The 283,477-nt window shown below is 48.0% G+C and overlaps 8 protein-coding genes across 19 annotated transcripts; 5 read left to right on the forward strand and 3 right to left on the reverse strand.

Annotated features, from left to right (window-relative positions):
* Positions 1-2,102: 2,102 nt before the first annotated feature.
* On the reverse strand, positions 2,103-62,438 carry lrrc75a (leucine rich repeat containing 75A). The gene is made up of 4 exons (XM_088907187.1): positions 60,915-62,438; positions 47,551-47,679; positions 29,761-29,873; positions 2,103-5,639 (listed from the first exon to the last, which is right to left on the reverse strand). Exons 1-4 carry the CDS (start codon positions 61,173-61,175, stop codon positions 5,021-5,023), a joined length of 1,122 nt encoding a protein of 373 aa, XP_088763313.1. The 5' UTR covers positions 61,176-62,438; the 3' UTR covers positions 2,103-5,020.
* Positions 62,439-74,156: 11,718 nt separating this feature from the next.
* crk (CRK proto-oncogene, adaptor protein) lies at positions 74,157-91,392 on the forward strand. The gene is made up of 3 exons (XM_088907082.1): positions 74,157-74,687; positions 79,056-79,612; positions 86,647-91,392. Exons 1-3 carry the CDS (start codon positions 74,465-74,467, stop codon positions 86,782-86,784), a joined length of 918 nt encoding a protein of 305 aa, XP_088763208.1. The 5' UTR covers positions 74,157-74,464; the 3' UTR covers positions 86,785-91,392.
* Positions 91,393-99,955: 8,563 nt separating this feature from the next.
* ywhae1 (tyrosine 3-monooxygenase/tryptophan 5-monooxygenase activation protein, epsilon polypeptide 1) lies at positions 99,956-118,916 on the forward strand. 2 transcript variants are annotated; one of them, XM_088906704.1, is made up of 7 exons: positions 99,956-100,247; positions 112,533-112,732; positions 113,596-113,702; positions 114,050-114,256; positions 115,352-115,488; positions 116,177-116,227; positions 117,870-118,916. In XM_088906704.1, the coding sequence occupies exons 1-6, from the start codon at positions 100,184-100,186 to the stop codon at positions 116,182-116,184; spliced, it is 723 nt and encodes a 240-aa protein (XP_088762830.1). In that variant the 5' UTR covers positions 99,956-100,183; the 3' UTR covers positions 116,185-116,227; positions 117,870-118,916. The 2 variants fall into 2 exon arrangements, with proteins under 2 accessions (XP_088762830.1, XP_088762829.1); XM_088906703.1 differs by lacking the exon at positions 116,177-116,227.
* A 3,001-nt stretch (positions 118,917-121,917) lies between these two features.
* Positions 121,918-129,023, reverse strand: LOC148814437 (uncharacterized). Of its 6 annotated transcripts, none has more exons than XM_088907299.1 (8): positions 128,814-129,023; positions 127,947-128,018; positions 127,569-127,707; positions 127,399-127,494; positions 126,488-126,578; positions 123,730-123,848; positions 122,892-123,055; positions 121,918-122,257 (listed from the first exon to the last, which is right to left on the reverse strand). In XM_088907299.1, the coding sequence occupies exons 2-8, from the start codon at positions 127,982-127,984 to the stop codon at positions 122,125-122,127; spliced, it is 780 nt and encodes a 259-aa protein (XP_088763425.1). In that variant the 5' UTR covers positions 127,985-128,018; positions 128,814-129,023; the 3' UTR covers positions 121,918-122,124. The 6 variants fall into 6 exon arrangements, with proteins under 6 accessions (XP_088763425.1, XP_088763426.1, XP_088763421.1 ...); XM_088907295.1 differs by lacking the exon at positions 121,918-122,257 and adding an exon at positions 125,681-126,143 and having other exon boundaries at positions 122,931-123,055; XM_088907296.1 differs by lacking the exon at positions 121,918-122,257 and adding an exon at positions 125,681-126,143 and having other exon boundaries at positions 122,931-123,055; positions 128,760-129,023.
* Positions 129,024-133,938: 4,915 nt separating this feature from the next.
* Positions 133,939-202,666, forward strand: LOC148814438 (unconventional myosin-Ic-like). Of its 5 annotated transcripts, XM_088906707.1 has the most exons (33): positions 137,702-137,842; positions 147,241-147,270; positions 176,986-177,141; positions 177,351-177,466; positions 178,708-178,906; positions 179,426-179,506; positions 179,595-179,774; positions 181,566-181,664; positions 182,408-182,521; positions 182,862-182,933; positions 183,244-183,363; positions 184,080-184,162; positions 184,699-184,804; positions 185,192-185,272; positions 185,714-185,805; positions 186,219-186,313; positions 186,467-186,513; positions 187,775-187,855; positions 189,227-189,332; positions 189,831-189,948; positions 192,643-192,756; positions 193,212-193,288; positions 193,519-193,587; positions 194,195-194,279; positions 194,725-194,884; positions 195,098-195,181; positions 195,514-195,607; positions 195,885-195,940; positions 196,643-196,778; positions 197,755-197,825; positions 197,930-198,027; positions 198,856-198,955; positions 199,795-202,666. In XM_088906707.1, exons 2-33 carry the CDS (start codon positions 147,262-147,264, stop codon positions 199,819-199,821), a joined length of 3,126 nt encoding a protein of 1,041 aa, XP_088762833.1. In that variant the 5' UTR covers positions 137,702-137,842; positions 147,241-147,261; the 3' UTR covers positions 199,822-202,666. The 5 variants fall into 5 exon arrangements, with proteins under 5 accessions (XP_088762831.1, XP_088762836.1, XP_088762833.1 ...); XM_088906705.1 differs by lacking the exons at positions 137,702-137,842; positions 147,241-147,270 and adding an exon at positions 133,939-134,110; XM_088906710.1 differs by lacking the exon at positions 147,241-147,270 and having other exon boundaries at positions 137,441-137,842.
* A 3,438-nt stretch (positions 202,667-206,104) lies between these two features.
* LOC148814439 (protein NLRC3) lies at positions 206,105-214,755 on the forward strand. 2 transcript variants are annotated; one of them, XM_088906711.1, is made up of 8 exons: positions 206,105-206,386; positions 207,742-209,624; positions 210,375-210,758; positions 211,032-211,118; positions 211,382-211,465; positions 211,869-211,952; positions 212,408-212,491; positions 212,872-214,755. In XM_088906711.1, the coding sequence occupies exons 2-8, from the start codon at positions 207,880-207,882 to the stop codon at positions 212,963-212,965; spliced, it is 2,562 nt and encodes an 853-aa protein (XP_088762837.1). In that variant the 5' UTR covers positions 206,105-206,386; positions 207,742-207,879; the 3' UTR covers positions 212,966-214,755. The 2 variants fall into 2 exon arrangements, with proteins under 2 accessions (XP_088762837.1, XP_088762838.1); XM_088906712.1 differs by lacking the exon at positions 206,105-206,386 and having other exon boundaries at positions 207,804-208,403; positions 208,569-209,624.
* A 1,311-nt stretch (positions 214,756-216,066) lies between these two features.
* Positions 216,067-219,542, reverse strand: LOC148814440 (cardiotrophin-2). The gene is made up of 5 exons (XM_088907238.1): positions 219,364-219,542; positions 217,770-217,884; positions 217,468-217,566; positions 216,605-216,778; positions 216,067-216,249 (listed from the first exon to the last, which is right to left on the reverse strand). Exons 1-5 carry the CDS (start codon positions 219,540-219,542, stop codon positions 216,067-216,069), a joined length of 750 nt encoding a protein of 249 aa, XP_088763364.1.
* A 29,564-nt stretch (positions 219,543-249,106) lies between these two features.
* slc43a2b (solute carrier family 43 member 2b) lies at positions 249,107-280,959 on the forward strand. The gene is made up of 14 exons (XM_088906913.1): positions 249,107-249,213; positions 252,200-252,380; positions 259,534-259,735; positions 260,052-260,107; positions 260,470-260,546; positions 266,561-266,653; positions 267,294-267,427; positions 268,173-268,375; positions 271,114-271,260; positions 274,545-274,683; positions 275,432-275,564; positions 276,119-276,192; positions 277,333-277,456; positions 278,192-280,959. The coding sequence occupies exons 2-14, from the start codon at positions 252,221-252,223 to the stop codon at positions 278,351-278,353; spliced, it is 1,704 nt and encodes a 567-aa protein (XP_088763039.1). The 5' UTR covers positions 249,107-249,213; positions 252,200-252,220; the 3' UTR covers positions 278,354-280,959.
* Positions 280,960-283,477: the final 2,518 nt, after the last annotated feature.

Raw genomic sequence — 283,477 nt, forward strand, 5'->3', positions numbered from 1 at the left:
TAAAAAGCTGTTTTTGGTGTCAACCCACTCCTACCAGGAACAAGACTGTTTTTGATAAAGTATTCGCTTTTCTTCTGTTAAATGAAGTTTTTTTTTTAAGCAAGTAGTTTTTTTAACACTCCCTGGTTAAATGTCAGTGTCCACAACAGTTTCATTTATGTGCATCAGTCTCACAATGGTTATATTTAGTATTTTATTATTGGCCTAAAACAAATGATTTTTTAATATGTTTTTGCTATTTCATGCCCCTTGATAGAAACGTGCTGGTTTCCCTGGGTGTGTTTGCGAAGCCCTGCCAGACGTTCCTGGGTTTCTGCAACCTCCCTCCAGCTGGTATCAGCTCCTCTGAAGTGACAGCCTTCTTCTCCAAGAGACCAAACTACATCTGTCCATTGTTGGATGCTGCATTTGCGAGATATACATTTCGATTTGTTTTTTTGATTGTGATTAATGTTGCGGGGGTTTCTAGGGCAAACCTTTCCTCCTAGATCATAAAGTGTCTCTCATTAAACAAGCCCCTGGACCACACAAACTGCCTCTCAGTGCCAGAGAGACACCTAAACCAGTCTCTCTGCACCTGCGACTGATGGAGCCCATCTGTCTGATTTAAACCTGTTGGCTCTTCAAGTATGCGTCAAGCACTGAAACCAAGGTACTCAGGACAACTATAAAGCCAGCCTTGAACTGCACTGAGGCGCAGCTGTGCTCCTCGCCAGGAAATGTACCTTAATATTGTTTCTTCACGTCCGATCCTCCACACGGAGCTGTTCCAGCAGGTCTGAAAGATTTCTAAAGCTTTGCAACAACAGCAGATCAGCCTTCAGTCATGCCTCAGTGGTGCCTTAAAAAACGCAGAATGACTAACAAACCACCCAACAATGATCACATTGACCAGGAATTGAACCCAGGGCTCTTGCATGGCAGGCGAGAACTCTGTTACTGAACCGCCAGTGCTCATAAACTGTCTGTAAGTGCCTATTGCCCTAAACCTTTAAATGCATTAGGACTCAGGTCCTGACAGCCTGCCCAATTGCACATTCATTGTGCTGACCAATTCCCTGCCCAGTTAAGAGTTCATCCTCTCACCCCTCCCACCCCCCTGCTCTCCTCTCTGCACTGTTTCGGCCCACTTACTTGCACGTCTCCAGTCTTTAGAAATCAATTTGCTCTTCAATATTCCTCCTCCCTCAGCGTTCACAGGCCATTGAGCAGAGTCTGTCAGACCAGCTAACAGCCTCTTTGATTTTATTCAGCGTCGTTTCTCTTATTTACAGTTTTCTATTTCGACTCAAAAGGCCTGGAACTGACTGCTGAATAGCAACCTAGCGTCCGCCCTGAATTACCTCAATCCAGTGACGAAGTCCAGTTCTGAATTACTTCTGTCAAACACTCAGCTTTCTACTGAGACAGCTGGTGGGAAGGCAGAAGGCCGGGACCGGCTAGACAGGAACTGGCACCTCCAGGTCCTCAGGGCTTTTAAAGTCCCTGTTTTGTGGATTCAAATTAAACAAGTCTAACATGAAGGTGATATGCATTCAGAATCCCCACCAGCTGGAAAACAGAAGAGGTACAAGTGTATATGCGCAGGATGGGTCTCTACATCCTTTGCAGGGCCTGAGACAGACGCTCGCACAAATGGCTGATTGACCGCAGGTGTGGAAGTGAGAATGAACTGGACGACTGGGGCTGGACTCCAATTGCGGCTCATTGTGGACGGTTTTCTTGTTCCTCACATCAAGCTGTAGATGTAGAAGCACACAGATACATGCTTCCCCCCACCTGCACAGCCCAGGTCACTGTGTTGCCCAGTCAAGACACCTTGGGCTGTAGCCCTGCACAATGTTCGGCATTGTAAACATCCTGGCACTGTTCTGAAGTGGGAGAAAGACACTAGAAATGCAGCTTAAACCCACAAAATGTAAGGACTACCTGTAGTAAAGATGAGAGAAAGATATGCTGTCATTGTGCTGTTTTCTGATGAGGAGTAAGAAACACATAGAAGTCTAGAGGAATTCTGTGCTATCTCTTTGTCCTTACGATGCTCTGCCAAGAAGAATGAGATTAAAAAACGGGAAAAAAAAACTTTTCAGTCTAATGAGGTCTTTTGCATTTCATTTGTTTATTTATACCTCATGACAGCAAGTCAAGATTATCATTCCTTTTGTACATGATAACACTAATAGCTTTCCTTGTTAATTAATTTCCTAACTGCAGTGAATTACACAGGATGTACAGAGGCGCATCAAGCTTTACCTACGGGCTCTGGCAGCCTAGTTGCGGGCCGGCGAGGCTCAGCACCAGAATCATCCTCTTCTGGGCCCAGCCGGATGACGCCCCTGACCGCGACACGCCTTTCAATATGTCGGCAACAGCACCGCCACACAAAGAAAATCACAGCGGCTGTTTCTAGCGCTGTGATAACTCGAGCATGTTGTTGTCCACGTGCTGCCCTGGGTGTCACTGTTACGCCACGTCCCCAGAGGACTCGTCATTCCACCTCGCATTCCAGCACGGTTCCCCATGAGCCCATTTCCCCCAGCCTATTTAAAGCTGCTTCACACTCTCCACTGGGCTCAGAATCAGGGTTTTTTCCTGGCTAGAGCTTCTTCGATTTTCGCTATAACTTACTACTTGGTTTTTGGCTTCCTGACCCCGGTTTGTTCTCCGACTACGTCTCCTGGTTTTGTTTTGGTACTTTAGTTATCGTTTTGGTTTAGACTCTCGGCTTCCGGCTCCGCTTCTGGTTTTCATACTTTTCCACCGGCTTGCCTCCCTTCGGCATTTGGACCTCGGATTGTGATATCGACTACGCCTCTGGAGATCGCCCTAGTTTTCTGCATAGGGTCCTCACCACTATTTCTCAACGGTCATTGACTGTGCTCTCTGTGTTGGGGTTCTGTACTGCGAGCAGCGCAGCACCCACAGAGTGGGTTTCTGAACCCCGCTCTCTGGTAGGAGCCCCAACTGTCTCCCCTTTTGTTTTTTTAAGGCTCAAGAGGGCTGCGGGTTGCTTCCGATCTGCCTTAAAATCCACGTCTTAGCATGACTGTAGTGAGCAGGTACATTTCCCACAGATCAGTCACGAGTGCGGATTTCAGCCGGCCTCCTCTGCCGCCCTCACCTCTTCACGAGCTCAACACTGTGAAGGGGACTGGTGCGAAGAAGAGTGGGGAGAGAGGGGAGCCACAACCAGAACTCGGAGAGCTAGTTTGGGCAGGGTGACGTCATCGCCCTCCCCGCGCGTAGCGGGGACCTCAGCCGCCTGGGCTGGGGGAGGTCTCCTTTGGCTCACTCGGCTGGTTCCCTGTTGTGTTGCGCTGGAGACCCGGGTTCGCGCCCCAGGTGTCGCGGGACGAACACCTGGGGCGTTCAGCGGCGAAGGGCATGAGCCCGCACGGAACTGCGACGCTCACACTTGGACATTTTCTTCCTGGAAATTACTGTTCTGGACTTAGGAACAATGTCAGAGGAGATGGACCATCAGGTTGCCTGAACATGTTGATGAGAATTAAGCTGTGGGGCATCATCAGAGCCCTTTGTTTGCAGGTCTTGAGCTCATTTACTCAGCTTGGTGTAATATTGGGACAGAGGTCAGAGATGGCAGTGCAAGCCGTGTGACAGCTGCTCCCAGTGGGAACCTTGAAGGAGAATAAAAACTGAACTTTGCCCTGGTTATTGAGAAGAAACTCAGGAGACTGTGCTTTGTCACTGCTCCTCTCTGTAGCTTGATAATCAGTGAATCGGTTTATATGCCTCTGAAACAACACCGCTCCAACGCATCTCATTTCAAGCTGCAGCCATTTTGCACTAAACTGTCTGGCATTTTTCACTGGGCCTCCCGCTCTCTTGAAGGTACTGACCCACAAATTCACGGGATTGCAGGAAGACTGGACATGCCCTGCATTGTCCATACACCTTAGCAATGTTCTCTGTTTAAAACTAAAAAACAAAAACGATTAAGTTCATTCAACTGGCAGTGCAGGACAAAATAGGACACATAGGGTATGGATTTCAAAATGTTTAAGATAATTTGCACATTATTTAGGGTATTTCACTTAAAATATTGTAATTGTGCCTTTTTATCCCAGAGTCACCAGACTGTAACAGTCTCCCTCAAGTGGGTGAAATATCCCCAGTGGACTCACTCGCCCTCCTTCACAGGCCTGGTGTTCGCTGAGCTACTGCCCAGAGTAGAGCCGCAATCCACACCCAGGCGATGCGAAGCCTATTCAGACCTGGAGCACCCTTACTGTGACCCTGCAGTGTTATTGTTGCCGTTGGGCTGACCTGACCTGGCCAGTTTGTGGGAGTCAGAGGCCCAGAGAGACTGGACCGTCCCGCCTCCTGACAAGGACAGGCGCGTGGTCCGAGGTCAGCCGCTGCACTGCTCTCCCAGTAGCACTCACTCGTCCGCTCCCCGCCCCCCACAGAGACAGGCATCCTGCCCCTTCACCCCGGGGAGAGGCAGGCCCAGACTCCTGTCAGATTCCGCCCACGGAGCCATGCGAAGAAGCCCACATGGCTCACCGAGGTGGAAGGAGGACCCCTGCTACTGTAGCGGCTGTCTTGGACTGGCCACACAGTGACACAGCTCTTCACGTCCTCGGTCATGTTACAGTCCATCCCTTCACAGGGCACTGGGAACCAGAGCTTCTCTGCTCCAAAGCAAGAAGAAAAGTCACAGCAGGATAAAATACTGTCAGAGCAGCACAGCTCTGGAAAAATGTCATAAAGTTTTATAGAAAAAACTTCTATCTTTTAAACATTCAATATCGATCATAAATTCATATCTTAATGCTTAATCTGATTGTCCTTTTGCTTTGAAGCATCCCTCTTCGTGTCACTGGGGCAGGCATGTTGCGTGCTGACATAACAAGACAGAGTCAAGGAACAACAACGACATCTAGAGGTCACTCTCGCTCCGGGGGCTCTCCTCATGGCGCCGCAGGGGGAGGAGCCACTCGCAGAGGCGGGGCACAGCCACCACGTCATGGGAACCGGGGGCAGGTGGCGGCCATTCTCAGGTCTGATTGGCTGCGAGCGTCACCACCTGATCCCCTGTCTCACCCCCCATTGGCTTCTCGGATTTGGACACGAGCTGGGATTGGCTGGGGGTGGAGGTGGGTGAAGGCGAGTGCCTTGAATCCTCTGCCTCAGATCCCAGGTCGTCCAGGCACTCGGAAAGGTTGCCATCGTGGCTCTCCATGTCGCTCATCTGGCTCTCCCCAAACTCCAGGATGGTAGGGAGGTTCCCTTGCTTGGGGCAGCGCTTGCGCAGGCTGACGAGGAAGGGCTGGGGCAGGGAGAATATGTCCACATTGTTGCCCAGGTCGATCCAGGTGACGCTGGGGAACTTCTCCAGGTCTTTGAGTGTGTCCGTGAGGTCGCGCAGCACGGCCTTGGTCAGTCGGTTGCCATTGAGGGACAGCGTGTTGAGCAGTGGCAGCATGCCTAAAGTGGGCAGCAGCTGGAGGAAGGCCTCATCTGTCAGCTCGGTGAAGCACAGCTCCACGCTGGTGACCCGGTCCGAGTTCTGCTGTAGGAATGACGCCAGGCGCTCCATGTCCTTCACGGTCAGAGGGATGCCGGACAGGTCCACTGTGTTGTTGATGGGGCTGCTGGACAATATGGCCTTCAGGCTGTACAGAGAGAAAAGCACAGACAAGCTGGTGAGCTCTGTGTGTCCACCTACAGACACACTCCTGCCCTGCGCACTGCTGTTGGCTCTGCTCTGCGTGCCAGAGACTCTGACACCACAACAGCAGCAGCTCAGGTCAGCATTCCTCCACTGGTGAACCTCATTCCCTATGTAAGGGGCTCCATACAATTACTGATGCAAGATTTAAAATCCAGAAAGATTTTGTAAAACTTTGGGTGTAAACCCTACTGGATATTAAGATTGTGCACTCAGAACAGGGAATACTTCTTTTCACAGGAAGTAAAGGGAATGTGTGAGTGTAGAACTAGCTAACCTGCTACAGTACCCTACATTTTCCTGGTATTCTCTGAGAAATGGCTGGAAAATATTCTTGGATCAATGAGCATTTCTAACCTACTGTATGTTTACCTAATTCGGTAATGTCAAGCACGGAGAATGTCCAGCAATCGTTTGAGGTTCCTGTTTCAGTTACTCATTCATAGTAATTAAAGAGCTCTGAACTAGGTGTACAAAGGTGAGGCTTTGCTCACATTATACTGTCACATCCGCTGCTAATAGGAATCCTCCGCACAAACAGTCTCGCCCCAATCAAGCACCAGCTGGAGGCAAGCCCCTCAAACATCACTGATCTAACCCTTCTTCCAATCAGAGCGCCTCACTTGCTAACACAGCCTCCACTTCCAAACCTCCTGAAGCCCTCTCCAGTTCACTGAACATCGCTCGGGATTGTTAGCTTCTTCGGAACCTCTTCCCTCGCTTGGATAAACCTTTGGATCTTGCTTTTGGATATTCGAACCTGGAACTCACCTTCGACCTTGACCTCGTCTAGCGCTTTGGATTTGTCTGCCTTTCTCCTTTGGGATAACCCTTGGTATCAAACCCGGAATTCACCCTCAACTACGTCTCTGCCTAACGTTTTGGAATCATCAGAAATCTCTCCTGACTCGGCTCCCTAACTCCACACAGGGTTCTTCATTCAGACAGCATCGCAGTTTGTTACATACTGTATACGTGTCGGCCCCTCTGCCTCAGGTTATATTAAAAAGCTGTGGAACTGAGGGGCCCTTAAGGAGGCTCAGTGGCAGAGAATGGACTCTTAATGATGTGCTTGTCTGACCGGTCAGCAGTCCCTCTCCCTCTACAGCTCCCTTCACTCCTCTTACAGTGTAAAATGAACTGCTTGATTACTTAGTGACATCCCTTTGCCTCACAGCTGAAATTAACTTGGCTCAGGGTAATTTACACATAAAAATAGTCACAAATCTCAGGCAGTGTCAGTCCACATAAGGGAAAATGGAAAAAGATGGCATGTTCTGACCAGGACCCTACTCCTGGGATCAACAAACCAGATGGACCAATGGACCTTCTCTCGTTTGTAACTGTTCGGATGTTTGCGCAGCAGTGAAGAGTTATTTCAGATGTCATGCTCAAATGACAATTCCAGGGCAGGCATCTTCTGGGCCTTGTATGTGTATGTGTGAATTTAAAATTCATGAGAGCAATGTGCAAAGGCCTCTAGATAATAAAACCTGAAACAGAAGAAACTGTCTTGCAATGGGAGCCTTGTGTTTGTCCCTATCAAGTGCAACGCCCTTACCCCCAGCACGCTGTTAGTAGTGTCCTGTTGGGAGAGCTGTCTCCCTCAGAGGACTGTCCCGCTCAGAGAGCTGTCCTGTTGGGAGAGCTGTCCTGCTCAGAGGACTATCCCACTCAGAGGACTATCCTGTTGGGAGAGCTGTCCCCCTCAGAGGACTGTCCCCATCAGAGGACTATCCTGTTGGGAGAGCTGTCCCGCTCAGAGGACTGTCCTGTTGGGAGAGCTGTCCCGCTCAGAGGACTGTCCTGTTGGGAGAGCTGTCCCACTCAAAGGACTGTCCCGCTCAGAGGACTATCCTGTTGGGAGAGCTGTCTCCCTCAGAGGACTGTCCCGCTCAGAGCCCTGTGGAGAGCCCTGTGTGTGGAGCATGCAGGCTCATTCACAGTCACACCTGGAGTGCTGTAGCTGTCACAGGCAGATGTGGAGATGTTGTCCCTTTTTAAGAATGCACGCACACAGACAACAGGGGACATCTTGGCTTATATTTCCCCATAAACTGTCACTAACAATGCTTGATAAGAACCTTCATTTCCATTTGATTACTATGCACAATTCACAAGACCTGCTATGCCATGCTGTCGCTCATTGCTGTGCCCCTGTGAGACAGAGTCCAGGACGAGCTCCACCAGCGCAGGAGACACACAGCTCCCAACTCTGACTGCGAACGCACTGGGTTGTGACATTATTTGATGGAACAAATTCTCCAGGCGTGAGGCAGCACAAAGAATCTGCATCCATAGAAACACTGGTTTGTCATCCGCATGAGCTGGAGGACCAGAACGATAAGTATCAGTGTCTGTTCCCCCTTCGGACAGGAGAGAAACAGTGATGTTGCGGGAGCTCCTGATCATCGCAAGGTTTAGGGGCTCAATCTACAGCTTTTATTCTATTACACAAAAAGAATCATGACGAGGACAATAGCTCACTCCAGCCAGGGCAGAAAGGGTAATCAAAATGTTTTTCTCTCATGGCCAATCTCCTGATTAGCGCTGAGGGATGTCAAAACTGGTACTGACCTATTGACTTTCTTCAGCTCACTGACTTCAATTGCATGGGGAGGAAGGAAGGAGAGAGCTAAGCAGATTAGTTTTCAGATGACTAATTGCCAGCAGCTCACAAGCGCAGTGCCCAGGTTCCAGATACTGTAAGTCTGTCCTCCTGGAGGTGACAGATGCTGCCATTAGCACCTGTTACTCTGCAGTGCCTAACAAGGCACACCTGTGGCAGTTGTTATCATTCTGGCTCGGACAGATGAGTATTTCTAAGAGTTCACCTCACCCTTCCCATAACACCCCCCACCAGTATACAGGAGCTTTATTTCTAGGGCTCTGAGAGCAGATCACCAGCATGGACCCCTGTTATTTGCTCCAGACTCCAGCACCGAGGGGCAGCAGGTATTCTCAGCAGTCATTCAATCTGAACCCTTAGTTACTTCATTTCAGGAGAAGGAGTTAAGAGCCAATTGTGTTTACACAGTTACAGCAGTTTAATCCATGTCCGTTTATTTCGAATACAGCAACAAGTACCAAACAGCCAGTACCTGGTGCTCCCTTATGTAGTAGAGACTGCAGGCAGCAGGTGAGAGATGCGATACATACACAGATCTGACAAATGAAAGCCTGTATCATTCAATACACTGGATTGTCCTTTTAAGAAGGTCTCATTAATAGTATCCATACACAGAACAGACCATAACTCAGCCCAATTACCCTTCTTTAGGTACATTTCTAAGAGTAATGGAAGGAATACTCAATATCCATCTTAGAAATAAATGACTTACAAGATGTCAAACTGCCACAGAGTAAAGCACATTGATCTTTATCAAGTCTTGGAAAAAGCCCAGTTTAGCTCTGGACATTGATGAAGGTCTGATATGAAGGAGGGGTTTGAGACGGAACTGCACCGTTTCAGAACGTGGGTGAGTCCTGCCTCCGATGCTCATATTTCTGAGCCTTCTCTTTGGATTTTGGCCTTGCACAACTACAGAGTGATGGGCACTCCTGTAATGGGATAACATGCAGACACAGGATCAAAGAGCTCTGGAGGATACAGAGTCTCATCCGGAACAGGAACAGCAATCGCAGAGGAAATGCGGGAAGCCCACAAGCTGCCGATGCCGATGCTATCAATAGCATGTCCACCCATTTTCTAAGTGCTTCATCCAGTTCAGGGTCGCGGGGAGAAACTGAGCCCATCCCAGCAATAGCAGTACAATAGCAAATAGCAAGTTTCAATGATGAATCACAACAACAGCACAAAATTAAGAATGGAGTGTAGAGAAAATGCCTGACAATGAGAAACTAGTGTCCTTTTCCTTCTTGCCAACCGATCCTGGGGAAGCCTGTGCTAAGAGCCGATCTGCTGCTCTGACTGGGACTCGCAAAAAACAGCTCTCCCCTGTGGGACCTCGAGAATAAACCCCGGGTCTCCCTGACAGAGCTCCTCCCCCTGAACGCCGAGGCCCTGCTGTCCGCTTCTCACCAGAACGTGCTGGGAAAGCAGCCCAGCTGCCTCACTGCCCCCTGGGATTCAGAGCTGCCAAAATATTTTCCTCCGTGTTTCCTCCTGCCTCATTCCAGCTTTCTTTCCCAACTTTGGCCGGAATCGAGATCCCACGGGAGACGCTCCCCCTGACCCATGGCTCTTCCTCTGAGCCAATCGCAGCCAGGCTGCCTGCACCATCAACACCCCCTTTGGCTACAGAAGCCAAATTTGCAAGCAGTTAACTTGACGGCCTTAATCACTGCCAGCAACAAAACAGCGCCTGTGCACATCACGTGGTCTTCTGCTTTGGCGATTCCCAGCCGACTTGTGCAGCTTTCAACAGGCTCTCTCTCCCTTTTCACAAACACACCGCTGCCAGTCTGGTTCCTAAGTTCCTAACCTTGGACATTCCTCTGTGAGACTCGACACAGCCCACTGCTTCATCTACGGCCTATTTTGGGCTCTGTTCTCCCCTGCTTTGTTTTCCAGAATCTCACCTCTGTTCTCTTCCCTTTTCTTTCCTTTTTGCTCTCTTTCTCTGGAGACCAATTACAGTGCAGGCAGCAGGTGCCCATCTGAATGAAAAACACAAACTGTTTGGTACAAGTGAGACGGAGCTTCGAGAAACAAGAAGGCCACTATCACACAGCTTAAGAAAAGAAAAAAAAAAGAAAGAAAAAAACTTTGCTAATGCGACCTTCTTCCATTTCTGCAATAACCCTGCTGTACAATTGCTAAACCAAGGCATAGAGTCACTGCAGATTTGCTGGCTGTGTGAGTTGCACTGCTGTCAGTGGGAGCCTGGACTGAGCCCCAATCAATGCTAACTCTCCGCCAGGAGACTCACAGAGGGGAAAGCAGATGGCTCTAACAGTGCATTTTGCACAGAAGGCAATGTCCTGCCTGTAGTGATGAAGGGAGAAGCATCAGGCTGAGCTGATTGGCAATTTGCAGTTCCATACCTGAGGGGGTGGATATTAAAACAGGTTGAGCAAATCCAGATTTGAAAAAAGAGCAAGTAATAAATGATTCATGACTTAACAAACTTTTCCAAATATTTTTTGTTAAGGTTCCCACCTAATCTGAATTGCCAGTTGTGTGTTTTCATGCCTCAGCTCACAGCTATGAACCCTGCAACTGCACATGGGGAGAATAAGGAAGACCCCACCCACCCCTGAGCCAATCATCTTTCAACACATCACGGGCAGCGTCACTCATCAAAAGGGAGGTTCCTTGCTGATTGGAGCAGAGGCGTGAACAGCACCACGAGCCTCCAGTGCCAGGGAAGCTGACAATTAATCCCACCCTCATCAAGGCTCAAACCCGCGATGCCTGAGTCATAGATGCTGGTGGAGTTTCTGGCGGAAGCTCCAGGCCAAGGCCAACTAAGAATTACAGCGGTCAGACAGAGGCGTGACGCAATCCTGGAGCTGCTTTCTCCTCAACCAATTCTGCTGCAGGCCGAGCAGGACAACAGGACTGACAGGCTGGTGAGGGCGGATTCAAAGTTGGTGGGAAGACACAGCTGAACCCCTGTCTTGACAGAGACGGAAGAAAAAGAAGAGCTAATAAGAAGTAAGAGCTGAGCTTCTTTTAATCCTGGAGTGGGAGAGAGGGCTAGAAGGGATTAGAGTGAGGGATCAGAAGCTAAGCCACAGCAGAGAGAGTGGTGAGAGGCACCTTCCGCTCATTATGGCATGCAAAACAAACGAGCTTCCTGGATACTAACGAGGCTGGGCTAAGAAAGCCAATAAAGCTCTTGGCTTTTTTTGTGTAGAGCATGTATTTTAATGGTCTCTGGCCATCATCCCTGGGTCCCTATTAAGGCTCTGCAAAATCCGAGCTCTGTCAGCAGGTAGTGGCAGCGGAGATCCCAGTCAGGCTCTGCTTTATAATGGGCTTATATAATACAAACAGGTATCAGGTCATTAACCAAGGAGCAAAGGGCCCAGGAGACGTGAGCATTATCCTTTCGTTATCAAAGCCACACAATGATTCAATTTATACAGAACAGTTTGCAACACGCCGTGAGCACAAAGTCCAGGCAGGGTGTCCACCTTTATCTCCACTTTCAGCACCATGATGCACCTGCCCATTCCCTTGCACTGCCCGGCCTCCCCCTTCGCCTGTGACCGTCGCAGCGCGCTCCAACCTGCCGGTTCGTCCCGCGACACCTGGGGCGCGAACCCGGGTCTCCGGCGTAACACAACAGGGAACCAGCCGAGTGAGCTAAAGGAGACCTCCCCCAGCCCAGGCGGCTGAGGTCCCTGCTACACGCAGGGAGGGCGATGACATCACCGTGCCCAAACTAGCTCCGCTACACCTACATCATGGAGACATGGTAACACTTCAGCCCACAAAGTTGGGGGGCCTGAACAGACGCGAGAGATTGCTTCCTGCTCCCCACAAGGGCCCGTTATTATTGCCCACCGAGCAGTGCCCAGGCCAGCGCCCTCCCAGCGCAGTTGTGACAGGAACGCCATTACATCACAGCCACTCCTCGCTCTGGCGCCTGAATTGTGCTGCACTTCACTGCAGCCACTCCAGCAGGAAAGACACCGGGAGCCCCGAGATTCCCCAACACATTCGATTCCCCTCCGCTCTGTCTGCGATACAACAGATTGTAAGAAGCAGAAATGTAATTACAGAGCCAGCAAGACTATTTGCAATTAAGAAAGAGAGAAAGGGAGAGGGGGAGAGAGAGCACAAAATAAGCCAGCGACCGAGTCCACACTATTAACAAACCATGCTGCTATCAGGCTTCCGCCTGCGGATGCACAGAGGTAATGGGGGTTTCTATAGAAACTTGCAGGCTCAGTTAATCCAAGGTTCACTGCATGCTGGTGATCTAATTGCTGTGTGCACATGGAGCCTCCTCACTGCTCTGTGCTCCAAATGGTGGGCAGCGGGCTGTGTCACTCTTGCACAGTTCTTGCTCTGTCCGCCCTGCTTTTGAGGAGCCCAGATGAAAGAAAATAAAAATATCAGATGGTTTCTGGGCCAGGGCTGCCTGCTCTTTGCCCAGACTGCTGCAGGGATGGAAAAGGGGGCTTGCAGAAGGCAGCATTTTGTGGTGGCATGAGTCTGACCCCCCCCCCCCCAACTCTCCCACTGTGCCACCTGTGTGTTTAATAATAATATTATCCTTACACTTACATAGCACTTTTCTGGACACTCCACTCAAAGCGCTTTACAGGTAATGGGGATCCCCTCCACCACCAGTGTGCAGCCCCACCTGGATGATGCATCAGTACTCACCCCACAGTCCAGCTCTCAATGGGGAGGAGAACAAAGCGATGAAGATAGTTCAGAGAGGGGGATTATTATGAGGCCATGACTGGTAAAGGCCAGGGGGAAATTGGGCCGGGACACCTGGGTAACAACCCTGCAACTGTGTTTCTGTGTGTGCGGCATATCCAAGCTTGCCTCCTGCTGGGAACTGAATCCTCCCTTAATGCAGAAACAAAGTCACTCAGGAGTCAACATACCTGTAAAATTCAGGTGATAATACCTGTGCAGATCTGACTGGATGCATGTCTTGCCTCCACTACAGTGACAGTCTAGGATGCGCTGAAGGGACGAACATGGACAATCAGTTGGCCTGCTGTTACAAGTGAGGCACGTGTGTGGAGGTATGCAAAGGACATTGTGACAACAGTGCTGCAGAGATGTCACGTTGAATTAGACCCCAGCTTCCAAGACGGGGCGGAAAGTGTCAAACCAACTGTGCCCTGGGGTTGCCATAATCTACTGAAAGATACGCATCTCTGCGGCACAAGGCTGCTGAAACCACTCACATTTTCAGACTGCTGGCCTGCATCCAATTTATCAAGTAGAGAGGTAAGGGAAATTCAGATTAACTCCAGTCAGAAATAATTTGAGAATTCCAGCTTGGTCCTAAAGCTGAATCTCGTCATGTAAATCCCACAAGGCACTCTGATTTACATGATTTATTCTGAGGGATAAGCAACTCCCTTTGGCGTTATCCAAAGACCCAGTCAACTATATGCTGACCCTACAAAAGCTTCTGCAAAAAGATTTTGACATTTTCTCAATTATTTCCTTGTTCTCTATGCATTTCAGACTAAACACAAGTAGGTCTTGGCTAACAGATCTAATTATTGTCCCATGCCTCTTACAAGCTGTACATGCACAATTGACATCTAGTAAATAAATGTTGACATGCTTGTCTAGGCCACTTAAGGGCAGGGTGTGTGACATTCTGCACTGAGTGTTACTGCTGTCATGAGAATGCCTGATCTTCATAGCCCAAGGACTGCAAGGTCCTTTACACTAAAAGACTACTTGCCATAGAGAGATGACTGGGACTGCTATCCACAGACCTGTCTCACCTGCAGTGAATGAATGACCTCCTCTCATTTATAGTACTTTGAAACTGTTTGCCATGAGAGTTATAAGATAAGATAAGATCACTTTATTGGCCATATACAATTTCTTGCATTAGGAATTTGTCTTTTTACATACCCCAGCTTTCTCTCACATGGACAGGGAGAGAGAAGCTTGGGGTCAGAGTGCAGGGTCAGCCATTTATACAGTGCCCCTGGAGGAGCTGGGGTTAAGGGCCTTGCTCAGGGGCCCAATGGAGTAGGATTCCTCTGCTGGCCGTGGGATATGAACCGGCAACCTTCCAGCCACAGGCGCAGATCCTTAGCCACAGTGCCACCACTCCGCCCATTATACTATATCTCCAGTACAGAGTGCTAGCCTTATTAAACAAAGATTGGCCCTGCAGTGTCTTAGAATAAAGAGATACCCATAAAGAATTAGATGGTTTGTTAGAGATATTTACATGTAATTAGTGGTAAAACTGTCTGATTATATTTATTATTGCCCTAAAATGACTCTCAAAACTCTCTGAAAGTGGAGAATCAACACACTGTAGAAAATATAGCTCATTTTTCATGGAGTGTGAAAATCTCTGCTTTCCTCCAGAAAGAAATCTGCTGTTTACCGCTGAGAAATGACACCTTCAGATGACTGGAAGTAAAATATTACAGCTACGACGCTCCTTCGCCTTGTGTCTGAGACAGTCTTACATCATCTGAGCGACCTGTTGAGAGCCTGTCTACAGGAGGTTTACAACATGCCAGCGCTCAGCTGTGACTCATGGCTGGAGCAGACTCTGCTGCTCCTAGACTGCAGCAGAAAACACCAGCTTCCTGCTCTCAGGGCTTACAGAAAGCTACTATTATGATGACATCCTGAGAGGCACCAAAGGCTGTACTGAAAACGCATGAAAGAAACACAGATCTATGCTACTGATCTACAGATACAGAGGACGTTTATGGTGTAAAACAGAGACAGTATACATATAGAGTACAGAGCAGGGGAAGGATACACATACAGAAGAGAAGCTGTTTGTAGAGAGATGCAGATAAGAATGCAATATATCAGAAAGGTTTTAGCTGTTTTAATGTGTTGTATTGATTAAAACAAGAGGCAGTTAACCACGGTCACTGTTTACATAACCAGCCACTTCAAGAGAAACACCCATAGTTCACTTTCCACATCAAAACCACTGAGAGAGCCTGAAGAGCTCTTATAGGTCCATTAATTATTCACTTCTCCAGCTCAGGGTAGCAGAGAAGAGGCACCAGCGATGCTGAAAAGAAGTTAAAAGAGCTCTGATCTATTGTCAATCTCACTTCTTTATTCTTTATACTTTCACTCTGTGAAGGTCTTCTGCCTCTTGCCTTGTATGCTGTAGATGTACACAGTGTTTCATCGCTGTGACAATCCAAAACATTACACTTATTATTATATTACTTGCTCCGGGCTATCTCGCTCAAGAAAGAGATACACTGATAACTACAAACTAATGGATAAACTAACAAAAAAACTTGCAGAATTATAAATTGTAAGCAGACCTGTCAACAGCCCAGCCCGGCCAGTATTTCTTTTTTTGTTAAATCCCTTATTTATTCCCAAATGCACCTCTCTGAGCGAGACACACTGTAATGCTGTTGTGCTGGTACAGCCTCCCGGGCTTATGCTGGAGCCCAGGGCAGTGCTACAGGGCTGACAGTGGCGGCCTGACTAGCTGACTTTAACAGACGAGAAACATTCGGTATCCTGAAGATTAACACGCTCCTGGGGAAAGCCAAAAAAATCTGCTTTCTCTGTGATAAGGCCGGCTGCTGCTGAAGGCAGGGAGAAATGTACCATGAAAAGCAACACAGCCGCCACGCTCTGCATCCTGCCTGTCTCTCGTGCCCTGCTGTGTTCTGGTGACGCATGCTAAGTTTAAGCAAAGGTGCACGAAGGCTGGATTGCCTGAGCAGCGCACAGCAGGCCCAGGGTCCAGGAACACACTGTTTCAACACCCAGGTGACTGGGCACGGCGTCTATCCCCGGGCTGACCTTTGACCTCTTGGGACCTGTAATCGCCTGGCTCTGTTATGTTTTTAAGTTTCTGTTCCTGTTCCCGTTCTCCCCACTGGTTCCGACCTGGTTCCTGTTTTTAACCTGTCTGTTCTCGGAAGGATCGCCCAGCTTTGGACTTTGCCCGTTTTTGGATTCCCCGTTTGGATTTTCTCCTGGATTGTTTGCCTCGGCCACACCTCCCCCGAACACCAGTGCACCAAGGACACGCCCCCTGTTTTCATCCCCGTATCCTGCATGACTTTTTTCCCTTTGTTTTCTCAACTTTTCCCCGGATTGTGTCGTCTCCATAGGGTCCGGATAGAACTGTTCCGTTACACCCACAGCTCATATAATGCTTAACCACAGCTCTCCAAGGTCTGGCTCTGTGACTCTGCACTGCCATCCTTAAAATAAGGTAGACGCCAACAATTCTTCCATGTGGCTTCACCACGCTCTGCTGTTTCCATGCTGTAGCACAGCAAAGCTTTGACAAGTGGCCACTCGGAGCTACTACTGCATCGAAAGAGAGGGATTATTCCCTCTACGCCGAAGACATAGATCTACTTAGAAGACACGCTTATCCGTACAATTTATTCCAATTCCTTACAATCTAGAAAGGTTTATCTTAAGCGGAAATGCAGGGAACAACTGAGCGAGCAGATAAAATGAATAAAATGAGGGATGAGGTGCAAACTGGAAAAGCAATGCTGGTGCCACACAAACACAGCGAAACCACAGGAATGAAATCCAAGCACAGACAGCGTGAACACAGAGCAGTGGAGTAAACACCCTGTTAGAATGCATGTCATGTTTACAATGACTAAGTGCACTGTGCAATTACACAGCATGTATGTAGTGCAGAACTGAGAAATCTGAGCAGGTGAGTTCTGAAGGTTGATCAGGCATGCAAGTGTGGAGATTTAATGGGCTGTGGAAGTGGGAGACTGGAGAGGAGACATAGGAAGTCTGCAGGAAAAGGAGGAGCAGAAATGAGGTGAGTGACTGAAGACAAACAGGAGCAGAGCGGTTGACACAACACTAGGTGAGAACTAGGCTTTCAATGTTGGCAGTTGTTAGGGACCGAACCAGGAGGATGTGCTGTACAGGCGTTCAGGCTCTGTCAGCGGAGTGACAAACATGCTGTTAGCTATTACTGAGCTGTCAGTGAGCTCATTCCACTGTGCATTTCCCTGAGGCAAGAAATAAGAGCTGAAAGGACACCGTCACAGGTAGAATAACGGAGTATTAATGTGCTTAAATAAAGAATCCGAGACAGAGCAGTTCATTAGATATGGTTCTCCTTCCCTAAGATTGAATAAACTGCTACAGTTTACAGGACAGCTATCCTCTGCCTAGCACAACTGGTGGCACAGAAGATACGGAGTGCAGTATTATTATAATTAATTTGCCAAATGCCATGATGTAAAGCAACTCATAATGGTGCCTATTTATACAGTAAGGCACTATATTGAAGGGCTTTGCTCAATCGTACAACAACAGTGTCACACCTCGGTATAAGCTCATAACATTCCTGTACTGAGTCCCGCTGCTGATTTCCCCAAGGCTCTTCTGTGCTCATGGCATGAATACCAGCCTGCTGCCCTAGCATCTGCGTCAGGCCATGCTCAAGGTCAAGCCACAGCACTGGGGTCAATGAGGTCGTCGGATCAATCCTCTGCTAACAACCATGAGCAGTTAAATGGTTTGAATGGCCTCCTCTCTACTGTAACCTGTGTGATGGGACAGCAGATTCACACAAGACAGCAGCTCCTGTCCGAACTAAATTCCCCAGATAGCTGTGGGGAATGACCTGTAGCCCTTAGTCGCTTGACCATCTGGTGTAAAGCTATGGGTCAGTGATATTCTGATATTCTATAGTGCTATAGTGCCATAGCTAGACCCATAGCATAGCTGAAACCAGGACACTGAAGCTTGGAGCAGCCAGTTATTATTTCTATCACATTTGGGTCCATTTTACAGAGACCTGTCTATGGACTAAGACCTTGTTATGGCCCTCTCTTGATAATGTAATGGTTTTTGTTATAGATTGAGCTCAAGAGGCCAGAGCAACTGGTAGCCAATGCCTGTCCATAAAGCAGATTATAAAACTGTTCCTCCGGCCTCTGGCTATCACTGCCTGAGGCTCGGTTCAGCACCTGCACACAGGACACCACCTGCCATCACCCCTGAGGAGCTCCAGACACACCTGCCAACACTGTAGCACACCTGCGTACATCCAGACACATCTGCCATCACTCCAGCACACCTGAGGAGCTCCAGACACGCCTGCCATAACAACAGCACACCTGAGTACCTCCAGACACACCTGCCATAACTACAGCACACCTGAGGACCTTGACACACCTGTCATCACTCCAGCACACCTGTCATCACTGTTGCACACCTGAGGAGCTCCAGACACACCTGCCATCACTCCAGCACACCTGAGGACCTCGACACATCTGCCATCACTCCAGCACACCTGTCATCACTGTAGCACACCTGAGGAGCTCCAGACACACCTGCCTCACTCCAGCACACCTGTCATCACTGTAGCACACCTGAGGATCTCGACACACCTGCCATCACTCCAGCACACCCGAGGACCTCGACACACCTGTCATCACTCCAGCACACCCGAGTACCTCCAGACACACCTGCCATAACTACAGCACACCTGAGGAGCTCCAGACACACCTGCCATAACTACAGCACACATGAGGAGCTCCAGACACACCTGCCATAACTACAGAACACCTGAGGACCTTGACACACCTGCCATCACTCCAGCACACCTGAGGAGCTCCAGACACACCTGCTATCACTCCAGCACACCTGAGGAGCTCCAGACACACCTGCTATCACTCCAGCACACCTGAGGAGCTCCAGACACACCTGCCATTACTACAGCACACCTGAGGAACTCCAGACACACCTGCCATAACTACAGCACACCTGAGGAGCTCCAGACACACCTACCTCACTCCAGCGCATATGTAGAAGGACTGACCGACTTTCTCACCCTCTCAAATCTGTACCTACTCAGCTCATTTCAACCCAGCGTTCCATTCACAGCTTCACACCAGATATGAGAAACACATGAGAAACACTCATTTCAGGGGAGGAGAAGGAGAAGACTTGGCAGATGGACAAGACATTGGTTTTATCCACAAAGACAAATAAAAGAGGTGCTTTCTCATGTACCAGGTGGATGACTGAAGCTGGTGTTTCTTTTGTCTTTCTCAGAGATACAGAAAACATCAGCACTGGGAAGCAAACTTCCAGCTGGTAGCTAATTAGCATGAATCAGCCAATCCCTTTTAATCTTTTAATTAAAACCATTTGCATCCAAGAGGACTGCTGTTTGGTTCACGCCAAGTAAATTACAGTTGTGGATGCAACTTGTCAATCTGGTGCGCTACTGCATCTCTCAGCTGGAAACAAGCCAGAGGGGGAATACAGGTCTGGGTGTTATTGCCAAGGATATCAGTTATCAGCAGGATCAAACTTTATAACATGGCAGTTCAGTTGTGTTCTCTTAAGCTCTCTGATAACATCAAAGTAAATGTTAATTGACTGTGCGGCAACTGTCTCATTGCCCTTTGAATCACCTCGAATTAAATCACAGTTTTAAGGCTGCAAGAGCCTGCAGGCCCACAGAGTCCAGCACTTCCAGCTGTCAGCGATCGGCAGTGTATCGCAGCCCTGTCTGCTGGAGATCTCAGCTAACCGCTTGAGAACTGGAGATTGCAAAAAGGATTGGGGATTCTTTAACGACTCATTAACTCCAAACACTGGGGTTACAGGTTGTACAGCAGACTGCTTCTTATGTGCAGTTTATTGTTGTTGAGAAATTTTCCCACGTGGTGGGGGTGTCCTCTCTGGTCTGCCTGACACATAGGATGGGAAAGGAGGTTGCAGTGAAGGGTGAAGGAGGTCTGAGCCCTCTCCACAGTGTAACTGGCTGTGCATGGTGGTCCCTGAGAGCTGCCTGTGCACACTATACAGCTAACAAAGAGCACTGGATCCATTCTGTTTGAAAGCTTGTTGCTAAAACCTTTTTCACACACAAGGACACTACTTTGACAAGGATAAGAGACCAAACTGACGCTGCTGTGTGACTGATTGATATATTGGCTTGAAAAGCATGATCAGATTTATCAGAGTTTCTCACTCTGGTCCAGAACATGGGCACAGCACATGGTACGCAGGGTTGGGACTCAACATCTCTCCTGTCTGCTCTGCTTTGAGGTGCAGAAGCTGCTGGTACTGTAGAACAGTTTATCAGGGAGAGAGAACTGCCTCCAGCCTGAAGCATGATTAGTCAACAGGACTCCAGCCTAGCACTTCATCAATAGTAATCAGATCACCAGTGATTTACTACTGAGCTGGCAGGGTGAAAACCAAGCATATAAGGCAGAGAGGAACTGTTAAATTATCTGAAAGTGGAAGACAAATCACAAGAAGGGTTATAACAGAGAGCAGTGCGGCGAGTAGGTAATAGTACTGACATTTAAGCAGATTTATTTTCACAGTCAGGACATGAGACCAACAATAACTCTTCTAACATAACACAGCACAGCCCAGGGGTACCAGAGGAAGTCGCAGGGAAGTATTTACAGGCACAAGAAATGAGCCACAGTGTCTGGAACAAAACAAGGCAGGAAGCCCTGCTGTTGAAACCAGATCCCTGGGTTCCTTCAAGAATTGAAAGGATGGGATTCTTGGATCAATAAGCTACTGGAAAATAAACAAGTGAGATAAATGTAACAGGTGCTTCTTGTTTTTAGCTTTATACCCTCAAAACAGGAAACGCTTGAAGTGTTGAGAGATTAACCAAAAGAATATTAAAGACAGTGACCCATAAAGGAAGGAGTGTGAATTTATCATTCTTCCAACTAATTTCTGAAAACCCCTGCTTCTGCTGGGAACCGCTCTGTCCATAGCTGCAGACTGGGATTTATGCTGAACACATTCACTGGGCAAGAGGAAACCAAGGCATTCTTCTCAATAACTCAAAAGAATCAAAGACGCTGTACCTTTTACTGCCTGAATGGTAGATTAATAATTAACAATTACTTCCACTTATATAGTGCTTTACTGGACACTCCACTCAAAGCGCTTTACAGGTAATGGGGATCCCCTCCACCACCACCAGTGTGCAGCCCCACCTGGATGATGCGCCAGTGCTCCTCAGTGGGGAGGAGAGCAGAGTGATGAAGCCAGTTCAAAGATGGAGATTATAAGGAGACCATGACTGGTAAAGGCCAGGGGGAAATTTGGCTAGGACTCTGGGGTTACATCCCTACTCTTTTTGAGAAACACCCTGGGATTTTTAATGACCCCAGAGAGTCAGGACCTCGGTTTTACATCTCAACTGAAGGATGGCGCCTTTTTTAGGTGATTAATAAAATAGATTAATAAGGAAAGAGTGAAAATCAGGCTTAAATCACAACCTACTGGGTCTCCCTGGCAGAATCCTGAAGAAAATAGATAGACCCCCACAGTCCTGGCTGGCTCTGGAGCAGGTCTCATTCACCTCTTCTACGGAACTGAGAAGCCCTCTGCCTCAGCAGTTTCCAAGAACACAAGAAACACCAATTAGATTAACGCATCGTCTTTAATTAAAAATGCAGATTAGGGTTTCTCCAAGCAGTCATGACGGGTGAGGGGAGGGGGTGTGACATGTGCTTGTCTCACAACGTCTTACAGCAGATGCCTCAACCCCAAGGCATTAAAACAAAGGAAAAAATACATGTTCCCCTAATAACCGAGTCTGATTATTAGGGCAGGACGGGTTCCTGACAGGAGCACCAGCCGAGTGACGGTTGAAATGAGCCAGAGAGACTCCCGCGGGCTCATCCCAGGGACACTGCGCTGGAACGCCCGCAGAGCGAGAGACACCCACGGGCCCATCCCAAGGGCACTGCACTGGAATGCCTGCAGAGCAGACAAGACACCCTTCTTGGTGATCTTGTGATCTTGACACCTTCTAGAGATCCTCTTGCGCATGTGCTGCGTATCGAAAACCTGCAAACACCCCCATTCACAGCTCTGCTGCCCGAGGAGAGGCAACACTCACAGCTCTGCTGCCCGAGGAGAGGCGACACTCACAGCTGCACTGCAGGGACAGGCACCACAGCGCCAGCGCAGACGCAGACTCGGACCCGGGAAACCCAGTCTCCCAGTCAGTGCTGCCAACTCAGTTCAATAAAGAAAATGTTTTTGCAGACTTTGTTTTCTAGTGGTGTGTCTGTAGACGTGCCCCATGTCTTGATCTGAATGAAAAGATAGATATAAATCTTCCACATGCTCAACAATGGAGAAAATTAATCCCACGATGCATCGTTCATCGTTACATTGTTCTTTAGCACATTCTAATTGACTGATTGATTTATCAAGATTTACCCTCGACACTGTGTGAGTTGGCAGCAGCCGCTGCAGAGATCTGTCTTTTTGGAACAAAATCAAGGGCGAGCACAGCCATTCTGCATTAAGACAGTAATTGTTAAGACAGCTGAATGGGCTGCTCATTAAGGCCACGATGGGCTGTTGAGGTGCCAGACTATTGGCAGTCTCGTGGGGGGCATCCACAGCAGTGCCGTTCTCATCAGTTCAGGCATTACAGTTAACAAGTGTGAAGCCCCTGACATCACCTGCTTTGTTTCAGGTTAAGGGCTGAGGTGCTCAGGAAGCAATCCTGAACTTTACTAGAGCCAGAGAGTGGCGCAGCACGGTCCTGCGGTGAACCTGGTGCTGCTCGTGCTCGGTACCAGAGTGGAAGATCTGAAGTGAAAACAAAGAAACGGTCCTCGGCACGGCCAGTCGATTTTGGCACGAGCTGTGATTGGATGGGCTTCGTTCCAAAACCCTCCTGTAAAGATTCATGTCAATCTCGGATGTGGTGCGTCTCTGTGTGGGGAAACGGTCTACAGCACAGGCAAAGCCTGGGTAAGGTCACCGCACAGTTTCCCACACTCCCCTGTCGTCACAGAGCCAGTGACCAGTGACCAGTGACCGTTTTCTGTCATGCCGATGTCCTCCCACTTTTCCACGGGAAAGCAGTCTCCAGGCTGTGAAATGTGCTCCTCTTCATCACTCATGCCAGCGACATTCCTGGCAGGAATTCAAACTTTTACTATCCTCCTCTGCTGCCCTTGTTATCATTAATTCTTCCTGTTGCTGTCACTTCTAGTTCACGGCTGATTGTGAAGATGCCTGCTGAGATTTGTTTATGCGATTCGACATACAGCCACAGGCAGGGTTGCAGAGTGACTGTGGAGGCCTGGTCCCGGGAGGTCAGCTTGAGATCGAACGGCTAGACTCTCTCCCAGGGTCCCCCAGCCTGTGACGTTCTGTTATTTTTATTTGTTTCCCCAGGCAATAAAGAGACAGGAAATGTGCCCATTAAATCTGCCGAAGAGCCCTGCTCACTTGCTGGCAATCATCACTGAATTGCATTTCTGGTTTTATTGTGGTCATTATTTTTAATATCTTGCTTCTGTCCTCCTGGAAGCACCGAGCTGATGATATCAGTGGCTCGTTACAGACGGCAAGGCCTCGTGTCCTTGCTCACGTCCTGCGGTGCCGTTCACCCGCTCGGCCTGACCTGACAGGGAGCAGAGGAAGCCTGGGCAGACACAGTGTCCTCCCAACCCAAAGTGTTTATTCTGTCCAGTTCTGGGTTCTGCATGTTTTTGTCACCATGTAGAGCAGAGAGAAACACGCTCAGGGATGCCTGGAGTTGCACAACTGACCAGAATCTCCTCGTGCTGAGGTCATTGTGGCTGGAGAAATGCTTCCAGTCCAGACCAGCTCAGCAGTTCCTGTGTGTATTCTGTAGGCTGGTCTTACAGAATACATGTGCAATTCCACACCTGGGAACTCCTGAAGGGGAAGCAGACTTAAAAAACCAACGTCGAATGTCTCCCTAGGGTGACTTCAATCACCGCACCAGGTTGCCTGGCAGGTCGTCTGCGGGTCTGGAGATCTGGAGTCGCCCAGACGGGGGCCGACAGTCTGACGCTGGCGTGAAGACCCAGCTGTGGATGTGCCCAGGGGAACAGCCTGGACTGTCTATTTTTAACTCAACACCGCCGCTCCCCGCCACCAGGGGGCTCCTGCCTCCTCCACAGCCCCCCGCTGGGCCGAGCAGAGAGTGAACTCCTCTCCTCTCCTTTTGGAAAAGGTGCGCGTTCATGAGCACGGCGCCCACAGGCGCAAAGGCAAACGTGCTGCCCAGGGCTCTCTGCTGCCTGCCCTGCTGATATCTCCCGCGGTGCTACCGCCTCTGAGGCTCGAGAGCGGTTTTCTGGAGGGAGGAAGAATCAGGGCATTTTCTTGATCAAGAGATGAGCTACACAAACATTTTTCACACTGCCATTTCAGCGCTATTTTCCCCTGAGAAAAGTCCATTCTCATTCCGATTGGCTTTGAAGGTTGAGTGACAAATGGAGTTTATAACGCAAGTTCGGGAGGGATGACAACAACCACGCTCATCGTACTCAGCTGTCAGCAATTAGCAATCACTCCCATCATCCTTCCTCCACCAAACGCTATAAATACCAACCTGATTTCCTACTCTCCCTCGTGTGCAACTTTCACATCCCACCTCCACCCCTACTCCACCTCTGCAGCTGCCCCTTGGTCACCCTGCGTGGGGGTTCTGGCCTCCTTGTCCTCTGGCCAGGAGGTCGGCCCTCAGCCAAGCGGGTTAAGCCAATATCCGCTCCATAATCGTTCATCACGCTTTCATCTTGGGCGTTGTCATTCCTAGTGAAACAGTTTCTGAGTGAGAAGGCTGGACTGTGAAGCTTGCAAGTGAGAGGGAGGCCTAATAACAATACTCATCTCACCCTGTACTGCATCTCGAAATCAGCCCACCACGCTCCCAGAGAAGCCAGTGTCTCTTGCAACACACATCTGAACCAATGAACTTGGAGGTGTCATTCACTCAACTCACTCTCCACTCCTGTTCACTCCTCACCTCACTCTCCACCCTGTTCACTCCTCAACTCACTCTCCACCCCTGTTCACTCCTCACCTCACTCTCCACCCTGTTCACTCCTCACCTCACTCTCCACCCCTGTTCACTCCTCACCTCACTCTCCACCCCTGTTCACTCCTCACCTCACTCTCCACCCTGTTCACTCCTCACCTCACTCTCATCCTCTCTGGCTACACCGCCTCAGGATTCCCTTCCATTCAGTTTCCCTGCTGAATCAATGGTCCCTTAATTTTCAGTTCACTTTAGCAAACATTTTTCAGATAATGATTTCAATGTTTTCACTTTTCAGAAGAAATTAAGGACTAGACTGTGAGGAAAACTGAGTGTTTTTAAAATCACTTATTTCTGATTTGGACCTCGGGATTAAACAATCCAGGCTGGGACCTCTCCAGCCGCTAGAGCAGAAAAGCTCTTCCAGCATAATCTCCAGTTTGTGATTATCCTGCTGGCAAATCTGCAAACTCAAAAGATTCTGGTTTCTTTTTAAGGTCTGAGTTCTGCCTTGCTGCTTGAATAACCCTGCTGGAAGACGCTGGGGTGAACAGAGGCTACTCCTGCCTGAATGCCGAGTCTCTCTACAGGACGGCTATAGCTGTGCTGCTCCGTGAACCAGAGCAAATAACCGCAAGACAATAATTATAGGAGACTGCCCTCACCATCAGTGGATCTGCCTTAGTCGTTTGATCAAGAACATCTAGACAGCACTCAGCCCTTACTGTAACTAAACTGACACTTCTCCTTTTAGAAAATCAGAACTAAATTTAAATGTAAACGGAAAATTGAGCCTGCTGTCTGAACACTTTGTTAAGCCAAGAGAGCAATCCCATCCAAGACGCAGCTGTAAATATAAATCCAGTGTCTTATGTTCGCAGCTCAGGCTGAGCCCTCTCTTTGGAGCTCTCTTTTTTGGAGCTTAAATGGAGCTCACAACTGGCACATAAGAAATTTTCAAACGGTATTTCCCTCTTTCTGCTGGAAAACGTAGGTTACCTATAAATTCTTGAAAGTGGAAAATTTCTGGGTTGCCTGTTCAAAGCCGATCGATTCCCTGGCTCCCTTGAAGAAGAGGCGGGATCAGATCCTTGGATGAATTGGCTGGCTGGGCTGAAAGGCCTCCTCTTGTTAATAGCTGCTGCTGATGAGACCAGGCTGCTACAAGGCGGCAGTGCTGCTGTTGAATTTGCCATTCTCTTCACTGGGCTGCCTCCTGCCTCTCTGGGCGCTGCTGACAGTTGAGGGCAGGAAATGTGTCTCAGGGCCACAGTAATTGACTCCGGACAGGCAAAGAGACATGACCTGCAGGAACCAGACAGGAGGTTCCTGTTCTTTTCTATTCTGAATTCCCAGCTTTTCATCCTCCTGAAGTTGCAGGCAGGAGCTTCAGTGCCCTCAACGACGTGGTGCCTCCTGTGCAGGGAATGTGTTACGCATATTTCAACTAGATGTTGCTGCTCTATAGTAGGCCACACTTACTGATGCCGAAATGGAAGAAAAAATCTCACAGCAAAAAGAGTGAAAGGGCATTCACACCTTTACACGCATTGAGTGTCCTGCTGCTCAGTGCCTAAGGACAGCTCAGATGGGGAGAGGGGAACGCACTGTGTTGTGGTCAGACTGCAATTATATCATTAGGGAGGAACGTTAAAACTTAATGACATTGTGTGCAGATCGCTGCCAGTCCCAGAGGGTCCTGGTTTCTATCAGGCTGACTCAACACTAACCTCTGCCTCTCCCATGACAGTAAACACAGCTGAAGAGCAGACAGCGCTGGTGAGAGCTGGATTTCAGCAGGGACAGCCTGGGCAGGCGTCTCTAACGCTCCGCCAAGCAGGGAAACGGACCCCCCCCAGGCCACTCTGCACTCAAGGCCAGAGAGGAGGACATCAGTCTGGGACGGCGAGAAGCACAGCAGTGAGCAGTGATGCCTGCCGGCTGCCCCATATGCACAGTGTGCACAGCAGCGTTGTGAGAGGCTGAGACATCAGTGCACATTGTAGAGAGGTTGTTCACTGCCACCTTAAAACAAACAGCCCTGTGTTCCTTTACTATTGCTATTATTTATGGCTAAAAAATCGTGAAAGTGTTGTATCAATGTTCAATGGGATTCGTTTCAGACAGACGGTACAGATCCCACAATGTCCACAGATGAAAGCTGCCAAGGGAAAGCAACCCTCTTGTGCTTCTGGTCAGCTAGACCACCCATGTGGCCCAGATTCAACTTCAACATCAATGGACACGTCACTCCTGCAACACACTGAGAGCAGACCTTCTCCACAGAACAACCAAGGGCCAGGTAACAATTAAACTAAAACACATAAATCTGAGACTCCGAAGCACTGTGACCTTCCTGCAATGTTAAGATGTGAGATAACCGCAGGCAGTGTGAACAATTAAATGAGCGCATTCTAGATAGAAGAAAGGTGGGCAGGTTAATTCCACAGTAGAGCTCAAGACACATTAAACGACCAGCATCTGCTTGTTCGCCAAGGTCTCCCAAGAGAGAAGAGGAAATTCCAAGAAAACGGAGAACTGGAAGAGGAGCCTCTAAGACCTCCCCTCCTCTGCCCTCCAGTGCCTTGTGCATCCCCACCCTGGTGAGGCCCTGTGAGGCCCTGGGAGACTGTGTGGCCCTGGGAGACTGTGTGGCCCTTTGAGGCTCTGTAAGGCCCTGTGATACTATGAGGCTCTGTGAGGCACTGTGAGGCCCCGTGAGCCCCTGTGAAGCTCTGTGAGACTGTGAGGCTCTGTGAGGCTCTGACTCTCTTGATGCCAGAGATGGAAGTGTGGGCAGCCCAATTCATTTATTAACTGAGTCTTGAAGAAGAGAGCGTAGTCAGCTGCTCCCACAATTAAGTTTGTTTTGCATTCTGCCCAAAGAACAAACACCTGCCCTGCAGCAGTGATAATTCTACAATTGGAGTGGCTCCTGATAGCTGTCTGGACTAGCTCTGACAGACATTGATTCTCCTATTTTAGCACTTAAGAAATTAGAGTAAAATGAGTTAACATCCTGCTGGCACAAACACTGGCTGTGTTTTCCTCAGACATGGCTAAAAAGGTCTCAGGTGGGTATTTATCTGTCTTTGGAACAAAACCAGTGCTGCAACCAGTCCCTTGCTACATTCACTCCCGCGTACAGCAGTCCACACAGCTCTAGACACAAAGTACTGAGGATGGAGGAAAAAAATGCTCTAAATAAGAATTGCCATCTTCAAAAAGCAAATGTTTTCAAAGCAATTTAGAAAACACTCTCCTGGGCAAAATGGAACAGTAAAGTGCTGTAGATTGCTCTGTTCAAACCAGAAACAAATTGAGTAGGTTTATGCACATTCAGAATAGAGAACAATATCTGCTCAAGCAGATCACGTATTGCAACTGAAATAACAGAGAGATCTGAACATTTCAAAGCTTCCTGCAGCATTAATGTCGGGCATTTTTATTTTTTTATTTGCTCAAGAAAGTATAAGCTGATGTGTCCCTTTATTACTGGGTAGTCTGAGTCCTTGCCAAGCAACAGGAGCCATTCCTCTTCAGGCTGTGGACAGAAGTGACCCTAAGCTGCCAGAAGGCCGAAGCAGTAGGGTTTCATCTCCTTATCTGCATTTTCCTAGAGCAGTTAAGAAGGACTGATGAGAGACAGCTAATCACTCCAATTAAAAAAGTGGAGATTTAATTAGTTTGCATTGTCCTATGCATCGGATGCCAGGCTTGTCTGATGCTACGAGTCTAACAATAAAAACAAATAGAAATACTGTATGTATCGTGTTTTTATCGGGACCAACAAATGATTTCTGAAAACAAGGTATGTGTGTGTGCAGGCTATTACTATATCTGTGAGGACCCAGTCTAAGAGAATATGACATTATTTTAGAAACGAAGAGGCTTTTTTAAATTCCAAATGCCACGATTCTCCCCTGGGTTGCACCCCTTGTGGAATCAGACTATAAGAGCAGAAAAAGTGTTGATGCGATGCGCTCCAGTCCAGGAATGTGAGGGTTCTGACCGTCTCCCTGTCGAAGAGAGTATTTCACTTTCCAGTATCGTTCATCTCATCCCTTCAGCCACCTCACTGGGCTGCCCAGCCCTGTTCATCACGTCCCACTGCATCCCAGTCCATCTTATCCATCTGCTCATCCACCCACTCACTGACCGCTTCTTCCAGGTCAGGGCTGAGGGGAAACCAGCACACCAGTCCACTGCAGGCAGACACACAGACGCGCACACACTCGCACCAGGGTCAGCTTCCCCCGAAGCCAACTGACTTTCCAGTATGTTTTTTGACTGTGGGAGGAAACGGAAGCAGCCGCATGCAAATGCAACCATACAAAAATTGGAGAACATACAAACTCCACACAGACAGCACCCCTGGTCCAAAATTGAACCCAGGGCCCCAGCACTATGAGGCAGCAATGCTGACCACTGCGCCGCCCTGCCATCTTACTGTCAGTGTTCCTGGCTAAAGGAGAATCAGACATTTACAATTTTCCTACTCTAACTTCCAACCAGGTCACCCAGAAAATCCTGAAAGTGGCAAATTGTTGAGATCTGAAAACAGTCAGACACGACGGTGACAATTTCAGCAGCTGTGAGCTCAAGGAAGAGGAGCAAAAGACTCTGAGTGCGACTCACCACGCCTGGGGCTTCCTCTTCATCAGGCCCTGCCGTCTCCACTGCGAGTGAGGGCTCAGGTGATAGGTCAGCTGCCGGCACACCTTCTCCATGGCTCCCAGAGCATCCCCCTCCTGAGACACGGGAGGAGAGCGACAGTGAAGCAGCTGCAGTACTGCTGGCCAGAACAACAACCTTCCCTCCAAACAGGAATGTTAATTACTCAAAGTGCTTGTTTGTGGCTTTTTTAAAAATGTGGAACAACCAAGTTTTCCCTCCTCTTAAGGGGGCTCCGGCTCTCTCACATTTTAGTTGATTATGTCCACCTGCCTCCTATCCTGCCCCTCCTTATTTAAACCAGACACTCACTCTATTCCGGGCTCTACACTGGAAGACGAACGCCCGGAGGCCCGCCTACCATCAAGTCGCCCTACGCCCGTGGCTTGAGGGCACAGGCCTCCTATCGGCGTCCTGACCCTGCTGAGTCCGGGGCTCGGAGCGCCTGGTCTCATCATCCTGTTTTTATTTCCTCGTCCCTGTACTGGATCCCGTTCCGGTTTTTAACTTTTGTCTTGTTTTCATCGGATGGATCACTCAAATTAGGACCTTGGACTTCGCCCCGGATTTCCCCCCTGGACTCCTTGGACTTGTTTGCCCTGGCCACGCCCCCCGAGCACCAGTTCACCGTCGTCACGCCCCCCTGTCTGTCAACCCCTCCTGATCCTCGTCGTCTCCCCCGTCATCTTTTTCCTCCTACTTCCAGATTATACCGTCTGCACAGGGTCCAGTACTACGCTTCGCGGGAGCCTGGACCGGCTCCCGTTACACCAACCAGGCCAATTGGAAAGATCTAATTGGACATCAGCATCAAATCTTGCCAGTGTCAGAACTGTTTACCTATAGGAGAAATTGTAGGGACGGGGCTGATGCTCTCTCACTAGAGACCCTGCAAATGCACAGACCACTGACCAGCTGAGGAACAAGGCCTCCCAGCCCTGACCTGACTGGTCATCGTCCAGACAGATTCACGTCCCGCACATTGAACAGAGGCACTCACTAATTTTGATTTGTTTTAAATGGAGATTTCACTTTTTCTCTTATAATACGCTATAACAGCAGCTTCTAAATGATTGAATCAGTGCATTGACATTCCACTCACAAAAGGGAACAACACCAGAAATAGGTGCAGTTGATATTCCTTAAGATTGCAACGTCTGCAATATCCACAGATAAGCACATACATTACACCTACCCACATTGCATGGCGCTTAGTTTCAACTGCATTTGTTGGTGTACAGCACCCCTGGATATTAGTATTCCATCGCTGTAGCCTAGACTCTCCTGTGTACATAACACAGCCATGGAGAACAGCTGGGAAATGATTACAGGGACAGAATGGCTGCAATCATTGAGCATGAGATACAAAGTATTGCTTGGCTTTTCGGCACACCCACAAAAAGTGCTCTCAATTACTGCACCACTTAATTACCCCTTGGGAGCACTGCAGAGAGCTCCCACCTCTCTGACAGAGAAGCGCAGTATGCACAGGGCCACAGCTCGGGCACTTTAATCTCACAGAGGCAGGACAGCACAGATCACACAAATATCCAATCACTTCAGGGCACGTGTTTGACTATAACCTTTGTCTGATCTCCCTGTTTTGTGGGCACTAGGCATGGCCGCGATCTGAGATAAGCACTATGATTTTATGTTTCACTGTTTGTTTCTACACTCAGTTGGGAAGCAACAGTCACCACTTTGGCTCATTGCAGTAACACTAACACCTACACAGAAGAAATGCAGACACTACACTACTCCGTCCTGCGGCCTGGAATGAAGTATCGTAGGTCACATATCAGAGGCAAGCCTGAAAATGGCCAGCAGCAACGACTTGCCAAAACACCAGGGACTCACTGTTAAACTCAGGGACTGTCCCAGGCCGGATTAAATGACCAATTCCCGAGACTCCATATAAATCCAGACCGTGACACTTACATCACTGACAAGTCAGAAATATAACCCCAACTCTGCTTTAAAGCTGGAACCTAACAGAATGAGTTCTTTATCACACGAACACGTGATCAACAGCAGACTATGCCAGCAGCTTTGCAGACTAACGAGGAATACCGGAGATAAAGCTCGGCACAGAAGCTTTTATGGGAGCCACTCCAGAGCCCAAGAGTGAAATCCTTTATTTAAAGGCACGTCAGAGTACTGAATCCAGCTGAATAATTGAGGAATTTTCCCAGATTTCAAGTGAGTAGCATGTCAGAATACAAAACCGCTCGGTAATATTTAATAGCTCTCTCTGTTTGCCACTCTGACAGGCTCTGGAGCTGCTCTCCCTCTCCTGTCATGTGAAGGCTGGCCGTGGTTCATTATTAACAAGGGGCTATTCGCTCACTGGCTTGACACTTTATCATTTCTGCATTGACGACCCTGTGGATAGACAGAGGCTGCTGCAGACTCCACAGCGAGAGAGACCACCCCCACCCTCCCAGCTCCAGAACAGAGAGCAAACACTCAGCAGGCACCTCTCGCCAGACCCCGCCTCTCTGGGAGAAGTGTCAATTTAACTTTGATCAGGGCTTTAGAAAAGCAGCCCTTCTTTCTCGGCTTCAAACAGATCGAGGGAGCAGAACTCTCGCACGCGGAACGAGAGCCCCCACGTCCACCAATCACAGGGCTGCCTCAGAGGTCGCTGTGGCTGACCTTGGAATTCTGCGCTCCACCTGGCACAACGGATTCTCCTCCTTCTGTATCAACAGCACTAGTGGGAGGAAATAAAACAACAGAAAAAGAAAAGGCATGCAGATTCTGCAGTTAGCAGTTCTTACCTTAGTCTATTACAAAGCCTGTAACCTATTTGTATTTATATTCATTCTTATAACTCCAGTAGTTTAAGAACTAGATGGCCCTTTTTTAACAGCTCACCTGATTATTGTTCTAAAATACATAGCACAGTGGAGCAGGGTTATACAGGACTGTATGCATTTAGTTCTCTTTAACTGCCAGACCCTTGAATAAGTATATTCTATCACCTGAGGGGAGAGAGCGAACTGTTTCAGGGCACTGATGTGCTGACTGCACCATCACACCGGTGTGCAGCTGGCATTGCAGGCTGCCTGTCCTGAGCTACAGTGTTTTCTCCAGTGCAGATGAGCAGGAGAGAGGAGATGTGAGAGCCAGTCACATGACCCAGCCCCCAGCCCCCAGCATGCTGCTTTGATTCTCTCCCGACGACACAGGACTGTGCAGCTAACCGGAGCCGACAGGAGGCTTTTCTTATCCCACTACCGGCCGGGGACAAGAAGCGCCTGAAACTGCAACACACCTGCTCATTTTCTAGTCCTCAAAGAACACAAACGAGCAGATATAGACAGCATATTTAAGGACAACATGGTTTAATTTTCGTTAATCACTTGTTTTCATTATTGGGGTCAAGCAAATTCCTAAAATGCACCAGTAAAACTATTTGGTCAAGCTTGGAGGCAATTACTGAACTGAACTGATTGCGATTTCAGAGAACCTTCTGTGCCACACACATACAGTATATACACATAAACACACACACAGTACACAAACGCATTCACACACCTAAACACACACACTACCATACACAGAATAGGACTGCCATCTTTTTCAACAGATCAAGCACAAAAACAGCTCCCAGGCCATCTGGGGGCACCAGTACTTCCAGGTATCTACAAGAAAAACTAACTGCCATGCCCTTGATATTTCCAGCAGAATAACAGACATTAGAGCTTATTAGCTGTTCCCACCTGCACTACCAGACTGTTCGAGCAAAACCCAGACAGGTGGCACCAGGAGGAGCAGAAATAATATTGTCAGCAGCATGAAGCCTTTAATAACCCTCAGCCCAGTGGAGACAAATAAGTTCTGGAACCCGAGATGACGTTTATGTAACTGAGTTTATTGCATGCAAGGAACAATAAGACCAAAGTCTTGATCAAAATACAGGTACAAAACTTCCAGTTTATATAGCAAATTTCAGCTGCTTCTGACACAAATTGTTACCATGGTAATGGGGGGGGGGCACCTGTGTTTGGACATTCCCAAGACCTTGAACACTTGTAATGGTCGGTTTTATTTTTCCTTAGTTAGGGGGTCTTTATCTTGCACTTGGAATTTCATATCCCATCCCTGCCATAACTTAAAGGTGCCTAAGCATGGAATGTCTTGTGTTACAAGAAGTCTTTGTGCAGAAAGAAATCAGTTCACCCCTTTTTCACATCTTATATCTTTCTTCACTGGAGACCCCCTCCTCATCGCTCGTTTCCGATTCCCAGCATCCTCGTTTACGTGATCCTTGTTTGCAGCAACACAAACGGGAGGTCAGTCTGGAAAATTACACTTGGGCACAACCAGTGTAATGATCTCAGACGCCTTGCTAACCCCTCTGAACCCCAGGGTAGCTGTTCTCTTAAAAGCCAACCCCTGGAAAATGCTCAGCATCAGAAGATGCCTTCTTGTGCAGGGAGTGACGGATGCATATTCCGGAATACCGTGAAGAAAAGGCACAGCAGGTTCCTGGACCACTAGCCTCCGAGCAGCCAGGCCTCATGGTTCTCTGCTCACTCCTCCATGTTCACACGTAGAAAAGGACGTTGGATCCAATTTGCTTGGTTGCAGCAGCTTTCTGATCCAAGAAACCCATCGCACCTGTTTTTGAGGAGTCCTGAGGAATCAGCATCAACGGGAAGCTCAAGAACATGGCAGGATGGGAATCAGGAACTGTACTTTTCTGAGTTAATCTATACTAATGATTCTCACACTGCAGAATAGAGATACATATGCAGACAGTGCTCAGAAAGTATCCCCACTGTTTTGGATTTTATCATATCATTTGGTATACGGGGGGGGGCAACTGCTTTTCCTAAAACTGGGACTGTTGCTAATCTAAAGCATTAGAATTTCTAAATTAAGAAGTTGCAAGACATCCCAGGTCAACAGTGGAAATGCAGCCTTCAAAACAAAAGGTGGCACTGTAGGGCAACTAAAGGGCAAATACCTCATCTCTTCTGCCATCATTAAGGAAGCCAATTCTAATATTGGATGTAATCAAATTATGGAAGCATTAGTCACAGTTTGATTAAAACACTTGTGCATTGTTCCCTTACCAAGCACTTCAACCGATACTGTGATTTCATAAATAAAACTGAGCAGACTGGGCAGTCGGCTTGTTTGCCTTGTTTTATTTATCGATTTGTAACATGGCAGTGTGCACAGCACCACATTTGTAAAGCAGCTAACCCAGTAGTCCTCATTCTCCTGAGGAATTTAGCTCCTCGAGATTGACTGTCACAACAGCTGGACACTGAGCGACAGCGGTCCAGAACTCCAGCGGCTTCACAGACAGCAGAGTGTTCACAGCCTGGACTGGCTTCCCAAACTCTTTGTCACATGACAACGACACAGAGCCGGCGAGGTGTGACGTAGGCCAGTCTGACGTTTGGGAGCTGGCCATGCTATACTTGGCACAGCCCCACAGGAAGTATTGATCGATGCCCTAACGACTGCCAACAGCAGCTGTCAGACAAGCGAGCCACAGCGCTGAGACAGACCGGCTCTGCACACGTACAAAACACCGTATGGATTTCCTCGTTGATTAGTTCTGTTTGTCACACTGATTACTGTGGAACAGGAGTCGAATGTCGACTATCACCCGCACACTAGAGCTGTCTCCACCAAGGCTGTAATTGAAAAGTATGAGGTTCCATTAAAGGGCTGCTGTAATATTTTTATCATGATTCAGTTTCTCCAATGAGGCTGCGGGTTCTGAAGAAACGACGGGGAAGTTACTGACTGCCGCACGCAGCCGTTGCAGAGCTGCATTATGGGTACACGAGGACGCAATATCTCATTTTGCTGTTTTGTTCTTTGCTCCATTTCATTTAATATAAATTTAAAATACACAATGGCCCTGCTCCAGACTTTAAGAGGATTTGAAGAGCATTTTATTATTGCTGATTTAGAGGCAGCTCTCTGGCTGTGGGCCACACTGTCCTGAGGGTGGACACAAAGCTGTATCACAGTCTGCTCACCATTGACCTGGGGCACACAGTGACTACAGAACATTAGGAAGGTTACAAACAGGAAGAGACCATTCTGTCCATCGAGCTCGTTTTGTCATTAGTAGTTAACTGATCTTATCCAGCTGTCTCTTGAAAGAAGCCAGGGTGTCAGCTTCAACCGCACTGCAGGGTTACCTGTCCCAGACTCCCATAACCCTTTGTTCACAGAAGGGTGTCCTGTCCTGTTCTCGGTTTAAAAAGTACTTCCATGCAGTTTTCACCTAAGGCAAGTAAGAGCACCTTTCATGCAGACAAAATACAACTCTTCAACAGCTGTCTTCATCAGCTTGTATTTTTCTTACATAATAATCAGTCAAAACGCCAACCCACCAGCTAAGCGCATTCAGGCACAAAATGAAGCTGACAGCACCTTGCATCCCTCTTTGATGCTGCACTTTCCACGGGTACATGGCCAGTTCTGCAGCTCTGTAGATTTACCCGGAGTGTCCATTCAACAGCCCCACATGCCTGGTAGCCTCATCTCCTTATCTGAGCCAAGGGCAACAATGTTTGCCACCCTCTCCAAGGGTGAATCTAGGCATGGAAAGGATTCTCTGTGCTCTGTGCTCTGTTCTCTGTTCCACAGCGCTGCGGCCCGTGAGAAAGTCAGACTCTGAACACTTACTGCCTTGTCTTCCTGATGACAGCCTGTTTCTGGTGGCAGGGGGACTGTCTTGCCATGGAGCTCAGACAGCTACTGAGATCAGTGGCACCTTCTGAAGGTGCAATTTAAAACCCTCTCTGCTATTCTGAGACATGACCTTTAAAACGACAAATGAAAAGGAATTAATTGGTTCAGTATCTCCGTCTACCACCACCAGCCCAAAAGTATTTTCCAGTTAAAGTCACAGCCCCCATGTTAAACAATCATGCAATATGCGTGCTTCCCACAATTGAAATGAATCGCCAACACTTAAGTTGTGTCAAATGTGGGAAGGCAGTGAAACAACTTGTGAAACAACTTCTGCAGTTTTTATTCCAAGGCCCGCCTCTTTCACAATTTCATTTCATTTTCTAAATATTAAAGAAAGCATTCTTTTATCGCAAATAAGCCAATACTTTAAACAGGGCTATGTCTCACACTTAAAAGGCTTCTCTCTAGCTCAGCATGGTTCCTGCCCACTGTGCCCACAGCAGACAAGGAGGGGAAGTCAAGGGATCTGACAATGATGAGACTGCTGGGCTTAGCAGGGTCTGCCAACCACGGCTCTTGAGACTGAACTGCTGTCACTAAGTCACTAAAGACAGCCAAGCCTCTTCCTGCCATCCATGCCTCAGAAACTGAGGAAGAGTTAAACTGTAGCAATTAGGCATAATTAGATGGAATTCATGCTTCTGTAAAAGTGTTTCTATCTTTACGCAGAAAGAGGTGGGTGTCGCAGTTGTTGTGCCAAACAAAGGGCATCAGCTGAGAGTTTGTGTGTTGAAAGTCGTCTTTATTTCATATGCATATGGGAGTCTTGCTCTTGTACGCAAGACTCAAAAGACAATGCTTACAGTGCTCTTTTATACAGTGAAACAAATGATACAAGATACACTCCCACATCTCTGCTTGCATTGTGGCTATATATGGTCATTCTAGAAAGCTGACCAGTACCTATATTTTCTTTACTGCTGGCTTGCGGGACAAGCAGCCCTTTCTGCTGAATAGACCATTTGTTCCAGGAGAGGTCACTCGGTCATTTCCCTGAGAACTGTGCCAGCTATGCGTAAAGATATAGTGTGATGATATTATCTTTTGAGACAAGATATCCTGAGACAGAGTCTGTCAAATATAAGTACAGAAATGCATAGCCAACAAGATATAATACAAACTTTTAGTTAATTCCCTCAGAGTCAAGATGATTCCTGGGGACTCCTCAGGAGATACGAGGACGAGTTGCCTGGGTCAACAAGCTGCTGACATTCCAATAAGCAATATGGGCCATATGACCACTTTTAATTTGCAACTTTATCTTAAGTTAACATGCCTGTGGATGACTTAGTCAGCATGTTGGACAATACGTCAAGCAGGTAGCTGCGTCAGCATGTGCAGGCTGCAAAAAGAACAAGTAAAAGGTTTATTCCATGCTGAAAAGAGAAGAAAAGAAACATGTTTTCGGCTCTGGAACCTTCTTTGGTTGTGTCACATGTTGGACAGTAGCCTTTTAAGGACAAGGGAACCCTAATGATTTTCTTTCTCTTTCTGTAAAGAAAGAAAGTAGCAAAGTCTAAGCCGAAGCCGCACATGTGGACGCAGGCTCCACCAGCCTGCCCTTGTGAGATATTCCAAAAGCCAGCTGTGCGTTAAGCCGAGATTTGTTTCTTTCAGACCCCATGATGGCGCGATATTAAAACCGAGGTGAAAAAAGAAATGCAGGCTGGTTCCTGCGTGGGGCGGCAGTGTCTCATGGCACAGCCAGGCCAGGGGACAGGAGAGCAGCAGAGGGTGTCGGAGCCCCACACGGCTGTCGAAGGCTGTTTTGGGGTGTCCCATCAGAGGTGTGCAGAGGATAGCTGCGACGGCACTGGAAGAAGAGGAGCCAACACTGCCTGTAAGATTGCAGGATCCCTGGCGAGACACATCCCTCCTCAGATACAGAGCTGCCCTCTCTGTGTGTTTTGCTCAGCCAGGCGAACCCGCCAACAGTACAGAAAAACGCTCCCGCATGATAGAAGAAAAGGACTTTCCATTAGGAGGCCATCAAAGGGGGCTTTGATGTGGCCCATTAACCCCCACACACCCCCTCCCTACTCGGGGCCGCGGAGGCAGGGGGAACGAAATGCTCAGTATTCACCCCAGTCCTCCCTCCTAACTCTGCGGGTCATGAAAGATTCACAACTGCAAACGGACAACCAGCGGACCTTTTACAGGCATCTCTTTGTTTGGAATTTCGCACACTGAACTGGCCCACTAGTGTCCCTGGGCGCGGCAACACAACACACACAACACAGCACTTTCCCACGCAAGAGCGCAGGGAAAAGACAGTTCCTGGAAGAGGCTGACCTGGGACTGACGCGAATCGTCCGCGTTTTCCCCTCAAGCACCACACAGCCCCGGCCATCTGCTGCCAGAGAGGAGTGAGTGCAAGAGGCGTGAACGTGCTCAGCTGCTCTTTTCCGATTCTTTTCAGAAGAACACAGGAAAGGGTACAAACGAGAGCCGGCCATCCGGCCCATCTGGCTTGTGCGGTTAATGGATCCAAGGCTCATCAGGGTACTGGCATCAACAAGATGGCATGGGAGCTTGTCCCACACTCCCACAACCCTCTGTGTAAAGACTTGCCTCCTGCTCTGAGCTTTAGATGCACTTCCTTGTAGTTTTCACTTGTGTCCTCTAGTTTGTTGGCTGTTGTCTTTGTCAGTTTTTTTGAGGATTTTTAATATTGGATCAGATCTGTTCATAGTCTTTGTTCAAGACTAGAAAGGATCAGTTCCTTAAGCCTGATTACCCTATTCTGGACTGATTCCAGAGTACATATATTTTTTGTAAAGTGGTGATCAAGACTGTTAGCAATACTCTAAATGGGGAATTATTAGTGAATTGCACAATTTTACCGTTAACATCCTTGATGTAAGTTCTATGCATTTGACTGTATATCCTAACGTTGTTTGCCTTTTCAGAACTTCCTCATATTTTCAAGAATATGCGTCTTTCAAGAACATGTACACTATATATGTCAACCCAGAGACATGCAGAGACCTGTTTGTGGGCAGTGGCTCAGGAGGGAAGAAGGGGCACTTTCCGGGCAGGATTTGTTACATTAGAGACACAGATCAGTGCCCACTTGCGTTTCTGTGTTTTTTAATTTTATAGGACGTCTGGATGTGACTTCAGAGGCATTATAATATTCACAACCTTGGCAAAAAAAAAGGTTGTCCATAATTGCTGATTATGTTTGATTAAAGATATTACACCCCCTCTACTGAGCATATACTTTATTTTCCTGAGATAACACATCTTAACAAGAGGACAGAGCAAATAAAAGAATTGCCATCTAATTATATGCAATAGCAAATGCAATCTCTTTCAATCTTAAGAACAAGAGTTCACATGATGGCACATCAAATCAAATATTTTTTTCAACAAAAAGTGTCTATTGTGGGACAAATATTCAGGAAGCCACTAGAAATGATCATCTGTGAGCTTCAATAAAAAGATACAGATATAATGTCTTATAAAGCATTATATCTCTATAACAATTATTATTATTTACTAGCTATCTCTTGAAATTGCTCAATATACACTACTGAAAGTGTAAACATTATTTTACACATCAACATCACTTTTTATAATTACATATTAAGCTATAAATTGAATTCCAATAGAATTATTTATTGCTCGTGTCCTAAAACAACTTGTCAGAGATATCCAGAAATGATCATGGAATTACTACTCATATAGCCTGTATATTTCTTGTAAATAGGCTACAGGCAGTTTTGGTGTTCATCAAAACTTAAGTCGTACAACGTTTACCAATGTAATCACTCTTCTGTTATTGAGGCATAGGTAGGATGTAGCATAAGGAACTGGCTTTTTTGATGCCCATTTACCTGTTTGTCTGCCGCTAGCTGTGACCCAGTTATGAAGCGATGTGCTTCCTTTAGCTGCCTCCCTAAATTCTCCCTTTTTCTTCTTTTCTGAAGCCATGCTCTCCTGTTTTTGTGACTGAACCATATATATATACACAACAAAGAATATGCATGTTAGCTGTTTATATCAAATACAAAAAGACTGGCTTGTCTACTCAATTTTCTTAAGGAAATCTCAAATCTAGCTACTTAAGTATTCCCTGCAGACAATAATGTGGCGAGTCTGTCCATTTGCAAACTTAGAATAGGTGGAGGAAAATTGTCTTTCTTAAACACAAAGTGCTCAATAGCACACCCTTGGTGTGTTTCTTTTGTACAGTCCTTCTGAAAAATCGATCTTCTCCCCGTTCAAAAATGTTTAACATGACCTCCACAGATGGAGTTGCTTATTGCTGCTTTTTTCGCCGTTTTTCACAAGGAACAGGAGGCAGGAACTTGTTCTCGGATGAGATCCATACTAAATACAGAAGCACAATCATGGTGAAAAAAAAATTTGATTGGACTTTTTTTTCTACACGCAAAAAAGAGCACTGGGGCCAATGAGGGCAAAGGGGCTTGAGCCCCTGTAGCCACCCCACTCTGCACGTCCCTGTGTCAACATACAGTAAACCCCCAAGTCCTTTTCAGAAGTAGCCTGCTCAGGCTCAGCTTCTCCCACAGTTTGTTTTCACTGGTGTTGGAGTCTATCCTGTAAAGGGGCACTCAGGTCTCTCTGGAAGACAATCACGGAGGCAGCAAATGAAAAAGCCACTTGCATGTGGAACAGCGCACCTGCGAGAAACTGAGGTCTATCATCTTAAAATGAGATTTTTCTTCTGAAAAGTGTTTTCCCCACGGAATTGTTTATTTACTTGCAGCGAACACCCTGCATCACAATAAGAGATCAGAGTTGGGCTCATGTACAGTTGAGCCTCTTTGTCAGAACAACTGACAAGGCTGACAAGTGGCTGCACCCATCAGAAGAACAGATCTCCAGTGATTCAACAGCGCTGAGCCCGTCACCTTTGCGTGATAAAGCACACCCTTAATAAAACCCCGGAAGGGCTCCCCAGTGGCACAGCTGGCAAAAGCACTTGCCAGGATTTTTTTTTTTTAGTGAACCACTTCCAAATAAGACCAAATGACACACCTTAGCTCTACAGCTAAAACGTGTCTCTTTTCTTTTCCTTTCAGCATGGAATAAACCTTTTTCTGTTCCTCACTTTCAAATAATTTTACAGTTTTGAAAAACAGAACAAAGCATGTCTGCATCCAATGGACAAAATGTCACTGATGGACTTCTGAACTAGTGGTTCCACAGACAAGGCTAAAAGCAGAGGTGACGGTGGGGGTCCTGACGGGCACCCCTGGGACACCTGCTGCCTGTTAACACTGGTGCTGAAGGTTTGATGTATAGAATGGTAACTGCATCAATGAAACCTGACACATATGGTCTAGAATTGGCCACACATTATCCCACTCAAGGCAGACAAGAGTCTTCTCCTTGTCTCCAGTGAAAGGAGGACACTGGGGAGAGTCCGACGTCTGTCGCTGTGTGCCTAATGTGGAGGAGACGGCGAATGTTTGGACGCAGGGCCAACTTGATAAAGCCTGTCCAATTCTGATGAGGAAGCTTGGCACACAGATGGGCATCAGGGCAAATTACTGGGCCAACAAAGTCAGCTGATTCCTTTAGCTCAGCCCCGGACTCTGGCGCCTTTGGGACAGAGGCTGGAGAAGCCTCACACTATTACCCCCATCAAATCAAATGGAGAAACGGCCTGATTTCAAATATAAAAGACGAGATGCAGCTCCAAACCTGGCAGTAATGCCTTGTGCCGATCGAACATCAGGAACAGCTGTAAAGCATTTCTCAGTGCAGTGGCTTCAGGCACTTAAATGGCGGAGTCCGCTACCTTTATTACTATTAATTTGCTTTTTCAAGTAACAATTCTGCCTAGAAATGCTTAGAAGAACCCAATACGATATCTAGGCAGCAAATTGAATCTTTCGGCTGATTTGCAATGCTGTGGCATCAGTAAAAGCCAACTTGTTTCCATTTGAGATTTCTCCACAGGCGAGACTGACACTGACATAACTGTCAGGCAAATACAGCAGAGCAACCTTTAACAAACTCTCACTGCATCCCCAGAGCCCCAGGACACCCACCGAGCCTCTGTCTGAAATATCCTGTCTGGCGACAGGGCGGCACTGAACCACCAGCAGGCGTACAAGAAAGTTTATCTTTTAGTACATATCCGTAGAAACCGGTGTGGTGACCTGATAGCAACATGTGCAGAATCTTAGCATTGCCACAAAACAGAGCCTGATTGATGTCTTGGTCTCAAGCTAAACGTTTCTTGGGCTGAACCGTTAAACTTGCCATATACCCAAGACCCTGAATTAGACGCCAGCGTCTAATTAGTCCATGAAGCATGACAGCACTCATATGTGCGTCCTGAACCTCACGAATCAAGTTCCAGCAGGGATCTGCAGAGTGGAATAAACGTCATGGTGGAATAAACTAAAACAAAAGCAATTTGTTTACCCAAAGTGTTTGCTTCATGTGCTGAGCAGCCCCAGGCCGCTGTCCTTGTGCTCTCTACGGCCACGCCCACCTTCTCCGGGAACTGAAGAAGGAGCAAAACTGATTTGGTGATTCCGAAATCTGGGAAAACAGCAGGCCCCTTGGGGCAACAGTGGGGGACAACGCCAGGCACTGCTGGGGCAAGAAAGCAGACAGCAGTAGAGAGGTGGCGAGGGCAAGAAACCCAGTGCCCAGCTGTGCGTATGGGCATTCCTCCGAGTAAAGCATCGGCCAAATAAATTCATAATCCACCCAATTTCTAACCACTTCCACCTGAGCCTATCCCAGCAAGCCACAGGCACAAGGCAGGGTGCATCTCGGACAGGACACCACCCCACTGCAGGGCAGACAGACACACATACTCACACCAGGGCCCGTTCTCCCAGGGAGTGTGGGAGGAAACTGGAGCACCTGGAGGAAACCCACGTGAACACAGGATGAATGTACAAAATCCACACAGACAGCACCCCAGGGGCTGGCATTGAACCCAGGGCCACAGCGCTGGGAGGCAGTTATTCTGACCACTGCGCCACCATGCCTCCCTATATTAATAATAACAATTGGAAAATGGTGCCACAGACATGCTCTAGAAGTTTTATCACTGAACGGTTTCACACACAGTAGAGGGGGGCTGCCCTGGGCTCTAGAGCCCTTGACAAGCCTTTGTTTCTTTCTGCCATCCATCTGCTTCAAGCCGCAAATAACCTTTCGCTGGCGCACAATTCATCCATCAAAGGATCATAAATATACAATTCCTTATTTTATGTCCTCCAAAGTCACGACACTGCACGAAATGAAATCAACGGAGTCCGACACAATGCCGTTTTTCAGCTCAAACACTGATCCCAGAGAACAGAAGGAAACAAACAAAAATCAATAAAAAAGCATCATCTTAAAGGATAAATGTCCTCTCCTGTGAGATGCGATGCTATGAACAATACCGAGTGGAAAGCTGAACTGAATATCGAAAGGACTCTAGGTCTGGGTCACATCTTCAGCTGAGACAAATAATAATGTTCCCCAGAATGGACCCAGACGCCCCAGTGTTTACTAGCTCAGGTTCCCTGCTCATGTCAGAGAGACGTGTGGGGCTGAAGCAGAGCTACTGAAATACTATCCCAAGCCTTCATACCTGTTCCCACGCCCAGTGCAGGCTTTGGGTACGGCCTACTTCTAATTATGTGTATTAATCTTCGCAGATGTAGTAGAGCCAGTCAATCCACATACAGACCCACCTCTTCACTTTCTTGGAGTTCTGAAGTAGTATCAAATGCTCTGAGACAGACACTACAGCCTGTCAGATCACAATTCTGTCTTGAAACCCAGAAGGACACTGGCACAGTGGCACAGGGGCATGAGGGGCACAGAGGTCAGCTGGACAACAGGGTCGGGAGCCTTTAGCACCTACAACTGGAGATACTTCTTTTCACACAGTCGGGAAAGTCTGGATCAAACTCCTCAGCCATGTTGCCGAGGGTGACTCATTAAGAAAAGGCTAGTTTCAGAGGTGAGGCTTGACGATCGAAGGCTGGCTCTGCGGGGGGCTGTCTGACCCCAGTGGACAGACAGGTCATCCAGTCAGGCTCAGCTCTTTCACTAGCTACAGCCGGCCGAGAGGACAGGGAATGTCCGCGCACCTAGTGACCAGCTTTTGCCATAAGACTGTACAACGCATCCACCTTGCGTCTTGGCAGAGGCAACATCGACAGCGACCTGTTTCTGGACTAAACGCATCTACACATCTACTGCTACATCTGTTCTCTTTCTTTTTCTTTTCTTTTTCCCGTTTACAACCACTTTTTGTGCAATATATGCCAGGGACCTGTGCAATACATTTATATTTATATCTATAGTTACATCTATATTTATATTCATATGTGTGAAATGAGTGTGATACGATTTTCTGTGTACTGTTCTGTTCTAGTTTGTTCTTGTGCGTCCGGACTGTGAGTAACTCTTGTATTGTATGTATTGTACTATTATTATATAATTCGTTACACTGTGGCTGTGTTGTGTGTGTTAAGCTACTGTTGCACTGCAATTTCCCTCACGGGATCAATAAAGTATGTATCTATCTATCTTAACATTTTCCTTCAATCTGCACTGGAAACAACCAGACCAGATTTCTCCTTCTGTTGTTTTCATGGGATTAATATGGGATTTGGAAAATTGTATTCAAGATTAATCAAAGACATTTGGGATTGGACTTTAACCTGACTGTTGGTTGGTTGCTTCTGAAAAATAAGATTTTGGTTTTAGTAAATAATGTGTCAGGACCTATCCAACATTTGCTGGATGCTGTAAAGGGATTATCAGTACAACTAAGCCACTGTTTACTTCTTTCACATTCAAACATGTTTCAATAGCATTTGTACCGACCTCACTGCCTACACTGACCTAACCTGCAAGAGTCTGCCAGCACAGCCTCCTCTGTCCAGGCTGGGTGATGGTTTAAGAATTACCAGGAGAACCAGGCTCATCTCCCGGCCAGATGCTGGCTGCTGGAAGCTGAAAGGCAGCCTCCCTGTGCTGGCAAGTGCTGCAGCCCTCTCCTCAGATTGTCGCGTGTCTTACAATAGAACAGCAGGAGACTGTTTCCTCTCTTCTTCCTTTTTCCTTAATATGTGAGCAAACTCAGCTCAACTGCACTAGTAATTCACCCTCAAGAAGTATCCCCAGGGTGCCAGAGATGCTGAAGACGAGTCCTGTGCTCTCCGTGCTGCACCAGCTCCCCCCTCTGCCTGCTGCACCGCTCTGCCTGCTGCACCGGCTCCCCCCTCTGCCTGCTCCCCGCTCTGCCTGCTCCCCGCTCTGCCTGCTCCCCGCTCTGCCTGCTGCACCGGCTCCCCCCTCTGCCTGCTGCACCGGCTCCCCCCTCTGCCTGCTCCCCGCTCTGCCTGCTCCCCGCTCTGCCTGCTCCCCGCTCTGCCTGCTGCACCAGCTCCCCCCTCTGCCTGCTGCACCAGCTCCCCCCTCTGCCTGCTCCCCTCTCTGCCTGCTGCACCAGCTGCAATGCTCTGCCTGCTGCACCGACTGCAAGGCTCTGCCTGCTGCAATGCTCTGCCTGCTGCACTGGCTGCAATGCTCTGCCAGCCTGCTTGTGTTTTTTATTCCCCTTTCTCAGACCGAAATGTTCTCTTCGGGTTAGCCAAGCAGCACCTTTCCTATGTTACTTAGGCATCTTGAAGCACAAAGGCTTGAGAGGGCTGGTGGAAACCAAAATCTTGTCCAGGCTCCCTGCTTTGTTACCAGGATCGGCGGTTACTGTTTAAGGTTTGATTTAATCAGCTGCTGATACTGAAACACTGGATGGATTATTTAATTTGACAGCTGACCAGGTATTGGATTTCAAGCAAAGTGCAATTACTGTGCTGCAGGTGTAGCTGTGCAGTCAGTTGTGATGGGGTGGCAGGGGGGCAGCGGATGACTCACAGCCAGGAGAGAGGAGTGCTGGATTAAAAAGCAGCTGCTAAGAAGCTCACAGAGTACAATACCCGATTCAACTCACAAAGCTGACTGTTTTAATGTTAAATCCAGCATACCCAGCACCTGCACTCTCCAAACAAAGCCCACCAAGGCAGGATTATCCTGGCTGCTTCTTCTATTTTCGGCCCTTTGTTGTTTTGTTTGTTAACAGTTCTGCCCAGGACCAAAAGCAGCTAGAGCAGTGTACATCGCCTCTTAAATTCTTCCCTCTGAAGACTCCCTCTGCTTCTCTACACTCCACGGTGTGGTGGTACTGTGGCTCAGGATCTGCGCCTGTGGCTGGTTACCGGTTCAAATCTCTCGGCTGGCAGAGGAATCCTACTCTGTTGGGCCCCTGAGCAAGGCCCTTAACCCCAACTGCTCCAGGGGCACCGTATTGATGGCTGACCCTGCGCTCTGACCCAAAGCTTCTCTCCCTGTCTGTGTGCCTGTGTGTCCCATGGAGAGCAAGCTGGGGAATGCGAAATGACAAATTCCTAATGCAAGAAATTGTATATGGCCAATAAAGTGATCTCTTAACACTGAAACGCAAAGCTGTAAAGATCCTCGCTGACCCCTTCCACCCTGCCCAGCCCATTTACTTTCACTCCCCTCCTGTAAGCGGCTCCGGTCTGCCAAGATCAGGACCACTAGGTTCTGTTTCAGCACCTACCTGCAGGATGAGCTTTCATAACCAGTAAAATATTTCATACTTTAGTTGATTGTACGGTATGCTACTAGAGTCAATTTCCAGACACAGCAAAGCCTTTTAGCTTTCATTTCATTTCATGTTCTTCACTGAAGCTAATTGTTTTCTCAATTAACCGTGTTGTTTTAATGTGTCTGTGCCCACAGTGCTGAATTCACAGATCAGGAAGGACATCAGGAAGAAGCCCATCATGCAAACCCCGGGTCTTCACAAACCCCAAAGCCTCAGGGTTGTAAAATGTCAAAATATAAGTCATCATGAGCCGCAGGGAATTCTGGGCTTTCAGGTTCTCAGGGCAACTACTGACTGGCTTTTCTCTTTTATTCCTGGAGAGTCAGACATGCATGAGGACGAGGAGGTCTGGAACTGGCCCCTTCCAGAGAGGTGTGGGGGTGAGGGCCTACCGTCTTGGGGCAGTGCACGTAGCGGGCCAGGCTGATGATGAGCTCGTGGGTGATGGGGTCCACCAGGTTCCTGAAGCTGGCGTAACGATATAAGACGTCATCCAGGGATGTCGACTCCATCCCCAAATCCTGAGAGAGAGGATGGGGAGAAGAGGTTATTACAGCCCAGCTGCGCAGCTGTGACAGTCACACCTACAGCATTGTACAGTATACAGATCGCCCCGATCCAAATGCTTGGCCCTGTTTCTCCTGCAGGAACTGACACAGGTGGATGGCAGGACAGTATTGATCTAGGAGTGTGGGTTATTTTAACTTGAGTTCTGTGTGCCCATTTTCACTGTCTCCTCATTCTTTGATCGGTGCTGGCACCAAGTGTATCTTAGGATCCAATCCTGGTCTGAGCCTGGATCTGGGAAGGCTGACTTATCTCCCTGTAGAAACAAAGTGCTAGGTTATCTCTCTCACAGTCCTTATCTTGGGACAGCGCAGAAGCACATGGAAGTCAGAATGCTTGGCACCATCTGTTTGTATTATGAGCTACCCTCCAACTATGCAGGGCTCTGACAACACCCCAGCCCTTCCTCGAAGCCTGCTGCAGTGATCAGGGAGTCGCTGTTACACAGAAGAGAGTGGGGCTTTCAGCTCCTGAGACATCCACAATGGGAGAAGTAAGAGCTCCTTTTACAGCATGAATCAATGCAGACATCGCTTGGTTGTCATTACCAGACACAACTGTGATGTGTGTGGTGCTGCAGTGGTTGTCCTTATACCACATGGGATACAGCTGACCTGTATGCATGCTTACTATATCTTCCAGTTAGTCAGCATTCGTTCAGATCAACAAGCAACATCACTTTGAAGGCTACAGGTGTATTTAGGGAAGGCTGAGAAGATTCCTTCCACAATTCTTCACTCAAGATGTCTTTGCAGTGTCAGGTACAGTGCAGAAGACTGTTCATAACCAATTATCTGCATCCTCTCTGGACCCCCTTGTGAATGTGAATCTACATTTCAAGGCATTTTCCTTGGTTTTTAATAAACAATAATTAAGTCTCTTATAATGTTTTGGCTGTGGCTCCATCGCTGGACTCGCACTGCAGCAGTGGGCTGTGGGCAGAGGGAGGCCACAGTGCCACAGTGCCACAGCCCCTGCGGGCTGCCTGGCACGTGGGCACAGGCGGGAGGAAACTGCCCTCGTCTCTGCACCGCCCCTGCCGACACGGGGGCAACCACGCCTCTCGGGGGGGCGGGGCACTTTCGCAGCAGAGTCTCCGTGGACGCCTGGCGCCGGCCGAGGCCCGCTGGTGCCCTGCTGCACCCGGGGTACAGCCGGCCAGGGCGCAGGGGTCCAGACGCGCGAGGCAGTCTCACGCTGTCGCACACACACGCACAAGCCACCCGGCTGCCTCAGCGTCGCTCCGCCTGCCCGTCAGGCAGACGAGCAGCAGTTCACACATTTCTGCTTCATGCCACAGAAACAAACACCCTTCTGCAGCTGCTCCCACACAGGCATTGCCAGAAAAATCCAAAAGCAACAGCCTGAAGAAAAAAAGCGACGCCGCTAAAGAGGTTTTCCACAGCAGAGAAAAGAATAAAAAAAAAAACAACAAATCAAAGCTTTCCGGAGCACATTAAGGAAATGAATAATGTGATTGTACAAAGAGAAAGTGATGAAGTGATTTCAGCTGGATCTGGGCTGGGCTAGTTCCGGCAGTGGCCTCAGAGCTTGCCAGACTCCCGCGGGCTTGTGGTGTGGTCAGGGGGCACTCCTCCTCGCAGACGCGAACTCCCCTGCAGGCCCCGGGGAAGCAGGGGCTGGGAAGTGCACAGCGAGCCTGGCGGGGGCTCACTGGGAAAGCCGCTAACACCGCAGGAACGGGGGCTTTCGGAATCACAATAATCATCCTCCAGGACAATCGTGTATCCCACATTCCTCTCACGTGTCAGGCGCGTGCACAGCCAGTCACAAACATGTGTCCGTGCGCGCAGAGATTCATCAGAACGGCTTTCAATGGATTTCGGAATTTAAAACCAATTGATTTTTTTTCCTATGACGTCTGAAACACGTCTGCAGAAATAAGTATAATTAGAACGCCAGTCTGACTCTTCAGTAATGACAAATTCCAATCAAGTTAACCATAAGGAGGTCAAAGCTGGATAATCTTTTCTAGGGACAAATATGGAAGCGTCTTTAAACCGTCTCATGCAGTAATACAGAGCTATATCATCGTAAAAGCGGGTTTTAAAGCTTCCTTTTAAAGAAATGCATTAAAGCATGTATGTTTGACGCAGTCCTGTATGAAATATGAATGAAGATGATGACTTAACAAATAGAGTGTACTAGAGGTGACTTTTAACTCTCAAGGAGGAAGTGTAAGAGCCCGTCTTCCTCTGATCTTCCAGAGATCAGACAGAAAGGCCTGCATCACTGGCCCTAATCAGAACCCACATCCCAGCACTGCTAATTGAAAATCTCAAGACAAGCTCCAAGTGTATTATCTCCGGGCAAAGCTTTTTAGTGCTTTCATTGCATAAGAAGGCTCATTAATTCCAGATTCAATTATGCATCCATTTCCATGGTTTCCAAATTAATTTGAATGGAGCACAAATGCAGTCAGGACCGAAGACCTCCAGCCTCACAGAACTGGTCTTAAGCAGCGTAGCGGAAGCGAGAGGGGAAAGGCTATCAGATCTTCACGACCTGACTGGAACATGCCTGTCGGGCACGAAACGCAAAGAAAATAAAGTGAGAAACACAGGAAAGCATGGGACAGTATTGGAAGAAGACATGATAAGGGGAACGGCTGGATGTGGAGTCAAACTAAAGGAATCCGCAACTGTACCCCAACAGGAAGGCTGGACCAACAAGGGGGGTCGCGTGGAAGATGATAGTACCCAGATTGTGGGAATGGCAGGGACATGGAAGATGGGAATCTGCACAGGGGGCCTGCGGTGGCCTTCATCTGGCAGGGCCCTCAAAAGAACTGCCGGCGATGATGAAGAAAATGACACTGGAAGGCTGGATTGGAAGATGGGAAGACTCCCCCAGGAATGCCAGAACTTCTTTCCGAGAGAGTTCAGTTATCTGAACTCTGAACTCTGGCACAAAATGATCAAACACGTCTGGAGACGAAGCGTCAAGATGGTTACCTCTCTCACCCAAAGCCCTGGACCACCAGGTGAGGTGGGGATGGGTGCCTGTGCACCCTGGAATGGTACCAGAGGGCACATACTGGTCAGGTCCAGTGCCTGGAGGTGCAGGACAGTACCACTTCTGAATGATGGAAGAGGCTTTCAGCATCTTACGATGTGCCTCTTTGCTATCGTGATGTTAGTATCCCTTATTTAGAAAAACCCTGGCATGATTTCAACATCTTCAGGGTTCACAGCTAGTTCAACAGCCCCCAGTGACCAGCGCACCACACCACACCCGGCCTGGCCTGAGTCCAGGGGACTCTGGGCAGCAGGACCTCCACGGAGATCTCCTGGGAAACACCAGCATTCTGTCAGCACCTGATTTCCCAGAGGCCTGGGGAGGAGAGGTTGATGACCGCTGCTCATTGTCTTGGCTCATTTTGCTGTTTGCCTTTGCTAACTGCATGTTTCAGCAAACACTGAACACGAGGAGGCTCATCAGCAGCACAACAACTTGAACCACCTACACAAAAGAAAAGGCATGGAGCAGCATATTCAATATGCAGTCAGTCAGGACTGAAATAAAAGGTTAAATCCGCACTGAAGTCAGGACGAGTAAAATCTGTGTATGGAAATATGGAGCAAACTGAATAGAAGTTAATGAAGAAAGAAAATCAATTTGGTGTCTGTACGCATGTAGGCAGGATTATAATTAAGAGCAGGTGTATTGCACTTCCGATAAATCAATAATGAGGTTCTGAAGCTGATATGCTGCAGCGATTGGAGACAATGATGGTGCAGTGATGACAGGCATCACTGGGCTGTTTCTGGTTGAAAATACCATGACCTTTGACCCCTTGAGGTCTCATTTCAGCACGAGCCGATATTGAATTGGGGCTCCAGCAGTAATTCAGCTCATTTAACAGAGATCTATTCAGGCAATTATACCACAGTGAGACTTGACTGAATGCTAAAGCAATATCTATGACTCACAAAGGGAAGACATTCGGGATGGCGCTGAGAGGGGGCCCCTTGAGGAGGGGCAGATGACCTCTGTCGACTGACAGTAAGAGAGCAGCCCCACACACAGAACTGCCTGTGGCCCCTCAGTCCATAAGGATCCCCCAAAATGTTTTCAGCCACATCAGTTTACTTTAACTTTGCAATCCCACATGCACTTTAGCCTCTCGTGCTAGTGTCAATGTGAGCCATTAGGGCTCCTGATGCAAGTCCTCATGCAAGCACATAGGAGAGGCTACAAAGGAGAACAGAGCTTTCCTCAGCTGCTTGTCTGCAGGTTTTCCAAAAAACGTGAGGATCTCATCCACGTCATTCCCTGGAGGATCTTGGTGAGATCTGTATTGCTACAGCTGGACAGGCAGTTCCAGACCCCCTGGGACACCACATACATACAGCCAACAGGGGCTGAGTGGCGAAGCTCATCTGGTTGCCAGAAAGCAAATGGGAAAGTTTTCTGAACATGTAATGCTTATGTGCTGCTATATCTCCCCCATAAAGCCTTGCTTGTCTTAATTAATCTTCTTGTAATCTATCCCAGTCCCTGCCTGCAGAGAGCCCCCGAGCACCAATCCTTCATGCTTCACAGACCAACCAGGAGCACTGATCTCCTAATGAGGACACCACTAACAGCAGAGCCGCCACAACTGGACAGCTCCTGTGTAATTGCTCAATTCACAGCCTTTTCCATTGCTTCCTAGTTTGTGAAAAACGGTGAACAATTCCACGATTATTTGATAATTAATAACACTTAACTTTCAATACTTTGTTCTGGCCCACAGTTCATCACTACACGATGCAGGAAGTCATAAAATGAAGCAAATATTTTTTCACTAATGAGCCAAAACCCAGTCTGGAATAACACAGGAACAAGCGCAAAACTTGTACAGTTGCTCGAGAACAGCATGTTATTTTTCAATTTAATGAGTCATACAGGAACCAGCATCTGATTTCTACCAAGCCAAAGCTGGTCTGTTTTCTACTGCAAGTTTTACACAGTACAGAGGGGTACAGGAACCCGGGAGGAAAGCTGCCCACTTCCTAACGAGTGCGAGACAGGAACACACGGAGAACCGTCCCCGCGAGTGCCAGCCGGCAGAGGCAAATCCAGCTTTAAAACAAGCATAGAAAAAAATATTGATTTGGGAATTGCAAATGAGACGTGCACAATTAGGAAGAACATAAATAATCTCTGATTAATTATGGCAAGAAAATCAGGATGTACAAATGAAAATGCAGAGACACGCTGCCTAATAAATGTCATCAAGATTTTCACACCCTGCCTTTGGTCGCCTGTCAGTCCCTGTCTGGAAACAGCTTTATCCACCACAGAGAAACCCGTTTTGGAAAACCCTAAATCCTAAAAGAAATCAGGAAGATGAGACAACTCAATCTAGAGTGAGCGGTTATTCTTATGAACAAGACTCGCTGCTAGAAGTAATAATAATAATAATAATAATAATAATTCCTCACACTTATATAGCGCTTTTCTGGACCCTCCACTCAATGCGCTTTACAGGTAATAGGGATCCCCTCCACCACCACCAGTGTGCGGCCCCACCTGGATGATGCACCAGTACTCTCTCCACACACCAGCTCTCAGTGGGGAGGAGAGCAGAGCAATGTAGCCAATTCATAGATGGGGATTATTAGGAGGCCATGATTGGCTAAGGGCCAATGGGAAATTGGGAAGTGTGTAATAATTAAATAAATCATAATTTAATTTAATAATTTAATTAAATGTGTAATAATTAAATAAAAGTAATAGAAGCCAGATCACTATGTAAATCAAATTTTAACCCTGGAAAATCATACACTTTATTAAATGGTGTGCGGTCTGTGTTCCTGCATTCTGCAACCCACTGAAGCACATCATCTGAAACAGAATAAACTTGAAAATTGATTTGCTGCCTTTGAAATCCTCTGCAGTGTGCACATTCACCTGGGATACTGGGATGAAAGTCACATCGACTCAGAGAGGCGTGCAGAGGGCGGCCTGGAGAAATGTACCGTTTCATGCGGATATCTGTCCCTGCCCCATGGCCTCCAAACTGCAGCACAGTCACGACAGGACTCCCACTCCGATGACAGCCCCTCACACTGCACAGCTCCATCTGGAGCTGCAGTCTAGACATCTGCTTCTTTGAAACCAGCTTTCAGAGATATTGTTATGTAAAGGAAGGGTGTTTATAGAGGTTAAATATTACACATATATTAGTCAGTCCTCACACCAAGTTGTGTACAAGCAAATTATTTAAGTGAAATAATTAAACGCCCCCACTGGCCAAGAAACACCAAGCAACATCACAAGGCTTGATTTTGTGTGGATTTTTGGAATTTGGTAGATGAAAAATAAGCAATAGCTTAAAATACATGTATGCATTAAAACTAGAAACAACAACAACAACAACACAAAACACAGAAACTAAGATTAACAAACTCTTCTGTACAGTTGAGCTCCAGATCACAAACGCCTAGCCTTTCACAATCACTCACACCAGCTTGGCACCCTACCCAAGAACGCATTCCAATACAAACAAGTCTGACAAACTGTGCCTGGTGGATTAAAAAAAAAGGAAATGAGATATTAGCACACGTATGAAAAATACAGCTCCTTATCCTGCTTTAATCAGGATCCCTCCAGTGCCCAACTTCTATTAGGCTTTGGTTCATCAGTGAGGAGTCTGGCTGGTGAAGACTGTAGTGGTGGCACATTCACTCTAATATCGGACTACACCTGCGGCCCTTCCACTCTCACGACTGCTCCTGCTCCTCCGCTGTACTTACAAGAGCAGATCACAGGGCTGGCTGGGCCTCTGCAGAGGGTTCCACACTCCGAGGGTGTCAGGACCCCCGAGATCTGGGAGGGCGGCACCTCTGATCACATGACTCTGTCTAGCCGTTCTCATCACTCTGGTGCCAGAGTACGGTTCTTCATGACAGTATAATTAATAATCAATACGTCTAACCCCTTCTTAACACAGAACTGTATAATTAATAAGCAATATCTCACTCCTTCTTAACAGAGTACTACTGAAATAGTAATCAATTTCACCTCTTCTTAATACAGAACTATATAATAATCAACATCACCTCTTTTTAACACATACCATATACAGTAAATAATCAACATCGCACCCTAGTTTGAGTTTCAATTTAAAAAATGATGAGTCAAAAGCTGGAAACCAGCAGCCCGAATCAATGGAGAAAACTGCAAGAAGAAAAGCATTTCATAAAATGAGTAAAAAAGAAAAGAATCCAGTTAAAGGAGCATAATGAAAACTGGTAAAAAAAGATGTCATGCCGAGAGAGAGAAAAGACTTTTTCAATGTTACAACATCGAAAGGACAATAAAGGATGACGCATCACAGAGGATAAAGTGGAAAACTTTTAAACCATGAAAAGAAAACAGTTATGTATTAAATGAATATTTTAGGTGCTCACCAAGGAGGAAATCAACAGACAAGGCTCTGTATTAGCCAAATTCAGATTTTCAGAAAGCTTGTGTAACGTTCCTCGTAAATCATTACTCTCAAACTGCCTAGAGTAAGCATTCAGGGTAAGGTGTGTCTTCGAGCATCAGTTGATGGGTAGGAAACAGCACAGACAAGGTGGGAGCTCAGACCAAGGTGCTGGAATTTAGGGGTACCACATGGACCTGTATGTGGCCCACTGCACTTCCTGATTGATATCAATGACCTGGATTTGGGTGCAGTGAGTAGACGAGTCAAGCTCACAGATAATACCGCAAAAGGAACACAAGAAGGATTACAAATGTGAAGAGGCCACTCACCCCACCCAACCCATTGGGGAGTTAAACCAAAACCGCAGAGGCAGAAAAGGAAATTCAAATCGACTTAGAATTCAAGACTAGACAAAACACCAGACAGAAGACATTTAATGTTGACAAGTGCAGAGTGCTACACGCAGAAATATCCATTTGAGGTTTTTTAGCCATTTGCCCCACTTCAGAACACATTCCAAACAGGAGCCTCCAGAAGAGGAGGAAGATAGTACCCAAGCCTGAACACTTCTGTGGTCATTTCTCCTTCTAGACATTTTTGCGATTTCATTAGAGCAGAGCAGAACTCCAGGAAATCAAATGATATGCTAGGCTGTTGTATAATAAAGTATCTGAAATTATGATTTGAATTTTGAAGGCAAGCAGAGCCCCTGGGTTCTTTTCTGCAAAGAGAAAAAGACGAGAGAGCGGGGGAGTGACAGACTGATTGAGAGTCCTCTCCTGTTTAATTAACTTGCCATGAAAAACAAGGGAGTTTTCCACCTCTCTCAGCAGGTGGATGTGACTTGTGGCCAATCTCAGAGCTACAAGGAGGGCAGAACTGCCAGCCTTGGGCAGCAGGAACACCAACAGTCTGTTCTACCAATTAGAAAACAAACAGAAAATTCCTCATCCTCTAAAAACCGCAATCACTAAAAAAGCAACACCAGCAAACATAGCTGCGATTTAAACAGCAGGAGAGGATAATACCAGTCAGGATTTCAGGAAGAACTTGCTATTCTGACACAGGCTGAGAGCAAGGTGGTAACGTATACACAAATACAAACACAGTGAATGTGCCTGAGAGTGAACTCTTCTGGACAGTAGAAACAAAGAATTTCCTGCTCAGGGGCTAAGCGAGTGGCTCAAACAGTAATGACTCTTGATCTGAGAGTTTATACCTGGGTTCAGATACCTGTGGAGTCAGTATGTCATTTCTGGGACTTCATCTGAAAAAGACTGCTCTTCCACAGAAGACCTTAACAGGGTCATGTAATCTCAGGTGCAGGCGTGCATACAAAGATACATACATGACCAAATCCATGCATCACCAAGCAATAAGCACTTGCATTATTTATTAAAACTAGTGATGGACAGTGTGATATTAACCCTCCCCACAGCCACCAGCACTTCAGTCCTGATGAAAGATTGGCATCTGCACTCCATCATCAAACCCCAGCCCTGCTCTCCCCTCTTCTGGAGCTGGACGCCCAGCTGGGGAGGGGCTGTAGTAGAGGGGCTTCCACTGGTCGGTGCTCTAGCTTGTCATGATACACTGTCCAGGCTAAACACATTAAAGCATTTAGCCCTGCATATTCTCAATAAAACCCCATTACGGCTTTTCCCATTATGTGATTAGCATTATAACATGGGACTTAACCGCTGTAACATAAGCGGCACTGAACAACTAGGGGATGACATCAGGAGCAAAGCTATGGTCCCACTGCCTTCTGCCACAGAGCAAAGGGAAAATCTCATGCAGAGACACTGGATCACATCTGATCCATCCAGTGGTTGTCTAAGATTCAGGTTTCCCAGGTTTTAAGGGAAGGGCCAGCGTGCAGAGAGATGACAAGACAAGGGAAGAGAAAGGTTACAGAGAGAGGGGGCGATTCGCCTCAGTGGTTCAAGAGTTCAATTGAGGACCCAGGCAGGCAGCGCCCATCACGTGGCAGCGAGTTTTACCGAGCCCCTGCGTGATAAAAAACAAAGGACCTTGCACCAAACAGGAAACAGATACCTTAATTTATGACCGGTAATGAATCGATCTAAAGGGAAATACTGGACCTGATATTTTTAGCGTCTCATTTATTTGTACACATTTATACAACTGGCCACTGCCCTGGTGCGATCTTTATGTATTAATAATCTCAAGTCCTATTATTAATCCGTATGTTTATACCTGTAGGTTTCGTCTCACACCTCTCTTCACCTCTCCTGACTTCACACTTGATTGGCCACTCTGTCCGTCCCCCACTCCCGCCTCCCACTCCTCCTCTCTCCCAGCTTTTGTCCTCCCGCTACATTACCTTTGCTTACTGTCTTCCTCACACCTGATGAAGGCCCCACGGCAGAAACGTTGTTTTCTTTCTTCTCTTTTCAGCATGGAATAAACCTATTACTTGTTCCTTTGCAGCCTACGCATGCTGACCCAGCTCCCCACCTGAACTACTTCAACCTATTATTATAATCTTCTTATGAGCCCTGAGAGGATACAAATCCCATTTATCCACTCAGAGCACTTCGTTCTCTAGTACAACAGCAGGGTCTCGCTCGGGATTTGAACCCCCAATCTTCCTTTCAGGGTCCCCAGCTCACTGCTGCACGGTGTTGTGGACAGGGGTTCTTTTTAAATAAGGTCTTTTCTGACTCAGACATGCCAGCTTTCCTCGATCGGAAAAGACTGGCCTGTAACATCATTCTTACCCCTCCTGGACGCCCCACAGCAAGGCTGACTATCGTCCCGTTAGCCCCTGGCTGGACCACCTGCTGTCCGGCTGAGCTCCTGGCACCCTGTCCTGCCTTCAACACGCCTTGCCCTCCCCTGCTATTCACCAGCGTGTTCGGTCACGGAGGGCACTGGTAGCTCACAGCATGTAACACCGCTGCTGCTGTTGATAAAATGAGCAGAAAGGACAGGAGTCGGCTCAGAAGAGCTTTTTACGTCCCCTGGAAATCCTGAACTGATCCGTTCTCGTCTTTCATCGTGCGGCTTTAAATATTTAACTGTCTGTCTGCTTCAGCAATAGGAGCTGCTGGGCAGGAGGAGCATCAGGGGGTACAGGCTGCTCTGCAAGCTTCACAGACAAACCCACTGGTGCCGGTGTGTCACCAGCTGAGCCCCCCGCGGGTCCGATCCCGGGGACCCCAGCACCCACAGAGCCTTGAAATCTGCTCCGAAACAGCAAGTGCCACTGGGGGCCTTTTTCCAAAAAATTATAAAAAAACCCCAAAGAAAATATGTCAACTACTGCTTCAGAATTATGAGTCAGCATCCTGTAAGATTTAGGATGTCACTTCAAAACATCGGCATGTCCTGTTTGTCGGAGAGCAGAGAGCACTGTAGTCTGGGGTCTGGGAGTCCAGGGGTGTGTGGGTTTCCAGCGCTGGCATGCGCCAGCCCTGAGCAGAGCAGGACAGCAGGACCGGCCGCTGGCTGTGGAACGACAGGTCCTGTGTGCCAGGGGCTGCCACGCAGAGGAAGCAAGGAGTCTGGAAGTAGTGTACACGTATGACGCAAGCCAGCTAGAACGCAGCACATGTCTATGTCTGTCTGTCCCTGACCTCCCTTTGTCTGACAGCTGGCACAGAACTGACACCACATGTCATCACGGACCTGGACCCGAGCATCTCAACAAACAGCCTTACAGACCCCTATAGAGCAGTGGCCTGTGAAGTGCCCTGTTACATTGCTAATCAACCCAGGCAGTGAGCAATAGGCCTGTCAGCATGTAGTAACAAGCATCAGACAATCCTCTCTAACCCCCTAGACATCCAACTTCCAGCCTGTATCCTATCTTCCACCCTTTCAGTAGGTTCAGTGATCTAATTTGGAAAAAATAATCTACAGTTTTCAGCAGACTCCTAAACTGTTATCTGATTCAACCATGAAATAAGAATTTATTCCACTCCTCATAGGTACAGTAATGTGGCAATTAAGAGTTAATAAACATGCGGGGCTATGAGCTGTTAGGGTACCTCCACTTTTCCAATCCAACATCTAAACCTGGTCTGGATAACGTGGAGAAGCAATGACAAAGGCGCACGGAATACTGGGATATGGAGCCAGGAGAGTAGAACACCTTCCTCACCCTGCGTTTAGAAAGGCTCATTTATAACCTGCTGCTCACGTGTGAGGTCAGAGACAGGACATGGGGCGCCCCTGTCTCCGCACCTTGCTACACCTGCAACGGTGAAGCAGGCTGCCCCCCCTTCTTTAAATGTACCCCTTTTTAAACAACATGCATCACTGCACAGAGGAAAAACCAGCGACGACACAGACCTTCCTCTGGAAAGCTAAGTACCTGCAGGGAGTGGACACCAATGACCCTGTATTTCCTGCAAGGTCACCTCAGCCCCCACCAGTAGGAGGCACTGCAGATACGGTCTGACAGGCCTCCTGTGTGGTGAATCAGGCTGGTCACCTTCACCTCCGGCGCCTCTGGCATCACCACCCACGATTCCACACGGGTACTCTGGGACATCCCGTACAGCGAAGCGTCCCCAGAGAAGCTCAAATTAACTTCAAGCTCACAGGCAGCCGATATAAATGTTCATTCCTCCAGCGCCAACCCCGTACAAGCAGTACGCAGTCTGAACTAAAGGAGGACCTGCTCGCAGCAGCTGACCATGAAAGACATACTTATTGACGACTTCGCCAGCAGACAGAATGTCAATGGGAGGCAGGAGAGACGGTGCTATTTTAATTCAGGTAGAAGGGGCACACAAAAAACACCTCCTGCTGGCTTGAATAGCTTGACTCTCGCCTGTTCCGACCAGTTTGTGCTCGAGGCCGTCAACGCTGGGCTTGGAGCCCCTCACAAGCGTCCGCCAGTCTGAGGGAGAAGACCCGGCTGCATCGGGCATGAACAGGGGACTGCTCTTCAACTCCCCAAGCACAGCCCTGTGCTGCACTTCATTACAACCATTCTAGCCCCCAGACACTCGGGTTTGAAGAAAGTCCAACTTTCCTTCTTGTCCATCATGACGACGTGCACGATCACGGACTCAACATCTTGTCACCAGAGCAAACCCCAAGAAGCCTGTCTAGGGGAAACCCAGGAGTGCCCTAGTCACTCCTGTGGGGCCACACGGGGCCCCTGGTCACCCCTGTGGGGCCACAAGTTTTCCTGTTGGAGCAGAAACCAAGACTGTCACACAGGTGGCACGAGCATGAGGCTCAGGCCAGAGCTGGATCCTGCTCAGCTTCTCCGAGACGGGTGCCGAGCTGCTGACAGTCCCCTGGAGGACTGGGTGGGACAGAAGGAGCGCCGCGCAGGCGGCTCTGCCCTCTCTAACGACGGAGACCCGTCCGGTGTCCTGCTGGCAGCTCAGTGCCCCTCCTGCAGGGGGCGCAGTCGCCTGCGGAAAGCGAGCGCATCAGCGATCCGCGGCTGCAGGAGAGAGCGTGGCTCCCTAATGCCGAAAGGGCGATCCGGATTTGATCCGTGCTGCCTCCCTCATCCACATGACAACTATGGCCGAAACGTCACTGCAGATTACCACAGTCTGGGGTGGTGTGGCTCCTTGGTAAGGAGCATTATGGTGCAGGACAGACTAACGTGTTCGGGCTGTTTGCAGACTGTGGCCGAGTGCCCTGCGGTGTCAGTTATGGGTTATTGCAGCTTGCCAGAGTGCGCCAGGACTACTGTAGCTCTTTCTTGGCCTACGATACTACAAGACAAGGGGTTCCCCCGCCCTTCTCTCTCACCTGTCGCAGGTTCTTCAGCAGCTCCGTGGCCTCGTCCTGCTTGCCCTGCTGGGCCATGGCCATCATCTCCTGGATCATGCCGACGCGCCTCAGGTAGGGCGGCGGGGTCGCGCCCTTGCCGAAGCGGTCCCCGGGTTTCAGCACCAGGGAAGCGAAGATGTCGCCGCGCTCCTTGGTCGGTGTGCGCTTCCAGGAGGCCGGGCCGTGCTGCGGGCTCTCCCCGCTCTCCGGACCGCCGCCTTTCGTCTGCTTGGTGCCCATGGCGTCAGACTCTCCAGCGGGAAACGCGGACACCGGCCCCGCGGCCGCCTCATACAAACTTTTTTTTTAATTTTGTGGCGGCTGTAATTCAGATAATGTTGTTTACGGAAAGTAGAAAGAAAGAGAGAGAGAGAGCTTTCGCGGGCTGGCTTAAAGGAACAGGCGGCCGCAGTGCTGTCGCGGTTCGGGTACGGAGTCGAGCGGATACCCCGCTTGTGGAGACGGAGCCGCCGTGCCGGTGACTGCCGAGCCCCCCGCCGCGGCGCGGGCTGCCGAGAAAATAAACTGAAATTCCCACTCTCGCCACGAGAACACGAGAAGTAGGTTATCCGTACGAACGAGCAGCAACTGTCACTCCCTCCTGTTGAACAGACGGGCTCTTCTTTACAGCGGGCAGCAGGTTACTCGTTTTCCAAACAAACGTTTATTGCCGTTAATCGTTGAATTCCCAGTTTTGTATCGCGGATTACATCACGTTCTTGCGTGTTATTCCTGGCCAGGCGGGTCCATTTCCAGCTGCACACTAAGTAACTCCAGAAGTTCAGGAGTCCTCTGAACGCCACAGTTAACTCACCCTGAGCGGGGCGAAAGAGTTTGGGTTCAGCCGATCCCTGTCAGAAAATTCATCCGCGATCTTGCGGGGGAGCCGAGTACAGCCCACACGGCCGAGCCGGTCCCGCAGCGAGCCCACCACCCCCCGGCCCCCGACCCGTCACGGCATCCCGGGACTCCCGCCGCCCCTCGCTCGGCAGCACGAAATCCTTCGGGGGAGGAAAGTGCAGTCAACGGCCTCGACTCCGCTGACGAGGCGCCGTCTCCCGCATAGTTGTATGCGGACTGAGCCGGGGAAAGCGGCAGGAAAGACGAGCTGTACGCGGAGTTAATTGGCTGACAGCGAGTCGAACCGTCCGAGACAAACCCGGACGCCTTCGTTCCTCTTTACCGAGACTTGGGTGGTAGCTGCTGGCTGTTTGTGCCGCAGGACACAAGTTGCAGCAGGCGGCCGCCGTGAGCGAGATCCCTCTCCGAGCGGAAAGTGAGAGAGCCGGGGCGGGGAGGCGAGTGAGGGCTGAAGGGATTCCCCCGAGACTCCTGCTGCACGGTGCGTCCTCTCCCTGTCACTCCCGGAGAGGACTGGTCCTCAGAGTCGCGCTGGGAGACGCAGAGATGCTCTGAGTGGACGGGGAAGGGGGGTGACGGACAGGAGAAGAAACACTGTTGACTTCTCAGTCCGCCGTCGCTCTCGCAGGTATCGCGCTTCCCGAGGAAAAGCTCCACAGATCTGTCAGAGGGGGCGGCTCTCTCGTCTGGTAGGTGTTGATACTCTGCCTTGCTTGGCTTCGTATCAGAAATGACAGTGTCCTCGGGAAGGCAGATATGAGATTAAAACAGCCGCCCCCCCCCCGCCAAGCCGCCACGCCGCCACGCCTCAGCCCCACGGAGCGCTGCGTCCCGAGACCCACCTGCACGCGCGACTGGCAGCGGGGGCTCGCGCCTGCGAGGAGCGGGGAGGGGCCGGGCTCGTGCTGCGCCTCTGGGCGCGCGGCAGCCGCTGCACGGGGACTCGGGTCGGTCCGGAAACGGGCTGTGGCAAAGTCGCGTGAAGAAAACCTGCGATCCAACCACATCAATGCGCGTAAAACCCCAGACAAAGGAGCTACAGTCCAGCGCTCCAAAACACTGGGAAACTTGGGCGCAGGGGTGAAGCGACCTATCTCGTCAGTTTTGCTAGCAGTGGGAGCAGAGCAGCATGAGACTGATTGTTTGAAACAGCTCTTCACTCGGTCTGAAGGAGCTGGTCGATGCTGTATTCGGTCACATATTCATCATTATGGTGGGTTTTTTTTTCATTTTCTGGGAAGGAACTGTGTGAGCTGTTTATTGCACGTATTCCAGACAAAATACAGTCGAGCCACGCAGATGCCGAACAGACCAAGGGGATCGCTGAAGCTCTTCCCGAGTCGGATTCGTGGCGATCCTGCAGCTGGGATCGACTGGGGTCCCCAGAGATGGGTGGTTTCGTGTACTGTTCAGCCACGGGACGCGGACGGACCTGGGACTCTGCTTCGAAATTCTTGCAGGTCTCCCCCAATTGTCGTGCAGGGCAGCGATCGTATGTTTCCCGAAATATAAAATAAAGTTCTGCCTTATTTGGAGTCTGCAACGGGTGTCTTTTCCGGCGAGCGGAGATGGGAATCCGCGGTCGAGACGGATGGGGACCGAGAGGCCAGTCCAGTCCAGTGCAGCCGGAGGACGACTCATTCCGGGCTTGCCCGCGGAACGCGCTCGCTCTCTGCCCACGAAATTCACACGCCGCGTTGTTAGTCAGCGCAGGTGCCACGGCGTGTCATTAACATTCAAGAAAACGTAAACACACATTTTCGATCAATATTCAAATGAATGCAGGCCAGCTTTTCTGCTGCGGACGTGACTCAGGTCTGTAATGACCTGAAAACGCTTCCTTGCGCTGGTTCTGCTCGCGGGTGTCTGATCCCGGGAAACCGGAGCGCTTTTCCTGCTGTTCCAGCGGGACCGGAGCGTAAACAAATCCCGACTTGTCCCCCCGTGACAAGATCCCTTGTCAAACAAAATCTGGTTTTTCTATCCGTGTTGGTGACGAATCAACAAGAACACTCGTGAAAACGATTGTACCCGGGGTCCCACTTCAGACGGGAGGGTACTAAGACAAATTCACATCTTACCCTCCTCCAATATGGGGGTGTAAATAGTTACAGATTCACGACTTCAGGGGGTCCGGAGAAAACAGCAACATGATTGCAGGTCTCCTTCTTCTGCAGTTCCCTCTTTGACTGTCAGTTTATCTATGTCTGCAATAAATGTGTCAAAACCCAATGTCCCCACGTGCTCTGGTCCCAGTGTCCTTCTCTGACCCTTCCTGTCCTCTCTCTCTGGGCTGTGACGGGCAGAGTCAAGCTCAGTGAAAGACCCACGCAGTGCTTGCTTTCTTCCTTCAGCATGAGAGCACGCAGAGAAACAAGCTGCTTTTTTGTGGTGTGTTTGTTTGGGAAATGGTTCAACGACCTGCATCAAAATATTGAGGCTTTGGGTGAGCTGGGAATTATTATCACAATGTCGCAGCGTTAAGTATAACCTGCAGGTAAGACCTGCCTGTCAGGAGCACTGAATCCATTAACAGCGAAATGAACAGCACTTTGAAGTACGGAAGTCGGAACTGGATGCATTCGTGTTTCCTTGGTGAGGTGCATTACTGTAGCTCTTTGAAACATCATTGGTGATTCTGCTGGTGTGATTGTTCATGCTTTTTTTTTTCTCTTGCCGATGTGCAGGTTGTTATGGACGGTGGGTGGTGAACTTTAATTAAAATGCAGTAGACAGATCACCAAAGACTACAGACACGCTAATTGCAAAAAGGAAAGTTCCTCCAAGCTGCTGCAGGTTCTGGAATGTGGGGGGGGGGGGGACAGCGAGGTCCCCCGTGTCAGACCAGAAAAAGAGTCTTTCGAAAAATGCAATATTACCTTTTCTGCTTGTGATTTCAAAGATCACGTAACCTACCAGTATAAAAAAAATACCTTTCCAGCTCCAACATGTCCTGGATCAGTGGTGCTGGCCTGAGAATCTGATTCTCGTATTCTTGTCCTTAATAAATTAATAATAATGAACCTGTAAAGACAGTGTTAAAGAAAAAGATAGAAATGAGCCCAACTTCAGTAAGGACACAAGGTCACCCTCTGATATTTAAAAGATGTGCGTGTGGGGCTTAAAACAGAGGACCTCTCTTCACACGAAGAGCTGCAGGGGTCTTCGCAATGGAATCTGAAGCTGACACTCAATGCAGGATGGGATTTTCAGATCAAGTAGCCTCCTCCTGAATTGTAACAAGCTTTATCAATTCAATTCAATTTATTTTTGTATAGCGCCTTTCACAACAAGGTTGCCCCAAGGTGCTTAACAATACAATTGACGATACATTTTGGGGTTTTTTCAATACAGAACAGAAGACCAGAAGACAACAGAGGAGAGGAACCAAAAACTCCTCAGTAAGGAGAGAAAAAACCTCTAGGGGTCCAAGGTCAACTGGCTGCCCAACCCCTCTGGGAATGCTAACATTAAATAATTTAAAAAAGGAAACGATGAGGGTATTAATCCATCCAGCCATCATGTCTTCTGTGCGCGGATCTCTGTAGACCAGCAAAATCCTCCTAAACGATAGCTATATCCACGATGTCCCTCTTGGATCCATGGCAGTGATGCAGCATCCAACTCAGATGGGGCCCAGCCCGGGCGCCATCCGGACATGTGGGGAGGAGAATAGGATAGTTTGGTCAGAACAGATGTATCTGCCTGGTGGGCCAGCACAGAGACACACAATGGCATGGACAGCAGCACCAGCAGCCATGGTTGCAGCAGGCTATGATGTGAGGCTATGTGTCTATGTGTCTATGCTCTGCTCCTTATTCGCTATTTGTTACGAAGCTTTTTTTAGGACCCTATGCAGACGGCAGAATCCCGACAGGAGTGGAGCAGACATGGGGAGGAGATGAGGAACTGGGCTGGTAGACGAACAGGGGGGCGTGACGACGGTGCACAGGTGCTCGGGGGGGCGTGGTCCAGGTGAACAAGTCCAAGGGAGTCCAAAGGGAAATCCAGAGCGAATAGCAAGAGTCCAGAGCTGGGTGATCCATCCAGGACAAAACAAGACAAAGTTAAAATCCTGAACAGGATCCGGTGCAGGGAGAGGGAATAAAAATGGGGATGACGGGACCAGGCGCTCTGAGCCCCGGACTCAGCTGGGTGGGGACGCCGATAGGAGGCCTATGCCCTCAGGCCGCGGGCGTAGGGCGACTTGGTGGTAGGTGGGCCTCCGGGTGTCCGTCTTCCAATGCACAGCCTGAAATAGAGTGAGTGTCTGGCTTTTAAGGAGTAGCTGGATTGGAGGCAGGTGCACATGATCAACTAAAATGTGAACGAGCCGGAGCGCCCTTAAGAGGAGGGATTACAATCGCGACACCATTCCTCTCCACCCTCCCAGTGCACGTATTAACACTGTGTCCTCATTCACACTGCTGTCAGATACTGCCGTCCCCGGACTGAATCTTCCCTCCTCAAGACCCAGCTCGGCTTACCTCCTGCAGGGATGGGCTGGACCTCCGGAGCCCAGGAAACTGCAGGCCACCTGTGGGGCTGAGAGGAAGAAGGAAGAAGAGAGACCATGAATATTTATCACAAGAAATCAAATCCCAGTGCCTACATAACATTGGAGACATTTAGAAGCTATTATGATTGTGTGAGAACAGAAGAGCTGTGTCTTGTTGCTGGTGTGTTTTGCCTCGGCAGCACTTACGTACACAGATCTGAGGTGATCTGTCCCAGTGAGAACACCACATGGGGCTTCAGTCCCCATGCTCAGCAGTGGCACACTTGGCCACAGTCCAGCTTCAAGAGTATTGTATTTACTGCAGCACACAGTACGTTTGAAAAACACATCGAGAATCCCCACCAAGGCTTTGAAATTCACAGCTCTGCCATTACCTGGCCACGGGTCAAACTTTCAGACTCTTCCCGAAAAAGAGCCTTTGAAACATATTCGTAGCGTCAGAGACACCACTACCAGAGGCTCACCCAGGAGCTGAAATCAGCATCAGGCCTCCTGCTGAGGAAGGACAAAGTTCTTTATTAAATATGATTAGGATAGGAGAGATAAAGGTTCAAGTAGCAGCTAAGATTCATGAATCAATCCGACAGGCCTGGTAGTTGTCTACCAATTGTACTTCAGGAAACGAGATGTTACTGGTAGGCTTTCAGCAAAACTCTTCCAAGAGTCTCTCAGGATGGGGGCAGTACCATTGACGGGAAAATTCCTAATGTGCCTCCTATCCATTAAAAGAGTGACAAAACTGAACCCAGTAGCTGTACAGCAATGAGGAATTTATTTTGGGACCACTGCTCTTCCTAATCTGTCTCACCATAAGCACAATAAACTTGACCAGGTTCTCAGGTCAGACCAAAACAGAAGAATCAGCAACAGTGTAGAACTGGGGTCTCCAGCTTTCGACCTCCAGCTGGTCTTTTCTGCAGGTCTGCGTGTGTGGAGAAGGAGTGTAGGGGAGCAGGGCCTACTGACCTGTGGTTCCTGCAGTGGCAGAGATGGTCATTCTCATCATGTGCTTTAATGAGAAAAAGGAGAGCTGAAATTGGAAACCAGCTGCTTTACTGACCTAGAAAAGCCCCTTATAACCTGATAGAGATGGATCGATTGATTTATTTATTGGCATTTTAATAACTGGGCTTTTGTTTTCATAGAGATGTGATGAATCTTTAAATATTTAACTCTTCAGATATCCTTAGTCTTTCCTTTTTCATAATTCATGACTTTTCAGTTATCACTGCTTCTCATGAGTCGGCTGCCCTGTACTGCACAGTTCCCCTGATGTGTGCTTGGGTGTAACATCCATTAATTATTGCTGCCTTGCAGAGGTATTGGCAGACAATTGCACAAGTAGATGAGATGCAGAGCTCTGCATGTGGGATTTGCTCTGGAGATACACTCTGTATCTCTGTAATCTGATTCCTAGCACCACAGCACCAATGGGTGTGCCTCGGCCCCAGGGCTTTGAGGAGACTGTTTTCCAGTGTGTGATCACAGGAACGGAACCCCGCCAGGCTCCAGTGCCAGTGATCCTATCGGAGCTACGCCAGGAGAGGCTGGGTGGGGCCTGGCTTCTCCTCAGGGCTGTTGAAGGAGCAAAAGCTAAAAAGCTATTGCCTAGGCAGTGTGCTTGCCTTTCAGCTAGGAATTTTATGTTTTAAAATCCACAATTGGAAAAGAAATGTTGGTTTTTATAAGCTCTCCATCCCCAGATGCACACATCTGAGCACAACACCAGCAGCTGCATGGTTACTGTTAGTGTAATTTGCTGTCACCACTCATGTAGTTAAAACCACTATGAAGTATGTTCTTTAAAGGCAATGCCTTGCTGAGTTTTAAGCCTTGTGACATGTGTTTCAGCCCTGGGTCTACAACTTCATTATATGACTCTTTGAATGTCCTGTTCAAGACTTAAGCCTGGTCTTAAGTCTTAAGACTTCAGGTCAGTTAAGCCTGGTCTGCGGTGGTCTTCAGTCATCCCTACACCTGCACACAGAATGCTCTGACCCTCTGCTCTGAGCCTGACACTCAACACGCACTTGTGCGCACAGTCCTCACCTTCAGAGAAGAATAGCCACCTGTAGGTGTATTTACCTGCCAACACAAGGAGCCCTGGAAGTGTGCAGCTCAGACTGTACGGTGAACAAGTTGGCGATTCGAATGAATGCAGGAGTTTTTCCTCTGAAGAAAAAGATCATAGACAGCCAAGTTCAGACTTCCAAGCTATTAAAGGATTTTGAGTAGGTCGGTTTCTTTGGTTGCCTTGTGCTGGTGCTTACTGCTGCCTTTGGAGAAACTCTCTGGCTCTGAGGGCCATGACAGGGCAGATCAGCAGCTCTCCTGCACTGGCAGGGCCAGGGCAACAGCTCAGGGCCAGCTGGACTCTTGTACGAGACTGCTGAGCGCTCACTGCAGAGGCTGGATGGACGTCCTTTGAAATTAGGATACCATGGTAAATTTGTGTGAGCTTTTTGCTGTTTTACCACCCTTACACCTGGCACCTTCTCTGTGCCTGGTCCTGGTTAGTGCCATGGGCTGTGTGCTCTGTCAAACACTTTACCCTGATTTCATGAGATTTACTGCACTTTACAATACGCCACAGTGCAAGTCTTTATCTGTAATCAGTGTTCTAACACCAGAAATAACAAAAGCTGTGTTTGTTCCAGGCTAAACCTTTCTCTTTTTCTTCCTTCGGGGATGTGCTCTCTCAGTGCTACAGCCCAGCTGATATAAGAAACAGTACTGCAGTTTACTCATGCTCGGCCATTTTTAATTTTTTTTCTCGTGGTCTGAGATGAAAAACTCATACCAAGGACTCACCCTCTAATCCAGACTGTCAAGAAATTACTACAGTTCATCATGGCAATCCAGCTCCTTCCAGCAATAGGAAAAGCCATCTGCCTGTGTGCAGCTGGGAAAGTTACTGCTGGAGGTGTGTGTTTTGGCCACGTCTCCTTTAACACACAGGACACAGAAGTCAATATTTCCATAACCCTCAAGTCTCAGATGCCGTGGAAGTGGAGGAAGAGACACAGAAAAAACCCTGCCCACGTCACTCTGCTCGAAGACTGAAACTGAACCGAGGAGGAAGGAGAACGCGGCGATCCGTGAAATAAAGGCAAGGAAGTTACTATCCCTTCAGAGACGTCCCGAGCCACCCCAGTAGCCTGGTAACAATCTCCGCGGAAACGGTGCTCCGAGGGGGAGAGAAGGTCACTCTGGCGCTCGTCATCGCCAGAGAACGTTCATGAATAAAAATGAATGATGCATTAAGTGAATGAAATGATGAATGTAGAGAAAGACGAGATCAATTGGAACGAATTCCAGGCATTTTTGGTTGCTTGTGTTAGACAGGCTTTTTCGAGAGAGTATTGCTACCATTTCACATATTTCAACAGAACCTTCCAAGAAGGAGTAAGTATGCAAGAAAAAGAATACAATACTTTCTTCAGCATGACCATTGCTGATGAAGGCACCCCAGCTGAGACAAATCACAGAGCACACACCTGAGCAGGCACCAGCTCCTCAGCTCTGAGCGTATTGCAGGCCTGAGACACGCGGTCATGCGGATGGCTGATATTTACTCCACAAACACAGCACTGCCAGGAGCAGACTGGACCAATCCATTGTGATCAGAGGATCAGGGCTATAGAAAGACAAGGCAACTACAATAATAAAGACTTGGAGCTGTCACTCAATTTCCTAAGCAGAAAACTAGATGTGCCTGCAATTTTTGCAAAATATGCTTTAGTGTAGGTTTTGATACCTGTCCTGATGTCCATGTTTTTTTCACTACAGTTGTAAATGCTCGGGCAATCATACCCTGGTGATGAAACTACTTCGAACTGGAGTCTGCGCATAAGAAAAGATCTACTAGAGACTGAAACAGTCACTGCAGGAAAACCCTTTCAGATCAGGGTGAGCGCTGAGAAAGCCAGACCCAGGTGTCTCAGGTGCAGACACAGCTCTACAGATCCCCTTCCCTTCAGCCGTACCTGTGCAGTGCTGGCCGGGCCAGACACAGACAACACTGCAGGGCCAAGACAGGCAACACTGCAGGGCCAGACACAGACAACACTGCAGGGCCAAGACAGGCAACACTGCAGGGCCAGACACAGACAACACTGCAGGGCCAAGACAGGCAACACTGCAGAGCCAGACACAGACAACACTACAAGGATAGGAACAGGCAACACTGCAGGACCAGACACAGGCAACACTGCAGGGCCAGGCACAGACAACACTGCAAGGATAGGAACAGGCAACACTGCAAGGATAGGAACAGGCAACACTGCAGGACCAGACACAGGCAACACTGCAAGGATAGGAACAGGCAACACTGCAGGGCCAGACACAGGCAACACTGCAAGGATAGGAACAGGCAACACTGCAGGGCCAGACACAGGCAACACTGCAAGGATAGGAACAGGCAACACTGCAGGGCCAGACACAGGCAACACTGCAAGGATAGGAACAGGCAACACTGCAGGGCCAGACACAGACAATACAGCACGGTGCCAGTCCATGACTGTTCTAGCTCTCCTTTTGAGTCACTTTGCTCTTCTTGTCCCAGCAGTCCCAGCAGCCCCCCTGCCACGGGGATTGCTGGTGGAGCAGAGAGCAGAAAAGGAAATGACTTCATCCCACAGGGGGGCTCCTGAGGCAGGGGCTGCCCCACCCGGTGATTCCCGCTCATCCCAGTAAGAAGGACCACGTGACCAGTCCCTGGACAGTCTGCTGTTCCACACTGCGTCGCCAGCAGCACAGCTGTCAGGCTGATGAGCACCAGAGAGAGAGAGATTCTACAGCCCAACATCTGCAGTGAGCAGATCAGATCACTTTATTGGCCATATACAATTTCTTGCATTAGGAATTTGTCTTTTCACATACCCCAGCTTGCTCTTTATGAGACACACAGACAGGGAGAGAAGGTGGGGGTCAGAGCACAGGATCAGCCATTATACAGCACCCCTGGAGCAGCTGGGGTTAAGGGCCTTGCTCAGGGGCCCAACGGAGTAGGATTCCTCTGCCGGCCACAGGATTTGAACCAGCAACCTTCCAGCCACACGTGTAGATCCTTAGCCACAGAGCCACCACTCAGTGATACAGTAATACCTAGCCAGCAACAGGCTGTGATTTTCCCAGGCTGTGACACACAGAATAGACCATATTCAATTATTCATCAAGTTGTTGTCTTTGTAATAATGAAGACTACAAATCCATTATCCCTTTATAAATTATCTCACGGCCTTGCAGTCTCTAAGTACAGATGTAGAAAGTGGCGCCTGGTCTGCCCTGTCCCTCGTTCGACTTCTTATTGTTTTTTTTTACACAACAAAAAGGGAATTTTCTTCACGCAAGTGATGACGTCCCCAGCGCCAGTCGGTCCTCTTTCCGTAGCTCGAGAGTGCCACCTGGTGGTACTGCGTCTGAATTGCACGTGTCGTCAGCTGGCTTTTGAGGTCGTGTTGTTGTTTCCTTTGTTCCCAAGTCCTTATTTCGCATGATTACGCAGTTGGCTCAAAATTCATGTTGTCGATTTTTCCAAACAAAACACAGCAATTGAATGCAGTTCATCTGTCAGTGCTAACAGTGAACAGTTAAATGTATCAGAAATCATCCGTCCTTTCCTATCTTGTTATTTTACAATTAAGGTGCTTGAATGCAACGAGTTCACCTCCAGTGTGGAGTAGAGTATTTCACAATATACGATTCTGTACAGCCCATACCCTTGGACGGAGTTTGGACCTCACACACTGCTTGTATTTAGGGGTGCCTTCTAATCACTGGGGTTTAACGAGACGCACAGAAGCCTGGGGGAATTTTATGTAATTTGTGTTCATGCTGCTCATAAGAACAGGCATTAACCCCAGCTGCTGCAGGGGCGCTGTACAATGGCTGACCCTGCGCTCTGACCCCCAGCTTCTCTCTCCCTGTCTGTGTGTCTCATGGAGAGCAAGCTGGGGTATGTGAAAAGACACATTCCTAATGCAAGAAATTGTATATGACCAATAAAGTGATCTTATCTCATCTTTCGTCTGACTACCTCTAAATCAGGATCAGGTAATAGGTTTATTCCATGCTGAAAAGAGAAGAAAAAAACCACAACGTTTCGGCTGTGGAGCCTTCTTTGGGTGTAACACCCGAAGAAGGCTCCACAGCCGAAATGTTGTGTTTTCTTTCTTCTCTTTTCAGCATGCAATACACCTATTACTTGTTCCTTCGCAGCCTACGCATGCTGACGCAGCTCCCCACCTGAACTCCCTCTAAATCATACGTGTTCTGCAGTGATGTACTGTAAGATTCGATCCCTGTTCTACTCCATTAAATGACTCATTACGTAATACAGTAGGTGATCACATACAGGTACTTCTTTGTTCTGTACAATGTCTCGATTTTTCTTGTTATCGTTACTGCAGGCTCTAAAGTGCTCATCGCCCAGTCCTTCGAGCGGCGCAAAACGACAGAATATAATGAACACAGCTTGTTGTAGTTTGCTGTTGCAGTATTTCTGAAGGCCCTTCGTCCAGTTAAATTAGTTCAGAGCCCATCTGGAATGGGACCAAGAGGACACTGTGACCTGGATCAGTGTGGAAACATATCTTAAAGAAGCTGATCGCGGACGATGGGGAATGCGATTACGCCTGTCCCGTGAAATTGTTAATTATTAGTCTGATCTGTGATTGCTCCTGCAGTACAACTAACGCAGCGGGGCTTGTTCAGATTAAACTGTCTGCAAACGGAGCCACAATTTGTTAAAGTGTGTGGTAAGTGGTGGACTCTTTCCTCATCCCAGTCCCCAGGAATTGATTTATTTTGAGAGGGACGAGAGACGAGAAACTCTCCCAGTAAGACTGTAACCGAGACCCCCACAGCTGTAGCAGCGAAGATCGCGGTGGGATCGGACGGATTTTTCTCGTGCGTCAGACATGAGTCACCTTGTACAGCTCTCAGAAGAACTCCAACCAAAATTAGACACACAGCAGCTACAAGTGTGGAAAAGTTCACCCAGAACACAAACGGGCATTATAAGTCTCCTCCGGTTTAGTATTTAAGATTCGATTGTATGACTGTCAAGTAATGGATATTATGGCTACAATCGTAATACAAGTACCCATAATTCACAAGCGTTTTAAAAGTGTTCAAGTGTACCTGTATTGAATTTAAATTAATTCTTCGTTAAGAATTAATATAAATCATCTGTATTTATTTCCTGTAATACTGGGAATTTATCCCAATTTTATAATGAAACGTTTTGTGTATTTCAGTTGCTGCACTACAACATCTCTATAGAGGTTGCACTCCTGTTGTTATTAATCTACTGTTTGTCACTACAATGACACATCAAGAACAGAATCTCGCTCTGCGGGCAACTTCTCCGTTTCTAAGCATTAATCACGACTGGGACAGGATTGCAGGCTGTACCGAGGCTGGATGACTGGAATTTTCTCCCCTCCTAGGATTAAACTGTGACTCAGAGATAACGGCAGAGATAACGACACTCCGCTTTCTAAGGAAAGAAGGCAACACTTTCTTGTTGGATGGAGGGAGTTTGTAGAAGTTTATTAATTAAAACTAAAATTCAAAACGGGGTCTTTTTTCTGGAAAATTGGACGAACTTCAAACATGAAAAAAAATATAAATAATTATGATAGCTGAAAATGTTTAGTAGGGTCAAAGAAAGAGTTCAAAGAAAGGGTCAAAGGGTTTTTCTGTTTCATGTTTTGTTTAGCGAGTGGGATGAATGAGTCGAGTGAGTCTTGACCTCATCATCATGGTCGGGCGTGTCCTCCGCGGCCGCTGTTCCCGTGACTAACCGCTGACCTCATATCCGGTGAGTAAGGTCAATTTTTATCCCAGATCCGCCATTTCAGTTTTTTTTTTCCTGGAGTTTCTTGGGAGAACTTCTGAGATTTGAATCGGAAAACTTTGGGGTAAATCTTTGGCGAGACTGGCCGAATTGCCCGTTTTTGTGTCGGCGGAGCATCTGGCCCTTCGGATCTGGTGTTTTTTTCCGGGCAGCGCGGCGCGGATGTCGTGCATTATCTGAAGCGGATTCGCCTCAAGTTAAAGTTTTTTGTATGAGTTGGCTCCTGCTTGCGGACAAGGAGAGGTGAAGGGTAGGCCCCGAGATAGCCGCGGTGTAGTAGTGGCAGCCATGGCCGGGAATTTTGACTCCGAGGACCGGGTGAGCTGGTACTGGGGGAGGCTGAGCCGGCAGGAGGCGGTGTCCCTGCTGCAGGGGCAGAGGCACGGCGTGTTCCTGGTGAGGGACTCGATCACCAGCCCTGGGGACTACGTGCTGTCCGTCTCGGAGAATTCAAAAGTCTCCCACTATATCATCAACAGCATCAGCTGCAACAACAGACAGTCGGGCACAGGTAAGCGGGCAGGGCAGGGGGCTCGGTCCCGGTGCCCCTCTCGGGCGGGGGCGGGGGCTGGCCGCAGGTGGAGCCGAGCCGAGCCTCACGCGGGGTGAGGATGCGCGATTCCCGCAGGTCCCGGTGAGCGGGTGAGGAGATGCTCTCCAGTCTCGGAGTCGCGATAGAGGCGTCTTGGGTGCCTTATGGACATGAAGATGAAACCGTGTACTGACGCGAGGCCTCGTTTCTACCCCTACACGCGTTTTACCCCCGGCGTGACAGGAGCCCGGTGGGGCACCGGGGAGCTGGGCGTGAAACCCCGCACATGGCGCCCGGGCTCAGCGGCGTCACCTTCCGCGGGGCGCGGGAGGAGGGAACCCCGAGCGGCGATTCCTCTAAAGCCCTCTTCTTTGGGGAGACCCCCAGGGCCGCTCACCCTGAGGAGCCCCCGCCTCTCGGGGGGCTTGAGGGTCCGCGGCCCCCGCCTCCTGTGCGCTGGCGTCGCGCCCTGCGGAATCGCACCCGTCGCGCTAAGGGTTTCACCCGGATCGGACTGGTCGTGTGTGCGCTGTCTCGTATTGACAAGTCTCAGCATAACCGTTTTCTCTTCATCCCCGTTGAAGGACCTGAACTTGTCTTCACCGGGTCTCCCAGAATACCGGCGTCTTAGTACGCGGCTGCTTAATGTTTGTTGATCTGGAGGGTTACTGCATTGCCGTCGTTTCACATTAAACACTTTATGCTGATGGGTGCATCTGGATGGGAAAGCGAAGCCTGGTAACAGAAGTCGGCCGGTTTTGTGAAGAGACGTATCCAAACTTGTGTTTGCAGTGAGATCCTCCTGAAGTTAAGATGAGCTAAGGCTGAGTCCGTGTTTGGTGGCGCTTGACTTAGTAAGGTGGTATGATGATGGGTGCTGGTGGAGCAGAAGTCCGACTAGAGAAGACATTGTCTCTGGTTTCTGCCCTGAGCTGCTGGCTGGGTCCCTGTGGGGTCAGTGGGAAGTCTTGAGCACTGCAGCCGGGCTGCACATGGGCTCCTTCACAGTGAGCCTGGCTGAAATTGCCTGACATGGGGCAGAGAGGAGCTGATGTACTCATGGGGGGAAAATGATCAAAAGCTGGTTTTTCCAGCATTGCAGAATTATCTCTCTTTAAAAACTGGTGCTTTCACACCAGTGGCTCGTGCAAAAACTGCACCAGTAAAAACTGGTGGCTCGTGCAATGCAGGAGAATCAGGCTTAATGACCCAGGAAGGACGAGTGCCGTTTGCAAACAGCGGAGTGATCGTTCGTCCGATGCCGGCAGAACCAGCCCCAGGCTCCGTCGCTCGGTCCTGCCCGTCCCTGCGATGTGCCCGGGCAGAGTCCCGAGTGCTGAAGGTGTGCTCTCGCTGGCTGGGATCAGGAGAGCTGATTGTGCCTGGGCTGGAGCGCCCTGTCTCTCCAGGGCCTGCTTTGTGTGTTTGCCTTCGGATGAATCATTAAACTGGGGAGTTTCTCAATCCGGGAGGCGGAGTGGGCTGGGAGTGGGAATGCGGTGTAGATGTGTGCCAGGAGAGAGGGGCTGCGATGGCGGCTTGTGGGGGCTGCCAGCGCGCCCGGGTGGCGAACCGGTCCCCGCCCAGCGGAGCCACGCCTCCTCCGGGCCCAATGAGCGGACGCACACGAGCCCTGCAGCCCCTCGCCATTGCCCTGGGATCCGCGAGCGCGGGCGCTGTATCCTGCGGGTCTCTGCCAGTGCTGGGGTGCAGCGGCGCTGGGCGTTGGGGCTGTTTTACGGGAGCAAGCTGTCATCGGGATTCAGCAGGGGGCGATGCTTGTCCCAGCACTCCCAACAGGACGTGTACATGCAAGCCATGCCCTTTTTTTATTGGTGAAACTAATCCTTGATCAGAGATTTTGGCGTGTTCTTCAGCTGTAGTGCTGCTTGGCGCTGCAGGTCTGGCACCAGTGACTGTCCAGCCTGTGCTGCCTCTGGGAGGCTGGCCAGCGAGTCAGTGAAGTGGAAGAGCTGCCTGACTCTTTACTGCCGACTTACAGCAATGAAGAAAAGCCCAGCAGTATCTTTCATCCCCGTCAGTTCTGTATAGACGGCTTTTCCTCCCCATTGAGGAACTGCAGACGCCTGATATCTGATGGTGGCTGTCGGGTCGTCCCTGTGCGCTCACCCTGCTGACAGCGCGCTGGTTGTGTAGGGAAAACGGCTAAAGAACTCTTTGATCATCTAGAATTGTCTCGTCTGAGCCCGCTCTGTGTCCTGTTGGATGGGGGATCGGAGAAGTTAGCAGTGTGAGGCCTGCGCTGTTATCCGGGCTGGCTCAGGACTCAGCCCTGCGAGTGTATGGATTAAAGTGCCTGGGTGTAAGTCGGCCTCGCTGAGTATCCCAGTGGTAATGGAGGAGCAAAGATATTCCCATTGTCTTTGCTTGACCACGTGTCTTATTTCGCACAGGGAGTCCCCTCGTTTGGCTCTCGGGGGTTCAGGGCGTCAGTGGTCTCTCGGCAGGCTGTGTGTTCCTGACAGAGCAGCGTTCCTGCTGCCTCGTTTTCTGGTGATTCATCCCTTCCGTTTAAATCCCGGATTTCCTCCCCTCCTTGGCATGGCAGCGGGTTCCACCTTTGCAGCTCTGGCATGTGGCACATCCCTCCCTCCTCTCAGCGATCCCGCTCATTCCCAGCTCGGGGCCTGGAGCCGACACTTCCTTACCGCGCGTCCCTTTTTGCAGTCCCAAAGTGCTGCGTTCACCTTGGAGAGGGGTTTGTGAATTTCTGTGCTCCGTGGGCAGAGTTTGCTGTTTTTGTGTTTGGGATGCTCGAGTGGTTTCGGGATGTCAGGATGTGCAGGTGGCCCATCGCTGCGTTCTGATATAAGCAGAGCTTGGTCATGCCGGCGTTCTCAAGGTAATGCTCTGGGTTTAACGCTCAAGTCACTCAGTTGCTCATGTTACAAAGCAAAATCGGTGTTTAATCTGTTTCGGGTGGTTCTTGCATGGCTGCTGGAGTGATGACTTGCGTGTACATTGGAGTTGATTTTTTATATAATCAGGTCAGGTTCTCCTGCTGCAGTTTCTGCGGCGTTTTCGTTGTTTAGCTACACAGACAGGCTGGAGGTTGTGTTCGTAGCCTCAAATATCAATATCAAACGTCAGTCTCTCATCGTGAAGTGCCTTCAGTGGTTTTGATGGTACTGAAATATTAATGCCATTATTTAATGATTTTTTCGATCACTGTAACCTTGCTTACTGGACTACCAGTTTGGAACTAAATAGGCTTCACTGCATCCTCAATTCTATGCCTTGCGTGCCAACCAAGCATCTCTGCATCTGCTCATTAACCCCTGTCCTGAGTGCACTGCACTGGCTCCCGGTGAAATTCGGACGGGATAGGTTCTCCTGCTCATGTATAAGGCCCGGAATGGCCTAGCACCAGGTGGTCCTGTGGTCTTATTGCTGGAGTACAGTCCGGCTCTGAGTTTGGGATCTGCTGACTGTGGCCTCCTTGCTTTGCACAGTCCGCGACAGAGCTTCCTGTTTGCAGCCCCATATCTGTGAGCTCCAGGTCCACTGATCTTGGTTTTACTAGAACAGTTGATTGTGTTTTTTTTTCTCTACTGTTATAATACTGTTTCCTGAAATGTGCTGATCAATACCTTTGTAGCGTTATTATAATTCCCCCTGCCCGAAAACAGGCGCCAGCTCGTGACTTGCTCTTGTACCTGGGGCAGGTGTTGCTCTTCAGCCCAGCCGTCTGCGGTGGCGGTCTCGGCTGCGTCGCAGGCCTGGCCGAGCCGATCGCCAGCTGGCTGCTCCAGATCGGCGGGGTATGAAAACCAGCAGAATTGGCAAGTTGAAATCGAGAGGGGACACGAGCTTGAAGGACAGCTCGAGAATGTTCTGGTTTTATTTGCTGACCCGAATGAGATCAGTCTCCCAGAGCTGAAGTGTCTTGAGTGATGGATCTTAAAAACGAGCTGCCGTCGGGGAGACTCGAGCACACGAGCACGACTGATCTGCTGTGTAAAGTGCAGTTTAGTGCAAACCGAGAGCACCCTTCTCCTTAATCATGTAAGTGAGCGAAATAAAGACAAACTCAGTAGCTAGCGATGTGACTGGTCTAAGTCATACTGGTGTAAGACTACATAGCAAGGCGTACATGCAGAGCAGCGAAAACATGCTGCACGTTCAGTAGTCTAAATCTAGTGCATTTCGGCACAGAAAAGCTTCCTGCTCATCTTACTAAAGACCTGTGTAAGTTGCTCTGTGTCGAGGCACTAGGGCGGTGTGTCTCTGGTGCTGTCCAGCCAGTGCCTGGTCAGCCTGTTCTGAATGACGCAGCATGGAGTGGCTCTGATCCGTATGTTTTCCCCCCTCTGTCTTGCCTTCCAGGATTAAATCCACCGCGATTCCGCATCGGAGACCAGGAGTTCGACGCCCTCCCGGCCCTTCTAGAGTTCTACAAAATCCACTACCTGGACACCACCACCTTGATAGAGCCCATTTCCAAGGCCAAGCACTCTAACTTTGTGGGCCGGGCAGCCGGCGCGCCCGTGATCGGCCAGCGGCAGGAGGAGGCGGAGTACGTGCGCGCCCTCTTCGACTTCCCGGGAAACGACGACGAGGACCTGCCCTTCCGCAAGGGCGACGTGCTGCGCATCCTGGAGAAGCCGGAGGAGCAGTGGTGGAACGCCCAGAACTCGGAGGGCAAGGCCGGGATGATCCCTGTGCCCTACGTGGAGAAATACCGGCCCTCGTCCCCGACTAGCGGAGGTAACCAGGAGTGTCCCAACGCCCCTCCGGCCCTGCTGGGAGGCCAGGAGCCCGGGCAATATGCCCAGCCCAGTGTCAACACTCCGCTGCCCAACCTCCAGAACGGGCCCGTTTATGCCAGGGCTATCCAGAAGAGGGTGCCCAATGCCTACGACAAGACGGCCTTGGCTTTGGAGGTACAGAATCAAAAAAAAATTCAACCCCCCCCCCCCCCCTCTCCCCCAAAGAAAATAATCGGTAAACGATCGAAGGATGGAAGGGGGGCTCCTTTCTGTCTTCTCTTGCTTCGCTCCTCTCGGGCGGGAGCTTGGGGGGCACTGCCTCCTGTCCGCTTTCCTCTGCTCCTGCCCTTCCTGGGGCTCCCCGCGGTGTCGCTCTGGGGTCTGGGGTTCTGTCTGACGGCTGAAGCGCCTGGCCCGGCGTTGCCATCCGGCACGACGGGCGTCTGTAATGCCAAATTTTGACATGATTGAGGTTGGGGGGGCTTGGAGGGTTTTCATTTTCCAGCATGTTCACCTGAGCAAGTGTGCGCCGTTTCTTCTGCCCTCCGCAGATCCAGGCAGACGCTGAGCCGAGCTCTTCATACCGTCACCGCAGTAGCCCTTGGTGGCAGATCTGCTCTTTAGAATCCTGCAGGGGGGAGCAGATCCAATTCCCATTGCATAGCAGTGGGATCCACTTCAGGCATTCCTCACTGATGTTCGAGCTGCGCCAGGTGCCCAGTATTACAGACTTGTGACCTCGCCTTGAGTCGAGATATTAGTCGGACGTGCAAAGTTTTAAAAACTCTTTAGAAAATCCATTTCTGTTTTGTCGACATGGTTTTGCTGGAGCCTTCAGATTTGTGCGACCTACTTTGCGGTGGAGGTCTGGTTTGTTTCTGTAAGAATCGAAAGAACTGTATAGTTCCCTGCAGTGCTCGTACTCCTAAGGGTGCAGGAAATGTCAGTCTTCTAATTTTGGCTGACAGTGTCGCAAAAGCCCTGCAGAAAATTTGATTGTGATCCTAGACTAAGATGGGCTCCAGAAGAGCCTTACTCCAAGGCGCAGTCTTATCAGTGTCGGCGCAGAGCTGTCGCTCCAGCGGTAGATGAACCTTTCAGCCTGCCTCGGCTTCGTTAGCCGGTCGCGCTGGGCATGGTCTGCGTTAGAAACTTGAATGCGAGCAAGAAAAGGGTAAATGTAACTGGGTCTACCCTTGGGTATCACTATAGGATGAGAGATAAGATCACTTTATTGGCCATATACAATTTCTCGCATCAGGAATTTGTCTTTTCGCATACCCCAGCCTGCTCTCCATGAGACGTGCAGATGGGGAGAGAAGCTGGGGGTCAGAGCGCAGGGTCAGCCATTTATACAGCGCCCCTGGAGCAGCTGGGGTTAAGGGCCTTGCTCAGGGGCCCAGCAGAGTAGGATACATCTGCCGGCCGCGGGATTTGAACCGGCAACCTTCCAGCCACAGGCGCAGATCCTTAGCCACAAAGTCCACTTGATCATCACAGTACAGTCCGCTTCCACAGGCCCGCGGTACAGCAGAGTAGCGTCACGCGGCTTGGAGCCAAGGTTAGCTGAGAAGGAGCCCGGTGTGGCCGTGACCTGGAAGAGGTGACGGTGGAGAACACAGGGCAGGATGTGATTCCCTTTGCTCCAGTTGAAGCTGCTGTGAAAAGGTTGAGCCTGTTTTCTTCAGTTGGTTTTGTCGAGATTAGCTGTTGAGTGGCTTCTCATTTTTTGTCCTAAGCTGTTGGTTTCCACAGGGGAGTGAGAGAGTGGGAGGTGGATTGCCCTGTCTGTGGCTCCACTTGGAAGCACCTGTACCTCGTGGAGGGGAGTAGAGGGTGTGACAGTGGTGGCAGCTGACCGCTTCAGGTATCTAGAGAGTGTGTAGATCGTGGTGTGGTTCCTTTGTGCAGGTTATGGATCCAGGGCCCTAGGCCAGCTGTCCTCAGAAGGACTGCCCGGGCAGCCGAGTTCAGACGCTCTCTCCTCTCTGTGTGAGGACGTGCCTCCTGCTTTCACTCCTTGTGTGCTGGAGCGTGCGGGGACACCCAGGTGTTTCTGCGCTTCCAAGGAAACTCCTCCTGCCTGCAGACTTCCGGGGCGGAGTGCTGTGGCCTGGGGGACTTCCGCAGGTGTGGATGAGTCCTGGCTGGGAGAGGCCCGGGGCTCAGCGGAGAGGATCTCCCGGGGCCGGTGGGGTCCTGTGCCTCCAGTTCAGAGAAGGAAACGAAGGCCAAGAAAGAACCCGGACTGTGCGACCGCATTCTTGAGATACGGCAGTCAGGTTTAAACCAGAGTTTTCTAGCACAGCAGGGCCTTCCTGGCAGAGTCGCTGGCTGTGCTGTTTCTTCCTTCGTCTTCGTCCAGAGCTTTTCAGTACGAGCCTGTTGAGCTGCCCTGTGCTGCAGCAGTCACTGTGAAGCCTGATGATTCACTAGAGCTGTTCTGCGGGATGGATTCTCAGTCCTGTATACACGAGGCGCCGGGAAGGGTCCGAAATCTCTGGAGGTTTGGGTTCCCCAGAGGCCTGCGCCCACCCGCCCAACAGAGCCGGCTGATTCGCCTCGGCCCCCAGCAGGGAGGTGGCGTTGCCTTCACAGCCGTGAGCCTCAGCTGCGGGGGGGCTCTGTCTGCCCGCGCACCCTGACTCGCGGCGAGTCACCCTCAGCGGGGGGGCGCCATAGCCTCCTTGTGCGCCGACACGCTCCGGCCCTGTTCCCAGCAGCCCCGCGGCAGCACGTGGTGCGTTATTCACCTCCCCGTTGGCGTGAGTCACCTTCTGCGGCAGCGTCAAGCGGGCGTCTGAGATGTGCCAGTGGCAGAACCTCATGCCATGCGGAGCGTGCAGCCCTCAGCTCGCTCAGCTCGGAGGGCAAGAGTGCTCTGAGGGGCGTGGAGGAGTCTCTGCCTCTCGGCGCTCTGAAATTTGGGAAAGCTGGCAGGAGGCAGTGACAGAGTGGGGGCGGGCTCTGCACGAGAAGAGGCCAAGTTCAACAGGAAATGCTTTCTGTTGGAGTGCATTTCCTGACAATAAGCTGGCCGGTGATCTGTTGCTCCCAGCCTGGAGCAGCTCGGCGGTCCTGGCCACAGGCCAGCCGCGGAGCGGGCTGTGTTTGCCGGTTCGTTCAGTCCAGCTGGAATTCTGCAGGCGCTGTCAAAGCCGCGCTTCTCTCAATTAAGACTCCGTTAATTAGCGCGTGGCTGGGCAGGATTTTCTTTATGGTGAAAAGGTGGACCTTTGATCCGTAGAAGAGAGAGGCCCCTTGCGCAGTATTTTCGTCAGCAGAACTCCCGGCGCCTCCTTGTATAAACAGCAGACAGTCATTCTGGTGGCTGCAGTTCATGAAATCTGTCGCTGCTCTTCAGCAGGACTGAATTAAGGGCCTTCGGAAGAAAGCTAGCAGACTGGAAGATACCACTGGTTTTCTAGGCAGCGTATTCACTTTGACAGCTTAGTGGGAGTGTCCTGATTGTTCCTCCCTCCTTATCCTTTGTGTAATGAAGTGCCTCCTGTTCATAGGATCACAAGGTTTGCAACCGAAATGAGGACATGTGGGCTCTGTGAACAGGGTCAGGATCCTCATGGCCAGAGAGGACAGGAGGGGCACGTCGTCTGTGTGCTCTCAAAGCACCAGCGTCCCCTGTAGCCCCCTCTCTCTGTCCCATTAGCAGCTGCGCTGACAGCTGGCATGCTATTGATCAGGTCTCTGTCAGGCTTGTCCCCTCTGGTACAGCTACAGAACAGAGGTCTGTTCACTCAGGCCGTACGGCGTGACACTGTCTGAGCAATTAAACACTAATCAGCCTGAATGTGCTGGTTACGGCACGGCTGGGTTATTTGTGGGCTGCAGTGGGTTTAAGGAGTGATGTGAAATGACAATAATAACTGAGTACATACTGTGCGTCTTGCGTGATGATGATTCTTGGCTTTCACACAGCTTCCCGAGTTCCGTCTTGGAGATCAGGTGTTTGCATCAAACGGAGGTGCTTGTCTGAGTTCGGCTAGGGAGGCACGGAATTAAATGGAATAATGTGGTGCACCGCCCATGGCACAGTCATCGCTAAAAGGGCTTTTGAGGCCCGCGGAGATGCAGGATCTGAAAGGTTAACCTTGGAATTATAAAGGGCTGAGACTGCAGGACGTAGGTGTTAATAGAGGGCGTCTATCCCCGTCGCCGCTGTGCAGACAGCTGCAGGACGTGCTGAGAGGCTCCATTCTCCCGTCTGCAGCTGGGAGAGCATCACCGCACAGCTGCTCGCGCCCGCTGCAGGCAGCTTTGTCCCGCCCCGCCGCCCGCTGGGCTCGGAGGGTACCGGAGACGTCAACTCCTGACCCGCACAGGGACAGGGCATTACTGTGGGGACTGGAACTGCAGGTCCTGAGCTGCCAAGTTAACAGCTCATTTACCAGCCTTGCACTCCTTCCTTAAATCCACTTCCTGTCCTGTCGGCTTTAGTGGGCCGCGTGGGAAACAATGTGGTCGCAGGCTGAAGGAGCAGGCGGCCCAGCTCAACCTTCATGCCTTCAGAGCTGTCCTTCCGCAGGCCCGTCGGGAGGATGTCTTCCCCTGCCTCGCATGTGCTGGGGGAGCACACTCGGCACACTCGGTATCTTGCTGAGCAGGCAAGAGCAGCTGCTGAAGGCCTCATGTAGGTGCAGGCCTGTCCACAGAGCAGTCTGGCATCTGAACGGCTGAACTGCTTAAAAATGTTCTTCCTTGGCATAAAGTGGAACAAGCCAGAAACTGAAGAATCGATTGCTGATGTAAGACAAATATGTAGTCCTCTGGCTAATGCCTTTATCCAAAGTACCTTAGTCCGAAGTGATGCAGTTTTGCACCTGTTTGTCTGGCTGGGTATTCTCCTGGAGCGGCCTGAGTGAAGTACTTTGCTCAAGGGTACAACCGCAGTGCCTCACCTGGGATGTAAACCCGTCAGCCTGCCAGATCCGAGCACAGAGCCCTACACTCTGCTCCACACTGCTGCCCGGTGCGTGATCCCGCCCGCAGTCAGGGAGGATGCTGGCTTGCATGTCCCAGGGAGGAGCTCCGTGGGGGTGGCGCCACGCCCACTCCAGTTGTGTAGGCCTGCCAGGGAAGTGTGATGGCTGACAGTCAGCAGGGAGGGACACAGATCGAACGCAAGATCGGCAGCTTCTTGTGTTTTTTCTGGTGGTCATTTCAGTGCAGCCCCTTAATTCAGCATTGTGATAAAAGGGCAGAGCCTCTCCATTCTCCTGTGACGAAAGGTGAGCGCATGCTCATCAGTGAGGAAGATAGTGTAGCTCAGGGGACCATGGGCTCAGGCAGGCTGTGAAATGGGGACAATCGTCGAAAAATCGAAAAAGACTTTTTCATCTGTGAGGGTAATAAGACTGAAGTGCTATCTGATGGGTCTACCAATTGTACTGAGGTTTAACACCACTAAGAGTTCATTCACTTTGTGATGCAGTCTTATTTCTGGGCAGATAGATGATTGATTTCTAGTTCTCTAATAAGGACCACTGTCTCGCTGGGTCTAATGATGTGTCTTTGAGTTACTTTGTGCAGAGATTATACCTTCTTATCTGGGCTAGATAATCAGACGCTAGAAGAGGCAGTTTTAAATGCAGGTTTCTCTCCTCTCTACGGCACGCAGAGCCCAGCTCTAACATGCTGTTAGCTACAGTTATCAGTGTAGGTGCCTCTATATACCAGCCTGTGGCCCTGGCAGAAGGGGGCAGCTGGCACCTGAGCAGGTGGCCCCCAGTCAGCAGCAGTGTGAACAGGGGTTCAGTGTTTGAAAGAGGAGGGGTAGAATGAGCAGCTGCACAGCTGTGGCGGGGGTTTCTGGGGGTGCTGCTGGAGTCGGCTCCCCCCTGTGTCTCGCCAGGGAACTGCATGTCTGCAGTATCGCCCATTGGAGGTGCGTCAGTCTGCTGTTGGGGCCTGCAGTGTGACCCAGGGCCAGCGAGAGCTCTCTTCAGAGCGACATCTGCACACATCTGCCTCCCCCCCCCCCCCCCCCCCCCCCCCCAGGGCAGTGTTCTGGGTTCTCGGGCCACTTTCCACCGAAAGCAAGCGGGTATTTCCAGGACAGGATACAGGGGCACCCAGGGGGCACTTTGTTCTTCAGCTCACGTACAGCTGAGTGATCTGGGTAATCAGTCAGATCAGTCAGGTGTCTTAAACGGGCAGGCAGGATGGCTCAGACTGTGCTCATGTTCCCAGGAGCTTTTTAAAGGTTCCACTTGTTTAACTGTCCTTCAGGCTTGTAGGACCTGGGACACACTGGGTTTGGATTGTTCTCTGTTGGTGATGGGAACAGCGGAGCAGGCTGGCTCTGCAGTCAGTGGTGCAGGGTAGCAGGGCTTGTCTACAGGACCTGCAAACTAGCTTAATTTACCTAACTTTACTTAAACAGCATTTGGGGATCTTTCTTTTATGTCAAGATTTCTTAAGAATCTGCAATAAAGGTGAATTGCTCTTTTCATTTCAATGGGAGGCTTACCCTAGCAATCTGAGCAAAGGTGCTCCCATTTAGTTGGTAACTGGGAGTCTGTAGCTCTCTTAAGCCCTGTCATTGGATCTGAAAGATGAGGCTGCGGTGCCGATTGATATGAGGACTGTGGGTCAGCTCAGAGCTGGAGGCAGTGCAGTCTTTGTTGTGTCCCACCTCCCTCTAGTGGTGAAGAATTGAAAGCGCAATTGGTGGTCTGCACAATGTGGCAGGCTGCAGTGAACTAGGACCAGACTCTACAGCTGCGTGGGAAAAGGATTATAGTGCTAATTGTTTAACCCTGTTGTGGAGTACAGTAAGATTCAGGTGTAACTCCTCACTTGAGTGTTCCACATTAAAACTCCAGGGTCTGCCTGCCTGCCCGCTAAACTACATTCCTGAAATTAAAGGAGACTCCTAGGCAGCATTCAATGGAGGCAGTTTATTCTGGATTCTAGATAGGTCAGAGCTCTCGGCAGCCGAGTTTCTGTCACAGCGGAGTCTTGATGCAGGTATGTCCTGGAGTGTCCGGTCGCACCTGGACGTCTTCTGGACTGGACAGCTGCCCTGCAGCGAGTTTCACCTCCTCTTGTCTCAGATGAACATGTTGGTTCTCCACCGTGGGGGGACACCTTGAACGCCTGAGTGATCTCTCACTCACTCCAAGCAGCTGTGGCATGGGCAGCCTGGGGCCCGACTGGCCCTTCTGACCGCGCCTCTCCTGTCCCTGCAGGTCGGTGACATGGTGAAGGTGACCAAGATCAACGTCAACGGCCAGTGGGAGGGCGAGTGTAACGGCAAGCGGGGCCACTTCCCCTTCACGCACGTGCGGCTGCTGGACCAGCAGAGCCCCGAGGAGGACCTGAGCTGAGCGGGGCGGCGGCCACGCCCGTGCCCACGCCGTCTTCACTCTCCCCCCCTCCCCCCGCACACACACACACCCCCCTCCGCGCCGTCTCCACCCCCCACACTCACCCCCCTCCCGCCAGCCACTGCCCGCACTGGCCCCGCCATATTCACACAGCCACACCCCATGCCCCCCCCCCCTCCTTCCAGCTTACGGTGCGGGTCGTAGGTCGTGGGTCGCAGGACAGCTCACGTGACAGGAGGGGGACGGGCCTGACCCGCACCGACATCTGGACACCTGGATCTCTGCAGCCAGCTCGGCAAACTTAACAGCGCCGCTCGAAGACTTAACAGCGCCGCGTCTGCAAGAGTCCAGGTGTCTTCCTCAGATCGCCAACGGACAACCAGAAGTGTGTGGAAACATTTACAGAGTTTCTCGATTCGTGTACAAGTTCCGTACTGCTGAGGTTTAAAGTCAGTCCAATTTTCTTGTTTTCCGTTTAACAGCTCAGAGAGGTGTTATATTGACCACTGTAGGAGACGCTGTTTGGGGTCATCAGCCATTGGTCTTTCTGCCATACTGTCATATTCCACTGAGGTGGGCTGTTAAAAGCACTTTTTGAGTCCATTTTCAGTGCTTTGTCTCAGACGCTCACAAATATTGAAACACCAGAAAGCGGGTGAGGGAGGATTCTGGGTCCAGCAGGGATATCTTGTGTTACTGTCTCTGCTGGATGAAGCTGTCTGAGGACTGGTCAGCCCTTTGCTTTTTGAATATGGCTGGCTGTCCATCCACCTCTGGGTAACGCTGGCCAGCGGCTCCGCTCTGCCCCCAGGCCCTGAGGACCCTAGATGCTCGTGGCTGACCGAGCCCGAGCTGTGCACCGCAGAGCTGTGAGCAGGGTGGAGGCGGACAGCCAGGGGTGGGGCCTGTCTGCAGTGCACTGTGGGTAGGACACACTACAAAGTTGGATACCACGTTTGTAAAGCAACTTTTTTTTATTACGAGAAAAATAGATATCATATATGTACCATTACACGGTAAAACTACGCTAGCCTTTTAGTGTTGGATCTCTGCAGCTTTGAGGTGTCTGTTGTCTGTGTCTGAAGGCCAGTTCACCCATGGGGGACTGGTTTCAGTGAGAGAGGCAGGAAGACGCGGTCCCATCCAGGAGAGCCAAGGTCACAGGAGTCGGAGGTCCGGTCCGGTTCCCCCTCTTCAACCCACGGTCCCACTGGGTCTCTTGGGACAGCAGTCGAATGTGGAAAGGTCCCGGCTGGCGTGAGGTGTTACTGAATCGTTCTCTTGCACTGGAGTGTTGGAAACTGGCTATGTCTGCTGCGTTTCTTTCCTGCCCAGTAGAGGTTAATGGTGCACCTTTAGGGGTCTCCAGATGAATAACTGACCGTCTGCTGTAGCAGAGTTACTGGTCTTCTGGGCCGGATGTCTGTGTGTCTTCCCCTGCGATGGAACAGAGAGATTGAGCATTCCTCCTCAGCCAATATCTGCCAGACTGCACTCATTCCAGACATTGAGAGACAACAGATTCTTGTATTTTCCTGTGAAGTGCAATGCTGAGATGTCTCGGAAACCCTTGGTGTTGATGTTTGATTGGAATTGCATGATGAATAGCCTGGGGCTTCTAAACACTAACGACGCCTGGGAGTAGCTGTTCCAGTGCAGGGATGCTGAATTGCACAACTGTACCAACACTATATCCAAACTACACTATAATATAGCAGCACTGAAAGAATGAGCCTTTGTCACTCGTGCGGTTATTTAGAGACCGCACTCCCTGTGACTTGATTAAAAAACTCCGGGGGTCGCTGGTCTTGGTCCCCTGCTTCACTGATGTGATTCTGCTGCCTGAGTCTGGCTAGGGCACCGCGCAGCAGGGTGCGATGTTGTATGCGTGTGTGCAGGAGGATTGTCCAGTCAGGTTTTCTGCTTTGGCACTGAATCCACCCCCTGCATCAGTCGTTGAACCTCTCCTGGAGTCCCTGCAGTCCCAGCGCACAGCACCATGAAGGTGCCATCTGCTGCTATCCCTGTGAACAGCCTGATCAAGCTCACAGTGCAACGGTCTTTTCATTATTATTTTTTTTTGTCTAGTGGCTCCAGTGGCAATTACTGTGCAGGCTGGCTCTCTCATTCATCACTGTCGGGACATCTCAAGGGGTTTTCCCTTTGCTGTCATCTCCACCTGGTCTGGTAGTCTCTTTTTTTAAAGCGGATTTTGTCTGGAATTGCTCCCTCAGTCGCTGGGATAGCTGGCTTGTCCTGGGGTGGCTGTCCGGAGAGAGACTGGTCCTGCCCGTACGGGACAGGAACGCCGCAGGGTGCCTGGCTTGCCGATCACGGAGGGGTTGTGGGGTGAAAAACCCGATCCTGGTGGGGAATGTGCAGCGCACGTCTCTAGGAAGCTCGGTCCACCGTGCTCTTGCGTCCGAGAGGGAGGCGGAGCTGCTGCTGCTGCTGCTGATCAGCTCATCTGCTTTCCTCTGGCAGCACTGGGTTAATCAGGGACACAGCTGAAACAGCACGTGTCCCCAGTGGGGTGCAGACCAGGATTCACTTGGTTTAAGATGAGAGTCAAATCCTAACTGATTCCTGGCTCCTGTTCTCCCCCACACATTCTCTTTTTCTTCTCCCAGTGCAGCCTTCCTCTTGTGCAGTATTACAGAAGAACTTCTCTCTCGCCTCTTGCGGTGTACCTCGCAGAGTTTGCTTGGGGAGTTTGATCCCCTGCTTCCTCCTGTGGCCTGAGCCTGGGTTGTTCTCTCTCTGCCGAAGCCTGGTGGGGAAGGTCGAGGTGGAACTTTTGTTTTTAAGCTTTTGTCTTTTTCATTCCAGTGATGGCACTGCAGCTGGGTAATTAAAGATCAGTGTTGGGGTCTAGTCCTTCAGTAGTGGGAGTGGCGTTTTCAGGGTTTGCAATGAAAAGGTTCACATTATGCAAAAAAGCTTCAGATTATGCAAATGGCCTCGCCGACATGCAAGTTTAACGAGCCATCGTTGTCTTGTCACGCTTTTCGCATTTGTTTTTTGCTTCTCCAACGTGACGGATGTGCTTCTCGGTGGCTGGAGTTTATTCCCTGGGAGAGATTTACTCGCGAGTCAGGTGTTGTCTTGTGAGCAAAGCGCTGTGCTGCAGAGGAAGCGGATCAGTGCGTCGGTGTTCCGAGTTGCATGTGGAACAGGAGGGGCCCGTCTGGAAGTCGAGTCATCCAGGCTGCCCCCTTCTGTCCCCTTGACAGCTGGGGGACCCGAGTCTGACGAACTGGGGCTCCCAGTTCCACCTCAGGGGTCCGTCTGTCCCTCAGCCTGTTCCCCGGCTCCTGTGGTTGTCCCTGGAGGTGGCGCTCTTCCGGTATTTCAGTAGAGCTGCTCGACACGACGCGTCCGCAGCGGTGTGTAACCTGTTGTGATGGAGGCTGCCATCGGGGGCCAGTTGTGTGGGTGTGCTCGCTCGCTCGCTCGCTCGCTCGCTCTCTCTCAGCCACGTCGTGTGTTTAAATCTCCCTCAGTGTTGTGGTAAGCTCCTTGCTTGCGTCAGGACAGCCGTCGGTGCCTGGCCCTTGGTTCGCTCTTGTGTCCTGTGGCCTCATGTGCTTCGTGCCGTGTTTCGTGTGTATCGTGTGCAAGTCTAACAGTACTGATTTCTGCGGTGGAACAGCACCGTGTTCCAGGACTGGCGAAAGGTTTACAGAGTCACCGGAGGCTGTTCTCTGCCTGTCGTCTTCAGGGCGGCCCCACTGGGTGTTCCAACTGTCAGCCTCTTGTGACAAGGTTTGAGGAGGCCAGTGGCTGTCGGTGCAGGGGGGTCTGCCTGGAATCACGACATAAAAAGGCAGTTCTGTGCCAGAGAAAGAACTATAACCCCGTTTCTTGTTTTCATTTGCAATTTAATTTTTCTGGGAAGTTAAAATATGCTGGATATCAGCCCTGGGCCTCTGTGCGATGGGAATGCGACTCTCCCATGATGCCAGGGAGTGCTTCCCAGCTGACCTCTCCAGCGCCACCTCTGCGCCCGGGCACTACAGTTACGGGCTTTACAAGCCTTCCTTATCGGGTGGGGTCGCGAAAGGGCCTTTTTACACGACTCGGTCGTGGGCGAGCTGGAGAAGCAGAGGCGAGGGAGGATGTTTCAGCCTGCAGCCCGCAGCCCTGAAGCACTTGCCTGCGCTGCTGGAGGAGGACTTGCGCTCCAGTGGCTGTTGTCCCAGGGCCTCGTGACGCCTGGTACTGGGGTTACTGGTCTCCTCTCCGTCGATACTGACCCTCCTGAGAACCCAGCGGCGTGAGTGACCGCGCCCCAAGTTCTCCCCCCTCGCCGAGATGAGGGGTGATCGTGTAGTCCCCATCTCTTTCCTCTTCATTAATGCCTACCAATATTTTTAAAGTATCTTATTTTTGTAATAACCCTGTATTCAGTGGTTTTTTTGTTTTTATTTTTTTTTTCGGGGAGGGGGCAATTGCAAATAGAACTTGTGATTATATTAATATGAAGATGTGCCATTGTATTATAACACTATATTCTTTCATGACGATTGAAATTTACCTTTTATTTTCTGTAGCATGTAATGTGTTTATAATACCCTTAGTAAATAAAGCCAACTGGCAAGTGAACATTTTTCTTCTGTTTGGTCTTTATTTAGGATCTTTTGAATTTTTAGGGGTGGGTTGTCAAAAATAATTTGACAAGAGGTTTGTTGGAAAACAGGTTCGCTCGGACAAAGAGGGTGACCACAGTGGAGAAAGAACCACTGATATCCTCTCCAATCTCTGTTGTTTTCAGACATTAACAGTAATTAGCCTGCAGCTATATCACTCTGCAGTCCACAGCTGATAACCCACTGAAGCTCAGCAGGTGTGAGCCTGGTCAGTACCTGGATGAGAGACCTCCTGGGAAAGCTAAGGCTGCTGCTGGAAGAGGTGTTAGTGGGGCCAGTAGGGGGTGCCATCCAGATGACAAGTAAAACCAAAGTCCTGACTGTGGTCTTAAAAAAAATCCCAGGGCGTTTCTTGAAAAGAGAAACCATTTCCCACTGACTTTTGCCAAACTATGGCCTGCTAAAAATCCCCATCTCTGAACTAGCTTCATCCCTCTGCTCTCCTCCCCACTGAGAGCTGGTGTGCGGGGAGTGTCATCCAGGTGGGGCTGCACACTGGTGGTGGTGGAGGGGAACCCCATTACTTGTAAAGCGCTTTGAGTGGAGTGTCCAGAAAAGCACTATATTAAGTGTAAGCAATTTATTAGAGGCAGATCAGACCCTTTCAGACAGACCGGCACATTAATATGCATGTCAGCTGTGAGCAGAGGACACTGGGCAGCCATGCCTTTACTCCTGGACAGCTCCTGTCTCCATGGCTGCACCTCTGAAGGAGTTTCCCTCCCCCAGCCTCTCAGCATGGTTTCCAAATTTCAAATGGTACTGCAACTGTACCATTTCCTAGAACAAAACAGTCCTTGCGTGCTGCAAGTCCATGTTTAACCTGCTTACAAGATCACTTTTTCATGGTCCTTAAAATGCTGTGAATCAGTTTGAAATCTGCTGTACAGTCTGTTTCAGAATGAAAAGGCAGTTCTGTTCGTTTTCGCACTTGGGGATGTATAAGCTGCTTGTTAAATAGTCTTTTCTAGTACAAAGAAAATTAAACCTTGGGGGAAAAAAACACAGCCAAGGGTTATCCTGTTGTCTTAGCATTGTGAGAGGTATGGCTGGGAAATTCGGCTCCAGGCAAACATGTCTCACGAAAGGTCAGACTTTCAGGCTGCAGGGCTGCAGACCTCCATGGGAGTGGCTGCCCAGCACTAGATCGGATATCCTGGATCTGGGAGGAAGATTGAGTGGGAGGTCTGCGCCGAAGGGCTGGAACACGATCTGTGCAACAAGCCTGGATAACCAGAGCAGCGTTTCACGTGGAAAACACTGGCCACTAGTGGCGAGCAGCTGCAACTACAGCTTTGGCCTTTCTTCGAGAGTTAACTGCAGCCGTGACCTTCACCTTAAAAAGGCTGTCTGAATATGGCTTGCTGCGTGTTAATATTGGCGGGGTAATAATTTATAAGTTTTGGTGTTCCTTGTAGGCTTCCAGAAGCAGCCACCGGCCCTGTGTGTCTCATTCGGAACAGATCAGTGAGTAAAACTGCCTCCCGCAGTCGCTGCAGAGGAGGCAGAGAGATTTCATGGAGACCCGAGAGGCCGCAGCTCGCTGTCCTGGAATCGGGGACTGGGATTCAGGACACCTGCAAGGAATGTTCCTCTGGATCTGCGGCCGTAGGGAAAAGCACTGCGGAGTCAGACACGGACGAGAGAAATGAGGGCCACATGTAAAAATACAGATACTGGCTGCTGTATTTAGGTCATCAGAAGCAGAAAAAAAAGTCATGCGAGGTGAGGTGCTCGTGTCTTTTTGGTACATAATGGCTGCTTCGGATTCCCAAATCCGTGAGGACCAGGAAGCAGACTGTGACCTCATCGCCTCCGCAGTGACATGGGACCCTGGCGCCGTCTGGACCGCAGGGCAGGGAACAAAGAGCTTCAGTAACGTGCCATGGGTTGGGCAGGGCTCGAACCCGGAGCCTCCTGGAGACGAGGACCCAGGGGTGCTGAGCTCCCCCGGCACAGTGACCAGGTGAGGAGGACACAGTGTAGAGGCGGACTGGACTGAGGACACCATCCTCTGTCCACTGTCTGTGTCGCGAGGCGGAAGGGGAACCAGAACTGTTTACAACAGCACCTGTCCTGCCATTACATATCACTGCCCGGTGCAAAATCCTGATCATTCCTGTGGCTGTGATTAAAGGGCCTGTTGCTGTTTTTATTTTGGACAAAAGCAAGTTTTTTACACTTCAGAATGGACCAACATGATTTTCTAGATCTGAACGTACAGAGATATTCAATCAACCCAGGAGCATCACTCAACATTTTTGTTGTTTTTAACATACATACAGAATTTTCACTCTCCTGAGAAAAATCGCTCTTGGTTTCTCAAGGTGGAAAAAAAAAAAGACAAGTTGCACTCTGACTGAACAGCTGTGACTGACCGCCAAACTCAGACCGGCAAGTTTTCTTTTCTGCAGTCAGGCTGGCTGCTACAGGCGACAGTCTCTACTTGTATATTAGTTTTCAGCAGTGCTCCTCTCCTCTCCGCTGTATAAATCCCAAATTTGAGATGATCTCTCGTTTGTTGGCTAGCTTGTTTTCTGGAGTAGATGTACACCACATGCCACGAATATTCCTCTCGCCAGGGGATCTGTACACCTGCTGTGGTTTCCATGGCAACACTCCGGAACCTGTGCTCTCCATCATCTGCAAGACTGTTACCTTCCCTGCGCAACACCCTGCAAGAACTGGGCTACAAAAATGGGTCACTGCTAAACACCGGACAGAGGACTCTGAAAACCTCAGGCCTTGAATTTGTTTCAGAGCAGGCAGGGCTGGATTCTCTGAAGGCTCTGCAGGGTCCTGGTGTGCTCAGGCTCCCTGATTTTTTTGCACACTTTGTGAGACCTGCTGTGTCATCGGAGGAGCGAAGGCTCTGCCGGTCGTCCGTCGGGCAGACGAGAGAGACGAGGCCGGCTGACGCACCCCTGTGCCGCAGCTCGGGCAGGTTTCAGTCCGTTCCAGGACAGACTCTGTGTTTCTCAAACGCAGGTGGACACCATGGGGGTGTCGGCTAACTGGACCTTCACTGCCTCTGCGCCTTGGGCCCCCTGTCTTACTCCCGGGGCCTCAGTTATTAAAGACTGACTCGTGACTGCTGCCCAGCGACACAGGAAGAGCAGAGCTAGGTGCAGCAGGAGATCAGATAAACTAATCATCCTTCCGATTAACACCTACTGATATCTGAAGACAGATCAAAGGGCTGAGGAAATGCAAAACGTTTCAGTTAGCAAAACTGGATCTTGTATCTAGAAACTTCTTGTCACCAGATCACTACGTCTTGGGTGCAGTGAAGTACTTTACAGTAAAGGAAAACACAGTCAATGCATGTGGAAGCCTTTGAGAGGCTTAGTAATATAGTAAAATCACAGATAGATGTGAAAATACTATGGTGAATTTATCAGGGGATATTTTGTCAAGGGAACAGCTTTAATAACGTCCCTGGGTATGTTAGGGCAGTTAGAAGACAGAGAGACAGGGGGCAGGGAGAGAGACATGGGACAGTTAGAAGAGAGAGACGGGGCAGGGAGAGACGGGGGCACACAGAGAGGGGCAGGGAGAGAGATGGGGCAGTTAGAAGAGAGAAATGGGGTGACAGGGAGAGAGACAGGGCAGTTAGAAGAGAGAGACTAGTGGCAGAGAGAGACGGGGGCACAGAGAGAGGGGCAGGGAGAGAGACAGGGGGCAGGGAGAGAGACCAGGGCAGTTAGAAAAGAGAGACTGGAGGCAGAGAGAGACGGGGGGCCGAGAATGACAGGGGCAGGGAGAGAGACGGGGCAGTTAGAAGAGAGAAATGGGGTGACAAGGAGAGAGACAGAGGGCAGGTCTCCAGAGGCAGGCAATCAAAAAGGCCTCTCCTGCACACAGCTGGGGAGCCCAGTCATTTGTGTTGCCAGGGAGACAGCTGCCGCGTTGCTAAGCAGGAAGGGATCACGCCTGGCTGGAATGGGTTACTATCTGCGTCAGACACGCTCACAGGGGGGAGCGCGGGGCAGACCCGGGGGTGAACCGCAGTTGCACAGAGGGAGATACTCATTCCAGAGCAAACGAGGCTTTAACAGGCTGAATGGCAGCCATCAAAACATCGCAAAGCACCAGGTGGCTGTACCCAGAAAATCCGCTCAAAACACGGTTCCATCTCTGATGCTATCCGCGGACAAGTTCCCCACAGCAGGAAAAGGCCGTTACTCCACGTCAGTAGCAGGAGGATGGAAACGAGGTGTCACAGGGAAACGGAGCAGGGGTCTGGCCTGGGTCCCGAAGCGAAGAGAGGCATCACAGTCTGGCGGGCCAGTCCGTGGGCCGAGCAGACACAGCCCGGCACCCGAATCCAACGGTGCACGAGACTGTAAAAACACCCAGCATACCCCTGGCGGAGGTGCCTGCACCGCAAACACAAGCAAGAGACAATTCCGTCAGGCAGCAGGCAACAAAAAATTCTTTCCAAAACATGATTTGCAACATGAATTGTTAATATACCTGAGTAGAACGAGCAGCCTGGTTTTGTTTTACTCTTGATATCTGCTTTTGAATTTCCTGGGTCCCCCCCCAGTTCTGGTCTTCTCCCCCTGCTCTGGGTCCAGCCTGTGGTCTTTTTCAGTTTCTTCACTAGAGAAGGAAAACGGTTCTTCCAGTCCAGCTCTGTGACTCCCTGGCCACACCCCGCTTCTCCCTGTCTCTCATAGTTGCAGAACATTCTGGCATTGAGAATCCAGGCTTCACCTCCATATGTGAGCACATGGACCACACTTCAGGCAAGGACACCTCCAGAGGTACAGGGCTAGTTTCCTTTCCAGGACAGCTTTTAAACGCCTGGAGCTGATCCGCCCTTTCTCCTGGTTGATCTATGAATATAAATTCAGAGACAAGTCTGTTCTTAGTGTATAGGGGCGTAATTAGCAATGCCACCTTGATCCAGGATCCTGGGTTCAGTCCAGTCAGAGGTTATCTGCGTGGAGTTTGCATGGTGTCTCTATATGTGTGTGTGTGTGTGTTTGCCCTGTGCTCAGGTTCGATTTTGGGTCTTCACAATAACAGTCCATCTTGTTATGTTATGAAAGATGGCTGGAAGGTGATTCTTGTGAAGTAAGATCTGGATTTAAGGGCCCAGAGAAGAGCTTGTTGGAGTTCGACTGGTGATGTAAAAACACACTTTGCAATAGCGGGGGAGGCCTGGGAAAGTTCACTGTGCCTCTGGGAAAGACCTCTTTGGGGTCACTGAAGACACAAGTGCTCCACCACTGCGTATCTGGAGCTTGTTTGTATTATTGTTTATAACAAAAAGATATATTATCAATGTCCATTGTAAAAAGTGCTACACAAATAAATACATATAATCTGCTGACAATGCAGCAGATATATTTATCCAAGGTGATGTATCTTTGCATCAGCCACTGATTAGTAAAATAAATCATAATAAAAGAGCCCATAGTGTACTGAGGCACAAATAAGAAGAAATTAGTTTAACCAAGTAAATGGAGACGTTTGAACAACAGCCACAGCAAGGACAGCAGGTGACTGGTTTGTGTTTGTAGTCAGTGTGGAACTGTGTGTCTCAACTTCATCCTTAAGGTCAGAAAGAATTTCCCCTCTCATCCTGACCACAGATCCCACCCTGTGTCACTGCTACAGGACAGCATGCCTCCTGCTACACTGGGCCCATGCAACCTGAAACACACATTTCACTGCACAAAAGTTTGATCATTTATTTAAAATCCAGCTGACGTCAGTTTGAATGAGCTGTACCACATGGAAGCAGAAGCTGATTGATCACCTTTGGGGGTAGAGAGCCAGAAAAATAATCACCCTCCTCAGAGGTAAACAGCCTTTTTCATTAAGGAAATTGCATGGACTTCATAAAAATGTCTTCAAAATAAAGTAATATTGTTTTAAATTTATTGCTGCTGAGTGGCCATTTAAAACAAACGTCAACTGTATGTCTGCTATTTTTATGCATGTGTAGAGTTTATTTTAGGTTTCCCAATTCAAGAGATTTTTATCCCTCTCTTTCTTTCTCAAGTTCAGTATCATCTCCTTCATTAAAATTTATCAGAGAGAAAAAATTAAAGGAGTTCATTTGGCTGGATGTCTCATCCTCAGAAATGCAGAGTACAAGCATTACAAACACACGCAAAAAAATGACAGACTCGCTCACTGAACCCCTGCCAGTCCAAGAACAGAATCACTCACTGAACCCCTGCCAGTCCGAGAACAGAATCACTCACTGAACCCCTGCCAGTCCGAGTACAGAATCGCTCACTGAACCCCTGCCAGTCCGAGTACAGAATCGCTCACTGAACCCCTGCCAGTCTGAGTACAGAATCGCTCGCTGAACCTGTCAACCTGAGGACAGAATTGCACACTGAACCCGTCAGTTTGAGAACAGAATTGCTCAATGAACATGCAATTTTGTCCTCAGACTGATAGGGGTTCGGTGTGCGATTCTGTCCTCAGACTGACAGGTTTGGTGTGCGATTCTGTCCTCAGACTGACAGGTTTGGTGTGTGATTCTGTCCTCAGACTGACAGGTTTGGTGTGCGATTCTGTCCTCAGACTGACAGGTTCGGTGTGCGATTCTGTCCGCAGACTGATGGGGGTTCGGTGTGCGATTCTGTCTTCAGACTGACAGGTTTGGTGTGCGATTCTGTCCTCAGACTGATGGGGGTTCGGTGTGCGATTCTGTCCTCAGACTGACAGGTTTGGTGTGCGATTCTGTCCTCAGACTGATGGGGGTTCGGTGTGCGATTCTGTCCTCAGACTGATGGGGGTTCGGTGTGCAATTCTGTCCTCAGACTGACAGGTTCAGTGTGCGATTCTGTCCTCAGACTGACAGGTTTGGTGTGTGATTCTGTCCTCAGACTGACAGGTTCGGTGTGCGATTCTGTCCGTAGACTGATGGGGGTTCGGTGTGTGATTCTGTCTTCAGACTGACAGGTTTGGTGTGCGATTCTGTCCTCAGACTGACAGGTTCGGTATGCGATTCTGTCCTCAGACTGACAGGTTCGGTATGCGATTCTGTCCTCAGACTGATGGGGGTTCGGTGTGCGATTCTGTCCTCAGACTGATGGGGGTTCGGTGTGCGATTCTGTCCTCAGACTGACAGGTTCAGTGTGCGATTCTGTCCTCAGACTGATGGGGGTTCGGTGTGCGATTCTGTCCTCAGACTGACAGGTTTGGTGTGTGATTCTGTCCTCAGATTGACAGGTTCGGTGTGCGATTCTGAGACTGCCGGCCTGGGAATAAAACCAGCAGGCAAACATGAAGAAGAAGACACAAGAGGAAAAACCACAGAGGGGAATTTAAAACTGAGAACAGCAGGAGGCCCTTCTCTACACAAAGAGTCGTGGGAGTCTGGAACAATTTATCCCACCCTCTTGTCAAATTTGATCATCCCAGCTACTAAAAAGGAGCGACTGGATGAGATCCTTCAATCAACTAGCTATTAGCAACCCAACAAGCTAAATGGGCTGCATGGCCTGCTCTCATTCGTAACCTTTCTTCTGTTCTTAATAAAATGAAATCAATATTGAGCGGGCCCTCCTTCCCTGCTTGTGGCTGCTAATGTACCACGTGCTTCTCTGAGTGCTCCTGCAGCAGCTACTCCTGAGGGAGACACTGTGCCTTCCTGCATCATCCTCATAGCCCGTGGAAAACAGACACGACTGTAATTTCACATAGCACGTCATTTTTACAGGCCTGCTTACTTGTTGTTGTTCTGTCTGACTTGTTATTCTTGTTTGCTTCATCAATGTTAACACAGGATGAATTGAAACAAAAGAATAAGCCTTTCTGTTGGTTGATATTTCACACTACATACAGGGAATGGCCTCAGCTTTTTACTGGAGCTTTTCTTCAGAACAGATCAGAAAACTGTGGGAGACGGCTTTTAGGGTTTTTTTTAGTTGTAAAAAAGATCTATTTACCTGTAATGGACAAATCTGTTTTTTTGACAAATTGATTCTCATCATTTATACACAACTGTAATTTGAACATTTTTTTTCTTTTAAATGAAGCTTCTATGTTGTGCCATACATTTCACTTAATTTTATTGCATTTTTGATCCCCCTGGAATCCCAAATCGCTTGTGTCCACGAACAGAGGACTTCCAGAAGAAGTCTGGGGACCGCCTAGGGGTCCCCGAAACAAAGGGAGCCCCTCTAATCCCCAATCTTGTACAGTGCTGTTGTGTAAAACTAACGTCCGCAGCAGATCTGCCCTGACGACGATAACGGAGGTTCTGCTGACCTTTGTGTTTCCTTCTAATTACAAATCGGTTTGGCACACAGTAATTACAGTTCTCGACGGAACCGCCTGTGAAAGTCCGGGACCGGTGTCGCAGTGACGGGAAGGCGCCACATTCCCAACCGACACAGCTCGGGCTCCTTCAAACGCCGGAGCCCCGCTCGCGGACTCCCCGCTCTTCGCTTCAGAGCTACGCGCACACGCGCGCGGGGACTCCAATCTCCAAGTTTCTGTGGTTGCCAGGGAGCGGTTGCTATGGCTGCGAGCTGGTGCAAGAAGGGAGGGGAGAGCGAGTGAGCGAGCGCAGGAGAGAGAGAGAGAGGGTGGTGGACTGGGTTAGTTTCCCGGATGGAGATCCATCGCCATCTTTAGTCCAGTGCTGCCGGTGGAGTGGGGACGCGCTGCTGCTGCTGCTCCGCCAGGAACCGCCGATCGACTCACGCAGACTCGCCCGCCGCCGAGCCGCTTCTCCACAGCCAGTGCAGACACCGCCACGCCGGCTCCGAGCAGACATGGGAGACCGAGAGGACTTGGTGTACCAGGCCAAACTGGCCGAGCAGGCTGAGAGATACGACGGTAAGAGGGGGGGAACCAGCGCGGTGTTATTTTTGGGGAAGAAATCTGTATTTTTCTCCTTCGCTGCCGAGCGCCTTCCTCGCCCTCCCTCTGGCGGAGGGGGGCTGGGGGAGAGGACAGGCGGCTGAAGATGGAGTCCGGCAGAGAGACAAAATGGCGACGGTTTCACGGGGGGCAGACGGGCTGTGCGGCGGGGAGGGAGAGCGGCGCCGGGCACACGCCCCACGGACACCCGCGGGAAACACGAGTGACCGTGGGCGCCCGGCAGGGGACAGCGAGACCGTGCGGGTCCGGAGCTCTCGGCGGGGGGAGGGGGATCGCGTCCGCTGTGTTGCAGCGAGGAATTGCATCCAATTTTTGCGAGTTTGCAAAATGGCGGCTAACAATAGTAGATAAATTAGCGGAGGGGGGCGAGTGCGGGGCGGCGGGTCCGGCGGGACTCGGGCGGGAGCCGGGGCGGGGAGACGGGGTTTTGGGCCGGGAGGCGCGGCCGGGCGCAGTTCGGGGCTTTTTGCCCCCGGGGGAGCGGCGTCGCTCGGGCGGCGGGGAGGGGGGAGGGTGTCCGGTGTGCAGTGAGGTCCGGCTGGCTTTGTCCCCGCTGGGGCCGGGCCGGGGGCGAGGCTCGGCGAGGGCAGCCGGGCTGCTCCGCTCCCCGGGGGGCAGGGAGAGGGGTGGGGACACGGACCGGACCCCGTCTTCTCGGGGCTGTGGCGGCGGCCGGGGTGCTTCAAAATGGCGGCTGCAATGAAATGGGATTTGGTCTGACACCGAGGTTTCCGAATGGAGGTGGTTTTGAATCTTGATCTTTTGAAAGAGATCGTCTTCATTTCTGTCTGGTTTTGCGCTCTCGCGTTCGTCTGCGCGTCCGGCGTGACAGACGCCCGGCAGAGACGGGAGCAGACCGCACACCGCCCAGCGGGTTCGATTAAATGTTTTATAAATCCTCTCTAAGGGCTGATATCAGAGCAGAGCTCCGCGTGTTTTGAGGTGAATGTGGCCCAGATACGTCTTATTTGATCATATTTAGTCAACCGTTTGGTTGTGTGTGGTGGGGAATCCAGCGTCAAGTAATGGCGACCCTGGATCTTCCCCTCGGCGGCGCGGCAGCTGTGGAGCACCGTGCCCTGCGTGGGGCGCCGAGGTGCCGACTGGGGTTTAGCCTGGAGCTCGGCTGTGGGTGTGGTAGGGGCAGGGGTCCACGCTGCGCTGGGCTCTTGCGCAGCCGGCTGCAGGACGGATCCCCCCGGCTGCACGGCAACATCGTCCTGCGGTTTTCACGTCCTGGGCTGGGATCGGGCGCTTTCGGAAGGGGGTTGTCCGTACGGTGTGATTTTAAACCGGAGGGAGCGGGGGGTTTAAGATGGCGGTGCTTCGCTCACCGTCGTAATCGGCTGGTAGCTGACAATAAACAGAAGAGACACGGTCCTTGATTAATGCTCACAAAGCTGTGAGCCGTCGTGTACGGAGCCACAGGTGACCGAGAGCTGCCCGTCGGCGATATTACGGCATGTCTGCTGCATGCTGGAGTGGTGAATGGCGAAGGCTCCTCCCTGCTGTCCGCCCGCAGTTCATTCATTACAGCAGCCGCCGGCCGCAGGCGCTTTTCCTGCCTGCATCGTCGCCCACAGCGGCGCTCATGTGCCCAGTCCTCCTGATTTTAGCTGGTTCTGGTCGTCACCCCTCTCAGGCAAACCACAGCCATCATGTTGCGGTTATTTTCTCTGTCTGTCCTCTTTGGTGCAATACTAGCGTTCACAAATAAACTTCGGGATCCAGTTGAAAGCTGGATGCTTTGGGGCTGCTGTGTGATCATTCGAATAACGCTTCTGTGTGTACATGGGCAAATCCGCCCTGTGATGACCTTGCCTAAATTAACTGAGAACTGACAAGGGTTTGTAACACCTCATCTCTTCCTCTCGGTGAGCTGTGGGCTGGAGTGACAAACACGTGCGTTGGTGCAGACCTAGGTGTACTGTTACAGTTGTGCGCCTTACATCAGATCCTGTGAGGGTTTGAGCCACATGCTGCTGCTGCCCCCTGCCATTCAAACTAGGCCAGTGCTGCTGCCTGCATTATGGAGGGCATCCACAGAGAATGAGGTCACTGTTTGAAAAGGCCATTTAAATGGGTCCACTTTTGTGGGCAGTGTAATGAAGCATGTCAGAATGGTGTGGATTCTTTTTCCTAACGGGATAAACTGCAGGTTTTTGCAGCTCTCCTCACCTGTAAATGGGGACTTTCAGATGCATGTTTGGAATTCCATTTCTGTAGTGCCTTTCTTCCCTGAGTATCCCAGAACACTCTGCATTTAGGGCAGGACCCTCTTCATCCATCAGTGAAGAGCAGCCCCACCTGGATGACGCACTGCTCAGTCGAGCAGGAGGGAGGAGTGAAAAGCTGCTGCACCAGTTGAACTGAGGGAGGCCTTGGGGGAGGGGGGGCAGGCTCTGTAAATCCAGAATGAAATTAAACTGGGTTAAAACCTCATGTGGTCCTCATTGAGCAAGTAGTATGACCTCCATTTAACACCCAGAGGACTGCAGCACTCTCCTAATCACCACAGAGGGCCACTGGGATGTTGGTTTGGATTCTTCTTGTAGAAAGAAGAGCACCCCCTACTGGTCCACCATAACCAGGTTTTCTGTTTGCCATACCAGTACTGACCCGGCCCAGCCTTGCTTGGTTTCTGAGGTGTGGCAAGACCACATGGTGCCAATGCTGCTGTCATTATAACCTGTAGTGTTCTTCTGTTGTGTGTCCCTATGATAATGTGAATTGTGTATGGCTTTGAATATGGAACATAAGATTCTTTCACCTTGCAGTTGTAGAAGAAGCCTAAGAATGGAATTTAGTTTGATCCATGCTATTTTAAAACGGAGCTCATAATTTAATGATCAGATGATTAAAATGTTCTGTACTGTAAGTAAACCTAGATAAGGGTCTCCTAAGCAAATTAACGGTGCATTGATTTATTGTAGGGAAAACCCCATCAGGGAATACTTTGCAAGTGCATGAGGTAATGGTTCCAGCCATTCATCATTCATGGCCAGAGAGCTACAGTCATTCAGTACGGAGCAGACAGATCACTGAAGTCCACCTGCTGTGATGGAAAAGCTGCACCAGAGCAGGAGAGGTGCTGATTAACAAAACATTTTGTGAACTGACGGTTATCACTGTCAGCAAGTAGTTCAGTTTGTGAGCGTGTTTATCAGTTGGTGCATGACTCCTGTTCTGGAGCGCTGCGATGATGTGGGGTTTCCTCCCATTTCTGCTCTTTCTGATCCAGCGGAGCTGATCATCCGCTTGATTGCACAGAACAATTTATGAAGGTGTTCAGCTGCTGGCAATTTAAAGAGACCTGGAAAACCTGCTTTACAGATAAAGTAGTCATAGATTGTCACCTGTAGGTTAGGTCTTGCAGGTTTAACCATAATAAAACGTCCATAGTAAAAGTATGCAGTATGGCTGTTGTGTTGTATACAGTGTTTGTTGCCATGGAGCTACTCAGCCCCTTCAGCCAGAAGTTAATTTGTCTTTACTGAAAAGAACAGTCAGTCATTTATTCAGGTGAAAAGCAGTTAGTCTGGAAGCACACTTAGTATGTCAAAGGACATACTGCAGAGGTCTGTGAGTGAAGGAACTATCGTTTTCAAAGCCATCCTGAAGACTAGAGCTATATATAGCTCACAAGTGTTGCCTCATTTGAGACCTTTCATATAATGGCCTCAGGGGATAAGTAGCACAAACTCAGTTACTTAACATTTTGTACTTCTCAACGTCTTTGTTCAGAGGAAGATTCATGTGGCTAATGTGTGCCTTTGTGTTGGCGTCTGCAGTGACAGTGTCTAGTCTCTCGCTCTTATTCACGAGTCCTGCCAGGCCCGGTCGGCCGTACCCGTTCACTGTCCACAGAGGAGATGTTGGATGACTGATGGAAAACCAATGCAGTGTTAAAACTCAAGTAGTTTTATTGCTTCTTTTTGTAAAGGTTCCCACTTGCGGTCTCTTATGAAATATTAGAAAGTGGAATGTGCCTGTTAATTTTAAGCCAGCTGATCCATGTCCGGAGATGAAAGGTATAGATACATGGGTACTATGCTCATCTGTAGTAGGTGAGAAACCTGCTGTCCCTACTGAACAGGGTCCAGGAGAAACCTGGCCTCAGCTTCAAGGTTGCTGTCAAAGGGTTAAAACTGTTTGTCCTTGGGCACAGGACCAAGTATTTGTGATAGTATAGATTTCGCTGTGCCTTCTAACTGTTTTTACAGATGTAACTCCTTGATTCAGCCATCTTCTTTTGAACATTGAAGATTAGAAATGGAAGAAGACAGCAGCTTGCTTGGTCTCTGCTTTCTGACAGGTCCCAGTAGCTGGTCCCAGTAGGGTGTCATACTGGGCCCCAGCTTTCACTCGAGCAGTTTGCGTGTTCAGCCTTCCTGACACAAGGATGTCATTATTTTTGATTCTCTGGAGTTTATCGCTCACGTTTATGTGGAATTTGTTGATTATAACAGTGGTTTTAATCTTGCAGACAAGGAGTGTTTTGGAGATGGTGTCTCATGTCAGCACAGCTGCTTGTGGGACATGTCCTAAAGAAAATGAGTTTTCGATAAAGAGGTTCACTCTGACTGAATGTCACTTATTAGCTGAAGGGTGTTGGGTGTCTGTAGGTCTGATCTGGATATAAATGGATAGTAACGTCACTTAAAGTAATCCAGCTGTTAGAGAGATGGTAAACATTGAGTTAAGAATCTTATAGACCAGTGTGGGGGCATTTTCTACTTTTAGAACTCTAAAGACTACCTAGTTCAGACTTGGTAAGCTCGTTTTTAGCTTGTTTTCCGTAAGTAACGTCAGTTTTTTCCAATGAGAATCTCTAATATGGCTAAAGTGGATATTTTCGTCTAGAAATGATGCTTTTATGCTGGTTGCAGAAACATTTTATTGCCTCAATTTAAATTTAAACCATTTCTAGTGCTTTTATGCAAGAAAAGAAATCTAATGTAATTTACAAATTGCAGCAATTAAGGGAAACCCTCATTTATTACAACCTGTTTGGCACTTTCTCGTGTATTATGCTTTATTGATGAAATACTGCACAATGGCAGTTTGAGCTGATCAAGGTATCTTGTAAAGAATGAAACTAAAGCTTGTGGCTGTGAAACGTCTTGATCAATAAAAATGAGAAACTTGGTAAGAAGCATATTTTTTCAGTTAAGTACTAACGAGTAACAATGTCCAATCATCGTTCAGTTTTAAGTAGTACTGGAATCTGGCACGCTAAGGCCGAGGAATGTGTTTTGGTTTGTAATCTTTCCAGGATTGTTTGATTCAGTGAAGTGATTAAAAAAATCAACATTTAAATCACATCAGTCGTTTCTCTACAGAATGACTTACAGCTTTTGCTTCATTTGTGGGTTTTAGCTTTTACCCAAAGGGTTGAGTGCAGTTGTGTTTAGCTTGTTACAGTCAGGGAGAGACTGGGATTTGCAGGTTGCAAGGGATTTCCAGCACGGCCACTTACATCAGAGTAAGTCGCCTGATGGTTGTGAAAACTCGTGTTCTGTTGCCCAGGTGAGTGGTGAATAAGGTTAATACCTAATTCAGTATCTACTGGTGTGTAACCTTGACTTTAATTCAACCTTTCCTGGTTGTATTTGTCTTTGATTTTATGAGCCTTGGTCTGATTTAATGAACCAGTTGCTTTCTGCCAGTTGCAAGAAAGCTTGCTCTTGGGCTTCCAGTGAAGCACTCGTATACTTTTGTAACAGCAATGGAAACTATTTTTGTTTTCTGGGTCTTATTTCATATTCCATTGCGGCTGTACACTGGTGTGGCAGTCTTCATACGTGATTGGGGAGAAAAAAAATCTTTTGGTTCACCCAGAGGCAGAAAGGTACAGTTAGAAGACTTTGGTCAAAAGCATATTACCAGTTCCCACATCCCGAAAATATCTAGTTTTATTTTTGTATTTTTATCAGTTCATAATCATGCAGCTGTTGTATTAAGTCCTCCAGATGTCCAATACATGACATTGGTCTCCTTTCCTTGGTCTCAGTCTCTGCTCTGGGGTCCTTGGAGAGGGGCAGAGGAGGTGGGTACCGGTCCAGGTGTTCATGTTCTTGCCTGGTCGTTCTGCTCCTGTTTTCCTCTGTATGTTTCTCCTAGCAGCAGTGGCACCGAAGGTCTTGGTGCAGGAAGTGCTGGGGGTGGGGCACGTACCGCAGGTGTGTAAAGGCAATTAAGAATTTAGCAAAATTGAAATTAAGATTTTTCTTTTCTCAACGCTGTGGCTATTTTTTGTTGGTCGTATTCTTTTGAGTTTTTGTTCATTATTTTAGATACTTGCTTTTTATATTGAATATAATTTATTTTTATAAATAAATATTTATATTGTACCGTTGTCTCAGATTTTGCTATAGAGTCCGTCCATAATAACACTGCATTTGGGACTGCTTTTTGTAATTGAATTTCAGGGAAGTAATTTAGAGTGATGCTGTTTGTTTTGTGTAGGAAATGGCACAATTATAAAAATTGTTCAGAGCTGTTACAATGGGAAGTTGAGGAGTCGACATCCAGCAGTCTGTCCGTGCACAATACATTGGAACTGATCTGTGCCGGATTGGAGGCAGGACTTAATTGGATTTCAAGAGGGTACCTTAGTGATTGTCTAATGGAAGATAAATCATTTCAAACATCTGCGTCCCTCGAGCTTGGGGTTGCTGGGCAGCGGACTGGCTCCACAGGGATGGCGGAGCTGTGGAGCCGTCGGTGGGAGGTCCTGGGCGTTGCTCTGGGGGAGGGCGGTGGTGAGCTGGCTGGCTGAAGCACTTTCTCACACACCTGCCAGAGGCACCCACTTGCCTTTGCTGACATTACGAGAAGCAGTACAGGTCTGGTCATGCCATCAGATTTCACCTGCACATATTGGGTAGATCCTTGGTAGGGTTTACTTAAATTACAATTGGAAGGTTCTCTTCTAAATATAAAGATTGATTGTTTAGTGGGTCTTCACATAAGGTAGTCTTTGAAAATCAGGGATCCAGTTCAAGAAATGAAGATGGTTTTTGTTCATTTCAGCTTAATTTAATAATTGACAAAACTAAATTGTTTCTTTGTGGGTTGAATACAATTAACATTGTTGCCAAGCAACCTAAAGCACAGTTTTTTTCCCCACTCCTGTGTTTCATGGTTTGTTCATCCTAATAGTGTACCTGCCGCAGTTCACTAATTGATAATGATTTGTGTGTCTTTATTTGATGGCACTGAATCAGCAATTACAGCCCAGCTGATCTATTATAAGTAATTTAACATGAAGAGCTTTGCATTTTAATTACTTAAATTTTGCTTGTCAGGACAAAAGCGCTCTAGCAGGCAAAAGTTAACTGATGTGAGCTTTGCAGCTTGTATGGATTCTGAGACAAGTCATGAAACAGATATGCTTCTGCAGTGCTTGAAATTAATATTTGCACTTATGAACCTTTCATTTCTTGCTGAAACAGAACTTGGATTCTGATCACCTCTACTGTCACTTAGATGCCATTAGGGCTGTTTGGGTGGTAATTGTACTTGAGGTGCCTGTCAGGAATGCAGTGTGAGTTTCAGCTCCGAGAACCTTGTTCAAGCCATGTGTGTGTTTCTGGTGCCCGCGCTGTATCTGGTCTGCTTTATTCCCACTTCCTGTTTCCCTGCTGCGCGGCAGTGGTGCAGTTAGCTCGGGTTAGCGCACATGGCCAGTCTGAAAGTCACAGGTTTTTAAAAACCTTCATGTCTTGTTCAGAGAAACAAAATACAGGCTTCTCGCCTGTGTATCTAGATGTCTGTATGTTGAGGCATGTGTGCTTTTGTGCATTGGCTGTACCTGGAGTCCATAGCCACTGCAGTTTTCCTTGCAAGAAAGAAGCCATAATAAAAGTAAAAACCAGCATTCTGAACAGTGGGGAAAAATAAACACACTGCTTGATGTGTGGAGAGATGTGCAATACAGGGAAATAAGTCCTTACTCTCAGTACATAATTGACATGAGAGAATGTCTGTATTGGACCACATCAAATTACTGCAGCGTTTTGTGCAAGCAGTTTAACTGGTCTTAGCAAAAGGAAGAGTTTTGCCGACTGATCTGATGGTGTAGGAAAAACAGTATTGGTTTTCATTAGCGTCTCCGGGTGAAGAATTTCTTCTCGCAAATTATTTTTGAAAATGGCGGTATTTTGAAGGGCTGTGAATAGTCAGTCAGTGCCTAGCTTTTTTTTTACCCAAAATATTAAAGACTTCCTCTGTCCCACATTGTGCCAGGCCATTATTTTTCTCCATTGTTTGGACACATTGGTGATGTTGTGCGAAATGGCCTGTATTATGCTTTTTGCATTTTCATTAAGGATGTTAAACATTAAAAATCAGTCCTGTAGAAAAAATAATAATTTGCTGGGACCACTTCTGTATTTGTAGAATTTAGAGAATTTAACTGCCGGTTTCCGCAAAGACCGAAACTCCTTTCTGTATGTCCCAATTTGCAGCACAGGCACCTTGGCTATAAATAGTTTGTACGCAACAGAACAGTTACGTGATAAAATTAGTACCAAATGTGTGGAACGTTCTAGTGAATTTACGCCATGAAAGACCTTGTCTGTATGATCATGCAGTAATACAGGGTAAGTCAAAGTGTTGTCGACAGGTATAAAGACTTTTTATTTTACTAAAGTTGTGTTTTCTCCTCCACAGATGGCGAAGGATGTAAGGTAACTGTTAGAAACTTTGATATTTATGCTTTTAATTGAAACCTTTTTTTGTCTCAGTAACCCATGGAAGTAATTTTTAATAAACTGTCATAGTTGTTGACAGCATTTTGACTAACCCTGTATTTGGTAGGGACAAGCAAATTAAATGATGGCACTACCGATAGGTGATGAAAAGCGTTTTGAATTTGGAATTAGCCTCTTTTCGAAATGTCCCATTTGGGCACAGGCCTACATTTAGAAAGCATTGTCGTTCATGAAAGCTCTGCTCTTGCCCGTTTCTTTTCAGTTCAACCACTGCGCCCAGGGGAAAAACCAGTCAGGTGTGGCCGTGTGTTAAAATGGAGAGGGACAAATGTGATTTGGTGCTCCTGTCGAGAAAGCGACTTGAGCTTAGCTAGTGACGTTTTCATACACGAAGCGTCCCCATTAGTCATGGTTGTTTTCCTTTCTAAGAACTCTACAAGGGGTCGAATCCCGCTGCTGGCTGTACTCTGGCAGCGCAGAGACCCCTGCACTGGTCGCATGACTTCTCAACAGCCTTGCCCGGCTTCTGCAGAAATGGCTCGTCCAGCATTGTGCTGTGCAGTAGAGCAGCATATGACAACGTCCAGTGATTCCGTTCCACCCAAAACAAATTGCATGTGATCCGGTTACCTATGCATGCTAGGATTATAATGGTTTTACAGTAAATAATGGTAAAATGTAGAGTGAGGCCACTCTTAATCTATTGGATCTATTCTGTAGCTGCTTTCCTAACCTCTGTAACAGCAGTGTGACATCAGGTACCTTGGACACAAGCACACAGACGTCTGCAGCTCACGAGAGTGCAACCACTGTTCTGCTGAGGAGGATATAGGTGTACTCCTAATGCAGCCTTCATCAACAGAGTCAGTTTTGGAACCTGTCATTTTTAAATGTAAAGGCAATGATGTTTACATTCAAAACATCAAATCTGATTCAAAGAACAAAAGGACTGTGATAAAAACGTTAACTTGTAAAGGATGAGTTAAAAAAAGTCATACTAAAGGTATTTCCCCATGTATCGTTGGCTAGTAAGTTTAGAAATATGTGATTTCGAAAATCATGCGGAAAGGGGTGTTTGATGATAATATTGGAATTATTTTTCTTATTTCTCCTGAAAAACATATGGTTATTCCTCAGAGTTGTCTTGCTGAGGCTCTTAGAGGATATAGAGTATCCATGCATTTTTACGGAGAATCAGAGAAAATTATCATCAAATACTCCTTTACAAATACACAGTGTATGGTTGTTGCAATATTAAGGGTTGTTAACCATTGACGTTGTCAATTGAACATGTAACTTATTTTCAATGACCCATTGAACATGTGCTGTTTGTTCTAGTTTTTCTGATTCTACTGTAGCTGTAGTCGGGAAGGAAGTCTAGCCTTGATCATGTTTTTAATTCCATTACTGCCATTAGACCTGCTTTGATTTTTTTTTTTTGCAAGTATGATTCTTAAGCTGTTGACGTTGGTGTAGAATGTCTTGTCTCAGCAATGTGTTAAGTCAAGTATTGAGGTTTCTTTGAAGTTTTAGATGAAATAGCCAAGGGCAATCAAACATGCTAAACATGTTTCGTAAGGTTGTGAATGTCAACTTTACTCATTGTAAAGAAAAAATGTTACAACTTACAAGCACCTGTCATATTTTGAATTTTACATTATCTTGTTAAGCAAAATTAACCTCCAATACCTTGTGAAAAAAGATGTAATCGTTTAATGATTGACAAAAATCTGCATGTTTTTAATTTTTTCTGTTACACTGTTAAGTGTTGTTTCTAGTTCTGTGGTTCCAGTAAAACAACAAAACAACATAATTTTCATTATTTTGCATACAACTCAATGTGCTTGACTAATCATGAAATCAAACTATGAGAGAGTCTCCATATAAAAACATGTAAAATAGTTTTCCAGAGGCGGTACCCAACCCTACCATTGAAAGTACCCACTGTATAGTACTACCAATACGAAGTGTTGCATATCTGAAAAGTGTTCTGATTTGTAGCGAACATTACTGTGGTTTGACCTGTGCAGATTACGGTCTAGAGCCCTGAGGGAGGCCGGGCAGTGACTCGCTCAGCAGGTTTCTGTTAGTTGGGTGTGAATAAGAAAGTGAGATTTGGGAGGTGTAGTTATGAAATCCTCTATTTGTTTTGTGTGATTAATGGTCCAGGTTAAAGATAAAACACAAGATCCATTGACTTTTGAATGTAACCTTATATCTATCTTAAGGTTTGTCCCAGTGTTGATGTTTTCTTCCTGAACAAATGGGAATTAGCCATCTGTTGTTGTTTTTATCCTCTGAATCTGAAATTTCAGTTTTTGATTGAACTTGGTTTACCACTGTGACTCCTGCAGCCCAGGTGGGATTGAGGGCAGTGTGCTGTTCTGGGCTTGTCAGGTTGTAAGAACACAAGCTACGTGCCACAGGGGGCGCTGTTGTCTGAGCACAAAGCCCTCCCAGCACAGCAGTTCATGCCAGTCCAGCGGAAAAGCCCGACTCAGGGCAGCAGAGGCTCGGCTTATGAGTGAGCGCCGTTGCCATTCAAGACCCAAGGAAGTCTGACTTGACTGCCTCCACTAAGAATCTGCAACAATATTTTCGCTCTTCCAGAGAAGCAGTACCAGTTGTCATTTTGATTGCCATAATGGCCTAACTACAAAGGGGTTGCCACACCTAGTCATTGTCTTAAACCTCATTTTTCATATTTCTGTCGTCTTCCCTCCGTAGGCTCCTGTCATGTAGAAGAACACTGCTTTGCTTTTTGTACTGTTTTTATTCCTTATGAAATGCTTAATGCTACCTCAACCAGCTGCAATACAACGTTGACTCTTTTCTGCTGGAGTGAAGGGTTTTTAAATTGTTGTTTAACACCATTTCTGCAGATGAGATGTAGAAAGCAATGAGATCGAAAGGTAGGGGGATAGATGGTGCCTGCAGCTGACCGGAGGAGTGTAGCACCTCTGTGGTCTGAAATTTATTTTTAGGTCCAAATTCTCTTTCGAGTCTATTTCTAGTTTTACAGTTTTCTGTAAGAGTATGACAAGTCTGTAGAGTTTGTAACAAGTACTTTGTTAGGATTTGACATTTCAGAACTTTCATGTTTTCTGCATGTTTGAAGTTGCCAGTAAAAATACAATTTGCATTTTTTGCTGGCTAGTGCTGAATTGTGCATCAAAATCAGATTAAAGCCTGCCAAGACTTGGACATGGAAACAGAAAATTGTCATTGATTTTTTAAAGTTGTATATTATGTAACCCTGTTATATAGAAACAACTGTACTCCTGTGAGAACTACAGCTTAAAAAGCCAATGGCAGCTGGATAACATAATTTTTTTTCTTCAGGAAATGGGGGTTGAAAGCCATTCAGAAAGAACTAGAAAATGAAAAGGGTGTCTGTATAGAATGTGTTCATAATACAGCACATTTGTGTTCTGTCAGCCTATAATAAGTTGCTGCCAGATACCTGCTCGCTGTATGCAGTCTGCTTTATTAAATTCTTTCTCCTCTTGATCTGTCTGAACAGAAATGGTGGAGTCCATGAAGAAGGTAGCCGGTATGGATTTGGAATTGACAGTAGAAGAAAGGAACCTACTATCTGTTGCATATAAAAACGTGATTGGTGCCAGGAGAGCATCGTGGAGGATAATCAGCAGTATTGAACAGAAGGAAGAAAACAAGGGCGGAGAGGACAAATTAAAAATGATCCGGGATTACAGGCAAACGGTAAGAGCTGGGGGCACTGCTGCTCACAGGCGCTGAACTGCAGAGCAGCAGCAGCGGAGCTTGAGTGAGCAGATCTGAGAGCCATGTGCGCTGCACAGTCCCAGAGAGGCAGTGTCTGCTGGGGGGCTATTGCACATTCAGAATGAGGAAAGCTGCAGTGAGATGAGTGATAACAGCAAGGCATATAGGAAACTCTAAAAGTCAGACACTGTTTCTTTCAAATTTAAGTTTGGCAAAGTAATTGTTTGTGAAAGGTGGATTTGTAGATTCATTCTGAACCTGTGGTTTCCCAACAGGTTATCTGAATGGGATTATCAAACAGGAATGTACTCGACAGTCCATTAATACGTTGGACAAATACGTAAATAAAAGGGATGATTTCATGATTTCTTTCCCAGCAGCACCCTGCAGTCTGGTTGAACATGCCTTTGCATGAGGTCTCTTTGGGATTCTTATGGTTGTCCAACTCAGTATTTAACTTTCCTGGATAGGTGGACAAACAGCAGTGTTGGCTTTGCAAACAAAAACAATTGGCAAGCTTTTGTTGAGTTAGCAAACACCCGATCTTTTGCAGTCTTTTTTTAGTATTCCTTATCTTAATGATTTTTACTGATGGGTGGGCTGAGCATTTGATCACGCTCAGAAAGCGTGAGAAAGCGCCTAGCTTTGTTTTCCTTAATAGCATTTTAAACCTTTAGATTTTCAACCAGACTACAGTTATTTTCTAAGGTCTGTTTGTGCAAATGGACAAGACTTGTAATCTTAGTTTGGTCAGAGCTCCAACAGACACTTTTGTTGTCAGAACTCCTGTTTTTGTCTTGATGTTTTTGCGGTGTTTGATTTAGATTTATTTATTTCTAAAGGTTGAAACTGAGCTGAAATCCATCTGTAACGACATTCTGGATGTACTGGACAAGCACCTCATTCCAGCTGCAAACACGGGAGAGTCCAAGGTTTTCTACTACAAAATGTACGTGCGACATGCTGACTTTGGAAGGTGTAAGGCTTCTCCCTCTGGAGAAGGACTAATATTCCTGGATCTTGCAAGCTCATCTCCAAACAGTGAAAAATAGAAGTCAGCATTTGAAAGACTCATTTGCTTAGTATAAACCTTTAGATCTGCTGCTCAGTCCCTTCAGTTTGAGAATCTGCTGACAATATGAGGTTTCAGCTGGTGTAGGCCCCCACCTTGTCACTCTTAAGGCACAGCAAGCAGTGCAAAATCCATGTGGTGAATCTCTAAATCTTGTTCTTGCATACAGCGAAGATTTGCACCCCAGAAGACCAGCTTCCTTAAGCCTGTGTTTTTTCTTGTAGGAAAGGTGACTACCACAGGTATCTGGCAGAGTTCGCCACAGGGAATGACAGGAAGGAGGCTGCAGAGAACAGTTTGGTAGCTTACAAAGCTGCTAGTGATATCGCAATGACAGAACTTCCACCTACGCACCCTATCCGTTTAGGCCTGGCCCTGAATTTCTCTGTATTTTATTATGAAATCCTCAATTCCCCTGATCGTGCATGCAGGTGAGTGAGCCGGGCGGAGAATCGCCAGACACGGGTCATCTTCATTCCATAGCAGGTTCAAATAGTTTTTTCAAACTGAGAGACCAGTTGCCTATAAATAATAAAAAATTAACATTTTCAGGATGTTGCCCAATGGGAGCTTTTTGTTGCCAAGCCAAATAACTCTTATAATTGGTTTTCTGTAAATGAAGCAAGCTAAGATTGATCTTAATTTTTATGCTGTGCAGTATGCTTACAGGCAACGTATTAGAAAGCACATTAATAAACAGAGCTATGTAGATCATATGCAGCTCTTAAAAAAATCTATCTAAATAACATGATATAATTAGTGAGAATACATCCGGAAGAGACTGTTACTTGTGCTGAGTCTCTTGTAACCTTGGCCTTGTACTGGTTTTGAAAACCCATTTTACAGGTGTATCTTCAGACTGGTACAACCCATTGCAGCACAATAACAGCTGTAGTGTGGATATAATGAAAAGCCCAGTTTATCTGTGCATATGTATACATTAAGAAGGGTCCTGCTGGCCTGAGACATGATTCCAACATTTCTAAAACTTTCATCCTGTTTCAGATTGGCACTCTAGTGTTGTGCCAGAACTGGTTGGGCACTAAATATTGGCTAAACCCCCAATAGGAACATGAGCAGAGCATCTCTTTTAGCACAAGATCACCATTCGTCTTTAAAAGCTGTTTGTGTTAATTAAGGGGTTTAAAAGTAATTTTCATCTCTTTTTGTTGCGGAGCTATAAGAATGTATCAAGGAAAAGTAGATATCAAGCAAAATGGACCAATTAGCCTCTTGGTCGTCAGCTGTAGGTTCTTGAGGCTTAAGGCTGTGATGCTTTATATTACAAACACTGCTCTCCCTATCTTGTCCCATGATGATGTTGGCAGCAGGGCACAAAAGCAGATGCACTGTAATACCCAGATGCCTATGAGAAAAATGGTATTGTGCAAGTCAAAATGGTAGATTAATATTGTACACGGCAAAATCACAAACTTGCCATTGTGCTATTCCCATTTAACTGAACTGTGTAAGAAGAGACGATCTCATGACTGAGGGTGATTCCTTTTCCCCTGTAAATGTTTTAGGTTGGCAAAGGCAGCATTTGACGATGCCATTGCAGAACTGGACACATTGAGTGAAGAAAGCTACAAGGACTCCACGCTCATCATGCAGTTGTTACGTGATAATCTGACACTATGGACTTCAGACATGCAGGGAGATGGTAGGTGTGCTCTCTATTTCTTGTCGGCTCTTAGCAAAGATCCTGGTGTCACACTTAATTGGCTGAGATGCACTGAAAGATGTTTCTTCTGAATAACATGATTAAATCGGTGGCGAAGCTGGCCTGAGCCCTCCAGTGCACAGGCCTAGACACTTTCCTGGTATGGCATTTTATTCACAAGACTGTTTAGTTTTGATATTTTTGAAGGACCTTTAGAAACCTTGTATAAAGTACAAGATTAATTAAGATAGTTTTCATAATTACTATGATTTCTGAAATTTTCCTTAAATCAGTTTCAAAACTGTTTTGCAAAACTAGTTTATTGCCATTTGACTCGTTGTCTCTTCAGATAACATTCCTTAATTTCTCCGTTCAGATGCAGTATAGAACTGTATTCTGTTTTGTATTATATTAATTACATTAAATCGGAGACATTCCAGTACTTTATCTTAATTTAACCGAGTAAGATCAAGCTGAAAATACTTTTCTGGGTTTGGCTAGGATACTGACCCAGTTACACAGCTGTCTGCTTTATTGAAAGCACTGAGCAGCACGCTGAAGCTGTATTGCAAGCTGAAGGAACCTTTCTCTGTTCATCCATCGGCATCAACCTTTCATCGTTACAGACTTTGCTCCGTTCTAATTTCACTTTCATTTCTTTTTTTCCTTGTATTCCTTTTTTGTATAGATTCCTAAAGGAAAAAAAACACCTGTTCATTCCCTATAAAAACTGTACTTTGTAAGTCATTTTCCTGGCTCAGTGTTTCCTCTGAGTTTCTCCTCTTCACTAACTGCTCGCTGCATCTTCACTCCTCTGTCACGCGTGTGCCTTAGGGTTGGCCAGATGGTACAGTCATGCCTCTTCAGTTGCTTTTCTTCAGTCGGTCTATACATCTTGTTCAGCTGGTCAACTCTATGCCATTACCAGAGAACTGTGATTGTATATTCTCTGTCTCTACTGAGTGTTCAGTTGACAGGTTAATTTGATTTTGGTTTGTTTGGCATGGATTATTAATTGCAAGTTGTCATGCTCAGTAGAGATTGGCTTGGTCTCATTTAGCACGTTTTGCGTGTGCTCACAGTCTTAAGGTTCGATTTTTCTCAGTCTTACAGCTATCTTGGAATGATTCTTTCCAGAACAGACTAAAATGTTTTGATGCTGGTCAGTTTCATTCGTTTAGTTAACAGACTACACTGCATCAGACAACATCAGAGTTGAGCATTAGGCACGTTGAACTCCATTTCTCTGTAGTGAACTGGTTCTCATTGTCCGTACTGGTTTTTCTGGAAACAAGCATCCGATATCAGTCCACGACCCTTGTCAACCTGTCCAGTTTAGAGTAGAGAGTAGCCAGTCAAACTAAACAAGCAGCAGACTCTAATGTTGCTATACAGATGTGATTGGAATGGGGTAGCAGTTATCCCAAACTGGATTAACCATGTTGAAATTGGACTTAAAATGTTTCTTCTCTTGAAGTACTAACAGGTAAAATTCTGCCTTTTAACTTTGGACCTAATAAGTGCTTCAGCAGCCTGGTCCATGTGCATGGCTTTTGGTGTGCACAACTGACCTACTTATCCCTTAAGAAAGTTGTTCCCTAAATAAGCTTTAAAAAAATTACCTTATTTTGCAAGTTCTAGTCCTCTGGTTTGTACGTAAGTGTGATCTCTAGCATTAAATACAGCTGCGATGTGATTTGGACTGGTGTCAATGGGAGGTTTTTGTGTAAGAGTTCTGTGCATTTAGGTGCAACACAAACTTCACAATGCCTTGAAGCATCATAAACTCAAATAGATGGTCTTGAAGGCCACCAAATGTTAGCTTTTCATTTTCTCCCAAACTATGTGTTGTGCAGGCAGTTAGCAAGAGTGGTTTTTAGTCCATTGAAATACTTTGTAAATACAGTAAATGGCCCATAGCGATCTGTTACTTCAGTTGAATGCAGGTAGTCCGGCCCTCGATGCGTTGTTGATATCTCTGCGCAGTGCTGCCATTGCCTCTGGATTGGGGTCTGATTGGCACAGTCCCTGGACTTGGCTGTCTTAGCATGGTTATTGCAGAGCAAGGACCTGTTTTCCACAGTGCAGGGCAGCATGTGGAAATCTTTGCTCATTGCATTACAGTTGAGGAAATGATAACAGATACACTCGCACGTCCTGGAACTCTGCTCTTGAGTGTGTTAGAGTAAGTATTTCTGTTTCAGAAGAAGTCCTATGTCATGGTATTGACCACCTGCTAAAATGCTGTAATTTAAACATGGAGGTCAGAGGTTTCTGTATAGGTCCATCCTCTTTTGTATGTATGCCCCTATTGTGTTTTGCGCGGAGGTCAATAATGGCAGGATTGTGCAGATGCTCAATTTTGTTTTTCCCCTCCCAAGGTGAAGAACAGAACAAAGAAGCGCTGCAAGATGTGGAAGATGAAAACCAGTGAAACTTCACAGCCAACAAGAGATCCACTTCTACTGCCCCTGTCCCCCACCCCTGGAGAGCCACCATCCCACCTGTCTCACTGGCTCTCTGTTCGCTCAGTCCCTCCTTGGGCCTCTTAGGGGTTTTTCCATTTTGTCCAGTTGGGATTTTTTTTATTTTTATTTTTTAAATTACCCAGTCTGTACGCAAATAGAAAACTGAGAACTTCAAACAGGCAAAGCTAAAGTGTCCCTGGATTTTTTTTCCTGGTACAAGCTGTCTTGATATTCTTTAAGGATACACCCCTATATTGGCTTTTGGTTTTTTTTTTTGTTTTCAGCATTTTTATCACTTGCTGGATGTACGTTTTTCGTATCAAAACAAAACGTTGATTACCAACACATCTACTATAATAAGATGTGGGGATTGTAATGTTTCTGTGTTAGTGAAGCCATCAGTTGCAGATTAGAGTAAAAGATGGGCATCAAGTTTAGACGGTGCCCTTTGTTGTTAATCTTCTGTTGCCATTTTTCAAAGGAAGTTGGCAGAATTTTGAATATCAAAGTGGAGCAAAAATACATAAATCTTTTAACAACTTAGTGATTATTGTAATGTTTTGTAGTGTTTTGGACTGTATATTGTGCTAAAATACTGTATTTGCACACATTCTTGCTGATTTCAGAAGATGGCTGGTAGCAGTTTTAAAAATCCAAAGGAGCCCTGTTGCTTTGTTCCCTTTTACTTTGCTCCTCTAAAAGCAGGTCTACATTGGCAGTTCTAAGAGAAAACCAAGAACAAAAGTTAAAAGCCTGCATGTGTTCAAATTCAATCTTATTTTTTTTCTTCCTTTCCCCCCTTTCTACTTCCTCTCTTCCGTTCAGTATGTGTAACTTGAAGCTAATTTGTACTACTGGATATCTGACTGGAGCCACAGATACAGAATCTGTATTGTTCTTACTGAAACACAGCATGGAATTAACATTAAACTTAAAATAAAACAACCTAAATTAAACATTCATATGTGTTCTGTTTTTGTGCTTTGCAAGGGGGTGGGTCTGTTGGGTGCTGTACTAGCAGTGGTGTAAGATTTCCTTTCCTAGATCATGTGAAGTGCTTTTGGATCTTCTGGGATGAGAAATGTTATATTCATCTGTACCCAGGATCCTGTGAAGGAATGAAAGTGATATCCTAACAACCCTAACATCCAAATTTTTTCCAATGCTGGTTTCACAGGTCAAGATCATCTGTTTTCCAAGAGCAGGTTACCTGAAATAACATGAGGCAGGTCAAGATGGGTGCCAATTGAAACCACTTAAGTTAAGTTTTCAGGGTTAGGTTTAGTGAAGGTGGTCTTCAGTTCTGTCAGTTCTGTGCCTTCATGAATATGTATCTACGAATGTATATTTCACATCTATTTAGAAAAAAGGGGGAAATCTCCCTACAAATAAATTTGTTCTAAATCAATTAGAGCTTTTGGACTTGAGTGTGTGCTGTACTAAGTAAAACCTGGAATACATACATGCAGTTTCCCACCTGGCCAGATCAATAGAGGCTTCCAATCCATTGATTATTGGGTTTCACTTCTTACAAGATGGAAGAGGAAATCGGTTGAAATCAATGCATTCCACTGGGCTGTAAAAGATACCAGGTTACCAGCTCAATACCTCAATACAATACCAGCTCAATCACTGATATGGACTATGCAGATGTAAAGCAGTCTTCCTTTGTTTAGATTGTAGAAATGTAAAAAACTGCTGTTCTTTTTATTGGATCATGGCTGTTCACCCCAGGATGAAGGGGTGGCTTGCTGCAAGTTGTTTGGAATGTCGGATTTTGGAATCTGCACAAGTGTTTCGAGCTCAGTTTATGGATTAATTGTCCCAGCTGAATATCTGGAAAATGCTCCACCGGCTCTCGTAGCTTTTCGTATGTCTATTCGCTTTAGCTGGTAGTGTATTGTAGTTATCCAAGTGGCATGTAGCAGTAAACAAGCAAAATACTAGAATATGAAACGTTATGCTGGTGGAAAAATGTGCAATTTTTAAATTTCTGGGTCAATAGAGTGTTCTTGAAAACAAATAGCTTGTTTGCATGATTCACTGTGAAGTGTGTCGAGACGGTGCTCGCTTCTGAAAGGGCTCTCCGAGGGATACAGGGATGACTAACGCAGAGCATCAGAGTAGTGAGAGAAAATCCAGCCAGTTTTACAACATGAGAACTGAGCTGAAGTCACGTGGGCCAGATTAGTGATGATAGTGCTCTGCAAGTCCCAGGCTTTTAACTAGCCCCTCAGCCTTCTCAAAGTACATTAAATATGTGTACCACCATGTACTGAGTCACTGGAGGATCTCTGAAGTCTCCCTGAGATTCTGTTCATCCAAATTTACAACATGCCGTGCTTTCTGGGGTTGTCTATTATTTTGTATTCATTATCCAGGTTTGTTCTCATAAATAAATGTATAGTGCCAAGTCAGACAATGCATATCCCTTTAACTGACAGTCAGTATGGTTACACTGTGGCTCAGGTTCTGCACCTGTGGCTGGAAGGTTGCCGGTTCAAATCCTGCGGCCGGCAGAGAAATCCTACTCCGCTGGGCCCCTGAGCAAGGCCCTTCACCCCAACTGCTCCAAGGGCGCTGTATAAATGGCTGACCCTGCACTCTGACCCCAAGCTTCTCTCCCTGTCTGTGTGTCTCACGGAGAGCAAGCTGGGGTATGCGAAAAGACAAATTCCTAATGCAAGAAGTTGTATATGGCCCAGAAAGTGATCTTACTTAAGCGGAAGAACATGCTGTGTCGCGTGCAGTCTACCCCGAACCCCCGTGCCATCAGTACACACAGTGCCATATCTCCAAACCAGCACATGAGGGCTCTTTTTCCCAGGAATTTTAAGTGATGCCAGTCCCATTGTTGAGCACTTCTGTAACAGCTGGTGAACTCGCTTCCACCCGGCTGGTTACTCCAGCAGACTCGCTGCACAACGTTCTTGCTATTCTTAAAAGCTCAGCAAAGCGCAGAGATTCATTTTAATTCCGCAACAGCCTCTCCAAACATATAGGAGTATAGGAACCGTAACTCAGAGCACTTGGGTTACCAGGCACAATACATTGCAGTTCAGGGGGGGAGCTGCGTTAGCGTGCGTAGGCTGCAAAGGAACAAGTAATAGGTTTATTCCAGGCTGAAAAGAGAAGAAAGGAAACAACGTTTCGGCCGTGGAGCCTTCTTCGGGTCTTCTTCACACCTGAAGAAGGCTCCACGGCCGAAACGTTGTTTTCTTTCTTCTCTTTTCAGCATGGAATAAACCTATTACTTGTTCCTTTACAATAAATTGCAGCCCCTTTTCAAAACCGGCAAAGTGTGCCTAATTCACAGCAATGAAAAAAACCTTTAACACCTATTTATACATTATATACCTATGCACATTTTGCACATATTTTATTATTTTTACAGTGACTATGATCATATTTTGCACACACCTATGTATTTATTTTTATTTATTTTGTATTACTGTACATATTCTAATTTTTCATTTATTCTGATGTCTGTTTTTTTGCTTGTCCTGGGCTGGACTGCTGTAACATCAATTTCCCTTCGGGATTAATAAAGTCTTATCTATCTATATTCTTTACTCTCTTCAAACCATTGTAAAGCAGACATATTATTCTTTCCATTGTTCTCACTCATCCTCCAATGTTCGTCACAGTTGTCCTAAACACATCTCATCCACAGGAGGGAGTGGGAATGTATTCAGAGCTGTGGGGGCTGTGACTAAGAGGAGGCGGGGTCCGATTGTGGTAATGCTGAAGACTTCCTTACTGCCAGATGGGTTAAAATTGGCTGGACCTGCCTGAAATAATCTGTTATTTTAATGCTTTTTGCATCAGGTCCTGCTGTGGAACATGGTGCTGAAACTATGGCACCTGTGTGCTGCCAGGTTCTGTCGGTAGCTCGTCTCTTACCCAGCACACTCCCCAGACAGCCGTTCACCTGTGAGCGATTTAAACACCAGGCAAAAGAATGTTCATGCAGTCTTTTATTTTAAAAGATCGACAAAGCTCTGGCACTTTGAGCACAGCCCAGTGTGTGAAGCTCTTTTGTCAAGTCTGGGACCAGTCTCTTTTGAGAGTTTCCTATTCTAACAGCATGTTATGCACCGAGACTCTTTTAAAGCAATGATCCCTGTCTGTCCTGAGAGATACAGCCCTGGAGGTTGTCTGGGCTGCACTACAGCAGGGAGAGCAGGGTCTTCAAGCTGGGCTGGATGTTGCAGCTCCTCAATTTAGACGTCAGGGAGCAGAAGTCTGCCTCCTCCAGCAGGCTCCTCTCTCCGTTCTCGGGGGCCTCTGTGTCCTCCGTTCTGGGGTGACAGTTTCAAACAGGGGAAACACAGATGTCAGCATCCAAGCGCCAGGGTGCTGTGTTTCTAGCCCAGCACAAGCCCAAAACTGATGACGCTTCAATGATCATGCGTTGAGAGCTGAGTCCTGGGACATGAATTTTACTCTAAATCCTCTCCTCTTTCAAAATGTTTTCTATGGAATACCTTGGGGAAAAGGTATGACATTGAATTCATGGTAAAAGCACACCAGCTTGAGGACTGGCTAAAGCATCATATAGGTATGGTACCATTATAAACTGACATTAGAGATCCTAGAGGTAGAATAGGTACTGAGGTAGACCTAATCCTGGGAGACACGATGCTGCAGGTTTTACAAAGAGGAGATCTGGACAGCATGTTCACTCCTCCTGCTGAGGCAACGGTCTGATCGTCCAGAGCTCAGCTGGAATATTAACTGGGAGAGACTACGGTCTCCAGGACCCATCTGCACACCCAGCGAAGTTCATGGGTGCGGACGCGTCGGATGTTCCAAGAGGATGAGTGCCAGGAACCTGCCTGACTTCCAAAGGCAAAGACCAATGAAGGAAATCAAGGCGACACGGACGGGCCAGTGGGCCGCAGGGAGGCGCAGGGGGCTGGCGAACGGACTCACACGAAGGAGGAGTAGAAGAGGCGCTCCGAGAGCGCGCACAGGGCGCAGAAGAGCGTGCTGTCGAAGAGCGTGGCGCTGTCAGCGACGACCAGCCCTGCCAGCCAGCGCACCTGCTGGGAGCTCAGCTCGTCCATGTAGACGTTCCTCAAAGCGCCTTCCATCTCCTGCATGAGCACAGAGGGGAAGTGAGCACATGGAGGGCTGGAGCACACAGGGGGCTCAAGCACAAAGAGGGCACCAGTACACAGAGGGCACGAGCACACAGGGGGCACAAGCACAAAGAGGGCACCGATACACAGAGGGCACGAGCACAGTGGGGCAGTGATCACATGAAGGGCTGGAGCACACAGGAGGCACAAGCACAAAGAGGGCACCAGTACACAGAGGGCACGAGCACACAGGGGGCACGAGCACAGAGAGGGCACCGATACAGAGGGCACGAGCACAGAGAGGGTACCGATACACAGAGGGCACGAGCACAGAGAGGGTGTGAGCACATGGAGCACACAGAGGGCTGGAGGACACAGAGTGTGTGAGCTCATTGAGGGAAGACCTGCTTCTAACAGACAGCACTCCTGACTCTCCCCCACTCCCCATCGCCATCACGCATTCTGCATCACTTGCAGTGGCGGGGCCGAGAGCAGTTACAGCCTCCACTGCCCTTCTGCAAGACACTGTGCCCAACTGGTTCAGTCCACCCAGTGGCAAAATCGAGTGCCAGCATGGCATCTTCTGGTTCTGGTTTAACGTCTTGTGGAAATGATGGCACCTCCTAAAGCACAGTGTTCCTGGTCACCGTGCTCACCACACTCTGAAAACCCAATCCCAGCACCAGTACCCTGAAAGACAGCACTCCATCCCTGTCCCGGTCAAACTTGTGGAACGACTTCCTGTAGTGGCTGCTTCTCCTGCTGCAGACAATGCAGAATCTTCGCAGGTAGTCCTGGGGACACAGGCCTGAGAGAGAGAGGGCAGGGGTCAGGGGTCAGGGGGCAAAGCAGATGCCATCTGAGGCACCTTCCTCTGCAGAGAGATTCTGCACACACCTCACAATACACACAGGTCTAGATTTACAGGATGACAATCAATATGTTAAGCTCTATTGCAAAACGTTATAATTAATTGAGTCAAATTAAGTGCACTTCTGCCAGTAAAGGCACTTTGCAATGGTTCAGCAATATTTTCCCCCATTGTGCACATTTTAATTCAGGGGAATGTTCAAGGCTTCAGTTTCTCTTACATGCACAGCATAGGCATGGGAAATCTATAATTAAGCACAATGAACATTGCTTAACTGCGTGAAAAGAGAATCTGTAGGACCGTGAGATGCACACAGAGGAGGTGAAGAGAACTGAGGAGCTGATGTCTTTGCTTCCAGAAGAGAGGAGGAGCTGCCAGCTGCAGCCTGGCACTCAGCCTGTCCCTCACCTCTCTGACAGCTCTGGGCAGAGTGATCACACACCTGAACACTGTTCTCAACACCAGGTTTCCTGACTGCTTGTTGACAGTCATTGAAAATTTGCTTCCTGGTAATAATAATAATGGGGATCCCCTCCACCACCCCCAGTGTGCAGCCCCACCTGGATGATGTGCCAGTATGCTCCCCACACACCAGCTCTCAGTGCGGAGGAGAGCATAGTGATGGAGCCAGTTCAGAGATGGTGATTATTAGGAGGCCATGATTGGTAAGGACCAATGGGAAATTTGACCACTTGGGTTACACCCCTACTCTTTTCAAGAGACACCCTAGGATTTGTAATGACTACAGACAGTCAGGACCTCGGTTTTACATCTCATCCGAAGGACAGCGCCTTTTTACAGTACAGTGTCCCCCTCACTATACTGGGGAACTAGGACCCACAAAGACCGCAGGGTGAGCACCCCCTGCTGGCTCCACTAACACCTCTTCCAGCAGCAACCTTAGCTGTCCCAGGAGGTCTCCCATGCAGGTACTGACCAGGTTCACACCTGCTGAGCTCCAGTGGAATGACAGCTGTGAGTTACAGGGTGATATAACTTCTGGCTATATATTCTCTTGAAAGGACACAAGCCCTAATGTTTTGTGGGTTTAGCTATTTGTAGGAAGTATAACTATCTAACAGTATTATTTATTTTAACTCTGATACCTATACTTGATTATCCTTTAAACCCTGGAGAGCGGTCTGATGGAAACAATCCTGTTCTTCGCTCTTTCCTGCAGTATCTTCCCTCCGCCTGCAGGTGGAGCCTCCTGAGCAGGTTCTCTTGCTTGGGGCCTGAGAGCCAGTCAGCAGAGCAGAGGGGCTGCTGGACCCTACTGACGCTTACTCATCAAAAAGGAGGCGTTTATTGGCTCTGACACTGAGGTCTTCTCCTCTTTTAAAACTATCAAATCTTCCCCACTGTCCCCCTTCCAAAAGGAGGGGCAGTGCAGTGGCTCTGTAGTTAAGGATCTGTATCTGTGTCTGCGTCTGCGGCTGGAAGGTTGCTGGTTCAAATCCCGTGACTGGCAGAGGAATCCTACTTCAATGGGCCCCTGAGCAAGGCGCTTAACCCCAGCTGCTCCAGGGGTGCTGTATAAATGGCTGACCCTGTTCTCTGACCCCAAGCTTCTCTCCCCATCTGCATGTCTCATGGAGAGCAAGCTGAGGTATGTGAAAAGACAAATTCCTGATACAAGAAATTGCATATGGCCAATAAAGTGATCTTAAAATCCTCCCTCTCTGTTTTGCACTGAACTAAAAATACTGCCGCTGCTGAATTTTGCACACAGCTGCTATCTAAATGCTGGTTAAATTTACAGCTACTACCGTAACGGGAGCCGGTCCAGGCTCCCGCGAAGCGTAGTACTGGACCCTGTGCAGACGGTATAATCTGGAAGTAGGAGGAAAAGGATGACGGGGGAGACGACGAGGATCAGGAGGGGTTGAGAGACAGGGGGCGTGACGACGGTGAACTGGTGCTCGGGGGGCGTGGCCAGGGCGAACAAGTCCAAGGAGTCCAGGGGGGAATTTCGGGGTGCAGTCCAAGGTCCAAATCCGAGTGATCCATCCGAGATGAGACAAGACATGGTTAAAAAAACGGAACGGGATCCAGTGCAGGGAGAGGGAAATAAAAACAGGATGACGAGGCCAGGGGTTCCCAGCCCCGGACCCAGACGGTCAGGATGCCGTGGTGAAGCCGATGCCGTCAGGTCTCTCCTGGACCCGCTGGTAGGCGGGCTTCCGGGCATCCATCTCCCAGTGCTGAGCCCGGAATAGCAGGAGCGCCAGGCTTAAATAAGAAGGGGCAGGATAGGGGGCAGGTCAAAGTAATCAGGTAAAATATGAAAGAGCCGGAGCGCCCGTAAGAGGAGGGATTATGAGCATGACACAGCTACCCTGTTCCTGTATCTAAGAACTGTGATGTCATTTGTTGATGTCATTTTCTAAATCAATGTTATGTCATCCTTTATGTCGCCTGTTATGTGAGGAAAACATGCAAGTTAGCATTTCACTGTCCCCGGGTACACATGACAATAAATGTGAACCACAGATATTTCTCCGAGACTTCCACTCAGCACTAGGGTGTTGCTGGGCTTCACAGAGCCCAGCTTATCTAAGCTCTGAATGACCTACTGTCCAGCTCGTTGATGTCCATGGGCAGCTCGAAGCGGCAGATCTTCCTGGACAGGCCCATGCGCACGGCTGCTGGCTGACCCCTCGCCCTCTGGAACGACAGAGCAGCACCAGGTCAAGGGTCAATGGTCAAGGGTCAAGGTCAAGGCCCTCTGCACAGACCACTTTATTCTGCCAGGAAACCGGCAGCTAATACATCATGAGAGAACAAAAGACAGGGTGGTCTCCCCGTCTCTCCCCCTCTCTTCTCTTTTCCTTTCAGCCTGGAATACACCTTTACCTGTTCCCTTGTAGCCAATGCATGCTGACGCAGCTCCCCAGCTGAACTTGTTATTTATACCTCCTTGTAAGTGGGGAAAAACTGAAAATTGGAATAGTCCAATATCTGTTACGTTTGCAGATCTATGATGACCAGCTTGGTGAGATGGCCAGAGCCTCAGTCTCGAGGGAGCACGTGTCCCCGGGGCCCCGGGGACACTCCTTCGGCAGGCCTGGGAGCCCCAGCACAGGCAGCAGCTGCTGGAGGAGCAGGCTTCTCCCGGCTGGCGCTGGCGCACCCCGAGCCACGCACAGCACACAGCTGGCACGTGGGTGGAACAGGGCTCATTCTGCACCCTGAGTCAGTGCCTGTGCTGACTGAGCCCTGTTCGGGTGGTGTGAACTCCCCAGCCGTCAGTGCAGTTCCCTAGTTCCTAGCAAACTGAGGCACAAAGTTGCTTCTGAATAAAACCCACAAGATAAGATCTGAGTCCCCTGCCCCACTCTGCCCCGCCCCACTCTGTCCTGCCCCGCCCTGCCCCACCCTGCCCCACCCCACTGCCCTGCCCCACTCTGCCCCACCCCACTGTCCTGCCCCACTCTGTCCTGCCCCCCCCCGACTCTGCTCTGCCCCGCCCTGGTGCGTGACTCACTGCAGCCGTGTGCTCGTACACCTGAGCCCTGATGCTCTCCAGTCCGTCCTCAGCTGGGGCCCTCCGGTGCCGAGCCTTCAGCTCCTCCAGCGCCACCTGCAGGACAGCCGGGTTACCTTGAGTGCCTGACTCCTCTGACGCAGCCCAGGAGGACAGGCTGGCGGGCTGACCTGAGGGTCGTACACCAGCGGGCTGACGGGCTGGGCTTCCCTCTGGTTCGCTCCCTCCTGTTCTCTCTTCTCCCTGGGCCGTCTCTTCCTCCTGCCTGCCTTCCCCGTGGCGGAGCTCTGGCCGCGGGCGGGCCGGTGGCTGGCGGGCAGGTCAGAAGGGCAGAGCTGTGAGAGGAGCTCAGCGAGCTGCGTCCTGCCGCGACCCGCCCCCGTCCCCGCGTTTTGGGCATTAAAGGGGAAACACCGGTTATAAAAAGACAGACATTGGGGCCTTTCATTGGAATCGCAAGTCAGTGCGGATCAGTGCGGGTGAATGACAGGCGCGAGCTCTCAGATCCGAGCTCCTCCAGCCGGGCTGCTGCGGGGGGCGGGGCTTACCTTCGTGCGCTCAGCCGATTGGTTAATCTCCTCGCCATGCTGGGGGTCCCGCCTCGCGCCCTCTGTTGCTGCCTGCGGAGTCCATAAACGGAGAGCCTCACTAAAACTACCGAAACACAGCCTAATACAGTAGGACCTACTCAAACACCTACAGGATACTTATAGAGTACGTTGCCATTTTCAGACAATGTCTTTGTGGAGCAGCGCCATTAGACACGGGGCTGCCCCCAGCGGCAGTGCGGAGTTGAAATCAGGGCATGTTGAAGCACTAAGAGCTTCATTAGAATATATCGCTGTCCTGAGAATAGCGCAGAGAAGAATTTCCGGGTATATTCCAGTATATTTTAAGAATGGGCACGTTCGTGTCCTTCTCCGTCACGCCGGCGCCCTCGGTATTTACATACAGCCTGCTATTAACTGGATTAGGGCGAGTCTGCCTCTCTCGGGTTACATGTTCAGTGGGAACATCTTTCAGACGGTGTGCGATCACACACACCCGACCTGCCATCCGCGAGACCCGTCCGCGCGCGGAGAAACACGCGTCGCGTCCCGAGGGCAGTCTGGAGGCGCGCGGCCCGGACTCATTCCCAGACTCCCGTGATATCCTCCCAGCGCGGAGAACACGCGATCATGTTTATCATTTCAACTTAGTGAATGAGTTTTCTGCGTTTTCCCTGCCCCGAATGTTTCAAATAACAGTAAGCCGCTCACTGGGTAAAGAATGGCACCAGAAATCGCTCAACACGACGAAGAAACAGCCGGCTGATGTTGGACTGTGGACTCCGTGGTAGGAGTTCCACTCGCTCACCTTACCCGTCACTGGCCCTTTCTCCGGCTAGCTCGCTCCCAGCCCGAGTCAATAGTTACCGGCTTGTTTGTGTCCCCTGGTTGCCTGACAGTCCTCTAACCCCGAGCGCTGCTCTGAGGACAGACGCCAGCGTTTCCAGCACCACTCCCTCCACGCCACAGCGAAGAAGAAGAAGAAGAAGAAGAATAGCAAAGGTTCATTCACACGCCCGAAGAAGGTTCCACAGCCGAAACGTTCTGTTTCTTTTCTTCTCTTTCCAGCCTGGAATAAACATTTCCTTGTTCCTTTGCAGCCTACGCGTGCTGACGCAGCTCTCTACTTGAACAACAACAACAATAATAATAATAATAGCGCCGTCTCTATCCATGTAAGGAGCCATGGTAACGGGTGTTGTGTCAGGCAGAGAAGATTCAGTCTTCAGCAGCTCCGCCGTGAATAAACTCGAGCCCGGGGTCGCTAGGCGCTCTCGGTAAATCTAATTTGATTAAAAGTGTTACACCCTGAAGTGCAGGACGACAGAGAACTAAAATAAACTATCCGTGCTTCCCCATCGGGAGTTCGGACCCGTGTCGCCCCGGCTGGCCTGACCTGCGGACCGACAAGGGGCGCCGGTCTTCTGCTTCGTGGCAGGGCGGCGTCCGGCTCCGTTTCCCTCGTACAGAGGTAGAGGCCATTCTACGTGAAGCCCACCTCCTGGGTACAGACACAGGGCACCGTGCGCATCTGCAGGATCCCTAGAGGACCGTGTAACAGCTAAAGCATTACTCGCCCGGATGTCTGGGTAGGTGCTACATGGCTTCTCTAAGCGGCAGTTGAGCCTCTACACTAATATACTATATAAGGCAGCAGAGTGTGTATTAACACTGCGCTTGCTTCGACTGGAGAGGTCCTCTGGGGTTCTTGTTAGATGAACTGACCGTTAATAACATGGTGATCATTTAAACGCGGCGCTTTTGCTACAGGTCGCCGGCAGTAGGGAATACAGTTACATCAACCACCAGGGGTCGGCAGACTCCATTGCAGGGAGCCCTGAATCTGAGCAGGTCGGGGTTTCCGTGTTTTTGTCGCGGCTGCCTTGTCGGGGGGTGAGGAAGACTCTACACGAGAGTCTACACGCCCTGCTCCGCGCGAGTGGACGGCCACGTGCGAGACTTGGGACGCTTTTTTGTTTTATAAACGACATCTAGTTGAAGGTCGGCCAAGGGTCCTTGTCGCTGCTGTAAACTCTAGAGCTGAAGGAGTTCGTGACCCACTTGTTACCGGACAGGACGGAGACGTGCCGGGGGCTGCTGTGGTGCCTCACACGGCACGGCAGGAAGCGAAACACTGAAGCATTAACTTAGAATTAGGAACACGGTTAGGAAACCAGTTACTGCTCGGATAGGAGACTGAAGCCTGATTCATAACAATAACAATCATCATTGTTTTATATAGCGCCTTTAAAGCTGAAAGCGCTTATTCGTAGGTTTCTCGTTCATAAGGCGGAACTTAGCTTTAACGAGGAAAACACGTTTTCGCCCCATATTTACTCGTATTAAATTGGAATGAGATTAGTTTTATTTTGATTTGATAAATCACGGAGCACGGCAGCATTTTTAATAGATCAGCAGCCTGTTTGGCAGCCTCCCGCTGGCCTTCTCACACAAACAGGTCCCAGAACACGTCACGCGTGGAGCCTTTGCTAGGCTGATTAGCCTGCGTGGGGACCTCTAGTTTGTCCACGCGTGCCATGAGCTGTGAGGCCCGGTTCTGATTGGGATTGACAGATATGGCCATCTGTAGTTCTTCGATTGTTTTTTTTTCTTAAATTTATTTTAAATCCACATCAGCGTGTTTCCGAAGTCCAGTAAAGTTGCTCAGAGACTGTCCGGACCATTTCCTCCGGACAGTCCAGCGCCGCTGTACCGGCGGCGACATCAGAACCTCGCGAGGAGACGCGCTGGCGAGCTGACCCAGTTCGGGTCGGTTCATTTCCGGCGTGTTTTCAATTCCGTCAGAGTGCCTTCATTTTTTTTCTGTTTTGTTCTTGTAAAACCAATTCCAGAGCTCTGCCATTAGCATCTGAACCTGTCATTAAGGTATGTGGTATTTAAGGAATTTCTAAACTGTGAAATTGCAATAAAACAGCTCAATGAATGTATGTAAATGTTGTTTCTCTCACTACGTTACAATACATTTATTCGTCTATTATATACTCTTGTTGTGATTTCACATGCAGTTCATGGGACGTTATGTGACTTATGTTTTGCGTGTGTGTTTTGTACTTGTACTTGATGGGAGAAGCCCAAGACAAATGTCCACAGTGGGTCTCAAGCACAGAGGATCACTGACAGAGTCGCTAACCTGGTGTCTGTGTCTCTTGCCGCCTCCTTTCTGTCCATGCGAATTGACGGTTCTCTTTCTGTCAGAACAGCAAGAAACTGCAATTAATCAAGCTTTTGCCACAGTGGGAAATCCGTTTGCGTCCCTCCCTGTCCAGCCCGGGCCCGTACCCTCAGCACACTGGTAACACAGTAACACAGGAAGCCTAAATAGCACCTTGACAGTGGGCTGTAAATGTCAGAGGATGTTTTCCCAGACACCGCTAGAGGAAATACCGCAGTCCTGCTTTGCTTGTTGTTTCTTACTCCGTAGGAAATTAATGTAAAGTTAGCTGCAAAGAAGTGAGAAGACAAAAACTTGTTTTTTTTTCAGGCCAGGTTTGTGCTGGAAGCCTTGGGCTGTGCTTCCTGTTGATGCCCAGCAAGACTGCCCCTCTCCTGCACGGTCAGAGTTCAAAGGATGTGCATCCAGTTCCTTCCCCTCCTGCTGGGAGCTATCCCGCCCTGCAGCTCGGTGCAGACACACGCAGAGCAGAGCCCTCTGCCAATCGCCATGAGGCCTGACTCTGTGTGATGATGAGCACTCGCGTGCCCATGTGCCCGTGTGCCTGTGTGGCCTAAGTGGGGATCCAGCACACCTGGCTCACTCAGCCTCCTCAGCTCCGTGTCTCCTGCCTGGCTCACTCAGCCTCCGCAGCTCCGTGTCGACTGGGTTCACTCAGCCTCCTTAGCTCCGTGTCAGCTGGGCTCACTCAGCTCAGTCCCCTTAGCTCCGTGACTCCCGCCTGGCTCACTCAGCCTCCTCACCTCCGTGTCACCTGGGCTCACTCAGCCTCCTCAGCTCCATGTCGACTGGGTTCACTCAGCCTCCTCAGCTGCGTGTCAGCTGGGCTCACTCAGTCCCTTCAGCTCCGTGTCAGCTGGGGTCACTCAGCCTCCTCAGTTCTGTGTCCGCTGGGCTCACTCAGCCCCCTCAGCTCTGTGTCATCTGGGCTGAGGAGTCATGCTTGCTTCTCGGACAGCGATCCCCATGGTGTCGAGAGCAGAGCCAGCTTGTCTGCCTGAAAACAGGTGCTGAAGATGCCCTGGTCAGCTCCTGCGTGGGACTCCAGTCCTGCCCCGTCGTGACCCCGTGCTGGACACCCCCCCGGCCCGCCTGACTTGTGCATGACCAGATACCACCCCGGCGTCCTTTACTGCCCCTGTCAGGGTCCGCAGTCTAATTGCTCGCTTCATCCTTCACACACGATGGCCTGGCGTCTCTCTAGACCACAGCACTCCCACAGAGAGGAAGGAGGAGAGCTCAATGCTTCACTATAACACAGACAGCCAACCAAAAAAGGAATTAAACCCTTTCGAGAAAGACCACTTCCACCACTTCAGGTCACACACAGCCACCAAGGAAGAGGAAACTCGCCAGAGACTGTGTTTGATTTCTGGAGTAGTATTCCCAGCATTATTTTGTGTGCGGATTTCCTTTTCTCTGCACATGTCCCACTCTTGTATGCATTCATATAAATTACTGACATCACTGCAGGGAGTGTACATCTTCCTTGTCTTTTAAGCCTTTCCTTACTAATTGTGTCACGATTGTAAGTCCCTCCTCTTAAGGACACTCTGGCTCTTTCCCTTTTTGCCTGATTTTCCTGCACCTGACTCCTATCCAGCCACTCCCTATAAAAGCCAGACGCTCCCACCATTCCAAGATCAGCTTTGGAAGATGGAAGCCCGCCTACCAGCTTGTCCAGCAGTTGCCTGACGGCATAGGCTTCACAACGGTGAAGGCTTGGGGCACCTGACCCTGTTCCCCCTTTTTCTTCCCCCAACCCTTCACCTGGTCCCGCTCCGGCTTTTAACTTCTGTCATGTCCGTCTTGGTTTGGATTACCCGGCTCTAGACTCTTGCATTCTCTGGATTTCCCATCGGACCCCCTTTGGACTTGTTTGCCTTGGACCACGCCCCCCCCCCGAGCACCAGCGCACCGTCGACACGCCCCCCTGTTCTTCTTCCAGCCCAGATCCTAGTCTTTTTTCCCCATGTTTGTCTCACTCCCCTCCAGATTCTGCCGTCTGCATAGGGTCCTGAAAAACGCTTCGTGACAAATTGCCCACACCCCAAACTTTGGCCACCCTAGTAGACCCAGTGGAGGAGCCCCCAAGGAGACAAGAAGCTTGACACAAATTTCAGGGTACCAAGAGAGACTCACAAGAAGAGAAGCATTGATTCACCACAGGGATTTCAGAGAAGCCGACTTGTTGGAAGACCAGGGTACAGGGCCCACTGCGTCCAGCTTCAGCGATGCCGAGCCCTGTCCACCCAGTGTCCAGTTTTTTGGGGGTTTGAGAGGCCTCCGGCATGGGGGCACCCTGGTCCCGGTCCGTCTCCTTGTCTTCGCCCTGGTGCAAAGGTTGTCCGATTTCAAGCCAGTCGACAGGCAGGGGGCAGGCCCAGGCTTCGCCGCGGCACTCGGCCGCTCTCTCCCGGCTGTTCAGCGCTCAGTTGATGTTTAAAAAGAGAAAGAAAAGAAAACAAAACAGCCTCCTTCTTGTTTTCCAAGGGAAACGTTCGCCCTCTTTATTTATGTTTGGAGCCCGGAGCAGGATACAGCAGCTTTCAGAAAGTCTTTAAGGAAGCCCTGACGTGACCCCCACAGCTTCAACGCTCTGCAGGAGAACATCAATTACAGCGCGTTTGGAACAGGACTTGACACCCTGGATGTGCTCTCCCGCCTCGTTGTGGAAGTGCGCACTTCATCCTCCACCCCATCCAGGTACCACAGCTCTTTCCCTCCTCTCTCTCAAGAAACAAAGACTCCCCTTCAGTTCCTCCCAGTGCACAGCAGAGCCAGACCGGCTTCTGGAGTCTCCTCTCTCCTTCTCCAGCATTAGAGCTTTTCTGGTGTCGGATACGTCTGAACGCCCAGTCTTTCCAGCTGGCTGGGAAAGATGGAGCTGAAAATCCAACTTATTCCGACTGGGGAGATTATTCTGCCTCCTGGGAAGAATGGGGAATGTTTCTGCAGTAACTGCATCAAGGTGAGAAGGATTCTTTGCTTTCTTTGATTCGGTCTGATGTTTTGATGTTGAAATATGCAAAGAACGACATGGTTGGAACACAGAGAGATGTCATGCTGAAAGATGAAACAGAAATTAAATGGCATTTTCTTTATTGCAAACCCAAGGGCAGGGTTAGCAGAGGAGAGAATAATGAATTGGATATTGTTCTGGAGATCTGTGATGATCCAACACTAGTCAAGTTTCCTTTGGTTTGTGACTGAAAGACCGTAATGTACATTGTGTATTGCTGGATGATGTGTCTTGTTGTGTTCTGTCTTTGTTTCTGTGTTTTCTCCCCTGCTGGGTTTGCATTTTAAATGAATCAAAATAAAAGAATTGTTAAAAAACTAGTGAAGTACAGTCCAGCCAGCTGTTTAGCAACATTGTGCACAGTCCAGATAAAATCTCAATGCATTGGCTACGTCCCTGGTCATGTGAGCTTGGTCCCAGTGCCCTAGCGAGACAGAGACACGATACTGAGCCGAACACCTCCCAGAGCACTGCAGGCACGCATGGGGAAGAGTGAAGAAACACAGGAGATCTGCAGAAATACTTCAAAGGTCAAGGGCCAGTGGGACAAAGTCTAGCACAGTGCTTCCCACACTTTCCAGCTCACAGCACACGTTTAACACCCTAAGTGTTTTACAGCACACCACATGATTCTAAAATACATAGAAATAAATACAAAGAAATGCACTTTTATCTGAAACACAGACTACAATTTTGATGAATAATATCACCGCCACTCTTTATACTAGAATTTCAGTGGGAAATGTGAGCTTGTTTCAGTGCAGACAAACCTTGAAGATTGGGTTCAGAGCTGGAAGGAGCTGCTGTACATGACGATCCTGACCCACACTTTTTAAACACGACTGACCTGACTCCACGACACAGCTGAGACCTTTCTGCCAGAGACACAGGACACCGGACACACTACTCTAGAAGCCAAAAAGCAGAGAGGAGCAGAAAAGCAGAAAGCAGAAGTGATCTGCGCAGACACACTGATGATCTGATTAAGCATTTCCATCCTGATGCCGAAGCAGTAGAAACTTCTCTTTTTGTTTTGGTGCCAATTTTTATTTTTTGCCACTAGCACACACATATAGACAGACGTTAGTTGATTTCTTGTCTATATATGCAAATAGAGTCCTGTGGGTTTCAGCACGAGCTCGTCCCTGGGACTAACCTGGGTCTGTGCAGGAAGCCCCCAGTCTGGGTGTGGCTGGAAAGACTGTAGAGGGCGCCTCTGCCAGGATCTGGCTCTCAGGAAGCTGCCGTTTCTGGGCAGCCTTCCTGTGGCTCTGGGGCGGCGCTGGCCAGTGAGAGTGGGCTTCCTGTTCAATACCCCTCTGCTGTGACCCAGTGACAGGAGCCAGTGGTGTGTGTGGGGGGGAGGATGGAATCTTTTGTATTCAATTCACTTAAGTTTATTTTATATAAGATCAGATCACTTTATTGGCCATATACGATTTCTCGCATCAGGAATGTGTCTTTTCCCAGACCCCAACTTGCTCTCCATGAGACACACATACAGGGAGAGAAGCTTGGGGTCAGAGCGCAGGGTCAGCCATTTATACGGCGCCCCTGGAGCTGTTGGGGTTAAGGGCTCAGGGGCCTAACGGAGTAGGATTCTTCTGCCGGCTGCGGGATTTGAACCGGCAACCTTCCAGCCACAGGCGCAGATCCTGAGCCATAGTGCCACTGCTCTGCCCATATACTGCCATATAGCGCCTTTCCCAACAAGGTTGCCCCAAGGCGCTTAACAAAGCTGTGTGACAATACATGACGTTACAATACAGAGAGAGAAAAAGCCAGAAGACAACAGAGGAGAGGAACCAAAAACTCCTCAGTAAGGAGAAAAAAAACCTCTAGGGGTCCAAGGTCAACTGGCTGCCCAACCCCTCTGGGCATGCTAACATTATACAATTCAAAAAAAGAATAAATGTATAAGGGTATTACTTTTTTTTGTATGAAAAATATATCAAGAAAAACATCCTGAATGTCTTAGAAATTTTATATGTGGTTGGGGAAAGCTGGTGTTGAATTTCTCTCTGAACGTTCCTCTGTCGGGATGCTCCCAGGAGAATTAGCAGAGGCCTAGAACAGGGGTCCCCCCTCTGGACCACTGGGGTGCAGAATCCAGCTGGTGCTGTGTGTCTCTCTGACTGAACGGGGAGACACTGGCCCAGCCCTCCTCACAGGAGAAGAACTGTTTCTACACATTAAGGACACAGAACACCTGCTGGACTCTGGACCCTGAGGCCCGGAGACCTCATGGCCGTCCACCTGGCGGGCTGGTTCAATTGTCCCGTAGACTGGGGGACGAGCCGCAGGGCAGCGCAGTGGTTAGCAGCGCTGGGGCCCTGGGTTCAGTTCCTGGGGTGCTGTCTGTGTGGAGTTTGTATGTTCTCTTTGTGTTTGTGTGGGTGTCCTCCCCCAGTCCAAAGAAATGTTGGTAGGTTCTTTGTCTTCGGGGAGTAATTGGTCCTAATGTGTCTGACTGCCCTGTGATGGACTGGCGTCCCTCCCGGGGTGTACCCCACCTTGCGCCTGTGTGCTCTGGCTCCCATGTGACCCTAAATTGGATGAAGCGTTTAGAAAACGGATGGACTGTGGGATATGATCACAAACCCGATGGAGTATTTTAAAATTCACTTAATAGTCTGCTGTCAACTACTTTGAAGTGATAAAAAACAAAGCTTCTACATATCTCGTGGAGTGCGGGTCGGGTTTTGTCTAAACGTCCAAAAAAATTTCTGAACTTTGTTTGCCTTTAAGGAGCGTTTGTGTCGACAGACAGCCACACCCTTCCGACGGCCCCTGCCTGGCCGGCACCTTTAAGACTCCGGCGTTGCCTTCTGTGGAGCCGCGGGCGGCAGAGGGACTCGGGTCCTTCCAAGAGCGCGAGTTTCTCCCACGCTGAGAAGAACGATCAAATGCGAAGTGTGTGCGCGATTTTAGATTTTGTGCAGCCCCTTTCCTTGGAGTGATTCGGCGCCCTGCCGTTTCAGATTTCAAACTGAACAGGCAGTCCTTAAACCGATGCTTAGGCTTGATTTAGGCGCATTCAGATTCGCTTTTAGAAAATGCGAGCATGGAAACACGCTGTAATCGCGAATAGAAACTCCGGATTGGCTAGGAGTCCCATAACAGGTGTGTTCACATTCGAACAGCGGAAAAAGGCGCCCGAAGCCCCTGCGATACTTTGTGCCATATCTTAAGGCGCCTCCCTTTCCAATAGCTTTCATGACGCCATAAAAGAACTCCGATGACATCACCGAATGCCGCCCTTTGATTGGCTTGCGCGACTTCCTGATAGTAAGGTCATTCTGTTTGAAGCAGGGAGCTGGGGGCGCAGACTCCGGCACCCAGCGTGAACTGACCGAGCGCGTGTGGCGTGGTGTGGGAGATTTTGTTTTTCTAGATGCTCGCGGCACTATCACGTCCGTGACTGCGACCAATCCGCAGAACAGCAGCGTGCTGTAGGCAGGCGGACTTCGCCTGGCGAGCAGAGTGGATTAAGACCGAGCTGACCCGCGGCGGCAGAAGTTGTTACCGGCACGCAGCGGCAGGAGAGAGGACACCTAAAAGGATTACATCTGGGTATTTGTTACTTAGAGGAGAGGGGCGACTGACTGCAGCTTTACCGGTGGAGTAAAAATACTTTTTGAAGCCCGCCAAAGCCACTCGGTTTTCCTCGGTGACACGCAGGTAAGTCACGAGTGGGTGGGTGCCTGTTGTGACTCTTTCAATTCTTGTGTCGTCTGACTGGTCGCGCAGTTAACAGGCTGTGGAATCAAAATAGTTCAGTCCGCGGAGGCTGCAGTTTGGTGAACCAGTATAAAGTTCTCTTCTCAGTCGACGTGTCCCCTTAAAGAATGGCGTGTTTTAACAATTAACGACTTCAAATGCGATCCTCATTGGACGTGTTTCGCAGGTGGATGGCGGTAGCTATTTATAGATGTGCAGCCGGAGCTCTCTCTCTCTATGCAGTGTGTAGACAGGGAGGAATACCGCACGGTGTCGGTGCAATAGGACTGCTGCAATATTCACCGCAGTCCGTTTGCCCCCCCACAGCACGGTGCTTATACGGGTATTAATGGGTTTCTTAATATGTGGCGCCGACTGTGGGGTGTCCTGGAGTAATAAACGACTTCTACAGACGCTGAAGCGGAGCCAGACTGATCTGGCGGGGGCTGCGCGTTTAGCTTCGGGGTTTTAAGAGCAACAGGAATCGCGCAGCTCCGCACACACCGCAGTACCGCACTCGGGAGGGAGCGCCGGTCCGAGCCTCTCTGGCGCGGTTCGGGTCCGGGTGTCCGCTCGCACTCGGGCTCCCGAGCCCTGTGAAGCGCTGTCAAAAACGGATGTGGAAGCATGGCTTCATCTGGGTTCAGCCTTTATATCATGTTGTAATATAACCGATAGGTGCAAACGACACTTTCACTACACGCGTAACAACCTGTTTGTGGCGAAACAGAACTCCAGTGAATAAGACTAAGTAACAGGGTACAACTGAGGACGGGGCGGGGGTCGGAGGAAGAGTCTATTTCTTATTATTATAGACTGTAAATACTTCACGAATCTGCGCATTCGGTGACGCTGCCTGCTCTGTACCGCTGCGGGGCGGACGCATTGCCCTGTGCGGTGTTACCAGCGGGCTGACGGCAGCCCGAGCGCAGGACTCCGATCCTGTTGGTGTTCACGTGTAATTACCCCGAGCGCCCTCCCAGGCACCCCCGGGCTGGGCGCACCTCGCTCGCGGCGCGTTCATGTGGGTGGCGTTACGCCCGATTCCTTTTAGCTTTAAGTGCTTCTAGAGCTGACGTGGAAGGTACGTCGTACTGATGGTATTACAACGGAAATGATCTGTCAATAACTCTTGTAAACTTTCCTGTGGTGAAGCCCCTTGAGGTTATGGCTCTTCCCACTAGCCTGCTGGTTTCTCCTCAGCCTTGCTGGCATTCCTCTGTGGAGGGAGCTGTCCCAGCTCTCGGGTCAGTGTGTTTGAGCCCCGGAAGGATGTGCTCCACAAGCTGAGAACTTTTAGCGGTTATGTCATAGAAAACCGTACAGGAACAAGGCGTGGCGCTTCTTAAACGCAAGCCGAGGTCTAAGCGCTGCCTGAGCTGATGGCACTTCAAACAATTACCACCTAACACGACCATAGCGCGGAGCTCAGATTTGAACAGAAGGTGGGTGATGGTGCAGTCTTTGCTCAACCGCCCTTCTGCGCCACACCTGCGCAGCGGAGCTGGCCTTTGTGACGTCACGTTTTGTCCCTCCTGCTGTCGTGACGTTGCTCTGGGCTCTGGGAGGCCGGCAGGGTTATTGGGGTGCCTTAAAAATGTCCCCTTGCCTCTAGTTGCTAATCTAAACAAGTGTTTAACCCAAAACAGCACATTTCTTAGCAGTCTGTCTGGTTATTTGTTTTCAAGTAGAGGTACAGAGGTACAGTTCAACTCCATCTTCCCAGGGTGTTTAAAAGTGTTGAACTCCGAGGACAGGAGGAACTGGGTTACAGAGAGGGGCCACATGTTGTCCATCTTTTCAAGACAGTTGAGCTCCTTTATTGTCTGTTTTTTTCCAAACTGGGGGTGCCCAGCCCTGTTTCTAGGTGACTCCTGCATCTGCTGGTTTTTATTCTGGCTGAGTTGTTATAATCACTCAGTTAATGCGTGTTTTTAATTGGTCTGCATGAATGATTAGATGTTTGTGAACCCGTTTCTACAGGTAACCAGTGCCTGGCTTGTATTGTTTTAACACCTTCTGCTTGTGGAACATGACGCGGTCTTTCTTCAGCTTCTAGGAGCGCCTGCCTGTTTTTTTCTGAATACACAGCTCTTTACTAAGTGATCAGTTTGTGAACAGACACAGGTAGGAATGGGACTGATCATTCGCTTACACCTGGATGGAGGGAGGTCTGGTGCCCAGAAATTGGAATAGCATTGATAAACTCATTGTTTGAAGTGCTACAAGCAATTATCAAAAACATGACTCAGATAGAATCACTCCTCCTGTGATTGAGTACTTGGCTGGAACAAAATTCCCAGGGGTACCCCAGGAATTTCCAGGACCAGGCCGGGGGAACCCCTGTTCTGAGCTGTGAAGGTGCACATGGCCTGAATTCTGTGTCGTGTGGAGTTTCTCGCCTCCATCACGCCCCCGTAGCCATGAAATGACGTCTGCAGCTGCATTCTTTAAGTAACGCCCAGCAGTTTGGGTCAGGCAACACCGCTGGTTTGGGGCTGCAGGGTTTCAGGCCGGCTGTGTGGCTGGCAGTGCCGTGATACCCTGGGTCTTGGGGACAGTGTTCCTGCTCCCTCGCTCTGTTCCGTTACCTCCTCTGAGGGAGTTGCCCGAGAGCTGGGATGCGCTACTCCGAGGTGCCCAGAGGAAAAGCCGTCGGCGCGTGGATCCGGCTGCCTTGCGGTCTGGGATGCTGTGTGGACGCCGAGCGGCCGCCCATCGATCTGGAGGCAGGACTGTTTACGTCAGCCTTTCCCTGAAAACTGTGGACCTGCAGTGGCTCAATTTGGGAAAGGGCGCAGGAGCAACACTGGGCTGGATGTGAAGAAAGCTAGTGCATCGGATGCCAGCAGCCTCTTCTTCAGTAATTACAGATGAAGCATTAAATCTAGTGAAGCAGGGAGCCGCGGTACTAGTGCTTGTGCGCTGACTGTCTTCCGCGCGTGCTGATGGCATGTTCTGGGCAGAGGCGGTTAATTAGGGTGGTTTAGAGATGTTAAAGCCCTTTAATCAGATTGCTATACTTGGCCTACTAAAATTAGGGCTTTATGACATTCCTTCTGTCTTGTGTGTTTATCATAGTCGTGCTTTTCTGTTCCCGTCTTTATTTCCGTTCCCAAGATGGGCAGCTCCTCCGTTTCACTGGGATGCTCTGAATTCCTGTGGCACAGGAGGGACCTCTTGCGTTCCTAGCCTCTGCGGTCAATGTGGTGGAATCTGTAGCCACATGTAGGAAGTTAATAATTGCTTATACTTATATCGCGCTTTTCTGGACACTCCACTCAAAGCGCTTTACAGGTAATGGGGTTCTCCTCCACCTCCAGTGTGCAGCCCCACCTGGATGACGCACCAGTACTCTCCCCACACACCAGCTCTCAGTGGGGAGGAGAGCATGAAGCCAGTTCAGAGATGGAGATTATTAGGAGGCCATGATTGGCAAGAGCCAGGGGGAAATTTGTCCAGGATGCCGGGGATTTTTAATGACCACAGAGAGTCAGGACCTCGGTTTTACGTCTCATCCGAAGGACGGTGCCTGTTTACAGTATAGTGTCCCCGTCACTATACTGGGGCATTAGGATCCACATAGACCGTGGGGTGAGTGCCCCCGGTTGGTCCCACTAACACCTCTTCCAGCAGCAGCAGCAGCAGTTTTTCCCAGGAGGTCTCCCTTCCAGGTACTGACCAGGCTCACACCTGCTGAGCTCCAGTGGGGTGCCAGCTGGGAGCTGCAGGGTGATATGGCTGCTGGAAAGTTATCATGTCCAGTTTATTTGTGTTTCTCCAGTGTGGAGCCGGATGCTCAGGGCTTGCACAGCTGACGCTGATATACTGCTGACCAGGTGTGGGTTTTAGAAGCTTATCCGAACGGGTGGCTGCTGCGGCGGTGTGGCCTAGCTGCTGCCCGCGTTTGCCCTTTGGCTGCTGATGTAAGGTGTGCAAGCGAGACGCGCAGCCGGCGCGTGGGCAGGCGGTGGGCCGTGCCGACAGGATGTGATGGGAGTCGAGCCGCGCAGTCTCGGGTTGACGCCGAGAGGCTTGTTTTTGATCAAATTCAAGCCTCTAAGCTACACTTGCAGGAAGTGACTTTGCTGTTTTCTTCTAAAGGGGAACGGCAGAGACCGTTGCCGGGGGGGGGGCACCATTTATTCCTCTCGCAAAAGAAATCCCAGAGCTAACGCCGACCATGAAAGCAAGGCAAATGGTGGGAGGGGAGGAGTAGTCTCCGTATGTTGGTATGATGAAGCCCTTCCTGCAAAGAGAAGGAAGTGGGGAGGATTTCTCTGGCTGGGCTGCAGAGTTGCGTGGAAAGAGAGGCCATTCCATGTTCCCAGAAAGCTTATGCTCTCAGCTGCTAATGTCTTCCAGCTGTGTTCAGCTGGCTGTCTTTTTTCATAGCTGTCGTTGTTTTAAAGTCTGCCAGCAGAGCCGTGCTCCGGTGGATAGGGTGCAGGAGTGGTGTGAGCCTGGACTCTTTCTGTGCTCTTCAGTGGAGATCCTCAAAAGGGCTTTTCTGGGTCTGCTTGTCCAGGGTAGGGCTCACAACTGTTTCTCCCCTCCACACGCAATTTTCTGTCCCGGTCTGTTTTTCTGTCCCACAGTCCCACAGAGGAGACTCAAGTCCATGCCAGCAGCCCTGGAGTCTGTTGGGTTTCCCTCATGTCACTGTGTTCTGGGTGGGAGTTTGGACCCTTTCACACGGTTTAAAACGCTGTCCGTTCCTGTGCAGCTCATTGGTACCCTTGTGCACCAGCTCCTGAAACATGCGGTAGCTGAATTAATGAACTAATCAAACGGTTAAAAACCCGTCGGAATCCTGGAAAGGACTGGACAGTGTCCGGAAGGTCTTCACAGTGGGTTCCGGCACTCTGGGCTCTGCTTTGACTGACCCCTTCCCGATTCTCTGCCTGGACTCTACAGGGGGAGCTCTGGGAGGGCGGGCAGGTGAAGAGGCAGGTTCTCCTCTGATTCTCACTGAGACAGTGTGGGGTGGGATCGTCTTAGTGCCAGACGAGCTGTGGAGATTGGCTTGCCGCCCGTGAGCTCCACACGGGCCCAGGAGTAGTCGAGGACAGCCCCGCCGTGCAGCTGTGGGGATGTTTGATGATTTGCAGAAGCTGTGGGGGCTTTTGGTAATGTGCTGGCGAATTACAGTAACCACTGAGAAGTTTCGGTCGCCCTACTTGGGAAAGCACGTGTTAGTTTCCTGTGTGCGTGACCTCAGTGTTGTGTGTTGCAGGCAGAAGCTGAGGTCAGTCCAGTCCTTACTTTACTAGGATGGACTGGATTGGAGAATAGATGCCTTTAATTTAGATTCTCTGTGTCGCTCAGAAGTGCACAAAGTGTCGACTAGTTGGAGAGGCCTGCAGTTTGGGGTCTGAAGTAGGTCTGGCTAGTACATCTTATCAGCCAGGACTTGCAGTTTGCAGGCTTCTGGCAGAAAAAAACCTAATGAGCGAGTTTGGTTGGAAACATTTAGGTATATCTTTTTCGCGGTGAAAATGTGACAGTGGAAATGTCTTGCAGAGGAAGTGCGCTGGACTCCCATGTTGTTAAGGTTGCTGCTGGAAGAGGTGTTAGTGGGGCCAGCAGGGGGCGCTCACCCTGCGGTCCATGTGGGTCCTAATGCCCCACTGTAGTGAGTGGAACACTGTACTGTAAACGGGCGCCGTCCTTCGGATGAGATGCAAAACCGAGGTCCTGACTCTCTGTGGTCATTAAAAATCCCAGGGCATTTCTCGAAAAGAGTAGGGGTGTAACCCCGGCGTCCTGGCCAAATTTCCCCCTGACCTTTACCCATCATGGCCTCCTGATAATCCCCATCTCTGAACTGGCTTCATCACTCTGCTCTCCTCCCCACTGAGAGCTGGTGTGTGGGGAGAGTACTGGCGCATCATCCAGGTGGGGCTGCACACTGGTGGTGGTGGAGGGGATCCCCATTACCTGTAAAGCGCTTTGAGTGGAGTGTCCAGAAAAGTGCTATATAAGTGTAAACTATTATTAATTATTATTACCCTGCGTGATGGTGCTGGGCAGCCTCTGCTCCTCAGGTGGGCTCCTGTGGGCGAACGTGAGGCAGCCAGGCTGAGTCCTGATGAGGCAGGGACCTGCAGAGCATTCCCAGCTCTTTCCATGAGGAATCGCTTTGGGGTCTGAGAGGGAGAGAGGCCTCTTTCAGTGGCCTGTTTAAACAGATATAGGGAGTCTATGCACTGTGTGTATGAAGCGTTGCCTCTTTTTTTTTATTAGTGCTGTCTGCTTTGTCCGTTTAAAATGCAAATGTATGTTCACTTTCTGTTGTGGCAATAAAAACGAGAAAAACTTTAGAACTGTCCATATTGAATGTCATGTAAAATAGTCTAAAATAAATATTCATTGCTAGGGTATGAATAATAAGCATTCAAAATATATATGTTGTGGATCCTAATCTGAGTTTGAAAAGCTAGAGGAGGTATAAACTGGAGCTTTTTCACGGGACCCAGGTGCTTGCCAGTTGGGATCCATGCAGAGTCTCTCCAGCCCCTTCAGGTCCTGCAGCCTGCACGTGTAAACGGACACTCAGACCTGTTCATCATGGTTTTCTGATTCAGCTCAAACTTGGTGGTTCCAGTCAGAGAGTCGATGGGCCTCTGAGCAGCTCAGAGTGCCCAGTTTTTCCAGGTCTCCACGCAAACCGGCCGAGATCTGTATTGGGTGCCAAGAGGTGGAGAGCTGCTGTTGCAGTTGGGGAGGAAATGGTGACCGTGGCTCTGGGAACAGGTGTTTAGTGCAGAGAAAGTCAGTGCAGTTGTCGTGATTAAACCCCGCTAGCTTGGTGTTGGGCATGTTGTGCTAAGTTAACCACGTTTTGTCAGTAAAATGTATTTTGGGGAAAAATGAGATTCAGCACATTCCTTTGGCCTGGAGGAAGTCAGGAGGGAGCCATGTGTCGACGCCCGTCTCCAGGGTGACGGTGGGGGCGCGGGTGTCCAAGTCCGAGAGGCTTGACCAGAGGACTTCATTCCCTCAGAGACCTTCCAGTTTGTCCCTGGTTATTTCAGACTGAGACTGCAGAACAGAGTGGAACAAAGTAAAACAGAAACTTGAGGGCAAACTCCAAAGCAGCACTAAAGAACTTGTACTTTTTTTTAAAGAAGACTGGATTTTGTTCTGGATGGTTATTTTTTTTCCTCCCCCCTGGATCTGGATCACGGCCTCTTACTGCCGGACAGTCTCCGGAGGAGTCCCTGACTGAATCAATCCCACCCGCTGAGTGACAACCGGTTTGGGCCCCCCAAGCCCCAGTCCTCTGTGGCACAGCCTGGACTGAAACCCGGGACACCTGCCTGCTCTTAACGATCACCTTTTGCTTTTCTGGTCCAGCTTGTTTCAGGCTGTCAAGGGCTTATTCAGATTCCGATCCGTTCAGCGACACTTCAGTCAAAAGTTGTGAGCACTGAGGCTGCTCCCCAGGGAAGCCGATATGAACGGAAGCCAGTTTGCAACAACATGACTCCTTTTCCTTTCTCAAGAGAGCAGCAGTCTGTCACAGGGAGGGAACGGAGTCTGTTAAGAAAATAATAGAACTGTCCAGTTTACCAGAACTAGAATCCTTGCAAAGCAAACGCCATAGCAAGAGCATGTGTGCAAAAAAAAAGTAGCCAGAAAATCACCAAAGTACAATAATGGTTGAATCACAAAAATTAGAATTAAGTGTGTGATTTAGGGAACAAATAATTTGTTAATGAAGAGCAGAAGATCCAGGTTTCTGGAAAATACAGAGAAGGTGGAGTTGCAGGACAGCTGTGGCTGGTGTTTGTGGTCTATGGCCTTCATTAGTGCTGTCAGCTCCTGAAAGCAAATCAAAGCAGCAGGTTCCAGCAGGCTCTGCCCTCTGCTCTGTGGTTTAACCCAGTGAGCTCTCTGACGACGCGGTGGGCTCTGTCTCCATGGTTTGCTTCAATCGCTGGTGCCGGGGCTTGGGGGGGGGGGGGGGAGCTTTGCCGGTCCCTGGTCCCAGGGCCTGGGGGGGCTCGGGGCTCGGGGGAGCTAGGCCGATCTGGATGGGTTTCTGTTGGGTGACTTTCTCACAGCAGTGTGACTGAATCCTTTAAGCTCTCTCACCACAGTGTGTAAGAAATGTGACTTTTCACCTTCCTGCCCTGTAAGAACAGGCGGGTTGAAGTTTATTGAATAACACTTGTAAAAAGTTGTAAAATAGCACATGTGACACAGAACAGAGGCAAAAGAAAGAAAAAACAACAGTCTGAGCCTGTGGCATTGGTAGTAAAAACAAACTGCACATCATAAGTTTGGGTGAAAAGTTTTAGTTAAATTTAAAAATATCCAAAGTCACAGAATCTGTAATGGATTTTTAAATTTTATTTTAAAAGTTTTTTTTTCCCCACATAAGATTCAGTTTTCAATCGTCAGAGTAAGCTGGATTTGACATGGTGATTGTTTTTAGTGCCGGGGTGGTGCAGCGGTCAGCTTCGCTGGGGGCCTGGGTTCAGTTCCTGGGGTGCTCTCCGAGTGGGGTCTGTATGCCCTCCCCATGTTTGGATGGGGTTCCTCCCTCAGTCCAGAGACATCCTGAAAGGTTAATTGGCTTTTGGGAAGGTTGGCTCTAAAGAGTATCTGTGCCCTGTGAAGGACTGGTGTCCCATCCAGGGCGTACCCCGCCTTGTAAAAGATGAATTTCTTTTTAGAGCTTTTGTTTCATGTCGGTTCACGTGGTTGAAGCATTGTTAAACGCTATGGGTGGATAAGAGTTCGACTCCCACAAGTTACACCTACAGGCAAGGTTCTGACTTCCATTTCAAATACTGGTTTTGACAAGGTCAGATTAATAGACCTAAGAGTAGAAAGGAGTATGTTGTCAAGTGTGTGTGTGTGTGTACTGTAATATCTGATTTATCTTACTGTTAGGGGACCCATCTGGAATACAAGTTAATAATGAGTAAATGCTTATTAACCTGAGTTATTTAACAAAATGGACATGGTGCAGTTTATATCCTTTTTAATAGTTCTGGGCTACTTGGGGGTTAACCTTAAGGCTTATAATATTGGAAACATGTTTTTCCTTTAATCAGTGTAAACAGTTGTTCGTTAACACAGCTGCAGACTAGCTCTCAAGGGGACTAAATAAACATTTCAAAATCATCCGGCTACACCTGATGGGGAGGTAAAAAAGCGGATTGTAGGCCGTGTTGTGAAGTTATGTTTGGGTATAAAACGCACTTGTTGCCTAAATAAGTCTTATCTGGGGATAAGAGGGGGCAGATGATGGAACGAGACATAGACTGTCCTTGTGTGAAGGCATTTTTACCTTTTAGTTATGTTTGTGACGTTTTTAATTGTGCTTTATTGCTAATTTATTGCAGCATCCCGAGTCTCCGACAGGAATGCAGAAGGTAGGTGTGCAGGCTACTGGCTTTTAGATGTGTGGAAACCTGCATCCCTGTGACCCTGTGTGTGTTTAACTAGTCACTAATGCTTAGAATACGGCGTCCTTCAAATGCATGAGTGTGTTGAATTTTCAGTGAGCCTGCAGTTCAAATGCATACCTTTTAATTTTCCATCGATGATCAACTTGCTTACTTATGTTAACATTTAACGAGCTGAATTGCACCTTTGATATATCACTTAGATGAAAAGCTGTTATCTTTTAGACTGAAGATACAGCTCTTGTAGAGCCAGCGTGCGAGTGCCATTGTGCAAGACAAGCTTGCCTGTCTTCTACACTTAGCTAGTCAATCTGCAAGCACTGAATACCAGTCTCTTCTGGCTCATTTCTCTTATAGGAAAGCTGCCTAGGAATTCTGCATGCCTAGCGTCCTTGAATAGTTAATCATTCCTTATATTCTGCAATTTGATCAAACATGAGACTTTAATTATTTATGTGGACTTGTATCATTTTCTTTTGGATATGCATTTCCCTGATTCAGGCATTGTATTTTCCCCAGTGAAAGTGCCCTGCTATAATTTCTCATGAAGAAGGTCATTTTTTTCTCAGGTCACAAAGGCACTGTACAGGCTTTGCAGTTTGTGATGATTAATACAAATTATCAGCTCGGAGCTGTGCTTTATTTCTATATAAAAAATCTATTATTTACTTCGTTTAACAGTTTTGAAGTTAGAACGGCTTGCTCACTGAGTGTAGTAGAACAGTACTGACTGTTGGATGGGTAGATTGTAGCTTTTAGATTCAAGGATCAGAAGAGGCAGGTTTGATTAAAGTGGGTCTCTTTCTCTGTGTGTGTGTGTGAAGGCAGCAAGCAGGTCACAGCAATGAAGGGCAAGAATGTGTGTGGTGAGCTGTGGTGAGAGAGTGCTGTGCTGTCTGTCGCTGGGCCGGCGGGTCACAGCTCTGTGTTCCGTCTGGGACAGCTGGCTGTGAATCCCGAGAGGCCAAAATCACAAAATCGGCCTCCTTGTCAAGTTCGACAGGGTGTCTCGGACTGAATCTGGTCATTGACTTGTTTAGATGCCGCTGTGCTGCTGCTCTTGTGACTCGTCTCGGAAACAGAGCTGAAAAGCAGGAAAAATTCCAAATGAGCCGATGTGCAGGACGGCCAGTTTTACGCAAGTTTGGAAACAAAAGGATGTGTGTTTTCAACTGATCCCAAATTGGTTCTCATTGTCAAGTTGACAGTACAGCTAGTGCTGCATATCTGCAGCTAGAACTATTATATTTAATCGAAGTAAATGAATAAATCTGAAGCTCAATACAACTAATGCTGGTCTAAACTATTTTTTTTTGGCAAGAAGTTTGTTGTAGTCCATGGTGGCTCAGAAAGAATGTGATTTCTGCTCCTGGTGTTTGTCATGTTGTTGGGGTTTGTGGAATTCACTGACCTCACAAGTTTTGCATTGTGAACAATCATTGTGTGCTGTCAGAGTGTAAGCAGTGTTAGCATGATCTAATGGAAAGCTTTTTGATGATTGTATTTATCGGTAACCAGATTGGAAAATATATTTGCATTCTATGCAGACGAGTGCTTCCTAACACTTGTCAGAAACTCCTCTGCTATTTATTAACATGCTAATCTAGAAATAACACTGCTCACTTCTCCAGTTCCTGCTTGTGTGCAGTCGTGTGCATAGGACAGATGTCCAGAAACAGCTCAGCTGTCTTAATTATAACTTGCATTTCGAGTCTAAGTCTTTGCTTTTGGTGGTTTGGTTGTGTTACTGTTTTCATGTTGGGTTTTTTGCGTTTGTAATTTGTTTCCAGATTAGTCCTGTCTTGCACAACAAAAAGGCAAACAAGCTGTCTCAAGCTCACGTGAAGGCATTTAGGCCAGGTCATCTGCATGCACACACACACAGATAAACACACAGCTGCACTGCTGTGCCTGCTGGCTGTGGCATTGCTCTGCCTGCTGTTCAGGAAGGGAGGGTTCTGCAGTGTGGCCAGGAAACGCCTGTTCAGTCTTTCCCTGGTCTGGGAGAGAAGTTGCAGCTCAGTGGTGTTCGGGGCCAGTTCCCTGGCTGCTCCGGGAGGATTAGCCCCACAGAGCCCGGACAGCCCCAGCGTTGTCACAGTTAGTCCATAGATGTACTGCTGAGAGCCTCCAAAATGACAGAGGAACCTTTTTTTTTTAGCGTTGGCCTCTGTGTTCTTAGCGATACCAGTGTATCCTTGTGCTGGAGTGTACAGCGGTGTCAGAAGGCTTTACAGTCAGCTCTCAGCTATGATTGAACATCGGTGCCTGAATGAATGACAATGCTAAGATGGCTGAACATCCCCTCAGTCCAGTTTTGGGCAGCAGAGCACAGGAGAGGCTGGGAGCATCTGTAACTGGAAGGTTGTAGGTCCGAATCCCATGTGGGACACTGCTGTTGTTCCCTTGAGCAAGATGCTTCACTCAGATTGTCGAATTCAATTGGTACTCAAATGCTTGCCGGTATAAATGGGTACAGATCTTAGGAATTTTGGATCAGACCGCCAGCTAAATTGAACAATTTCAGTTTGAGTGCCTGAAGTTGACCAGGTTGGTTTCGGAGTCCCAGCTTGCTCTTTTTCTCCGGCGTGTGGGCGTGGTGGGGGCGAGAGTTGTGCGTGATTGCTATTCTGGTCTCTTGAGTTTCCGCAGGCTGCAGCGCATGTGGCGCGTGATTAACCACACATTGTGTGGCGCTGTCATGCTGAGCTCCAGAGTCAGGTGACATCTGCCATCGACGGGGGCGGCCGAGTCTCATCGCAGGCCTCCACGTTTCCACGACAACCAGTCAACAGCTGGACCGAGGCCTGCAGAGGCTGGTCTGGCTCCTGTGCGCAGGAGACCGAGGCAAACCGAATCTAGTGTGGCAGCCAACAGGAGTGCCATCAGGAGTCTTATAGGGACCCCTTCAGTAGAATTTGTGGTTTTACTTTGAGCAAAGTGAACTGTGCTGAATTCAGAAAATTCATCAACTTAAAGAAAGGGAATGTTGGACATTCTCCATTGCTTTGGGAATAAATCAGAGACCTTCTACATGCTGAAAGAAGTTTATTAGTAACCCCTAACCAGGGTGAAAATCTCTTTCTGTGACAGATTAACAGTGTTGATATTCCTATCCTGTAGCCCCTGGATTTCAAAGAATGTTCTGGAGGGGAGACAGAATGGTTGGCTCCTGGCCTGATATATTTTACCAGGTTTGGGAACAATAAAATACGTCAGACTTGAGTGTCATGTCACGAGTGGACAAAGCGCAGGGCCTCCTGACACATCGCAGCTGGCTCCTTCCGCCTCCCGGACTGCCATGTTTCTAGAGACCACAAGCAGCATGTCTGGGAGATGAATAGTCAGGGAGAAACTGTTCAGCACACACCCTTCTGGGTCATGCTGCTCAGACACACACACACAGGGTTTTTTTGCGTTTCACTGCTGAAGTTGAGTTTCTTCCTGACATTCCCTAATTAAATATCCGCTAATGGAGTATTCTAGTCAACGAAGAGGATGCGCACTGATCTGGTGACATGTCTGCGTGGTGACACATCCGGTGAAAGGCAGGATACTGCTGGTTCCCCGTGTGGGCGTGGTCCCGGTGATGGGGGAGACCCTCCTTGTGAAACTACGTGCTCTGTGGTAGCCTGGCCAGGAGTCGGGACCAGCAGTGCCTGGGGCCGGAGGGGGCTGTGGTCAGTATTGATTTGTTGCCAGAGTTTGGACAGTGCTAGAGTATGCTGGGTGGGAAGAAAAGCATTAGATCACATTACCTTGTATAAATGAGAAACCAAAACCTCCCATTTTTGCCTTGTGTGATCCAGGGCCCTCCCAGTAGTCCCTATGGCTGTATTACCTCTGATCTCAGTCATTCCAAGGATTGCTGTGCACATCACAGGATGACCGCTACAGCAGGAATGCAAAGGCCTGGGCCTGTGTGAGATTATCTGGTGTTCTTTGACAAGACGGTGAGAACTGCCAGTTGTGTAACCTTAAAAAGCTGCAGACAGACACTCTCGGGACCAGCTGCTTGTCTAATGATTCAGCTGGAGGCCGTTAACTGTGCTTTGTTGAGCAAGTTCGAGTTATGCCTTGGCAGGTCAGCACTATGCTGAGAACGCCACCTTGAGGGTGTCCCTGCCCAGTACCACTAACCTCCTGGGGAAGGCACAAGCAATGATCCTAAGAGACAGTTGGGTCCTGTTAGGAAGCTGTTGTCATCCCTGCCTTGCTAAAGGGTCTTTAAACTCCTGAGAGCATCAGGGTGGCATGAGTCCCCTCCTGTACTGGCAAATGCAAGCCATCCAGTGCAAACCTGTTCTGACCTGCCCCCCTGTTCCTGGTCGCCTGAACTTTTGAAGGAGGTCCCAGTCGTTCACTCTGTGGTGCGATTGTCACCGTGTCCTGACGGGATCCTACTTTTGTCCTGAAAAAATGCATCTGCAAGCCTTTGCCATGGGGCGGGAGATTTTCCTGACGGTCTGGAAGCGATCCTGAGAGGAGAGGGTGGAGAGAGACTGTAAAGGAGCTGGAACGGGCTAGCTGCCCATGTGGTGGGGTGGCGACCAGGACAGTCCTGTTAGCTCTGTAGAACATGGCTGTAGAGGAAAGCACTAGCATCAAGGGACACAAAATGACCACGGTCCACAGACGACACAGCATCCAGGACATCCGCTGGCTTTCAGATCTCCTCCTCAATTACAACCTGTTCCCTGTTGATAGTTGTACGTTTATCAAACTCCATTACTTCATGGGGCACCGGTTTCACAGCAGTCTCTCAAGTCGGCCAAACAGCATGATAAACAACTGACCAGGGGCCATTGACCTTGTCATTTGCCAAACGTTGCTGTGAATCCTGTTTGGAGGAAACTCTTATATTCTCAGAAGGACAGTGTTTATGCTAAATGGCTCCAGCCCAGAAGACGCGTTTTGCAGAAGGTTAAGTTTACATTTAAAATCTGTCGAACATCTCTGTAGCAGCCAGCTGCTGGTTCTCACGGGCTGCTCATTATCGGGGTGACTCGGCATCTTTCTGGCTCCTTAGTCAAAGCACCCCTGCCCGCCCACCAGGTCCCTGTCAAATACAGCCCATTTCCCACTGTTCTGCTGCGGAGATGCCGGTGTGTGTGTGTTCCTTTCGGATCAGAGAGCCGGGTTGTCCTCTGGCTTCACGCTGACAAGTGTCCCTCCCCCCAACTCCCCTCTGTCCTTCCAGTCCTGTCTGATCGGGCTGCTCTGCTAGATTTCAGTCCTTGAACCTCGGGCTCGTGTACAGCGAGAAGTGGAAGAACAGGAAACGCACAGTGTGTACTGTATATTTATCACCCCTTTAGTCGATCCGTCTTTCCTGGGAAAAGTATGGAAAAGAAGGTGTCTTCTAGCGCATCAGGTGTCAACTCCTATACATAGGATAGCACATGCGCAGGCAGTGCATCCTGAAATGGCTCAGAGCGCTGTGAACCAGGAGTCACGTTGTCGTCCCTGCAGCAGATTGGAATTCCCGTTTCCTCCCTCCCTGCCTCCCTGTGGGAAGGGAGTTCTTCATTGTCCGCTCGGAGCTCTGCGGATAGAGCGGCGATCCAGGGCTCTTGGCGTTGCAAAGGCCTGAGCTGTGTTCGCTGTGCCAGGGCAGCTCTCTCCAAGCTCCGAGCTCTCCTGGTGCGGGGTCTTGGTGAGACCCCGTGCTGCTGTGGCTCTGGCCCTCTTGGTGTCGGGGGGGGGGGGGTGTCTCGGCCCGGCGGAGCGAGGCCAGAGGGCCGCGGAGGAGGAGTGCGGGGGGCAGTGGCGACCCACTGCACTCTCACACCTTTGTAACCGTTTTGGTGCTGACAATAGCTGAGCCATGTTACCCGGCTGTCTTGCTTAATATTTGATGAGCCTCCTCTTTGTGGGTCTCGGTCTTAATTACACCCTGTGCTAAGGAAAGCCGCCCAGCTGGCTTTCTCTGCTAAGTAATTTAACAGGGCGATTAGTGGTAAAGGCCCTGGCGATCACACACCTCATGGCCCCTCTATGCCAGAGTTTTTTGAGGGCTGACAAGTCACACTTCTACTGCATAGCACTGTGGCCCACTCCTGGCTTAGGGAATACAGGCCTTAGTTATAAACCAACATGACAGAAGGAATATTTCAAGCCTGTTACCTCCTTCTAAGTAAGCTTGTGTCCACAGATGTGGAACCTACATCGCGTAGATCCGGGTTCTTCATAACGTTAGTCAGCTGTTCTAGACGGCTGTCCTGTGAAAACTGCATGTCCTGGAGCAGCGCGAGTGGAAACAAAGGAAAATCCTACCAGTCCTGAGAGGACTGTCGGTGGTGCCCACCACAGGATGAGCCGCACACCCAGGGCCTGTCGGTCAGCAGGACTGCACCGGCGATCCCTTTGTGGGGTCGCGCTCTCCAGGATCCTGCATGTGTGATCTTGCATTGTTGCAGGGTTCAGTCAGGGTACGGCTGCTGGAAAAGGCCAGCATCTCTAGCACCATTTGTACAGTGTGGAGAGGAGGCTGCAGCTGTGAAAACCTGAAAAGCTCAGAGTGTTGTGCAGCAGGCTCCCGAATCTGTTCCCTGGGTGTGTTATTTGCCAGGCGGGAAAGGCCGAGAAGAAAGTTCCCATCAAGGGGTGCATGATGCCTGGATGAGTGTGCCCCCCCCCCCCGAGATGTGCCCACAGGTGCAGCCAGGGGATGGGCAGCAGATCCTGAGATCGACATGTAGGCCAGGTGGACATCTTCCTCATCTCTCCTCATGTTGCTGATGAAGTCAGCCAAGCCCCTATGTCCTGTTTGTGCAGGAAAGGACTGTGTGAACTGGGAACTGCTACCTGCATGTTCACTCAGTACAGCCCCAGACACTCTCATTGCCAGGAACAAGGATGTAAAGACCTCTTCCAGCTTGAAATGAAGCCCTCGCTGACCTGGGTGGAGTTGAGACCAGGGCCTTCTTATCTGATTGTTTCCTGAAGAGTGTTATTTTTTTTTATACTGTGGATTAATGAAAAGTCATCTCCGAATCTGTAGGGGTGCAGTTGGCTGTCCTTATGTTCATAAGCGCCATTGACTTTGACTCAGTTCCCAGCTCCATGGTTCAACTGAGCTGTTCAGTTTAGTGACGGGGTACAATTCTGTTGTGTTTGAATGTCGGCACTGCTGTCATTCATGAGTCTTATGAATCTGAGTGCACTGGTAGGCTGCCGACTGGAACCTGAGAGTCCAGAGACTTACTGGGCTGTAGATCCCAGTGTTAAATGTGCAGGAGAGGAGATTAACACTGAGAAATGCTTGTCCCGCACAGACAATACTGTTATCATAGCCATCAAAACTGCTGCATGTTTCCACATGTGAAGCAGCACTTCCAGCTGTGATCAAATCTGCTCTCTCACCTGCAAAAAAATTTGATGAAATCCGTTTTACGATCAACGGTGCATTCCCGCTCCAGCTCATCCATGACTTTAAACACTGAACCTCGGCATCCTCAATAGTGGCAGAACCGGAGCGTTTTGTTTGAGTGGATGATGTTCTGAGCCTTTTTTTGTGCATTAAAGAAATTTGCGTATGCGGTAAGCTCAGAACATTGCCATAAAAGGCCTTTTGCTTTTCCTAGTCATCGTTACCTGTTTCTTATCGTGAGCTGAGTTGTGTGTGTTTTTTGGATGAGAGGACAGCGGGGGTGAGTGTGTCCTGTCTGGCGGGTGGCGGGGGTGAATTCCTGAGAAGGTGTGAGAGGATGATATGCTGGTACAACCGTGACTCAATCCAGCCGCCTTCTCTCAGACAGGCAGGGTCCTGCTGCAGAAATTCCTCTTTGGCAAAGCCTGGCGTGTGCGAGTGTAGGTGTGTACATGCTGACGGTGCAGCGAGCTCAAAGTCTTTAAGCAGGATATGAAGAATGACTAAAGCCTAAATCCCATCAAGAGCCCACACACACCTTCATCTGTGATTAAGCTAGAGAACATAAAAGGAATGTTGGGATGTCATGTCCTCTTGTGCAAACAGATTGAGCCAAACAAAATGGTTTGGGGATGAGATAAGCTGGCCTGAACCGTGCTGGAGCACCTGCAGGCTGGGTGTGTGAACAGCACAGGGGCAGTCGAAGGATCCCCACTTGTTCTGCGTGGGAGAGGGTGCAGGGTGTTGCCTAGGAGGGAGCACAGCAGTGAAGCTAGAGTTCTTAGCCTCCTCATTCTACGGAGAACCTGCGGAGAGGAACGATGAGAGAGGGGCCGGTCGCCGATGTCAGTGCCTCCCGGCCGAGGGATCGCTCTTGGCGTTGGCAACGGATGAATGCGAGACGTCAGTGGCTCGCGGTGGCTGTAATTGACCACAGCTCTCTATGCAAATCAAAGCAAGCGTACGACTTGGCACAGTCTTCCTGGAAGTTTAAATACATTCTGATTGGGGGAGGGGAAAGCTTGATAAAAACACAGCAATCTGAGAGCACCACATCCCTGATGAGAGAGGCCAAGGTTCCAGGGCAGACTCTGCCTTCTGCGCCCCAGTGCGGAGAGCAGCCTCTTGCTGCGGCGCGGTGTTTAGATTAGGCTGACCTTGCCTTAAAAGGGAATCTCTGTGTTAACAGGGCTGTTTCTGCAGAGCTGGCAGCTCAGATAGGGGTAGGCGGTGAGGAGAATATCCTGTTTTTCATTGTATCCCGGCCAGGGATGACAATTTTACAGGATTGTGTAAAATGGAAACCGTCTGGTCCTGTCGTCTTCTGTAGAAGACGTCGTATCGGAGCTAAAATCCGCCGTTTCTCATGTTCCTTGCTGCTCGTGCAGAAGTGATGGCGTTGTCTCCTCCTCGTGTCCTTTGACCTCGAGGAGCGCGAGTTCATGCCCTTCACCGACACCATGGAGGCTGCAAGTCTTCTTCCCTGACTTCCCAAGCAAACAGTGCGATGAGTCGCCTCGCTGTGAGGTTTTTCCTACTGGGGAAAAAACTAGCTGGGGTTTTATTTTTAGCACTTCAGTCTCTCATTCTAGGAGGCAGTTTACTTATGTAGCCTATCATTTGGATCTCTAAGGAAGCTTGCAGTCACCAGGTTCTGGTCAGAACCACACCCGTGGTGAGGTTCTGTCCCTGCAGCTGTGCTTGTGGGATGGCTGAGTCACGTGACGTGAGCTGAGATGCCCTTTCTTATGTCAGAAACCAGCTTTAATTTCTCCTCTTTTTGTTTTTTTGGTGCGTGAACCTCTGCTTATTATCCTTATTGTGTTTGTTGCCTTTTGGAAAATTAAAAACTTATTTTGACCAAACAACTCTCTGAGGGTATGCTAAATGGTTGTCATTCTGGTACTAGTTGAAAGGTTAACTAAAACCCCCCCAAACCCTTTACAGATGAACTGATCAGAGCACCATCTTGTTGAAAGGCCCTGACCTTTGCCCTGCATGGGGTGGGGCTGGGTAGCTGGGACCCGAGTCAGAACACAGGAGTGGGGGAGGGGAGGCTGGCCCAGGTCACCTCCATACTGGCTTGGCTGTCTCTCCCAGCCTGCTGGCTCTGCAGAGCTATGCGTGTGCCAGAGGCACTTGTTCCGTCGCAGTCGTTACCTGCCCTGCCGTTATAGCTTCAGCTGTTTAACTAATTAGCAAACCTGAGCACAAGGTCAAACCTGTCCCTCTCCCGCGCGCAGGTGTGTTGGATTGTCTTCCCTGTCGAGTGCCCACGACGGTGCTCTCCCTGCTCGCGGGTTACTGCCTCGTGCGCAGATGCAGATGTCCAGTTGGGCTCTGCCTCACATTCTTTTGTCCTCTTATTTGTATTTCCTCTGCTAATGAATGATTCCAGCCGAGTAAAACCTGTGAAAGGAATTCTCAAATCCAAAGCACCAGACATGATGGGGAATCTGTGTTGTGTAGGATTGTCCCTCAGTGACATTTTCTGTTTGATGCATTTTGGATTGTAGATTTTTATTATAGTCTTCTGTTTTGGCATCATTAGTACTTTTTTAGTGAGCTGTGCTTCTGCTCCAGCCCTGTACTGGGGTGGTGTAGAGAAGGACTTGGCTTTGCCTGAGTTCCTGTCACCCTGCGAGTCCTGCGGTGCCAACAGCCCGGTGAGGACCACCTGGAGGAGTGGTGCAGCTCCCACCAACACCTCTGTGACCTCACAGGGGGCGCTGTTGTGTAGTAAGCAGGATTGTGGGTTCCTGGCCACAGCTGGCTAATAGCATCACACTTGCCTTCCCTGCACGTTGCCTAGTGATGCTCTTCTCCAACTCGAACAGGACTGGATAGATAGAATCGCACAGAGGAGGGCCAGCCACAACTTCAGAGAGATCTTGATCCTAAATGCACCCAATTATATACCCTGAATAATGACATTATCCAGAGAAAAACCCAACAAAATATTTTTGGCTGATTCTGACAGGATCAGCAGATGTCCAAGTAAAGTCGCAGCTGCTCTCTGGAAACGGGTGTTTTTTGTGTTTCTGGTATAAAGCGTTGAAGTAGCTTTATTCCACAGATTTTACTCTGTTGCTATACGGTATATTATTAAGTTGTAGGGCTGAGACGCTCTCCTCTCCCGGCTGCCTGCATGCTTTGGCAGAGCAGGCTGTGTGAGGCTGCGGTGTTGCTGGGTCTGCGTGGAGCTCCCAGCCGCAGTGCTCTCTGCAGAGCCTGGACAGGGCCTGCGACTGCTTCACACTCGGGCCTGGTGTTGAAGTGGTTACTCTGGAAGATGGGAGAGGCACAAGCAGTGCCCGTGTGGACCTTGTTTATTTGAGACCATTCAGCCAGTCTCTCTCTCTGGTACCATACAAGCATTACAGAACTCCACAAGACCTGTAGTAATCGGCTCTCGAGACACTGGATTTCTTCGTGACGTGGGCACTGGGTAGTTTCTGCGTTTGCCTCATTGGCGAATGATTTTCTTTTTGCTGCGTTTTGCCCGTCTGTGTGACGGTGTTCTCTCACGCAGGTGTCTTGTTGACATGGCAACTCGGGAGGCTGGTCTGAGCATCGGGCCTCCCATGTCATTCCAGCTTGGCGTGAGCGAGGCTCACATGCCCTGACGACTGTGCCTGCAGTGGTGTTGTGTTGCCCTGTGGACCCTCTGTTGTGGTGAAATTGTTTCTTCAGGCACTGGTCTGCTCGGCTCTCTGATCGCCCCCTTTTGCTAGTATGTCTGTTTCCCCAGTGACCAAGAGCGTGAGACTTGGGATCTTGTTTTTTGTTGCTTTAATAAAGGAAGCTCCTGTTCTTTCATAAAGAAGATCAGGGGAGGGCGTGGATAATCCTAATACTGTGTGTAAGGAGCATGTACTGCAAGAGTTTGCTGACTTTTACAGCTGACAGGATTCAGAACACCGACTTGCTCCGAGTTACAAGCTCTCCCCAATGTGTGGTACATTGTTAAACCACACTCCATCCACAGAAATGTGAAGTGGTAATTGAATCGTGTACGAGTACTGTGGGCTGCTCCCAGCCTGCAGAGTGTTGCAGAGATTAGATTCCCCCAGGCTCTGCTTACCTGCAGGCTGTGATACAGTTTAGTGCTGCTGCCTCTCCAATGCAGGGTTGTTCTGGCTCTAGAAACCTGGTGCACTCAAAATCTATATTTCTAGCACATATTGCCTCAGAATATTTATAGTCTGCATTAATTTAAAGCGATACATTTCTTTTTCTATGTGGAAGGGAGTTTTTGTACCTCATAAATTAGATCATTATTTTATCACCTCAGAGTCCTCTATTCACCCTTGCGCTCTGAGAAAGACCTGTGCATCACTTGTCCATTTGCATGCTTCACATTGCAAAGTCACACATGTGACTGGTGCAAAAACGGAGGTTTGGTGTAAGAAGTGGGATACACAGCCCTTCCTACAGCCGTGCTCTGCAATCACCTGGGTTTCAGGCCTGGAAATCTGTGAAGCTGCTTTGTGACAATGTCCATTGTAAAAATCGCTATACAAATAAAACTGAATTGAAGTGACCAGCCACAGGCATCCTCCGTGCACTGCAAATCTCATTGGACACACCCTGGCCAACCTCAATATTCCTGGTTCCATTTAGCCTGGTCTTTTACCTGCAACGTCCAGACTTGCAGACTTTGTTTCAGAGGAGCTGGCTCTTGTACATGCCATACGTTTTAACAGCTTCTTTCTGTGCTAATCAGGCTGGGGGAAGAGTTTCACAACAGACCGTCAGGGCCAGAGAAGGCGGCAGCTGTGGATGGGTAGAGAAATCTGGTCGTGTGTCTTGGGTCACTGCGTCAGCTCAGTGGAGGCAAATGGATGTGCAGTAGATGTGCTCAGGATTGCTCCGCAGATGTTAAATGAGTGCTTAGAGAGAATATCTGAAGGAGAATGCAGAGGGGAGTTGGGGAAGGAGCACTGTGGCACCACTCTGCGGCCCACTCAGACACAATCACGCGTTTCCTGCCCACATTGCTGGCATTCCTCAGCATTGACATCACAGCCGCTCTGGGCACTGTCTCCCTCCGCTCCACAGCCCGGGACCAGCCGAGCAGGAGAGAGACCCTCAGTGTGGGAGCGCTGGGGCAGGAAACTGAGCCAATCAGACAAGGCCAGCTGAAGGATTCTGCTTTTGTTTGGATAGAAGTCCCGACTCAGTTCACAGGATCTTAACAAGGGCGCCTGCATTGTGTTGTCCCAAATTTCTCCTTGACCATCTCTGGTATAACATTAGCAAGAAGCTGTTAAGACATAAATGTCTGTTGTGAGTTTACCCCGATTTTAGAGCAGTAGTCATTCTGGTCTTGTTTCCAGTTGTCTCAACCATTGACTTAGTTTCTGAGTTAAATCATCTTTGAATGGAGACAAGTGGAAGAACTGATGAGTGTGGCAGAAATGAAAGAACCGATCTCTTTTCACATGAACAAAATCATTTCACTTTAATGTATATTTAAATTACAAAAACTCTGATGCATGAGGAGAGATGCTGTGCAGCACCTAGCGCCTGCCTTTAATGACGCCTGAATCGCATGATTCGGAAATGAATCCCCTTTTCAGGCCATTCCTGGCTGCATCCGGCTGTCTCGCTGCCCTGTAGTCTTGCCCGGCACTGATGTCGGCAGGCTTGTTGAGTCCCCTGATTTTAATATAACAAGCAAACTATTATTCTGATTCCTGCCTCAGTGCTCTGGGCTGCATTAAACAGCGAGCCCAATCGTGGCTGCTGACTGCGTCTCTGGTTTATACTTGTGGAGAAAGCGAGAATTGTTTCTTCTCATAAACTGATAAATATTTCTGTTTTTCTCGTGCTGCTGTCACACAGGGCGCCTTTTGTTGTGGAAGCAAAGGCCAGCCCAGGGCTCCTAGGAGCGCAGGGAAATGGGCACTTTTTTTCCTGCAGCGGGTAGCCTTGGTGCCATGTGCACAGCGCAGCCAGCTCGCAGGATGGCGTCCCCTGGTGGGGCAGGGGGGAGGGGGGGGGGCGTGCGAGCTAGATGGGCAAAATGGAGTGACATGCTGCCGAAGTGTTCAGTGGTGTTCAGGCCCTCCTGAAGAACAAAAAGTGCAGTGTGGCGGTGTGATAGTCTGAACCCGGACTTGGGAATTTGTTGCTCATAAAAGCTAATCAGTTCTTTCTTATCTTCTGCCAGGATGGCGAGATAAGTCTTGTCATTGAGTTAGTTTAATCATTCTCAGGGGGAGATGTTTCAAAGCCTATCACCGGGCATTTCTAGGGAAGCAGATCGGAGTGAGTCTGGCTCACTGTGTAGCAGGTTGGTCTTGCGATGTCGAGGGTGACTTTCTCTGGGGGGTATTTCAGTAATTCCAACACCTCAGGCAGCTGCCCTGTCAGCCTAGACCCACTGGTCACCTAAAATGGGACAAATGCAGTGACACTATAAAAAAGGCCGACAGAGACTCTTCTTTCTTAGGAAACTCAGCTGCTTTAAGGTAGATAAAACTATCCTTACACTTTTCTACAAATCACTCATTGAAAGTGTCTTAACATGGTGCTTCACTTGTTGGCTTGGCAACATGAGTACCGGTAATTGTAATAGGTTGGATAAATTAGTGAATATAAATGGCAAAATAATTGGCAATAATCAAATCAACTTAAGCATCCTTTACAAACAGAGGGTGACTAAGAAAGCCAAAAGCATCAGGGAGTGTGTGTCTCACCCCCTCCACTGCGAATTCACACTTCTCCCATCTGGGAGACACCTCTGTGCCTTTAGGTGTAAAACCAAGAGACTCAGGAAATCTTTCATTCCCACTGCTATTACACTCTTAAACAATGCAGAGTCACTACCTTGTCTCTTGTTTCTTTTCTCCTGTAACACTTCTGTATTCTCTTCCCTTTTGACGATGTGTATTTGGCATTGTGTTGTGTCTGACTGTGCTGTAAATCAAATTTCCCCTAGGGGACAATAAAGCTTGAATTAAGACGCCCCTTTGGCAGGACTGGACCCTAGGCAGGCAGGGAGACTGCGGGACTTTGGCCGCACCTTGGCCGTCTCCTTGCTCCCTGAATCCACAGGTCGAAGGGGTTCACTCCCTGAGGCCCATGGCTTCTCTGGAGCACCTGTTTAGATGTCCAGGCATGAGATCTCTCTGTTCTTCTGGGTTAAATGGTTCTGCTGGATCTCCCGAGGCCTTCTGGTCCAGCCTGGCCATCGGAGGAGCCGAGCAGAACCGAGTCAGAAACCAAAGCGGATGAGAAGGAAATGCATGGAATGTAGGAAGGATACCACAGAAACTTTGGGGTTTCTGTGGGAAGGGGGGGGGGGAGATGTTTGTCACGCTTGTCTGCAGATGGTTGACAAAGTGAGCTGCTCTGTGGGTGTCTATATTTAGTTCATCTCTTCCCTTTGTGAGACCGAATGAGGCCACGTCCACACATGGCCAGGGCAGCGACATGCCCTCCCAGCGGAGCAGCCTGCAGCCGGGAGCAGGGCCTCCTGACTGGCACAGCCTTCGCCCACAGCCCCTCCCCTCCCGGTGGCTTGCGCACTTGCAGCCAGCGTGGTTATAAATAGGGCCCAGGCTCGAGCTCGATTACAGGCCAGGGATCAGGCAGTGTAGCTGGCCAGAGATCACGGGATTGCGGGTGAAGGCCGCAGCGTGTCACACTGGGCCGACCAGTTCCTCCCTGGCTTCGGCGCGGCTTCAGGCCGGTTTTATTGTGCCGGATGAAGACTTTTGTTCAAGGCAGCTTACCGTGGTTACAGCTGTCAGAACACAATAATCCGAGTAAACAAGGAAAACATAAATCAGGGAGGTGTATTAGGTTACAGGGAGCCCTAAACATGCAGTAACTGAATGTGCCATTGTGGAGTAAGGTGCGCTCACTGTCCAAACACTGGGAGTCCTAATTAATTAATCAGTTATGGTGTGTGCCCGTGTGAGCAGCAGGAGCAGGGTTCTGCAGTGTGTGGTCACAGCCCCACTCCCCCTTGTCTTCCAGCAGAACAGCCTACAGGTGAGGCAGTGATGAGTGCAGTGGTTTGTGGGATTGAACTGCACATCCCACTCATGCCTCCAGTTGTCAGCAGGATGGAGCTCTGGGCCGAGTTCTGGTCAGGGAAGGGGATGGACGTTGGTCTCCTGCACCTCAAGCCGGCCAGGCAGCGCCTGTTCACTGGACTGGGGTTTGTGGTATTTTGTCCAGTGAGTGTATACAGTAGTACCAGATCATCTCATTTTGTTTAATATGTTAGTAATGGTCCGATTCCAGTCGGATGTACCTCAAGCCTGCCTTTGTTACTCTATAAAGCTCTTAAAGTACAGCGTGCACCAGAGAATCCAGGATTGTGGCCAGAGTGTGGCGAATTGTGCTGAGATGATGATTTAAAGACACTTCTGGCTCAGTGTAGCTGGTTAGCCAGAGGTTAATAACAGCTTAGCAGCTGACACCTCTGACGGAAGAGCTCCAGAGCTGGCTGTGAGGACGAGGGAGCTGAACCGATGGTGTGAAAGAAAGTTCGAAATAACGCAGCCTAGCCCAGAGGTGTCATAGACGGGCTGGATCTGTCGGCCTCATCACTGCAGACGTGGCGATTTGGGAAGCATGGGCGAGACTGCGACTCTGCCTTGTCGTCTTAATTTCCCGTTTCTCTTTCTTCTGCTCTTTGTCATTTGAGCTTTATTTTTTTTTGTTTTGGACTCGCCCAGTTTTTTCCTTTTATAATTCACCAACGGTCACCTCTGTGACCCTCTGGCCTGCAGCGAAGGCTGTGACCACTGACCACTCGCTCTGCGAGCTCAGCGCCCCCAGAGGGCGGCCTTGTTTAGCTAACTGGCCCAAACCCACTGACCTGGGCTGGAGCCGCAGATGCCTGGAGAGTGGCCTGGGCAGCTCTCTTCCTGTGAGCTCTCTAGTGTTGCAGGGCTTGGTGGAGAGGTGGAACAGGTCTTCAACCAAACCAATGGTCAAAGAGCACAACAATAATTCAGACTTTTTCTAAACAATAAATCCAAGCAGTTGAAACAGTTGCTTTACAGTTAAAACAGAAATGCACATCCATCTGTATGTTTAAAAAGATCTCCTTGTTTGCCAGGGAGTCGTATTAACTGAGCAAAGAAATGCTGACACAGCGAAAGTGCCCTTCAAGAGGAAACCAGCCTGAGAGCAAAAGGGCAGTGAGAGTGAGATTGGAGGAACTCAAGGGAGCTCTCTTATCTGCCCTCTGCTCCTTTTCTAGCTAGTCTTCTTCTTAATGAGACGGTGTGAGAACAAGGGCTCCGATCAAGACTAGCGCGCTGGCTGGCCTCTCCAGTCCCCGAGTGATGCAAAGACCGGTTTGTTTCCTGAAGCATGGCTGCGTGTCTGGGTAGCTTGTTCCAGAACCCAATATAGCCTTCTGTTTAAAGATGTGCCTCCTGGTATGAATCCTCAGTGAACTTCATTTCTAGTTCTGTCGTCTGCTCAGTATTTCACTGGTGAGCCTGAAGTACACTGGGCTGAGTCTGTCAGTGACTTCCAGGAGGTGTGTGTATGGGGAGGGGTTGGACTGCTCTGGACCACTCCTGGACTCTAAACTCCACAACTATTTGCTCAACTTCCAGCAATTTTCTTTTTATTTTTAAGTGGAACAGATGTCAGCTACAGAACATTCAGCTTTTCCATTTCTGATGGTTGTTGAGAGTTGTGCATCCTGTGGTCTTTAGCGGTCAGCCTCGTCTATCTTGTCTTCTCTGCGATGTCGGAGGGGGGGCTCTAGTGGGCTCCCCAGGGACAAGCGCTTCATGCTGGTCTCTCCGAGAGAGAGAGAGAGAGAGATCCATTTCTAATTTCCCACGCACGAGAAGCCCTGGGGCCCTTCCTCTGCCTCAGTGCACTTCTAGTTTCTGTCGTTTAATTGGGGATTTCCAGAAAGGCTGGAGCGCTTACGGTCTGCAGCCGGCCTGCAGAGAGGAGACTGCTGGGACAGGAAGGCAATAATTCGAGTATCTAAGGCCTCCCAGCGCTGTTGCCAAAATTGGAAAGCTTCTGCTTCGGAAGATTCAGAATTTTCCCTTCAAAATTATAAAAAAACCTAAACCAGACGTAGACTTTTTTTTCTTTTAGGTACTCTTTCTGCTTGAGGGAGCCCACTGTGAGTGTTGCGGCGTGCTGTGGGGAGGCTGGTGTGCAGCACAGGGTTTCTGGCCCTCGTGTGGACGCAGGAGGTCTTTCTCCTGTACTGCTTGTCAGTCCCCTGTCTCTGGCTTGAAGACTCCGTCTCTCCCTTCCAGCTCTCATGTGTTCTGTTCTCTTCTTGGGCATTCTTTTCACTAGTCTTTTATTGCATTTATATACAGTTTCTTCATTCCGTATGAAATGGCTTTTCATTCCATAGAACCACAGATCGCTGTGTGTACAGGAGGGCGATCTGCTTCAGTCACATGGGTGATGCACAGCAGGTGAGCAGGAGAAACTGTCAACAGTTGAATGAAGGGGGAACTGGAGGGAGGCCAGACTGTACAGCCCAGAGTGGCATTCGGGCACGATATTGGACTTCACAGTCCTATTGTTATGAGCAAGTTTCAGGAGCTCAGTTTAACATCTCTTCCAAAGGATGGCTTTTCCTACAGCACAGTGTCCCCTCAGCATACTGGGTTTTGAAATTCTGGCCCAGAGGGGAGAGCCCCACCTACTGATCAACCAGTGCCACGTGCTGAGGGGTGTCCCTCCCAGGATGTTGGGGTTCCCTAACCAGGTCCTGTGAATCTGCTGGGATCAGGCTGGAAGCTGGTAGCGGTGTGGTCAATTTTCCCAGCCTCCCTCTGGCTGCTGTGGTTCTGTTCCCAGGGAGGAGACGGGGGGGGCTGTGGAAAACATTACTCACATTCCTGCAGGCCGGCTCTGTGCTGATATTGGCCCAGAGAGCAGGGGGCTGTCTGACTGCAGCCCAGCCCCTCCCCTCCCCCCCCCTCCTTCCCACTGTGGAGCTGGGTGGGGCTGGGCTCTTCAGCAGCTGTTCCTGTGGAAAAAATAGGGTCTAAGAACTATCGCTGCTTTTTTTAATCATATGCATGCCCAACGAGCATTGTTAGCATTCCCCTACACCCAACCGGCATGGTCTGACATTACCTTGAGTGATTCTCGGTGTGTGGGTGTCTTTGATACCCCTGAGCCACCTGACCTCTCACCTCGCACTGGGGCCCAGGGGATGGGGCTCTCCCCAGGCGATGTCTGCCTGCTCTGCTCTGTTTGAGTCTGCACGTGCCAAAGGGATTGGCTGTCCTAGGATTACTCTTCTCTTCCTGATTTGGATGTCTTTTATCAATATTTGGGATTCTGCTGCTAAGTTTCTAGTACTGATTGACAAATTCTGCCCATTTTCCTTTTTTTTTAACATGGGAAGAGTCTGCTCTGTGCCTTTAGAAGTAAGAAAACATACAGCATTTTCAGTCATTTTTTTGAAAGCAGCAATTATTGTGATATTGTTTCCTGATATATTGTTTTGTTGACCGATAGCCCGGGTAAGCACCTGTCCTCACACCCATGGTGCCTGATCACACAGTAACCACTGTCCTCTTCCCCAGAGAGCATTTGAAAGCCAAGTGCTTGTCTTTGTGTGCAGATTTGCTGTAATTAAAAAGAGAGAATGCAGGATTTTTAAGGAGTGTAAAACCTTAGCCGTATTGAAATCGCCCAAGTGTGTAATTCTAAAGTGTGACTGGGAGCAACGCTTAGACTGTAGTTGAATGGTTTCTATTTCAAAGCTTTGAAAAAAATTACTCTTTCAATATATTTCAAGAGCAAGGATTCTGTTTACCTAATTTCCATATTTGTTAGTTGAAAGATATAACTTTTATTAATGGAATCTTAATGCCTTTTCACCTGCAGTGCCAATATGTCGCCAGCAGGGGGAGCTAGGTAGTGGTGACCTTGCTGTACGTGTACAGCAGGGGTCGGCAAACTATGGCCCGTGGGGCCAAATCCAGCCCCCGGAACTTTTGAGTGGCCTGCAGCTCACTACTGTTTGAATCTCGAGGGTTACTTTTTGCATCAGAGATTGAACATCTTCCGCCAGTGGCCTCTACCTGTTAGCTCTGCTGCTGTCTCTCAGCACTACCGGTCAATTGCAGAACAACACCTACTACTAATTTTACTTTTAGCCCATGAGACGTTGGCTTTCGCCTAGGTTACATACGCCTGTGCTACAACTGATTCCTACCGCAAATTCATTTGGGTGTTTGTTGCCTACTGCGATTGGCTCAGTCAGGCAAATGACGTCTCGTGTACGCTGTCTTGTTTGAAAGCAGGTCATGATTTCAAACGGTTCTAACAAGAGGCTAACTGCAAGTTATTCCTGCCATGTCGGGGGGGAAAAAAAGAAAGATTGATGCAGAGGGCTGAAAATTCAATGTCAAAAGAGTACTTTTGTGTCCCTTGGAAAGAAAAGGTAATGTGTTTTATCTGTCGGGAAACAATGGCCACGATTAAAGAATACAGCATTAAAAGGCGTTACGAGACAAAACATCAGGATACGTTTTCGGAAAACCCAGGGAAAAAATTAGAACAGTTGGAAAAAGTCGCTTCAGGGGCACAGCAAAACCTGTTCAAGAGAAAATTCGAAGAAAGTGTGGCTACTCGAGCTAGTTATCGAGTATCACAGCTTCTAGCAGCAGCTGGCAAACCCTTCATGGACGAAGAGTTTATTCCGCAGTGTGTGCAAGCGGTCGCAGAGGAGATGTGCCCGGAGAAACGCGGCCTATTCCACTTGCTGAGTTTATCGGTTAGATAGAGGATTTCACTCAGATGGCCCTTCGAGGTTAGTAAAAGTTTTTAGTGGCCCTTGCTCTAAAACGTTTGCCAACCCCTGGTGTACAGGTTTAAGGACAGGCGGAGCTAGATGAAAGTTTTGAGGCAAGAAATGAATTGTTTTTAACTCCAAAAGAGCAATTTGTATATCTGTATATAAGGCTTTGCAGATTGATTATATTGTTTTTAATATGTTATAAAACCTCAAAGATTTTAATGCAAATGAAATGGTGGTGACTTATTGAAAGCCGACACTGTCAGTAGGATCCAGCAGGCAGGGTGATATTCTTCCATGAAGCCAAAGGTGACTGATCGGTCTCAGGGTGCAGGGGCAGCAGGGTTTGTCTCGGGAGAGAGCTGCGACTAATCCAGTGTGGTCTCCAGCACTCGCTTCGCTTCCTCGGTCTGACATCTTTGGCTCTCTAAGAGTTGAGCTCCTTCCCAGATTAGTCTGCATGAGGCTCGGTCAAGGGCGATCTCGGGATCTCCCACAGCCTCGTCTTGCTGCTGCTGCTGCTGCTGCTGCTGCTGCTGCACTTCCTGCAGTTTGCGTTGGCTGCGTTTGAAACCGCTTCTTGTCCTCCTGTGGTGCAACTGCCTTGGCAGAGCTGGGAGGAGAGACTCTTTCTGGGAGCCCAGAGTCTGACAACCAGACAGCATGACCAGCCCAGCAGAGCTGAAGGCAGGTGATCACAGCTGCAGTGATGCGCGGGTGCTGGCGCTCCTGTGTGCGGTGAAGTTGCACTGATGAACGCTTGGTTTAAACATCCAGGGAACCATTTGTTGTGCGAAGTCAGGCTATGGACCATTAGTCTCCAAAGGAGTTTTAAAAGCTGGTTTGTTTGTGGGGCTGGAGAGGGCAGAGGCCTGACTTGCCCCTCCGAGGGTGTGAGCTGCTGCTGCTGCTCCTCCTCGCAGGGGCTTCTGAGCTGCAGCTGAGGCCTGGAGAGAGAGAAGGGAGAGGGAGTGGGAGGGGTGGCATTCATCACGATTGAATCGCATTGCTCTGACAGGAGTTTACTTCAAATGTGCCTCAGCTTGCAAAACTCATGGAAAAAGAGAGAGAGAGACTACTTGGCCCTGATCATATGATTTTCTTTTTCAATGCTGGTTGTTTTTAATAGTCACGGGCTGAGGACCAACTTTTTCCAGACCTTTCGTATTCCTCAGCCCTCTGTCTCTCCCCTCTCTCTCTCCTTCATTAGTCAGGCTTCCCGGGGCCAGGAGCTGCTCCTTTTGCTCCTTTCTTTCCTTCTTTTTTTCAAGGGAGCTTTTCATCCAGATGTTTGCACTTAGCGGGGACTCGTGGAGCGGCTGTTTGTGTTTCCTGCTTTTAGATGGAAGAAATGTCTTTGTCCACCTCTTGTGTTTGGAGAAGTGCATGAGGTTCTTGGCTGCACCCTGAACTCGGGCCTGGGAGAGGAGGGGAGGCGGACAGAGTTTCGTCCCTGGGTCGCTGTGACGGCTCCTGTGGGCCAAGCCCAGCCCTGACTGACAGGGACGGAGCTGTGGAGAGAGAGAGGGAGAGACGCCGCCGAGTGAAGGGAGGGAAACTCGAGCCCTCGCATACATGGTGATCTAAAAGCAAATACCGTGAGCAAGGCTGGTGCGCGGACGGTGCTTCTCTCCTCAGTAACCTCCACAGCGAAGCAGAACCTGACCCATAATGAAGTACAGAGCCATGGTAAGCCTTTCCAGCCTGGACAACACTGGCGAAGTGTCTGCATCTGGATTACTGGCAGCGTCGTGTAGCGTTCTGCAGCGGGAGACCGGGGGTCATTTTAGTGGGACAACCGGAGGAATCGCAGCTGTTGTGTAGAAGGAGGGGAAAGGAGTTTCTGTGCCTGGCGGGTGCAGGGCGCTGGCGTGAGGAACGGGGCAGGGTCTGTTCGTCTCTCCTGCAAACAGGCGAAGGCCTGGCAGTGGCGCTGTGTGTCAGCGGGGCCCTGGTGGGGTCCTGGGAGTCGGTCAGGATCTACAGGGGAAGCAGAGTCGGGGGTGGCTGGTGGCCGAGTGTGTCGGCTTCCCTCGCAGGACTCAGCTGTACAGATGTGGCTCGTGAGATGGAGCAGATAAGGAGTTTTTTCCCCTTATTTGGGATGTTAAAGAACATACAGACAGAGTTGTGTAGGGTGGGGCCATGCTGTTTAAGGACAATTTGCAAACAAGTGGAGGTCATTAAATTAGGTCACATGACTTGTTTCTAATAGCTAATCAGTCCCAAAATCGCCCAGGCATGTGGTTAGCTTCAGGAACCTATTCCTGAGAGTTAGGAGTTACCCATTAACTATTACAGTGGAATTCTCCAGTTAGTAATGTATTTTGCTGCTTGCACTGGCTTGGCTTACTGTACACATGGAATATGTTATAGTTATTATTTCTTTGCTTTAGTGAAGCACCTGCATCATGTACTGTCCCTGCATAATGCTTGCTTGTAAATTTTTCTATATTTTAGTTAGTTGCCCTGGACTCCTAAGCAAAAGCAATAACAGGTTTTTGCTCATAATAGCGGATGTGTTCTCAGCAATGCGAATACCTTGTTTTGAGGATTTTGCAGTATACACCTACAAGATCCTGAGCTTTTCTCAGGAACTCCAGGGGAAATTCAGAAGTGTGAGACTGAGTGTTCGAGTCACAAACGCACACAGGGTTTCGACTGAATGACCTGGTGGCTTAAACTACTGTCCATATGTGTGTGTGCTCTTACCTGGTGGCCCAGTAGGGGTCGCTCTCGCTTCTGGATCTAAGCAGTGTCTCAGGATGGTGACTAGGGAAAGGATACAGGAGGTGCCTCAGAGGAGATGCTGAACTCCTGAGTTCCTGACCTCTTGGTCATTAAAAACTGCATGGACCTGTTTTACAAGACTAGAGGGTGTTAAGACTTTAGGTAGTCTTGCTTACACTGGACTACCTGAAGTTTCCCTTTAATTCAGCGCAGCAGGTCTCATGCCTCCCCCTGATCTGTGCACTGGGGTTGCTGCTGTTTGTCACCCCTATGGGGTTGAAGTGGGTTCCCTTCTAAAGTGTTGTGGGATGCTTTGGGGTGCAAAGCACAATACAAGTCTAGGGATTTCTTCTCCTTCATTGTCTGAAATTGTATGAATAGTGTATGTATATACAGTAGCTCTTCACCAGCAAAAGTGTTCCCTATGAAGCCAGGCTGAGCCATATTGACCAAACCTGAACTGTGTGAATCACTGCTTGAGACCACAGTTCCCCAGGTGTCTTTGCACCAGTGACTGGGCAGCACTGGGCGTAGGTGGGCTTGGCTTGGCCAAAATGTGCTTGTGGACGTGCAGCGGTGTCAGTGAGAGACGTGCCATCTCTCCTACGGGTTCCACAGAGGGCAGCGTCTATAGTCTCCTCCTTTGCTTGCTGCTGCAGATGCTGATCGCTGACCAGTCAGCTGCTGTGCTTCTCTCCCCTTCAGGGTCACACTAGGGGTCCGAAACCTGTAGGGTCCTTTGGGTCTAGGCTGCATGTTTGTCATCTCTGGTGTTTGTGAATTGCCCAGTTTTCCCGAGGTATGGCCTAGAAATGAACCTTATACATGATCATCAGCATTAGGCCCTGTATAAATCTAATGCACACGTCTGATGCTCCATTCTATGCTTGCTGGATTATCCTGGCTTTGGGGCAACTCAGTAACTCTATTTACTGAGATCCACGTTCTGCTTAATCCTAACGGTCTCCTGATTTTGCTGTGCTGGCCAGGTAGAAGGAGCACTCTACTGTCTGTGGCTGCGAGCTCGTGAGTGTCTGTCCCTCCCTCTCCATGCAGCTCCAGCGGTGCGGTATTTTGGCACAGGGCGCTCAGAGTGACGTGTTAGTAAAGCTGACGTGCTTGGCGGCTCACTGAGCTCTTTGAACCCAGGTTTTGAGCTCCCCTGCAAACAGGAGGTTTTTAGTAGCCGAAAATGTTATATAGCGCCTGTGTCTGACCACACGTGCAAGTGTTGGTGAATGACGGTGTGAGTTGGTGTTGCCAAGGGCATATAGTGTTGTCTCACCCGTCCTGCCCCTGCCCTTCAGTTCCTGCAAGGACGTGACGAGCATGTTCTTACGCGTCGGGCACTGCCCTGGCAGTACTGATGACACACTGCTGGAAAAGTACAAGGTCTGTCTGAAGTTTGGTAGCAGGAAATCTGATGCCTTATAGAGCACAGAGCAGGGCAGGGTATGAGTCGCGGATGCAGGAAACATAAAGATTTCTGTCGGTACCCTGGCTCTGATTGTGTTGTGGTCTTTTAAGACCAGATACAGGTGCGAGGCTGAAACATGAGAACTACTAGTACAAACAAGAAGCTGCCCCATTTGTCAGATCAGGTGATGTCAGCTGCTTCCTGAAGTATCCCAGGGAATCGGACTCTTTGGCACGACAGAGACTGTTCCGGACACGCCAGTGTTTCCGTAAACACTGATGTTCTCTGTTGTCCAACCTGTTTAGCAGAGAGCCTTCAGGCAGCCTGCGAGACAGGGGGCCGATTAGCGGTTCTGTGAAAACGGCAGCGCCGTTGTAAAAATGTGTGAAAGGCTGGTGTTGGCTCAGGAGGCTCATCTCCGGGTGTCGACACTCTGAGCTGCACAAGCAGAGTGCGGAGCTGGTGCTGATCCCAGGGCTGGGGGTGGGGGATTAGCACATTTTTGAGATTTCATTGCATTTTTGGGAGTTTTTTTTTTGTTGCTTATGTCCCATTTGCAACGCTTCAAAAATATTTTGGCTCAGAGTTACAAAAGTCAGTCAGACACTTTGAAATCCACATCATGACTGGCCTGTGTTGTGTTGCCATTGCAGCTGGTTGGAGGTTTAATTCAGGTCAGAGAGAGAGACCGCCTGCACCGCGGTTTCCCCACACTGCTCCCCTTTCACAGTTTCACACTTCGGAGTCGAACCCGTGCCCTGGCTTTCTTGTTTCCCAAGCTCCCTTGTGCCCAGCGGCTGCAGGACATGTTGGCACTGCTGTGTGGCAGTCTGGGCTGAGGGGTGGTGTGCTGGCTGTAAGGGTGACCCCGAGAAACGAGACCCTCGGGAGCAGCTGAGGGGGGTCAGAATGGGGTCAGGGTGCCTGATTTCTCAGCTCTGGAGAGGAACTAGAAACTGAATCAGAGGAAGGGCTGAATCAGTGTGTCGGTGTCATGTTGAAGCATGAAGCACAATTCAACAAAACTGAATTTCAGCTCGGATTGTATGCTTTTTACTGTAATGCTTTATGAATTTTGCTTCAGAGGACGTCATGATATATTTTTCAAGTGTTTAGGAGAGTTTTCAGACTGTGGGTCTTCATATGGGTGGTAGAATATTAGAAAATGAACTGTTGGGGGAAAATACAGAGGTCTTAGGCAATGACATGGATCCAGCCCCTACATAAAAACCCTGTGTCGTGTCCTCGTTAAGCCACATCAGGAACAGAGCACACACCTGTGGGCTCCCTTGAAGGTTCAAGAAGACACTTTACCGGACAGAATGGAGGTGCTTTTTAGTTTTGGTAAATGACAGTGGAAGCGAGTCAAACCCAAATATTGGGTTTATTGAGCAGGACCCGAGCGCATCTCTTGCCAGATCTTGACCTTCTTATAAACTGACCATATGGAATAGTTTCCCAAGACCCCTTGCAGAGGCGGAGAGGCTGCAAACCCCGCCTGTGTGAGAAACCTGCTAGCGCTCAGGAGGATAACAAGCTTTGGCCCCATGGCTGTTTGACATGAAGTTTTGCTGATCTCGCCTGCCTGCGTTACTGTTCGGGTTTTGCCTGCTCTAGCATGAGTGCCGGCCCCATCCCTCTCCCAGCAGGTGGAGCGCCGCGTCCTCGCCGGCACGCAGCCTGCCATTGGCACAACGGCAGCGCATCTGTCCACTGTTGATCGTCTTACCCCCACCGCTTGTCCCTCTGCTGACCTCTCGGAGCCTCCACAACAATTCTGGTCTCCTGGAGGGCTCGTCCAGGAGCGACAGGAGCTGGGGGGGGGGGTTCCCTGTGAAGAGGGTCTTGGACCTCGGCCCATCTGTGGGAGAGAGCGCGGAGCCCGAGTGCTTGTCCGCGGTCGGCTCTGGAAAAAGTGACGTTGCGGTGTTGGCAGGGCTCCTGGCCGGCCCGAGAAGGGAACAAGGAAAACAAGCAGAGGAACCTCTCTGCATTGACTCATTTCTCCCGGCTGGGCGTGGCGCCCCCGATCCTGCTCCGATATCGCTGGCCTGCGGAGCGGCCTGGCCCGCGGCCACTGTTGTGTCCTCCCCGGCTGCAGAAGCCATTAGCCGCATGTGGGAAGGGGGGGTGTGCCGAGCCCTAATGGCCCCCCGGAGATGCCGGCCCCCCAGTCCACTGCTGGAGCAGCACCATTGTTCTCTCAGGAGGTGGGCTGCTGCGGGGAAGGAGCCGAGCTCGAGCGAGGTGTCGAAGCGCCGGGAGTGCGGAGGTCAAAGGTCGGGCACAGCCGCACCTTTCTGTCCAATCCACAGCAGTTCTGCAGCGTGTCCAGCACACTTCTTTCAGACAGTTGACTGGTTATTAATTGGTAGAAGTACATTTTGTCAGCAGATGCTTCATTAATAACTTGTAGTAGGTCTGTTTCTGTGTGGCTCCTTATCGCACTGTTGATAGTCATGACCCAGCGTCCTGGCCAAATTTCCCATTGGCCCTTACCAATCATGGCCTCCTAATAATCCCCATCTCTGAACTGGCTTCATCACTCTGCTCTCCTCCCCATTGCTAGCTGATGTGTGGTAAGATAAAATTGTATTGTCCCCTGAGTTTTTTAATGGATACCCAGCACTCATTTAAATAGAATGCATAAAAAAGAGAAGACAAACATTGCACATTATACTATTACAAAAAGTAAGTAAGAAAAACATTGTACATCATTCTATTGTACAGCATAACGCATAACATGTAACATTTATAACACTTCACAAAACATGTTGCACTCATGTGGGTTGTAAGAGTCAAAATTGAGTTTATCCTTGACATTTGCATTGACAGCTTTAATGGAGAGTGGAACACAGGAATGTTTGTATCTGTTTGACTTACATTTGGGAACCCTAAAATGTTTGCCAGAAGGAAGAAGTTGAGATTCAGAGTTGAGGATGTGGGAAGAATCTGATATAATTTTTCCTGCCTGTTTGATTAGGGCTTTTTCAAAGTGAGCGTTCTGGTGCACTATGCTGACAGCCCTTCTCTCAGAGTGCATCTTGGGCTTACAGCGGGCTCGGCGGCGCCCCCTGGTGCCGTGGAGTGAAAATGATCTGTGCCTGTGCTCTGGCTCAGAACCAGCCAGCATGGGTCCCGTTTCCACACGGATTTGTGGAGCAGCAGAAAGGATTTAGCAAGAACAAGCGCGTGTCCCTCTTGCTTTCCTCTGGCACGGCAGGTGGGGGGGGGGGGGGGCTGGGTGCTGTGTGCGAGAGGAGAGTGAGAAGAAAGAAAGTGAGATCACAAAAATCACACTCCAAGCGTTTTGCCGCAGTGCAAGGCTTCAGTCTCTCTCATTGGCAAAATGATGTAAGTAGGAAAATTATCTGCTTTCCCCTTTTCTTCTCTGTCACTAGATGCGTACCTTGAACTTGTGCTTTATCAGTCAAGTTAACCAGTTGTGATTTTTGTTGTGCAGGGAAAGGCCTTGAAGCCTGGCTGGGCACTGTGTGTCCTGAGGTGCCTGAGCTCAGCTCACCGAGCCCCACTGTAAACAGCTTTGTAAACAATGTTCAGCTTTTACAGCAGTGCTGTTCCTGAAGAAAGCTAGAAGTCGTTATTTCTTTTTTTTCTGTTCAGGACCCAGAGCACAGAGAAGTTTTGCGTGTTGCTGGTTGTAAAGTTTTGCCCCTCGGGCAGTGCAAGACAGCACCCCAATGCAGGCGCTCTGAGCAATACAGTAGGGCCTGTATACACTCAGCACTGTTAGAACTTGAATCAAGACTTTGTTTGCAGTACAGGACAACCCTAAGTGCCACCCGGGGGAAATGACCCTTGACTGACGCCAAGGGCACAACCTTTTACACCAGGAGGAGGGAGAAAATGTCTGACATGGTTTGTTAAAGTCCTGCAGGTGCCAAGCACCGACCTTTCTTTCTATTGTTCTGTCTTTTATGAAGAGCTCAGGAGCAGTCTGCTTACTGTTGATGAGTGTGAAGTTTGCCCACCTGTTATCTCTCTAGGCAAGTGAGCCCTGGGAGAAGGAGGAGAGGATTAGGACCGGTTGAGCACAGTGAGTGAGCTGATCGATTGCGTGTGGGGAGGGTGGTGTTCAGCTGGCAGTCACGTGACCGAGCCCGGTGTGTTTGCCCTGCTCCGACGGTCGCAGGTGCTGCTGTGTGCTCAGACACTCTCAACTCTCTCTCGCGTGTGTGCTGGGTGCGCCTACTCCTTCGAGGCCTAATTAACTGACAGTGGAGTGAGTGAGGAATCTGTCAGCTTAGTGAGGAAGGGGAAGGAACTGGCCCTCCCTGAAGACCAGTTATCACCCCTCTGCCACCCTGGAGCCGGACAGGCCGGGGGGGAAACAGGTGGCATGTTGACGCCAGCCAGCAGCACCCGCTTCAGGACTTCAGGAAGGCACAAGACTAACCGTTAAAAGGGACGTGACTTAAAGAAGGGCCAAACGTTTAATTTGTGAGGCATTTCGCAGCTTTTCAGTAATAAAAAAATACCATCAAAAAAAGCAATTGCACCATTTCCTGTGTTAAAACAGGCCATTGCTGCACACAGAAGGAGCTTCTTTACTAAGGAGCAGACGAGGGAGGGAGAGTTCCTGGTGCCCGAGAGGGACGGGCACAGCTGCAGCAGTCGCTCTCCCAGACGCTCAAGGGTTATGTCTCCAGCTGCTGAGCCAGCTTGTTTCTTCAATTATGAGTCTCTCTTATCCCTAGGGGGCGCTGTCTCCCCCCCTTTCCTGGGAGCCAGAGACTCCCGTGTCAATAACAACAACAGCAGCTCCAGCTGCTCTGTATAACCCAGGGCGTTCGATCCCTCCTCCAATTCCCCGCTCCTCGCTGAGCTGAGAGCCCCAGACTCCAGCTCGCTGCTGTGCGCAGGGAGACAGCGACACCCGTCCGGCATGGATCTTAGTGGGTTCCGTGATCTGATGCGCAAAACGCAAACTACCATCCTAGAAAATGGATTAATTGCAACTAGAAGCTTGGAAGACGATGAGGTCAGCTCTGGTTTTCCGGGGGCTGGTGGGGTAGGGCAGGGAGAGTTTTCCAGTGTCTTTTGCAGAGGTTTGCTGTGTTATGGACTGAGGGGGAAGTCTCTGCAGCCCTGGCACAGAGTACCTGTGCCCCTTGTCTGGGCGCTTGTCCTGCACAGTGTGGGGGGGCTAACAGATTTCTGCTGCGCGTCCACACAGGTTCTGAACAGGATGCTCTGACAATACAGGGATGTTTGTGAACTCTACACACTGTGCAATAAATAGCTGCCACATGCTTTTTTCTAGTTCCATACTTTTTTTAATATAGCAGACCTCCTTTTTTTGTTTTGTGATTTCACCACTACAGATGTATAGTTTTTTTTTTTAACCTCCTGCTGCTCTGTCCCTCGGTGCAGGCGGTGGGGAGTGACGGTGTGCGGGTCATGATGGAGAGCGCTCTGACCGCACGGGACCGCGTGGGAGTCCAGGACTTTGTCCTCCTGGAGAACTACACCAGCGAGGCGGCCTTCATCGAGAACCTGCGCAAGAGGTTCAAGGAGAACCTCATCTATGTAAGGCAACCTGCGTGTCAACACCAAGCACAAACTCGAGACGGCACAAACACAGCAGAAGGAATCTTGTGCCTAGCACACAAGCTCAACCCAAATGTTGATGCATACTATAAGTGTAAACGTCATAGAGCAAAATATCTGACTAGATTTCGAGTCACTGCTGTGCATGTCAATCATTCTGATCTAATTACCGGACTGTATCTTCACAGACGTACATCGGGTCGGTTCTGGTGTCGGTGAACCCGTACAAGGAGCTGGAGATCTACACCAAGCAGCACATGGAGAGATACCGAGGGGTCAACTTCTATGAAGTCTCGCCTCACATGTGAGTGTCCACCTCATTCCCCAGCTCTGGCGAGATAACAGAGGTGCAGCACTTGCACTGTGATGTCAGTCTAGCTGAAACATGGCATCGCAGATGGAGAACATTGTGCGTCTGTGGGAGTGCAAGCAGGGCGCTGCAGAGCAACTCGTAAAGGTTAATTCCACACTGAAAAGAAGAAATAACATTCCAGCTGTTGAACCTCTTTCAGGTGGCATTGTGAACATTGTTTCTTTTGCTACTCTTCAATGGGGGGGGATTAACCTGTACTTGTACCTGTTGTGCCCCTGGAGTTCAGCGGGCAGCAGTGCTGGGCTGGGACACCGTCTCGGGGGGGGGCGGGTAGCAGGAGGGACTTCTCGGGCACGGCAGGCAGAGGGCGAGAGAGGCTCCTGGCAAGGCTGACTTCCTGCCCACTGTGCCGCACCTCTCTGCTGTGTTTGTCTGCTGTTTAAATGGTTGCTAGGAGACCAAGATTCCCTTTCGAACAAGGAGCGCATTATGCTGCGATGAGCTAGAAATCCTGAGCAGTTTCCTCTCGATGTCCCCCATGTTTTCTGTCAAAAAGAGCCATGTGCTTAGGCTGAGGATTGTGGGGGGGGTTCAGGGAGGGAGAGTCTCTATAAATTGCACCAGCTCTGTGGTCTTGGGAGATGCATCTGACCCACCTTCTGGCAGCAATTGGTGTGACACAGCCACCTGGGTACCAGGCTAGATATACGTTGGGCCCTCCACTGTGCACCAGTGGAGGGCCAATGTGAGCAGTTTGTCATTAAGCGCTTTGCACACTGGGGCTGACGGACAGCGCTGCAAGCACAAAGTGCCCAGCAGGGGTGCTGTTTAAGTTAAGATCACTTTATTAGCCCTATACAAGTTCTTGCATTAGGATTTTGTCTTTTCACATACCCCAGCTTGCTCTCCATGAGACACACAGATAGGGAGAGAGAAGCTTGGGGTCAGAGCGCAGGGTCAGCCATTTATACCTGGGGTTAAGGGCCTTGCTTAGGGGCCCAACGGAGTAGGATTCCTCTGCCGGCTGCGGGATTTGAACTGGCAACCTTCCAGCCACAGGCGTAGATCCTTAGTCACAGAGCCACCGCTCTGGCCCAGTGGCTCTGTGGCTATGGATCTGTGCCTGTGGTGGAAGATGGAAGATCTGGAAAATCAAGGTTTGGTGGAAGATTGGGTTACCCTGCCAGACCCAGCTGCCGGTACCGCCGTAACCCTCGGCTTTCTCCACGCAGCTATGCCGTGTCCGACAACGCGTACCGCGCCATGCGGACGGAGCGCCGGGACCAGTGCATCCTGATCTCGGGCGAGAGTGGGGCGGGCAAGACGGAGGCGTCCAAGAAGATCCTGCAGTACTACGCGCTCACCTGCCCCGCCAGCGACAAGGTGGAGATGGTGAAGGACAGGCTGCTGCAGTCCAACCCCGTCCTGGAGGTGAGTGACCACTGACTGCCCTTGAGTTTTCCAGAGGTGGTTCCTGTGCAAACTGTGCTCCTGCAGAGCCTGCAACTTGGGTTAGCGATGTACCAAGTGGCAAAGAAAGCTGACCGTCCACTCAGACCTCCTTCACAGAGTATTTTTTTTACTATTCTGCCAGAAAGAACAAAGAAATCTTTTAAACTTAAAAATATATAAAAACCACCTGCAGATTTGCTTCTGGCCTCTCAGCTGTTTGGTCTCAGCTTGGTCATCAGCCTTCCGGGTGTGGTTTTGGGGTGTCTGTCCTTCTTGACTGCTGTCTGCTTCCTGTGTGTTTTTGGCCCCAGTAAAACTGAAAAGGAAACAGCTGGTTCTCCAGGTGGTTAATGTGCTTCGGTTTTGGGAAGCTCACATATGGGGACCAGATATACTAACCAGGTAGATCATTCAAAGTGAGATAAATAGGCACCATTCATGGAGAGAGATGCATGTTTAACATTTTGCTAAATGTCTCCTCTCTCTCATTTTTTACAGGCATTTGGAAATGCCAAAACCCTTCGGAATGACAACTCCAGCAGATTTGGCAAATATATGGATATTCAGTTTGATTTCAAGGTACCTCTTTCTCTCCCCTTCCGTTCCCCTACTCCCCGCTGGATGACGCCGCCCTTGGCTGCACGTCTGTCTGTGTGTGTCCCCGCAGGGGGCTCCGGTGGGGGGGCACATCCTGAACTACCTGCTGGAGAAGTCCCGGGTTGTCCACCAGAATCATGGCGAGCGGAACTTCCACATCTTCTACCAGCTGATCGAGGGGGGGGAGGAGGACCTGCTGCGCCGGCTGGGCCTGGAGAGGAACGCCCAGCAGTACCAGTACCTGGTCAAGGTGAGGCTCGGCCTGGCCACCTCCTTCAGAACCCAGCAAGCCAGCCCCTTGGCCATTAGGTCACAGTGCAGGTCTTCTCTTTGACCAGCTGTGAGACATAATCAAGCTGGATGGGCCACATGGCCCCCTCTCATCTGTGTTATCTTCTTGTATTCCACCTGGAGTTTCCTCACACACCTCCACTTGGAGTTTCCTGGACTGAGCTCTTACAGTACGTGCAGTCTTCATGGTGGGTTTGCCTCAGAAAGCTTTGCTAGGCGTAACTGGCAGTAAATAAGCTACCCATCCCACTGATCTCAACAGAGTTGCTGTGAAGGCTGTAGATATTTAGTGTGCCCACGTTTTAACTTGTATCCAAAGCCTCATGTCTGTTTTTAAGAGGTCTACTTTGAAATAATAAGAGACATTATGCTGTACTTATTCGTTTTGGTTCAAACTCTTATTGGAAAACAATCAGAATCGATATGTGTTGGTAGAAGTGATCACCCATTCTGTAACCAGCCTAATCTTTGCTGATCTCTAACCTGGTACTTTTCTCAGTTCCCATATGAACCTAAACTCCAACCCTAGAGACATAAAAGGCTGCCCTGCACAGAAGAGGGGTTCGCTACTAAACAGGACCGAGTATGAATTTTTATATCTTCCTGTTCAACTTGGTCAGTCGGTGCGAGTTCCAGGCGAGTCTCTCGTTGATCTGCTCCGGCAGTATTTCTAGCACTGAGGCGATGTGACTGCTCTCCTGGCGCCTGAAGCTTATGGCTCATTTCACTGATAAGACCTGCAATCACCTGCAGACACGTGCAATGGAGGCTTGGAACGCCAAGACCTGCCATCATAGCAACAGCTGAAGAACAATTCACTCAGGAATTCAACAGAATGTGAAGTTTTTTCACCCTTCTTACATGCGTGAAAAAAAGTTTATTAAAAACAATAGAGAAATTAAAGAGCTGGACCCTGCGACTCGTCCTGTCGGTTGTACCCCCAGAGAGAGTGGAGACATGCCCTTTTGGAAAGATATCGTGGCACATGTTGTGCCTTTACATTTATCACGGGAGTTTGTCTTTTTGTACTTTGGCACAGTTGGCGTGCCTGTCTGCGCCTTCCCATGATTCCAGGGTGGTTTCTTGTGTCTTTGCACTGCTCAGCTGCATGAGGCCCATCTGAGGCTGGTTAGGTGTCCATCAGTTTGTCCTTTCCCAGGAGGCTGGCGCTCTTCTCTGAGGCTCTGTGAGCGGTCGGCTCTTCCCGAGCTACACCGAAGTGCAGGCTGGGCTGCACCCCCTCTCTGCCAAGAGCAGAAGTTCAGAAACGGACTAAACCCACCATTTTCCAGGCCAGCGTCTCACTTCGCAGCCGGATTCACCCTGGTTTCTCCTGACTTCAAGACTGACATGTAGGGAGTTTTTACTTTAAACAATCGAGGCTTGTTATGGGAATGTCTCACAAAAGGAGAGGAGACAGTAGCCTTGATGTGAAGAAGGTACCTTATGCTTTGAATTAAATTAAAATAAAGATAAATGGTCACAGAGTTCATTCAGGTTTTAACAGGTTCATTGAACTGTTCCCTCACAAAATTCTTTAGGTGGATCCTAGGTTGGCAGCTCCACAACTTTATTGTCCTTCATTTAATTTTACTTTGATCTTAATTAGGTGACAGAACTAGTAATTAAATAAGAGTTACGTTACGCCTTCGCTGCTAGCCTGCTGTGCGGCTCATCTCCAGGAGCTCCGAGAAGAGGGTTAAAGATTAAAGCCCACTGACCTTTGCAACTGTGGCATCATGTTTTGCAGGGAAACTGTCCCAAGGTGAGCTCCATCAACGACAAGAACGACTGGAAGCTGGTGCGCAAGGCCCTGTCCGTCATCGGCTTCGGTGAAGACGAGGTGGAGGTGAGAGTGCCCGTTTGTCACGGCTCCTCTTCTGGAGACGCACTGTGCTCTCCGCTCACTGGCCTTTCCGATCGGAGTGTTTCGCGCTATGGACCTGGTGCAAGAATAAGAAGGGGTCGTGTCTTACAGCGTTGTTCCTAAATCACTATTCCTAAATGTGGTTTAGTACTACACATATGAGTGTTACAAATCTGGTACAGTGCGAGGTGTAGGTTTGAGCTGTCTTTGAAAGTTTTGCTGCTGCTTCAAAGGCTTTGCAGGTGGAAAGCCACAGGCTGCAGGCAAAGCAGAGAATTCAGCGTGACGTTTCTAGACCCAGATCCCTGCCTGCTGCACCACTGCGTCTCTGTATGAGATCAGTGCAGACCCATGCAGTAAGGGTATACAAGGCGGACAGGCAGCCTGGCTGGTGATCTGTCTGTGGTAACGTGTGTAATTTATTTATAGGCTCTAGGCCAGCTGTGGGTATGTCTCTATCTAGTCTGTTCGAAGAGAAGAACATGAGAATGGAGGAATACGGAGTTCAAGCAGTGGAATATTACATGTAGCTTGAAAGCATGAAAGTGAGCAGCTTTAGCAGGCTGATTTGGGTCATTCTTTCAATCCTTTCAGAGTATGGTGCTCTGAATGACATCTGTAGGATCAGATCAGTGGTGGAGCAGCTGGATTGTAAGGGACAGGCAGTGAAGTCGGAATGTCGCGTGCATGTAGGAGCCCTACCTCACTGAGCCCCTCTTCCACAGGAGCTGCTCAACATCATCGCCAGCGTGCTGCACCTGGGCAACGTGCAGTTTGGAGGGGAGGAGGGCGGCAATGCCTTCATCACCACAGAAACACCTTTCCGATACCTGGCCAGGGTACGTACCTGGGGGACCACCACTGCATCAGTAATGAGCAGTATCGCCAAGTGTAAAACAATACTGAGCAAGTGAAAGTCTTGAGTGTTCTCTCTTTAATCTCGTATCCATTAAGGCAAGAGCAGCAGTAAGATGATGTTTGCTGGTTGGTATGAGCTGTGCGCCAGGCGTTTCCAGTTATTCCAGAAAATGTCGGCAGTGCTTTTGCATATAAGAATGTTTTGCTCACTTAGACGTGACTGAACACAACTGAGCCAGGGTTACTCTGTCGCAAAGGCCCTTTACCAGTGTCTGGTGTCTGACCTGTCCCCCCCCCCCCACCCCCCTGTCTCCTCTGCAGCTGCTGGGAGTGGAGGGCTGTGCTCTGAAGGAGGCTCTGACCCACAAGAAGATCACCGCCAAAGGGGAGGAGGTAGGCTTGCAGACTTCAAAGCTGAGTCTCGTCTGTTGGGGTTTCGGGTTATAAACTCAGAGGTTTCCCCAGTTCGTCGGCTCACAGTGACCCGTTCTGCCATCTGTTACTGATTGAGAGTTCTTGTTGTCTGTCTTTGAATTGAGCCCATTGTGAATGTCTCCAGTGAGAATTAAAATTGTAGAACAAGGTTCTGTTCTTTGTAAAACCTCCATTTAAATGTCCCTTTAATTTTCCATGGAGGTTTCCCAGCTGACCTACAGCATGACTCAAACCGGATATTTTCTCTTGTGACCCTCTCTCTGTGCAGCTGATGAGCCCTCTGAATCTGGAGCAGGCTGCTTATGCGCGGGACGCCCTGTCCAAGGCCATCTATGGCAGAACCTTCTCCTGGCTGGTCAATAAGATCAACGAGTCCCTGGCCTACAAGGTAAACACACCAATCCCATTCCCTCCTGGCCACACAGCGACAGGGGGACTCCATGCCATTACGGCAGGCCCTGTGTGGCTCCCCTGAACGTGACTGGAGACAGGCCATCCCTTCTCACGTTGCTAAGTGGTCTGAGGATCTCGATCACCTGCTTCTTGAAGGATCTCCTGGAAGCAACCTCAACAGCAATGCTTTGTGTAAAGGAACACCTTCTGATTTCGGTCCTACATGCACATGGTCTTCAGATGGAAAATGCAGGGAGGAAATTAATAGGGCACTGGCAGGGGCAGATGTCAGCTACTTGCCTACAGCTCAACAACTTGTCACGGAAAGAATGGGGCCAGTTTTCTGCTGTCCACTTGCAGTCTCCTGTATTTCATTTACTGAGGGCAGTACATGTTGCCCATAGTTTCGGACAGAACTGCGTTTGTGCGACATGGCAGCAGGCACCCATAATAGGGAGTATATCAGCACCCATCTGCAGTAAGAGCTACAGGGGGTTCAGTGGTTACTGTGATACCATATATACATTCCTTTTGATTTCACTTGATTGAGTTTGATCTGCTATTCATCTGTTGTTTCATTCTCTGTTGAGTAAGAATTTGTTTCTTAAACGATGCAGTACAGTCATGTCTGTTTCACATGTCTCAGTGGTAGGGTCTGGCTTGTGTAGGACTGACTATGTTCTTCCCTCTTGCTCTGTCTTTTCTCGGCAGGACCCAGTGTACCCAGGGAGTAAGAGCGCGGCTGTCATTGGGCTTTTGGATATTTACGGGTTTGAAGTCTTCCAGAACAACAGGTAACAGCTCCTTGCCCGTTCTAGAGACACCGGCTCCTTCTGCTTTGCGGGTTTGTGGTTCAAGGTGCTGCTTCAGACATGTACACAGTTTACAATGAAGAAAAGAAAGGTCTGTGCCGTTAATGATTGGCTAGTAGAGTTATCGATTATGAAACTCAAAACACCAGATGAATAAGCTTTACACAGCTTCTGCCGATTCTGCCGATTAAGAAATGTCTTGTGTGTGGTTAAACCATTTCAGAGTGAGGTAATAATGGGCATTGAGCTGCTTAATTCTAACAATTAGTCATATTTAATCCTTTGATTCACACTTCCTGGTGAGTGTACTGTGGCACACGTGCTTGGCTTTGTTTCACCTTGTTTGGCACATTGACAATGGTTTCTCAGGGTCTGTAACGGGCACTACCCTGTCTGTGCTGTACCTCGCCTTCACTGTGCTCGGCTACAGATTAGCCGGCTCTGACTGTGGTAGGAAGGATGTGACCGTCCTTTGCACTCGAGCACAGGCCCAGGTGACGTGCTGTGTGTCCCCGCAGCTTCGAGCAGTTCTGCATCAACTACTGCAACGAGAAGCTGCAGCAGCTCTTCATCGAGCTGACGCTGAAGTCGGAGCAGGAGGAGTACGAGTCTGAGGGCATCACGGTAATCTTGCCACCAGCCGGCCTCTCCCCCAACCCCCCCCCCCCCCCCCCAAATCCCAGCCGTTTCCTCTGCAGCGCAAACTCATTCTGCTGTCCAGCGGTCAGGGAGGGCAGGTCTGCTGTTTCTGGGCGACTATGGAAACTGAACAGCGCTAACAGACCAGCTGGGACAGGAGCTTACATTTCCATCAAACATCTTGTTTATGTTTGTGGCATCATCCTATAAGGAGTTATAGCCATGAGAATTTTCAGAATTTATTGTAATTTTCAACATTTGAAGTGATGCTTTTACCATAAGCACTGCTGCTACTCAGAATGGTTTTCGAGAAGAGGCTGGTATTTGTGTGTCCTGTGGTTCCAGTGATTGACACTGCTGTGTGTGTTACAGTGGGAGCCTGTGCAGTACTTCAACAACAAGATCATTTGTGACTTAGTGGAGGAGAAGTTTAAAGGCATCATCTCTGTGCTGGTGAGTCTGCAGGCCTCCCCCCCCACCTCCGGTGCCTGTCTGGGGCTCCACACCTCACCTTCTGCCTCTCTGCGCATCACTGTTCCTCTGGCTGTAAAGAAGAGAAAGTCTGTCTTGGGAAGAGAAAGACAAGGATCAGGAGTGATGGTTAAAATCGCTAGACCCCCTTCATTTACAGAGCCTAGAGTTTGGTTGGGATTTATATGAAACTTAAGGTTTCTGCTATAGATTCCCATTTTCTGCTACCCAAAATAACCATCCCAAAAGCCCAAGCAAAGTTTTTTTAAAACCCGGTGCTCCTGACCTTCGTTTTTCATGGGAAAGACTCAGTCACATAATTGTATTGCTAATTGTCACCTAAATGGAGCTGTGAAGCACCAGCCTGCTGTATTGGTGCAGTAACTGATGTTCCTTCTTGCCTCTCTCCCTCACACCCCTCAGGATGAAGAGTGCCTGCGCCCCGGAGACGCGAGTGACATCACCTTCCTCGAGAAGCTGGAGGACACGCTGGGAGGACACGCCCACTTTGTCACGTGAGTCCAGCCCCCAGGAGACCTCAGCCAATAAGGCGGCTTCTGCTTTTTCTGTAGGAAACCCAAAGTGACCGTGTCTTGGTCCTCATCCCACTCAACAGGACAGCGTGCCCATTCGGTTTACTGCTGAATGTTGATCTGCTGCATGGATTGCATGTATCTTCTATCTTTCATTCCTTCATGTCCCATGCAGATAATTGCTCCCAGCATGTTGGATATCAGAAAAATTCAAAAGGTTCTGTTCGCTCCACTCCAACTGAGCAGGAAGCTGAAAGATTAGTCTAGTAGTTACGAGCAAGCAAGACATCCTGTCAGCACCGAGTCACTGGAGACCCTCACGCCCTTGAGTGCCTGGGTCCGTGATCCGCTGTTTGGTGTCCAGTGTGGTGACGCTAGACGCCTGCCTGTTTCAGACACAAGCTTGCTGATGGGAAGACGCGCAAGGTGATGGGCCGTGAGGAGTTCCGCCTGCTGCACTACGCTGGGGAGGTGAACTACAACGTCAACGGTGAGGGGGGGTGGGGCGAGCGACTGGGCTGGGTGTCTCTTCGGAGGATTTGGAATATTCTACTCCCTGCTGTTTGACCGCGGTGGGTGGAGCAGTTCAGACTCAAGCACGGCAGTCCTGGCAGAGAGATGTGATTGTCTCTTTGTTTTCCAGGGTTCCTGGACAAGAACAATGATCTACTCTTCAGGAGCCTCAAGGAGGTGAGTCCGGTGTCAGCTGAAAACAGGAAGCTTAGATCTTGGTCATGTTTGTTTGTGTAATGAGATCATGCAGCTCTGTTGTGAGATCCCAGACAGAGATTATCTTCTCCTGCAGCCTCTGTAGTCATAGTTTCACAGGGCCGTAGCCCCCCCTGTTACTCCTGGTCTCCCCATGGGAAAGTTTTTGTTTTAAAGGAATGTAGCATGACAAAGAACCCACTGTCTCCCTGCTGGGAAGCTTGGGGGGTGTGTGGATATGCATGCCTGTTGAGATAGAGGTCTTCCAATGGACATGTTAGATCTGAGATCCTCATATCGCCACGCAGGAGACTAAGAAATATACTTTTCTGAAATGAAGCTTAATGACAAGGAATGGAACAGCCAGATAGTGCTACATTTTGTGTAGCCATTTCTAGCAGAAAAAAGAAATGGGGTTAAACTGATGTCTTTCTAAAAAAGGTTAGTATTGAAACATCTTCCAGTCTCCTGTTATGCCCCAACACTGTCCTTAAGGATAAGTGTCCTTAAGGCACCTTCCCTGAGCTCTTTCAAATCTACTAAAAACCTTCTTCTTTAGAAGAGCCTCTACTTTCCTGGAGCTGTTACTTACCCCTCTGCTCCTACGGTATTCTGTACCCCCATCTACTTTCTCCTCTCATTGTGTATTTTCATTGTGTATGTCTTGTGTATATTTTTTTTGTGGTTCTGTAAAGTGCTTTGAGAAGCCACTTTTAAAAGTGCTATACTGTAAATAATATTACATTATAAGAAAGGAAGGTTGCGATTTAAGTATGAGTGTTTGTATCCCACAGAGCACCTGCACTGTTCCAGCGTGATGTTTTATAGTGGAATCCTTTGATGTAAAAAGAACAACAGCAAGGTAGAGAAGAGTAGATAATATACTGCCGACAGGTCAGGAAACACAGTTCGGCAGGAGCCAGCAGCAGACAGGGGCTTGGTCCAAGATCCTGATGTAGGTTTTACTGGGAATCGGACACAGGTGTTTTGAGTTGGCGGCACGAGTTTTACCCATCAGTCTCGGGGATTTACTGCTGGTCTCTCTGGGCTTCACTCTGGTGATTTGAGCTGTCAAGAGAAGCATGGAGCTGCAGTGAAACTGTAAGGAGAAAGCGAAAGTTTTTTCCTGAGCGGATGAAGCACATTCCAGAGGTAGACGTTTGGGATTCGGGGTGTACAGCGACGGCCAGGGGGCGGTTGTGTAGGTGGTCTGCTCCTGTCTGACGAGCTGCCCGTCCCGCAGGTGATGTGCCAGTCGGAGAACTCCATCATCACCCGCTGCTTCGACAGGGAGGAGCTGAGCGACAAGAAGCGCCCCGAGACGGTGAGACCCCCCCCCCCCCCCACAGACACAGCCGCTTCCTCACGTCACAGTGTGCTGGAGCATGAGGGGCGTCGTCCACAGGAGGGCGCTGTGGTCAAAGTTAAAGTTTATGGTCATTATACTCATACACAGGTATATGGTTTAACGAAATGCTATTTAGCTAGCTCTCAGATGGTAAGCAGTACAAAAAAACAACAACACAATGGTATAAGAAAAGAAATACAACAGGTAAATACAACAGAGACAACAGGTAATGTGCAAAACAACAACAGGTAACAGGCAATGTGCAAAATCATACATCAACAGAATGAAATAAAGGATAGAATATTTTGGGGAGTGAGCTTCTTGACATGTGAGTCAAAGGTAGATTTCAATGTGTGTTTGAGTATTGATAAAGAGAGAAGGCACTGTGAGGGTTTAGATCGTAGGTGAGAGAGGCTGGGAGTTTAAGAGGTTAAACTAAACAACCGGGGGTCAAACTGAAATGCTTCTTTTAGGGGACAGGGCTTTCTGAGACTGACTAGACAGCATGATACCATGTTTCAGATCTAGGAAAGAGGGCACTATGCAGAGCTCTGCCTCTGACCCCAACCCTTCAGCTGGAGGCACCAAAACCCAAGTTCATTAAGAGGGACTTGTTCCTTATTCTAGCCCTGATAATGATGCCTTGTTCTGAGCCAGGGGAGCAGGTAAAACGCGTGTCTGGCTCTGACCCATGGAAGTGATGATTCAGCCCCATTGCCACAGCTGGCTTCCCCGATGGACTCTCTTCCACACGCGCTGGCGTTTCCGAAAAGTTCAGTGTCGCCTCTCTACTTTTGTCAAGCTGTTTTTTTTGTGTCTTTTCAAGGATTTTCACTCTTAGATGCTTAGATTTTTTTTCTTGCTTGAGTTAATACTTTCTGGAAAGAGTGGAGGGGGAGGAGCGAGAGGAAAGAAGAGCACAAGAAGGTCTTTATTCTTTCAAAGGAAAGGGCAGCGAGAGGTGCTGGCTAGCTCTGTGGCGTTAGGCGGGCAGCACCCACTGCCCTGTCCATCACAGACAGGAATGTGCTCAGTTCTGCAAGGCCAGGTGCAGGCTGAGCTTGGAAAACCCTCACAATTAGCACTTTTGTTGGCCATTGGCTGTTTTCAGGGCTGAGTGTGGGCACATAGACAGCCAGCCTCCTTCTCTGATTGGGCAGCCCCTCCTACCAACCTCCGAGGTGATTGGCTGATGGGGTGGCACAATGTGAGCCTGTCTGTGCCCCACTGGGCATCTCTGTCACTGTCGTGGCCCGTCCCAGTACACAGAGGAACTTCAGTCTGCTGCGTCGCTAGGCGGCTCTTTTCCAGTTCACCACTGAAAAGCTCTGCTCTCCTTTCCTATAGGCTGCTACGCAGTTCAAGAACAGCCTGACCAAGTTGATGGAAATTCTGATGTCCAAGGAGCCTTCCTACATTCGCTGCATTAAGCCCAACGATGCCAAACAAGCAGGTAACTCTTGCTCTTATCCTGGATGAGCAATATGTACTTGTGTGTCTGTGTGGGATGAGGTGGAAGAACGCTCCTGGACTCGGACATCAATCTGCATGCGTTCTCTCAGCCTCAGGCTCGAAGGGAACACCCTGTTTGGGTATTCACGGACTTCTGCGTTGTCTGCTTCATGATCATCTGTGTGAGCACAATGTGTGTTTAAGGTTTCAGGGGTGATTTTTCTTGAGTTTTGATTTTGCAAGTCAGTCCAGATTATTTGCAGAGGATGGTGGCCATACCTGGGGCTAGTATGTGAGGACCTGTTTAATCCATGATCTGGATTGAAAATGAAATCTGACCTGTTTTTTGGCTTTGGTAGTTTGAGGATATTGGTGGGTGTTTTGACTGATTTCCTATTTGGTCATGAAGTAGGCAAACGGATTTCTCTCCCGTTTGTTTGTCATTTGTTCGCCTCACGTTCCACTGCTTCTCTCCCTTCACCCTCCCTCCCCCCTCCAGGCCGGTTCGACGAGGTTCTGATCCGACACCAGGTGAAGTATCTGGGTCTGATGGAGAACCTGCGTGTGCGGCGAGCTGGCTTTGCTTACCGGCGCAAGTACGAGGTCTTCCTGCAGAGGTGAGCTGGGGCGTCCTGGTTGTTTTCATGTTGTTGAAAAATGAACGAGAGGACAGCGGGAGTCCAGGTGAGGAATGGAGAGCAGCTCCTACGTCTCCCCAGCCGGCTGGTGGCAGACCCAGCTGCACAAAAGCCCTGCTGTGGCGGCACACAGGGCGCTCTTTGTCGCTGGTGACCCTTGAAATAGTTTCAGTGACAGCTGGATGCTGCGAATGTTTGTTCTCTCTTTGTGTTTGAAGCAGCTCTTTTCTTTGGCCGCCCTCCGAGCTACAGAATGTGTGGTGTTGCAACTCTTCACTGTTTATTGATGGAGATGGAAAAGGCGCAAAAATGTCAACAAGTATTTTCAGAGGCTACAGAACATTCCATGCTCTTGTATAAAGGGAGCTATTAATAAATAATACTTTGCATAGCAGACATCTTTCATGGTCACAATGTTCAGAGTGTTTGCAATACATAAAGGGATGACATTGAATGCAAGCAAAATAGTGTTACAACTATTTACAACTTTGTGCAGACCAGCTATCACCAGTGTACAGAGACATTTTTAAATCTCTCTCTGTCCCTGTCAGTTGTACCAGAGTGCTTTAAGAAAACTACAATTGTGCCACTGCCCAAGAAGACCAAGGTAACTTGCTTGAACGAGTACCACCCAGTTTTCTCACTTCAGTGGTCATGAGGAGCCTGGAAAGCCGAGTATTGTCCTATATAAAGTGCTCTAGCTCAGACTCCCTTGACCCACTTCAGTTTGCTTACTGCCCGAATAGGAACCACTGCATACTGCCCTCGAATATTTAGACGGACAGGGCACCTATGTTAGGATGCTGTTTATAGATTACAGCTCGGCCGTCAACACAATTGTTCCTGCCAAGCTGTTCCCAAAACTCAGGAATCTGGGTTTATGCAAATCTATCTGCAACTGGATACTGGATTCCCTGATGGGCAGACCTCAGGTGGTGAAAATTGGCAACAATATCTCCTCTATAGCGATCCTAAACACTGGAGCCCCACAGGGCTGCTGTCTCAGTCCTAGGCTATACTCCTTGTACGACAGCCACTTACAGCAGCAACTACATTAAGTTTGCAGATGACACGACCATTATTGGGCTGATCAACAACAAAAATGAGTCCACATACAGGAGTGAAGTGGAGCATGTTACAAGATGGTGCCTTGACAACAATCTGGCCTGAATGTCAACAAGACAAAATAAAGCTCATTGTGGTCTTCAGGAGACCCAGAGGGAGTCACACCCCAATCAGCATCAATGGCACAGCAGTGGAAACTGTCAGCTGCTTCAGGTTCCTCAGCCTGCAGATCTCCACTGACCTGGCTTGGAGTCACAACACTGTATCCAGTCTGAAAAAGCCACAACAGCGCTTGCACTTTCTGTGGTGCTTAAAGCAATGCAGTTTGGGGAAGCAGTTCCTCATGAACTTTTACTACAACACCATAGAAAGTGTCCTCACTATGTGATACAGCAGTACTACCATGCATGAAAGAGATGCACTACAATGGGTTGTGGCAACGGCACAGAGGATTACAGGTGGTGATTTACCATCAATGGTGAGATCCACACAATCTGCTGTTGCCATTAAGCCCAATCCATCATTCAGGATCCCAACCATCCCGGACACAAACTGTTCTCCCCCCTGCCCTTTGTTATCACACTGTTAAAGCACAGACCACTAGACTCAAGAACAGCTTCTATCCTACTGCAGTGAGCATCCTCAACGGGTAACTGCAGGGCCTCAGACTCAACACACACCTGCACTCGGCATGTTTTTTTTTCTCGGTCTCACTACTACATATTTATTTATTTGTCCAGAATATATTTATGGTTCCTGTTGTCTACATTGTGCGGTGTTGTCTGTTGTACTGTGTATGTTCCGAGAGATCAGCGCGATGAAGAATTCCAATATTCGTGTATATATGGCAATAAACTACTCTACTCAAATCAATGCGCCATGCAGAACAAATACCAAAAAAATGAAATCTTGAAAACTAAAGCAGGATCATTCACAGACACTGATACAGAGTAGCAATGGAACCAGCCTGTGGGTGTGTGTCCCTTGTTTCCAGTGCATAAGAGCAGTTTGACAATCCTCAGAGCATGAAAGCTGATCAGGGGCTGAGGGGCTCTCATGTGGAATGGGCTCTAGAAGTGGGAGAACAGAGAGGCCTTTAGAGGACAAGAATGGCCACAGAGTTCTGGAAGGGGTAGAGTTGGGAGGTAGCGCTGGTAGGAAGAGTTCCTACAGGCAGGTGGGAGAGTAGCAGAGCCTGACACAGCAGTTGTCGAGCAGTGGGTATGCTGCCCAAGGAGGAATGGCAGGAGTGTGCCAGAGAAGAGACAAAGGAACAGAATGACTTCTTCCTCTCCCTCTCCTGTGGGCTGCCCCATACTGGAGCAGGATGCCAGCGGAACACAGCTCCGTCTCATTGCCTTGTGGCTCTGGCCAAACCATGATCATTTTCCAAGATATTTGCTGTCATGCAGGATTTTCTGAAGATACACAGGTTTTAAAGAGATACGTAGCAACTAACAGTGCAGGTATGTATTTTCCACTATTTTTAATTTCAGTAGTGTAATTGTATCTGGCCTTTTTTAGAGAGCTTGGCACACTAGAACAAGTGAACCTGGGTGTTTTTATGGCACAGACTAGACAGTCAGTGCCCCGCTGATGTGCCTGCAGGTACAAGTCGCTGTGTCCAGAGACCTGGCCCAACTGGAACGGGAAGCTGGCGGACGGAGTGGCCACGCTGGTCAAGCACCTGGGATACAAGCCTGAGGAGTACAAGCTGGGCAGGTGAGCCTTGAAACTCTTGGCCCTGGAAGAGTGAAAGATAAGATAAGATCACTTTTTTGTCCATATACAATTTCTTGCATTAGGAATTTCCCAGCTTGCTCTCCATGAGACACACAGACAGGGAGAGGAGCACAGGGTCAGCCATTTATACAGCGCCCCTGGAACAGCTGGGGTGAAGGGCCTTGCTCAGGGGCCCAATGGAATAGGATTCCTCTGCCGGCTGTGGGATTTGAACCAGCAACCTTCTAGCCACAGGCACAGATCCTGAGCCACAGAGCCACTGGACCGGAGCGGTGGCTCTGTGGCTAAGGATCTGCGCCTGTGGTGAAAGGTGGAAGATCTGGAAGATCAAGGTTTGGTGGAAGATGGAAATGTAGGAAAGTGTGACTTTCAGGTGCTGTCCAACAGGAAGGATCATATCGGGAATTCACCACTTCCCATCTGCGTCCCCACAGATCTAAAATCTTCATCCGTTTCCCGAAGACGCTGTTTGCCACAGAAGATGCCTTGGAGGCAAGAAAACACGGCCTGGGTGAGTGTGATCAAAAGGAGGAGAAGGGGAGTCAGGAAGGAGCCAATTCCTGTCGGATCACTCCTTTTCAAAATGTTGGTAGAGAAATATTTCCCCCAGACCCTAGAAGAGTCTGGAGAAAATCAGTGTCACTTTCATATCAAAGCTTTGGAGAATAGAAGGGTTATGAGCCAGGAGCCTCCCTGGGCTGGTGTAGATTAGACCCGTGTGATGCTCTGTCTCTTCCTCAGCCACCAAGCTCCAGGCCTCGTGGAGAGGATACCAGCAGAAAACCAAGTACCGCAAGCTGAGGCAGTCCGGTAAGGGAATCGCCATCTTTTTCTCAATCCCTGCCCTCACCCTTCACCACAATGTATTTCCAGATGGATCTGAATTTACAGATCCCACCTTTGTTTGAATTTAATGTCCCTTAAACGTTTCTTGTCTGCACCCTGCAGTTTCTTATTCTGTTCCAAGTACTCAAATCACTTAATTCTAGGAATTGTTTGCAAGCCCTATGGGCAACTGAAGGAGATCTGCAGGACTGCGGTCCCCTGTGTCTTTGAATTAATTCCCTAAGAAGCTTTGCGTCTTAGTTGGAAGTGGACCGTTTTGGTTCTGTGGTGCTAAAACACTTCCGCAGGTCATGGCAGAGTTTAAAAAGGGATGTTCGCAGGCTCTATTGCAGACAACTGTTTTGCAGCATCATTAGTGCTCAAAACGCGGCAAAACCAGATATCAGACAGGGAGGTGTCGTCGGAGAGACTACAGGCCAGACGGAGTACCAGTACTGTGTAGAGCTCCGTCTCATAGGGGATGGCGACTTTCAGGCTCGGGGATCGACCTGGTGCCTTTTTGCAAAGGCCACTTGGGCTGTGGGTGCCGCAGGGCAGTGTGCCGCCAGTGATGCCGTCTCTCTGTTGGCAGCCATTCTGATCCAGGCGTGGTGGCGAGGGGTCCTGGCCAGGAGGAGAGCCGCCCGAAGAAGATGGGCAGCCGACACCATTCGCAGGTACAGTGGCCCTGGTTCACTCTGAGTCGTCCTGAAGCCAGATCCTACAGCAGCACTGGCCCTGCTCTGATGATTGTATCCCATATGAGGTCACATGGTTTAGAACACCATAGGGCTGACTAGTTAGAGACTTGTTTGTAGTCCAAAATGAGGCCTTGAGTTCAGATGTTGCTGGGATTCCTCTATCTGCAGTGCACTTTTATTGTGAGTCCACCCATTGTCATTACTCCTAGGTGCCCAAATTTCATGCCACACCTGTCTGATTAAGCCAGTTAACTTCAGAACCACTCTTGATGTTACATGAGTAATGTACCATGGCCCTCAAACATACCAAATAGGATATGAGGTGAATATTTGATAATCAGCTCAAAGGGCTCGATCGGCTTCCCCTCTCTGAGTGCTCAGATGTCAGGGTTGTGGTCATCTTGCTGGACTCTCTCTCCAGGTTCATCAAGGGGTTCATTTACCGCCACAACCCGCGGTGCCCAGAGAACGAGTACTTCCTGGACTATGTGCGTTACTCCTTCCTGATGAGCCTGAGGCGCAGCTTACCCAAGACTGTCCTGGACAAGAGCTGGCCCACCCCACCGCCCGCGCTGGCTGAGGTACCCCATGGCACCCCGAAAAATTAGCACAAGCCACCCCTTGTTTGAGCAAAAACAGTATGAACTCAGGTTGTTTCTCAAACCCAGAGATGACAATCAGTGCAAAATCCCTGGCCTCAAACTGGTGACCACAATGTGTTTGTGCCTCCTGATCTGATCCCTGACTAGCGATGTTGAGGAGGTGATGGTTGGGTTGCTCTCCTCTTGCTGCAGGCCTCGGAGCACCTGAGGAAGATGTGCATGCAGAACATGGTGTGGAGCTACTGCAAGAGGATCAATCCCGAGTGGAAAAACCAGGTGGGAACCTGAGCTGTCCTGGGCAGGGGCCAGTCGGACACTGGGGTCAGGCGGGGGTTGTCCTGGGCAGGGGCCAGTCGGACACTGGGGTCAGGCGGGGACTGTCCTGGGGGGGTATTAGATTAGTCTGTTGTTGGGGGTTCTTGTGGGTCATTTGAAAGCTGCATTACTGAAGTATGTTTCCAAGCTGGGAAAAGTCTCACATGACTCTGAGCTGCTCAGTGAATGATCCAAGATGCTGTGTGTTCCTTCTTTTGGTCTGTGCTGACAATCAGCTTGTGACTATTGACTGTTTTTCTTGATCTCTATCGCCCTATCCGTGTCTCCCCCAGCTGGAGCAGAAGGTGGTTGCCAGTGAGATCTTCAAGGACAAGAAAGATAACTACCCACAGAGTGTGCCCAAACTCTTTGTGAGCAGCCGCTTGAGTGAGTACTGCTGGGCTCCCAAAGGATCAGCCACTCAGAAAGAGCTCCGTTCCAAAACAAACCCGCACTAATCTCACAGCTGACATTATTCCAATCTGAACTGACCTTAACGGAAGCAAAGAGCTTTCCAAACAGAATACTGAAAGTGATTTTGCACAGAATCAGCGCTTAAAGAATTTTAGCAGGAACACTGCCAAATTAAACCCCATCTTCATTTTCTCTCCTATCATCTTTTTTCCTTCCACCTTTTACAGTGTGTTGTTATTCTGTTTGCCAGGCAGTGAAGAAATAAACCCCAAAGCTCTGCAGGCCCTGGGCAACGAGAAGATGAAGGTGAGTTTGTCAAACCACAGGTAGAAAAGAGACAGTCTCCCAGCACTCCTTCAAACAGGCCTCTGGAGTCGGGACTGGAGGGTCGTGGGTTCAAATCAGTGGTTGGATGCTGTGGTGTGCCCTTCAGTGGGGTCCTTCATTCTGATCTCTTCTCTGTCCACGTGGGTTGCAGGCCAACATTGTAAATGAGAAAAAATGTTTTGCGTTTAAAACGAGATGGTATTGTGTTTATACAAGAAACCTTTTGTGTTTATACAAGAAACTTTGTGTTTTTACGAGATAACAAAACATGATAATTTCTGAATAATATTAAACATTGTAGTCAATATCTTGCAATGTATATCCCATACAGACCATCATTGACTTTAACAACAGAAGAATAGTTACACTCCTCTTTGTGCAGAAGAGCTCATCTAAGGAACACGTGTACTGCGTTTTGAATACGTGAAGTAGAACACAGTGTCATTAATGACTTTTTACCAAATGTTATCTGATGTAAATGCCAAATGTTTCTTGTTTAAACACAATACTATGTCATATAAATGCAATAAAATTCTCTGTGTGCTCCTAAGCTTCCACACCTTCCGTCAGTTCTGATCCGTTTCAAGGTTCCCAAGTGCACCCTGGTATTGGCCTCGGGGACAGACCTTGCCTGATCGGCTCAGCACTCCAGACCCTGTGTCTCTCTCTCTCTTCTGGCAGTACGGAGTCCCGGTGACCAAGTACGACCGCAAGGGCTACAAGGCTCGGGCAAGGCAGCTGCTCCTGATGCAGAGCTGCGCCTTCATCGTGGAGGAGGCCCGAGTGAAGCAGAGGATTGACTACAGCTCGCTGAAGGGTAGGACTCGGGCTGTGCCTTCGCGGAAATCGCGCGTGTCCCGTTTAAGGACTGGTCCCGGTACTCCTGTCCGCTCCTGTCCCTCGCACACATCTGGAACCAGGGGATTCGTGATCTCTTCCCTGCCCGGAAGGGGATTTCGGTCACGCTAGGGCTGCAGGTTAGGTTTGGGGACAGAGTTGGGGGGGTGGTTCCTGCAGGAGGGTGAACAAGTGTCCTCATTCCCCCTTGCAGCACAGGGTGTGAAGCCATGAAGCTGTGCCCCAAGCGTAACAGCTGGAAATTGCAAACTGCACAGCAATTATGCAGAAGAGGGAACAGGTAATAAAGGTTTATTCTATTCTGAAAGGAAAAGAAGAGACACATTTTGGCTGTGGAGCCTTCTTCACACCTGCTGACACCTAGTGGTGATGCAGGAGAACAGCAACAAGTCTACTGGTGCAGCTCAAAGAGCTTGAATTCAGCAGAATTGTCCAATTATTTTACAGTGATTTTAATTTCTTCAGCTCTGGTGAACCTGTGTATCTATGTATTAGGTAATCCAAATATACTAAGTGATATTTTCACAGAAGAGAAGCAACGAATTGTATCTCAATTACCCTTAAACTTCATTCCCTGTTTTGAAGTGTGTTCACGTATGTCCTCTGTGTTCAGCTGCAGTCCTGTGCTGTCAAATCCTGCGCTTAACCCTGAAAAAACAGCCGAAACGTCTCTTTTCCTGTCAGTGGGGAATAAAGCTGTCCCTGTTCCTCTGCAGCCTGTGCAAGCTGACGCAGCTCCCTGCTTGAACCTCTTCAATACAGCAGAATATACTGCTGAGGGCTGGGGAGCAGGAACACTCAGACAAGATGGGGTAGAAAAGTGAAACTCTTGCCTACGTTGGTGTGGGTGGGGGGGAGGGTCTTCCACTCAATTTATAGAGGTTTCTCCACCTTCCTGCTATTCTCACCCCTCTGTGACCTTCCACCTCCTGCAGGAATCTCTGTCAGTTCCCTGAGCGACGGGCTCTTCGTGCTCCATGTGCCCTGTGAGGACAACAAGCAGAAGGTAAGGAGGCAGCTGGGAGTTTGTGGTATAAAGGGTGGTTACTTCACCACTGGCCGTCCTTGACCTTTGACATCTGACCCTGTTCTCCCGGCCCGGTTGTGCAGGGAGATGTCGTGCTTCAGAGCGATCATGTGGTTGAGACCCTGACCAAAGTGGCCATGAGTGCGGACAAAGTGAACAACATCAACATCAACCAAGGAAGGTGAGAGAGAAATCTGTCCGACTGGCTAAAATAAATTAATAATTAATAATGGCTTACACTTATACAGCGCTTTTCTGGACACTCAAAGCGCTTTACAGGTAATGGGGATCCCCTCCACCACCACCAGTGTGCGGCCCCACCTGGTGGATTAAACTGAAATAAAAATGTTCTATGTATATTAAATTAAGTGCATGTAATGTAGTATAGTCCGGGGGTGATCCAGTAAAGGCCTGAGCATGGTGGTCATGGGTTCGAGCCGGGGTCACGTCAGTCTGGCTCTGTCCAGGATTCCCCTGGCAGCGCACAACGGGCCGAGAACCACTGAGGGACAGGGTGGCAGTGGTCTGCCAGGGTCCTGGGCTCTCGGACACAGGGTGCCCAGCAGCTCCAAGGAGCCAGCAGGCACGCAGTGCTATCGGTGAGGGCAGGGCTGGAGAGAGTGAGAAGTGAAATTAATTGTACAGAGGAAGTGAAATTGGAATTATACTTAAAACTGTACTAGCTGTACTATTTATTAATCTCCGTATTATTTTTGCACTGTTCGCCAAATTACCTTTGTGCTATTTTTGTCCTGTTTGTATACTTTTCTCTCTTTGCATATTTGCACAGTTTCTGACAATTTTGCACTGGCACCATACTGTTGTTCACACTGTTATTGTTATTGCATTACTGTCTATTGTCTTGTCTGCTGTTCTATTTATAGGCTAATGACAAGCACTTTTCACTATACTATGCACCCATGTAATTATAATGACAAATAAAGTTGAAGTGAAAGTGGGAGAGGCAGCACGAGAGGGTAAGGCTGTAACTTTCCTCTCTGCTCCACAGTATCAAGTTCACGGTGGGCCAGGGGAAGGAGGGCATCATCGACTTCACCTCCGGCTCAGAGCTGCTCATTGCCAAGGCCAAGAACGGGCACCTGTCTGTGGTAAGAGAGGGGCCCAGCTGGGGGGTGGGAGGGGAGTGGGCTTGCTCACTGCACAGCATAGACACGAGACACCCACTTTTCAAGTGCAGCGAACACCTCAGAGATTATAGGAGTCACTACAGTGTGAAGATCAGTAGTTGCTCAATTAAAGAAACAGGAAATGACTGGGGTGTCTTGGTTTTGTGTTGTCACGCTTGGCTCCATGCTGGCACCTAGTGGTGATGCAGAAAACAGCAACAAGTACTGGTGCAGCTCACCAGGATTGTCCAATTATTTTTCAGTGATTTTAAGATTTGAATGTCTTATGCTCTGGTGAACCTGTCTTTTTGTGTATTAGCATATGGGGATTACCTAAGTGATATTTTCAGAGAGAAGCAACAAATTGTATCTCAATTACCCTTAAACCTCATTCCCTGTTTTGAAGTGTTCAGTATGTCCTCTGTGTTCAGCTGCAGTCTTGAAGTGTGCTGCCAAATGACGTGCTTAACTCTGTTGTGTCTTGAGTAAAACTGAACAAGTTTGTCTTGTTGAGTGTCTGCTTCTAAATCCTCTGCAGTGCTCAAGGTCAGCCCGGAGGACTGTCTCTCAGGTCTCCCTATATGAATTCACAGTAGTTGCTGAAAACGACTGGTTCCCATTCCCCTGGCAGGGCCATCAGTTCACTTCAGTGTTTCTATTGCTTTGAGAACATCAAATTGCACAGAAATGTCTTTTTTCAGCCACATCAGAATACACACAAAATCCTGAATGCATTGAATGGCCAGATGAATAAACAAGGTGACACCACGGTGCTGTGTTCCTGTGTCTGAGCTCATTGTGATTTAAATTGCTGTTTTTAGACTGCTCCTCGGCTCAACTCCAGATGATGACTGGGATCGACCAATCGAAAGAGGCAGCAATAAAGAAAAAAGGATACCTACCAGAACCCATCCTCCAATTAGATTACAGCTGTCACAGCCAGCTCTGCCACTCATTGGCTGAAAACGCTAGTGATTTCTCCGCCTTACCCAATCAGATCTATTTTTGCTTCTTTACCAGCACCAAAGGCTTGTGCTTCCAAATATGACAAAAATGTAAAATGTTTTATTTTTTTTAATTAATATTATTATTATTATCATTACTATAATTATTGCTTCATATTAGAAATACACTAAAAACCAAACCAAGGTGTGATCGTCAATGAAACCTCACACTACACAGGCTTGATGCAAGTCTAAAGAAAAAGGACAGATGTTAAAGGTGCACCTGTCTCTCGATCGGATCGTCAGATCAGCCCCTTCCCACAGGAGCAGGAGAAATGCACTTGCCATCAGCCCTGCAGCCGATCAGACTCTTTTTAAAGGATCTTCAGTACTTGATTAGCGGTGATCTTGATCAGACAGAAATAAACATGGGCAGGCAGCATGTGCAGGACCTGGAGTCGGATTTGCTTCTTCTGTGGCTCTGCCCCTGTATAACTCCTGTGCGTGTCACCGTCAAAGAGCTGTGGACTCAGATCTGGGCCGTGTCCCGCCGAGGACTGTCCACAGGTCCAGGGATGAGGAGCTGGACACGCTGAAGGCAGACCCTCCTCATCACTCTTGGGGGAATTTTGTTCCTTGGTTTTCTGTCCCCCCAAAAAACCACTGTCAGAGAGACCAGCGCACCTGGACTGGGGTTCCCACCTCCTCCAAGGGGGTGAATCCTTCGGAGTCTGGACACGGACAAAAGCCTCGTTTTTGTGTTTAACCCCAACTCCTACAGAGTCCAGTCCAGTCTAATCCAGCCCACTAGCTGTGCTATACATTATTCTATTACTCATTATTCACTTATTTCTCACAGCCACAGAATACTGTAACATGCAATTATATGCCATTATTTATCCTGCTGAACACAGCAGCATGATGTATATCACGGCACTATGTCTGCTGGTGGTGGTAGTTCAGGAATATGAATCCTCTGTGATCATACGTCAGAGTGTGCTTGGACAGACCTGCTTGGATTTAGCTTTATGTGGGTAAGAAGCTCAATGAAAGTACATTTGTCTGGTTACCAAAGCCCATCTCCACACCTGCTGGCTCCTCAGAGTGCTGAATGCTGAGGACTTTTTGGATAGCTGGCATGTTTAGTCTTGCCAGCCCAGATTTAGGGTTCTTCATTGTTAGCCAATAATAATCTCCATCTGTCTGTCCATGTGTGAGAAACACAAGCTTGGTGTTTCTTTGATGCAGAATATATGTTCTGTGATTGTCATATCATTGCCCCAGATTACTATTGTGCCTTGCCCAGAGAGAGACATGCTTCTTCTCGAGATTTTTAAAATCATTTAAGTTAGGTTTCTGTGTGCGAATGCAGTGTCGTTCTGCGTCCCTCAGGTGTCAAAGAGATGAGAGAGCTGGAGAATCAAGTAGACAGACCCTCCCCCCACTCAGGCCACCCAGGATGTCGCTCATCATATAAGCAAAGCCAAAATTTTACCAAGTAGCATCCAGTTTTACTAAAAGATTTTAATAAAAGATTTTTAATGCCTTTAATAATTTTTATTCTTTCATTGCAATATTCTGCCCTTGGGGCTGTTAAAAAATAAACTCGTTTAGCCTCTTCTCCTTTCAGACTTCCCCTCTTGTCCAGACCTTGGTGTCTGCCTGTAGATCAGAGACTCTCAGGGGTTGAGCCTCCATGGTCAGATTATTTTAGGGAGTTAAATACCATTTTTGCTTAACTATCCCAGTATCCATCTGCGAAATCCAGGATTGTGGGAATAACGTGGTCTGGATAGAACAGAGATGCTACTGCTTTATAGAATGAACTTGTGGAATGGACAACACTTTAAACTAGTGTCAAAACAAATTTAAATCATTAATCTTTACTGGTAAGATTAGTGTATTAATACAATGAATTATATTTACAATGGGAGAAACATGGCTTTATCATCTCCCCAGTTCAAAAGCAAATGCACTTGATTTCGAATGATTAAAGAACTCAGGTAATATGGCTGTATGTCTGGCAGTTCAGTACTGGTCAGTGCTGTTTGGACACACTCTGTATGTCTGGCAGTTCAGTACTGATTTGCAGAGTACTGATCAATGTTGTACGTGGCTCAAATTCTGCAGACATTTACTGGGATACAGGGTGTTCAGTAAGAGACCAAAGGAAAGTGAGGCAATCAAAATGGATCCATTGCCCCTGTTACAAACCCGTTTGGGACAGCAGGGTGATGTAGGAGACAGCTGACCAGAGAGGAACAACTTCTGAGCGTTTTCAAATTTTTCTAACGTCTTTTTGTTTTTGGTTCTATCTAAAAACATTGTTAAATGCACTGTTCTTCCAAGTAACACATCTGTGTGCTTCACAAAATATTTTTTCAGTAATGTTTCTTATTTTTCATTAATCATATTAAAAATGAAAAAAAAACAGTACAGTTGGAAATCTGTTTTAATACTTTGATTGTAAAAGGGAGTGAAATGATGATTTATAAACCATAGGATAAATAGAAATCATTAAAAAAGCCATAGAAGATTTGGGTAAATATATGTAAATAATGACTTTAGTCTTTAAATAGCCTTTTTAATATGTGCAATATCAATGTAATGGGTTGGACATTTAATTTTTTGGCAGTTTGATTTCTTGCAGAAGGTCATGAAGGTGGATAATGTGTTCCTAATGCTTCCAGTTTGCGTTATTGCTATCTTTGTATGAAGAAGCTTCAAAAATAAATGTTCTTGTTGGCCACCTCCTGCTCCTCTGCGCTGTGGCAGGGCTGCTCTCTGAAAGGCAGCATTCCTGGTTTCTGTGACAATCGCTCAGGGGTGGGAAATTGGGCAGCTGCTTTTTCATATGCTTTTGGGATTGGGGTGCAGGAACACAAGTTTAGTTTTAGTCACCCAGGCTGAAGAATTCCAAGTCTCAAAAACCTGGTACATGTGATCATTTCATTAGCTCATTGTATGTTTCATTTTCAACATGACCAGCTCCTGTCCCTTCCTACCCTAATTGCAAGACACCTTAGCTGACCAGCCCCTTCACCCTGATCACAGACTGCAGTGTCCACCTTGCTGACCAGCCCCTTCACCCTGATCGCAGACAACAGTGTCCACCTTGCTGACCAGCACCTGCCCCCCGACCTTGATCACGGACAGCAGTGTCTATAATTGCTGAAAGTCATGTGTCTGGTGAATACTGGTGAATGACGCATCACAGCGCATGCAGGTAACTATTGCATTGTGTGATCTAATCAGCGTGATTGTATTTCACTGGGAAAGGCTCAGGACTGAGGCACAGGGTTGTCTGAAAGAAAGCAGCCGTTAGAAACTTAAGGTTTCCTAGTTATACAATGATTAGGAATCTGGATTAAAACAGCTCTTTTAAAACTCACACAGGCTTTTTTTTGTCAGTACAGTAATTATGACCTCCTAATTCAAGGCTCTGGGACTGAGTTCCTGGAGGCTGCAGGGTCTGTACAGTTCTGTACCAGTCCAGTCCAGCTCTGATACATGATGGATGTTTTTTAACTGCACAATGGCAACACTTCTACCATGTTCTGAGCAGTTGTATCCATAACCTTTCCTTTATATGAAGTGAATGTTTTGGGTGCTTAACTGTTAAAGACCTTAAGAAACATTCTGTATAAATAACAAAGGACCACTTACTTTGCTGGTCTGGCTGTTGAAATTCCAGAAGATGCTTGGTGTACCAGGAGCAGAGACTGAGCCCCTGAGACTGTCCTAGTCCTTTCCCAATGTCTTCGTTTGTTGTGGTTCAGATTGGTCAAGATGACCTTCTGGGGTTCCTTACATCTAAGCTCTGAGTTACGGAATCAAAATACATAACAGTTTTATTTGACTAAAACTACTGTCTTTCTCCAAGACCTACCAGGAAGGGTCTGGAAGACCTGAGGAGACCAGCGTGTTCTAGAGACGAAGTTTGAGTCTTGCTAAGGCTGGAGTAAGTCTATACAGGTGCAGACTGGGGCTTGGTGCCATAACATTTGCTTCTCCCCAGTGGGAGTGCTGAGCTTGTACCTTTTGAATGGTGGTTGGGTTAAGGAGTTGAGAAATTCAGCCTCAGTTTCACTTTTAATGACAACGAGAGTTCGACCCTGTACTTGTGTCAAAACACAGCTGGGAGCTCTGTGCACCTGATTCCTGGAAACTCGGAACATCACAAGCTGGGGTTCCTAGGAGTTACTCCCCAAAGCTTTTCCTGCACACCGTCGTGTCAAAAGCTCAAGTCATGCCTCAGTCACATCAGCCTCCAGTTAGGTTCAGTGGCCAATCATTGAAGCGCACAGGCAACCTGACTTGTTTAACACTTTTCCAGGGTGCATAGCATCAAAGCAGACTAGCCAAACAATGCTCAAATCTCATTGTTGTCTACTGTAACTGTTTACGCATTTATTTATTGAGTTTTCTGATGTTCTGCTGGTAGGAGGTATGATTTGGGAAAAGTGTACAAAACTTGGAGCCAATCGTTAATGCCAAGTGCATGCTCATACCTTTCTGATATCCTTTTTTTTTCCTAAGAATGGGACTTGCTGATGTGCCTTGTGTTTTAAAATTTTTACAGGACAACTTCTCTTTCTAAAGATGTGTGGCTGTTTGCAGATTTTTTTTTGCCGCACTGCGCGTTAAAGGGATCTTGGAATCACGCTGACTGTTCCGCTCCTTTAACTACCTTCCTGATGATGTCATTTATTTCACGGGGGGGAGATGAGCCTGCAGCGGGTTTGGTAAAACAAGTTTTTTTTTCTTTTCCAGCCTGTCTTGCACCAGTTTCTGTTATCTAATTAAAAAAAACAAACAAAGAGACGATGTATGAGTTCTGAATTGTATACACATTCTTGTATAATCAGAGGAATACACTGAAACAATAAAACCATTTAAAACCAAGCCTCTGTGTGGTCCGTGGTCTGGTTGTGCAGTGCTGGCTGAAGCACAGTCCCTCTGGAAGGCTTTTCCATGGTCTTCCTCAAGGGATCTGAAAACCTGTCATCCTCCTGGTTTAAAAGGAAGCTTCCACTTGGTCTCTCGCTCCTGATATAGTGGACTACTCAGCCTGAGACCTTCGGTCTGCTCCGTACCAGAAGTGTCCTATTACCAGCTTGTTAATCACTGAATGGATCATAAGCAGAATCAATGCAGAAGTTATGGAGCTGGTTGGATCGTGCAATCTGGAACAGTGCACAATGGAAGAATTGTAAGGCAATTAGATAGCCCTGCTATCTGGAATATAAGTGTACATGGTTTATACTGCACATTACAGCACGCCTGCTATCTAGAATGTGTATACAGTATATTTGTTTACAGTGTATAGCATGCATTATTTACTGTATAGACTTATATGCCAGATAGTAGGCATGCTGTAATGTACAGTAGATACTGCATACACTTACAGCACACCTGCTATCTGGAATATGAGTGTATACGGTATGTACTGCACATTACCATACTTGGTTTGGCTTATTCAAACAGCTGTTCAGTCTTCCACAGTGCGGTTTGAAGATGACCGCTAAGGTCATAAGCATAATGTCATAAGGTCATAGCTTAAAAAAGTTAGACCTTTTATAGATCCATTTGCTCACATTGCTGCTTGCTTTTAAGGGAGGTTGGTTATGTGTAATGGAGTTTGAATAGGATTTTTTTTACAGCTGTTAACAATCAAGCAGTTTTCTCTTTCTGTCGTTTGTATTAATCGTGGCATCGTGCTTAGTAACACAGTCTAGTATGTCCTGGTCCAGTTTTGAAATTAACGTCTCGCCCTAAGAAAGTTGCTCCGGTTGGCTGTAAAGTCTTTTTTCACTCCAAAAGAGCTTTTATCTACCAATCCAACAAGTTATTAATTGAACTGGACTCGTTCCTCTGAAGCAGGCAAAGATTGCATGAGGCGGTCATTTTTAGCTGGACTGCAGCTTTTAACTAAAATCCGAGCCTAGATACTTTGTTAACCGGGGTTAAAAGGAGACCGATTTTGTCCATTACAGGAGTTTTAGAAAGAGCACTCACAGTAAAAATAAATGAGCGGTCGGATATCTATTCGAAGATCCTGCCTCTGTGTTTAAAGTCTGCTCACACTCCACACGCCCGAGAATGAATGAAGCCCTTGCCTGGGTCAGCTGACTGTGTTTTGGGAGGTGGGACGACAGTCGGCAAGTCATATGATTTCTCATTTTTTGTGTCAGCGCTGCTGCAATACAGTCACGTCCATTCTCGCTCGGAAAAAATACTGTCCATTTTTAATCGAAAGAGAAAGGAAGGCATTTGCAATGATTTGGTGACTGGGTCAGTACTTTGCTTGTTTGTTTGTTTTTTTTTTGTACCGAAGAACTGCCTGCGACCTGAAAAAAGGAAGTTACTTGAACAAAGCTGGACAATCGCTGGAAAACCGTCTTCCTTGCTCGGAGACCTGTCAGGCAGTCCAGACCAGCTTCTCCACCGGGGTCGGATTTCAGACGAGGTAAGAATCTCGCTTCTCTTATTCCTGGAAGCACAACAACAGGGCGTGTCGTCTCTTAATCGATATTGTGTAGCCCTTTCAGACGTGTTGGTGGATCGCGTTGGTGTCTGAAAGCGACAGAATGCGAGAGGAGGGCGTGGATTAAATCCAACGCGGTTAAAATTAATTTTGGTTTTAGTTCTTCGGTAAAGTCGGTACTTATAACTCACGTCTTTTTTTGAGTTAACGCGCCATACGTCGTATTTTCTGTTTGTGATTTCTAATTGTTTTTTTTTTCCTGGATGTTTGCTTCGCAAGCTGCAGTTACATCACCCGGGGCTGTTTGAAGGACTCGGCAAAGTCGGGACTTTCCCGGAACCCCCTGCGCTGCACTGAGCTTCAGAAGCCGAGCTGCAGGCAGCCTTTTATATCGGGGGTTTTCTCTTTCTTCTGGAAGGTCCCCTTTAAAATAAGAACCCCCGTGTAAACAACAGATCAAGCTGAGCCCTGTAATCACTGTCTTCATGTAGTACTAAAAGCGGGATCGCAGATCAACTCTGAGCTTAGTTTACTTGACCAGACCAGTGGTGACGTATTCCTCGTATCTGGGGACCTTTCGTTGAAAATCCCTGTTCCAGAGTAAGGCGGTACAGTAGATGTGCTTTGTAGGAGACAGATTAGTAAATGTAAGAGTCCGAATAACCCTGAAGACCTGCTACAGGAGTGCAGACCTTTCTTCTGCGGTGGCCGGGTGTTCCCAAGGGACATGAGGCTTGTCCAGGCTGTTCGCTCTTCGTTGTTGATACTGTATATTCAGATGCAAGACGGTCAGACTGCCTCTGAATGTGTTAATGGCACGGCAGACAGCAGACTGTGGTTCTTTGGGCTCTGCACCAGTGAAGGAACTGCAGGCTCACGTGTGTCCAGCAGGTCTAGCTGTCCTGATGACACAGGTAATGGGAATCCCCTCTACCACCACCAGTGTGCAGCCCCACCTGGATGATGCGATGGCAGCCATAGTGTGCCAGTCCACTCCCAACACACCAGCTCTCAGTGTGGAGGAGAACAGAGTGATGAAGCCAGTTCAGAGATAGGGACTATTAGGAGGCCATGATGGGTAAAGGCCAGGGGGTTAATTTGGCCAGGACACCAGGGTAACACCCCTACTCTTTTCGAGAAACGCCCTGGGATTTTTAATGACCACAGAGTCAGGACCTCGGTTTTACGTCTCATCCGAAGGACGGCGCCTGTTTACAGAATAGTGTCCCCATCCCTATACTGGGGCATTAGGACCCAGGGACTGGCCAGGCTCACACCTGCTTAGCTACAGTGGGCTGCTGGTGATAATAACCTTTTCTTCTTCTCCTTATCCTCAGACCGCAGTGATCTGCTCATGGAGCAGGAGGAAGAGCCATGAGCAGCACGCCGAGCACGCCTGGCCCTGCACACGAGGAAGAGGAGGAGGAGACGCTCCGGGTGAGGGTGCAGCCCGAGGGAGAGGCTGCCTGTGGAGAATGGCTGTGGGGCCCTGCAGCCTGCAGCTCCAGGAGCGGAGGCCGGAGCTGGTGGAGATGTGGAGCAGGTGCATCTCCGAAGTCCTGGACCTCTTGCACGAAGAGCAGGTGATCACCGCTGAGGACGTGAGCTTCGTCCGGGGAGATCACCTGGGGAAAACGGACCAGATGAGAAACCTGCTGGATGTGCTGCATGGCAGGGGGGAGGAGTCCTGCAGGGCCTTCGTTGACATGCTGGAGAGGAAGAGACACCTCCTGCTCCAGGCTCGGAGCCAGCCGCAGCAGCAGCACAGTCAAGGTAGCGGCTTAGAAACTCTCCAGAACCTCTTGGAAGTACACAAGAAGATTTTGGGCAGCCAGCATGGCACAGTGGTGGATTACATTGGTAAGAGCAGGCCCGGCCAGCCCCTGGAGGAGAGCTACACCGAGATCACCCTTTCGCTGAACGAGACTTTTACCGTGCGGGGGCAGCACGAGGTGACGGAGGTGGGGAACGCTTTCAAGAAGCTGGATTCGGAGCGCAGGTGCGAATTTGAGACCATAAGTAAGAATCTGCTGCAGCAGGACATGGTCACCGCCGTTCTCTGTGGCGTGGCAGGTAGTGGCAAGACCACTGTCACCAAAAGGTTTGTCCAGTACTGGGCCAAGGATTCCTTGACATCCAAGATTGTCTTTATCTTCACCTTTAGGGAGCTGAACCTCATCACAGAGTGCAGGAGCCTGCAGGAACTCTTGTCCACCCATTACAGCCATCTGAAGCCCATCTTAAACCAGGTTTTCTCCAAAGATCCCTCTCGGATTTTATTCATTTTTGATGGGCTGGATGAGTTCCAGTTTCCCTTGGATTTTGACAAGACGCCGAAATGTACCGATCCCGAAATGCCTCAGAGAATCAATCACATGGTGGTCAATCTACTCAAGGGAAACCTGCTGCATGGCTGCTCCATGCTGATAACCTCCAGGCCTCATGCTGTCAGCAAAATTCCACAGGTGCTTATCCAGAATTTCTACAAGATCTTAGGGTTCTCAGCTCTCCAGCAGAAAGAATATTTCAGGAAGAGCTGTGGAACTCCGGAGGCAGCCGAGGAAATCTGGCAATATGTCTCGGCTCGCCCCCCTCTCTTCCTGATGTGCCATATCCCAGCTTTCTGTTGGATCATTGTTACTGCCCTGCAAGAGAAAATCTCTGTGACGGCCGGGACTGAGAACACTGTCACTGTGACGGAGATCTACTGCCGCTTCCTCAAAGCTATTCTGGTTTTCCACGGGGAGCAGAAAGACGGATCGCAGATTCAGAAGCTCCTGAAGGCTCAGCAGCTGCTAAGGACCATGAGGCCTCGTCTGAAAGATTTGGGCGCCCTCGCGTTCAAGGGTTTAGTGGAACGCAGGTTTATCTTTGGCCCTGGAGACCTCACCTGGTTCGCCCTCGACCAGAATGACTTGTCCAAAATGTTCCTTGTGGAGATCCTGAAAGAGGACCGCGACTTTCTTGCCTACGAGAAGAGCTATCACTTTGTCCACACCAGCTTGCAGGAGTTCTTTGCTGCTCTGTATTACGTGTTGGAATCCCAGACCGGCATGGATCCCTTTTCCTGCCTGAAGTCCGCCCTGCTTCCTGTGCACCGGAGGCTGGCAGCCGGGATGAGAAAGCTCTTCGGCCCAGAGCGAGTTCTCAGGAAGAGGGTGAAAGAGGCTTTCAACTGGAGCCATCGCCATCAGTCCGGCCACATGGATCTCTTTTGCAGGTCTCTTATGCAGTTTTTTGTATTTACAACCAAGTTAAAATGTTGTTTTCTGCTTCCATTAATGCTTTGATTTATCCCAATTAGAAAATTGTCAACAAATTAACTCCCTGCCATGCAGGGTAACAACTATAGCAGTAACAGCAGTTCAGCCAGCAGCTATATTACCCTGCAACTCACGACTGGCAGCCCAGAGAATCTCAGCAGGTGTGAGTCTGACCAGTACCTGGATGGGAGACCTCCTGGGAAAGCTAAGGTTGCTGACAGGAACACTATACTGTAAAATGGCACCGTCATTAAAAATCCCCGGATGTTTCCCAAAAACAGTAGGGGTGTTACATTACACTGACGTCCTGGCCAAATTTCCCCCTGGCCTTTACCAATCATGACGTCTTAATAATCCCCATCTCTGAACTGGTTTCATCACTCTGAGAGCTGGTGTGTGGGGAGCGTTCTGGTGCACTCTGGCTGCCGTTGCATCATCCAGGTGGGGCTGCACATTGGTGGTAGAGGGGATCCCCATTACTTGTAAAGTGCTTTGAGTGGAGTGTCCAGAAAAGCGCTACACAAGTGTAAGGAATTATTATTAATTCCTGTTCCACATCCCTGCAAGCGTGCTGATAGTGCTGTCCTGTACGAAATGTGTTCCGAATGGGTGCAGAGCACTCTGCTACAGGTGTTCAGAAACTGAAAAGTAGGATGTCTGTTGCTATGGAAGTGTTTGGTGATGCAGTTTGTCTCTGTGCCGTGCAGGTTTGTGTCGGGCCTGCTGGTGCCCCGGACACGCCAGATCCTGGAGGGGATCTTCGTGCTGCCTGGTGGCGCACACCCCCAGCTCTTCCTCCTCCGGCTGCTTCACAAGCAGCTGGACAGCAGCAGCCTGGTGCCGGAGAGGCAGGTCAATGTGTGTCACTGCCTGTACGAGGCGCAGGACCCTGGGATGATGGACAGGCTGAAGAGCTGGCTGGCGCACGTCTCACAGGGCCAGGCCCAGAACAGCCCCCGGGATTGGACCGAGCTGGCCTTCCTGCTGCAGCTGGCCAACAATCTGGACGAGCTGAACCTGGAGAACCACGGGCTGGGGGCCGACGGGCTGCGCCGGCTGCTGCCCGTCCTGCCATTCTTCAGCACTCTCAGGTGCGCCCCCTTCCTTGTAGCCAGTGGTATTGCCATGCAAGTGATTTTGACTCTTTAGCAACTCCCCTGGTAAAAAGAATTCAATGTGTTTTTGTTTTGGTAAAAAAAGTCTTGAAGGTAATGACCCCTGAAAGTCAGACGACCTTAACTTACACCAGTGGTGCACAGCCACCAAAGCACATTTCTCTCAGACCACATTAAACACATGTCCAGCAGCCCTGGCTCTGTGATGATCCTCTGGCTTAAAGGCTCCCTGTCTCTGTTGTGTGTCAGGCTGGGACAGAATCCCCTAGGCAGTGAGGGAGCCGCCGTCCTGGCCACAGTGTTGAAGAGTCCAGACTGCAGGATCGAGAGGCTGTGGTGAGTAGGGTAGACCACGAGATTTTCTTTTTCAACCAGCACCACAACCAAGAAGTATTCCACTTTCAACAGCTGCAACTTTGAAGGAAAGGCTGATGGCAAATCTGGCTGATGTTCGTGAAGGAGATCCATGCATTACTGCAGCGTCAGTACCCGAAGTGTCTTCAGTCAGAATATGAAGTTTGAGCATGGCCTGGGAATTCAGGTTTTCACTGACAGGTGACATTTGTTCACCAGTGATGGGTGTTGTGCTTCTGTTGCAGGGTGGTGGGTGCAGGCCTGGGGTCAGAGGGGGTCAAGATGTTGTCAGAAGGCCTGAAAGAGAACAGCACTGTTGTGGATTTGAGGTGAGAGTCTTCTCCTCCACATTTCATTCTCTGGTTTGCCAGCCTGCTGATGGAATTATTGGATCATTGAGCAACTAACAAGCGAAGAAATGCAACAAGGTCTGAGTGGCTCTCTAACTTCTTATGTTTTTATGTGCTATTGCACACTTGGGAGCAAATACTTAGTGGATAACTGATACTAAGACAGAGACTGCATGATGAATTATTGATCGTTCAGATTGTAGAATTGGAATACAGAAGCATGCACATCCTCTGGAAGGGCAGAGAGGCCAGGTGAGGGATCTGGACACTAATGAGCGATGTTAAGTCTGTGTGAAAAGTGAAATGGTTCTTTTAATTGCATTCTTGGGTGAGAGTGTTAACTACTTCTACTCAGTATGGTACTTCCTTCTGATCTGTGCAGGTTGGCCATTAATAACATTGGGGACGATGGGGCTGGCTGCCTCGCCGACGTCCTGATTAGGAACAGGACTCTTAAAGACATCAGGTGAGGACACACAGGTCTCCCGGAGGCAGAGAACTCGCTGACTGACCTCAGGAAACCTTGCTGGAGTCCCTCTGTAGGACCTGGCAGGACACACGCAGGGAAAAGCACTTGGAGAAGAGTACTTGTTAGGGAAGGACCTGACATGAGTTAAGAAACAATGAAGCTTGCTTTATAATTGCAGCTTATAGTAGTTCTAATTAACAGAACGGAAATGACTCCAAATAAGTCCAAAGGGATGCCTTGATCAAAGTGGTCACCCCATTGAACTGCCTGCAGCTCAGTCTGTTGCTTGTAAGCCCCTTGGCTGTGCCTTCCTTTGTGTAACTTGACCATCAGTTTGCCCTGATCGGTTTGTCTGAGCAGCTTGTGCAGATTCAGCCCTGTAACTCCACTCGGTAAGCTTCAGCTGCTGGAAAGTCTGACCTGGTTCTTTTGGGATTGTTTCTGGCCACCAGGTTACGGGACAACCTGATAACGGACAAGGGGGCGGAGCTCTTCATGGCGGCTCTGCGCGAGAACACCACGCTGGAGTATCTCTGGTGAGCCATCCCGTACTGGTGCTCCACTCTCCTTCTCCTCAGTGGCTTCTCTTCCAGGTGCTCTGCCTGCTGGCCGCCTGTCCTGTCCTCGCTGTTCCTCTCCTGCAGGCACAGCACTGCCACCTCAGCCACCTCCAGAGCCTCCTGCTCAGACTGCATAACCATAACCATAACCTCTCGTTCCTTCATTTCCCAACCTTTCTGTTTTGGTTATGGTATTATGTAAAGTTTTTCTCTTCCTTGATGTTTTTTCACACTGCATTAAGTACTGTTCATTTTCCAGTTCATTTGTTTTTTTAAAGTCAGTTGCTGTGGTGCCTCCTATTGAATTTAACACGATGGTACCGATGTCCTCTCCCTGTATCTTTTCTCTCCACCAGGCTGTTTGACAACAAAATCTCCAAAGCAGGGGTGAGAAGGCTGAAGGAGTTTGCGAAAACCCAAGGGAGTCTGGACATCAAGTCCTGCACCTGAGGCTGTGCCTGGCGGGCAGGGCTGGTCGTCTCTCTCGTATGCGCGGGTCAGGCAGAAGGCAAGCGTTGAGCCAAACCGATGTCATCATGGAGACGTGCCCACCTGACCTGTAGGCTTCTGGTCAGGAGCTGCTGGGGTGACTTATCACCACCAGCAACCCCTGGACGTGCTGCGGAGTGATGCTGGACTCGCATCGCCATCTGCTTGGTCAGGCTGTTACATGAGTTTCACAGCGCGGAGCTGCAGTGGTTAAAGACTGACTTCTTTCAATCCAGCAGCCATATCACTCTGCAACTCACAACAACTGGCACCCCACTGGAGCTCAGCAGGTGTGAGCCTGGTCAGTACCTGGATGGGAGACCTCCTGGGAAAAACTAAGGTTGCTGCTGGAAGAGGTGTTAGTGGGGTCAGTAGAGGGCACTCACCCTGCGGTCCATGTGGGTCCTAATGCCCCAGTATAGTGACGGGGACACTATACTGTAAACAGGCGCCGTCCTTCGGATGAGACGTAAATGTCTAATGACTCTCTGTGGCCATTAAAAATCCCAGGGCGTTTCTCGAAAAGAGGAGGGGTGTAACCCCAGCGTCCTGGCCAAATTTCCCATTGGCCCTTACCAATCATGGCCTCCTAATAATCCCCATCTATGAATTGGCTTCATTTACTCTGCTCTCCTCCCCACTGAGAGCTGGTGTGTGGGGAGCGTACTGGCGCATCATCCAGGTGGGGCTGCACACTGGTAGTGGTGGAGGGGATCCCCATTACCTGTAAAGCGCTTTGAGTGGAGTGTCCAGAAAAGTGTTATATAAGTGTAAGCAATTATTAATTTGCTAAAATACTAAAATCACTAAAATTATTCTTTAGTATTACGTAAAACTAACATCGCCCTTAATAAAGTGCTGCTTTAAAGGTACAGCAGCCACAAGTATCTTAAACATACCGCTGTTTCTGAGAATAAACCAAGAGCAGAACTGCATGACTGAAGTCTGGCTTACTCTCCCAGTCAGATTAAAAATGTTCTCATCGCTGGTCCAGCGCTGTCGTTTCCGTTTCCGGCCCGTCTGTGCCCACGAGTCTGGACAGGACTGGGTCATGTCTGGAGTTGAACTGGTTTTGACTTGGAAGGAATCGGGATGAAGACATGACCTGCACCTCATCTTGTAAAATGAACTAACAGGAGGGTCTGAAGTGTTCTCTGGGGCGATGAGTCCTCCTCAGTGTGGAGACAGTGCGCACCACAGAAAGCCCAAGATACCAACTGCTGCTGCAGTCACGGGTATAAGACTTTATAAGTGAACAACATGTGTTGAGAAGACTGAACTGAAAAGGTTGAACTTGAAAAACTGTCTCTCTATATATTCTGTCATGAATATAAGCTACTGTATATAACTTTGTCTGAATTTTCCCAGAGTTAATACGGTGAAACGATGAAGTGACTTTTGTAGCTTTGTCAAAGAAGCACATTACTAGCATTGTTACATTAACATGGATTCTTTGATGAGTTAGTATTTAACATTTTCAGGATGTTTGTCTTCATAAGAATTGAAATTGTAGTAACAGCATTGCAAATGGTGAAGCATTATGTTACCGGTTTTTAAGCAACTTTTTTTGATAGAAACGTTCTTGTCTTTCTCATCTACCTAGATTTTTTTATGGATATATTTACTCTTGTTTCTATATTTTCACCTGTGGATAAACGGGTGCAGATGGCTTTTGAACTCCATAATCCTTGTGTGTCAAAAAATAAAATGGATTTCAAAGTTTTACTTTATAAAAGAGCGGGTAACATCCAGTTGTTTCCGGTTTAATTGGAAATAGGCCTCCAGTATTTTTTTCGTCAATAAACATGTGGTCTTTAGCAGGGACCGTTTAAGTCTTCAGCTCCAGATTTTTAAAATGAGAAAGGGAAAGGAAACTCCTCTAGGTTGTAGAGTTTTCTTAAAGCCTCACCAGTCTAATGAACTCAGCTACCTAGTGTATGGCCCTTCTGTGACTCTCACACCAGTGCGGGGAGCTCTGAGGTCTGTGCACATCCCTCTGAAACAGCAGAGCACTGCTTGAGCACTCTGCTGTTGTGTGGCCAGCCAACCTGACGCCCGCCGACCAGCTCAGCCTAGTGATGAGTCATTGCTTGGGACATCCCAACCCGAGCCCAGATCCTAACGTAATGTGTGCTGTCACTAGAAAGTCACATCCATAATATATTTAACAGGGCACACCATAAATCTCCTACAGTATATACACTATTTAACGGGAGGGTTTTGAGTCATATGGATTCGTTCTGGAAATGCTCACATGCCCCCTTCTGGATTTATTGATATTCCACCCCAGTTACTCTTTAGAAAGCCTAATTCTGGTGATGAAAATGAGGCAAATGAAATGAGCAGGCTCAGCGTCAGCTCCCTTCTGTACCTCTGTAGGGGAACATGTTGTGATTCCCCTGCAAGGTTTTGGAAGTGTTGGTCAAATCTCCCATGAACCCCCCTCGTTGGACCATGGGCAGTTCTAGTGCCCGAAAGCTTTTTAAGATGGAAGTGAAAGTTGGCATCAGCCACAGTGTCTTTTTTTTTTCCATTAAGTAAAGAACCACTGAATTGACCACAGGAATTTCATTTCTGGATTTTTTTTATACAAGGATCTTTATGGATAATGGTATCTTGTCAGTTACAGATGTATGGAAGTGGTTTGGTACAGTATATAAAACTAAATTATCATTCATTAATAAATACGTACAAAAATACAAAACATTTAGTATGAAAAAGATACTGGATGACATTTAGTGTCTAGATGCGTCCAGTGGATTTAAATTTGCTGCAGCTTCCTTGTCAAGTCTCCCAGTCTCCGGGGAATATGGACAATTGAGACTGAAAATTGCAGGAAAACTCAGCTGTCAGTCGAAACTCCTTTGCCACCTCCTGCGGGAGGTTCATAACCCGTCCCCCGAAAGCAGCCGTGGAGGAAAACCCATCAGTGTTGCTGTTTCGGAACTTTCCCGAAGATCCCTGATGTATCGCAATAAATAAGTCAATAAATAATAAATACGTAAATAGTGAAAATAAAAACTTCACAGGCCGAGGCAGCCTGCAGGCCCCCAGGCGGCCTCTCACTTCCGGGGCTTCGCCCGCAGCAGCGCGAAGTCGCGGGCCACCTTGCTCATGTAGGACTCCAGCTCCCGCAGCACGATGTAGCCCTGCAGCCGGCTCTCCCAGGGCGAGCTGCCGCTCAGCAGTGAGCTGATCAGGCCCTGCCTGTGCAGCTGGGGGGTGGGCTGGTTCATGGCCAGCAGCTGAGGACACACAACAGACACGCGGTCACTGATCCGCCCGGTCCTGGGAGTCTTGACACAACGGGGCGTCGGCACCTGGCACGAGCTACTGCAGGAGCAGACACCCCGCGGGCCTTGAAGAAAGATCAGTTAACTGCGAAACGCCAAACGAGCAGGCGGGCCAAAGGGTCACCTCTTGTTGGTAAATTTTACGGGATTAAATCCTTTTCCTCCCCTGTTGTTCTTTTTTAAATGGAGGTGTAAAACAATGCCATTAGTACTGTGACAGAATTGCTGCATTATATTCCAGTCTCATACAAGTCTCATACAAGCGCGAGGATCAATAAGTGACCGTCGGATGGACGGTGCTCAATACCTGTGATTTTATCTGCTGGACAAGGTCTTGGAGGTCCAGCTGGATGTCCGTCATGGCCTGGGTCAGAGTGGACGGCTGGCCTTTCTCCTGTCTTTCCAGGTACATCCTTGTCACTTTCACGTGGTCCAAGAATATCGGCAGGTCTCGGGCTGAGGCTGTCAGGCGCTCCTCATCCTGCACAGACCACAGATCCTTCAGTGAGGAGGACTCTTCACACTGTGTAACAGGTCTTTTGCGGTGCTTGAGCTTGTTAGGGTGGCATAATTGCCAGGAGACAGGAGACCTGCTGCTCATTCCCCCCTCTAGACGCAGAGATTGCCATCTCTCTGACAATTCCCCAACTGGAGCCGCACAGCACCTCCTACAGGCTGTGGCCATATTGTGGGAGAGTTCAAGACTATGAATCTTCCTAGATGAGGTATGTCACTGTAACAGGCCAAAACACCATATAAACCCTGATACTTCAACAAAGCCCTCCATGCCATTTGAAAAAAAAAAATTATTATAGAGCCTCAATATAAAAAAAAAGCTTAACAGGGTTTTAAATCAAAAAGAGGACAAAAAAAAATCACTAACAAAACGTACCAAAAAAAGTCAGAACAAACAAATCAAACAATAATAAAGCTGGTGGAAATAATTACTTTTCAGACTGGATTTAAAGGAGTACAACAGTCTGCTGTAAAGTTAGGGAGGGGATTCCACACAAAAACCAGACCTGAGCTGCGATCAGTCTTGCCTGTAGTCCCCCAGCAATGCACTGATTTTACTGAATTTAATTTGAACTAATTAGACGAAACTTGGCATAGCAAAGGGCGAGAAGATGAGTTGAGCACCACAGTGCCAGGCCCCAGGCTGTGCCATACCTTCATGTTGACCCACTTGGAGTAGGCGGTGTTGGCGCTGGGCAGTGATCGCAGTACTATGTTGTGATTCTCAAACTGGTCACTCAGCTGCTGCTCTTTCTGAGGGCAGAGAGAAAAACCGTGCTGATCAGGTTCGGGTTAACTCGTCCAAATATTTACTGCCTGCCCACAGTTAGACAGCAAGAACTTTTAATATAGCAAGATAAATCTTTTTTTTCTTTTTAGTCATTGAGACTTAGTTATGTTGTCTTTTTCTGACGTGTTCTCTTATTCCAATGGAGAGGAATATAGGAGTCTCTTACGTATTTGACCAGCAGGCTGCGGACTTGGCTCAGAATCTTCCTGGAGAACCGAAGGCTGTGAGAGAAGTTCACCTCCTGACTCTTGAGCTCTTGGGGGCTCACCAGGGGCAGGAGGCTGAGGGACAGGAGGAGTGGCCACACACAGGACATCTCTGAAACAGTGGGATACAGATAGAGCTGAGGAACAGGTCCAGCATTCAGGTACAGTTAACTTTCCTAAGACGCCCACGCCCCCCCCCCCCACCTGACTTCACATTTCTAACTGTAGGCAACATTCTCTTCCCATCCCAGCATGCACTGTTCTTTAAAAACATACCACCTGGGAAAGCTGGGTAGTGTAGTTTAATGTAGTAGTGCAAGACTAGGAACTCAAGCCTGTAACAGTCCGCCCTGGTTTGCTGCCCAGGTGGGTTTGCAGCACAAAGATTGCAGGGTAATTCGGTTCTAAGAACAGCAATCTCGATGAACTGTGGAAATGGGTAAAAGTAGTAAGCATTTCTGAATGTTTCAAGGAGCTTTAACACTAAATAGCAATAACGCTGAATTAGTCCACATCATAACCACTCTCTCTCGTGCTTGAAAGAGAGAGTCCATCAGAAAAAAGTAAATGCATTCCATGAAGAAAGATTAAACTCCAAGCAAACATTTACAAAAACAAACCAGGCCTTTTCACAAGTCCAGCCAATGTTAATTGCAGATCTCCTATAACTAACTTTCTAAATTGAACAGAGTCTTTAAAACATATCACAAATCCAAAGTCCATACAGCTCAAAGTTCCCTCATGGCAGTTAAATTTTTCCCTGGGCAGAGGGAGAAGGAAAAAAGGATATTAGCAATGGGAAGAACTGACTTGTTTTCTTCTCCTCATCTATCTGTGTCAGTGTGCGTCCCCCCATGTGTATCCAGGTTTCTGCCTTCTTCTTGAAAAGGGTTAGACCTTCACACCTGGGCTCAAGAAGACTGATCAGATTCCCTTGTTTAAATTCATAGAAAATATCTTATTGCTAGAGCAATATGATGGGATGATAAATTCAATACATCTATTCAATTCATTTTTAATGTGAAAAGTTTTTTTAATGACCGATGTGACCAGATTGGTGGGTTGTGGGTTCGAGTTCCTGGTGCAGACACTGCTGTGGTGCCTTGAGGGAAATACTGTGCTCCAGTGGCTTCAGTCCACTCTGCTGTGTGTGGGGACCAGCGTTGCTCTAGTCTGCTTACTGCTAAAGAAACCCAGAGTTCTGTTTCAATGAGGTCTGGACCTCACCTGTTTTGTACTTACTCATAAATTGCTGTAAGTGTCACATTTTATTAGTCTCATTTTGTAGCTTAGTTATTTTTATATAATCGTGAATGAGTTGACAGCTGAAAATACCAGATATTATTTTCACTTGTTTTTAATACAATTAAAGCCAAATTTGATCTATCTATGCAATGGTTTTGTTGCCCTGTGAATCAGTTTTGAATTAAAGCTTAAATCCTCAGCAGGTCCAGTGAGTCCTGATCAACTTTATTAAGTAAACAGTCAGCTAGAAATGATGTCAATACTTAATTGTTTTGCCAAATCATTAAAGAAATATGAGCCATACTTTACCATGGCCTGGACTCATGCTGGTTCCTTATGGTTTTTTGTCTTCCTTTTGGGAAGATCTTCACAGGAGTAAAAGGCACATTTGAGAGCTCAGAGATGGTGTTTGTCATTGCAATGATGCCTTCAATGCCTTCGATCTCTATATCCACCTCCCTCACCCAGTGCACAACCCCAGACGTCATCGAAAAGTGATAATCTTGCATTTCTGGTTTATAAACTTGCTTTTGATACTCTTTAAATAAAATTTCATTTACATTTTTACACTTGCTTAACCTGCATTGACACCTAATACCTCAGTTTGACAGATGTATCCAATGATATTAAACGTTGATTGTGCATCAGATCAGTGGAGCCATGGTATGTACAGCAGTACTGGAAGATACAGAATGACACTTTTTGGTCATGCTTAGAAGAATTTGTTTCCAGCCTAGTTTTTAAATTCTCCTCAGAATGCAGCGAATGGCTCTGATAATGGAGTTATCACCTTCATAAGTCACATCCCTGATCAGTGAAGGAGTCAGTGCTTTTACACACTCAGCCCAGGGTATACAAATTATTAATGATAATTAAGACATTGCTGTCACAATGTGCTGAATTGCACAGTAGCATCAACCTGCCTTGTTCAGAGATGCACAATTCAAACAAGATACTAGCGATCAGTCATGGAACTCCACATAGAAAACACAAGACACAGATAATTCTGAACCTACCTTCTGATTTCTGTACTTCTGGTCCTTGTTAATTTTTGAGAGTTCTTGCTCTTCTGATGAGCCTCCTGTTTTTAACCCTACTTTATACTCACTCCCACACTTTCAGTTCTTGACTTATTCCTGTTTGGACTTTTCACTCACTCATCAGAATACAACAACAGGAGCCTCGTCAATCGAATTTGGAACTTCCCCGGAGGTGTAGTCATGTTCCTCTAGTTTCATTAGCCAAAAAATCGCTTGCAGAAATAAAAATTCATTTTCAACTTACTACAACTCCCAATTCTAGTTCTACTGAAAATTTCTTCTGCTACAATTGTCACCACAGCTAGTGTATTATGGCTTATAATATGGATTGTAAGATCTACACATTCTCACTACCAAAATGCCTAGCATGATTTTACTACTGCTATTACTCCTAACAATAATATATTTAGGGTATTATTCGATTTTTTTTTACCCATTTTGAACACTTGTAATACAAAACCAAGTTTCTTTTTTTTTTCCAAAACAACTTCCTCTAACTCTAACCCCACACCAGAGGCGTAGCACCTGCAGATACCCAGGGGAAACACTGCAGAGAATTGCCACAGACTCGGAGAAACTTGCAGGCTCGGCACTTCTCATTATGCAACAGCAGAGCCATCGCGAAACTGCGCAGAGTCATCATCGCTCGAGTTCTCAGATTAACATCATACAGATGTAAACAGTGGAAACGAAGGGGAAAATGGGAATATTTTCCGTGTCAGACGCTCAGAGAGCTGAATCTTTAAATTAAGACATGACGCAGTGTAATCAGAGAGCAATTAACTCTCAATTACGCAGTAATAAGGCTTTTATGAGATAGGAGAACAACCTGACTTTCGTTAATAAACAAGCTGGGGTTCATGCCAATCAGGTTAGTAAAGTTCTTAAGAATGCATAAATGTAGTATGATTGTATAAATAATCTGATGCTTTATTTTCTGTAGCACCTGTCGTGGTACACCATACCAAGGCATTGTCCATAACACAGGGAAAATTCTGTTAGCTTGTTTGTTAAAAATGCTGGCAAATAAACATGATTAAGCACCTTATTTACTCCAGGCTAAGGGCATTTCTGAGAAATCTTTAGACCCCTTTTTCCAAAAACATGATTGCAAATGGAGAACTGTGCAGAAAGAGGGTCTGTGCCCCCCAGGAACTGCGGACTGACACCTGAGCACAAGAGGGCAGGTGGAGCAGGAGAGAGTGTTTTCTTCACCCAGGGGTGTGTACCCTGGCGGAGTATGGAACAGAGTGCCTTCACCCCAGGGTGTGCGCTCAGGGGGACTGTGGGACGGGGGGGTTTTGAGTGCATGCTCGGAGGGGGGGGGGCATACTTCTTGAGGAACGTACAGTTTGCACGAGTTCCATAAACAACTTTGAGAGTTACAGAGAACCACAGGGATTCCCTCTCATTGCTACGTTACAACTCTGACCAGCTATTTCACTTTTGCTATCTGGACGTTTGAGTCAAGTAGAAACATGAGGGAGAGAATCAGACATTTTTTCTTCTGCTTTTCTTTAAAACGAAGGGGTCCAATAAATCATGCCGGGGAATGTTTGATTTATTATAAAAGAATGGCAATCAAAACACAGAAAGTGAAAGAGAAAGAAAGTGGTCTCTAAAGACCGATGCGGGTAGAGTGGGTTTTTAAAATTCCTGTTTATCCTGGAGATAGGTTAGACTGCAGCTTTCAGAAGGGCTTCCCCAGGCTCAGCCTTGACCTCTTTGAGTACAACAAAGCCCAAACAGCAGCTCGCTGAGATCAAGGGTTTGCTAAGGGACCGTTGTGCTAGTGTGAAGATCTCTTAACACACCTACACTGCCAATGGATGCCTTCCATTTCTAAATCCCTTAATTGATATTATTATTAATCCTTGTTATACTTTTCAAAGTTGATTGCTGTAAAGATGCTTTAGGAGAGCGTTCCAAAGTCATGCCAGCTGAAGGCCTGATATGTTGCGTTGAGAAAAGATGACAGAGTCCAGCAGGTGAAGACGGCAGTATAAAGTGAGGGAAAAACAACCCATTGGCTGTAGTGGAGCCATGCAGTGCTTTGAACATGAGCAGGAGAATTTTCAACTAACGTTAAACTCAAAAGGGAGTCCGTTCAAAGAAACCGGAACCAAGGTTGTGGGTTCATACTGTAAGTCTTTGTATTTGTTAAAGCCCACATGTTGATTATGGCTGATTGAGAATCATCTTAAATATACAGCAAGAAAACTCACGCAATTGTCACTTGTAGAAAAGACATAGGCATGACACCAGCTTGCGTTTGTCAGTGTCACAGTCAAGCTCTCCAGGAATATGATTTAAAGAGCCTAGGGGCTCCTGAATGGCTTCAATGGCAGAGCAGCTTGCCTGGTGGCTTAATGGGTCAAGGCGTGGGGTTGGCCAAGAGGTGGTGTGCCCCCTACTGGAGCCTGTGGGGTGTCTGTGAGAGCCTCACCTCTCCTTCAGTCACTGCAAAGCACTTGGGAAAGCACAGGGGTCACAGGGACACTATGATCAACGGATCTTGATGCCGCATTGGGATGGTACAAAAATAAAACTAATGAGTGATTCCCAGTTTAAAAACGTGTGTCCTGAGTCTGCCACATAAACCTACCAAATTTCTTTGGAAATTTAAATCACAATGAACAAAATGTTCTATAAAGCTCGTTTATAAATGTGATTAGATGATGTGTGTCCGGGAGGCACACAACCTATATTGTCATTCTGGCTGAAAAAGCTGAAAATATCGCTTGACCTCGTTTTGCTACACCTGGGACATATATTCCTTGTGGAAGTGCTCCACAAGGAAATTTTGTCTATTTCGGCATTCCTGCAGCCTGAAAGGAGAGCTGTGATTCTCTTCAGTTTTCTACCTGGTCTTTTACTGAATCCTGTCTTGGAACACCAGGGTTTGCCTCTGTCGCAGACTTTCGAGGACTTTGGCTGATGCCCTGTTAAGTCTGCCTAATGGTTTCCTGTCAGCCGCCGGAGAAGGTTTTGTAAACCCTCTGTGCAGAGCTGGGGTCTCAAGCAGCCCTTTCACGGGACTCCTGTCGTCACACTTCCCTTTTCTGATCAGTGAAACACTCAGTGACAGACTTCTCAGAAGGGCTTCCCTTGACAGAAATTAGCGCAGCGCTGAGGAAGTCCAGATGTGGGCTGGACACTCAGGGCTGTGACACTGCTGTGTCAAGTTCTGACTGTGCACAAGTTCACACGCAGCTGTTCCTTTCCCTTCTGTTCCCTATCCTGCCCTGTTCTCTGTAGCTGACAGCTCTGTCACAGGAAGGGCAAACAGCTCCTTGGAACACTCATTACATGTTGACACAGGGAAGCCCTTTGCAGTTACACAAACAGGACTGCATGACGCGTTATGGCCTGCAAAGAATTGAGCCCCACAAGAACAGTGCCACCTTGCGCTTCCCCGGCATGGAGAGGCCGTCCTCCAGACTTGTTCCAGGTCCAACTTCAGGATCGCACACCTCAGACAATATTTGAAGAGAACTACTTCAAGACTGGGTGTAAAGGTTTACATTCCCAAGTGGCTCAATCAAGCCAGTTGAGAGTTAAGATCATGGGTTCAAACCCAGGTTCAGCTGATTCAGCCAGCTGTGAGGGTAGTATTGGATGAGTTAGCCAGACCTCTGTCGGCTCTCAGGGGCCCATTGACCCCTGCAGCCTCCTGGGCACCTGCAGCTACAGTACGCAGTGCCAGATTGGGTGTGTATAACAAAAATTATTGCCAGGTCTAAATTTTTGTAATAAGGCAGCATTCTCTGAGGGGTCAGTCAGTTTTCTTTTGTCTCTTTGTGGACAGAAAAATGTCTTCCTGAAGGCAAAAGTACAGACAGTTGAAGGGTGTGAGATGGGTCTTCAGTGACGGCACAGGCCTCCCTCAGGATCTGCTGGGCATACAGCTGTGCCAGCTGTGCCAGGGGTCTTAAAGGCTCCCCAGTGAATTTAGAGCTGAGGTTGACCATGTTTTGAAGGTGGTTTTTGACTGAGTGAGCTAAACCAACTGATAAAGAAAGAGTTATACTTTTTTCAATAAAAGAGCTACAAAATGTTGAAAGAATTGTTTTTGGACTCCAGATGATCTCAGTTTTCTCAGACCCTATACTGTAAGTGCTGCTGGGATTTTTTTCACAATGACATCCATGTTCTTGGTGAACTTGAGTGTATTGTCAAGCACAGCACCCAGATATTTGTAACTGCGGACTATTCCGACAGACTCACCACGATTGTTGAAGGAGTGATATCGCTTTGTTTTGTTTTTTTAAATCAACAATCATTCTTTTATTTTTGACACATTCATCTCTAGGGAAGAAGTATCTCATCAGTTGACAATTCATCCAAAATGGGTCCATGTGTTTGTCCAGGCTCTGAGAGGACTGTCATCTGCAAACCTGACGATACAGTGATTTTCACTTCACATAGTGGTAGCTGGTATTTTAGGTTGCATATGAATATGTCTTAATGTCATAATGTCTTGTTATGTACTGGGGCCACATTGGATTATATGGAATTAGAAAACAAGAGGAAAGGCGCACCTACATAGAGGACTTCTGTACAGATCTTTACAGGACACAGAAGGTACAAAATTCCTTTCAAAAGTTCTTTTTGTCTTCAACATGGACATGTCAAGAAATGAGCATAACCATCCTGTTTCACTGACTGATTTAAAAGCGTAGCTTTTCCTGACTGCTATTAATTATATTTAATACAACTGCTGTTACACCACCCAGTTGTTTTATGGAGAAAAATAAAAAACAAAGGTAGTTTGTGTACATACTGTATATGACCAGTCATCCTAAAGTTGCCAAGGCTGTTGGTGTCCATCGAGTGTTTAAAAGTGAAAGTAAAGCACAGCTGTAATTCAAGGAGCAATTACTTGCCGAGTAAAGTGTTCAGGAGATGGCAGACACACCTTTGCCTGTCTGTGCAAATAAAGTTCATGACCCTCTTTGAGCTCCACTATGTCACTGAGCAGATCAAGGAGAACTCCTGGAAAACATCTGTATTCCACACAGCCCTGCTGGACAGTCGTCCGGCCACAATCCTGTCTTTATCTCAAACTGATGTTTGGACTCCTTGGAAAATGTAGATTTCTATGTGCTTAAAAACCATTCTTGACAGCTCTTGTTCAAATGCTGGCACAATTACTAACTGTTAAGAAGTGTGGAACAGTGGAAAAAACACTGCAAATTTTGATTTCTTTTTTTTAAAAATTTTTTATTTTTAGAGAACAAAACAAAACCATTTTACATATGAACATCCATTATTCAGCCTTACATTGCAGGCACAAATTCCTGTTTGTTCCCCTAATTTTTAACAATTATATAACTTTTTAACAAAACTATATACATTCAAAAGAAGGAAGATGTATACATTTATGAATATGAAAAGGGAGTAGACTATATAAATGTATCTTATTAAATTTCAGTTATTCTGTATCTCAACAAAATCTGACCTTAAAGGTTTAATGTACTGAACCCATCTAGACCAATATTTGACAATTTTTTTCATTTGTAATTTTAGTGAAAATGTTATTTTTTCCAATATATATATTTCTTTTATTAATTCAATCCAATCATTCATTGTTGGTAGATCTGTGAGAAGCCACTTTCTTGTTATAGCTTTCTTCCCTGCTGATATAAGGACTCCAAACAAATATTCATCCGTTCCCCTCCAATCAAAATCCAGTTTACCAAAATATAAAGCCTCAAATGTAAAGGGTACATTCCTTTCAAATATAGTTTCCAGGGCCTCATGTAATTCCTTCCAGAAAAGCCTTATTTTAGGGCAGTTCCAGAATATATGCCAATGATTACCTTGGTTTCCGCACTGTCTCCAACACTTAGAGTTTTCCTCAGTATGGTGCGCCTTCTGTCTCGGAGTAATGAAAAATCAAACAATGTTTTTCCAGCAAAACTCTCTCCATAAATGCGAGTTAGTACATCTCCATTGAAATTCACAAATTTTAAGCCACTCTTCATTCGAAATTCTAACTTCACTTTATTTCACCCATTTATCTTTTATATACTCAGTAGAATAGGATTTCTTTTCCATAAAACTTTTATATAATCTAGATATAATACCTTTACCTAATTCTGATTTGTAGGCTTCTGTAACTATTTTCACTACTCCATCATTAACAATATCTAAATCTCCCCTTATAATCTCCTTATTAAAATAATTTGCATTATTGCATTTGAAGATATCTATAAAAATCTGAATTCTCCAAATTATGTTTCTCCTTCAAATACTGAAAACTTTGTAGCTGATTCTTATCCATTATATTACAAAATGCAGTTATTCGTTTTGTAATCCAAAATTTAAATCTATTATCCAACTTAATTGGTTTAAACTCCGTATCATAGGCGCACCATCTGAGTATCTTTACTGCCTCACCTAAATTATACTCTTTTGTGATCATATTCCATGTCCTGAAACTTTATCCATGGATTGAATATTTTTTCAGTAATTTTGTCTAAATTTCTATTACCTAATAGTGCCTGAATTGGGGGGCTATTTACAAGGGATAATTCAATATCTTTCCATCTGGCTTGATATTCTGGATTACAGGAATTAATGAGAGGTTTAACCTAAGATGCATAATAATAATCTTTTAAATTTGGTAAAGCCATACCCCCTTTATCTTTTGAAAGTTGCAATGTTTTGAATCTAATTCTAGGTTTTCTCCCCTGCCAAATAAACCTAGAAATCATCTTATCCCATTCCGAAAATTGTTTTGCAGAGACTTCTACAGGGAGAGCTTGAAATAGAAAGAGTAACCGAGGCAGTAGATTCATTTTAACAGATTCAACTCTAGAACTGAAACTCATAAAGGGGATTAGGCTCCATTTCGATATATCTGCTTTAATTTTAGTTATAAGGGGTCCATAATTAACTGTTGCTAATACCGAAATATCTTTTGTTAAATAGATTCCTAAATATCTCATTGAACTATTTCAAAGGTATTTGCCTTTAAATAAATCAGGAGGGTTGTAATTAAAAGTTAGAATTTGTGTTTTTTGAACATTTAACTTATAGCCTGCCAGCAAGCCAAAGCTATCCAAGAGTTTCATTACTTCTAGAAATGAACTAGTGGGATCCTCCAGATATAATAAAACGTCATCTGCGTACAGAGCTATCTTGTGCTCATTACCTTGTATAGAAATACCTTTTATTTTGTTATTTTGTCGTATCCACTGGGCTAGTGGCTCTATATATATAGAGCAAAAAGCAATGGAGATAAAGGGCAGCCTTGTCTAGTCCCTCATTCTAAAGTTATTCTATAAGATAAATAACCATTTATTTTAATTCGTGCTGTTGGTCTATCATATAAAGTTTGAATACCTTTAATAATATTTTCACAAAACCCAAACCTACCTAAAACCCTATAGAGGTATTTCCAACTAACAGAGTCAAAAGCTTTCTCAGCATCTAGGCTCATCAAAGAAGCTTCTAAATTATGTTGCTGAATATGGTTCATGATATGTAATGTACGTCAAATGTTATCATGGGTTTGTCTATTTTGAATAAACCCTGTTTGATCATAGTGTATCAAATGAGGGAGAATCTTTTCAATTCTTTTAGCCAGTATTGCTGTATAAATTTTATAATCCACATTAAGGACTGAGATTGGTCTGAACGATTCACAATCTAATCTATCTTTTCCCTCCTTAGGGATAACTGAGATGATAGCCTCTCTCCATGATGGGGGCATTTTCCCATCAATTAATGCCGCATTACAAGCAGAAAGAAGATTTGTTATTAATTCAACTCGGAAGGTTTTATACCATTCTGAATGAAAACCATCAGTTCCAGGTGATTTATTAGCTCTGAGGCTCGTAATCACTGAATTCAATTCTTCTAGTGTTATAGTCGTTTTTAATATATTATTTTGATCTTCCGTAAGAGTTGGTAAACTGAGAGATTCCAGTATCCATCTTTTCTTCACTTTCTGAATGGGGTTGTGTATATAATTTTCTGTAACAATTTGTAAAAGTGTTTTCAATTTCTTCCCATTTATATAATACACCATTACAGTTCTGGTCCCTTATTTTATATATTGTATTATCGGTCTGTTGTTTTTTAATTTTCTTGCCAACAGCTTTAGTGATTTTGACCCTGATTCATAATATTTTTGTCTAGTAAATATATTTTTTTTTTCCAATTTCCTGTGTATACAAGACATCTAGTTTGTTTCTAAGCTTATTTCTTGCATGATTTTTGAATCCTGTTTTTCTTGATGTTTTTTCTCCAACTCTTTTAACTTTATATTCAGATTAGATAATTGTAGTTGCTTTACCTTCTTCTTATGACTGCTCAGAGCAATAATTTTCCCCCTTATAACTGCCTTTAATGTATCCCATATCATCTCTGGTCTCACTTCCCCATTATCATTCTCCTCCAAAAATAGTTTTATTTCTTGTTTTATCTGTTCTTTACATTGTGGATCGTTCAACAGACTTGAGTTCATCCTCCATGTTGTATCTCCCCGATTATTACTTAATTGTATGGACAATGACATAGGAGCATGGTCTGAAAAATCAATTCTACCAATATCACAATCTTGGATCCTATGTCTATCTCTCTTGTGTATAAAAAAATAATCAATCCTTGAATATACCTAATGAGGGAAGGAATAGTGAGTGTAATCCCGCCCACTTGGATAGAAATCTCTCCAAAGATTATTTAAATTAAATTATTCCCATTTCCCCCATCAGTACATTAATCTTTTTATACAGTGACTTATCTCTCTGAGAAGATATATTTGTAGAATCAAGACTGGGGTTAAGACGCACATTCCAATCACCTCCACAAATCAGTATCCCTTGTGCATTAACCATCAAATCGACCATTTTTTAATAAAAATTAAAATCACTACCAGGTGGAGCATATACATTAAGTAATGTTAGTAATTCCCCTTCAATTTTTCCCAATACTAATACATATCTCCCCTCCTTATCATTAACTTCTGTAAGCAACTAAAATTGAAACTTTTGAGATATCAGTATAGCCACTCCTCTCCTATGGCCAGATTTATATGAGGAGAAATAGATTTTTGAGAAACCCATTCTCCTTAATTTCTCATGTTCCAATACACTCAAATGTGTTTCTTGTAAAAAAGCAATATGAGCCCCTTCTTTCTTCATTTTAGACAAAATCTTACTTCTCTTAATAGGGTTAAGTACTCCATTAACATTAAATGTAACTATTTTAAGGTCTTGCTTGGACATATTTTATGTAAATGGTAAAACTTTCAAAATCTCTCCCATAACGTATGTTTCATATTGTTAAACATCCTCTTCATTTCATTTTTTTCTAATAATGCACCACAATCAAAAAACACAATAAAAAAAACATTAACCAAACAATCTTAAACAAAACTGTATCCATCTCCGTCTCTTTCACAGTACTTTCTTCCAACTGTGGGGTTCTTTTCAAACGAACCCTATGTGGGCTTCTCTCCTTTTTTTCTTAAACAAAAAAAAGGGGAAAGTCCGTTAGGGAAATCCTCCTTCTCCTCTGGAGGAGGGCCCTTAAGCAGGCGGCGCGGTGGCAAATCCAAACTTATGTTATAAAGAGAAAAAAAAGGAGTGTAACCAGAAAAATAAAAAGTCACTCTGGTCGTAATCACCAAGTATCTGTCCCGACATTTACAAATTCTCTTAAAACATCGCAGGAAACTTATTTAAAAAAAACCCTTAACTATTAAATCACGACCAACTTTTAACAACTCACTGTATCAAATTTCTTCAATCTTGCGAGGGGGTCTTCTCCTGAAACTCTAATTTCTCCTGATATTGCTGTTTCGAGGACTGGTCTTTCCCAGGACCACCCCGTCTTCCAGCCTTCTGCCAAGTAAACAGTCGCTCGATTTCTTCTTCCAGTGTAGGCGCTGGCTGTATAACTTGTACTTTAAGACCCCGCTCTGCCATGTCCTTTGTGGCTTCTGCTGCCGAATGGTATAGGCAGGTGCCGTCTTCGTAAAATACCCGCAACCTCGCTGGAAATGGAGTCTGAATTTTATTTTCTGCGATTTCAGCACCTTTTTTACTTCAGAATATTCCATACGTTTTTTAGTACTGTCGGGGGGTAATCATGATCCACATAAAATCGTTTGTTATTGTGGAAGAGTTCTTTCTTTTGCCAAGCTTTACGCAACACTTCCTCTTTCATCTTGTAGCTTACAAACTTGGCGACAATGGAGCGCGGTTTGGAGTCAGGGCCTTTAGGTCTCGGCGCTAACGCTCTATGCGCCCTTTCAATTCCCAGTTCCACGTCCTTCGGTAAATCAAGTCCCCCCCTTTGCAGATTTTCAAGGAAGGTGACCATGCAGCGACCCTCCGATTCTTCGGGGATTCCATAAATCCGAATGTTTTCTCTGCACGATCTTCCTTCCTGGTCTGTTAATTTAGTTTCTAAAGTAATTTGTCGTTGCAAGAGTTTCTTTATCACAGTTTCTGTTGTTAAGACCCTTGTTTCCACTTCTTCGATCCGTCCCTCTGCTTTATCCAGTCTCTTATTAACCTTGCTCAGCTCCTGTTTAATATCCATAAGCTGCTCTTTATTATCCCGTCTGAAGTCTCTAAGTTCGTATAATATTTTCTGAAGACTGGTGTCTGCGCCATCTTGTTCAGAGTCCGTTGAGCTACTTCGACTATGGTCCGAAGTTGCAATTTCGACATTTTCCACGGTCGTTAGTTTTCTCCTGCTTCTCCTGACAGCCCCTTCAGCCACAGTTATTATTTTTTCAAACGTAATGTAGAAAAAAAACACTTTTTCAGGGCTTTATTACAAAGTTGCCGGGCGATCCGTATTATGCTGCCTTTCCCGTCCGCATTCTAACCGGAAGACCGCAAATGTTGATTTCTATGGTTGCAAACTATTTTATAAAAGATTCAGGTCATCAAAGCAGTAGGCCCAGAAGGAATATCTGGCAGAACACGACTGTATTATGCTGAAAAAGTGAGTGGAGTGTTTCAGCACCTATTCCAGCTCTCTTTAGATACTGGGACTGTTCCGGCTGGCTCTACAATTTTACCTGTTTCTAAGAAGAATAGACTTAAAGCTCTTAGTGACTTGAGGACAATAACTCTGACTGCATTACTCCATTAGTAATGAAGACTCAAAGAAAAACAGTCAAGTCACGTATTGTGGCTGCAGTTGAGTCAGATCTTGACACACCCTGTCCCCCTGTTTGCCTACCGTCCTTGAAGGGGAGTCGATAATGCTAAATTTTACATTTACAGCAGTAGAATTCTTCAACTACACTCCTCTTTGCTGATTTCTCTTCAGCCTTTAATACAATGCAGCCACACAATTTGGTTGAAAAAGTAATCACACGTTAAAAATTAGATCATCATCTTATCATGTGGATCATTAGTTTTCCGACCAATCGAATACAAAATGTATCTGTTAATGGTCTGGCATCTGACTCTGACAAGGCTAACCTCTTCCTCTCCTCCTTTTCATCTTATATACTGATGACTATCGGGGGGAACTGTGAAAATCACTGTATCGTCGGGTTTGCTGAAGACAGTCCTCTTAGAGCCTGGACAAACACATGGACCCAATTTGGATGAATTGTCAACTGATGAGATACTCCTTCCCTAGAGATGAATGTGTCAAAAATAAAATAAATGATTGTTGATTTAAAAAAACAAAACAAAGCGATATCACTCCTACAACAATCCGTGGTGAGTCTGTCGGAATAGTCCACAGCTACAAATATCTGGGTGCTGTGTTTGACAATACACTCAAGTTCACCAAGAACATGTTCAAGTTCACCAAGAATCCCAGCAGCACTTACAGTATAGGGTCTGAGAAAACTGAGATTATCTGGAGTCCAAAAACAATTCTTTCAACATTTTATAGCTCTTTTATTTAAAAAAGTATGTTAACTCTTTCTTTATCAGTTGGTTTAGACCACTCAGTCAAATAACACCTTCAAAACGTGGTCAGCCTCAGCTCTAAATTCACTGGGGAGCCTTTAAGACCCCTGGCACAGCTGGCACAGCTGTATGCCCAGCAGATCCTGAGGGAGGCCTGTGCCGTCACTGAAGACCCATCTCACACCCTTCAACCGTCTGTACTTTTGCCTTCAGGAAGACATTTTTCTGTCCACAAAGAGACAAAAGAAACAACTGACTGACCCCTCAGAGAATGCTGCCTTATTATAAAAATTTAGACCTGGCAATAATTTTTGTTATACACACCCAATCTGGCACTGCGTACTGTAGCTGCAGGTGCCCAGGAGGCTGCAGGGGTCAATGGGCCCCTGAGAGCCGACAGAGGTCTGGCTAACTCATCCAATACTACCCTCACAGCTGGCTGAATCAGCCGAACCCAGGTTTGAACCCATGATCTCAACAGCCCCCTCTACAAATGTGCATTCCTTTAATAGCTCCTCAAATACTACACTCTGTGACTTCCAATCACTTTTATGGTGCTTTTTTATTTATGTACTGTATATACTTTCTTTCCTTTTCTCAATCTATACTTTTCTCAATCTTTTCTTTTTTCATTGTTATGTGTTGTATTTTGTACCACTTGCTGCCTAAATTGCCCCCCTGGCGATGGACAAAGTATTTTGAATTAAAGAGAACTGATTATTAGTTAAAGCAATTTAACAAACAGTAAAAAAAAAAACTAAACTAAAACATAGTCATTCTTTTCCATTTTTACTCTTATGTCTTTTAATTTTTTTTTTAATGTAAATTTTACAGTTCTTTTACATTAAGAAATTAAAAGGCTAATTCCCCTTTCAAGTGTGATTCTCTCCTTTCCTGGCAAAAGATTGTTTTTGGAATGCCGTCTAAATAACTATATTGGAAAGTTTTACCTGATGAACAATTCCTGTGAAATGTGATCTGTGTAGTTCTGCAAAGGAATCTAGTTTTGATTTTGTAAGGTGGCTAAGGCTGTTTCAGAATACAAAATACTGTCTCACCCGATACCAGATGCCAAGTGAATTTTCTTCTGCTCACTTTTGATATGAACCGTCCTTTCTTTCTGAATGAACTTGGGATAATTGCTAGAGTTTTTGATTATTTCAATACTATCTGCTCGGACAACTATGGGTTTTTAAGAAAGAGGAGGAAAAAAAATCTCAGACAAACATTTTTTGAAAGGTAACAGTGTCCTCTGTTAAAATAGTTCTATTAATAATAAAGCAAAAACAAAATGCAGAACAGATAGACTACAAGGTAGAAAATATCTGCACGTGCAAAAACAACAAAATATCAAGCATTCAATTAGATCAGGTGCTTTCTAAATTAAATTTTAGAAGAACAGAAACAATACATTGCTAATGTTTCCAACAGCTGTTCTTTTCTTGTATATTCCTGTTCTTCGTTCTGTTTCTCACTGGCAGACAAGTCGATCAGAGAACCAGAGACATGTCTTTACATAGACGGTGGTGGAGGTCTGTAACAACATCCCCATCCAAACTGTTGACATTGACTCTGCTGGATCTTTTCACAAATTGCCTGATGGAATTCCTACCATCATCACTCAACAGTCCCAGAATTCCATGACAGGATTCTCACTCTTGTTACATTTTAATACCATCCATCTGCTAACTGCTTTCTCCAGTTCAGGGTTGTGGGGGAGCCAGACCCTGTCCCAACCAGCAATGGGCACAAAGCAGGATACACCCTGGATGGTACAACATTCCATTTCAGGGCTGACACCCAAACACAGACACTCACACCAGGGCCAGTTTTTTCATAAACCAATTAGGCTACCAGTATGTTTTTGGACTGGGACAGGAAACTGGAGCACTTGGAGGAAACCCACACAAACATGAGGAGAATATACAGAACATACATCTGTATGGAGAACTCCATACAGATGGCACCCCAGGTCCAGAAATGAACCCAGGACTCTAAAGCTGCAAAACCACTCTAGAGTGCTAATCACTGCATCGCCATGCCACCCATACAGTATATATAGCTTAATGCCATTCCTAAGGAAAGATTAGGAAGATCGGGTGGTTGAAGATCACGAAGTGGTTGTTTTATTGCTTTTGTCATTTTAAATCTGAATAAATAAGACCTTTGATCCCACTCTTTTTCTGGAGCGCAGACATTTTCCTTGGCCTGATTCCTGTCCAGGGTCCACACTCAGTTGCGGCTCCCGAAGGCAGGCTGTCCCTGCGGAAAGAAACCAGGCTACGTCTTGTGCCATTTTGAAACATTTGAATTTAGATTTTGTTGCGTAATTGTTTGCTCAAATGCGCCTACTCTAACTAAAACTACCGGAGAAATGTTTCACACACAGTAACAACACATTTTCTTTTTGTGCACAGAATATGTTGAAGAAGAGGCCTGCCTCTGGAATATCAAGACACAGAAATGGACTCTATAAGATGTCTTTTAATCATACATTGCTGTAAGGCTGGGTAAAGGAGACGTGCACTTCTGAAGAGTTATGTTTTAAGCATATTAAAGATCCCAAGATTTTCAGAGGTATTTTGCTAGTTTTACTTCTTCTTTCAGTTTCCAGCAGGTAACACTTCTAACACTTCAGGAAGAGGAACAGTAAACCACACTGAATGACGAGTTTCACTTGCATTGTTAAGCGCCTTGGGGCAACCTTGTTGTGAAAGGCGCTATATAAAAATAAATTGAATTGAATTACTGTGGCAGGAAGAGAGCTCAGACTCAGCATGCACATTAACGCTGGCCTGAATGGGCTCAGGTCTGTGTTTTACACTGGTCACTCCCTCTCTGTCAGGTTCAGGAACAGTTGACTGGCAGTCCTGACCGGTATCTCTGCTCTCCTCCAGACACCCGTCTCATCAGCCCTGCTACCATGCTGTCGCTGTACCTGCTCCTGTGTGCATGTGTGTCTGTACTGCCCCCTGTTGCTGCGAAGGAGCCTTTCTCTGACACAGCCTCCTACACCCAGAGCCTCATCCTCACGCGCAAGATCCACAGAGACATCCGCAGCCTGCTGGCCCAATACGTAAGAGATCCTGCTTTTACAATGGAGTGAGGGTGCCTGCTGTTACATACAGCCCTGCTCTTTCCCTTCTGTATGCAACTCATTTTAAAAAGTGGTGGGCTGATCCCAAGATCAGTGGGCACCTTGCAAGACCTGTGTGCTTCACTCCTGTGTGCCAGGAGAGTCAGATACCACAGACTGGAAATCATCCCAGAGCAGGGTCTGGACACAGCTATTGTTTTACTTCTTGGCTAATCTCTTCAGAAGCTAGTTTAATTAAACAATGAGGGGTTGATTTTGCCACAGTCCTGCAATGCAATGGATTTGGATGACTGCTAAAGCCCAAGGAACCAAAGACCCCTGCCTGCTAGGTGCAGTGTTGTGTCTGGAGCCTCTCCGTGGACACACAGCCAGGAATCACGTTCGATTTGTTCTGCAGAAGGAGGATCAGATGGGAAGCAAGGCCTTTGAAGATCACAGCCTGCCCAGGAGTGTACAAAACAGTGAAACAGTTCTTGAGGACCTAATTGTTAACTCTTAATAGGCACAGGTTCCTTGACGGGGTCTGTGTGAACACTGATTCACTCAATACAGAAAGAAAACAATGCTTGGGTTTAAACCTTATATCTGTTCCCCATTTACTTGTTCAACACATAATATTTTGTCAAACATTTGATCAGATGGATAATATGTGTAACTGGTTTGGGCTCTTGGGCTTGTGCCCTCACTGCTCCCGTACCAGTCCGTCCCTCCACCGCATGGGCTCGAACCCAGGTCTCTGGCATCACTCAACAGGGGTCTTGCCAGCTGAGCTAAAGAAGACCTTCCTCAGTGCAGGCAGCTAACATCCCTGTTATGCGCAGGGGTGTATTCATTACATATGTAAACAACTATTTGCGAATATCATTTGTTATGTTGTCTTCAGAAAATAGATGACAGTCGTACTGAATATAGCCAGCATGCTGTCTAACACAGTGGTTCCCAGTGCTGCTCCTGGTGCCCCTCACACCTGCTGCTGTGCATTCCACCCCACCTTCTTTAGACAAGAGAAGCCTTGATTGATCTAAGACGTTGCTGTGATGGAATATTTGCGTTATGTTTCTAGTCACACGTTTGGGATTTGCTTTCACTTACAAAATACAGTAGTTAATGCTCCTGTGTGTTTAAGAGCTGGGAACAAACAGTTCCGATTAATCTGATTGTTATTAGGTCAATGAAGGGTTTGATTGTGTAACTGAGGGCTCAGCTGGAACACAAATCAGAGGTGTGTGGGTCACCAAGACCAGGATTGGGAACCGCTGGTCTAACTGGTGAATAAGAGTCAGAGTGTAGCCAGTCTAACAGGTACAGTAAGTGTTTTAATAATAATAATAATAATAATTAATAATTGCTTACACTTATATAGTGCTCTTCTGGACACTCCACTCAAAGCACTTTACCACCTCCAGTGTTCAGCCCCACCTGGATGATGCACCAGTACTCTCCCCACACACCAGCTCTCAGTGGGGAGGAGAGCAGAGTGATGAAGCCAGTTCAGAGATGGGGATTATTAGGAGGCCATGATTGGTAAGGGCCAATGGGAAATTTGGCCAGGATGCTGGGGTTACACCCCTACTCTTTTCGAGAAATGCCCAGGGATTTCTAATGACCACAGAGAGTCAGGACCTCGGTTTTACATCTCATCCGAAGGACGGCACCTGTTTACAGTATAGTGTCCCTGTCACTATACTGGGGCATTAGGACCCACACAGACCACAGGGTGAGTGTCCCCTGCTGGCCTCACTAACACCTCTTCCAGCAGCAACCTTAGTTTTTCCCAGGAGGTCTCCCATCCAGGTACTGACCAGGCTCACACCTGCTTAGCTTCAGTGGGCTGCCAGCTGTGAGTTGCAGGGTGATATGGCTGCTGGCGTAGCCAGTTTTAGTAGCCAATGTACTATCGGTTGAATCAGGCTTTCCTTATGTTTTCAGAGCCTATTCTTTTTGGGTTGTTTTGCAGGTTCAAACCCATCGCCTCAGTCCAGCCAGGAATCAAGCTGCAGTACGTGTGTCTCTCAGTGTTCATGTGCCACACACCTCTTTCCTTCATTGTTACACTATTATAGTCCTGCTTTTCATGACATTAAACAGAGCAGTGAACTCGTACGGCCCAGATTCGCCACTACAGAAGAATTCTTTGAAGGTTAGAATGGTAATTGGCTAATCTAGTTTTGCACGGTTGTCATCACTGAAGTCCTTCAAAGTAAATCTTTGTTGCGTTATATAAAATATGAAGGACAGAAAGGATGGTTTTTCAGGTGCTGTTTATTAAATTCAGTTCACAAAATATCATAAGGTTCATTCATAAATAGAAAAAAATAAATAAAATAAATTAAGAATAGTTTGTTCTGCCACCCCCACCTCCCCACAGTCACTCCCCGCCGCGCGGAGCCCAGCTGCAGGGCCTCGTGCGGGCAGCGTGTGCTCCGAGGGGCCGGGCCGCTGGTCTCTGTGCAGGTCTGGCTGGTGGGTGTCGGGAGGGCCGGGTCACTGCTGCTGCCTGGACTTGAGCAGTGTGAAGTCCCGCACCACCTTGTCCAGATACCTCTCCAGGTCCCGCAGGATGATGTACCCCTGCAGGCTGCTGTGCCAGGGGAACTGCGGGTTCAGCAGGCTTTTGGGCAGCGACGGCTCGCCCAGCACTGGGGCCGGAGCCTGCAGGGACTGCAGCTGCGGGGAGAAACGAAGAAAATGAGAGAGGAACGCCTGTATGACAGTTCGACGCAGCACATCTCCACTGTAATTTTGTAGCATTCCCATAGCTTGTATCTCGTTTAACCATTGTGCTCTATGGTTTGCCCTGCTTTTACCTTGATTTCTAGGGTAAATACAGTATCTTACAGTAAACGTCTAAGACTACAGCCTGCTGCATTAACTAAAAATACAGCCCCTCTGAAGTGCCCAATTTAAGCCACTAGAGATGACCATTCAAGGCTTCAAAGTTCAACAAAGGAGCAATGCTGTTTATGATGAGAAAGCTGATTTTATACTTTCTCAATACTGGTCAAAGGATCTTTTTTACCCCCTTTGCTACTAAAAGAACCTGCATAGCTATTCCCTAATAAGAGCTCATATTTATTCATCTACTCTACTTCACAAAGCAAGGATGATCTGCCCACAGAAGAAGTTCCTATGCTGTCAGTGGCTCCTGCACAGTTATGACCATGTTAGCTGTTCCTGCTCCCAGCTTGCAGCAGATTAGGTTCACTTGTCTTGGCAGTTGGGAGGGCAGGTGTGGCCTTAGGGGTGCAGCTGCCCTGATGAGTGTAAGAGCCAGGACGGCGAATGTTCTGATGCTTCCTAACCCAGGACACATCCTAAAGCACCACCTGCCGCCTGATCTGGTGGACGAGGTCCCGGATGTCCAGCACGACCATGTCCAGTGCACGGCTCAGAGGAGACGGCACCCCGTCCTGGAGGTCGTAGAGGCGCTTGGCATCAACGTGAATCCTGAACACATGGAGATCCCTGACGTTGGTCTGGAGTCGAGCTGTGTCCTGGGAGGAGACAGTCGATCAGGGGTGAGTGGTTTACAAGCCTTTGTGCCATACCTGATTTCTCATTTGGGTAATTCTGGTCTGCCTCTCTTACTTGCCCAGTGTTGAGACAAGAGGACAGCCCTAACCTCTGTCAGTGAAATGACACAGGCTCTGTGGTGTGGGGTGTGTGTGATCGGTCTTGACTGGAATTGGACAGAGTTCTCGGAGAGCCGTTTTCTCTCTGACAGGAGTGGGAGTGGAAAGTGTTGGAGTCGGCATTTTAAAGGAAACCCACATGATTACTCTGTGTAATACAAGCAGGCAAGGGGAATACAGAGAGCTGCAGTTCAGAGATATTGCACCGCCCACACAAATGTAGGAGTTACAGAGTAATTAAGAGCTACCTACTTATGTGGTACAATGTAAGGCAATACAACAAATGGTATTTGCAAATATGTGCTGTTTTTTTCTATCAAGCTGACTTGTAATTTTACCATTTGAAACAGACCCAGGGCCCAGGGGCAGTGGAGACGCCTCTTACCTCCATGTTCAGCCAGCTGGAGTAGTTCATGGTGGAGGAGGGCAAGCTGCTCAGCAGCAGGCTGTGATCTTCAAAGGCCTTGCTTCCCATCTGATCCTCCTTCTGCAGAACAAATCGAACGTGATTCCTGGCTGTGTGTCCACGGAGAGGCTCCAGACACAACACTGCACCTAGCAGGCAGGGGTCTTTGGTTCCTTGGGCTTTAGCAGTCATCCAAATCCATTGCATTGCAGGACTGTGGCAAAATCAACCCCTCATTGTGTAATTAAACTAGCTTCTGAAGAGATTAGCCAAGCAGTAAAACACTAGCTGTGTCCAGACCCTGCTCTGGGATGATTTCCAGTCTGTGGTATCTGACTCTCCTGGCACACAGGAGTGAAGCACACAGGTCTTGCAAGGTGCCCACTGATCTTGGGATCAGCCCACCACTTTTTAAAATGAGTTGCATACAGAAGGGAAAGAGCAGGGCTGTATGTAACAGCAGGCACCCTCACTCCATTGTAAAAGCAGGATCTCTTACGTATTGGGCCAGCAGGCTGCGGATGTCTCTGTGGATCTTGCGTGTGAGGATGAGGCTCTGGGTGTAGGAGGCTGTGTCAGAGAAAGGCTCCTTCGCAGCCACAGGGGGCAGTACAGACACACACACACACAGGAGCAGGTACAGCGACAGCATGGTAGCAGGGCTGATGAGACGGGTGTCTGGAGGAGAGGAGAGATACCAGTCAGGACTGCCAGTCAACTGTTCCAGAACCTGACAGAGAGGGAGTGACCAGTGTGAAACACAGACCTGAGCCGATTCTTACTACAGTAAGACTGATCCAGACACACATACTCATATAATTTAATACATTTATTAGATAATGGAATAGGTCCACCTTTACACTGTATCCCCAAAAGACAAACAATGAATTCATTTAATCTTTCTTTGTAGTACTTTTACAATGGAAGCCTAGCCTTATCAATTGCCTTGAATTATCCCAATTCTATTCTAGATTAATCAGTGTCAAATTTGATCCCAGTGTTTTAATTGCTTTTCACAGTTTTGCAATAAGTGACTCAAAATAAACTACCTTCACATGGATAAAAAATAAAAATGTAATTAACAACAGTCTGAAGCAGTGCTGAGTACCACTCTGCGTAGGACACTGAGAAGTGATTCTCTTAAGTTAACAAATCTAAAGGAAAAGATAATGACTCATTAAGCTCAGCGCTTCTCACCTGCAGGTCTGATGGCTCTTGCTGCACCTTCTGTACTTCACTGCACCTTGTCCTGGCCTTTTATATGAGAGTGACTCCAGAAAAGGAGAAGAAAAACTGCCAAGACAGCAGCAAAACCTTTGGGACCTTTTATGTGTTCAAAACAGAAGTTTGCAAACACAAATCCCCTGCTCTTCTCTCAGGGAAACTGAAGGAAAACCAAAAAACACCTCAGCCTGGAGTCTGAGGGGAACCAGTTATTAAAGCTTCCATCCGGATGTATTTGGAAAAGTATTTCAGGGCTACAGCTGTGTTTGCTGTAATGAATTATCGCAGGTTTTTATCAGAATTCTCCCCACACTCCGTGATGTCCCTGGGTGACGGTTTCCAAGGGGGAATGTTAGGACATCCTAGCAAAGAATTATTCGTCTCTCTACCAGAAATCCCACTATCTGTATCTATATAAAATGTTCGCATATGTCAGCTTTCGTGTAAATAAATGTATGAATTACTTCATGTGTTAAGACTTGAGAAAGGACCAATGGCCCAAGGTGTCTGTCAAGATGTGAAAAGTCTCTTAGTTTACAGTGGAACAGGTCAGCCAGCTGAGTCTTCAATGAGACATCAAATTAAAAGGAAACCATGCAGATGTCCACCCAGACTAATGACTCTGTGTAGGGACAGTCAAACCTGTTAGTGTTGTACTCTTTCTTTAACCTCTCTGTAAGTTTCTAAGTAAGTTTCATAGCTCCATTTCAGAATTACCAAGCACACGATTCAGGTGAATTCTTCATCAGGGAAACGTACCTACGAAGTTATTCAGAAAGCATCTGAAAGAAGATGCTGCCACACAACCAGCACTTGATAAAGCATTTAATAAAAAAAATTGTTGAAAACCAATAAGATGCTCTTTAGATAGGAGTTCTATCTAAGTGTTCTTATAAGTTTATTTTAATCATATTATGGACATACATGCAGAAATAACAACACATGACAGTCCAATTCTAGACTGAACCCCCAGCCTAAATCCATTTTACCGATCCCACTTCTCCACACTGCATAGTCAAGCTGCTCATTTAATAAAGAGAAACTCGTTAACCATCCAAGAGCATTTATGAGTTGGGATGACATGGATGTCTAATCGTTTGAATTTATGATTCCCTCAGTGTGCTCTTCTGATGAATCAATTCTGAAATGTAGTTCCGTTGCCATTTTTCTAGACTATAGCCTTTCTGGAAGTTTTTTTTTAATAGAAGAAACCCAAATTATTTTAAAAGCTTTGGGGGAGACTCTCTCATGTCATCCATTTTCATTCTGTTCCCTAATGGAAAACACAACATTCTGAAAGATCCTTCAAACAGGACACCCCCAGTGCCTCTACTGTAGACGTGTTTCAGAGAAGGTTTTGTCATGGATGTTGGATGACTGATGACTGAGTCTCTGGTTGCATATAAAAAAACTGGACACATCCTTCAGGCTTTTTAGCACAGATCGGGTCCCTTTCTGTTATCTGTTAAATACAGTGTCCCGGAAAAAATAAAAAAGATCTTAACTGAGAGGAATGAGAATGTTGATTTGGCTTTACTTTGCTTGCATATTTAGCCTAATTTAATCTGTATACATTACTAGTTGCTGGAGTAATTGTAAACTGCAACCAAAAGCAGGTCTGAACTGGAGCCTGAAAGGCATGTCCAACCAAGTAAATTATTTTCTGCTGTTAAATAAGAGATCGCACTAAAATGTTAGCCCTTCAGTAGCAGAAGTAAAGTACTCTGGTACATACAGTATCTACAAAGCTTTCAGCCATGACTTGTTTCTTATCAGTGCATTGGAGCCCCTGTTGATAGTTTGTCCTCATTTCACATGTGATTTTACTAACAGTTTCCGATGTGATCTCGTTACTTTTATAATTATAGTTTAGAGTTTCTACTTTTTTGTCATCTTTACGTATTTCAGAAAGCACAGAAACTATTTTTCGTTGAGGTACTTTTGCTGCTGCTTGCTCAGTACAAATTTGATGATCCTACTTGCACAGATCAGGCTCCAGTGGTCAAGTGAAGACTTTCTTGTGGCCCCAGTGAAAGTATTGCATCATCGGTTTCAGGTTCCCCTTCCACTGTGAACATACCTTATAAGGAATGAGTCGATTCCAGATCTTTGGTTTTTCCACATTTAAAGGGGAAAACAGACAAACAGCATAAATTGAATACTGTAAAAAAACAGTTTCTCTTTCTTGATTGGAGGAATTAAAAAAATGGTTTATGTGCTCTCCTTCTTTTGCAAAATATGGTCTTCGTCACTTTCTGTTAAACTCACAGAAAATCATATTTTTATGCATATTTATTTCGTATATCTCACCCTTTGAAATCCGTAGCAGTGAAGAAATGTTCAATAAACATGACAACTGTAATCATTCATTAATTCAATAGGTTTTTGGGCGTCTTTAAAATATTGGTAATGGTGTGTTCAGTCGCCACGATTGATGCATTCATTAACTGACTGATTCATTGACTTTATTAGAGCTTTGATAGAAAGCTCTCAGTAGGCGCTGTCCATTAGTCAGTCAGTACTGGGGTTAGCCTAATATAATGCACCTGGAAAGTATTCTTCCAAAAAGATCAAAAGTGAAAACAGTGTGAGGGGTTATTGCACATTGCACTTCTCATTCCCCTGGATCTCTGGCTGAGGATCTGTTTGAGATGGGTTTCAGGAAGCCATAGCAGTGCTGCTAAAAGGCGGTCATTTCAAGAAAGAGCATTTCTTGGAAAGTTTCTCTGTCTGGTTCTCCAGAAAATTACAAAACTCTGATGCAACCCAAGGAGGGAGATCTAACCCCAGACTCTCACAATCAAGGCAAAACAAAGAAAAGCAAAAGTAAACAAAAAAGCCTAGTAAAACGACGCAGATGATATACTTAAAAGTCCCTCTCTTGGGAACAATCCATTCTTGTAACCCCCTTAATAGTGTGCAAGTGTTGGCCTTCTGGCCTGTCCTTGATTACACCTGCGCAGGCATCTGTAGCCATAGGAAGAGCAGCAGCTGAGCATCGTGGTCATTTACACCTGCTGCCCTGCCTGGTCTACCAGAAGCACCAGGTCTGTCATGCCCTCTACAGCTAGAGGGCGCTCCTACTCTGTCCTGTTCCTAGTTTCCCTGTGCATTGCTTGTCCTTCTGGTGTGTCTTTGTGTGAGGCTATTTATTTCCGGGTCACCCTTGAGGGTTCGGATGTCTTGAGACCCGCCCAGCACCAGGTCGTCTCCTCCGCGGCCTGAGGGCTTAGGTTTCTATCCGATATGGTCTGACCTCCTGAGCCCGGGTTAATCCCCATCTCGCCGCTACGCATAGGGTCTTTTTGGCTCTCCTGTCATTCCACGGCTTGTCCCTTCCGACATCTGTGACAAGGTCTTTCAGCTGTCATTCTTAGGGACTTGGCTGAATCCGCCCCAACTTTCATCTCAATCCCCCAATTCTGTGTGACGTATTTTGCCCCTGAGGGGTCTCCAAGGTTGGGGGCTCTTTGGCGCCCACAGCAGGGGACTGGGGACTCAGAGTGTGGCAGCTGGCAGCAATAAGTGAGCGCGATTTCTGCTGACCTGCCACGAGAAGTTGTTAGGGCCTCGCTTGTGTAAATAGGTTCACATGTGGTGCACCAACTGAGCCAATGTGTTAATCGGTGAACGGCTGAGAGCCACGTCCTCACAGTGTCATGTCTGTCCCTGCTGACAAGCAGCAGGAAGTGCTAAGATTGACACAGCAGCTGGTTACATCGCTGCCCAACCCATCTCCCAGCACTGATTGCCATGGAAACCATTTGACTGGCTGCTTGGATCACCTGGTTATGACTGTGCCCCTTCCAGGTGATTTGGAACCTAAATACTCGGACCAATCAGAGCTCAGGGCTCAATTGTAGAGTTTTATCTCTGAGCCCTTCGAGTCTTTGTTCCCATGTTTCTCTAGTGTTGTGCCCTAGCTGTGCTTTGTTTGGAAATCTGACCTCTGCTTTCCTTTGTAACTTGTGTCTCAGATCATCCTCTGAGTTGGATACTTCCCTGCATTTTCTTGTGGCTTCAGACCCTGCTTTTGACTATTACTATTCTCCTGAATTGGCTTTTTGCTTTGATCTGTGCTTCACTGTGTTCTCTTGACTCCCTTTTGTGCTTTGGACTGTGCTTAGTTTTGTTTTCCCCTGCTTGACATGATCTCGGACTGCGGTTACTTCCTGGTTGTCTTGCTCTCTTGCCACAGCATGCCCTAGTCTCTGAGCTGTTTCCCTGTCTCTCTCTGTCTGTGTGCACAGCAGCTAGCTACAGCACCATGCCACCTGCACAGTCTCGTCTGTGTACCACCTGCGCATTTCCCTGCGCATGTGTGTGCTGCCTGTGCAATTCCCTGCGTGTGTGTGCCGCCTGCGCAGTTCCCTGAGCATTTGTGCTCCGTGCGCAGTTCCCTGCAGGTGTGTGCAGCCTGCTCAATTCCCTCTGTGTGTGTGCTGTCTGCGCATTTCCCTGCGCGTGTGTGCTGCCTGCGCAGTTCTCTGCGCGTGTGTGCTGACTGCGCAGTTCCCTGCAGGTGTGTGTGGCCTGCGCAGTTCCCTGCAGGTGTGTGCTGCCTGTGCAGTTCCCTCCGTGTGTGTGCCGCCTGCGCAGTTCCCTGCAGGTGTGTGCCACCTGCACAGTTCCCTGTGTGTGTGTGCTGCCAGCAGCCAGCTGGGTGCCTCATACTGGCCTCTTCCGGACACAGTGGAGAAGTGAGTTTCACAAGATGACTGCAGTGCCCCTGCCAAGATGCTGTCCCAGCTTGTAGGAACAGACCAGAGCAGTGAAAGGGCTTTTAAGAAACAATGCTGTTTGGAAAAGTAAGATGAAGATGAACAAATTACAAGGCTGGCAAATGTGCTTTTCGAGCTGGGCTACCTGTACTGTCTTCTCACTCAAGCCCTGTGTGTGTGGGGTGGAGACCCTTCTCTTCTTAAAGGATTGTGGATTAAGAGTCAATAATGAAGGTTAGGCTTAAGACGGAAGATTTCTGCTTAAAAATATTTGGCTGTAGCTGAATGAAAAAGGACTCTTCTAGTCCTTTAGGCCAGCAGCCCACTGAAGTCCAGCAGATATGAGCCTGGTCAGTACCTGGATGGGAGACTTCCTGGGACAGCTAAAGCTGCTGCTGGAAGAATTGTTAGTGGGGCCAGTAGGGGGCGCTCACCCTGCGGTCTGTGTGGGTCCTAATGCCCTGGTATGGTGACGGGGGACACTGTACTGTAAAAAGGCGCTGTCCTTCAGAAAAGATGTAAAACCGAGGTCCTGACTCTCTGTGGTCATTAAAAATCCCAGGGTGTTTCTCGAAAAGAGTAGGGGTGTTACCCCGGTATCCTGGCCAAATTTCCCCCTGGCCTTTACCCATCATTGCCTCCTAATAATCCCCATCTCTGAACTGGCTTCATCACTCTGAGAGCTGGTGTGTGGGGAGAGTACTGGGGCACTATGGCTGTTGTCACATAATCAAGGTGGGGCTGCACACTGGTGGAGGCGGAGGGGATCCCCATTACCTGTAAAGCGCTTTGAGTGGAGTGTCCAGAAAAGTGTTGTATAAGTGTAAGCAATTATTAACTATTATTAAGTCACAAAGACCTTTTCCTCTCAGAAATACGGTATGAAATGAGTAAATCTGGCGACATCTCGTGGTTCGCGCACGCGGTTCCGGTTCCTGTCTGTTTACATGGCGGTCAATCACACAGCCTCCGGCAGGAGCTGTTACGCTCCAAGGTTAGTCCGCACGGGGGCGCGCTGACCCGACGGTAGAGGGCAGGATGAGCGGCCGTTCGCTTCACCCTGACGAGTCCTGCGATTTGTGGAAGAAAGCGAAGCGCGAAGCTCAGCGGCGTTGCTGTACTTGACGACTTTGATCCACTAGAGGGCGCTACGGTATAAAATGAGTGACCATGAAGTTGTGGGAAGCAATAAAAAGACGCACATATTTTTCGTAATATAGTTTAGAATTTAAATCAAAGGAGGAAATGCTAAAATGATACAATGCTACAGTAGTATATGGCATATAGTATATATATTATATGCTAGTAAGACGTGAATATAATTGTGTACAGTTCTGCTTAACGCCTTCCAAAAAGACATTGAAAGTGCAAAAACATAATCGAAGCGCTAAAAAACGTCCTGTAATCAGCATTTCAATCTTTAACCAAATATTCGAAAAAACTGGTTCAAGTCTTCAAAATCTTCAAAGACACTGACAACCCAACGGACTACTTCTGAATCAATAGAGAAACCCAAACCAGAGGACACGAGTAGAAACTACAGGGGAACTGAGAAGAGGAGGCTCTTCTTTACACAAAGGGTTGTGGATGTCTGGAGCAACTACTCGGCCATATTTTTAAAGCTGGTACTCTGGCGTACTTCAGGAAATCACTGGATTATCAGTTCCTGATCCTGATCAGGAAATCAGTTAGTAACTCATCTAACCCGATGAGGAGAAAATTACGTTCCGTTTGTAAGCTTTCTCTTGTTTGTGAAGACACTAAACTGTATTTAGGAAATAAGATGAGATCGGTTGTTCAGTAGCTGACGTATGCTCTTTCCTCCCTTTCCTGTCTCTTACGGTGCATTAGCTATTCTCTCCTGAAAGATAAGATTCTTGTAGGGTGCAGGCGTTTTCCCAAACTCTTTCATTCTTATTCCGTCCTTTCAGTTAGGTTGCAAGATGATCCCGGACAGAAAAGCTCCAAGTTGCCTTGGAAAATGCAGCCTAATCTGTCCGCCGCCCCGTAGAAAACACTTGTATCTTTCTGAAAAACATTTTTTTTTTCCCCGTCTTGGAGCCAGACGGAGATAGGGGAGCGGGTTACGGATATCACTGTCTCGCTGACCCAGTGTCCCTGTTTGGCAATGTAGCAGCATTTCGACACCGAAGTCAGTACCGAGATGTAAACACCTTATATAAAGTGCTCCTGCCATCGAAAACAAGCAGGAGTGCTTACACTGCAGGAACGCGAGAATGCCGGGACAGAAATTGCACAGGCCAATGGTATTTCCCACTTAAAGGTCGCTGTCTCTTCAACGCAAGCGACCACCGGGTGACCTGCCTTTGTTCCCTTCTGAATTTAACGTGAAATCCCTGACGTCACACACTCAAACAACGCTGAGAATAATGCTTGTATAGCACTGGACACTTCTGAACCACCCGAGCCCAGACACCGCCTTCAAACCTCATATGTCGTGTTTTGCTTCAGTGTGGAAGTAACTGGCTCCGGGTTAGGTTTTTCCTAGTTATCAAACGCAAGATTATTTGAGAATTAGTACAGTGGGTCTTGTTATAATTCATCAAAATCGTGCACTGGCGAGAGGGGTGAATCAGGGGTGACCCACAGCAGAGTGGACAGGGGACCGTCCTCTGTGAAGGGGCGCTCTTGTTCACGCAGGTGAAGCGCCCTCACACCTGTCTTCAGCAGCTAAAACCTCGGAGTCCCCTCGGAAACTAAGAGCGTTCAAATACTGTACGTGCAAGAAAATACGAAAAGACACTCAAGGGGGTGAATAGCTTCCTTCATGATCATATACACAGACTTTTGCAATCTTAAGCGTTATTTATGAAGCCCGCACGGCGGCGGGGTGGTCGTGTCCCTGTCGGTGTTGCCCTCAGCACGAGCTGTGTGCTCTTGTCCCTCGAGAGTCCTGCTCCGCATCCATCGTTACCAAGGCAACCAGCAATGGCCGCAGCGCAGTGACGCCCGTCTTTCCTGCGGCGCTGTCCCGCTCATCCTTAGACCGCCTTGACAATATTGTAGCGAGCCACAACACACGTACAGGCAAGATTCAGCACATTTAAGCGCCGGTAGTTTTCACTGTTTTGTTTTAGGCTGTGCTGTGCAGTGAAACAAACTAGTCTGTTTTGAACCTTTGTGTCTCATTCGTCCCCAAAGCCGGGTTTTGCGACTGAAACACGCGAAAGTGGGGCTTGTCCCAGGAGCGATCTCAGGAAAGTGGAAAACAACTGAAATCTGATCGGGGTCTGAGAAAACAGCGGAGGGCGGGGGGAGGGGACGAGAAGCAGAGCTGCAAAACAAGACTTTAAAAAACTTCCCAGATATGACTGTTTTTCCAAAACTGGAAACAAACTTCACAATTGCATGTAGAATACAATACACCGGTGCTACTGTTGAGTAAGCGCTGCGGCGGTATTGTAGTTTAACCTAGTCTTTTCTTGCTCTTAATAAGTAACAATATGACTGGATTGATCAGGTCTACGGTTTTTCAACCTGTAGGAAGTTTTAACAGGGCTACAGACCTAACAGGGATATAAGCCCTAACTCAACACCGGCATTGAAATCCCTTTTCTTTGTCTGTGAAATCCAGTTGTCAACTACAGAACATGAAACGTGAAAACATCTTCTCGCTGACGTCTCAAGTTTGAATTTATTTAGTTTGCAAGCCCAGACCTCCTTCCAGTCCTGAGATGTTTCGGGTTCAACGCACATAGCGAGTGCATGTTGCGGTGAAAGCGCGGCTCGCTCGTTATCTGCGCTTATCTGCAGCTCAGGAGTGACGTGCTATTGACAGGCCATCAAGAGTGACACAGTCTCAGACCCCTGGGCCCCCGGCCGCACAAACAGGGGAACTGGCGCTCGGCACCTTGTTTTCCTCCTTTGTCGAGCAGGAGACGGTGCGAGGAGTTTCTGCTCCAGAAGCCGGTTCCCGATTGGCTGAGCTCTGTTTCCAGCCGCTCGGCTGACCAATAGCGACGCAGCCTTGTTTGTGCGCCGCTGTCCTCGGCGATAAAACGGCAGTGTGCGGGCGCGAGGGGTGCAAAAGGGCTGTGGGGTCCGGGGCTCGCGGCAGCATCACAGAGCACGGAGAAGCGCTCGAGACAGCTGGAGGTCTCGCTCAGGATCAGTGACACGCGCAGGTATGACGTGACGTGACGCATCGGCGCCGAGGCTGTAACAAATGTTTCCCCTGAGGAAAATAACAGAAAATACAATTTAGCACAATATTGATGAAATCAAGGGCTCAGAAGGGGATGACAGTCACCTGCAAGTAAGAGAGAGCAATGGTTTTGTAAGGAATGTTGTCAATAGTGGGGAAAAAACGCAAATTAATTGAGATGCGAACATGTTTTCTCTATCTTTGGAGGGCTGACTTGCGCTTGACTTAAAGTGACAACACTGGGGTTGATTAGGATAGGACAAGGTGAATAGTTAAAATGCCTATTTTTTAAATGCAGCATTGTTCGGGAACTTGTTTTTAGTGTTCTGTCATTTAAATGGACGGAGCGACTCGCACAGTTGCGGATGGAGCTCCGAGCAGGATGCTGTGATCTTACATCCTCTGTTTAAGGATGTTTTCATCGTTACAATATCGTCACAGCAAATAACAACCGCTGATATTTTCCATCGGCTTGCAAGCGGCGGCAGAGGCTGTGTGAGCCACGGCCTGCACTTGTAGCACACGGGGAAGAGAGGTGTCCATTGCGCGGAGGTCGCTGCTGGGGCGAGTTCGGTGTTACTGGTGAGCGGAGGGGGTGGCTGGACGAGGTAAATGGGAGAATAAAGTGGGGGAAGCTAATTAGAAAAGACAATAATGAACGTTTCAATAACGAAGAGCTGTTTTTGGAATACAGCACCTTTGGAGACGCAAGTTAAGAACACCTGCAGTTATACGCTAATATTGATATTTTGCAGATGTAAATGTGCAAATTGTTGGTATTGCGGACTGTCGCTCCGAGCAAACTGGCGTGTTATTACGACAGTCCCGTTAGTAGGAATGTTACAATATTCGTTCGTACTCTATGTGCCTTGCCTTGATCCTATCGCTACTGAGCTGTTCAATATTTGCACTGGAGCTGTTTCGAACGAAAACAGCCACTTCTGTTGTGTTTTTATCAGCGTCAGGACCCGAACACTCGAAGGTTTGTTCGTGCGCTTGAAACAGAGGTGGACAAGATGTCAGACCCCTGCTGTTGAACGGGGACAGCGGGCTGCGGAGAAGAGCTCCGGTTTGAGCTGGTGTTGGGTCTGCACTGCAGGAACAGCCTGCGCTGTTGATCTAACGCGTCGCTTCGATTGATGCCCCTAGACTAAAATATTGCTTATTTCGTTATCCAATTCACCCTATCACTTTATTCTACTTTCTTAGTAAAGCGATGTCATTATTCTTGCTATGGTAGTGCAGGGATTATATGCGTCTCATATTGCTGTGCTTTATTTTTTTAATTTCTTTAAAACTTGCCTTTTAAAAAATACTCAACCCCACACAATAATGGGATTTGTTGGGGGAAAAAAAAGACCAACCTTTGTGGGGACGGTGGGGGGGGGTACTTTCAACGGCGCCCCTTTAAAACTGCGCTGCTGTCAAAACACCGAACCGCAGCTTCGGTGGCACGAGCCTACCTGCTGCATCCTCTCGAGCACTGTGGATAAAGACAGCAGTCCGCGTGCACAAGAGAGCGACTGCAGAAATCTCGCGCCTCACCGGTTCGAACCGGCTGGAACTCGACTCACGTGGCTCCCCCTCAGTTGGCTGCAGGACAAAGTAGCCAATAAAAGAGGAACAAAAGAATGCCCGTGCCAATCAGCGAGCCAGGGGCGGGGCCTGTGTACTATTGTGGGCGGGCTCGTCGCTCTGACACGCGCCTGGTTTGTGAGCGAGCAGAACAGCTGTTTGTTGTTTTTGTTCCCGAGTAGCAGCGCACACACCCTTATTCAGGACACGGATGAGATATTAAGTCTTTATTCTGATGGCCTCTGTTACAAATAATTTAAGAAATCCTTTTGCTTCCATTCAAGTCAGGAGATCACCGCAAAATTAGTGCAGAACGGACATGATTAAGGACAGGCGTGCGACTGTCGCAGTAAAATCACACACTGAGTGACACACATAACTGATTTCTTATTAACGTGCGCACAAAATGGCTTGACATCATTAGACATTGTCAAAAGATGCATGTGCGCTGTGTGTGTTCTCGATATGACTCTGGGCCCTTGGTAATTCGTGACTCCGCGGTTTACAGCAAAATACAGCGCTGTTTCATTCTTCCTCCATGATTTCATACCGTGTGTACAGTATGTCTGCGAGGGGCTGTGCCTGTCTCTGCTGTTCTCCCTTGGGGTGAACTGTTATCCTGAACAGACCTTTTCAGTGAAGGTTTCACAGCGTGTGTTTCCAGAGACTCTGCTGGGCTGCCCAGCATGAAGCAGTATTCTTTCCATTTGGCTGTTAACCCTTACTCACTGACTGGCTGTTTCATTGCCCACTGCTGAGCTCGTCCCAGCTACAGTTCATTCCTTTTCCTGTCAAGTTCTGGGGTCTGTAGCACCGTGTGTGTGTCTCACTCCTGGGGTCGGTAGCACCGGGTGTGGGTGTGTCTCACTCCTGGGGTCTGTAGCACCAGGTGTGTCTCACTCCTGGGGTCTGTAGCACCGGTGTGTGTGTGTGTGTGTGTGTGTGTCTCACTCCTGGGGTCTGTAGCACCAGGTGTGTCTCACTCCTGGGGTCTGTAGCACCGGGTGTGTGTGTGTGTGTGTGTGTGTGTGTGTGTGTGTGTGTGTGTGTGTGTGTGTGTGTGTCACTCCTGGGGTCGGTAGCACCGGGTGTGGGTGTGTCTCACTCCTGGGGTCTGTAGCACCGGGTGTGTGTGTGTGTGTGTGTGTCACTCCTGGGGTCTATAGCACCGTGTGTGTGTGTGTGTGTGTGTGTGTGTGTCTCACTCCTGGAGTCTGTGGCACCTGGGGTCTGTGTGTGTAGGGAAATGCCAGGTTGAGACCCAGAGGACAGACAACTGGTGTTTCTTTCTGGTGCAAAATGGAAGAGTCCTAAGAGGACGAGTTGAAAACGCTGCTCTTGTCACATTGCTGTGTTTTCATGTTGTTTCCGTCTGTTTCCTCCACCGGCAGGCCCGCATCTGAAAGTCCGCCATGGCCCCGACACTCGCCACCGCCCACTCCCGCCGCTGGTGGATGGCCGTCACGGCCGTCATCGAGAACCTGCTGTTCTCCGCTGTGCTGCTGGGCTGGGGATCGCTGCTCATCATGCTCAAGTCCGAGGGCTTCTACTCCTACCTCTGCCCCGAGCCAGGTAAGCTCTCGCTGGACCCGGGCCCCCGCTGACCAGGGCTCTTGCTGACCCCTCGCTGGACTCGAGACCTCACTGACACAGGCTCTTAATAGACACTTGGCTCTAGGACCCAGTATTTGCCAATATGTTGCCTGAGATTTTTTTCATTTAACCTACATGTCTAATTGAGTCACGTTTTGGCCGAAATGACTTCTGATGTGCCCCGAAGCGCTTGTCCTGTGGCTCATGTGGCCCCTGTGGAGAAAACGGGCTGCGTGAGTGTGGGGGCTCCTCCAGTCCCGGGGTTCAGCGCTAAGAGAGCCTCTCCTTCAGAAGAGGTGAATTCCATCCCAGAACAAAAACACAGAATAAGCCCATAGAATCCAAGCATTAGAGCAGCCCATCCATTGAATTATTAATGATGAAGAAAAACAGGGTTTGGTAGGAAGGTACAAATACAAAGAGACGTTTCTCTCCTGCCTGATTTAAAGAGGTAATGTGAGACCATTATAGTGAGGGTTTGGCAGCCCGCTGCTCTTAATGGAAAGATAATGTTTCAGCTGCACGTCCTGCTCGAAACAGTCCCTGCCCTGTGGGTGTCTGTGCCAGGCTGCCTCGCTGTGCCCCGGTGGATCATTGGAGTGCAGGAGTGCCCCCCTCCCAGCTCCTAAAGCACGGTAGGGTTTTGTCGGCAGCACGTCTGAGGGGCTCTCTGCCGCTGAGGACAGCCCCTGTGTGAACGAGATGGGCCAGGGCTGGCTGTCACAGGGAGCAGGAACTGATACTTCAGCTCTCACTTCTGCTTCAGAGCAGGTTTCGTGAATTTGGTCCCGAGACAAAGAAGAAACTCTTAGCTTTATTCATCTTTAAATTACGAATGTGCTGGTTAGGCAGGGCAGATGGAAAAAACAGCGACAAGAGGTTTTCTGTAGATTTGTAATGCAATGGCTGTTCTCTCTGGATAAATATCACAAGGACCACTTGTTGAACTGAACTCTTAATGGATCCAATTACGTCTTTCAGGCTCACCTCTTGTTCCTTTGAGTGGTCTGTGTCTCCTGTAGTTGGTGATGGTCCTGATCTTGTTGAATTGCTCCTTGCTTGGCTTTAGATGAGCACGCACTTGTAACAGAAGCCACTGCTGGAGCTGCCTGGATCACGTGCTACCTTTTAGCACCTGCAGCAGTGAATAGATGCTCCAAACCAAGCTCTCAGGTACTGGACTTGACGGAAGCCTTCATTGAAGAAAGAAACAAGATTCTCATCAGACGTTGTTTTGAGCACTGGTCCGTTGAGAGCACTCTTCCTGCTGCTGTCCGGTGCAGTCCAGCCCCACACTTCTCTTCTTGTGTCTCTCTCCCGGCCTTCGCCACAACCCTCTTTCTTCTGCAGTGCTGGTCCTGCCTGCTCCTGGAAGTACAGCTATTTCTGCTCGCCTTCCTACAGGCTGTTCGTCCCGGGGCTGTTTGATGGAGTTTATAACGCAAGTTCGGGAGGGATGACAACCATGCTCAATCGTACAATACTCAGGTGTCAGTAATTAGCAATCGCTCCCATCATCCTTCCTCAAACCAAACGCTATAAATACCAACCTGATTTCCTACTCTCCCTCATGTACACCTTTCGCATCCCACCTCCACCCCAACTCCACCTCTGCTGCTGCCCCTTGGTCACCCTGCGTGGGGGTTCTGGCCTCCTTGTCCTCTGGCCAGGAGGTCGGCCCTCAGCCAAGCAGATTAAGCCAATATCCACTCCATAATGGTTCATCACGCTTCGATCTTGGGCATTGTCATTCCTAGTGAATTCTGTTTGGTTCCCTACCAGTGCTTCCTCAGTGCAGCGGGGCCCGTCAGTGTGTGTGTTGGTCCCTTTCGTTCCTGTAACAGTTTCGTCTCTTGTTGCTGTTCCCAGTTTACCACTCGGGCCCCCATTTCACACTCATTAGTCCCGGCGGCACACACTGGTCAGTCTGCTTCTCTCTTGGCCAATAGTCCCGCTCGCCCCAGGCGCCTCAGCACTGGGCTCTCATTGCTGCAATGAGCAGAGTGTTTTTTTAACTCAGTAGTCCTTTTAATCTCTGTTTCCTGCCCGAATGGAGCTATCTGATCTGAATGGGAGCCAAGATGGTCTTGTTTTAATGGTTTAAATGACGTCATCAATCTATTAAATAATTAGTTCAATATGCAGAAATCTCGTGGCTGAATGAAAACCCGATTCCTTTAAATCGGGGATGTGAATGCAGTGAACCATCGCTCGGCATGTCTGTTGAAGGTTTCCAATTCTTTGCAAATGGTGCTCGAATGCCTCAGTGCAGTACAGTGCAATCAGCTCCCCGCGGAGACGATTGCCACATGCCCGAGTGTGAGTGGCTTTGGCAGAGCGCTGTGTGGTAAAGTCCAGTGCTGTCCATGCAGGAAAACTTGCCTCCTCCTTTACCTGAGCGTCGCCTAGAAACAGCTTGCGAAAGCTGCCACGCCCCCGCTGGAGTGGGTTTTACAATGGGCTGCTAAAACACACTCAATCATTTTCGCTTCTGATTGCCAAAGCCCGTACCTCAGCAGGAATGGGAGCACCTTTTGTACTTGGACGTACGGCAAATTCCCAGGATCTCCTTTTTTCTAAGAAGCAAGTATTCACGCCCACAGTGGTGGAGTCCTCTTACCTTCCCTCCTCTCTCACGGCCAGCATGATTACCTGTCCTTTTGGGGGGTGGCGGAGCGGTGGTTCTGTGGCTCTGCGCCTGTGGCTGAAAGGTTGCCGGTTCAAATCTCACAGCCGGCAGAGGAATCCTACTCCGTTGGGCCCCTGAGCAAGGCCCTTAACCCCAACTGCTCCAGGGGTGCTGTACAATGGCTGACCCTGCGCTCTGACCCCTAGCTTCTCTCTCCCTGTCTGTGTGTCTCATGGAGAGCAAGCTGGGGTATGCGAAAAGAAAAAAAAATCCTAATGCAAGAAATTGTATATGGCCCATAAAGTGATCTTATCTTATCTTCAGTAATGCTCGAGCTATTTTTGATCAAGTCCGTTTTAATGCAAAACATCTGCGAAGGAGTGGCCAGTTCTGGGAGCAGATTTCAAGTGTATGCTGCAAGTGTGTGAAGGTGCGGAGAGTGTTTCTACATCAGGGGCTGTTGTCAGAAGCTTCTTTTGTCACGGTGATGCTTACAGTGTCAAAGCGGGAGTTATGAATGACCACAGAGGCAACATGTACAAAACCTGCACTCAGCTGATTAGATTGTTTACTCTATGAAACTGCTTCGACATGCCAGAAACCAAAGGAAAAGAATAATCCAAGTACACTTTTCTCATTGTTGTCTGCTCAGAATTCCCCTCAACCTCTAGCGATAATAAAGTACAAGGCTGTAGAGCATTATTCGAGTCTCTTCATGATATCTGTACCTGCTGTGTGAAGTTCCTGCTCTGCCCTGCTCTATTCTTTGCTTCCAAGAACGTGTTTTCCTGCTCTTGGATGAAAGAGGAATAAGGCATCAGTGTGACTTTGCAGCCTCTCCCTCTCACCGTCTCCAGCAGCAGTCCAGTCCCATCACGTGTGCTGTAATGGGCATCATTGCCAGAGGCTGCAGTCTCCAGCTTGCAGTACTTAACGCTTCAGGAATTTTGCGCTGAGTTAACATCAGTGAGAGGCTGTCACCTGAGAGAAATACCTGCACCAATGTGATCCAGTTTTCTCTGGCGCATGCTAATGCGCTGAGAGGGTTTGTTTGCCCAGTGGCTGAAAATGCCAGCTTCGCTCAGCAGCTTTCACACAGCTGGAATAGCGAAATTCTCAGGAGTCCCATGAATGCTTTTTCTGTTCATTGTCCAGTCCAAACACAGCTTTTCTTGCTTGATGTCTTGTCCAAAAGTATTCAGTTACAGGGCTCTGCCTTGTCAGGTGTAACTGAATACTTTAAACTGGGGCTTTGTGATGAATAACAGAATTAATAAGGATGTTGAGCACCTGTGGTCCCTTGCTTATATATATGCCTCTGTGCTGGCGCCAACCTTCGAGGGCATGATGGGAAGTGTTTTCTGGCAGTTCTGAAGAGGGAGAGTTTTAAACTGTTTTGGGTAATTATTGATAGTGGTTTGTGTCTGAGAGCCCCAGAATCCCAGGAGCACTGAACAGAGCCCTCAAACATGGGAAGGATACAAAGGACGTTCAACCTCTCTAGTCCATTTAGAGAGATTGAGCTCATTGAATGTGTTGGCCCTTCTGGCTCACAGAAACTATTTTGGGCCCTCATCGGTTGGACCAAACTATTTTTCTGAGACGATGGGAGAATATTTGTTTTCCTGGTTACATGAACTTTCTGTGATGTTCTGGAAAAGCCACATTTGAGCATTGCTCTGTAGATCAAAAAAAGAGAAAAAGTCCAGCATTAAATTAACAAAATTATGTGACGCTGTTCACAAAATGTCTCCTGATTTGAGAACTATATTTGATTCAATTTCAATTCAACTTTATTTGTCATTATACTTGCACAGGTGCATAGTATAGTGAAAAGTGCTTCTCGTTAGTCTCCCAGGTGCAGTGTATAAATAGAACAGCAGACAAGACAATAGACAGTAATACAATAACCGTGTGAAAAACAGTATGGTGCCAGTGCAAAATTGTCAAAAACTGTGCAAATATGCAAACAGAGAAAAGTATACAAATGGGACAAAAACAGTGCAAACTAGTACTTGTACTACAACTAGTACAGTTTGATGACAATTGATGCTCTTCACATGAAGTTAATTTTCATTCCTGCTCTTATGGTGAAGCCCACATGCCATCTTGCGCTTGGGTGCCACATGCTGCCTGCCTGGGTCAGCTGACCAGTTCCTGGAAAGAGTCAGATCTTCCTGTGAAGAGCCATGCAAAACTCTGAAGAGGAAAGTCTCTCAGCCTTTTCAGATTGGCCTTCATGCCCACTTGTAAGATACTAGATCTGCTCCTGAAGAGATGAGTGAGTTGCACAACCACCTGAGTGTACTCCTAATCAGTTGTACCTTGATAAGAGCAGAAGTGAAATTTCCTTCCCTCTGCCTCACTCCCTTATCAGCTTTTGTTCTACAAACACTGGACTCTGCAGAAGTCATGAAGATCAAATCAGTAAGTTTGTTTTTATGGCCTGGGTAGAAGATAACGCGCCTGTACCATCGAGCAGTGGGAGGAGACCAGTTGCTGGGCTGACAGCGAAGGGAGGTGCTGAGCTTTGGGGTCAGTTCTCATCTCCCACGTGTGCACCGTGCATCACAGGGTTGTGAAACGTGCAGGAGAGTGCAGCCTTGCTCAGCAGCCGTGTTCACGACACCTAGCACCCTGACTCCCATTTGCTCGGTCAGCTTCTCCCACTTCCACATTTTAAAGTCTGCTGCAACACTGAAAACTTTGGTTTTTATTTTTTGACCTTTTGAGCCCGTTTTTTTCTGTTTCAAAGAAACAAAAAGGCCTAGAGGCTGATTTGCTTTTACCAGACATAACACATTTATGGGTAATGTTGCCATTTTCTTTCGATCTTGGCTAAAACATGAATGTTTCCCTTCTTGGGAAGAAGTGGAAAGCGGAGTGGGTTTTGATTCTGTGCGTAAAGGATACCAATCAAATCCCCACTTCATCTGCAGTAGAGGCCTGACTGTGCGCAGATGCTGTTTGATTCCTGCGTTTACCCGAGACCCTCGCAGACGTCTCACCAGTCTGACTGAGGGCAGCCCAGGCCTGAGGCTGGAGGGAGGCTGCACACAGGTTTAGTTCTGTTCATTTTAATGAAAATTACAATTGAGATTAAGGGCACAAATGGACATAAAGATCTGCAGATTGTAAGCTGATGCATAATTATAGCCTGGGACAGGGGAAATGGGCTGCTGGTGGCCAGTGTTGGCACTGCACCGGGGAGAGGATCTCCTAATAATAGCGCTTGCACCCTGCCGAGTGCCCTCTGCGGATGTTGACTCGATCCCAGCGGTCTCCCAAGGAGCCCCCCTGGCCGCTCCGAACAGACGCCTGGGCAACAGGTCATAAGCAACTGAGAGGCCATCGGCTGCTTTCTGAGCACAACAGTGCTGGACAGGAAAGTCATGTTTTTTGTTTCTCTTATGATCCATCCGGTGCCACTCAGTGTTGGAGGTTTTCTATTGATGTTTAGCCTGGTTCCTCGGCGTGCCGCCAGGTGGACAGAGGGGTCAAACTGGGTGCAGTGGTCTGCTCCGGATGTCGCCACTGACCACTCAGCACAGCGGTGCCCTTAAGCATTACTCGGCAGGTCTCTCTTCTCTTCAAGCGCAGCTGGTGTTCGTATTCTAAAAGCGCACCCACCCCACCTCATTGCCCCATTGCCCCATTGCCCTTGACACCCACAGGCTGTAAGGACATGCTGGGGCCTCTGGGCAGTGGACAGTGTAGTGACCCTGCAGACGCTTGTGCTGTCCTTGGCTTGGAGAGCTTTCTGGAAGTTTGCAGCTTGTGAGAAGAAAGCTGCTGGGCTGTTTGTCATGGGCCCCTAACAAAAGAGGAATTGTGTAACTAACTCAGGCATGTCAAGCGCTCTTGCAAAACAAGAGTAAGTGATTCATTCAGTGCTGAGCTTTTGTTTTCGGTCGTTAAGGCCGAAAGGCTTTTTGTTTTGTTCTTTTGTTCCTTTGCTGGGCCCAGTTTCACTGTCAGGTTTTGGGAAAGTGTTCAGTCACTGTGCTTCAGCAGAGGAAGGTACCAGATTTGGAGCTAGATGCAAAGGGACTTCCAACCATTCTTTCTGATGTGTACCAGAGCAAAAATAATCCTAACAACACACCCCGGGCAGTTTCACATCCCCCCAACGCCACTCCCTGAGCCCGGCAGACTGGACGGGTTTGAAAACCCTCCTCCGGTATGGTGGCGGAGGAGGAGGGTGTCATTCTGCCGGTGCCGACACTGACCGGCTACAGTGGAACCGCTAAATGTCAGCCAGCTGTTTATTTAATGGGGCCTGAGCCTCATCTACAGCAGCTGGCCTGGCTCAGTCATTCTTGACCCTCGGGCTCTTCTGTGAGAGAACGGCCCTGTGCCTCATTTCTGCTTGTGACCTCATGTTCGTTTCTCGCTCTTAACTGTGAAACAGCCCCTTGGGTGGACGTTCTCAGTATGTCTGCGAATTTGCAACCCTTCAATCGGACCCCCTGTCAGTCTCTTGTCTGTCTCTGTTGGGCACAGAGAACCGCACCAACAGCTCGCTGGGCACCAACCACACTGAGGAGGAGACGGTGCGAATGAATGGCTGGCTGACCTGCAAGGATCAGGACGAGATGCTCAACCTCGCCTTCACCGTGGGCTCCTTCCTGCTGAGCGCCATCACCCTCCCATTGGGCATCGTCATGGACAAATACGGGCCGCGCAAACTCAGGTTGCTGGGCAGGTGGGTGCAGATCGCAGGGCACTGGAGGGTTTCAGTGCTACTCCCTTCTCCACTTGCTCGTTATTTTATATCACCTTTAAAAGGAAATATCATCACTTGTGCCCCATGTGTGTTGTTTGTTCTCACCAGCACCGTCTTCACGAGTTTAGAAATTGTCCTCTTGCACTGGTCGTCTTGCACAAGTGTGTGGAACAAAGTTATTGAAGTAAAAGTCTTTGACTTCTGTCCTCCTCATGAGTGATGTTAGCAATGCTGTGTCTGCTGAAGGAGCAGTCTTTCCGGTCATTGACGTTGGTCTCCTCTGTTCCTATTGCAGTGCCTGCTTTGCCATTTCCTGCTTGCTGATAGCGTATGGAGCCAATAACCCCAACAGTACGTGTCATCTCACCGAGCAGCACTTTATCCAAGCAGGTGTCTTCGTGGATAATGTAGCTTGACTTTACAATGAAAATTAGACATGTACACATTCCACAGTGAGAAGACATTGTAGAGAAGTCTCACGACTATGTAGTGAGTTACTGTAAAAGGATAAGGTATGATGAATTACCTAATATAACGTAACTTTGGTAAAGTGGCGTAAGTCTTCATTCTTTTGAGCAGATATTATTAGTAGCTTTGTAGTGTATATGTAGTATATGGTCTTGTATTGCTCATCATACAGAGTTTTTGGAAAACATCCTCATGCTGCAGCTTTTGTGTCTGCTCTTATAGAGTTATCTGTCTTCCTCACACAGCCCTGTCCTTCCTCATCTTCATTGCCCTGGCACTCAATGGCTTTGGAGGGATGTGCATGACCTTCACCTCGCTGACGGTGAGTCACTGCGGAAAACAAGCACACTCCAGCAGTTTTCATATCTTCTTCAGGCTTAGTTGTACTTTAGACCGCTTTGTGTCTGGGAGTTGAGAAACTCAAGGATGTGAATTTAGTCCAGCTGGAACCTGGCTGCTTGTGATCAATAACTGTCCAGTTGAGAAGGCAGCATGTCCATAAAAGGCACTAATACACCAGTAAACTTCCAGCAGAGGCTGGTCTTGACCTGAGCATGTGACTTAACTGATTGCAGAGGGCGGACTTCCTCCCCTGTAACGTTCCTGGCTGCTGCTTGCTTACCTCTGAAGTATAGAGTTTTCTGAGTGCTCTGCTGCTTCAACAGACTGTCATTCTGCTGGTTTGTTTCTAACTATGTCACAGTTCCATGTGTTTGTGAGTCAGATCCCTGGTCCAGACAACTCGCACTGAACTCATTGATCCCTGTAGTCTCTGATGTAAATCTGCTGGCTTCTTATATGGGTGACGTAAAAAAGAGAGCTTTTTATTTTGTTTTAGCAACATTTATTAATGACAAAACAATGTCTTTGTTGCAGGAAAAATGCAGATGCTTACCAAACACTAGCAACTGTGACAGTATTTTGCAACATATTGTATCACAAACACACGTGGATTGAACATACCAGGCTGTTCCTGGAAGATTCCTGGAAGAGTGTAGACTACTGCTGTTGTATAAGCAGTAAAAATAAAGACTGCTTGAGAACTAGGGAATACTACAAATCCTAGAATTCATTGTTGAATCAGAATTTTATACAGGTAAAATGTGATGTAGACGCATCTTAAGTAGCATTTTTTCATCTCCTATAATGAAAGGTTTTGTTACTAGTTCTTAAGGGACACACCTGCCAGTCTTCAGCCAGTTCTTGTAATGACATTGAAGCAGGGGGTCCATTAAGGAAAATGCTGGGTCACTCAGTATAATCTTAATAAGCAGTTAAGGAAGCATTTGATCATCTTCTGAGATAAATAATTGAATTAGCTCTAGCTGAACTTCAAATTGATCTCTAAAACGGAGAGATTGCCAGAGGCGATGATTGCTTTTTTTGGTGACGATAAAGGTTATGAACCCCTGTGTCCACCTGCCTGGCCCGGCGGTTTTCCGACTGGCTACAGGGAGGATAGAACTGTCTCCAGGCTCCAGCCGGGAGTGGATGTGCTGTGTCTCCAGTGGTTACAGCAAACAGGCACCCCTGACTGCTTTCTGCTCCATTACCCTGGGCCTGGGCCTGGAGGCTTTTATTCCAGCCATCCGTTGTCACTGGCGTTGCTCCTGGTGAAGTGTTGCGGAAACCGGACTTTATCCTGGCAGCAGGGGGCACACCGCGCGCGGCCCAGACCAGGTGCTCTCTGTATTGTCTGGGAAGGGGTGTAGCTCACACAGGCAGAGCTGGAAGAAGTTCCCTTTTTTTTTGTGCCAGAGCAGAAGTTCCCAGTCGGGAGAAGGGCAGATCAGGTCACCTTGTTTCAGCGTCACGCTGGCTGTACGGAGCTCCTGAGAACACTGCTCTCAATTTCACCTCTCAGGCTCTCGGTCTCGGCTGTGGCAGACAATAACACTGCTGCAAAGCCGGTTTTCCCAAAGAAGGCTTTGAATCTTGAACAAGTTCATGCGTGTAGTCTCGGGCTGTTTGTGAAAGTCCCATGATCTCCGCAGTTGTTGTTGTCCTCCATGATGAACTTTGCGCGAGGCCTGAGGGCTTTTTATGATCCTTGTTTTTTTGTCACAGATAGCATGTACGGTTCTCTTTTAGTTGTTCAGTTTTTATAGGAGTTTTTATCATTACGTCCTTAAGTCAATAGTTTGATTGGGAAGTTAAGGCAGTTTTCCTCCACAGTTAATTTTATTAGACTCTGGAAAACATCTGTTGAAATTTAAAGTAGCTATTTCTGAAATACAGGACACAATGCATGTTGGTGTAGATCTGTAACAGCACATTCCACTGGTGTCCAGTGGCATGATTACCATGAGTGGGCTAAGCCACCTGGGCACCCACACAGAGCTGTACATGGACAGAGGCTGCCTCTGTGGATGTTTTGTCCTGCCGAGTCAGAGTGACCCCTGTCAACTGCCCAGTGATGCCGGACAGGCATAGTGCTTGTTCACCTTTAACCCTCTTTCTTGTGGAGATTCAGGCAGCTGTGAAGGAAATCTTACAGACCCCTGACTAATGCTAACTCTTGCCACTGCGGCGTGGGGCTGCTGAGAAAGAGGGAGAGACATGTCCAGCAGTGACTTTTCTCACAGACAGGGCTGTTTTCTGGGAAGGACCAAGAGTCCAGGCCTCTGGAGTCACACTGAGGGGGCGACAGGGAGTCGGGCTAAACCCCTGCTGTTCTCGGGCTGTCCAGCCTGGCCAGGGAGGCCCTCCACTCCTTCCAGCAGCTCCCTGACTCAGGGGGGGGGGCGACTAAGAGAACAGGAAGTGATTTTGGCTGCCTTCCCTGGCTTCCACTGCAGAGTCAGCAGTCTCCGACTGCGGTAAACAAGACAGGGAAATCTGAGGAGGGCAGCCAATGGAAAGGAGAGGAAAATCTTCGATGCGCACACCTCACTCGAGACCCCATCTCAACCTCCCCGGTAACCCCATGGCTCTGGAGAGCCAGCCTCAGCCTGGGATGGTGCTGCAATCATGCTGCTCATCATGCAGAGCCAGGGGCAGCTGACGGCAAGACCCATCAAAAGATGAAGGGTCTGTAGACAAGCTGTTCCAGAATGTGCATTCCTCTATTTTTAGATGTTTACTTCTGGGACTGCATAAAGGCACAGTACAATAATTAAGCTTAGTGAACAGTAAGCGCATTGCTAATGCCAGATTAACAGGCTGGGGTGAGAGGACATACAGAGGCAAATGGAAAGGAATCTCTGCATGAGGCGTGGAAATGGGCCTTGCCCTTTAAGACTTGGAGCAGAATGGCCAGGTCTGTGACTGCTCAGCCCCTCAGAGCATGCAGACTGACTCCTGCAGAAAACATGACAGGGAGCAGGAGGGTCTGGGCACAGCCTGCCATGTGCAAACCGGCTTGAACCAGCTCTACAGAGGCCCTGAGTCATAACAGGGAAGCTGGCGAGACCCGCCAGCCTCATGCTTCCCTGTTTAATCGACAGCACACTCTGACTAAACCTAGAGTGGTGAAATACACAGAAACTGGCTCTGGCCTTCCCAGGGAACGCTGATATCAGCACCACCAGATTAGAGCCTGGGCTGCTGCCGATGCGCTCTTCTCCAGAGCTGGTCTGGATGGGGCTGGATTGGTCACCTGCTGTAAGATGGGCTGCTGACCTCAGACTCAGCACAACTTCTGCTTTGCACAAGAATCGGGAACGAGTTACCTCTGTATCGTTCCTCATTTTCTAAAACCATGCAGGCTGTTTTGTCAGAAAGTACATGCTAGTGCTGCTTTCTGCTGTAGTCGATTGTCGAATTTGTTTTCAGTATTTGCATGGCTTAGCTATTGAGAAACAACACAAACAGAACTGGTCTTTCTATCGAAATCATTTCTTCCCCTTATGGATTGTAGTTAATTTTTTAACTCTGCTCAGGAATATTGGTGGAGTCTTGCCCGGTGGTTTTGGGGAAGAGATAAGGCCACCCAGTGGAACAGCTGCTCTGAAAAAGACAAACGCGAGTCCTTTTTCCAATTTGACAGGCCATCGCTGTAAATATGGCACATCCATCTCGCTTGTAGGCTCTTTCCAGTTCTGTATTTCCACTACTTTTAGGTTTTTCCTGTTGCTTTACTTTAAAATTTCAAGGGTAATAGATGTATCTCCCAGGAACTGTAGTTGTTCAGCGAACGGACAAAGGTAAATCATTAGCCACATCTTCAGGCTCATTACTCCCCTGTTATGTCCCTTCAGTCATGCCTCAGCAGTCTGTTAGATAACAGGAGACCAGCTCAGCCTTCTTTCTCTGCCCTGCTCTGCGTGTGCTGTTAGAAACAGTCATATCTGTGCTGACCTGGGGATCACGCTGTGAGTCTCTTCAGTCCCTGTTATTAATTTTTTCCAGAGGAGTGCTCCAGAATTTTTAGGCAGCTTAAAAAAAATAACAGCCTCCTGCATTGCCCAGCTATTACAGGTGCCCAGGTGGAGTCCTGTACGCCAGGACTGTCATTGGTGTGAGTCTGAGGCTCTGTCACTGGGACACGCTGGGCCAGTGTGAGCTTGCAGTGCTGCAGTGGGGGCCCAGTGTGTCACACAGAGGGGCAGATAGACAATGGCTTGACAGGGTCGCTATGGGCCAATTGCTCAAGTCTTGATAAACAGCTGGTGATTTCATACCATCTGGGGAGGTTGAAAACCGTAAAGTGACTGGTGAAACTGTGACAGGGATTAAGTAGCTATGTTAGCTCTTCACTGCATTTTTATTTACTCTGAATAAGAAAAACCAGATAATAGAGGTTAGGGCTGTGAGGAGACGGAGGCTGCAGAGCACCAGTTTCTGTGTAGACAGATCTGTGTGTGCAGCACAGATTGTTCCCACTCAAAGACAGCAAGCAAGATTCATAAGAGACTGGAAATACCTGCGTACAGACAGTACATTCACACTGTCATACAAGCAGTGTGTGACTTTTTTCATCAGTGCAGACCCGTGGTGCTCTGGCCTTACTTGAATATAGCAGAATAAAGGGGACAGGGATATACTTGCACAGAGTGTTCCTGTACCCGAGCAGACAGAGAACAGAACAGCCAGCCTCAGACCTGCTTGACTGACTCGGGCAGCTGTTGACCTTCCTCTCTGTTCCATCACACAGCACCAGCACTTATCTCTTCTTGAAGTCGTCAGACTCTTTTTTTTCTGCCACAAATGAAAATGTTTTGCTGACCTGATTGCACTTTTCAGTTCTACGGATCCTTGATCAGAATGTGAGATCTTTATTTATGACAGCGGTGTCTCGTCTCCCTGTCTCTGCTCTGATAGTCAGCCTCGGTGTGATTCTTGTTTACACTGGAAGTTGAGAACAGACTGTTCTCTCACCCCGACTGAAAACAAATGGTGTTAAATCTGCGGTAGGACATGTGCTGTTCTGTCACTCCACCCCCAATTTCTGAGAATTGTAAAAAAAGCTGACAGAAACAAATGTGATAAACTCCGCCCACATGCTTAACCCTGCCCACTACATGTGACGTAATTCTTAACCAAGCCCAGAGATCTAGTCCCACCCACCCCTCTCATTTCACACAGCTCTATAACTGTGTACTGTGCTGCATTATCATTCCAGGCAAGCACTGTTATTTATAATGAATGCCATGGTGAATGTCCTCTGCAATCACAAATGCAATGTATTGTTAAATTGTTTTTCAACTTGTTCTAATTTTTGGGATCCCATCTGTCTTGTTTCAGTAATCTGAAAATGCTGTAGCTGAGCAGCATAAGTTCTAGGTGGGTGAACAAGCAGTTGATATAATTTCCAAACAGTCTCGCTGCAGTGAGTCCTGGTAGAGAATGTGTCTTTTTCACTTCAGGTACCTTCGTATTTAACTGTATCTCTCCCAGAGCACTGGAAGATTTTAAGTGACTAGTGATTCATCATATTCATTCTAACCAATCTCTGTCTGAGCTGTGGACAGTTTATCACTATTATTCAAGAAATGGAAAAGAAAATATTATGTCCTTCACTTTTGAGATACAAGACTATCACGTAAAACCTGACCTGCATGTACATATCTCTTCATGATGGACCTGAGTGTTTCAGCAATCTGAAATGTTTCAGAATTCTTTTTAAGGGCCAGTCAGCAAGGTTCTTTGTAATCAAGATGATAAATAGGAAGACAAACTTTGGTAAGGGCAAGCAATAAAAATAGATCCCTGTCCCATGTCACAAAAATAAAATAAAACACCAGCAAAGGCAGCACCTGTAACAAGCAGAAAGAGGCAGATCCGTTCTGCTCTGTTTATTCTTGCTAGTCTGCTGATCTGCACAGTCTGTGCTGCAGGCTTCAGGTTGTCAGGCACTGGAGCTGACAGTGTCTGCTTGATTGTTTGTCTTCCCAGCTGCCCAACATGTTTGGGGACCTGCGCTCTACCTTCATCGCGCTCATGATCGGCTCCTACGCCTCCTCTGCTGTCACCTTCCCAGGTGTCAAGGTAAGTGTGGGACTCCCTGCGGTCTGCGCTCCCCACGGCTGTACTGGACTGCAGCACAGGCTCGGAGTGGCCTTGGCACTGTCTTGGTACTGTGCTGTACCACACGAGACATTGTACCAGCTGGCAACTGGCTGCTGAAAATACACTGCAGTACTGTAGCAGTCTCCCAGTTCTCCCAGTTAACTCTTATTTGGAAAGAGTTTATACTGCCGGATGTTGCAGTTCCTTTGGCATCAGCACAGACAGCTTGATGGTTTTGCTTTTGGACTGATATAAAATTTTTGGTATTCAGGTATATGCTAAAGATGTTGTAATAGTGCTGCTGAAAGTGAACTGAGACAGAGGGTGCTTTTTGAGACCTATTGAACTCTCCTGTTGTCTGCAGTCAGTGAAGTCTCTTTTTCTCAAGCTCTTATACTAAGGAGAAGAGCCTTTAAGACTAACAACAGAAGGCTCTTCTTTAGTCAAAGGGTGGTGGCAGTCAAAGCCGAGATCCCTGGCATCTTTCAAGATGGATGAGATCCTCGGATCTATTGACTGCCAGCAACTACCCACCCAGATGGGCAGAATGGGGACCTCTTGTCTAGTTACCTTTCTTTTGTTACAAATCCGTCATTGTCCTCCCTGGTGCTCCCCACAGGTGATCTATGACCTGGGTGTGACCTTCATCCTCATATTGCTGGTGTGGGCAGCCTGTGCAGGGCTCGTCTTCATCAACTGCTTCTTCAACTGGCCCCTGGAGCCTTTCCCCGGCCCAGAGGACATGGACTACACGTGAGTCTCGCACACTCGTTCACACACATGGGCTACACGTGAGTCTCGCACACTCGTTCACACACATGGGCTACACGTGAGTCTCGTTCACACATGTGCCTGTCTATTGAGGGGTTCAAAGGGGGCTGGTTTTCACTGGCAGGGTCTGTCCAATGCACTTCTACAACTCCAATTGCTTTACTGTAACACAGCACTTTCCTGCTCACAGTGGGCTGAGTCCATATCCACTGCCTGTTAATTTCTCTCGCAGTAAAGATGTTCCTGCTCTGTGTGATATTTTCATTACTGCCTTCATGCTGTGTGCTTCTGTTAGGCCATGAAGTTGACAGATGCTGCATTGAGTGGCTGCAGAGCCATGCGGCCCCACATACATTTGTTTTTATTACAAATCTCTGTGATTAGAGGTGGGCTTGTGCTACTGTCTCCTCATGGAAAACTGTGTAGTAGCAGCTGCAGCCCAGTAATGTGATAGTTGCATCGTGCATTCCTTTGAATTTATCTTAGGAAAAACAATTCAGATTATTAATCTCTTTAAAATAAGGTATTAAAACAAAGGCATCTGTAAAAATAGCTTCAGTACATTAATTGAATCTGCCTTTATATTTATAAAATACCATAAATTGAAGTGATAAAAGAAATAATTATTGCATTTTAGATTGAAAGACTTCTTTGAAAAGTAAATAACTCTTGAGCTGCCTGTTTAGATGGATGTGAGTCTTGACAGTGTGGGTCTGGTTCATGGCAGAGTGAAGATCAAGTTCAGCTGGCTGGGCTTCGACCACAAGATTACTGGCAAGCAGTTTTACAAGCAGGTGACGACGGTGGGGAGAAGGCTCAGTGTGGGCAACTCTATGAAGCAGAACCCCAAGGAGCTGGCAGCCCAGGATGGGAACAAGCTGTGCCTGTCTACTGTCGACCTGGAGGTCAAGTGTCAGCCTCAGGGAGATGGTAAGGAGACCTCCCAGCAACAGCCACTGTTGACGCCCGTCTCAAACCCACCCTCCACTGTGGCATCACCCTCTCAAACCTGCCCTCCACTGTGGCATCACCCTCTCAAACCTGCCCTCCATTGTGGCATCACCCTCTCAAACCTGCCCTCCATCCTGACATCAGTCTGCTGTGAAGAGGGAACCCTACTTCAAGAAACTGCTCTCAATAAAAACTCAAAATATCAAAAATCTTATAAATATGTATTATTATTATTATTATTATTATTATTATTATTATTATTATTAATGAAACTATTAATAATAAAACATTAAAGCAGATCCTCTGTAAGTCCTGTCAGAGAAGTTCTGTTGTGTGAGAGTGGTGATCCTGCTTAAACTGAGGGTTAAACATTTTCCTTTGCTTTTGGGTACCTGCCAGGCAGGTGCTGAGGATACCCAGGGACCACCTTACCCCTGCTTGCTATAGTTCATGTGGTTAAAGCTACTTAAATAACTAAATACCAGATAGAAAAAAGAGCAACAGAAAAACCAAAGTTGCCGGGCTGTGCTTTTATCCTGCTAACTCTCATCCCAGTTACCCTGACAACTGCATCAGCGGTCCCCAGTCACCCTGGCAACCGCAGCTCAGGTCCCTCTGCAGTCTCTACCTTTGAGAAAACAGAGGGGCTGGAAATGGGCTGAAAAAGCTGAGCAGATGAGCTGGCAAATTTCTGAACAAGGCAAAAAGTGGAATGTTACGCAAGCAAATTTAATCTCCATCTGTGTCTTATTTCCATATTTATTGCACTGCTGAAATCTCTGGATCGAGTCCAGTTTCCAACACCTCTCCCTTACCCTGCCTCCTCACACTTGCATTAATAATAGGCTGAAGAGATTTTTATCTACGATAACAAAAAAAAAATATTGATGGGGATGGAGGATGAATTACTTTTGTTGAAGACCTTCACCATTATAACCTGAGATTGGATTCTTGTTATTAAATTGTTCTTTATTCCTCATTTACCAATGTTTCTTTTATGGGAGATCTGAAAGTTATAGACTGGATAGTTGTTACCCATTTAAGCTCTGTAATAATTAGAATGACACCTGACAGTAAGTGAACTGGATTCTCCAGTATAGTGTCAGCAGTGAGAAGGAGAGATGTGTTATTTTTGACTCATATCACACTGCGTCCTATCCAACTCTCTGCCAGACTCTAGTCTTGCCAACATTCTTGTACCAAAGTAGGAAACAGAAATCGAAGAAAACTGTCAGCCCTTTTTCCTTTATCTGCTACATCAGAGCTAGAATAATGCTGGAAAGGACCAAACAGACTGTACAGTCACATCAGGTCAGCACTAAATCTAGGTCTCTGTTGAGATTAATTGGTAAAGAGAAGAGAATAATGGGGGAAGAGATAAATGGGGCAGATACATGAAATCTGCTAGTCTCCCGCTGTTCCAGGTGTGAGATCTGGAGCAAACATCTGGATGTTAAGGAGCAGAAAGTTCTGAGTATGTAGCACTTTAAAATGAGAAATACAGTATACAGGGGTGATAACTTGTAGGATAACAGTCTCACTGGCTCTTAGCCTTTGAAAGGCAGCAGTGAACATTCCTGACATTCACTATAATAAAAGAATATAGCTGTAATATGACCATAAAGTTTTCTGCATCAGTAAGCATGTTCCCAGGCAGTGCGTTTGACTCTAGTGAAAAGTGGAACATTAACTGAACTGTTCTCTGTTTTGCTGTGGATAAGAAGAGTAACTCATATCGCCTAATCTAAATCGGCATGCCTCCAGCCCAATATCTAGGAGCAAATGGGATATAATTAATACAATAAGTGCATTTTTCCTCTTCTGCTGTATACTCCAGTTATGATACTAGTCTGTCCTCACTCAGAATTAAGTCTCTGTTTTGGGGTCATTTCTTAGCAAAGGAATGTTAGCAGCAGCTTGAGCTGTGCGGGTGTATATGTGGGAGACCACACACCCCTGAGCTCGCTGACCTGCCTGTGTCTCTGCGCTGGTGACCACACACCCCTAAGCTCACTGACCTGCCTGTGGTCTCTGTGCTGGTGACCACACACCCCTCAGCTTGCTGACCTGCCTGCGTCTCTGCGCTGGTGACCACACACCCCTCAGCTCGCTGACCTGCCTGTGTCTCTGCGCTGGTGACCACACACCCCTGAGCGCGCTGACCTGCCTGTGTCTCTGCGCTGGTGACCACACACCCCTCAGCTCACTGACCTGCCTGTGGTCTCTGTGCTGGTGACCACACACCCCTCAGCTCGCTGACCTGCCTGCGTCTCTGCGCTGGTGACCACACACCCCTCAGCTCGCTGACCTGCCTGCGTCTCTGCGCTGGTGACCACACACCCCTGAGCTCGCTGACCTGCCTGTGTCTCTGCGCTGGTGACCACACACCCCTCAGCTCGCTGACCTGTCTATGTCTCTGCGCTGGTGACCACACACCCCTGAGCTCGCTGACCTGTCTGTGTCTCTGTGTTGGTGACCACACCCCTGAGCTCGCTGACCTGCCTGCGTCTCTGCGCTGGTGACCACACACCCCTGAGCTCGCTGACCTGCCTGCGTCTCTGCGCTGGTGACCACACACCCCTGAGCTCGCTGACCTGCCTGCGTCTCTGCGCTGGTGACCACACACCCCTGAGCTCGCTGACCTGTCTGTGTCTCTGTGTTGGTGACCACACCCCTCAGCTTGCTGACCTGCCTGTGTCTCTGCTTCTCCCTCTCAGAGTCGCCATCCTTCATGCGCAGTATCTTCAGCCCCATCTTCATGCTGAGTCTCATCACCATGTGTGTCACCCAGCTGCGTCTCCTCTTCTACATGGGGGCCATGAACAACATCCTGGAGTCCCTGGTCGACGGGAACCTGGACACAGGTGAGAGCAGGCCTCTGAGGCTGGAGTGATGGGACTGTGTGTGTTCTGTGTTCTGACCCGGTGGGATCTGGATCACTGTGTTAGTTCAGGAGTGATGGGACTGTGTGTCTTCTGTGTTCTGACCCGGTGGGATCTGGGTCACTGTGTTAGTTCAGGAGTGATGGGACTGTGTGTGTTCTGTGTTCTGACCCGGTGGGATCTGGGTTGCTGTGTTAGTTCAGGAGTGATGGGGACTGTGTGTGTTCTGTGTTCTGACCCGGTGGGATCTGGATCACTGTGTTAGTTCAGGAGTGATGGGACTGTGTGTGTTCTGTGTTCTGACCCGGTGGGATCTGGATCACTGTGTTAGTTCAGGAATGATGGGACTGTGTGTCTTCTGTGTTCTGACCCGGTGGGATCTGGGTCACTGTGTTAGTTCAGGAGTGATGGGACTGTGTGTGTTCTGTGTTCTGACCCGGTGGGATCTGGGTTGCTGTGTTAGTTCAGGAGTGATGGGGACTGTGTGTGTTCTGTGTTCTGACCCGGTGGGATCTGGGTCAATGTGTTAGTTCAGGAGTTATGGGACTGTGTGTCTTCTGTGTTCTGACCCGGTGGGATCTGGGTCGCTGTGTTAGTTCAGGAGTGATGGGACTGTGTGTGTTCTGTGTTCTGACCCGGTGGGATCTGGGTCAATGTGTTAGTTCAGGAGTTATGGGACTGTGTGTCTTCTGTGTTCTGACCCGGTGGGATCTGGGTCGCTGTGTTAGTTCAGGAGTGATGGGACTGTGTGTGTTCTGTGTTCTGACCCGGTGGGATCTGGGTCAATGTGTTAGTTCAGGAGTGATGGGGACTGTGTGTGTTCTATGTTGTGACCCGGCGGGATCTGGATCACTGGTTTCCTAAAAGAATGCCATAATGAAGCAATACCAGCAAGGCAGCGTTTTAAGAGGCAGTGGGCTGTAGTGGCCTTTTGTCTTTGTGCTTTTCAGAAGGACTTGCTGGGCAGTTTCAGTAAAGCACGAGCTCACCGGAGGGTGTTGATGACGACACACAGATTAAATAGTTTAGCACGCTCTTGGCCTTACATTGCAAAGGTCTGTTCTTTTCTTCAGTCAGGATATTACTCGATAAGTCCTGCAGGGCACTTCCCCGAATGGAAAGGTGTCCTGCAGTCAAGGGCAAATTTCAAGTGGAAAAGAAAAGAGTTTTTGTCTGGAACCGGTCGGCACCGGCCAGCTGAGGCAGAGGGATTGTGCAACATGTGAGCTGGTGACTCAGACCTGAGAAACCGGGCTCATGGCCTCACTCCGTGGGGATGGGCATCAGCCTTTGCTCAAGCGCTGCCAGGGGGGGCTTCCTGGGTGCTGGCAAGATGCCACCCCGTTCACTCAGAGGGTAATGTTCACTGCCAGGCTCCACAGAGAGCTGCTCTGCCCTCGCCTCTCCAGGGAAGTCCTGCCTTCCACGGCCATAGGCAGTATGTGGCATCAGTCACAGTTATTGTCTTTGATGACTAAGCACCTGTGCAGGACAGCACTTACTGCAATATGGCAGTAACACATGCTGGTAACTAGATTGAAATAATTGTAATGAAAAATCACTTTGCTGAAGAGGTTTAACCTTGGAGCGGAAATACTGTAACCTTCTAGGAATAGTTTTTTGGCCCTGTTGTATTTAAAGCTGCGTGTGCTGACCCGCAGGGCCTGTCCTGTGTGTTAAGGGCACTGGTTCTCAGGCTTTTCTGCAAACACGCAAACCGGCACCTGTTTATTAAATAGCAAAGCCGCATATTAAATATTAATTACGTGACATGAAACAGCAAACGACTACCTTCTTCAATTAAACAAATCAGCAGTTGTCCATACTTTTAGGCAACATTTAGCCTGTCTTTGAGGCAGTGGAGAGTTAAGGGAGACCTCCCTCTGCTGCAGTGAGGGGAAGTTCAGTGCAAGTCCTCTTCACTGTGGTTGTGGAAGAGCCCACTGCTGTCCAGAGCACCGCTGCAGGGCACAGCTCTGTTTCACATCAATGTTTGCTCAGTTTGAAGAGTGAGTCTTGGGTCAGAAATGAACCTCATTCCTCTTCTGTTCACTCTGACTCCAGTAAAACTCTGACGACCTGCTAGCAATGATTTGGCTGGAATCTGAAAGCCGAGGGTGTTACCAGTCTACCCAATCATTTCCACTGCAATAATTTAACACAGCGAGTGTCTTTGTTTAGAAGCTGGTGCTTTGATGACATTGTTACAAGTGCATAATTATAAAACCTGGTTGTAGCAAAGACTAGTGCTGTAAAACATAGAAAAACCAGTGGTAAATATTATTGTAGATTAACTAGTTTTAGTTTAATTTAAAAAAAACAAACATGTTTCCTAATAAAGATTTGTTTCTGTAAATATTTGTGAGTTGAAGAGATTTTGAAGGTTCATCAGATAGTTTAAATATTCTTTCATCATTGTTTTGTTCATCAGTTATTTGTTGAATTTTTGTATAAGGTCTCCTTGGAGCCTCTGTATGCTTAAAGCTACACTTATTCAAACCTAAAGACAGCAATGTTTCCAGCAGTGGTGCACTCTGGGATGCTGGGGTCCTAAAGAAGTGTGTCCCCAGCACTTCCTGCTTTCCAAATGCCCTTGCTAATTTCTCTCCCCCCCCCCTCTCTTTTTCCAAACAATGCTCTGCTGCTTTACAGTTGGAAGAATGGAAGTGGGTAAGCTTCTAGGCCAGACGAGAATCCTCATATTTAACAATTTAGAGATGTACAAAATACTCAGATCTGTTCAGGGGAATTAAAAACTCGATTTAAAAAGCAAGTCCGGTTTGTATTATTCCTCTGCGATATCTTCAGGACCATTCCTTCTGCAATTAAGTATTGTTTATTTGAAGGTTATTCAGTTTTGGCCAGGAAATCTGTTTTGTACATCTCTATCATGACCCCACCTTTCCTTCCTCACTCTCACCTCATTGGTAGCAGAACTCGAAGGGTTAATCCCCCACTGCATGCATGACTTTGGGAAGAGCTGTAGTTTGTCACCTTACCCGTATTGCAGTGTTTGACGTACAGTGCTGGTGTGGAGATTATTCCTGTCATTGCATTCGGATGATAACAAGAACTCAAACCCCAGTCATTAGACACTTACTGTTTATGCATCAACATGACCAGGTAGTAATAATTTTAGAACTTACATCTGTCAGTGAGTGCCACAATTATAGGAAGTGGACTATAATTCTTTAAAATATTGAAAATGCGTTGATAGTTAAGTTGATGGCAAGCTATTGTCTGACGATGCTCTCCCTCTGTCTCAGTGAGTCTGTACACCACGATCTTCGGCGTTCTGCAGCTGCTGTGCCTGCTGACAGCTCCTGTAATTGGGTACATCATGGACTGGAAGCTGAAGGAGTGTGAAGACTCAGACAGTGAGACCCACGAGAAGGAGCCCAGCAAGTGAGTCTCCGTGCTGGAGCCTGGAGAGAGGCACAGTGCCGCAGGGTTCACAGGCTTCTGGGGGAAAGTATCACACTGGGTTTAGCTGTAGTTTACTGTGCTTTCTGTCATATTTACCTCATTGCTTTACCATTCCTTCACAGTACTCGGCTTCACTTGATTTTGGTTTTGCCCCAGAAAACGTGTGATGGCAGAAACGGCCAGAGCTATCCCTTCCTCTTAGTCTTTTCCTTTATTGTATGCTGATCTGTGAAGAGATCAGAAAAGTGCCTCCCTAGCCAGTTTTCTTCATAGCAGATTGGAAGTTAATTAGCTCCTGAATCAATAATTTTGTATATTTTCAGCAGTTCTTGTGCTCCTCAGAGTGGAAATTAGGCACTGAGAAAGCTCCCCATGAAATCCAATGTACATGTACATAAGGCAATAAACTACTCTACTCTATGCAGACCTGTTGCCTGTCAGCTAACAGAAGTCAGTACTGTGAAAGTCACTTTGGTTAATGTTGCTGGAGACAAGAGACACGTTCCTTGTGTCCTTTCTCTATGTTGAATAGGCCTGAATACCCATTATGTTGTCCTCTTCTCAAATTGTCTGCACTGAAAGGAGTAGAGCATCCATTTAGTTGGCCAAATTGCCCCCAATGAGAGGTAGTCCTCTTGTAAGTGACCTGGATTGGAATGCAAGACCTGCTCAGTGTCCTGAGAGACTAACTCTGTCTCCGTGCACCCACCCTCCCTCTCTTTCCCAGGGATCAGAATCCGCCCAAGCGTCGGGATCGCCAGATCCAGAAGATCACCAATGCCACACGCGCGTTTATCTTCACCAACCTGCTGCTAGTGGGCTTTGGGGTCACCTGCCTGATCCCTGACTTGCACCTGCAGGTGAGCCTTGCCCTCTCTGCCTGCTTTCGGGCTGAAAGGGCTGCACAGCCCAGAAGAGCCCCTGTCTAGAGCTGCGCACCCGATCACATCTGCTGTAATAAGCAGCAGAGCAGTACAACCAACCTTACTGCTGGCGTGCAATATTGAGAGCTCTCTGAGCTACTGTAAATCAGAGGCACAGATCTCTTTGATATCCCAATTGTTCATCTGGGTGTGGACCAGGTCAAAGTCAGCTGCAGACAAAAACAAAGCCAGAGGGTAAAGTCAACCTGCTGCCATTTTAACTACCAAACTCACTTCCCTTAACATCTGCAGTCTGCGCACAGCGCAGAGCAGCACTGCCCTCTAGTGGACACACATTTGCAGTGTAGGCCAGCCGCATCGCACTGCAGGAGACTTACATAACTGTTACTTTGGAAAAAATAGCTCAAAAGATGTGTGCCTTATATTCAAAAACAGGTCTTACGTGTTGTTGTTGCTGTGTTTTTCTATGCTTGTCTCCTCTGTATTGGGAATGTTCATACTGCAATGCAATGTATCTGTTTAATTTTCAGATAGTCTCATTCATCTTGCACACCATAGTCAGAGGCTTCATCCATTCTGCTGTGGGCGGGCTGTACGCTGCTGTGTAAGTGCAGATCTTCAGTCACCAGGAGCCCATGTGCTTTAGTGTGAGAGGAGCCTCTTTGAGGTTTACAGTGCAGTGAAGCACAGTGAAATAGGAAAAGGCAGAGGGGGATAGATAATGAACTACAGGAAGCTGTGCAGGAAATGTGTGGTGTAAACAGGGCAAGAAACCCGAACTTACTGTGCAAATTGACCCTGATAAGACCCAAAGGGGCATTCAGGACTCCTGAGTTTTCTAAGACATCAAAATGTAATGAACAGCAACCTACTGTTGTGCAGAATGTGTAGCTCAAACTAAACAAATTTAGGTCCCAGACATTTGTATTACGAATGTAAGAAAGTAACACATGCCAGGAGTCCTTTCAGCCAGTCTTAATCATTTGCTCGCTGGTAGCTTCTTGGTCCAAGATCTCGGCTAGTCTTGCTTCAGAGGACTCGGGGGACTGAGCGCCTGCAGTCCCAGACACTCTTTTTGTAAAGACAGGCCAGGAATGAACCTAGTTTCTCTTCTTTTGAACTGCTTCCAGAGTTGCAGTGTTTTTTTTCTAAGATGAGAAGTTGAAATCCAAAGTTAAAATAATTGACGCAGAGCCAGAGGGCCTGACCTGGGCCGTTCCTTTTCAGTTTACCACGTCTGTGTTAGCAGTCGTTATACTAAAAAAAAAAGACCCTGTGCAGGGTTCAAGTTGGTGATATTCCTGCGCTGTTGCAGGAAGTCCTTATAGCAAATGTTACAAAAATGCAAGTCCTTATGCTCAAAAATCAATGGGCAGGCGAAAGTAAAAAAACCGGGCTGGGACAGTTCAATAGAGACAACGAAATCCAAATTGCAAAATCAGGGACGAGGTCAGAAACTAGCGAGAGTCCATGAAGCAACAGTGAGATGAAAAACCGAAAGAAGGGTGCGCGCACTAGAGAGCTCCAAAGAGAATCAGAATTCGTGAGCGATGGTGAGGGAAAAGAGGAGGGCGACAGTAGTGACAGGAGTGAAAGGTGACGGGAAGATTAGTTGTGGCGTGAGCGTCTGTGTGAGTGGGTGCACATGGGAATGTGACGGCGTTTGTGAGTGCCTGTGGAATGCGTGACAGTCTGCTTGTTGGGGCCCGTGCTGCCACCCTAACCAGCCCCTTGTCCCTGGCAGGTACCCCTCCACCCAGTTCGGCAGCCTGACGGGGATGCAGTCTCTCATCAGTGCCCTCTTCGCCCTGCTGCAGCAGCCCCTCTTCACGGCCATGATGGGCCCCCTGAACGGGGACCCCCTTTGGGTACGACGTCGGCGCTCGTGCCCCTCGGGGGCTGTTACTTTAAACGCCAGTCCAAGCGGGTGGTAACTTGTGCAAGGGTTACATTTTATCATGATCAAGAAGCTGGGGGAAAAACCATTTTAACAAGTCATCAGTTAAAATGATCGACGTAGGATGTGTATAATTACATAAGTAAAGTACTACATTGCCTCTTAAAAGAAAAATCTCTCCCAATTTCTTATTAATTAAAAAAACTAATGCCTTACACAACAACTTTTAAAAGTAACTTTTCCTCAGCACCATATCCCATAGGTAGAACAACACAAGACAAGTTAAATAAGAGGCGGCCGTTTGTCTGATCGAGCTTGTGGGCAGCATGCTGGTGGCTCATTGATCTTGGATATCCTGTAGCTTGATTCTGGAACTTCCCAGAGAGTTGGATTCTGCAGCTGGATGGGTAGTTTCTTCCAGACTCCTGCTGCTCTTCATGGAAAGACATTTTCAGTCATGTTTTCGGTGTCGAGCTTCAAACACTGCTTTGTGGTGACATTTCTTTTCAGGTTCGGCAGACATGAATATTGAGATTGAATTCATGGTGGGCATCTTTCCTTTTGAGACATGTTGGGGCGTCGGTTCTTTAAACCCTGCCCCTTGCCGCTCTGTGATCATTGTGACATGGATTGAACACAGGACTCGGGATGTGGCCTTCGGTTGGCTCGGAAACTTCTCGCTGACCCACTCTTTGTCTCCCAACAGGTGAACATCGGGCTGCTGGGGCTGAGCATGCTGGGCTTCTGCCTGCCGCTCTACCTGCTCTGCTTCCGCCGGCAGCTGGTGAGGAAGAGGAAGCAGAAGGCGGAGGATGCCAAGATCTTCCTGAAGATCAACGGCAGCGGTGCGCACGAAGCCTTCGTGTAAAGTCCCCGAGAGGGGAGGGGGGGGGAGAGAGAGAGGACTCTCGGTGTCACATGGTGTCCTCCGTGTGACTGTCCCTCACTCCGCTCGCACTCACTCACCCTTCCCATGACACCCCTTCACAGCGCCACTTCCCGCACGGCCCCTGGAGACCAGACTGAGCAGGGCTGACTCAGGCACCTGGGTGAGCCGGGGGAATTCTGGGAGGAACCAGCCAACCTCGTTGGCCTGAGTGTTAGATTCTCTCTAATTGTATCCTCTGTGTTTCATTTTAGTTTTGTAGGACTTTAACTGGAGCATATACTGTGAATTCATTCATTTTTTTAAAAAAAGGAAGAGCCTAAAACTAATCTGAGTATTTTTTTTTGTTTGAAATCTTTTCCAAACCAACTCACAGTATCAGAGCTTGTTTCAAAAGTCAGCCAAAACCACTGCAGACTGTTTTAGATCTTTGCAATACCTCTTGAACTGCAGTGTGATGAAAGAATTCTCTTACAGAGGCCATGAGCAGTAATAGAGTGCAAGAATGAGAATTTTGCTTCTTAAATTGTTAGGAATTTCACAAACACACTGAAAAGGAAAGCTGTACCTAGTGCTGTTTGTGATTTTCCACAAAAGTGATTAATAGTCTTCTTCAATATTGGTGCTAAACCTTTTTTATATAGAAAAGGATCATTTTAAGACAATAAAAGAGCCGGTAGGTCTAAATGATTAAACTGAGTTGACGTGTGTATTAAGAACGACTTGGTGGCACACAGGGTCTGTTCTGAAAGGAGCAGCTTTTGCAGTGTTGCAGCATAATGAACAGCTGAAGCTGTTTGACAGTCGAGCTTCATGCTTAAAAACTAAAAAACCACTCGTACAACAACAGGAAACAATCAACTCTAGAGCCATGTCCCTCTTTAATTTTAAAAGCCTTTTGAGTGCAAGGCGATAGCAATGAGCTACAGCTGTGACCTGCAGCACCCATCGGCCTCGGCCAGCATTGCAGAGCTCGTAATCAACCCAAGTGTTTGTGCTTTAGTTTTTCGCAGAACGGCACGGTTAAAGCAGACGTGTTATTGCTTATGTGCATGTAAGATCAGGGCAAATGACCATGGGGGTGATGGCCACCCCTCTGCCTGAGTATGCCAGGAATAATAATGCCCCTTGGCAGAAGAACACTCCACAGTGCTCAGAGCATCACGGCACACTGCTGGTAATCGGTGCTGTGACAGTGGGTGTGCACTTCCCCACAGACAGGGGCCAAGGCGTGCGCCACTCTGTTAGAAACCACAGGTGCTAAATCACTTCTTCTTTGAGCTGGTACTGTAGACACAGACAATTTGTTAATAAAGAAACATTGCTAAGAGCAGAGTTTGCACGATACATAACAGTAATAGCTATCGATCCCTTTCATGCAGAGACTGCTTCTTTGAGGCATTGCTGTCATTAATAAAGCAGCAGGTGGCTGTTTTCGGTGCCAGGGGTGAGCATCTCCATCAGTTATAACTGGAAAGGGGATCTGTGTGGTGCTGTGATTGATCCACATGCAGAACAGGCTTGTTCATTTCAATTCAAAGAGAAAAACCAGACAGGGTCACGTATTTCTGCTGTCAACCCCCCCCCCCCCCCCCGAGATAGCCCTCACCACTCCAGGAGCATCTTGTTTTCTCAAATGATGTGCCACAACCATGACTTCTATCTGTAAATGTGACTTCCAACAAGCTGCATTCCAGCAGTGATCCGAAGTGATCTCTTTGTCAGTATAGATGAATGTCTGACCAGAGTCTTACTGAAGGAGATTAATCGGAGATTATTCCTTATATGCAGCATTGCATGCTTGGTTTTGAATACGGATACTTAATTTCAAATTATTTAGAAAAACAAACTAACAATAACATTAAATACAGCAATCTGAGAAGAACTGAACTGTGCAAAACAGACATGATCCAGATGAAGTCTGTTTCCATGCAGTTCAGTGTAGGTGAGGTTGACACAAATGCTGTGTTTTTCAGGATGTAGATTTGCAGCATTTTGTTCTGACAACCATAAACATGGTGCGGTTTTTGGAAGCTCTTTTAGACTAGATAAAAGCCCATTTTCCCTGTACTGACAGGAGTGAGAAATGAGCTTCACAGCCAGGTGTTTGCAGTCCCTCCTGCTTCAGGGCGCTGTGTGCTGAGAGCTCATGGGGCTTTTTGAGCCAGGACACAGGCAGGAGCCCCTCCTCTGACTGTAGCATCAACACTGTGCAGCTTGAGTCTCTCTGCAATGGCTCTGCTGCCAAGCTGATCAGTCATGTGCTTCCAGTGCAGCAGGTCACACCTGACTGGCTGTGTAGCGAGCTGCCCAATACATGTGTCACTCCGAATACAGGATAGGCTGCCCGTGCCATATATGGTTCATAGAGGTTTCTGATTAAGCAAGAGTAATTTGGGCATTGTTTGTATGCTGGCTTGCTCTGGCCTGTTTGTTTGTATACCACATCACGAAGCTAAATGAGGTTCTCAAAGTGAAAATGAATGACTGTACACTTTGCAAGCAATAATACTTCAAAACCTGCAGACACTACCAAATAAGGCGGATTCATGATGTGTAAGTGTGTATTGATAAAATGGTTTTGTCCAGTATATCTGTGGTCATTTTTAAATTTGTTTTTTATCATGTTAGTTTTTTCCCTCTATTTCTATATAAACTGTAGGTTATTTCTATTGTATTTATCTGCAATATATTTTGAGATTTTCGTTGTAAATGATAGCCTGGTATATGTAGATGAAATATTGCATTAGGAGAAACGTGGGTATGTGAATCTTGATTAGAGAAACACACCAATCATCTGGGGCTATAACAGCCTGGAGGACGTCCTGCAGGAGGGCTATACTGTCTAGGCAGGTGTCCTTCTCTTTCACTGCAATAACCTGCCCTTCTTGATGACGGGCAGCACGTGTCTATCCAGGACATCCGAATGTCCTCTCCAGCTGTGAGGACACTTAACACTCCTGCAGTGGGTCAGTCAAAGTTAAAAGCTGTTTCCTGGGCACTGAAAGCCAGGGCTCTTCGCAACTACTACATAGAGCACTGTCAGGTGTTACTGGACACCGGGCAGCGCAAGTACAGGCCATTGACGGGTGTGCAGAGAAATTGTCCTTTGTCATGATTTTGGATAACACTGCTTCTCCTTTCAAGAGCTCCTCATCTCTGCCACAATTGCGTTACCCTCCTTTATGGATTTTTATTAAAAAGGCACTGGAAGAGCACAGAGACGCAGAACAGGTTTCTCTCAAAGTCCACGATGAGCACTCCCCCAAGAAAATTTTCTTTCCCTTTTTTTTAAACTGTCTCTCCTCTTAAGCTTCCACACCGCGAGGTTACAGTAGCCACGCAACACTCACAATACACAATTTATATCTACACAGCACGTCTCAGTAAACCGCAGTTTTCACTGGGTGCTACATTTGCACTACTATTTCTTTTCAGAGGCACTTGAAAACTTCATTGTGCTCTTATTGAAAAGGAGGAAAGCCAAGATGAATTTGTCTGTACACCCACAATTTCCTTACCATGCCAGCCTAACAGCCTGTGGCCCAGATGGATCACTGTGTTAGCTGCTAAGTGCCTGCCACCTGTTTGCACTTTGTACTATTCTTATGAAAGCAGGCATGCAGCACTAATTTGGTGTCCCAGTTTGGAATGGGCTGTGTTTGACTGCAGTGCCCTAAGAAAGCCTAAGGTCTACACCCAAAGATGTCAGGGGCTGAGTATTCATCATCTCCCGGGCTTGTCTGCCATTGTCAGTTCATTTTCTCAAATAATGGTTAAACACAAGACGTTCTGTTGCCACGTCTGCTTTAAAACTATAAAGCAGGAGGCCAAACCAGATTTCTATTCAAGGGCAAATTCATTCTTTTCTTCCTGTCATGGAAATGCATAAGGCTGTGAAACTTACTCTAAAGGTTGTTCTGTGACAATAATAAAAAAGACTGAAAAACTAGATCTGGCTCTGGGCACAGCCAGACCCTCCCTGCCACCTACACAGGTGTGTATTTCTGAGCTCAGAGAGTCCCTTTGAATAGAAACTCTTTCGGCCCGGTACTTTGTTTGGAATCTCTTCCTTGGAATGTCATAGCCATATCCAGAAACAAAAATGCCACATGTTTCCCTTTCAGTTGTCACTTTTGTGGACAACTCTCTAGAGAATTCAACAAAATAGGAAGCTAAGAATAAAGCCATTTCCTTTCCCTTTACTTTTATGAAGCCAACAGAAAAGTGAACTTCAAAATAGTCAGCAAGTAATGTTCTTATACAGAAAAAAAAGCTTTTGTTATTTTTGCCCAGGGAATTGTCTGAAATGATTAGCCAAGAAGCTTTGTTTCTGACTTTGCCATTAGAAATGAGTGTGTTTTGTAACCCTTTCAGGCTAATAAGGGGATTCCTGTCTTTTTACAAGGAACAGCAAGGGCTTAAGCTACCTTTTTGCTTGGTGTGGGGTTTCTGTGATGAACAGAATGTCACCTGTATGTATTGGAATGCTTTGTGCCTCCTGCTGAATCAGAGCAGACCTCTCGCATTGTAGCCATGCAGCTGCCCAGAGCTCTGCTGCTCACTGTGGGCTTCCTGCAGCTCCTCGATCCCTTGTGACCTGCACACATGCACCTTAACTGGGAGCAGGTATCCGCCAAACTAGCCCTGCACTGCATTCTGACCAAACACGAGTGCTTGTGTTTCTGCAGCTGTGGTGACGCGTGCACTTTTCACTTTATATTAACTTGCCTTTCAGCAAAAGAAAACAGTGTTTTCAGTTGTTGAGGAATTGTGCAATATGATTTCATTAGCTACAGCAGAATACAACTCTTTGTTCATTCTCAGTAGTTAAAGTCATAAACTTGAAAACTCGATACTCATTTATTCTGGAGTAGTTGCTTTTGAGACTACTGTTAATTCTGATGACTTTTCTATGTTTAACTTTTCCCTTTAGTTTGCTGGTACTGATTCTCAGTCTAAAAAGTATAAAAGACCAGCAAAAGCCTACAAAACCACATCTGCTCTGTGCTGCTGCACTTTGTACAGGGGGTGTCTGTAAAACTCCCTGTTGGCCAGATCTCCTGCAATCTCTCTTCGAATGTAAACCAACCCACCTCTTTCAAG

The sequence above is a fragment of the Atractosteus spatula genome, chromosome 27, assembly GCF_055471065.1.
Source record: "Atractosteus spatula isolate fAtrSpa1 chromosome 27, fAtrSpa1.hap1, whole genome shotgun sequence".
In the NCBI taxonomy this organism is placed as follows: Eukaryota; Metazoa; Chordata; class Actinopteri; order Semionotiformes; family Lepisosteidae; genus Atractosteus; species Atractosteus spatula.

Excerpts from the sequence above, each read along its gene's own strand:
- lrrc75a (XM_088907187.1), bottom strand. The coding sequence starts at position 61,175 with ATGGGCACCAAGCAGACGAAAGGCGGCGGTCCGGAGAGCGGGGAGAGC. Across the intron at positions 47,680-60,914 it reads TGCTGAAGAACCTGCGACAG|GATTTGGGGATGGAGTCGAC; the intron begins GTGAGAGAGAAG and ends CCTCTCTCTCAG. Across the intron at positions 29,874-47,550 it reads ACGTGCACTGCCCCAAGACG|GAGGGGGATGCTCTGGGAGC; the intron begins GTAGGCCCTCAC and ends CCCGTGTCTCAG.
- crk (XM_088907082.1), top strand. The coding sequence starts at position 74,465 with ATGGCCGGGAATTTTGACTCCGAGGACCGGGTGAGCTGGTACTGGGGG. Across the intron at positions 74,688-79,055 it reads CAACAGACAGTCGGGCACAG|GATTAAATCCACCGCGATTC; the intron begins GTAAGCGGGCAG and ends CTTGCCTTCCAG. Across the intron at positions 79,613-86,646 it reads AGACGGCCTTGGCTTTGGAG|GTCGGTGACATGGTGAAGGT; the intron begins GTACAGAATCAA and ends CTGTCCCTGCAG.
- ywhae1 (XM_088906703.1), top strand. The coding sequence starts at position 100,184 with ATGGGAGACCGAGAGGACTTGGTGTACCAGGCCAAACTGGCCGAGCAG. Across the intron at positions 114,257-115,351 it reads TCCCCTGATCGTGCATGCAG|GTTGGCAAAGGCAGCATTTG; the intron begins GTGAGTGAGCCG and ends TAAATGTTTTAG. Across the intron at positions 115,489-117,869 it reads TTCAGACATGCAGGGAGATG|GTGAAGAACAGAACAAAGAA; the intron begins GTAGGTGTGCTC and ends TCCCCTCCCAAG.
- LOC148814437 (XM_088907295.1), bottom strand. The coding sequence starts at position 127,984 with ATGGCGAGGAGATTAACCAATCGGCTGAGCGCACGAAG. Across the intron at positions 127,495-127,568 it reads CGCTGGTGTACGACCCTCAG|GTGGCGCTGGAGGAGCTGAA; the intron begins GTCAGCCCGCCA and ends GCTGTCCTGCAG. Across the intron at positions 123,849-125,680 it reads CTGGACCGGCTCCCGTTACG|GCCTGTGTCCCCAGGACTAC; the intron begins GTAGTAGCTGTA and ends TCTCTCTCTCAG.
- LOC148814438 (XM_088906705.1), top strand. The coding sequence starts at position 134,021 with ATGGAGCTGAAAATCCAACTTATTCCGACTGGGGAGATTATTCTGCCT. Across the intron at positions 177,142-177,350 it reads TCAAGGAGAACCTCATCTAT|ACGTACATCGGGTCGGTTCT; the intron begins GTAAGGCAACCT and ends GTATCTTCACAG. Across the intron at positions 198,956-199,794 it reads AGAACGGGCACCTGTCTGTG|ACTGCTCCTCGGCTCAACTC; the intron begins GTAAGAGAGGGG and ends TGCTGTTTTTAG.
- LOC148814439 (XM_088906711.1), top strand. The coding sequence starts at position 207,880 with ATGGCTGTGGGGCCCTGCAGCCTGCAGCTCCAGGAGCGGAGGCCGGAG. Across the intron at positions 211,466-211,868 it reads AGCACTGTTGTGGATTTGAG|GTTGGCCATTAATAACATTG; the intron begins GTGAGAGTCTTC and ends TGATCTGTGCAG. Across the intron at positions 212,492-212,871 it reads ACCACGCTGGAGTATCTCTG|GCTGTTTGACAACAAAATCT; the intron begins GTGAGCCATCCC and ends TCTCTCCACCAG.
- LOC148814440 (XM_088907238.1), bottom strand. The coding sequence starts at position 219,542 with ATGACGTCTGGGGTTGTGCACTGGGTGAGGGAGGTGGATATAGAGATC. Across the intron at positions 217,885-219,363 it reads CAGCATGAGTCCAGGCCATG|CCTCCTGCCCCTGGTGAGCC; the intron begins GTAAAGTATGGC and ends CCTGTCCCTCAG. Across the intron at positions 216,779-217,467 it reads CCAAGTGGGTCAACATGAAG|GATGAGGAGCGCCTGACAGC; the intron begins GTATGGCACAGC and ends TGGTCTGTGCAG.
- slc43a2b (XM_088906913.1), top strand. The coding sequence starts at position 252,221 with ATGGCCCCGACACTCGCCACCGCCCACTCCCGCCGCTGGTGGATGGCC. Across the intron at positions 275,565-276,118 it reads TCCCTGACTTGCACCTGCAG|ATAGTCTCATTCATCTTGCA; the intron begins GTGAGCCTTGCC and ends TTTAATTTTCAG. Across the intron at positions 276,193-277,332 it reads GGCGGGCTGTACGCTGCTGT|GTACCCCTCCACCCAGTTCG; the intron begins GTAAGTGCAGAT and ends TGTCCCTGGCAG.